Source organism: Centroberyx affinis, unplaced genomic scaffold (genome assembly GCF_046629955.1).
Source record: "Centroberyx affinis isolate AG114_WGS23_722 - 3 ecotype Tasmania unplaced genomic scaffold, CSIRO-AGI_Caff_v1 ptg002875l_1, whole genome shotgun sequence".
NCBI classification, from domain to species: Eukaryota; Metazoa; Chordata; class Actinopteri; order Beryciformes; family Berycidae; genus Centroberyx; species Centroberyx affinis.
Window position 1 is genome coordinate 1 of NW_027281007.1, and position 225,236 is coordinate 225,236.

General features: G+C 42.6%; 10 protein-coding genes across 14 annotated transcripts; 4 read left to right on the plus strand and 6 right to left on the minus strand.

The window, feature by feature from the left end:
• Positions 1-6: 6 nt before the first annotated feature.
• Positions 7-9,854, minus strand: stradb (STE20 related adaptor beta). 2 transcript variants are annotated; one of them, XM_071536470.1, is made up of 13 exons: positions 9,708-9,854; positions 8,972-9,033; positions 8,742-8,808; positions 8,207-8,287; positions 5,568-5,670; positions 4,351-4,472; positions 4,055-4,163; positions 3,513-3,636; positions 3,227-3,398; positions 2,962-3,066; positions 2,533-2,789; positions 1,971-2,013; positions 7-1,701 (listed from the first exon to the last, which is right to left on the minus strand). In XM_071536470.1, exons 3-13 carry the CDS (start codon positions 8,751-8,753, stop codon positions 1,540-1,542), a joined length of 1,290 nt encoding a protein of 429 aa, XP_071392571.1. In that variant the 5' UTR covers positions 8,754-8,808; positions 8,972-9,033; positions 9,708-9,854; the 3' UTR covers positions 7-1,539. The 2 variants fall into 2 exon arrangements, with proteins under 2 accessions (XP_071392571.1, XP_071392570.1); XM_071536469.1 differs by having other exon boundaries at positions 8,972-9,854.
• Positions 9,855-10,051: 197 nt separating this feature from the next.
• Positions 10,052-33,372, plus strand: trak2 (trafficking protein, kinesin binding 2). 2 transcript variants are annotated; one of them, XM_071536466.1, is made up of 16 exons: positions 10,052-10,115; positions 15,041-15,266; positions 16,689-16,877; positions 24,718-24,794; positions 24,886-25,002; positions 25,105-25,329; positions 25,444-25,522; positions 25,698-25,828; positions 25,967-26,041; positions 27,116-27,253; positions 27,705-27,784; positions 28,482-28,622; positions 28,845-29,173; positions 29,262-29,819; positions 29,927-30,026; positions 30,156-33,372. In XM_071536466.1, exons 2-16 carry the CDS (start codon positions 15,212-15,214, stop codon positions 30,943-30,945), a joined length of 3,084 nt encoding a protein of 1,027 aa, XP_071392567.1. In that variant the 5' UTR covers positions 10,052-10,115; positions 15,041-15,211; the 3' UTR covers positions 30,946-33,372. The 2 variants fall into 2 exon arrangements, with proteins under 2 accessions (XP_071392567.1, XP_071392568.1); XM_071536467.1 differs by lacking the exons at positions 10,052-10,115; positions 15,041-15,266; positions 16,689-16,877 and adding an exon at positions 18,526-18,632.
• A 24-nt stretch (positions 33,373-33,396) lies between these two features.
• Positions 33,397-42,212, minus strand: trim25l (tripartite motif containing 25, like). Its single transcript, XM_071536468.1, has 16 exons — positions 41,159-42,212; positions 40,103-40,198; positions 39,582-39,815; positions 38,342-38,501; positions 38,213-38,251; positions 38,054-38,089; positions 37,872-37,916; positions 37,702-37,755; positions 37,558-37,605; positions 37,209-37,271; positions 36,430-36,624; positions 36,233-36,337; positions 36,091-36,126; positions 35,908-35,979; positions 35,083-35,148; positions 33,397-34,697 (listed from the first exon to the last, which is right to left on the minus strand). The coding sequence occupies exons 1-16, from the start codon at positions 41,795-41,797 to the stop codon at positions 34,123-34,125; spliced, it is 2,463 nt and encodes an 820-aa protein (XP_071392569.1). The 5' UTR covers positions 41,798-42,212; the 3' UTR covers positions 33,397-34,122.
• Positions 42,213-42,314: 102 nt separating this feature from the next.
• LOC139658365 (uncharacterized) lies at positions 42,315-47,489 on the plus strand. 2 transcript variants are annotated; one of them, XM_071536479.1, is made up of 9 exons: positions 42,315-42,529; positions 42,783-42,954; positions 44,033-44,515; positions 44,736-44,795; positions 45,714-45,922; positions 46,003-46,162; positions 46,906-47,027; positions 47,210-47,246; positions 47,337-47,489. In XM_071536479.1, the coding sequence occupies exons 1-8, from the start codon at positions 42,521-42,523 to the stop codon at positions 47,216-47,218; spliced, it is 1,224 nt and encodes a 407-aa protein (XP_071392580.1). In that variant the 5' UTR covers positions 42,315-42,520; the 3' UTR covers positions 47,219-47,246; positions 47,337-47,489. The 2 variants fall into 2 exon arrangements, with proteins under 2 accessions (XP_071392580.1, XP_071392579.1); XM_071536478.1 differs by lacking the exon at positions 42,315-42,529 and having other exon boundaries at positions 42,723-42,954.
• Positions 47,490-48,589: 1,100 nt separating this feature from the next.
• On the plus strand, positions 48,590-50,882 carry nudt15 (nudix (nucleoside diphosphate linked moiety X)-type motif 15). The gene is made up of 3 exons (XM_071536476.1): positions 48,590-48,835; positions 50,137-50,333; positions 50,425-50,882. The coding sequence occupies exons 1-3, from the start codon at positions 48,687-48,689 to the stop codon at positions 50,544-50,546; spliced, it is 468 nt and encodes a 155-aa protein (XP_071392577.1). The 5' UTR covers positions 48,590-48,686; the 3' UTR covers positions 50,547-50,882.
• A 477-nt stretch (positions 50,883-51,359) lies between these two features.
• Positions 51,360-58,743, minus strand: LOC139658355 (carboxypeptidase O-like). The gene is made up of 10 exons (XM_071536465.1): positions 58,721-58,743; positions 58,080-58,193; positions 57,333-57,375; positions 57,134-57,235; positions 56,892-56,996; positions 55,942-56,058; positions 55,390-55,483; positions 54,658-54,860; positions 52,817-52,901; positions 51,360-51,625 (listed from the first exon to the last, which is right to left on the minus strand). Exons 1-10 carry the CDS (start codon positions 58,741-58,743, stop codon positions 51,360-51,362), a joined length of 1,152 nt encoding a protein of 383 aa, XP_071392566.1.
• A 5,456-nt stretch (positions 58,744-64,199) lies between these two features.
• cckbra (cholecystokinin B receptor a) lies at positions 64,200-89,025 on the plus strand. Its single transcript, XM_071536475.1, has 5 exons — positions 64,200-64,335; positions 75,101-75,349; positions 82,007-82,268; positions 87,394-87,521; positions 88,460-89,025. Exons 1-5 carry the CDS (start codon positions 64,200-64,202, stop codon positions 89,023-89,025), a joined length of 1,341 nt encoding a protein of 446 aa, XP_071392576.1.
• A 38,212-nt stretch (positions 89,026-127,237) lies between these two features.
• Positions 127,238-160,199, minus strand: nalf1a (NALCN channel auxiliary factor 1a). The gene is made up of 3 exons (XM_071536477.1): positions 159,522-160,199; positions 130,037-130,208; positions 127,238-127,536 (listed from the first exon to the last, which is right to left on the minus strand). Exons 1-3 carry the CDS (start codon positions 160,197-160,199, stop codon positions 127,238-127,240), a joined length of 1,149 nt encoding a protein of 382 aa, XP_071392578.1.
• A 4,496-nt stretch (positions 160,200-164,695) lies between these two features.
• On the minus strand, positions 164,696-170,994 carry lig4 (ligase IV, DNA, ATP-dependent). The gene is made up of 3 exons (XM_071536471.1): positions 170,724-170,994; positions 167,557-169,627; positions 164,696-166,310 (listed from the first exon to the last, which is right to left on the minus strand). The coding sequence occupies exons 2-3, from the start codon at positions 169,617-169,619 to the stop codon at positions 165,641-165,643; spliced, it is 2,733 nt and encodes a 910-aa protein (XP_071392572.1). The 5' UTR covers positions 169,620-169,627; positions 170,724-170,994; the 3' UTR covers positions 164,696-165,640.
• A 27,279-nt stretch (positions 170,995-198,273) lies between these two features.
• On the minus strand, positions 198,274-211,163 carry LOC139658361 (insulin receptor substrate 2-like). Of its 2 annotated transcripts, none has more exons than XM_071536474.1 (3): positions 208,418-211,163; positions 207,422-207,918; positions 198,274-198,504 (listed from the first exon to the last, which is right to left on the minus strand). In XM_071536474.1, exons 1-3 carry the CDS (start codon positions 211,075-211,077, stop codon positions 198,500-198,502), a joined length of 3,162 nt encoding a protein of 1,053 aa, XP_071392575.1. In that variant the 5' UTR covers positions 211,078-211,163; the 3' UTR covers positions 198,274-198,499. The 2 variants fall into 2 exon arrangements, with proteins under 2 accessions (XP_071392575.1, XP_071392574.1); XM_071536473.1 differs by having other exon boundaries at positions 207,422-207,921.
• Between the last annotated feature and the right edge of the window lie 14,073 nt (positions 211,164-225,236).

Here is a 225,236-nt window from a genome sequence, read left to right on the forward strand (position 1 = left end):
TCATACAGCTACCATGTTTGATATGTACTGCAAATCACAGTTCTCATACACAGTACACTTAATCACAGTTACAGATAAGATCACCATAGTCAGAATGCAGGTTTGATGAAAACACAGAGGCAGTGTTGGATAGGTCACAAAGCACAGTAGAAATCTTCTTCTTTTGGAGTACCAGGGAAGTTCTTCATCTACTGTGGATGGTTTCTATTCTATCTGACACATGGGATATTACTTGTTCTATTGCTCATATTCCCCTTTTTAGAGTCCAAATTTGCACCTCCTCCCATTCGCCCATAGGCAAATATTGTTTAAGTGTGTATTGTGTAAGTTTAAAATTACTACACATGTACACTGTGTGCATATATGTTCAAATATACAGCAAGAATATATTTAAATATTTGATTCTGGCCATTTAAAAAAAATAATAATAATTAGACATACGGCTGCTATTAATAGTTAACACACCCTATCAAATTTTCTAGTTTTTACTGTATTTGGTTTGAAATGAAAAGAAGACAGACTTTTCACTTTCATTTGTATAAAGTAACTAGAAAAATAAAGGTAAAAAAACAAGATACTTATTTCTGACCATGTATTAAAAATGGCCTAAAAGCAATAAAACCTAAAAAAGGGTAGACTTTTGACATCTACAGTGTTCAGTGTGTATATTAATACAAGTAACAATACAGTATTACTACAGCATGCACAATGTTACCTCATATTTAACTCAAATTTATTTTTATAGATGTCAAAATATTGAGAAACAAATGGCCTAAACCAATTATTGAACAACTTGAATCAGGATTTAAATATATTTTTATAACATATTTAAAGATATGTGCACATATGTGTGGCGTTTCCTTTAAAAATATATGTCAGTATATGATATCTCTGTATATGTGTGCACAATAACGGCTCATCTCCCACTGCTACTTCACAGTCTGAATACATGAGAAGACGTTAAAGGAAAAAATCCAGCCTCAGATTCTCTTACACTGTTATTTATCATCAATCTGTGATGTTCATGCATTCCAGGAGTTATTTTTCTACTTCAGTTAGTGATTTCCTACGTTTCCCAGAATGCCTTTCAACAACCCCCAGAGTGTTTTTAAGTGTTAAAGTGTTTTAGGGTGGATTTTTCCTTTAACTCACTAGTTGCCTTGTACCACAGAGGAAGTCCATAATTATTAGTCCAGTGATTGGTCTCTCCTCCTGCCACTCACTGACAGGGGGCGGGTCCTACTGGTTGGTAATCCATTATTCTTATTATTATGGATCCTCATTAGACGATTGGAGCAGCTTCTTTGATCCAGCACTTTCACAGTCGCCCCCCCGACCCGCAACCCAAAGCCCTGCGTTTGCCTCAGACAAACATATAAAAAAAAACTACAAAAAACTACTTAAAAAAAGGCTCAGAGAGTCGGGTTAATGGTAAAAAGAAAGCACAGTAGAATTTGGCCTCATTGCTTTTGCTTTGATTGTCTTGAGTTTGGCTTGCTAGTCAGGATTTGGAGATTTTGGGGTAGGGGAGGGGGGGGGTTAGGAGAAGTCCCACACGGCCTCGGCGGGGTCGACGGCGGCCGGCTGCGGGGCGTGGCAGGACGGGGTCGGGGGGCAGGATATGGGCGGGTCCTCGGGGCTGGTGAGGGGCACCGCCGGGTACATGAGGCTGAGGAAGGAGTCTCTGGTGTGCCTCTTCACCTGTCACACAACGACACAATTCTCAGTGATTCATATTAGTTCTCACATTTTTGATATCGACTACCATGGAAATGAGTCTCTAACTTTATTCTGACATTAATGGTTTTACTTGCAATCAAATGACTCAAATCAGTAGCATCCGCTGTCTTAGTAAAGTCATTATTTTCTACATGACAAAGGCACTGAACAGTGGAAAACAATGTGACAAGTAAGTGATTATGGCAACAGAGCTCCACTGAGAAGAACATGGATCATAACTAAAGACCCACCTGCTTGAAGAAGGCATGAGTCAGTAGTGCAGATGCTGACGGTCTATGGAAGACAAAAGCAGGACACACACACACACACACACACACACACACACACAAGGCTTACTCCCACATTTTCAAGTCGCTGAAATTGTATGTTTGCGAGTTGCATGAAAGTGTATGTGTTTGTGTGTGTGTGTATCTCCAATCAATCAGTGTATGTGGTCATGTGTGAGTCTAGGCCTTTTAAAGTTGATGAAGTGCTTTAACACTCAAATCAATGGCAAACATCCAATCATGAATTTAAACAAGTAAAAACAAGAAGGAAGATAAGAAAAGAGTGTGAAAAAACAGAGATTTAACAGTGATTTGAACGATGATAATGTTTCAAAATCAGTGCCATCCTTTGGATCATATGATGAATTTTGGGGAAACGATGCATGCCATTACTGCTTTCCAACATTTTCAGAATTACACTGATTGGCCCAAGGGTGGCGCTACAGTTATAGCTAGTCCTAATTCATGTAAGGCATTTTTATTGCTTATCTTGTTGGCTTTTGCGTATTATTACATATTATCTGACCTGCGCTCAGGCTGCTGCTGCAGACACAGCTGCACCAGGTTGTGCAGGGTGGCCGAGTGGTTCTTGGGGCCCGGGCTCTGAGGTCGGTCGGCGGGCGGCGCGGTGGCGCTGTGCGTCAGGCTGCCGGTGGCCACGCTCTCCCCGATGCCCGAGTCCACGCCGGACCGCGACACCTTCAGGCCGCCCAGCTCGCCCAGGGGGAAGGGGGCCACGTCCAGCAGGCAGCAGTGGGAGCCGCGCAGCTTCTGGAGCAGCATCTGAACAGGAGGAACGAGAGACTTGTGAGGCAGACTGCCCTGAAACTGGAAGAGATGCACATTCAATCCCCTGGGAGGTTGTAGTGTCCTTGAGCGAGACGCCAGGGCCGTAACCAGCTTGGAGAAGAGCCGGGGAGGGGGGGCCTTTTTATTGTGATTTCATTTTGATTACCTGAGTGGGAGGCATGTCCTGGAAAGGCACCCTGCCACTGACCAGCTCACAGGCCACAATACCCAAACTGTAGATATCCGACTTCACTCCATAACCATGCAGGTCCTGCTGGGAGCAACAACATGGAGAGAGGGGAGAGGCGTTACAGACATGTGTCAACTGTGGAGCTAAGTAGGAAAAAAACAGAAATAAGCATGCTAACAGGGTACAGACTTGTCAATCTGATCAAAATGTTGCGTTCAAAACAATTAGGAGTCAACCTGACCTGTCGCAGCAGTTCGGGGCTGAGCCAGGGCAGCAGGGCGGGGCTGTGGTGGGGCATGTCGAACACCGCCCGCACCCTCTTCCCCTCCCGCATCATACTGTAAACACTGTGCAGCCCCGAGAGGTAGACGCGCCCCTCCCCCGACAGCAGGATATGACTGGCCTTCACCCCCCTGAGAGGAGAGGGACGGAGAGGAGCGGGACGGGTGGAGAGGACAGAGATGTTAAAATGGCAAAACGCAACCGATTCATAAGACATCCATCCCGTCTCGTATTCTCCCACTGACCGGTGGACGTAGCCCATCTGGTGCAGGTACTCCAGCGCCTTCAGCACGCCGTACAGCAGGTACGCTATCAGGGATTCGCTCATTCCATCTGGGAAATATGTTCTCAGTAGGGTGTCTGCTGAGCCTGGAGACAAGAGGAGAAATACAGGAGACTGAGCAGGCAACTCAAAAAAAAAAACAGGCAGTGATTTAGATTAACGTGAAATAGCTGCAAGGGTGATTAGTGTACATAAAGGGACTGGGAGACTGTGTGTGAGAGAGAGAAAGAGAGTAAGAGAGAGACAGAGAGTGAGAGTAGGAGTATTCATGAAAGAAAGAAATATATAGACTGGTAGTTGTTCACACTTGTAGATTTTTAACATTTTGGAACCATTTTAGCTTCGTTTTCCAGGAACATTACACACTTCTACATCCTACATGGCTAAAAGCATAACATTGCTGTGACCCCGGATTTGTACATGTTCCAGTTTTAAGGAATGGAAAGAAAGCCCTCAAAAGCTTTTCTCTATCAGGTGTGTGTGTGAGGCCTCGGAGTGGCTGACCGTAGGCCATGAGCGGCGTCAGCACCCACAGCTGGCAACAGGAGCTGAACACCAGGCGAGAGGTCAGCAGGTTGGGGTGACGGAACAGCCTGGACAGCAGAACCTCATTCTGGGGACAAAACACATTCGTCGTCTATCAACCCGGATGCATAAGAGCTTTTTGTCTGATTTGAGGAATGACTGAATTTTAACGAAAGGCCAATGGATTTTGGGGGTCTAAGAGAAGGCAAAAAGTTGGCGAAAGAGCATACATGTTCAGCAAAACCCCCATGTGACTTTTTGGGGAAGCGGCTCACCATGAGCTGCAGCAGCTCCTCCTCGGTGCACTCGTCCAGGTTGGTGTGCTTGACCGCCACCAGCTGGCCGGAGGGGGCGTGGCGCGCCATGCTCACCTGGCTCAGGTTGTTGAAGCCCCTGCCTGGGGGACACGCAGCAGCAGGGCGTGGGGTTTCGTTTACCACATGCAGCTCCGTTATGAGTTTAAATTCAAATCTTAGTAGTATTTTTTCAGGAGTTAACTACTTTTGGTCATGTAGTTAAGATAGAGTTCCACAGATATGTTTTTTTGGCTGATAATGATACTGATATTTTTGGACTGAAGCCAATAATTTGGGCTGATATTCAATATCTTTGACCATTGTCATGCCAAAAAAACCTAAAAATTATACAAGTATTCAGTGTTTCCCTCAGATTGCTTTTCTTGTCAGGGTGGGAAAAGCCCCTGAAACAGCATTTAGATCATGGGACACTACTACTACTACTAATAACAATAATCATAGATACTTATGGATGGATACTTTACTTGGAATCTGATCAAACTATTGCATTAAAATCAATTCAGTTAACTTTTCCCATAGACAAAAAGTTCTGGAAAAGTACTGATCAGTTATATAATAAATACGTAATCAAAAAAACCTGCATCATATCAGCAGTAACACTGATTAGACACAGGAATGATAAAAGGCAAATATTGGCAATGATATAGCAGTGTAACCATATTAATTTCAAAACAAAACAAAACACTTCCCCCCCCCCCCGATTCCACCTCAGCCTCAGGCCTGGCCAAGTGAGAATTTTTTCACACACACACACACACACACACACACACACACACACACACTACTCTACCAGTCCAGCTGTTGCTTCATGCACTTACATGGCATTTAACTTTCTGGATAGAGTTTAACTACTTTTTTTTAAACTACTGTTAGTTTGTGTGTGTTACTAACATCATACTAATCACTATTAAAACCAACTGTTGCCCTATTAAATGTTTTAAATCTCTATTATCAACCAATTCTGTCTAATTGTCTAATTTTCATGTAATCAGTTTTTGTGTTTTTGTGTAATGTTTTTTGCTGCTATACAAATAAAGCATATTATTATTATTACAAAAATCTGCCATTGTGATAATGTTCTTGAATCAATTTTACAGATATAAATCCACTATAAGATGTGATATCACTTGACTGCTGTAATAGATTGACTGAAGTGCATGCTGTGGTGTTCTCACCCAGCTCAGTCAGCAGCTGGTAGTGGGCTGGCTCGGCCGACAGCCCTGTGATGTCATCGCCACCCGCGGGCCCTGGCAGAGTGTACTCAGAGATGTCGGAGCTCTGCTGGGACGCACACACACGCACACACACACGGCCACATGCAGACACGGCATACATGTAACTGAAAGACTACGCAAGATTGAAAGCAGTCACATGCAACCACATCATATATGTAATTCAAACACATACACACAGACACACACACACACCCTTTAAAGGGGCATTACAGTTTTTTCTGATTGCTTAGGCACTGTCTTTGAAACTATAGGCTATTTTTGCAAAACTCTACACACTAACCACAAAACCTTACACCAAACCAGCAAAACATTATACATCTCTTGCAAAAGCAAACAATTCTTGCAAAACTCTTCAAACTCTTTTAAAAATTGTGTTTTTGCGTCAATACAGTTCACACAAACCATCATTTGAATAAGCACACGAAGCACCAACTACGCACTGATAGTATAAATGAAAAACACTTGTGGCTTTTGTCATACATGTAGTAAACACACATACACACAGGTATCCAAATGTGTAAAGTATGGATGTGTATTCCGAACATAACACACTATCAATACAAATAAGGGGGAAAAGTTTTTTTTTTTTTTTCTCAAAATGTTCTATAGTAACACTCCTCAAACAACAAAAGCGCAGTAGAAGAAAACAAAAACATTTGTGCTAGAAAAAAAGAACAGAAAAGAATTTGGCTAAATCTCGCCTTCTTTGTGGGTCTGGCCATAATTTTACAGTGTTGCTAGAAGTGTGTTACAGTATTACTGTAAATTGCAAACTGAGTGTAAAGCAGTGAGTTGTGTTTACAGTTTTGCAAAAAGTGTGTTATAAAATTACAAACTGAGTGTAAAGCAGAGAATGTGCGTTCAGTTTGGCTCACTTGGTAAATGCATTGGCTACAAGTGTTAATGGTTTCAGAGATAGTGCTTCAAAAATCACTGCTAGTGTTTAAGCATTCAGAAAAAACTGTAAGTAATCTTTAACCTATATCGCCCTCTATTGGCCACCAGTAGGAATTACAACAACATCGATAGAACTCTTTTTTTCCTGGCACAGCCCCTTGAGCTACGGTGGCCTGTAATGGACATAAACAATAAAGTCACATTTTCACAATGGAAAGGAGTAAGCTAGCTAATTAGAGCCGAGATCCAACAGAAATGCCTAGTGAAAAGGGAACATACAGTATCACCATGCTTAATACTGGAATAATAGTACTGCTTTGTCATTTGTCTTTATCACTTGAGAACAAGGCTTTTTATCCTTCATAGCTGAAATGTTTGTAGGTGGAGTGGAAGGGGTGGATTGGATTACAAAACAGAGTACGGGCCAGAAAGTGGGTCTTGAAAGCCAAAAATCTCAGCACCTGGTGAAATAATGGCCAAGTCATTGGTATTGATCAACAACCCTATCCGGTCTTTTTCTGCTACGGGGCAGTAAAAATCGTACTTATTGCCCCTTTAATACTGAACCATGCCCCATACCTCATACCCCAAACAGCTTTGCCCCATAACAACGCTACAAACTCCAAAATGCCAAAATGTGCAGATGACACTGTGTTTTGTCTTTGCGCCAGACAGAGGTCAAAGCCCCGTTGTTGTGGTGAGGTAATGCGTGAGGTGACGATGGCTGCCAGGGGGGGGCAGTGTGACACTGAGCTGAGCGAAGGGAGAAGGGGGGGGTGTGCTTGCCAGAGGTAGTGATGCAGACACATTGGGATGGAGGAGAGAGGCTTTTTGGGTTCTCAGTGAGAGGGGGGCAGACTACAGCACATGACTGCTGGCTTGTCTGATGCAGTTGCTTTTAAAAACCAGCCTGCTGCATGGATATAGCTTTGTTTGCAGGGCATGGAGATGCCGTGCATTATGAGAACCAAAGTATACAAAAGTATAAGTAGTATATATAGTATAAAAGTATATATCATAAAGTATTATATGTATATATATGCATTATTCGTACATTATAATCCCTTAAGAAAAAAAACAATAACGCATTATGAGATGCATTAGAGTGAATATATTAGTAGTGTATTATGAAATTGTTATTAACTATACAGTTGCCTCAGAAAGCATTCACTCCCTATTGTTTGGGTATTTTGATTGCATTATCATGAGCACATTAAGAGTGCATTAATAATTGTTATAGTCAGAATAGATCGTGGGACACTAAAACTCTCCAGTGAAATCCATACCAATTAAAGTCTTTCAGCTGGATTATCGGCAATGCTTTAACTGTTACCAATAACTGCAATTGCTGCAGTGTTGTTCTATTGGCCATCGTCTTTAACTCAACAGACTGGTGGTGGGAGCTCCATTATAAACACCAGAACTCAAAGACAGAGGTTCAGCAGCTCCAGATGGATGATAAAAGGATGCAGGGTGTTGGTAACAGTATGATGGAGGAGCATCAATGCTTCACCTTGAGATTCCCCTAAACGGTGATGGAATTTGATGCAAACAGCTCCCGGGAGCCAGGCCCTTGGGTGAAGGTTGCCAAGCCTCTGATCTGAACCTCCCTCCTCTCTCTCCCTCCATCCCTCCCTCCCTCCCCAACAGACAGTGGCTTTGGCTATGGCTTGGCTACTGACCAGGAACTGGTGGCTGGTGTCCTCATAGCGCTCCTCCACGCCCACGGGCTGGACCTGAGCGTGGGAGATGCAGGAACAGTCCTGAGGAGGGGGAGGAGGGGGAGGAGGAGAGGTGAGACATGCTCCAAAAGGAACAGGAGAGGAGTGGAGGTGGAGGTGGAGGAGGAGTGGAGATGGGAGCAAGCATCGGAGGAAATACACAGGCTATGAAGGCAGGCACTGGGATTCTCCCCCCAGATAAGGCACTGTATCGGAAGTGCTGAGTAGACAGAGAATTACAGTGATGATAACAAGACAATGAAGTGGCAGCTTTTGACTGGAGCTTTGACTGACAGAGAAATATCAGAAATGCATGCATAATTAGATGAGACCATTATACCCTCACAGCTCCTGGTTTTAATAGACCTGATTGTATTTGGCATATTCCACCACAGGCAACCCCTGCACCCCTACACATTGATCCCTCCCCGGTGTAAACCCGGGTCACCGTTCAGCAACACAAGAGGCACAACACAGAATCGCATCACAGCCTTACCAAGAAAGACATGGAGTCCTTTTGGCGACGGTAAAACGACACGCTTTGGCATTTATCCGCTCACAGGCTGCAGGAGGAGACCGATGGCGATGGCGATGGAGACAGAGGAGTGAAGCGCAGTAGAGACACAGTGTAATATGAGACATGGTGTATAGACTATCCCCCCCACACACACACTAGAAAGCAGCAGCATCCATCCACAACCTCCAGACCAGCCATCCACAGCTTACCTGGCTGCATGGACACACCGCGTCATCGGCTATCGGGGATCCAGAGGAGCTGGAGAAGCGAGCTGCAATTCACCAGAGGAGATCCCGTCCAGTCGAGTCAATGACGTTGACATTGGAAGGGAAATACCGATCTATCCACAGCCAATACAACACAAACTAGTGGCTAACACGGCTGTAAATCCATCTGGAGCGATTAATAGCTTGTAAATCAGTTATCTCCTTTCTTTATTTATGGAGCACGACTTAGAAATTTAAAATAACGCATGCTGTGAGATAGTGGCGCAATTATTTGTAACTGCTAATCATATGGGCGCAGCATTTCTTATCATTTTAATGCTCGTTGGTCTATATAAGGGCCCCAAAATGAATAATTCTTCGATAACTAGCATTAGTCCTTACTGTCAAATTCAATTCCACCTCAAGGTTAGAGTAATGTTACAGCCATTTCAGAACAAACAGACCGCAACGAATTACTGAAACCGACAGTTTATGGCTTTAGTTAGCATGACAACTAGCAAAAGAAAGATTTATCTGTTTTATGAGAAAGCAATAATATGTTAATTTTTAACTCAAGCAGAAAGAAAAAAAACGGACCAGACTAGATAAAACATTAACTCAGCTGTTTCCTTACACGCAGACGTATATTTGCCTCGTTCACACACTGAACTAACTCAGCCAAAACATTGGTATATTGACGCTTGAAAATTTAATGTAGAGTTGCAACACAGCTGCCTACCTTCTCCCCCAAGCAGCTCGTCTGGCGCTACGACGTAAACAAGTTGAAAATAAGAAGAAGAGTCTGGTAACGAAGTTCTGTTTTAAACTTCACATTCTTTCCTTTCTGTATACAAATGTAACATGTGCGAACAAGTATTGAGTTTAATTGTTAATATCGAACAGCATGATAAACCAAAGAAAAAAATAAATCTTGACAGGACTTTTAATTTGACACAGATATCTAGCGCGTGATAAAAACGTCACTGATTTTACTGGCGCAAATTGATGATGCGTGTAGCTATTTGCCCCAACAGATTGCCCAAAGGTCCCTCCTATCCGTCCATTGTTTGAGATTTTAGTGAAGGGATTGACAGGGACCACATGTACCATTGGAATTGCCCATGGTATTGAATAATATTGTCAACGGGTAAGCTTCATGCTACTGAATCATCTTCTGTTAATGTCTGTCTGAGATTTAATGCACCGGGCTTGTGGATTGAAATCACATATGCTGCTCTAATTGACCTGTTAGTGGGAGCTAACGTCGTTAGCCACTGCTGTTAGCCAAGCAATAGTGAAGCTGTCATCCTCGCCCAGCATCAAAAACATGTTCAGCGTTGCTTCGCAACAATATCCAAGATTAATCTCAAGCAGACTTTGTTTAGGGCTAACCTCATCTACCCCGCCTTCATTTGACGTTGGCATTTATTCTTAACGCTAGCTCATTTGTGTTCTCTGTCACTTGTCATGTTAGCTAGCTAGCGATAGCTGTGAAAGAATTTAAAAAGCAGCGATGCCTCTCAGACCTGTAAACTAACTGTACCGTTAACTGTTGGCTGACATGGTTTGCTAAACGACCACGACACGACAACGTGATAGATGAACGTGCAATGAGTGACTATTTGGAAACGAAAGTGTTGTCGTTAGCGAGGGAACGTTACGACATGGCAGTGCCAGGAAAGGTTGCATTGTCAGTGTTCGTACGTTAACGTTACCTGTCCTCTCCTCTCTGTCCAACATGGGGTTCCCCCGATACTGACGTGAGGCCAAATTCCATTCACAAATCACTCAGGTCAATGTTGCCTTGTTTATCAGCAGAAGTTCATATCTCGTAGAGGTCTATAAGTTAGAATTTAATCGAAATAACTGCTGCTTGGTCTATTTGATGCATGCCGAATTAAAGAGTAGCTCCTGAAGACTCGTAAAAAGTCATGTTTTACCGGAATGTACAGTACGTTTACAGATAAGCAAGCTCTCAGATTTATGAACTGAGGTGGCTTGACCTTTTCATACAAGAGAACATCACGTATCGAGGTTAGGGATTAATGTAAGCTGCCAGTCAGCTAAGTATTTAATGTTACTGTTTATGCTTGATAAACGCCCTCCTGTATGGTTTCCTTTGGCCAGGCATGTCCGTTAATGTTCCAGTTAGAGGTTGATGGTTATGGAGGTTGTGCAGTCACTGGAGCCTCTGGTCCAGCGTCACGTGCTGCTTTTTTGTGTCCTTTTTCTTTGAGCCATGCTATCACGTGCTGGCCAGTTTGTCAGATCTAAGATGTTGTGATGGGACAGAGATAGAGACAGACATCACCCTGCCACATAATGAGAGTCAGGCCAGTAGTAGTACTGGCTTTCACTTTACCGAGTAGAAGGGGAAAATGCATCTCTCCTTTGAAGTTTTTGGCATTGTGCATTTACCTCTGTTCTTCACTTGCGATTAGAGTATTTAAATACAGTATACTAACTGTGGCACTTACTGTAGATAAAAGCATCACTCTGGATAAAAGCATCAGCTGAATGCTTGGGTTGTAAACTGTGAGGAGATGATGCAGCAATCTGTGAAAGGATGATGGGAGCAGACAGCCCCCCTGGGATGTGACAACTGTGACAGAGTAGTGATGATTAGTGTGTGATGCTGCTGTGTTTACAAGTTCACCTCCAGTGCTAGAACCTTGTTACTCGAACACTATGTGCAATGTAGTCTTGTGTCATCAACATTTTTTGGCATATTCCAGATTCCAGGTCAAAACATTTTTAACACAGAAATTGTGTTCAGTTAAACATAAATCCAAAATGTACTTCTAATGTCTGGAATCTAGCCCAACTTTGAATGTTTTAGTCTAGCCTTGTCAAGAACTTAATCAAGCCTGGTAAATACCCACCCTGCTAGCTAATTGAAAGTACCAATATTCCAGATTTGAACTCTCCAGAGCAGAAAGCTAGGCTATATCATAAAGAAGAACTTGTCTAGTTGGGACATTCTTACTCATGGGATGACTCATAAGCACACAGACATGATCAGGCCTGGCATTTCAAATCGGGTGGAAAAGATGAAGCATGCCTCTGAGTGATGTTGTTATGATGGATACAGAATTTGTTTACCCATTACTTATGTCAGTACCTGTTAAAAACAAGCCATATACAAGGTTTTTTGCACAGAAGTGTTTTTTCTTCTCAAAGGCTTAATGTAAATACGACCATATCTGTGCGTGGTTGTGGTAAAATCTCTTTTGTTCCACTACCTGTCAGTGCATGAAAGACCAGTATCGATGTGTCAATATATCTGCTAGGGCTGTGATGGTAAACACATAGAGGCTCTAGCATTGCGTGCTTCACAGTGATATTGCCTAATCTGCTTTGTGAACCAAACAGTTTCAGCTCCACTGTTATGTAAGGGGAGGCTGAACGTTACTAAGGGACTCTCTCCTTCCGCAGACATGCTTACACACACACACACACACACACACACACACACACACAGGCATGTCCGCATCCACATGCCAAGCGGCGAGGTCAACAAAGCAGCTGGCATTTTGGAGTTGTACTTAGTAAAGGATGTGTAGGTTATAGGGCACAACATGGTCAATGTTTCTCAAAAGCATCTCCGTATTAAAGTAACAATCCACTGTCTGTTTTACTACTCCTTATTGATTATGGATGTAACACAATAGATATTCAATCTATACCCAGTTCATTTGCTGTTCTAAACATCCGGTGTTGGGTAGCTCTTCCCTGGGAAAATTCCTCTGGTGCACAGGAAATAATGTGTTCTACATTTCCGGCAGCAGTGGGTTGTGGTATACATGGAGGAAGATGAACAGAAGATTAGCATGAGCAGTGATAGCCACCATGGCTGAACAGACAAAGAAAAGAGAAACTCAAACTGCATCAACAGAAAATCCAAGGAAAAAGACGTCAATACTGGACAAAAAAAAAACCCCAAGAATCTCGCAGATTGCCACCTAGCTACCACATTGTCTCAAACAGCACATGTCCTGTGCTGGTCAAATGCCTAGAATGTGTCTCTGTCCCATTCCTCTAGTGGGAGCCCATCCCTTTAAGAAGGCGCATCCCGTCTCGCTCCCTCCAGTCATCCCTTTAAGGCCTGGAAAAGTCCCTAGAGCGTTAGACAACAGGATGTAGGAGGGCTCTGTCTTGCCCCTCAGCCCTCCCCTAAAACAGTATGTGGCACACAACATGGAAATGAAAACGCATGGGAGTTACAGCAGCTGGCCTGCATCTTGCTACTAGGCTGTTAGTGTCGATTTGTCAATGGATGACTGCACAAAAGCCTTGAAATCTGCCTTTTATAGCATAGAAACAGGCTGAGGCAGAGAGGATAGTAGAAATCCTCTAGGTTTTTAAGACTGTGGCTTTAGCCTGAGTATGAGGATGGGGTTCACGGTGAATTGGTGCAATCCCAGTGGCTGAATAATTTCTTTCAACTTCTGCTGTTTTGAGTCCCTATCACTCCAGCTTTAGGGCTAATAATCATAGTACAATTACTGCCACTTCACTAGTTTTAAGTGACATTTGGATAATAGACAACATTGTGCTGCTGTTTCTGTTGACCTGTCAAAGGCTTTTGATGCAGTCGATCACGCATTACTCCTGCATAAGCTTTCAGCCATTGACTTTGATTCCATTGCAGTCAGATGGTTTCAAAACTTATGTTATGTAACTTTTATGTTGATGTTTTTTTTCTAGAGCCAGAAACACTGACTATAATAACCTCCTCATCTGCATCGTGAACGGGGATACCATTGAGAGAGATGATGAGTACAAATGCATTGGAATTTGGCTTGATGATAAACTGTCATTTAAGTATCATACTGACAGTCTTGTCAAAAAATTGAGATAGAAACTGGGCTTTTTATGTAGAAACAGACCATACTTCCCCAGTGTTCTGCAGAAAGAGGATTGTGGAAGCAGTATTTCTTTCTGTTCTTGACTACGGTGATGTAATCTGTAGAAATGTCCTCCTTGTCCTCCGTTTTATCACTGGTGATCCTTATGGAATGTGTCATTGTGTTTTGTATAGAAATGCAAGCTGGCCTTCTCTTGCCTGTGAGGCGGGACATGCACCGGCACATATTTATTTCTAAAGCTCAGATCGGGAGATTACCTCCTTATATTTCAAATCTCTTAATCTGGAGCCCTGGGACCTACCAGACTTCATTCTTCCAACAACTTCATGCTTCAGGTTCCTAGAGTCAGTTCTGGACTTGGAAAAAGTGCTTTTAGCTGCTGTGCTCCTTGCGCTTGGAATAATTTGCAAAACCTGTGAAAACTTGAAACGCAGATACCTGTGAGTCTGTTTAGTGGTCTTATCTTGTCTCTAGAGCTGTTTTAAATAGCCTGTTGATACCTATTCTTTATCTTCCACTTTGATTGTGTTTGTACTGTGTTGTGTATATTTGCATGTATGCCTCCCAAGCTTCTGTGGATTGTGTATGTATTTGTGACATAATGTCTGTTTTTATATATATATTTTACATTCTATTTAGATGATTTTGTTTTGTAAACAAGGAACACCATCCTCAACGTGTCTCCCGAGATTTAAATACAGGTTGAATGAAAATAATGAATGAATGTTGGCAGGCAAGATCAATCAAACCCAGGCCAGCAGGGAAGAAGTTGCCAGGCAGTCGATGGTTAAAAGTGTCCAGCGGCGAGTACTAGTGTGGGAGGAATGTTTTTTTGTTTTTTTTTTCCATCTGGGTTTAAATGTCAAAAAGAACGACTGAGTGGGAAGGAGAGGATGAATGTTGGTGGCAGCAGCCTGGAGTCACTGCAGATACTGATGATGAAAGAAAATTACAGTCAGTGAAGGTCCTACTTTCCACCACAGCTTTAACCTCTTTTTCAGCTCTTTTAGCTTTTGTCCACATATTTCATCAACCACATTTGTATGAATTCAGTTGAAATTTGAATCGCCCCTAAGACAACTACCACCAATATCAGTTTCGTTCTCCTTTTTTTGGTTCAATTTTTCGATCCTCAACCCGGCATCCCTTTTGAAAAATAACGTCTTTGACATCTAAACTAACACTTGTCTCTCCTCTGTTGCAGGTAAAGGTGTGTGTGTGTGTGTGTGTGTTTGTCCAGCGCAGCCACACCGCACCGCCCCCCACCAGCGGGGGAACAGGATGTAATGACGCAGCGGTAGCCACTCGCATTCTTTCCTGTCCGGCAGTGTGTGCGCGAGTGAGTGGGGAGCCCCGCCCACTCTGTGGACAGGACATGTTTGAAGTCAAACCCCGGGCGGTGGAGAAGAAAGAGTCGAGCACTGAGACAGGTATGATGTCTGTGGTGTTGTTATGTATCGATTAGTATTGATACGGTAGACAGTCCCCTACTATTGTAGAGCTACTAAAAGTTTTGAATTACATCAAAAAGTAATAGAGGCATAAAACCAGACAGTTGAAAGGTCCAGTAGAAATAGTCAAATGATATATCATGCTGCCCCAGTGTACAGTATGTTGTGTACCAACCTTGGTGGCTATATCTTGGAGCCTGGTGCTATAGTTAGCTCTGTCTGTCCCAGTAAACCACATATTTGCTCAAGCAGAAGCACATTGGCTTGTACAGTGGCTGAGCCAAAGGAATACACACACACCCACACACACACACACGTACACACACAGTCAAATGCATCATCATCAGCCCGCAGTTGCTCTCAGCGCCGTTCTGAGCAGATCTACATTGGCTCCCATTTATTTCAGTTATGAACTCATCACTGTTGACATCCATTCATTCTGTGTCCAGTGTCTGCACTCGGCAGTCGCTGTGCAGTTGACAGGACTTTTCACGATTCTGCTGTTTTTAATGGGTATATTTGTACTATTTGTATAGCTTGTGATTGTATCACATATTTACTGTGCGACAATTTTGCATTACCGCAAAGTTTGGGACTGTCATCATTAATGATCAGGAAAGTTTTGCAATCCGAAAGTTTTTTTTTTTTTTTATGCAACATATTTGGCACTTTATTTCCCATATATTGACATGCTCTTCAAAAACAGTTTGACTTCTTTAGACTAGGGCTGGGCGATAATTGTCTTTCAGTGGAATCATATCGTGATGATATGAAGATATTTTAATATCGTGACACACATTTCTGCTGTCTAAATTGATGATGACAAGCAAATTTTACTTAAAAACTCTGATAAAATGAGGTATGGTAGGAATATTATTTGAAAATGTCAGTTTTGTTTGACATCACACCCAACATTACCATTCGGTTCAATGAGATGAACATTAATTTGATTATTTAACGTGATTTTGCATACATGAACCATATCGTGATATATTGATATTGAGAAAAATCCTTATGATTATCATGATAATCATAGATATTATAGCCTCCGCCAACTGATGAATAAATGCAGTGTAAACCTTAAGATAACCATCCTATTCCCTCTGACAGTCCGTAGAAATTGAGAAATATGTAATAAAATTATTAGATAATAACAGGTCATTGATGTAAGTACTGTTTTGAGAAGATTAGAAGCAAATGATATTATTATTGGCTGGTTATTACATTATACAGTGAGTCATTACTTCCTGCTTGAATAATGTATCAGCCCGTAATATAATAACACTAATTGTCAGTCATTGCAGTCATTTAGAGTTGAACTGACATTAATAACTGTCGGGAGAGCAAACAGAGTGTCTATGGGGACAGTGAACAGTCTTCTCTCTCTCTGCCTGTATCCAGATGAGGGGCTGGGCGGCAGCGGGAAGCACCGCGGCTCCTCGCTGGGCTCGGGCTCGGCCGGCTCGGGCTCCGTCTACCTGTCGGACAGCCAGGACTGGGCGGTGTCCCCCAGCTGCTCTCCGGACGAAGGCCCCGGCCACCACGACGCCATCTCCCCCGTGCTGGCCGAGGAGACCTTCCGCTACATGAGTAAGTGTGTGTGCGTGTTAGATGTAAATTCCGATTATAGCCCGGACAAGGCATCACGACTGAGTTTCGAGATCGGAGCGAGTCCGCGCTAGTTTCTGGTGATCTTGTAGTGTGTGAGAGTTCAGGGCTTTAATGCTACACTAGGCGACTTTGCACTTTGGTGGCCCCTAGTGGCGGCGAGAGATAACGGTTTGAATTTATGAAAGCTTGAAGGACTTCATTACCCAGAAATGTGACCTCCGTAAACTACAAATTTTATCCAGATCCAGTCGGGACCATTACCGTTTTAATTTTTGAAGTATTGACGTCCTTCCTGTAGTGTGAGCTGGTCATTCCACTCAAATCTGAACGGAGACAAATAGCCAATGAGTGCACTAGACAGAAAAAAAAAGAGTTTGGAAAGAAAAATGCTCCACCTCCATGTTAGTTTTGGTTCGTTTGTGTGGCGTTAGAATTCAGGTAGTGTGTGTTCAACAAAACTATCTGAGAGAGAGTCTGTGTGGAGAGAATGAGAGCGAGAAAGAAAGAGTGTTTGTTTTGTAGATATCAGCGATGAAAAGTTCACATTGTTGTAGTCCATGAATCTGTAATCGCTCTGCCATGGCTGCAAATGAAAAATCAATTACTTGGTATTTGTGAAAGTTTTACTTGTCTGCCTTCTTTTATAAACGAGAGTGCAACGATTATCATGCTTTGACTGATTGTTTATAGTGTGTGTGTGTGTGTCGGCCACAGTATTTGAGCTCGCATATATAATTGTGCAGAATTGTGTGAGAAAATCAGAAATTTGACGTGATGAAGAAAACACCAGATGCGCAGTCATAATGTTTAAAATTTGTTTTCTTGGCAACCGACAATAGAACCATTCTTGGGGGGGGTGGGAAGAAAACCGAGACAGATATGGAACCAAAACTAAAATGACCCCCCAAGCAGCACTGTCACAGTGAATTACAGAAGGAACACCGTAGATATGCTCCATTGATGTTTCATGGGGAAAATCCACCCTAAAACTCTGTTAAAAAAAACTGTTTGGTGGTGTATTTTTTCTTATTCCAGTGTATAATTGACCAAACGTGACATCGCATCGATATTTGAAAATTGAAAAATTTAAAGATATTGAATATAGTCTCTTTCTCCTTGTCCAGCTTTTTCTCTCTCTTTCTCTCTCTCTGTAGCTGTCTCTCTCTTTCTCTGTCTGTCTCTCTCTGATTGGTCAAGCCTGTGATGATATCAGGCAGCAGATGGTGTGTGTGTGTGTGTGTGTGTGTGTGTGTGTGTGTGTGTGTGTGTCTCAGTGCATTAGCCATGTGAGGGTTTCACTGTATTCAGGACAGTTTTTCTTCAATTAAACACGCAGGGATTTGACCTGGTTATTATTTGGCACAGGATTGTCATTGTGTCTGTTTATCTTTGCCCGTGTGTACTAGACAGCTCTGTCAATGAGTGTGTGTGTGTGTGTGTGTGTGTGTGTGTGTGTGCATGCGTGAGAAAGAATGAGGAATCCAGTGATCCGGCCAGAGTTGAGAGCAGCTGAGTGCAATGAGAGTGCAGGGCCAGAGTCACGGGACAGAGGGAGGGAAAGAGGAGGGATAGAGAGAGAGAGAGAGGAAGAAGACAGGAGGAGAGACATAGAGAGAGAGAGGGAGAGGAGAAGGACAAGGACGGCAGAGAGAGAGAGAGAGAGAGAGAGGAGTCGGGCCATGCCGGTTTTAAACTTCCACAATGAGGAGCTTTATGATCATTTCGCTATGGAAGGTGAGCCGAGGCGTTTAGATGGTGCTTGTGGTGTGTGTGTGTGTGTGTGTGTGAAAGAGAGAGAGAGAGAGAGAGAAAGAGAGACCGTGTCACTGCTGAACAAGCTCCAGTCACGTCTGCAAGGTCATTCAGAATGTGACAAAAGTGCAGGGTCGAGGGGAAAGTGTGTGTGCGATCGTGTGTCTGTGAGTGTGTCTGTGTGTGTGTGTGTGTGTGAGCGTGTGTGTGTGGTTGGCCATGGCCATGCAGCATAAGTACAAGTCTTAACGGACAGGAAATGGGCAAGTCTGAGCGAGTGTTTCTGTTTACATTCAAACTAGTAGGCGGTGTCAGTGCCATTTTCATACACACGCATTTTGCAATAAAGCTGTTTTGTTAAAAGCGTTTATGAAATATACTCGACTTGACCCGACCTGATTTTCCTGAGTTACCCGCTGCGAGTGCATCAGCATTTCCCAGAATTCTCTGTCTGACAGTCCATTAACTTCTCCTTTGCTGATGTCCGACCCATAAAACTGCAGCAAAGTCATGTTGAGGTTGTGCCTCTTTGTTTTGTAGAGGTACACGCATAAAAATACACACATGCCAAGTGGGAAATGAACTCCAGCCACCAGCCGGATGCTGTTTGGAGGTTCTGTTGAATTAAAAAAAAATGGAAAAATAAAGGCTTTTTTAACTCTTGCACATAGAAGAAAAGTGGCTTAGCTTCGTTTTTTCAAATATTCTTTTACCCTTGAGTCCAGTGAGCTTCATTTTTGCAAATGGACTTTAATAGTTTGAAAGCAAGGAGGCACTCTGCTATCCTCTATCAATCTACAAGTATTACAATATTGGTTGAGCTGGTAAAATAGTGAAATTAGACTAGAATTTTGGAATCAGAGCACCCACTTTGGGCCGTGGACACTAATGTTTCTGCATAAATCATAGAGGTTTTGTGCTGTTACGTGTTATTTGGTAGATACAGATACATTATTGGACCGACATGGGAGCACTGGAGAACTCATATCCACTTTAGACATAACCATCCTGCTATATATACTCTCTAAAACCTGGTCTAGTGGTGGATGGGCAGCCCTAATGGTGGAACTGGCATATCTCGAACAGTTGCAAAGCATCAGCGGAGGTATGCAGGTTTACTGAGTGCCATCTTGTCCTGGCATGTGTTTATAGCGGCGCACGTGTGACCCCGGCTGTGGGTCCGTGGCCTGGGAGAAGGGGGTACAGTAAGGTAGTCTCGGGGGGGGGTCGGGTAGCCGCTCGGTGACACATTTGCTCTGCTTCTGCAAACCTTGACTATTAATAGCGCCTGATGCACGGCTGCCAGACGCGGCACGTTAATACTCTGATGCCACCCGGCCCAAAGCCAAGAGGGACGTGAGAATGCTCCGGGGAGACTGGTTTATTCTTATCCGTCACTTTAACCCATTCAGACAGTGCTGACAGATTGAGCAGCCGAAATATTTGAGTACTTGTATATGATAATTCAAGCATTGCAAGTGAACATTTTAGTCTCATGTTATGAAATTTACTGAAGATGAAATTTAGCCTTCTAGCTCATCCTGGGGCTGTTAGTAACTGTCCATTGTCCCTATTAAATGAATAAATAAATGTGAGGAGCCCACTGTCCGATGCAGACTTGAGGAAAATGCATTTACACCCAGCATTTTTCCTGCAAATAGAGGACGCAGTTTAATACCAAATGGAGTCATCATATACTTTTCTGTTGCATTCACTCAACACTATCTGAATCATCCTGAAGTTGTTTACCCCATCTATCTGGTACTCCAAGGAAGGCAATAAAGACATTTCTGTGCAAATACTATTTCACCCACTGTTTCACCTCCTGGTCTGATGAGAAAGTGAGAGTACAGAGTTCAAGAGTTTGTGGTAAGCAAGTGGTGTCGTGGTTTTATAAGTGACGTAAGATTTTTTTTTTATCCAGAGGCAGATTGTGTGGTCAGTCAGTGTCAGAGCGTTATCACATGGACCAGATTTAGAGGATCAGACCGTAGTTGATTCTAATACTTTGTAGTCTGGGAAGCAGCAGAAGCACCAGATTTTGACGTCGCATGTGCTGATCCAACCTCACAAACAACATCGGCAGCAAAAAACGTAAGGAAGCAGTCGGTTTTGAGAGGATTCCCAGGGTTATGGTTATGTGCTTTGCTGAAAAGATGGCTTTGGAATACCTACCATGGAATATAGCCTGACGTGACATGGGAACGATTGGCAAAATTGTTATATATATTAGTGCTGCAATGTACTGCTCCTTAAAATTTGACCTTTGACCCCAACTTTCACATTTTCATCGAGAAAAACGAACTTTTTAATTTGTATTAAAGTCCATACTCATTTCAAAAGTAATATATTATTACTTATTACTACCTGGAAGCAGTAGGCTAATTTGTTAAACTACTCATTATATTACTTTTCTGTTATACCCCCAAATTTTATCAGTTGTGTCCTCCCTTACCCTTGAAAATCAGGATAAGTCAAGCATTAATGTCCAATGTTATTGTTATCATTTTGCTCAAAGTAGAGGGAATACTTCCACAACTTTTCTACCATTTCTCATCTAAGCTTGCTCAGTGTGAGAGACAACGACTAGTTATGGCCAAAACAATTTTTTTTGGATAATTCTGTTTTAGTGTGATATTTAGAGGAACTACTAACAAAAAGTAATGACATATTTTATTGATGCCACTGCATGCGTCAGTCCTTGTATAAAAAGCTGAGAGAAAAATGTCCCGGCTGAAAAAATGTCCACAAATCAGCAAGTAGTGAGACGACTTTGTTTGAACAGGAGGCGTCATGCTGCAGCTCCAAATTGGGCCTTTAAAATGTCCCAATAAACAAACAAATAAATGTCGGTGTATCTTTCTGTCTATCCATCCATCTTGTCTGGGTTTATTGGTGCCAAAGGTCCAACCAGGGCTGCATAATTTCTTAATAAGTCATCCATTAGTCATTGCACATTAACATGCTGCGTGTGTATAAGAAGTTATGTCGATATCAAAATGACATAATACGATTTGGCAACTGATTGGATGTTACAGTCCGACAGATTGTTCTGTTTACTGAGTTCGGTGACTTCCTTCTGCAGGTAAAACTGACCTGTTTGTATATGTGTGTGTGTGTGTGTGTGTGTGTGTGGTGGCATTGGAGTTTGGTTTGTGGAGGTAGAGTGTGGCAGAATATGATTAAACGGCACTGTGGACATAACTGAGGATGCATCGGTACAGTGATGACATGCCCCTTCCTGCAGGTAAAGGCATATGTGTGTGTATGTGTGTATGTGTGTGTATGTGTGTGTATGTGTGTGTATGTGTGTGTATGTGTGTGCGTACGTGTGCTTGAGGGTAAAATGGTGTACAGTAACAAGATGGATTATATGCATGTCACGTGTATTGTCTTCCTGTGTATGACAGAGATAGCCCTCTTGGGCAGGGGTTATTTTTAACCACTGCTTGTCGGACGAGGGGGGGGCGGGGGAGGGGGCAGTGTCCACATCCAGAGGTCACTGTGGGCCTCAGATTACTGGACGCCACTGATCCATCTGACCTACTCCGCTCTCGTGCTCCTTCTCTGGAGGCTGTCTAGCACTCACTTTCTATTACATATAGTCTTTGCTGATCAGTAGGCTGTTTCACGAGACTGAATTTACAGAATAAAAGTAGGAGAGTAAAAATTAGCCACGAAGATGTGCAGCATAATATGGTGAAATGTTATCCAATCACAGAAAACATGATTGTAGACATACAGTACATCAGCCTTTGGGCTTTAGTATGGTGTAAGGCTGCCTGATTATGGCTAAAATGATAATCCTGATGATGTTGTTTACATTCACTAATGACGATTATTTGTTTAATTTGAGGAACAAAATTACTTCACTGCACTTAGTGGATCTTTTTTTATATACGATATACAGCAGTGATTCTCAACCTTTTTCATATCAAGGACCCCTAAATTAGTCCACATTAGAGCCACGGACCCCCACTTGATGAGTCTCTCGGACCCAAATATGAGAATATTTTTATTGTTAGATATGATTTTGTCCAGAACTCCATGACTGTCTGTATTGTAGGGAGAGAGATAACGGTGAAGCTATGATCAAAACAGTCATTCTTCTACATTCTCTAATTGTGTTCACTTCTTGTAAATGAAATAATGCTGAAGTTTAACAATTCATCAATTTGCTGGGGACCCCCTGGAACTCCCTCAAGGACCCTTGGTGGTCCCCAGACCCCATGTTGAGAACCACTGATATACAGTATATGATCAAATACTGTTAACTGTGCAGCCCTAGTATGATATAAAGAACTGATGTTGTCATGTAGGATGTTTACAGCTATCAAATACTACAGTGTACACTGGTTGTTATATTGTCAGGATTGTGTAAGTCTAGACTCCTGTAGACCTGTTTATGTGATATGATCTTCTGTATTCATTATTTCTACCTCATACTTGTCGGTTACATTGTGTTTGATACCACCCTCTTTGCTCTGTTCTTATCTCATCCCATTGTCTCACTTTCCCCACGGCAATCATTAAAGTTTCATCTAATCTGAGCATTGAAATCTAATGCGATCTGGCTGTGAGATTGTGGCAAATCTGAAAAGGACTCAGGAGAGAAAGTTGTAGTGGGATTTGTTTATTTTTGATCCTACATGAGTGTGTGTGTGCTTGAACTGGATCAGTTTCGAGCATATGTGCTGTGTATTTGTATGGAGGCGTCTTTGGAAAAGCTGGAGGCTCAATGATTAGACTTGCCACTCTTCTTCAAACAGGAGGAAGGGGGAGCGGTGCAGCGCTGGTGACGCCCACTCAGGTGCTAAAAGCAGACCAGACTAATCGCTCTGTAGATTCTCTGGTTCTCGACCAACTAATGGTTCTTTTGAAATGGGTGTACTCAAGCTTCAGCTTTCGCCCCCACACTTTCCCTCTCTCCCTCTCTCTCTCTCTCTCGCTTCACTTTGCTAGTTTTCCTTCTTTCATTTCCCTCTTGCTCTCCCATCCATCCTCTAACCAGCAGGTTGCTCTTAACTTTTTCTCCTTTTTCTCTCTTTCTCTCTCTCTCTAGCGTATCTTGCTTTGGAGCCCTCTTCCTATTCCCACCCCGGCTCTCAGAGCCTCTCCAAAGGTATCCCTCTCTCTCCCTCTCCCTATCTGCCTGTACGGCTCTCCGACTCTCTCTCCCGTAGCTCCGGTGTGAGAGGGGGGCTTCAGTTCTCGGCGTGGCCCAGAGAGGTGCACTTTAACCGGGATCAGAGCGCGTTAGTGCTCCCACTCCGGCGCCGTGGACCTGGAGCCCCTCTCTGCTTCTTGCATGTAGATGACAGCAGACGAGAGAATGGCCTAGCGTAGGTCTGCTGCCTGCCACTCTTCACAGCTTGTAGTGGCACAATATAGTGTGTGTGGGCTCTTTATGTCTGTGTAATAGCTCTCACTCCACGTTCAGACCACTAGCAACTACAGCTGGAAGATACTGACAAAAATCGATTGCAATTGTGATTTAAACTGCTTTTAGTTTAAGTTTTTCTCGCCATAAATCTTTTAGAACTTTAAAATTGTTTAAAGAAAAGTGAGTTTGTTAAAAAAAATAGATGTCAGTGTGCAGGATTTACTGAGTTATTATGTCTTGATGTTATTGCCCCATATCCGATTGCGAGCTGGCTGATTACTTTGCAATAAACCCGACATACAGTATAACACAACACTAGCTCATGATTGCCTGCTGATGAAATGTCAAAGCTGCAGCCAGCTTTAACAAGCAGAGATATAAGGAAATGTGGCGACTGCGGTCAACACTGGCTACGGAAAATGAACGGGCTTCTCAAGTTGCTTGTGGTCAGAACACTTTATTAGGTTCTCAGTGAAGCTGGCATGCCGCAGAAGTGTGTACATTAGTTTGTGGTGATTGTTTTTGTCAGTTCGTTTTTTCATTGAGTGTCTTGTGTGGAGGTCGCGGAATGCATTGTGTGGTATGGTTTGCATGTGGTGTGTGTCTGTCTGTATCTGTGTGTGTGTGTGTGTGTGTGTGTGTGTGTGTGTGTCTGAGAAGTTACATTTGCCTCTCTGTGTCCAGTCCTCAGTGCGGACCGGGTGGAGCAGATGACCAAGACCTACAATGACATCGATGTGGTCACGCACCTTTTGGCTGAGGTAGGCGCCCCTTTTAAACAGTGTACAGTCATTTGTACAGCATCCGATTGGCCGACTGACCCCCGGGGTGTCCTGTGCTCTTATTGGACAGCGGGACCGGGACTTGGAGCTGGCGGCTCGGATCGGCCAGTCGCTGCTGCAGAGGAACCACCTGCTGCAGGAGCGCAACGAGGCCGTAGAGGAGCAGCTGGCACAGGCCCTGGACCAGGTAGCCTACACACACACACACACACACACTCATGCACATACACACACAAACACACACACACGCTCAAATACCCACTCCCGAAACCCCTCCCCCTCCGTCCAGGTGCACCAGCTGCAGCATGAGCTCGGCAAGAAGGACGAGCTGCTGCGCATGGTGGCCAGCGCCTCGGAGGAGAGCGAGACGGACTCCAGCTGCTCCACGCCGCTCCGCCAGCCGCACCCGCCGGGTGGGGGGGGGGGCACCGCCGCCGCCGCCCTCAGCCAGCTGGAGGCGCTGCAGGGCAAGCTGCAGGAGCTGGAGGAGGAGAACCTGGCGCTGAGGTCTGAGGTACGGGGCGGGGGAGAGTATTCGCAAACACACAAAAAAAAAAAAAAAAATGGTGAACGGTGTGTGGTTTTGGATGTCGGAAGTGCTAAGTGGTTCCTCTCCTCTCCTCTGCAGGCCTGCCACCTGAAGAGCGAGACCATCACCTATGAGGAGAAGGAGCAGCAGCTGGTCAGCGACTGCGTCAAGGAGCTCCGTGAGTCACACACACACACACACACACACACACACACACACACACACACACACACACAAAAAATTCCACCCTCTCAGGTTTGGAATGGTTATTTTAACTGTGTCTGTGTTTTATATGTACCTGTGCATGCATGTGTGTGTGTGTGTGTGTGTGTGTGTGTGTGTGTGTGTTCCAGGTGAGTCCAACAGCCAGATGGTGTGTCTGTCAGATGAACTGTCTCAGAAGAGCGAGGAGCTGCTCAGACACCAGGAGGAAATCGCTCAGCTGCTTTCCCAGATAGTAGAGCTGCAGCACAGAGTGAAGGAGGTGGGGAGACATGGAGGGCAGCATTGAACTAGTATAGATTACATAAAGCATAGATCTAATTAATGATGAGTTCAGCTCTCTTGGCTCCCCAGTTGATCTTTGTTTACATGCTGGTGCTGTGTGTTTGTGTCTCCACAGTTGGCTCTGGAGAAAGAAGAGCTGAGGATTCACCTGCAGGCCTCCAAAGATGCTCAGAGGCAGCTCACCGCGGAGGTGGGTCCCAACACACACACACACACACACACACACACAGAGTTAGAACCCTTATGGCGAGATGTTAGGCAACTCAAGTGGCTCTTTTATTTTACTCACATTCTGGAAGCAGGCTTTCATTCTGATTTCAGTTGTTTTTGGTCACACTTGTTTTTGTTGCACTTTACGACAATGACCTTGCCTGCCTGTACTGTGGGTTGTACTCTCCATTATTAATAGCTTGGCACTCTAGGTGCATGTAATCTAATAAGATTGAAGTTGTCTATTAATAAAGTGTCACCCAAGCAGAAAGTGCAAACGGTAAAGCAGTAGACAAATGAATTGTGAGATGGAAAATGAAAATGAAAAACACATAAGTAAATGGAAAAAAAAAAAATTTAAAAGCTGCTTTGCAAATTGATTTGTACATTCAGTAATTTATTCATTGAATAAAGAGAGAATTTTGAAATTGAATTCTCATTTCATTACCATTTTAATGGTTTGATAAAGTGTTTGTAATCGTCTCATTTAAATTTAATTGCTTGAATTTTTATTCATCTTTTAATGAATAATAGTTAGTTCATTGTGCAAATCAATTTATAAATTCAGTAATTTATTCATTGAATAAAGACATTCATTCATTAACAGTTTAATAAACAGTTTTATTAATTGGCTCATTTAAATGTAATTTTAATAACTTTTAGGTAATAATGATCGCTGAGCTAATCTATATTTACTGCCACAGAATAAACCAGGCTGCATACAGAATCTCTGCTGTACATCGTTATATGTAGTCATGCATAAATAAATATATTATTATAAATATATTATTATTAATAATATATGTATTATTATTTTATAAATAACCACTGTGTGTGTGTGTGTGTGTGTGTGTGTGTGTGTGTGTGTGTGTGTGTGTGTGTGTGTGTGTGTGTGTGTGTGTGTGTGTGTGTGTGTGTGTGTGTGTGTGTGTGTGTGTGTGTGTGTGTGTGTGTGTGTGTGTGTGTGTGTGTGTGTGTGTGTGTGTGTGTGTGTGTGTGTGTGTGTGTGTGTGTGTGTGTGTGTGTGTGTGTGTGTGTGTGTGTGTGTGTGCAGCTGAACGAGCTGGCGGAGAGGAATGCGGAGTGTGTGGGGATGCTCCATGAGTCTCAGGAGGAGATCAAGGAGCTCCGCAGTAAAAACACTCCCTCCGCCGGGATGCGCCGGCAGCTTTCCTACGGCCTCTACCCCATGGTGAGACTCACACACACACCATTAGCTTTACTGCACCCCTAATGTACAGTACTGCGGTGAGACACACACTCTTTGAATTGTACTGTAACTTAATGCACTATGGTGAGACACACTCTACATAACAGCAAAGAGAACAATAGAGATATAAATAAGAGAAATAGTGGGTATTGAAGAAGTGAACAAATAAAGATATTGAAAATAATATAGCAAATAAATAGAGATAAAGCTGCATCTAATATCAGCAGATAAGGTATTCAATCAGGAATTGGAAATTGCAGGTGTGTGTGTGTATTAAACCATTGGTTGAAGGTATATATCTTTTTCCTTCACTTGATGTCCCGATTGGCCATTTTGCTACAGCCATTTTGTGTCTGGTATATATATAAGCCTACTGAGGGCACAAAATGGTATATTGAGACTGTGTGTGTGTGTGTGTGTGTGTGTGTCGCAGGACTCGCTGGCAGCAGAGATCGAGGGCACCATGAGGAGAGAGCTGAGTGTGGAGGAAGAGACGGCTGTTCAGGACCAAAGGTCAGCCAGCCCACATTTTACTGGGGGGAAAATCCTCTACCTGGATTACATTTCCGGTTTGTTTGGAATCAGCAGAAGAAGAAGAACTGCATCAACAGGAACTGTCATTATATAATCTGTCACCCATTACACATTAAGTCCATAATCCACATTTACTTCCTTTACTTTAGTCCTCTTTATCACAAATGGGAATGAAGCTGCAACTCTCCTTTGCCGCTTAAATCTGTGTTGCCATGGTTTCTGCTTCACCCATCTGTCCCAACTCTCACACAACAGACTGCAATTTGCCTTAGTCACACAGCAACCAACCAGGTGTAATTCCTATTAACTGACAGCATTTACAGTCTTAATTAGTATCAGTAATATCCCAACATTATGCTTCATATCTTTAGTAGATATTATATTAACATGAAGCAGTCTTGCATCCAATATCATGGATGTAACGGCTAATCCGGTTGCTGTAATCTTTAATTTAGACCTAACTATCAACAATATTCAAGTATAATTTCGGTGTATATTTTTTCTATTCTAAATATTTTCCATGCATATGACATAAATGAAATATGCCCGTCAATTTTTCATTTATTTAATTACATCCTGGTTCAATACTCTCTTTAATCCCTTCAAGCTGATCTCTGACCCCAGGCTCTGACCTTTGACCTCTGCCCCCCCCCCCCCCCCCCAATCCCCTTTGCAGAGTCACCCAGAAGCGAGTCTTCCAGACGGTGCGCTCCATCAACGCCTCGGCGTCGCGGCCCGCCTCGGCCACGCCCCCCATCCCCGGGTCCGGGGACAGCTCTCTGGTGATGACCGCGCAGCCCTTCCAGTCGGCTCGGGGGTACGTCGAAACAAGCGCTCCTAACGTCCGCTGCGAAAGAGGAGAATATCGACTCTTTGGAATTTGTTTAAACCCAGCGCAGTAAATCAAGAGGAGAAGATTTAAGACATGCGCTTTCAGTTCGATAAATAATAGATTGAACTAATGATTAATGATTAAACTGAAAGTGACTAAACTAAGCTGTGTGTGTGTGTGTGTGTGTGTGTGTGTGTGTGTGTGCAGAGACGAGGTGCGCCTGGGCCAGCCGGGCTCTCCGGGGGGGAGCGACCTCACCAGCGCCCTGCACCGCCTGTCTCTGCGCCGTCAGAACTTCCTGTCGGAGCGGCAGTTCTTCCAGGCGGAGCGGGACCGGAAGCTGCAGGCCCTGGCGGGGGCCGGGGGGGCTGGGGCGGGGGCGGGGGCGGCGGAACCGGAGTGGGGGGGCAGCGGCTTCAGCTCGCCGACGGGCAGCGCCTTCTCCTCCTTCTCCAACCTGTCGGAGCTCTCCATCGCCTCCAGCCTCTTCAAGACCTTCCTGCCCGAGAAGCTGCAGATCGTCAAGCCCATGGAAGGTCAGCGTTTTTTTTAAATTTTTTATGAGTTTATATGAATAGATACGTCAAATACATCTATCAAATAACCGTATTATGCCTTTCTCAGGCTCGCTGACGCTCCACCACTGGCAGCAGCTGGCCAAGCCCCACCTGGGCACCATCCTGGACCCGCACCCCGGCGTGGTGACCAAGGGTTTCCGCCCGCTGGCCCAGGACGCCGTCTACCGCCTCACCGACCTGGAGGAGGACGACGAGGACGACGAGCACAGGCGGAGGGGGGGCGCGGCCTTGGAGAAGGGGGCGGCCGAGCGGGGTAAGCGGGAGGAGGAGGAAGAGGAGGAGGAGGAGGAGGAAGGAGGCATCACCTTCAAGGTTCGCTTCTCATCCACGCCGGAGGACAGGAAGGAGAGGAAGCGCCCGGTGTCGCCGCTCCCCGTCCCGCCGCTGTCTCCCGCTCTGGCGAAGTCGCCGAACCCACCTTCCTCCTCCTCCTCCTCCTCCTCCTCCTCTTCGGCCCGATCTGAAATCTGTGTGACTCCTGCACCTTGTTGCGTCATGCAGACGTCCAGCCTATCAGCTCAGCCCATTCCCGGAGTCTCCACAGCTCCCATCCAATCACAGAGTCAGATCAGCACCTCCACATCCACAACACCGTCTTCCTCTGGTGAACTTTTTAAAATATCACTTTGATGTTTGATATTTACAGTACGCTCATGGTCTCTAGATGTTTCATATTGTTTTTCTCATGACTTTCTTTCTCGGTGTGTTCAGTCCCAAACCCAGGGAAGTGCCAGAGCTCCACCTTCTCCACCTACACCTTCACCACCTGCCGCATCCTGCACCCCACTGACGTCACCCAGGTCACCTCCAGGTAACCCCCCCCCCCCCTCTCCACAGGCTGAAGATTCTGCTTTTAAATATTATGCAGTGGTGAACGACATTATGACATGAAATTAAGGGGAATAATCCTACAATTTCCTCTCCTTTTCTGTCTCATCAGTTCCCAGTCGTGTATCTTAGCCAACACCCCCAGCTCCATGCGGACGGGTCCCAGCACCCCGGTGACGCCCTGCAGGCTGAGTCTGGGCGACTCCTTCCCTCCCCGCCGCCCCGGTGGCCTGGCCAAGCTGGTCCTGGAGAAGGGCATCTCCGCGCAAGTCTCCGCCGACACGCCCCCTCCCTCCCCGAAACCCGCCGCCCGGCAGCCCCTCTTCCGCCTCCTCCCCGGCACGCCGCCCAACTCCCCGTCCCACTCGCCCGCCCCCTCCCCCGTGCCCTTCGAGCCCCGCCCGCTCCCCGCCGACAACTTCCTGGCGTCGCGGCCGGCGGAGCTCTTCCTCCAGGACGTTTACGGGCTGAACCTGGGCCGCGCCCCGCGCCCCGACCTGCCCAGCCCCTCCCAGGTCCCCCCGGCCCTCCTCCCGCCCCCCAAATCCGGCCGCGCCAGGCCCGACGCGGCCGGCGTCAGCCTGGTGGAGAGGCTGCGCAGGCTGGGGTTCGCCAAGGTGCTGCAGGGGGAGTCTGAGGCCCCGCTGCCCCGCCAGGATTCGGCTACTTTCGTGGCGGCGGGCGGTGGGAGCTTATTGGACGGCCTGAGGCGCAACCAGAGCCTCCCGGCCATGATCGGGGCGCGGGCGGGGCTGTCGGGCGCTCACTCCTCCCAGACCGCCCCGCCTCCTCCCCACCCCACCTCCCTGGCCCTCCCCCCGCCGCCGTGGGGCGACCTCAGAGAGCGACGGCGCCGGCTCGCCTCCATCTCCCACCCCCCGCCCAGCTCGGCCAAACGTTGAGGAGGAGGCGGGCGGAGCGGGAGGGGAGACGCACACACTCCTGAACATGAACCCTCCTCCCCTCTGCTCCTCCTGTACACCTCCACCCCATTCCCCCCTCCCTTACCTCTCCTCCTCCCTGTGTCTGGAGAGAGGAAACAGGGCATCCAGTGGGCAGAATAATCCCTCCTTTTTATGAATTAATTTTAAAGCACAATGTCATTGACTGTTTTTACTGACACCGGAGTGTGTGTGTGTGTAGACGCTAATCATAAAGGCCTTAGCTCGCCTGGGAATGAGTCATTCCGCGCTCAGTACCTTCTCAGCAGTGTGTGGATCTCTGATCGGTTCTTTAATTCTCCTGTGAGGCTCTGGATGTTCAAACAGATAGAAGAGCGGGTGGGCGGTGAAGAAAGGATTGCACGTAAGTAGATGAGGGTTTGTGGATGTTGTATGAAGGGCAAGAGGAGGAAAGAGGGAAAGGGAGAGCGCAGTTAATGGCGGAAGGGAAAGCAAGGGATGGAAGTAGAGGTAAAGAGAGGAAGGCTGAGCATCCAGAGTCTTACCGTTTCAAGGGCTTGTGCTGTCGTGGGTCGGAAAAGCTTTAGTCTTTAGACAAACGGCCACCATGCTAGCCATTTCTCTATAGCAGGGCCAACTGAACACAGTCAATGGTTTTATGACCTTTACAGTAAGAGACGGGATCCACCTTGCTTGTATCTTGTTTGAGAAATAGAAGGCTCTTTTGAGTAAGTGTTAGCTGGCTTGACCTGTAACCTGTAGACGAAGTGATAGCTTCTTAGTTTAGTTCCCCCCCAGTAGAAGGCGCCAAACTGCCAGGCCAATCTTGTACACAGACCTTGCCTCTCCAGTATTATAAAGATTTTTCCAGTTGGCGTTTTGCCGTGCCGATGTCAGGTGACTCTCCATGTGCAATGCGCCCCCCCCCCCCCTCTGTCTGTTTGCATGGCATGTCAGAATCGGCCTACGGGTCCCAGCATGCACCTCTCAGCAGACGGGTGAGGCGGGGCTCCGTACCGGGGCTCCCGGTTGGCCGCTAGGCGAACGGAACGGGTCTCTTTTACCGAAAGATCTGGCCTTTTTTTCTTCAGGTCTTGTGTTTTTTGTTTTTGTTGTTTTTTGAAAGAGGCCTTAAGGGGAAGCCAGCACTGTTCTGATTTGTGTTCCTGTTAAGTCGTGTTTTGTATATTTTAGATGCACTTAGTGGGATCAGTAGGTTCGGTTTGTGTTTATATATGAAGGGCACAGCTTGGATGAAAGCGTGTCACCGCGAAGGCTCCTTGGACCTTTTATAAGTGTGGGTGTCACTATTTTGTCCATTTCCAGCCACCATCCTTATCTCAGGCCCATGAGATGTTCAGGTTCTAATACAGTATGAGGGAAAACCACTGGCACATTGTTTTGGTTGTACATCACATCCGGTTATTTCTCTCTGGGTTATTTTAAGGTCATGTGTACTTCTCTTATTGGCCAGCAGATGGCGGTATTGCTTTACATATCCATTGAACGCCTAGGAAATGTGAGAAAACATCTGAAAGTTCATACTACCTGGTAAATCATGTGCTGTGCAAACTGACAAACATATAATGCAACATCTCTATGTATATTGCTCCCATAATCATATATCTCCTACTGAAATATGTATAGTATGGGCTTTCAGATACTGGGACCTTGTGTTTGACCCTTGACCTTTGAACCTTCCATGCTGCTGTCACTTCCATCTGTCCATCCACTGAACCGGACTCCTACTCAGTTACTGCACTTTTACTTATTTAACCCTTAATTTACTGACATCGCTGTCGGAAGTATAGGAAACGCGTATTACTGACAGATATTAATGAGATAAGTTTAGCGTTATTATTAAGTTAGATAAGTTTAACTTGTTATTGAAGGCTATAGTAATAATGTCAGCTAACATTTCATCATGAGATTTTAATATACTGTATGTAGCAGTTGTTTTTGTTTGCTTTTCCAGACGTAGAGACCCACAAAAGGGAATCCAAAATCTTGTGTTTTTTTTAAAAAACTGTTATCGAACCAAAACTTTTTATTTTTGAAGAAATGAATTACTCTGTTGGCTTGTGTGTGTGTGTGTGTGTGTGCGCGCGTATATGTGATGCATTTTGTCGTAATTAGCTGTAACATATTTAACAATGGGAAGAAGAGCTTCAGTTTGATGTTGGAGGAGGGGGAGGGAGGGAGCTGCATTAAGACTGTTCATATCAGGTTTGTTATAGTTGTCAGATCCACTGTGTTCAAATAAAGCCCCGTGCTTTTTGACGTCACATGGTTATGGGTTATGGGTTTATGTCTTTTGTTAAAATATGAATTGTCCTGCGACCTCCTCATGCCTCCCCTCTAAGCCTATGATCCTTTGTAAAATACTCATGGCTATCATTCAGTTGCCTCTGTTTTTTAAAATAAAGCAATGGAAACAAAGAGACTTGACTCACTGGTTTATTAGAACTCCTTTATACTTGACGGATGAACTTGAGCATAAAGTCTAAGTCTAAATTGTGAATTTTCATTTCATGACTTGGAGTAACTTAGATTTGGGGAAGAACTGACAGACTCAAATGGATGGATGGATCCTTATGCTGCATTCAATTCACGTGGGAAAAATAGTAGATATGAGAATCCTACATAAAAATACCATTAATGTCAGCTTTCATATCATGAAAATGCGGTTTACCTCAGCTTTCAGATGATAAATAGTGATTGGGAACTTGTTGGTTTGGTGATGGACCGTGATTTCTCACACTTCCTGAATATTGATGTCACCAATAAGGAAGTAGCTGTAGTCAAGTGTAGGGAGTGATATATTCATTTCAAGTAAAACGAACAAAATGAACAGTTTTCATCACGTCACAAGTCATTTTGTAATCACAACTCTTAAAACCCCATGGTAGGACACAGGTACTTGCTGGATTTTTCATTTGTGGTTGACATTGCAATGCTCGGTTTTACTGTAAAACATGAACTCGAATGCATCATCACTAAGTGCATGTGTATTACGGGTGGAAAAAGCTGATCAGGAGCGACCAAAGTCTACAGAAAACTTCATGAAACTGTGGCTCCAAACGAGTTCGAACAGCGCGAACTTTTAACCATAAAGTCGGTAATTCCCACGCGACCTGAACGCACCGTTATCCACCGAACGCCTAACCGGCCTCGTCCTCACATGGGACAGATCTTGACGCTGTCGGAGCTCGAGCTGAACTGTCCCAGGGCGAAGTCCAGGCCCACCCCGACCCCGCTGCCCACCCCGAAGGCGGCGTACAGCGGCTGGGTGAAGTTGGCGCGGAAGGTGTGCAGGTGCGTCATGCTCTCCGCCACGCTGTAGAAGGCCAGCGTGCCCGCCTGCAGGTCCAGGAAGACCCCCAGGCGCGGCGAGTAGGTGACGGGGATGTCCCGCTTCTCGTTGTCGTGCATGGCGGAGCAGCAGGTGTCCGACAGCTCCAGGCTCCAGGACTGGGCGTTGTAGCCGAGGCCCGCCCTGGCGTCCGCCCCCTTCCGGTTCAGCGCCCCGTAGGCCACGCCCATGGAGGAGCCCCGGCCCCGCCACTCCACCTCCCAGTAGCAGCGCTGGGCGCCGAGCGGACTCCGGCACAGCACCTGGGTCCAGCCGTCGAAGCGCTGCGGGGCGTCGGGGCAGGGCAGCGCCGCCCCCTGCAGGGTGGCTTTGGTGTCGCCCTCGGAGAGCGCCAGCCGCCGGTGGGCCGTGTTGGGGTCGAGGGTCAGGGTGACCGCGTCTAGGAGGGCAGGGAGGGAGGGAGAGGGATGAGGGACAAAGGTACAAACCAGAATTTAGTATAAGAGGTGGTGACCTGGTACCAAAGTTCAGCCAATAACAGATGGCAAATTCAGTAGCATGCTTTTTACCATTAGATGTCAGGCTTTACACAGATTTGGGTTTGATGTTTAGTTACTCTTTAAGAATATTAGTTGCTTACTGTTAATGAAGCAACACAGAGATATGAGTGCCAAAATGTACATGTGATTAAAGGGACACCATCACTTTAAAGTAATAATCCAACATTTTCATTTTCACTCATTGTAAGCTTAATGTTTAAAATGTAATTGTGTAGTTTAACATTGAGAATGTAATGTAATTATAATTATGTTTGGCAGACTCACGCTGGAGGAACTCCTCTCTGCTCCTTGGCTCTGGAGCCTGGATGCTGTCAAGGTTGATCTCCCTCACTGGGAAAGCACATCAGTCAGTCAGGTCATTGATTAGCAAGCAGTATTAACACAACACATTTTGAACATCCTGTATATATGCTGTAAATGCATACGTCTGTTTTCTTCATTTTCTCCTCTAAATTGCATATATATTGATATTTTTTATATTTTTCCTTTAACCAAAACTCAAGTCAAATTTAAGACATGGGTGATTTTAATATATGAATAATGGACAGTGTTCTGCATTCAAAATGTTACTTAAGTAAAAGTACAAAAGTATTAGCATCAAAATGTACTTAAAGCAACAAAAGTAAAAGTACTCATTATGCAGAATGGCCCATTTCAGTATAATACAGTATATAGTATATTATTGAATTATAATTGCATTAATGTGTAAGCATCACTTTAATGTTGCAGCTGGAAAAGGTGGGGCTGATTTCCACTACTTTATATACTACTGGGTAGCTTACAGTAATCTATAATAATACATCACAATTAATTAGTTGATTATATTTTGTATTAATAATCTGAATCTGCAAAGTAACTAGTAACTTAATTATCAAATAAAGGTAGAGGAGTAAAAAGTACAACATTTCCCTCTGAAATGTAGTGGAGTAGAAGTATAAAGTATCATAAAATGGCAATACTCAAGTAAAGTACAAGTACCTCAAAATTGTACTTTAAAGTACAGTATTCGAGTAAATGTACTTAGTTACTTTCCACCTCTGATAATGGAGGATAAAACATAAAGGTAAAAATAAAGGTAGATCAACTCACATGCGGGGAAAACTGGTGTGTGATTCAACATGGAGTCAGGTGTGGGCGAATCCAAGAAGAGACTGGGGTTAACTGTGAGAGAAAACAGTGTCAGACACATCAGTATAACACAGCAATCCACATTCAAATACTGTGAATGGATGCAGTCATGGAAATGAATCCTTCTAAAGACTGGCTTCTTACCCACTGTTGGTGTTTCAGCCAGAGCAGCCATCCCCCCTGTTGAGAGGACACAGTGACCCACAGTTAAACAGAGATAGAAATGCATATGTATCCAATTGAATCAAGGTAGGATTAGATGGATATACAGTATACAGGGTCTTACATGGGTTTCCTCCTCCAGACGGGGTGTTGGTGGCTGGGGTGGCCGGGGTGGCGCCGCGCCGATGGGAGCGGAAGAGGCTGCTGATGGACGCCATCCGGCTGAAAGCTGAGAGAAGGATGGAAAACAACGGCATCATATTATATTCTCGCAAGATTATTTAGGTTTTTGTGGACTGGACCTCGGACTGGATATCGTACCTCCAGTCGATGCTGGAGCAGGAGCAGGAGCTGGGGCCGGGGTTGGAGCTGGGACCGGAGCTGGGACGGGGGCCGGGGCCGGAGCCGGAGCTGGAGCAGCAGCAGGGACGGCCTGGCTCTGGTTGGGCCTGTTCCAGAGAGACTGGGACTCCCTCCGACTGGGAGTGGGGCTGGGTCTGGAGTTGGTCTCCCTCACTGTCAGGAAGACATGGAAGGACAAAGAGACTCAGTGAGTAACAGTGTATCAAATTAGTATTTCAATTTCAGTCATAATGTTACAGTTACTGATTACAAAATCAGTCGGTACTTTTGTTATCACCCCCTCTAAATATCAGATTGAAGTGGAATTATCCAAAATAACATATTCCACCATTCCAACCTCTGATTTATTTTTTCATTATAAGTATCTAATCCTCTCACATTGAGCTAACTTAGATGCAAAATGGCAGAAAAGCTTACTTTCTCAGGATGCAACTATGGTCATTACTTAGATTTTTATCAAGCAAGAACATCAGACATCAATGCTGTTCAGTTTTCCTGATCATTCACATGTAAGTGCACAGGCGAGGCAGCTGAATTATCCCAATTTATGAAGATATAAGACAGGATGAGGAAGTAATAAGTTGATATCAAGTCAAGACAAGACTAGAGACCACATTTTAACAGGTAGGATAGATGTGTCACATGATGATCAGGAAGTGTGGCTTTTGAGAAATCTGAACCAGTGCAACCTGCCATGCCAGGAAAAGACAGAAAGAACCCATCTGTTTGTCTTTCACCTGACTCTCTTTCCTCTCCCCTCCGTCTGTCCCGGTCTCTGGGTGAACTCGTGTTTCCCCGGTCTGCAATGAGGAAGAAGAGCGCAGGTTTAAAACACGCACACACACACACACACATTTCATAGTAGTGACACACACACCCGGGTCGGGGTTAATTTACCTTCAATTCAAATTGACAACTGGAAATATTTTGCCATAACAAGGTTCTTATGTCCAATCTATAGAGACATGATTGAGCATGACAGGCTGTAATGGATTTTGAATTTAATCAATTGAATTGTGTCAATTGACCCCAACCGTGACACACACACACACACACACACACACACACACACACACACAGTCTCACCTCGTGGTGTGTCTCTACTCCTCACATCTTGAGTTCTGAGGCCAACACCTGAATAACAAATGGTAAATTGAATGTTTATTAAGTGTACTAAATTGCTTTAGCTCAGTATAATAAATGATTTAATTTGTTGTTAAAGTACAGTACCTATTCCTCGTCTTTCTGGGCCCCGGACCCCGACTGAGACACTCGGAGTCGGAGCTGTGACACATGAAAGACATTTTTGATGTTGATGTTTTGATGTTTTTGACATGTTCCACATATTTGTTGACTGACAGAGAAATGATAAGCTGTAGACAAGAAAACACTGTACATACCCTGAGGGCGGCTGGCTGCGTTGCGAGCACCCAGACCAGAAAACACTACGGGAAAGAGGAAGTGGAACAAATTCTTTTACTTTCCTGGTATTTTTTCTGTTGTTTGATGAGTTTTGAGTAATGAGATCAAAATCAAATCGCCTGAAAACAGTGTGTGCTGATAGAGAAAATAAGAAACTCACATTTAAAAATCCCTCCTTTCTGTTCTTCATTCTTGTCTGACATGAGATAAAAGAATGACATTGTTAAGAAAATCAAACTTGCAGGTGACAATAGAAGAAAGTGGATGAACGACTTTTATAATATCCATGTTAATAAGAAGAATGATGATTGGAACTCACTGCTGCTGTTGCCCAACGTGAACAGTGTTGTGTCATTGACTGAAAAAGAATCGAAAAGGAGATGAAATTACATAACAAGACAAGACAGGATGAGACGAGACTAGACATGTTCGTGTTCTGGTGACGGACCTTGTTTGGTGACCTTGCTCAGCTCCTCGTTGCACAGGTCCTCCACTCGCTCCCTGAGGTCCAGGACGGCGTCCCGTACCGGCTCAAAGGAAGCCTCCGTATTGGCCACCACACTGGGCAGCTCCCCCGTCTCCAGGGGGCTGCACATGGACTCGCATGTCTGGAAGGAAAACATGGCATTTACTTTTACTCTTACAGGAGATGAGCCGTCTATAGTAGGCCTATTCAAGTATTTTTTTTGTGAATCAGGTAAATCAAGTGCCATATGGTGGTGGGACACTTCTGTATGACCAACAGATTTTTGGTAATTTCATGACCTGTCTTATCGGACTTCTATCTGACTCAGCTCTTGTGCCACAATGGCTGTGAACAGCTGATTTCATTTCTAAATGTACAATTTGACCGATAGAATGGTTAATATCTCTTCTGTTTTTCAATGGGAGTGGATCATTTGAATTTATATAATGTCAGCTTCTTAGTTAGCAAATAGTAGTTCAACTAACCATCAATATGTCCAATATGCACACTATCTAACCTATTTAGTAGAAGCTATAAAAGATATATTTCAAGAAGCTATAAAAGATATATTTCATTACATAGATATATTTCATCAGCTATAAAAGATATATTTCATTACATAGATATATTTCATCAGCTATAAAATATATATTTCATTCCCTATCCCCCCCAAGGCTAAAGAGGTATACTTCAAGATAATTAATGAAATTTACCCCTCTAGTGAATTTCTAAGATTCAAATTTAATATAGACTGTAATTCTCGTCAATTTTGTAATACAGAGGTTGAGACAACAGATCATTTATTTTTTCACTGTAATATTAAACTCATAATTTTTGGTCTAATTTGAATTTATGGATTAAATCTAGCGTTGCGGTTCTACCACCATTTCTACTAGAAAATGTCAAATTTGGAATGTTTATAGAAGATTAAAAAAAATATAGAATTTTTAATGAATCATTTAATTATTTTGGCAAAATATTTTATACACAAATGTAAATATTGCAAAACACAACCCTGTTTAACAGCCTTTAAAAACGAATTAGAAACATTCTCCAAATCTCGAAAATGTATGAAAAGCATGAATGCCCCAAAAATTACACTTTGTATTTGCGCAGTATAAAGTAATTTAACCCCTGGAAGGTATACATTGTTCTTTGTTTTTTTGGGTTTTTTTTTTTTTCCTTTAATTTACTATTCCCCCACCCCCCCACCGCACCCCACCTGCAGGTAGTGGATGTGGTCCTCGCAGCGGACCAGCTCCTTCATCTCGGTGTCCCTCCTCCTCAGCTCCTTGATCTCGGCCTCCAGGCTGTCGGTGAGCTCCTGGGCCTGGGCCATCTTCTCCCGGCCCGCCTCCTCCAGCACCTCCTCCAGCAGCTCCTGCAGACGCCCCACCGAGCGCTGCAGCTCCTCCAGCACCTGCTCCGTGTCGCCGTGCACCCGGTCCGCAGAATGCTGTGTACGTGCGGGGACAGGATGGAGGGGGTCCCATGGGTGTTCGTGTCATAGGGGTTTATGGGAAAACGTGGTTGTTAATTCTGAGAAGTAGTAACAGTACCACTGATGTGAGATAGAGACTACCAATTGAAAAGTCTAGTAACTTTTCCCCTCCAATTTTTGACTTTTGAAGAAAAATAATCAAAATAAAATGTAGGTATCACTTTAATTAAGAGAGTATTGAGGTGGCTGCTTGTGCTCTAAGGCCTTCCATCCCTGAAGACCGAGGCCAGCTGCTGACCCACCTTCATCGCCTCCATCATCTTCTTCATCTGTTTCAGCTCGTGCTCTCTGCCTTTCAGCCTCTGGTGATTCTCTGCCTGCATCTCCGACAGCACTTTCTGAACGAGGATACAGAGAGTTAGACAATGGCCAAAACGGTCAGATATGACCAGAACTGTACAACTGCCTGTACAACAAACACAAGCATGAGGAAACGGTTGGACAGGGATGAAAAGCTTGTCAGATAGACAGAAAGCAGTAGGAGAGGGTGGTGCGTTATGAATAGACAGGAATGTAGTTAGGAATGTCCTCACCCAGGCTGCATGTTAGACACAAAAGGAGCAGCAGTTAGCACCTGAGAGAGAGAGGACGCCACCTTAAACAGAAACCCATCACTGAGGACAATGGAGAGCCGGCAGGAGGGCCCACTCTCTATGGCAAGCTGTTTTTAACCTTTAGTCATTCCACTCGTTTCATCATATAGACATCTATTGTTCACGTTTAACTTCAGATCAACATATCCATATTGTTATGTTCACTGGTGGCAAAGAAAATGCATCTGTTATTGAATTACATCTACAAAAATCAATTAAAACGAGTGAAATGTAACTTGTATGTATGTAAAATGCACTTCTAACTAGCCATAATTACATTTTGACGACTGAAAATGTAATTTTGACTAGTCCAAATGTAATTGTGACAACTGACATTCAATGATTACATATAAAACTGTCTTGCTATATAGATGCACAGTATACTTATCTCCTGAACTACCACTGCACTGTGGCTGCCTCCCCATACAGAGAGCCACACTTTGACCTAACCCATCCATATATAGCATTATACGCATATTACCATAGCGTGAAACATTTCGACATTGTCTTACATTGCATTACTACAATATAAAACACTTCTACACCATCTATTAAAAACGACTTTTGCTAACGCTTACATTGCATATTGGGTTAGAACTCCAAGAGCACCCTGGTAATTACATGATCATTGAGGGCCTCTCATGGACCCCCCCCAAATCTTTGGGGGCCCCCTCTCAGCCCTGTGCAGCGTCCGGCCCTGCCTACCTGTCTCTCCATGCGCTCGGCCTTGGTGGAGACGCTCTCGTGGCCCTTGTGCTGGTTGCTGGTGCAGAGCCAGCAGACGAACACCTTGCACTGGCGGCAGTAGAACTCCTGCAGGTACTTGTGCTGGGTGCAGATCTTCTCGGCCAGCCGGCCCGTGGGCCCTATCAGCTCGTGCTGCTTCAGGGCCTTCTGGGTCTGGTGGGGCTTCAGGTGGGCCTCGCAGTACGAGCTCATGCACACCAGGCAGCTCTTGACCGCCGCCCGCTGCTCGCCGTGGCACATGTCGCACGGCACGGCCGAGGAAGACAGCTTCCGGGCCCCTTTGGATTTGGAGGAGGACGCGGCGGGGGCACGGCGGGCGCTCCTCATGGACTCGCGCACGTCCGACATCAGGGCGCCTTTGCGGAGCTGCTCCACGGCCTCGGCCAGCATGGTGTTCCTGGACAGGCAGGGCTTGGGGCAGAAGGTCTGGCGGCACTGGGGGCAGCTGTAGACGCCCTTGGGATCGTCCTTGCTCCAGTAGTCCTTGATGCAGGCCATGCAGTAGCTGTGGCCGCAGGGGATGGTGACCGGGTCGTTGGGGAGGTCCAGACACACGGGGCAGTTGAACTGCTCCTCCGTCCAGAGTTTAGCACTCATCCTGGCACTGTGTCAGACACAATGGAGAGAAGAAACAGGCAGGTGGACAGAGCAGAGAGAGAGAGGAATGGCTGCAGGATAGCAAGTGATGTAAAGAGAAAGACTCACGGACACTTAGAACAGCAGAAGAGAGAGAGAGATATAGAGAGGTAGTCCTTTTGCCAGCACCAAGAGGAGGAAAATGAAGTACTTTTAAAGCTGTTCAACTCATTCAGTGGAGGTGAGCTGGGCGGGGCCAGAGCCACCAGGCAGGTCTAGCGGGGAAAACGGGTGTTGGTGGAAACCTGCCATAGGAGTGGAAGGTGGAAATGGGACGATTATGATCATTTGGCCAAACCCAGCCTGAGCCACAAAACTGAGTTGGAAGGCTACTGGGCAGCCAATCAATATCTGACCCAAATATGAAGATTCAAGATTCAGGTTGATTCTGCAAGTAAAGAATATATTAAGTAGGGTCAGATGACTGTGACAGCTATAGCAATAAGGTCAAATAAAAGGGGATGCTGGTTTGGTTGGGGTTTGTATGTCCTCTCACTAAAACTGCCCTTTGACCTCCCAGCCGCTAGAGGGCAGCAGGTTTCCGAGCTCAGCGGCCACACAGCCGGATGAGTTACATGGTTTTATAAGAGGACTTAGAATATCATAGCCTACATAATCTTTATTTTCATGCTGTTACTTTCTGGCTTGCTCTTTTCAGTCAAGGAGCGAAAATTTGCCCATTAAATGTCACAGGTAATGTAATTGTTATACTAGCAAACCAGAGCCTTTTCTTTTGTGTGACTATCGGTACTAGCTTGTTGCTAAAACTAGCCCGTGAGTAAAAATGCCCTCTGATTTAAATAGTTATTCTCCCTTCAGTAAATCTTTGTAGTTTCAAAAATAAAGTAACTTTGAGTTGGATTTTTAAGGGCGTTTGGTTGACTACAGATAAAACTATTCGATTTATCCCATGTTGAGAGGTCAACTGTGTTTAAATGTTTTTCAGTATCACATCACCATACGGGAGAGGAGCCGGCTGCCCCCGGTACAGAAATGCACACAGTGTTGTTCGTTATACCACTGTCCGCTGTGCAGCTCGGACATCTACAAACCCACACACAGATATAAAGTCAACAAACATCTCAACAGTCACATTTCAAGAGCCATTCAGCATCAAGGTACTGTATGCCGTGTGTTAGGGTCGGCACGTGCCGTTTTCTCTACTATGGAGAGAGAGTTGAACCAAAGTCCATTAAAAAATAGGGCAGTTTATTGTGTCCTTGTTCATCGGCGTACGTGTATACCTTGAATAACATGACTTAAGACCTTTTACGCATTAAAGAGAACCACTTCTCAATTCGGCGTACTCCCAGTACAACAAGCACCACTTTTTTCACTAAACTGTCGCCTCTAACGTTACGTGTTGGTCCACCTGTTATCTTTCTCTGTCAAAATACACAGTGGATGGCAGTAGCGAGCAGTGCGAAGCAGTTATAAAAGTTGGGATTTTATTTAAATTGAGTGCTGCTTGGTGAATCTTCTATGTGCCGAATATACCAGAACACCCTAACGATTCGTGAAAGGTATTCGGTGATGGTCTACCACGTATGTACGTTTGCATAAAAACAAGGCAAGATTAAATTGACACATTTCTGAATGGAGTTTGGCCTCCTTCACTCTACACTCGAGAACGGCACCCATGACCAATGTGTGTGCGCGCGCGCGCGCGGTTCAGTTTCCTCTGTAGCTCAATTCCTTGGAGTAAGGCTATTTGACAAACAGGAAGTAGGTTGCACTAAATCTTAAACATCTGACTAGAATATTCGACCTAAAAGAAGGATACATAGGCTATAATACAATAATGCTTAGTTAATTACTGCAAAAATGTGAGCATCTCGTCTCGCCTGTGAATGTAAGTCATTCTGAGAAATGCCAGAAAATGCAGTGAAACGCCTGGATAACAGATACATTAAAATGCCAGCTGAGGTCTTACTGTGAAAGTATGAAATAAGTATGTGAGACACATTCCAACTGACAACTGAAGTGCTTTTAATGGTATTTATCACCAAGCATCTTCCAGTTATTAAAGGAATAGCCTACTATTTTCACATGTCTTTCTTTTCATATGCAGTTGGTCTTTCGCTCTACCCATTGAGCTCCTGTTTACTGCATTGCACTGTTTTCACTCATATTTAATTGGCTGTATCAACAACTATAGTGATGTATTAACTCATCATTTCATTTCCCCACCCACAGGCTATAATATCTGCAAGTGCAACCTTGGATGCAGGCCAGAAGCTCATTTCCACTGTTTTTGCGAGAAGCTGTTTTTGAATCGTAATCAGTTCATTCATCATCTGAACACAAAACACCAGGCTGCTCCCACGCCGCATCCCTCTGTCTCCACTGGTGTTGAGGATGAGGAGGGTGATGATGATGATGGTGGCCCCGCAGAGGTGACTTCACCTTTGTCTCCATCATCAGCTGATCAGCCAAACGCTCCTCCAGGCCTAACCACTGATGCCCTCGGATCAGCCGCAGCCAACGATGAACCGGACGTGAATTGGACATCAGGAGGTGATGCTCCAGCGAAGTGTTGTCCAGCAAAAACCGAGCCAAAAAATCGCGTGGCGTGCCCACAATGCAACTTGGTAGTGAACAAGAAAAGCCTGAGCAAACACATCCAGGTGAAACATCCTGACGGAACTGCACACGTTACCTCCAGTTCACACCTGAGAGGTCAGTGCCTTTTTCTACTAGTTTTATTTAAGCTTTATTCAACAAGCTGGGTCATTTAAGAACAAACTATCACTGACAAGGAAGAGGAATGAAAGAGGAAGTTTTATAGATTTGCATTTTGTTTCAAAGACTTATTCATAGTTTTATTTATTTGTCCTCATTGCGATATTGTTTTTTTTCATTTGTGAATCAGCATGAGTCATGGTGTTTTTTGTTGTAGGTGCCATTAACCTACCAACAGAATTTCCAGGAGGATCAGAGCGTCCCCAAGGTGCCACACGTAAGCCAAGCTCAGACTACATGGAAAAATTCATTTAAAACTGATTTTTTTGTAGTAATTTTGAGACATTTTAGAACTCATAATCAAGTATTTTTAAGTTTTTATTTACCTAACAGAAATTTCTACAGTAGTATCCTATGTTGCCAAGAAGTGGCTCCTGGTAACCAAGGCAGTAGAAGTCTGTCTTTGATTGGCTGCCATGCGACAACATTAATCTTAACCAGTCATTTAGTCTAGTGTTGAGTCTTAAAATCTTATATATTTTAAAAAAGTAAACCAAAAAAAAGCCATTACGGCGAGATAATTTCACTTGTTTCCAATGCAAATCACCTTGATTCAAGAGTTTTCTTGAATCAAGTGACACCTGATTGCAAGATAGTCTCTTGTTTCCTGAAAGAAGTGAAACAGCATTTGAAAGAAGTGGAATTATGTCACTACATTTGAATTTTTTCCACTTCCTTTAAGTAGAAAGGAAGTAATAATAGACTAAATGACTTGTTAAAGGAATAGTTCACCCACAAATGAAAATTCTGTCATCATCTACTCACCCTCATGCCAAATGAAACACAGGTGAAATGTGTTAGTCCATATAACACACAGGGAGGTTGCCAGCACAACTGCACTAAATGATGGTGTAAATATACTGTAGGTCTTTTTGGAACTCTGAAGAACTGGTCCCCACTGACTTCAGTTGTTTTGGAGAAGGCTGCTATGGAGTTGTGCTGCAGCCTCCCTGTGTGTTATATGGACAAACTTCACCTGTGTTTCAACTGGCATGAGGGGGAGGAGATGATGACAGGATTTTCATTTTTGGGTGAACTATTCCTTTAAGATCCATATTTTTTTTGCAGTGTACCTCTTAAAAGACCAAAGTCAATGTGGAACATGTGCCGACTGTCTCGTTTCACCATTTGACAGCGGTGCAGCTGGAGATCCTGACCCAGCTGAGAGTCCTCCAGCAGCAGCAGAGCCAGATCCTGCTGCTGCTCCAGAAGCTCACCAACACGGACGGCGGTCCTGACCCCGCCCCGGCCGGCCCGGAGGACTCGTTCCCCATCGCCGACGAGGACGGGCTCGCCGCCTTGGAGCTGAAGCTCAGCGAAGACCCCGACTTGAAAAATAGGCTAGTGAGTACATGCGGTACTGTCAGAACTTACACCTAGTTTCTTAAATTCCTCTACAGTTCCCTTACTGTTTCTGGCTTCAGATGAGTTTTTTCGGGAGCGCAGAGGGAGTCCCCATCGATCAGACGGTCCAGAGAATACTGGAGAGGATGCTGTCCAACCCATTTGCAAGGAGAATGAGCTGGAAAGGGGAAAACAATAAGGTGTCATTTGCTTCTTCGTCTCTGAAGGAAATTGTAAACGGTGAGCGATTTGGGTAATTAGGTTTACTTTCTCTCCATTGCATGTCAATGAGACTTGTTGGAATGCACATAAAGCAGCCCAGTTGCTATAGACAAGGTTTAGGTATTTCAAAATTTGAAATGGTTTCAAAACAAATGTCCTTGTTAAACTTTTGACACAAAGTAGTCTGTGATAAATAGCACAATATGTGCTAACAAATGAGTATTTGTTATAGTCAAAATAATCCATACATTATGCTTTTTTTTTTTTACTCAAAAACGAGTTGTATGAGCTCAGGTCAATGAGGCCTACAGGCCATAAATAGCAAATAGAAGTTCAAAACTTGTAATGTTCTCAAGAACTTAAGTTGATAAAAAGATCTAACACAACGTTAGGTGATAATATATGTATTATTATGGATTTATAATCAGCTATAATGGGGCGGTCATTTTGGACCGGGAACACAGAATTAATTAACATGAAACGAACACAACAGGAGGGTTAAAGCCAGAATAGACTAGAAACTGGTTAACAGTTAAGAGTGTATCTTAAATCTATGAAAACTTTGAATTACAGATGTCTCTTCCTATAATTCCAATGTAAGAATAACAATGAATTCACTTGCTAAGACAAGTACATGTACAGGAATTAGTTTTGGTGACGGTAGTGTAAGCATTCATTATGATTCATATTATAATAGCGTAAGATCACAATATCTACCATCTTTTAGAGTAAGTGACATATATATTCTGTGTCCGTTGCAGAGTCGGTGAGGAGGAACAGTGTGTGTGCCAGAGCGGCAGACACAGCGGTGGAGTCTGCCGTGAGGAGGTGGCTGCAGCGGGCCGGAGAGAGGGAGGAGGGAGGAGAGGAAAGAGGAGGAGAGGTGAGTGGTTCCGCTACATCATGGACTCTACCTGAAAGCTCATGCTGTCTTCTTTTCAGTAGAGAAGGCAAAACTCAGAACATTTAGTATTGAAATGGCAATAAAATGCTCCAGTTTCAGATCACAGTTGCTGTTTCCATATCATCATAACAAAACTGAAGCATTGTCTGTCTTTTCTGTAGCAGCAATAATCTACTTTCTGGAACCAGAGAAATGCTGGTAAGTGAATATTCAAACTTTACAAGCTATAATCACTCTGTTGTATCTGTTTCTTACACAATCAGTCAATAACTATCGCTCTTTTCTCAGGGAGAAGAGACTTGTGTCTACAGGACCTCGGACCATTCTTTTGCACATGCATTCATTCTTTTTCTATCTCTCTCTCTCTTCACATTCTTCTTTCATTAAATTACATGACTGAGTTGATTGAATTAAAGTAACTGAGTTCAATAAAACTTGTGTTCCAACAGATGAAGTCAGGTTCAGCAGTAACTGTTTCACTACTTTTTCTTGCTACTTTGGATGTAAAATGCCACAATGAATATGAGATTAAAATGCAGACTGTCAGCTTTAATTGGAAGGTATTTTCAGCCAGAGCGGATGAATGGTTAAAGAACTGCAGCTTTCATGTTTTTTTTTCTCCGCTGCACTGTCACGGTCTGAGATTATATTCAGTGAAGAAGCCATTTTTCATCGTCGGAAATTAATATGCAGTGATGTGTAGAAGTCTGCAATCCATACACTTCACCAGATGCTTCATCTGCTGGCAGGCTCTCTCTCCAGGCTGGTTTTGCATTTCATATTAGGATTTAGATGTGACGAGGCCGAGGAAGAAGGAAGTACACAATTAGCGTAAATGGGAACAAGTAAGCACTGTTCTACATTAACCAGCATTGAATCGCAATTACTATTACATTATTCACACATGCATAGATACTTTTTTCTAGCTCTTGTGGCATGGCTTCAGTTGCATGGTTAAAGGTCAGTACAGTTGGCCCAGAAATAAATAAATAAAATATCTAATATAGAGCCACCATGTCTAAACTAAGTGATTACATAATTTACCTGATATTAATACCAGCAATGATTATAGTTGAACTATCCCGACTAACATTGTTGACTGAAATACACAGTAAGCATTATCTGTCACTAGGTGGCAGTGTCCACCTCTGTTCATGTAGTAACATTCAGATTTAATTTATATCAGGTTTTCCTCCTTAAAACATTTTCTTCAATAAAAGTTGAGGTTTACAGGGATTTATATGAAAACTGTTGACCACGTGACGTATACAACACAACCTTATGTTGTAGCCAAAGAGCCTAAACTGTCAAGATAGTTCACATCCTAGCCCAGCCGATGGAAACCCACCTGCTGAATAAAATTGTTTTTTAACGATAGAAAGGCACCTATCTGTATCTTACGGAGATACTACGCTATTTGACTTAATCAAATGAATAGTTACTAGACCGAATGTGAGACAATAAGAGTAGGGTCTAGTCTCCCTACCGGATTTAAGCGAAAACGGAAATAGGCAGGAGTGAAACCTCTCGCTTCGCGTGGATACTCTCTGGTGTAGCAGCCTGTCCTACAAGAAAAGCACAGTGGGGCCTGTTTACATCTTTTTAATGTATTTTTAACCCATTGTCTAGTTTGGCCAGATGTCAGAGAAGGCGGTGAAGCGCCCAGGGGTGGGGGTCGGGGTGCTGGTAACAGACTCATGCCACCCAAACTGTGTTCTACTTGGAAAACGGAGAAGTGCAATGGGTAAAGGAACATACCAGCTTCCCGGTGGACACTTGGAGTTTGGGTAGGTGGGTACCCCGGTACTCGCTAAACTCCATTCAAAAACCGGGCAATGCTTATCGGCAGAGTTACCTACCTTATTTATTACCTACCGTATATTACTTTGGGCCGTTTTTGAATCTTCAGCAGCCACTCGTCAATTCGACATACGTGTAATGCACCAAGCAGGTCTTACTTAACAAAATTTCAACTTCGTTTCCGCCACCGATGTATTTTGATAGAAGAAGAATCATGGCAATAACAGGCGATACCATCTCTAAAGATTGGAATTTTATCGAAATAAGATATTCTTGGTGGATTATCTGTATGCCGAATCACCTAAAGTGCACATTTAAGATTGAGAAATGTCCTTAAGTTATATTGTTCCACCGTGTCTGCTTGCAAGTAAGCAAGGCAGTGTTAATTGCCACATTTTTGAATGGAGTTTGGCGTGTGTGTTCTAGAGAGCACGGAACGTATCAGGGCTAGGTGGTCAGTCTGAGGTTCTTCATTAAAGGCACAGTCAAAGACATTTCAAAGTAGTTCTCAGTTGAGATGGAGACAATGGCCTTAATGGTACTAATGTTATGCTGATAGACTGAGGCTAGCTTATGGTACGTCTTAGATAGATTTACAAAACAATTTGCTTTAAAGCAGACTTCAAACAAGCAACCTCAAGCTCATAGGAAATGTGGTGATTCAATACACTTAACCCTAATCTATGGCAGGCAGTTCAAACCAAAACTCCCAAACCTGCTTATCTGAATGAATTTCTGGGGACAAAGTGGAGTAATGACTGAAAAGATATTAGCATTTGGTCAGTGTGATAACAGAACATTGGACCCGAATGCTCCCCTGTTTTTTGTTTTTTTCAGATATAGCTTCCATATAAATCAGGGGATTTTTTTGATCATTGCTCTCTATTATAACTGATAAAAAAAATGCCAGATCAACCGTGGTCTTTCCTAGGCCAAGGTATGGCAAGTGCCACTTTCTTGCCATACTAAAGTGACACCAATGATAGGAAACAGTGGCCTCAGCACTCCCGCTGTAATGTTATCTATAGAGCTCTTGATAAAGAGCCTGACAAACAGCAGTTTATAACTAAACAAACATACTAAACAAACTGATCCGACAGATTTACAGCCTGTGGCGAGTACTAATAATGTCAAGTCAGTTTTGCAAGCACTAGATCAAAACATATATGGAAATCCAAAAAGGCAAATACTTATTATACATTAACAGTGAAATGGTGACATTTAGTGGCTTTAAGTGAATCATGATGACTGCCAGTGGATGTGACCCTGATTTCCGTATCGTTGAAAGGGAGACGTGGGAGGAGTGCGCTCACAGGGAGGTGATGGAGGAGGCTGGGGTGCGTTTGGTGAACGTCCATTTTGCCTCTGTGGTGAACTCCATCAGGCTGGAGGAGCAGTACCACTACGTCACCATTATCATGCAAGGGGAACTGGACAGGGAACACCCAGCGGAGCCGGCCAACCTGGAGCCAGAGAAGAACGAGGGTACGAGGGACAAAAAAAAGTGGAGTTAGTGTTTACCGCTGTGCCCTGTTACACAAAATAATAAGAGAACGTGCGTCCCTTTCCCTCCCAGGCTGGACGTGGACGCGGTGGGACCAGTTTCCCCCTGAGGAGCAGCTCTTCCTGCCGCTGGCCTGTCTGAGACAACAAGGCTTCCAGCCGTTCAGCAACACACTAACCAACACACAGGCCTGAAACTCACACTGTTACACTGGGAAACCCACACAGACTCTTCTGACTTCCCCGCAAAATAAACCACAAAGACCTCTTCAAAACCAAACCTATCCCTTTAATGTTTACATTAATGGTCATGTTATTCTGTTATGGTACATACTGTAATTTTTGCCAATATTACAAACTGTTGATACACATTGTAGACCATTTATGCATTCTGTATTTCACCCGTTTATATCATATTCATTCAGAGCAAATTACAAGAGCTGATGTTTCCATCCAGATGTCTCCTCAAATGTTGCAAAAAATAAAATGCAATTTAGATGGGTTTTCATCAGCTGCGTTTGAGTGAACAAATAGGATTCCTGAATGTAAAAAAAAGAAAATAAAAATGGAAAGTATTTCAAGAATTAATTCATCATGGGACACAACATGGCATAACGTCTTTAATGTCTCAAGTGAGTGAAACATGCTTTATTTATTACAAACTAATATATTTCATTATTTGTATACTGCAGGTTTAGTGCAGCTGTTGACCAGGGCTTGCATTTGGAAATTTCAATACATTTTTAATCGTGTGCACATGGAATACCAACATAGAGAGAGGTCTTAATTTGAAGTAGATGATGACTGAAATAACTAAAATGACTAAAGCTTTATTTTTTCAACTCAGAATAGAAGAGAAGAGTATAAGAAAATGCTTGCAATCATTGAGGTGACACTGAGGTAAAGTATTAAAACAGGTAAAGCAGTAAAACAATACTGATAGGCTTCTCAGATATTGACACACATTCAACCCTCGTCCATTTTCCCCCTCATGCAGTCTCCCCCGTCTCACAGCATGTTGGCGCTAGTGACGCCCGCCGCCAACAGCGCGGCCCACAGGGTGGCGGCGGCGGTGGCCACGGCGCCGTTAAAGGTCTTGTCGTGGACGTGGCTGATGATGTGCATGGCCCCGCTGTAGGCCTCCTCGCAGGTCGGCTGGATCTGGTCTTCGGGAAGCTTGAAGCCATATTGTCCCTTGTCTCTCAGCTCGAAGGTGTAGGCGAAGGGGATCCCTAGCAGCCGAGCCCAGTCTCTGGACGAGCCGGAGTTGGGGTCTGCGGAGAGAGAGAGAGGTTGATATCGACGCGTTTTACTGTCTGATCACAAGATTAAATCATGGAGAGGGACTAAGGATCAGGCTGTATCCGTCAAATAATACTACTACTAATAATAATAACTAGTCATTTCAAATTTTGTAATTTTGCTACAATTCATAAGATAAGATGAAATGAGATTTCACTTTATTGATCCCCTATGGCGGTGGTTCTCAACATGGGGTCCGGGGACCACCAGGGGTCTTTGAGGGCATTCCAGGGGGTCCCCAGCAAATTGATGAATTGTTAAACTTCAGTATTTTGTCATTTTAGAATGACTATTTTGATCATAGTTTCACTGTTATCTCTCTACCTACAGTACAGATAGTCATGGAGTTCTGGACAAAATCATATCTCACAATAAAAATATTCTCAGATTTGGGTCCGAGAGACAAAATCTCATCAAATGGGGGTCCGTGGCCCTAATGTGGACTAAATTAGGGGTCCTTGATATGAAAAAGGTTGAGAACTACTGCCCTAGGGGATATTTGGGATTCATCATTCAATGCAATTCATCATTACAAAATTGCTCAGGTGCCTTATACATGGGAGAAATGGAGAAATTTTCTTGGAGGTTACAGAGGATTTCAGAGTATCCAAAGTATAAAAGCTTTTTGCAAAATTGAGGACATTTGATCAATATTTGCCGTTTCCATTCAGGTTTTCTAATTTAGTAAATAAAATATATATATATGAACAGAGAATTGATCTTGCAAAATTACATTTTAATTGGTTCCCTTACCCTCATACATACTCAAATAGACGAGGGATTAAAATACATATAGTGGCACTTTCTTAGAGTTAATGGCTTGTAATGAGCTACAATGATGACCCAAACTTCATATAAATAGCCTGTGTGGAAAAGCAAGCTTAATGCAGGAAGACTAACTTCCCCATTAAGCTTTAAATAGCCTATTTATTTAATTTGTCAGATGACTCCTGGGAACCAATTATCTTACAGTCTCAGCCTGCAATAATACACACTATTTTTCCACAGCTGATATATATTTCATTCAAATCGAAACTGCACTCAAATTACTCGACCAGTTGGGACTTTGACCAACTCCCTGTTAAACCAAAGACCAGTAACTCAACCACCAGTCGATGAGTGTGTGCTGATCAAAAGGCAAAATTAATGGAGTCCATACTTACACAGTATATCTGGCGAGGTTCCTACAGTGTAGTTCATCCCATGGACCTTGCGAATGGCCTCTGCTGCACCCAAACCGACCTCCATCTAAGGAGCCAGACATTAGCATTAGCTGTTGTCATATAGTCATCGAAATAGTAAGACATCAGCAGACGAGTAGGTTAGTGCAATGTAACTTGACATTGATCTATGTGACTAAGCTGTTAACACACTGAGCTGAGCTGGAACCACTGAGTGCCTTTACATGCACGTCAACACTGTCCCATTGATATTCAGGATACTCAGGATTTCCAGTTCTGACATCAAACACCAGATAGGCTCACTACCTTCCTCATTACTTTTGGATGTGTGAACGACGAGAAAGTTTTCTGCGTACTAACACAAAAGTTGGACACATGAAGGTTCACAAGTCAGGAAACGGAGAGGGAAACGGAACAGCAGAGAACTCAACTCAATGAGGCAGTAAGACCTAGCTATCTCCACCCTCTTCTCTTTCTCTGTCTCCTTCTAGCACCCCCCCCCCTCCACAAACCCCCCAAAGGACTGCTTCCTCTCCCCTACTCTGTCATTTAAATTCGTGGGGAACACCATCTGCAACACCCTCAAATTGAATGACAACATCTCCGATCTAATCAGGAAGACCCCACACAGGACGTTCTTCTTGCATTCATTTTGGCAGCTCAATGTGTCATCCATTAAAGTCTGATGTGGCTCTGCCTCCTGCCACTCCAAGGAAAGACTGCGGTGGTGTCATTTGAATGGCTTAGAGCGCAGTCGGCTGCTGACTTCCCTCCATCAAAGACCTGCATGATGCCACAGTAAGGAAAAGGGCAACCTCCTGTTTTGCATAATTCCCAAAATTACCACCTGCACCACCCACCACTGCAGGAGTTCCTTCCTAACAGCAGTCACCTCCTCAACCAGCCCTCCATTCTCCACCTCGTCACTTTGTTTTGCACTATCATTTAGGGTTGGGACGATATGCTTATCCCACGATGCGATTCAATACGCGATATGGGGTTCACGATTCGATACAACCACGATACAGTGTAATAAATATAAGTTCAGTGACAACAAACTTTCACTGTGCAGAATTATATTTTAGCAATGGCATTGGCTTGCTAGAATGTAAACAACAATTTAAAAATGTCATTACAAAGTTAAAATGATATAATATTGATGGAGACCTTGTGAAATTGTGATGGGCAAGCTGTCTCATTTGTGATTACTACAGCAGAATAAAATGTCTCATCACTACTATCAATGCTTCGCAGCATTCTCAAGTTGTTCCTGTTCTGTTTGGCCTAAAGCGTTACACTGCAACAGTTCTTTGTCTTTGAATGTATACATGCATTGTTCAGGGTCCGAAATTATTATCATTATTAACATACTTGTTTGAAAAATCTATATTTATTATTTTGGCTGATGAAAAAATTATACTTTGTTTGCCAGCCTGAAAGGCTGGACACAACACTTAGTGTGTTTATGTTTCCTTGTCTGCACTATGTGTGAAGTCCTGATGAGTTTTGTCTTGCACCTACATCATCAGTCCTGTATTGTGTAACTGTCTGGTAATGTGTCAGTTAACCAGGTCACATTTAACAATTAATAGAAACCCAAATAAAATACCTGATATATACATTTTATAGACATTTGATCTCATTTACTGTTGGTTTTTTGTGATCTGCATAAGCTCCCATGGTAATAATCTGTTTATTCATGTACAGTATACAGGGATATTCATAGTCAAGTTACCCGGGATATGAGGTACTATCCAGAACACTGTGTGCATGTTAATTCCCAGTATGATGCAAATGGCTGTGTTTGTAGGTTCTGTTCATACCAGCTCCTTGTAGTTGGGGGCGGTGACGTTGGGGTGTCCGTAGGGAACCAGGAGCAGCTGGCCGTAGGAGTGGATGGTGAGGAAACACAGAAAGTCCTCCTTCCGCTGCTCTATGAAGAAAGTCACGCCCTGGGCCTCGGACTCAGAAAGCGGCTTGGTGCCACAGTACACCTGTGAGCAGCAGTCAGTCGATATACCTACGGCTGTAAAAACAAGCCAGAGAAATAGAATACATGGAGTGAAATGTATTAGAAGCACCTGTTTACCAACTCAGTCGGTCTGTGATGCTTTGTGATTGGGTTCCTATGGGTTTTTGAAGGCCGATACCAATATTTTTAGACTTATATCACTGACAGCCATAATCTTTACATTTGACTGTTTTCATACCAAAAAATTACAAGTCATCAGTGTTTCCTGCAGAATTTTATTCTTGCCAGGGTGGAACATTATATTTTGAGACACACTGTCACTTCTTCAGACTTGTATGTCTCAATGTCGTGTTTTATAGATGGAGCAAAATTTGATCTTATGTTTTAGGACATACAATTTAATACCTCAAGACAGAAACCTTGACATGCAGAAAAGACATCTTGCATTTTGTACACTCATTAGTCGGTGTGTATGATTTGTCACACAATTTGTGTAATAGCTAATAAAGCAATGGGCTATAACTTTGAGATTTTAGTCACAACCCATGTAGTTTTGGAGGTGGAGAAGCACAACAACACTTACTGCCCCAGTTGGCGTCGAAGTTGCGGTTGAGATCGGTGCCGTAACAGTCGCAGCCCGCAGGTCCCGGTGACCTGGACTTCCTCCACAGCCGAGTCTAGAGAGGGCAGAGTGGTCAGCCGGTTTAATCAGTCGGTCCTGATCAATTTATCGACTTAGCAATAAATAAAGCAGACCATTTCACATTTCTCTACAGACTTAAGTACCCGTCCCTTTAAATGTTTCCAATCTCAAATATTGCCTGGGATTGCTTTTGGATATTACTTTTTGGTGTTCATCAGTCTGAAAACAGGATATTTAATAGATTTTGGGCCACTGAACATCAGAAATTCCATCCATTTCCCCGCTGATTGGATCGTGACTAGTGTGCCTGTACTGGCCTCCATTCTTCCATCCCCTACCCTGTAGATGGGCAGCTTGAGAGCTGGAGAAGCTTGCTACCGGTATTTTTCATTAACTCTGTTTATTAGGGACATTTTTAATACAGCGTGCAGGTTCTTATCTTCTCTGAGCAGCCTGGTGCACTGAAAGTAGTCAAAAGGTATGAGCACTGACTGTGTTGTCCTTCCAGGAGTAGATGTAGCCGTCCACGTTGAGCACGGGCGTGATGTAGAAGTCCATGTTCCTCATCATCTCGTTGACTTTGGGGTCTGTTTTGTACGTCTGCAGGATCTGATGTGGGAGAGCAAGTGGAGATGTAAACATTAGGGTTACACTGACCTATATTGGCCTTTTATTAAATATTAACTTGAGTATCATCCACCACCAACATGATGGAGGCTCCTCCCAGACCATAAAACAGTCTGTCAAACCTGCAATAGAATTGGATTTTTGAAAACTAATTTTTCATTTAAAGAGTAACTAAACCCCACCCAAATCTGTGGTGAAGCCTGACACCTACTGGTGAAAAGTAGGGTACTGAACTGGCCTTCTGCTATTGGCTGGTCTTTGAGCCAGGTGATGTCACATATTTGTACATAGTAGTTAGATGTTTAGGTTTACCTCTGTCCATTTTGTTGTCCTTGTTTTTAGCTGTATTTATTGTTTGTAAGTACATTGTGAGCAATGGGAAAACCGGAGTCAAATTCCTTGTATGTGGACATACTTGGCCAATAAAGCTGATTCTGATTCTATAGAGTACAACAGGTGGTGACATCAGCATTCAAAAACCCTCATCAGCTGAATCCTAGTATGTTCAGTCATGACACACATATTCCATCTCTCACCATGATGGTCTAAATGTGGTTTCACAGGCTTTTCCACCCTGACAAGAATAAAACTCTGTGGGAAAGACTGAATACTTGTATTTTTGAAAATGGTCAAATGGAAAGATTCTGAATACTGTCACAGAATATCGGGTATCGTCAGCTTTAGTTCAAAATATCTTCAGCATTCAAAAAGCCTCATCAGCTGAATCCTAGTATGTTCAGTCATGACACACGTATTTCATGTCTCTCTTTGTCTCGTGCACACACACACACACACACACACACACTCTCACTCACCTGTCGGACAAAGTACTGACAGAAGGCGGGGGAGATCCATTCCCTGGCATGGATACCACAGTCCATCCAGATAGCCTTCTTCTTCACTCCGGTGCTGATGCCGACCTGCAAGACAAGCGGGGGAGATTCTCATTACTATGCCACACACTCACACACATCGATACATTCCAATACTGGACCATGCTGATTTATCATAGTATGCCAGATCATCAATTCAATGAATTGTGTGAAAGGTGGATTACCTTGAGCAAACTAATTTCCTTCTTCTCATAGGTCTCGCCATAGATCACCCTGGACACAACATCGGGGTGATCTGTTGTGATCCGGGCCATCCAATTGGTGATCTGTAGGGTGGAGCAGCATTACATACATATGTGTGTGCGTGTGTGTGTAGTAACCTGTCAGAATAATTTGGTGTGCCAAGTGGTTGGGCTTTCTTACCTCTGGCATGGGGTGATATTTGTAGTAGTCATACTCTCCCACTCTGTCACACACACACAAACACACACACACACAAACACACACCAAACACATTAGACTGAGAGTAGTACAGGTTTTCTGTACAGTATTTCCTAACTCCATGCAGTCACGCTTTGCCATAGGAAAACAACATGTCTTGAAATGAAACCTTGCCTTTTATATAACCCAAATTAGAAGTTTCCTGTGTCATTTATGTGTGTACAGTAAAACTCAATGCAAATATGGAAGAATTTATCTCAGTTTCAATATTACACATTTATTTGGTTCCAAGGTTGAGGATGAACAGATCAGGATTGCGGTAATTGGATCAAAGAAGCAGTAATCAAACTACAGATACTTTGAAAAAAATAGTTAATTAAGTGTTGGATTCCTCACAAACAGGTTTGAGCAGAAACAGCACTTATTCTGAGATTATACGCAGACATAGTTTTGTATGTTTTAAGTATTTAAATAGATACGTTTATTTAACAATATTTGATGCATTTTGGATGCAAGGTGATTCAAAAGTAACCGATAATAATCAGATTATGTTACCAGTAGATTACATTCATTTATTACAAATTTCAGCAGGTAATCAGTAATTCTGTAACACATTACATATTCAAAGTAACTTTCCCAGCCCTGGTTGCTCTGCATTACCATTCTGCCAGTTAGTGTTTGACACATTGTAGCTTGTATTAACTATGTAACTTTCTGCCCCAAGCTCACCTTTCCACCGTTGCTGCTCCAGCCATTGAAAGCAGCATGAAAAGGGCCAATCCCATAGAGTTCAGCATTATGGCTTTTTGAAAACTAATTGCTTCTTTGCAGCTACCAAATGCACTGACCTCAGTATATGACAGCCTTTATAGTAGCCACCTATCTGATAAAGACACACCTTTGCCTTGATCACAGGCCACCAGCAGAACACTGGTTTATGCGTTGACTTGGTTAATGTGTAATGTGAGCTGAGTAGTACTTCAGGTCCTGGCACTGTCAATGGCAATGTCTCATCGGATTTACAGTTTTATTCCTTCCTAATTCTGTTTTAATTCATGTCTGGCAATTTTATTGTTTATTGTTTGTAATTATTTTATGTTATTGTTTTATCGTCAGTAAAGCAACTTGTAGTGGAAGTAGTAGTAGTTTTAGTAGTAGCCACTAGGTTCTTCTAGATGTTTATCTGTATACAGTAGATCTATGGAATGGAAATATCATATGTTGAGAATTAGAGGGGAGGGTGGACATTGTTTAGGTTACACATATGTGACGTAAAATTGGCTAAAACTGCAATTCCACTCTTTTGATTTTAAGGGGAAATGTCAACAACTTGCTGCTTTGCTTCAACAGTCTCTGTTATCAACACTCACGCAGTAAAAGCCAGGTTGGTCATGTTCGCATTTGAGCGCTGCCCTTTTCAATGGAAAAGTGACAGGTTATGTTTGTCGATATCGTTCAGCTCCATCACTCATTCCGATTTGCTGCTCATCACCTATATGGAGTGAGATGATTCACCAGTCAATTAGTCATAAAAATCTAGATTTGAGCCATAGATGATCAGATAAAATGCTGGATAAAGTCCTCTCTAGACCTTCTAACTTGCTATGTTAGCCTTCTCCATTCCCTGTCCAATATGAGAGTTAAGTGTTTCTCAACTTTCAATAAATCCCCTCTAGTTCACTCTTTTCTCCAGGGTTTGTATTCAACATGTCTCTTAGTGCAGGAGTAATGACCTACTTGGGAACTGATGTGAAGTCAGTACTGTGCATGGTGTGGAGACTGCATGATGGCATTCTGTTTCTGCTGTTCAGCACTGAAGTCCTCTTTCAGTGGGAACACAACATAATCACAACATATGGGCCATCCCGAGGGACATAGTCGTGTGTAATTCACAAACTGTTTCTATTGATGGTATCGTATTCAACAATGCCATAGGTGTACAGGATTACAGCTGGTCACAATGATGTATTTTTATTACGGGAATGTGATAGGGAGATACATCGATCGATCAGTCTTGATAGACAGAGAAAGAGAGGGAAAGAACAAGAGAGCGAAAGTAATCCCTAATAAAAGGTAGAGACTAATGAGAAAGAGCAAAGGTCCACCATGCTGCATGTCATAAATGTCATAAATGCAAATGCTACATAGTTTACTCAACTCAAAAGCAGGAGGGTTTGCTAGTCTTCAAAACAAATTTTATTTTTGTTTAGTTAATTTTAGAAGTATCACCAAATGTGAGTTTCATTTATTTTATATAATGTATAAGGCAATATAGAAAATGGAGGGTAGGGAATTATATGTGCAGTAGTCCCTTGTAATATCTTGTATGCAAACAGCTTTTACTGTATGGCCTTTTATCTGTTTCGCGCATCATAATGAAATGTTACCAACTGGTAATAAATTAATAAATACAAACATTTTTGTAATATGGCTCTGGATGTGAACTAACTTGCAGATTTGAATTTGATGGAATTTGATCAGATGATTTAGTCTGGTGTTTTTATATACATTTGAATTCGTAGCTCATTTACTTTTGACTGTACTTTGACTGTACTTGGTGGCTAAACCTTAGGGAAACTTGATTGAAAGTATTCACATTGAACATTTCTTAATTCATAAGAATCAGAATATTCAATAAAAAAAAAACTCCATCAAAAGGCATATGTGAAGTTAAATTGCATAATGTAGGAAGTGTTCATTTGTTGCCTGTGGTACATGGTCTTAATGGCTGAACCTTGGATCTTCCAGTGTCCTTGTATTCACTTGACTGTTTGGGTTGTAATTATTTGCAGAGTTGGTGGATGAAAGAAAGCTTTATGGATGTAATCAGTTCATCAGTCTATCAGATAATTGGTTACTTGACACTTGGTATTATTGCTTGTTCCATTACAGCAATGTCCAAATTCTCATAAGGGACAATGGTTATATAAGATTATTGTTTGTGAAATGAGCAGCAGGTGGTATCTCTTGTGCAATCTCACTATCTGTTTCACCCTCTCAGTTATTATCATGTGTCATACTTTGCCATACAGAATCAAAGAGCAGGGGTTCCCAACCTTTTTTGGAAGGTGACCCCAGCATTTCAAACACATTAAACTTGTGTGTTCATATTGTACCAGAAGCATAAACAATGTCTCATTTCTCAGTGGGACAGAAATGAAGCTGGTCTACCTCAGCTGTGAACAGGCAGGCTGCTTACAGCCTCTTAGCAATCCAATCTAGATTTTCATTTGGAAATAACAAGCTGAAATTACTATTGCTAATTTAATTTGACTCAAAACTTTTCCAGGAATCTGATTTTCATATCAGGGATCACTGCATGAGGTTTGGCTGGCAGGATGGTGTAGCAGCTTCTGTCACAGTCACAGGTTTGATCCCTGCAGCAGCCGGTGAGTCCTGCTGAAGTGTGGTAATCCTCGAGATCCTGTTTGGAGAAACTGTGCTGTTTTCTTCCCAGAGATCACCTGTCAATCAAACAGTGTGTCCAGTACTGTGACGTCTTCTTCCTTGGATGTCCTGTTGATGCAGTTTGAGTTTCTGTAGGTGGCGCTCTTTTCTTTGTCTGTTCAGCCATGGTGGCTATCGCTGCTCATGCTCACTACCCAGTTCTTCCTCTGTTTCTTCCAAACAAACCGGAAACGTAAAACGCATCACTTCCTTTTCAACAGAAGATTTTTTACAGGAAAGAGCTACCAGATACCGGGTGTTTAGAACAGCAAATGGAAAGGTTTCATGAACTGGGTGTAGTGTTAGCCTATATACTCTTATGTCTCTTTTGTATTATAGTGATCAGTAATAGAGAGTAGCAAAAGGGACATTTACTACTACTCTCAGGTGGTTCTGCTTTTAGATAGACTTGGTGGTTTCCCAGTAAAAACTTTACAGGGAACATCCGACCAGCAGAGGTCAGTACAATGCTGGATTTAGATGAAACCTGTAGTGTAAGACCATCAAAGACTAAGACAGGTGATGTGGGCAGAGGCAAGAAAGAAGATTAAGCTATGTGTTGACTGGGATGGACGACGTCCTGGAATGACAAACTGTGCAGCTGCCATCCTTTGTTACACTTTGAAGGAAGCAGAAATCTAAGTTGAGTTGATTCATAAATCAGTCTTGAGTTTTATCGTTAAATACATTGTATCGATTGGGGGGAAAATCATTGAACCTGAAACTAAAAAAATGTAGAATCTCATAAATAAAATAGGATCCAGTGTGTGCAGGTGTAATTTTTGTCACCCAAGAACTTAAGTTACCTACTATTTGTTAAAAAGTACCAAAATTTCTTACAAAAATCTTACAACAAAGGCATTTTGTACAAATCGGTGTAGGTTTTTTTCAGATGGATAGAACAAAACTCTTCAGTAATTAAGTCTTGGCATCATCAACATTCTCCTTGTGCCTTCTAATCCACAGTTCGACCTATTGAGATTCAATTATGAACAAGGTGAAGCTTTTTCTCTGTTCCGTGCCTCCTTGGTCTCTGGCTGTTTTGTGATAATACAACTGCAGTACAATGCTTGCATGTTAAACTACGCGTCAGCAACAAAGTCTTTGCTGACATGTGCATCATGTCTATTCATGAGCTGCTTATAAGATATTACAGAGACAAGACCTGTCTCAGCCTTGCCCCTGTGTGGACAAACCCGAGAGACACTGTGCGTGAGTGTGTGTGTGTCCCAGATGGAGAATCAAAGCACACATCACAGGCTGTTTCTTCATAATGATAGATGAAAGTACTAATGCTTTGGGATGAGAGAGGCAGGCCGCTCTGTTGCACTCAGACACAACCTTACAACACTTGACAAACTGTCTGCGTGTGTGTGTGCGTCTGTGGGTTGGGTGTGTGTGCACAACATGACTTAACCCCACTGAAAGCTTCTTGGTGTTTGGAAACTTGCCAAAAGTTAGTTAATTAATTGGTATATTCTTGGGGATTAGCAGTGAATTTCAGCTTTTGAATATAGCATTCCTGTGTACTAGGACTGTTTGACTTTATATGACAGGTGACTCCAGACTATATGGACATTTTCTAGTTTAGGACTCTTCACACTTCAGTAATATGACGTTCATTTCAAGATAGAAATTCAGACAAAGGCTACTATGAACCATTTTTGTCTCTCCCTAGAGCAGCTCATATCAGCCGTGGACTCTTTGTTTTTCTTGGATGTGTCTAATCTGGAACTGCTCACAGTGAGAGTGCATGGGACCAAAGGAGATCAATGCCAACATCTGGATAGAAATAAAATGTCTGGAACGCTGAGGGATTTGGCATGTTGAGTGTTTGGTGCAAGCATTCCCAGGTGGCTTTCGGTCTGGAATTATTGTTAAAAAAAAACCAGATTGCTAAGAAGAATATAATGTGCATTTACGCTTATGTGTATAGGCATGCATGTATTAGCATATTATGACATGACACGTGTGATTATGCAAATATGTATAGACTATGGATAGACTTGAAGTATGATAATTACATTTTAAATCACATCTGTTACAGTGCACATTCTGTATAGTTTCTCTAATAAGCATATCACATCAGAAACTGGCCAGTCGTAAAATTGCATTTGCATCAAAATTTGTGCAAGCATGTGGAAGAAATGTTAACTGACTGTAACATGAAATGCTCAAATGTGTCCATGATAGTAGCTTAGCTAGCATCCATCCAGCTATTGGTTTGTGTGTTAGTTTTGTTGTTATCTAGCTAGTTTGAAACCACTGTGGTAACTTTGAAAAATAAATTTAATAATTCTTACTTACTTGAACTCTCCTTTTGTCCTATTTACATTACATGGGAAAACTCATAAGAAACAATGCCTGTGTATTTAAGTAACTCAGTAACTTACTGTGTAGCCTACTGTTGGCTACACTACGAAACCAAACCCCTTAATTTTATCCCTGAAATGTCCTTAATTTCTCATTACATAAACATTAATTATCCATTAAAAATAACATAGCTATAAAAAAAGTAAGGTTAGTAAGCTATCATGGGTTTTTAAGGGATTTATTCATGGGTTGGTTCATGGAGACGCTAGAAATTAAGAGTTTATATGCCTTTTGTGCAGTTATTAATGAGGTATTAATGGAAAGTTCCTGTATCCCTGAATTTTATATTAAATTAGAACGTAAGTAGTCAAACATTAAAGGGGTATTTAAGGTGGTTTTGATGGGGTCTCCCCCATTAATAACTCCCTTAACTCATTTTAAGGGGATTTTGCATGAATTAAGGGGTGAATTCATGTAAATGTAAGGTTATTTTAAAGGGTTACTGGTTCGTAGAGCTACATGAGCTACTTTTAATTTAGTAGAGTTTAACGATAATTTCACTTGTAGGCTACTTACATTTATTTTTTAGCCAAGTAGCCTAACACTGCTTCTACTATTCTACTAGAGTGGCATATGTTGTTCTTCTTGCCACCCCTGTGTATGGGAAAGAGTGAAGGGTCTCTCCCCTGTAAGACTTGTAGACCTTCACAATGATAAATCAATACAGTGTAGTAGCTGCTGCTGTCTCTCCAGACCAGCCAAACACAAACGAGAGAGAGAGAGAGAGAGAGAGAGAGAGAGAGAGAGAGAGAGAGAGAGAGAGAGTCTTCAGTCTCTTCACTTGCCTCAGCAGCGCAGCTTCATTCCTCCACAGACGGATTTCAGCCGCTCACCCGTTCACTCCGCGGTATTTTGCCTCACGACCGTTATTTCAAACTTTCCAAATATCACCCATCTGTTTATTATGACGGGACCGGCGATGGTGGCAAGTTTCCCAGTGCGGCTGTAGTTTTCCGTGCAGATTAAATAGCCTGTGCCGGTGCAATACAAGGCTAGTAGTACTAATCTTCATCATCACCGTAAGAGAGGATGTCTTTGCAGGCGGTGAATGTGAGTGTGGTGGATGTGCTGGGCTATCTGGACCAGAGGAACCTCAGCGTGGAAGTTACCGACTGTAACATCAGCTGTAACGGCTCCGTCCCGCCCAGACCAGCGCGAGCCAAAGGTAAGACCGGACTGACACAGGTGGTGCTGAGTGTCACGAGCCAGACTGGAGGAGCACAGCTCTACTGGGTTCTGTTGTGCTCTATTCTGTTCTGTTCTGTTCTTCATTGTTCTTTTCTTCATTGTTCTGCTCTATTCTGTTCTGTTCTGTTCTGTTCTTCATTGTTCTTTTCTTCATTGTTCTGCTCTATTCTGTTCTTCACTGTTCTGTGCTGGTCTTCACTCTTCTGTTCTGTTCTTCATTATTCTGTTCAGCTCTACTCTGCTCTGGGCTGTGCTGTGCTAGGCTGTTCTGCACTATTCTGCTCTGTTCTGTCCTGCTTTATTCTGTTCTGGTCTGTTCTCTTATGTTCTGTTCTATATTCTGCTCTGTTCTGTTCTGTTCTGTTCTGGTCTCTTCTGTTCTGTTCTATTCTGTTCCGTTCTATTCTGCTCTGTTCTGTTCTGTTCTGCTCTGCTCTGCTCTGTTCTGTTCTGTTCTGTTCTGTTCTGTTCTATTCTGTTCTGTTTTGTTCTGTTCTGTTCTGGTCTGTTCTGTTATATTCTGCTCTGTTCTGGTCTGTTCTATTCTGTTCTGTTCTGTTCTGGTCTGTTCTGTTATATTCTGCTCTGTTCTGTTCTGTTCTATTCTATTCTATTCTGTTCTGTTCTGTTCTGTTCTGTTCTGGTCTGTTCTGTTCTGTTCTGTTCTGTTCTGTTCTGTTCTATTCTGGTCTGTTCTGGTCTGTTCCATTCTGCTCTATTGTGTTCTGGTCTGGTCTGTTCTGCTCTCTACTGTTCTGCTCTGTTAAGTTATTTTCTGTTCTGCTTTGTTCTATTCTATTGTATTGTATTATATTGTATTCTGCTCAATTATTTTCTATTGTGTTCTGCTGTATTCTGTTCTTTTGTTCTGCTCTAATGTATTCCATTTTATTCTATTCTATTCCAACTTGTTCCATTCCTATCCATTTCATTCTCTTCTCTTCTCTTCTCTTCTCTTCTCTTCTCTCCTTTTCTGATCTCTTCTGTAAATCAAGCTGTCTTACATGAATCGTCCAAGTTGAGGTGTTAAACTGTATTTATCCCTCAGACGGCGTCTTAATGGGTTCATCAGGCACCAGGCAACATCTGGCCCCAAACAGATGGGTTGTAAACCAATTAGGTGTTCTACCTTATTGTTTGTGTTTATGACTCGAACTACGAAGCCGTTGCTGTCCTGATTCCTTCTAAGTGTCAGGTGTAGCCTACCTGGTGGCAGGAGAAGAGCAATATCTCAAAATATTTGTATATTTTCATAATGCATAAGAAAGCATATAATTATGTTATTTCTGACACTGAAAGTTTTCTACAAAATAAAAGCTACAGTCCATGGGTACAACAAGGTGGGACTGGTCTTTCATTAGCTTAAATTTCATTTAAACAACATTTAAACAAGTGTTGAGAAGGTTAGTTTCTAATTGTAAACGATCACATGTGACTGATTACTTGCTTGAAATTGTGACCAATAATGTAATCTAATTGCTTTCAGTTACTTTTAGATTACTTAAAACCATGATTAACCATTATTTTCAGCTGGGACATGACATTTCTTAGTCATCCAACTGTCACCTATTTTCTTTATTTATTCCTTGATGGCTGTGTTTTTCTAGGAACTGTAACCTAATGATTTACAATTAAGAGTTTTGTTTAAATCAGGTTACGCAACCCCGCTGCATGCAATTAGTCACCATACTGCTCTGTTTGTGGCTGCTGCTCTCTGCATCAATAATGTCAGTAATCATAATGAACAGCAACCGCCGGGTATGTAGTGTAAAAAAAAAAAAAAGCTGTTTAATTTTGAATGCTTATTTTGTTATTCATTAATGCAAAATGCAAAGACGCTTGCCCTTTTTTTTCCGCAAGAGATTAAAACTCGGCCCAAAAGACGTATGGTCCCTAAGCTGCATCTTGCATCACAACACCACTGGAGTATCTGGTCTGATTAGATAATGAGGTCTGAACGTGGGCGAAGGGTTCTTCACTTACTTCTCTGCTGCTGCAGTATAGAGAAAATTTCAAATCTTCCCCCACTAAATAATTCACAGCCATTCCTCCTTCAGTGGTGCATTACTTATATTGACCTTATACGGTAGGCATCTCGCTACTGAATGGCGGCAGTAGGCTCGTCTCCATTCTACTGGTCCAACTACCTGGAGAGCAATGAAACGCCACGCGGTGCATTCACTGTCTGACCAAGAGGAATGGACTGGAGATTACCCACTCTCTCATTCTCTCTCGCAAACAGTTGTGAGTGTACACAGTAACGTACACACACACACACATTCAGAGTCTTCTCTTACTTACCTGATTCCTTAGTGGACCATTCGTTTTCTGCGGACTTAGCTATCTTCCTTTAGGCCAGCGGAGAGCGATGTAGCCTGATTGTATAGGTCCATCAATATTGTTGCTTTTAGATGTGCAACACGAGTACTGGGACAGGAAATTAAAGCCCCTTTTGGCCACTTGTGGAAGCACTGTTGCCCCAGTGCTGGCTTTGTTTATTTTTTGAATCATGGAATCTAAATTTTTTTTTTTCACTCACAAATTGACTGAGCTTTTCATGCTTTTTGATGTGGCACGACTGTTTGTAGCTGAAAAAGGTTTGTTTATGTTAGTTATGTTGGAAACATTTAAGTAAAACAGCCGTATATTTTGAGTTAAAGTAATAATATTTAGTCATAATTCATAATTAATTAATTTAATAATATTTTTCAGAAGTTTTTGCTTCTCTCTATCGCTGATTGATATAGCACATCATTGAGTCAACCTATAGCCAGTTCATGAAAGCTTTTACATTTGCTGTTCTAAACACCTATGAGTTTTCTATCTTAGTCTTTCCTGGGAAAAATTCTTGCTGCACAGGAAGTGATGTGAGCAACAACAGCAGTTTTTTAGAATATACTGTATATAAGAGAGTCGAAGAAATATAAGAAGCCGCAGTCTACATTGAGCATCTTTATTATAACAATATGTTCGGTCAGTGCCGACATTGAGTGCAAAACTGAAGTAATGACCACTTCTCACCAAAGGTGTCGCCAAAGCCCAGAAAAACCGGAATCTCGCGGTTTATCACTTTAAACCTTATTTTCCATGTATAACTCCTCAAGAATCTATTCACATAATCCACATACATTTTATATTATCAATATATTCTGCTATGGGGTGTCAAAAGTGAGCTATAGGATAATCAAAAACTATTCAGATCTATGACATTGAGAGACTTGTCATCTGTATACCTGATCATTCAAGAATATTTTGTTTCTTGCTCCTGGCAGGGTGCTGTGGCTCTGACTCTTATACTTCCAATTCAGACACATCCTCCTGTTGCTCTCATAAATCACTGTGGATAAGAGCTTCTGCTACATGCCTAAAATACAAAAAAAATCATCACCAACATCAACACCTGACACAAATTCCATTATTGTTATCACATCGGACTCGCGATAGGAGCGAGCCGGTGGAGACGCGGCCCCAGTTATGGGGGAGCAACATGCACAGCTGCACCGCGGCCCTGCACGGCCCTGGACACTTTCCACTCCCCGCTGATCCAAAGTGGCACTTTGCTGAGCTCACGCTGTCCTTTTGTGTACATGTGAGATAAGTAATCACAAAGTCGATCTCATAAGCATTAAACGAAGCCCGTTTCATTTTTCAGAGCGAAACGATTAGCCCTGGGCTCGGAGAAAGAGACAGACACAGACTTTTTTTTTTTTTTTTACTGCAGACAAGCTGCGCACTGCACAGTAATGAGCCGCAGCCCAGGAGTATCTAATATCTAACCAATTTCTACAGCGAGGTGTTTTGTAGAAGGAATTAGCGTCTGGTACCCTGTGGGCATGTACGCCATGATGCAGGCCGTCATAACATGATCACGCTAATCAGATCAGATAATCGGGGGATGGATTTGTAGCATCCTGGTAAGGGGAACAAACAAGCGTAGACACAGACACACAAACACAGGCATATACACTGAATCTACATAATATTAGGGACATCTTCCTGATATCTGCTTCTGTTTATCTACATCTCCTCCTTTGTGATTGGTATCGATTGGGAAAGCAATAAGGGATAATGGCTTTTACCTGGATCAGTGGACTTTTTGTACATCAGTGGACATTTTGTACATCACACCAGCACCTATTTAACAGATCACGAGTGTGTATAGTGAAGCCAGTATAGGAGCGGCAGAGTATGACAGCACTAATAAAAATCCCCTCAAACATACACAGCGCTCCCTGCACCGTGCAGTGGCTCTATTGATCGGAAATGCCCTCTGTCTGGAGACTGCCGTTATTAACTCGGTACAGCAAGAGAGGCAGGGAGGTGGAGGTGGAGTGGAAGTTTGGGCGTTATGTTCAGAGCTCCCGGCGTCAGATAGACCGAATGCAAGGACTCATTTCACTGTTGATTAATCTAAAACTGTTTAACTCACCAGTTTAGTAGTAGTAGAGAAACATCAAAAACAGCCTTAGATTATAGTGCTTTTTATTGAGTATACTAAAAACATGCAACCCCTGCAGAGCAAAGCAGATGATGAGTTCATTTCTTCGTCAGAAAGTTTGATAAATATGAATATATGTGCGCCGCATTGTTTTACTTCTACTGATCAGCCATGGAAATTCTGTCTTTTCTGTCTGGGAACTTTAATTTGTGGTTCTTTCCAATCCTTAAAACTCCAACCCATAATTGTAGTGTTGTGCCCCCCCTTTTGAAACACTGTTGCTTCATGCTTTGTTTGCATACTGATTTTTTTTTTTCACTCTGAAATTTAGCGTCTAAGCTTTTGATACAAGGGCTGACACCAACATGACTTTTACATGCATTTTGAGGCCGAAAAAGTTTTCTTTCTTACAAGTAACGATAGTAAAGAAGTAGAAGTAAATCTAAAATATACATGATCAAATAAATAACAGATTGTAGCTTTAATTTATGCTCCAGTCATTTAGCCACTGACATCAAAGATTGTTGTATTTCTTGGTATTTCCAGAGCATGGGCCAGAAAGTGAATTTTGAAAGCCAGAAATCTCAGAAGTACTTGTTGAGTCATTGGTCATTGATCAGCAACCGTATCCTTTACACCCCCTCACAGGTTTATTATGGTCATTCTGGGCTTATGGGGCTGCAAAAATCTTAGTTATAGCACTTTAAAAAATGTCACTGCTCTGATAACCTCAAAAGCCCTCTGCCCGCTCTCCAGTTTGAAGGCTTCAGTCACACTCGATGCAAAACGGGGCGCTGTGATGACTGTGTCTTCCACTGTGACAACTCGCATGGCGTGTAGCCATTACTGTCGGACCTCCAAGCTTCCCGAAGTGCCGCACCACATTAATTACCATGCACACCGCACCACTCATGGGCACAGGAGCGTGGAATCCATGGGAATATAATTGCAGCCGGGTCAGTGTTTTCAAAGGCAGGCAATTGGCGGGCATCTATCTTCCTCTTACTCTGTTTCCAGACACAGGAGAGTGGACAGGGATGTGCTGAATTTGTCATCCTCACTAGAGCCGGTGTAAGTTGTTCTGCCTCGGTTGGTCTGCTAAATACTGTACTTTAAATAGACATGGAAGGGAGCCGAACGCCGATGTGCTGTCTGTCTTCTCTGGCTGGGGTCAAGCTTCATGCCCCATGGCGCCCAGTCTCTTCTCATTTTTCTTATATTCCTCTTTCACCATTATTAACGTTCAAGTATCTGTTAATGAGGCAAAGTTTTTGGGGAAGAATTACATGGCAACAAAAGTCAACATGCATGCTTGACAAGGCCTCGTGGGTAATCGAATATGTGCCGGGCTTCTTCACACACTGCAAACAAGCTCTTTCCGACTTCCATAATTTCAAAGGAAAGCGGGATCAATATTAGTCTCTCTTGGGGCGGGATCGCGGAAAGACCGGGCTAATTGAGTGGAATTGTGCTGACTGTAATAGTAAGTCTCCTCATTACACTGATAAAATGCGATACAGAGATGGGGTCGGCTTCTGCACACTGGGCACTATGCTAAAACGCTGTCAAGGAATTTCATTTGCCACCACTTAATCACAGCCAGTAATGCAGTGTGGTCATATGTTGCCCTGAGCATAGAGCGCTGTGATGAAAAAAAGGCCAATGGGTCAAGTCCACATTCACGCAATTAATGATTCATGTTTCTATAAATCCGTAACCCACAAAATCCAAAATGTGCTATACACCATTATAAAAGCCTCAGCCGCTTTTTTATGTGTTGGCATCAGGTGGCCAATAACAGCAAAAGGATCAATAACCTTAAAGTCTTTCCCACAATTAAGTTGGAATCAGAGCTTGAACGCAGTTATTGTGCTTTCCCTCCGTGGCTGGAATGTGTACATGCGGACGAGGTCGAAATCCTGTTCTGATCTCTATCGATCGGGTCTTCCGGGATACGAGCCATGCCGTCACTGCGGCTCAACTCTCTGAACTTACCTTGGGAATTTGAAAACAGACAGAGCCTGATTAGCTGTGACAAGATGAACCCGGCAAAAGGATGATAGGGATTGAGGCCAGATCTAATAAGTCCTCTGTGATGTGAGGTACCGATTTATTGGCAGTGCTGGAGCACAAAGCCTTTACTTGAAGCGAAGATCCACACTCGCACCGACTCCAACATGAACTCTGGTGGCACGCAATAACCACACTGAGACGGCAGAAAATTGTGATGCGGTTCATTAGGAGTGCGAACATAATCCGAACCAGCGACAGGAGACAAACCCCAAAACGCAAGGGTTTATGGGTATAAGGAGACAGATGTTGATGCTTGGAAAGCCTAGCATAAATTATTATACAGCTAGGAACTGGTTTATAATTGCACAAACTGCACCCGAACAAACAAATACAAAAATTTTAAAGTTAATTTTTCCACTATGATTTGGACCAAAAACAAACTGTTGGTGTGATCGCACCCTTAAGCAGAATTTACATCTCATTGTCATATAGAACGCTTCAATTTTGCCATTTTTTTTTGCACTGTTACTGAGGATTGATATTGAGCCCCATGTGTGGAAACTGTTTCATAAGCCTGCAACAAATCCAAACTGTGGAAAATGTATTTGTCTCTTGATGAGTATCGACTTGGCAAGAGGCTCGTTAGTGTTCACAAATCTAGACTGATGTGTTGACGCCGGTCGGAACAACAAATGTGAAGTCTGTCTTAGGATGGATTTCCCTTTATAAGGAAAAAGTATAAAACACCTCAACAGAACAGCGCTATGGCAACAGGCCACAATTCAACAAGACTGATCACTGCATTGTATCTGCTGACAGATGAAATTCAATATAAAAAAAGTACATGTCTTTCTATATCAGTGCTTTGAATCATTCTGTCCTAAATACATTCAAGTGAAGCGAAGCGGGTCGGCAGTCATTCTGATTATGGGCATCATATTTATAAACTGATTGCATGTCCTCTATAATAATCTCTTATTTTAAGTAATAACCTGTATCTACAGCTGAGATACATGTAGCAGAGATGGATATTTGCTTTTAAATGAGTTCAAGTATAAAGATGGAAGCAATCTTGTATACTTGGGAACAGTACTTGTGTACAGGATTCAAGGCTAGTGTTCATTGGTTCACAAAGGACTTCTGCTCACATGTAACTAGAAGTAACATCAGGTTTGGATGTAGTTGACCGTCATTTCTAACTATTTTTTACCTTTTTATCATGTCTTTCTGAAGTGAGACCCTATGGCAAGGTTCTGATTAAAAGGATAGATCAAAACCTCTCCTTTTGGATTGCAATCAAATCACCACTAAGGGTGTTACTCCTCAATATTAATGATCTTTTTTTAACAATTTATGAATGTTCCAGGATGGGAACTAGGCTCCAAAAATCCACCTGGGCAGCCCCTTGTCCACATTTCCAGCCAAAGATATGAGACTTTTTTTTTTTTAATTTGCCTCTGGTCCCTGTGGAGTTTGCGCTAATCCCTTCCCAAAGATAAGATAAGACGAGATGATGTGATTAAATTGTAATGATCCCTATGGGGAGACTGGGATACCCTAAGTGTTGCAACAGCAAATAGTAACAGGACACGGCAAAGGAAAACAGGCTCTGAATGGGAATGGCAGTTATTTAAACATACATAAGCTGCAGTGTTATTCTCTCGGGGGTCCGGGTCCTGTTCTGTGTCAGCCACTCCATGCCATATAGGAGCATCTGAGAGGTAAATGCATTCCTTTGATCTGGGATGTATTTATAGATGCCCGTGGATTTGGCGAACACAGCTGTCACGCTTGAGGGAGTCAGAGGAGCCAAAGTGAATTGTCCGGGACTTAGTTCGGCTCTGGGGACCCCGACGCGGCGCTGCCGCTCAGTGAATGCATAATTCCATTTTCACTCTGCCGGATCACACAAAATCGAATACAATGCGTGTCGCCCGAGCCCCCCCCCCCCCCGGTGTCAGCTTCCCCACTCGGTGTCAGTCCGGAGCGAGGAGGTGTTTTTGCAGAGGTGGCCTTCTGTAGCGCTGATCATGCGTGTCCAACACAATGCTGTTGTGTAAAGAACTCGCCTCCTTGAATGGAAGTGTGGTCACATGTGCTGCAGACTGGCCCATGGGTGGATGGTGCTTCACTTAAACTAACCTCTATCTCAGTCTTCAGGGGTTGAAAGTGGCCTCACACCCCTGAGAGGATTTGCTTATCAAACAAATGATTAATATTTGCTGTTTTAGGGCAACCTGGCTAAAGCAAACAGTACGCTGGGTTCAAATGTAGTCTGAGATCTTTGTTGTGTGTCATTAAATAAAAGCAAAAATGTTACGTTATTATGTTTCAGCTATGTTTTATTCTATACTATGACAATAAAGTTAGTATGATTTTGTAAAGACAAGAGAACATGAAAACAATTATGGAAGAAGAATAAATGTAATGCCATTTCACCACATCATTCTTTTCTTTGGCTTGACACTCTGAATTCAGACTTTCCTCTATTTATATACATAAATGATCAAAGATATTTGATGAGTTATTGCATTTTCAAAACTCCATCCATTTTTACAGGCAGTTTCGGACTAACTCCAGGAAACGCGTCACAAGCTGGACTCAGTCCTGATTGGCTCCCTTTCTAAAGAATCGCAGAAATCCATCCAATCAGGCTCGTTTGCAGCATTTGAACCGGAAAGCCTCCAGTTTAGCAGGTTTACCTCGTTTGAATTAGAGCAGTGGTTCTCAACGTGGGGTCCGGGGACCACCAGGGGTCCTTGAGGTGGTTCCAGAAGAATGACTATTTTGATCATAGTTTCACTGTTATCTCTCTGCCTACAATACAGATAGTCATGGAATTCTGGACAAAATCATATCTATAACAATAAAAATATTCTCAGATTTGCGTCCGAGAGACAAAATCTGATCAAATGGGGGTCTGTGGCTCTGATGTGTACTGAATTAGGGGTCCTTGATATGAAAAAGGTTGAGAATCACTGAATTAGAGGAGCTGGAGTTAGTCTTCAAATTCAGTCACTCTAACGAATTCGATTCAACTTTTAAGCCACATTTATTTCTAAAACATGAAGAACATTCTTATCCTGAAAACAAAATCAGGCAAACTGAATAACACAGGACCTGTAAATGGCTTCATCTCCGGCCATACCGTTTGTGTCCCGGTCACGTTCCTGCCTCTGGAGAAGCGTCTGCCTGCAAGCGGCGCGGTCTGCAGGCTCCGCTGCAGCCCCGTGGCCTTTAGACTTCTCCCATGTCGCTCTCTTGAATCAGAGGACTCAGTCAGCCCGGCGCACGGCCAGGCCTGACCTTGTCCTGTCACATACTCTCATTCTCAAAAACACGCCAGGCCCCGACAGGCCAGCGTGAGGGAGAGGGAGCATCCCTAAAAACCCTCCGGCTCGGGCCCGGGCCCTCCTCCGCACGCCGATGCTCGGCCGCAGCGCGGAGGACCGGTCACGCTCGCGGGGGGGGGTGGGGGGGGGGGGGTGGGGAGACCAGACGAAACGCAATAAGTCACGTATTTTGGAAGACGGTTTCATTTTGGTGTCCGGTTTGAGCCTTGTTTTCCCTGCGGTCCGCACAGTAAACGCACTCATGTTCTTCCTCCTCTTCTTCTTCTTCTTCATCTTTTATTATAATCATTTCAAGTATCATGTAATTGATGGCTGGCTTGCGTAATTACAAGAAAAAATACCTTCTTCCCCTTTTCTGTCTTCTCTGTCACGTTCTTCTTCTTTTATTATTTCGAGTGTCATTTAATAGTTAATTGGCTTGCATGATTACCAGAAATAATACTGATGCTAGCACATTGGAAGATGTTGATGACTTTAATTTTGGTCTTGTTGTTCTGGTTCAAGTCGTGTTTCCCAGGTGAACAACCTCATACAGTCTGTTCAGCCAAATGCAATAATGTTGTTGTTGTTCTTCTTCCTCTTCTTTTTAATTATTATCATTTCAAGCATAATTTAATACATGGTTGGCTTGTATGATTACAAGACAAAATACTAACAAACTGATGAAGCAAAGTTAAGATTCTATAGTTTACAAGACTTTCATCTTGGTTTTGTTTATCTGGTTAAAGTCTTCTTTTCCTTATGAACAAGCAGTCTGTTCAGGTAATGCACTCTTCTTCTTCTTCTTCTACTTGTCTCTTCCGTTAATGCACTGCTGTGCCTTTGGTAATGCACTAGATAATGTACTTCCTCCCTATAATTGATCGGCCCAGCTATATAAAACAGCAGATATTATAAATGATTCCCTCTCTCTCTCTCTCTCTCTCTCCCTCTGTCAGAGATGGACTCTCTGCGCATCCTGCTCTACTCGGTCATCTTCCTGCTCAGCGTCTTCGGCAACCTGCTGATCATCGTGGTGCTGGTGCTGAACAAGCGCATGCGCACCGTCACCAACTCCTTCCTGCTGTCGCTGGCCGTCAGCGACCTGATGATGGCCGTCTTCTGCATGCCCTTCACCCTCATCCCCAACATCCTGGAGGACTTCATCTTCGGAGCCGCCATGTGCAAGACCGTCACCTACTTCATGGGTGAGGAAGGGTTTTGAATGTTGTGCCTAAATATGATAAAAATCCTCATAATTGGAGACTTAAACATCCATAATTTATTGACTAGACCAGTGGTTCTCAGCGTGGGGTCTGGGGACCACCAGGGGTCCTTGAGGGGGTTCCAGGGGGTCCCCAGCAAATTGATGAATTATTAAACTTCACCATTATTTCATTTACAAGAAGTTAACTCAATTAGAGAATGTAGAAGAATGACTGTTTTGATCAGAGTTTCATTGTTATCTCTCTACAGATAGTCATGGAATTCTGTACAAAATCATATCTGAAAATAAAAATATTCTTAGATTTGGGTCCGAGAGACAAAATCTCATCAAATGGGGGTCCTTGATATGAAAAAGGCTGAGAATCACTGGACTAGACAACTCTCTTGCTGTAGAGTTTTTAAAGGGGCACAGCTTACGGTGGCCTGTAATTGACAAAAATTATAAAAAAGTCACATTTTCACAATTGAAATGAGTCAGCTAGCTAATTAGAGCAGAGATCCAACAGAAGCATCTCATGAAGAGGTAATATAAGCTATTTTAAAGAATCAAAAATATAAGATAGTTTTGATTTTTTTTGGTCGCTGCATAATTCCATTTGTGTTTTCATAGTTTTGATCTCTTTACTATTATTCTAAAATGTGGAAAATAATAAAAATAAAGAAAAATGTCCAAACTTTTGACTGGTAGTGTATAACTTACTGCAGCTTTAAATATTATTGAGTGTTTTAATGTGTTAGCAGTGACTGGGCCCGCTCGTGTTAAACGTCACATCTTTGATCTGGTTTTGTCTCATGGTCGGAGACAAGCCTCGGCATACAGCATTTGCAGTTATTAATTATAAATAGCACATTTTCCTGTATATCGTGCTTATTTTTTGCCCAGCGGACCATTTTAATAGATAGCGATATGCAATTTGTTTCACGAAATAAGCAATTGGGAGAAGAATGACAGTGGAACTATCAGTTGTCAGCTGTTTTTCTGTCCTGTTTGCTCATTACAGAGCTGAAATGAAATGCTAATTTGAGTTGCTTGCGATGAGCTCATTATTTCCAAAGCCATACCATGCCATGACAAGCCCTGGCCGGGCTGAACAGAGCTGATTATCTGATTATCTCTGCGTTTTGGAAGAAATCGGTCACTCAGCAGCTCCTCAGTGGGTTAATAGGCGTTTGTCATCCCTGTGCCTCCCTTTGTAGGTGGCAAACGCTGGCGAACGTGTTACAGCATTAGACTTCTGTCGGAAAATTGCCTGATATCTCGAACAAGAGCCCGTCTCCCCCGAGGGGGTTATTCTGGGCTCCGTCTCGCCTGTCAGAAGTTAACCATCATGTTGGAGGCACTCGAACAGTCACACATCTTCAGGAGTGTGACTTAGCGATGAGCTGGCTGCCATCAGACCGGAGTCAAGGTGCCACGTGAGTCCTGAGTCAGACTCAAGGACGGGGGGTGGGGGGGTGGGGGTGGGGGACTCAGATCCGTCGCGGTTCTCTGTCTCCTCGCTTCACCTTGAGCTCCGCGGGAAAGCCGACGGACGGTGGAATCCGGAATCCTGTTATCGTCTCAGCGCTCTCAGTCTGTCTCTGCTTTTCAATTACCGGGCCGCTCTAAGCTGCAGCGGGGAAATTATTTGTCTTTGTCGTTTCGGTGCGCTCGATGTGAAACAATGGATCATCTAACCCTACTCGAAAAATCACCTATCGACCAGTCATGTCGTCCAGATGGAGGATCCAAAACAGTCTGGAAAACCTGCAATGGCATTTTATTCGGTTTCTCCTGCCATTGAATATGTGCAGTGGGTCACCCTGCCTTAAAGAGCTGTTAAACCTAAAAGAGTTTTAGTGTCCCATGATGGTCTAACTGCTGTTTCAGAGGCTTTTTCCACCCTGATAAGAATTCTTGTGGAAAAAACACTGAACCCTTATAGATTCTTGGCCTGAAAATAGTCAAATTTAAAGAGATTGGCACAAAATAGGCGACCGTAGGCTAAAAATATTGGTTCAAAACCTCTGACCCTACAACCCCCCCCCCCCCCCAACTACCACCCACCCCTCCCCCCAACCAAGTCTATGACATCAGCCCGCGCCGGACAGGAGCTGCCCACGAGCGAAGCCTCCTATCAGCCCGAGCCAATCAATTACGCAGGATCATTTTCGACTTTTCCTCGCTCATCGATTCTCGCAGCGACCTGCCCGGCAAACTCATCCGTTAACGCGCGCCCATTAGACATATAATAACGCCATCCATCCATCTACTGTATGCATCCATTCATCCATCCATCCACCCATCCCTCCATCCGTCCGCCCCTAGCTCGATAATCATGTGAATCACAGCCTCTCTGCCGTTTCCGTGGCAGTAATGAGATCGATGGTGCAATATTCACCGTGTGTTTGCGCGCGTTCGGCCTCACACATATATCCATGTTTGTGTGTGTGTGTGTTTTTTTTGGTTTTTTTTGCTGGTTGTATGATGCAATTACCAACAAACGTACCAGCTCCGTCTGGTACGTCTCCCCCTGAGGTCGGGCTTGCATAATATATTTGAATTTGGGCTTCCGTGCGGCTTCCAGCGCGAAACCTGGCTGGAAGGACATCTGGCACTTATTTTTCATAACGCATTAATTGCATTTGTAAAAGTTTTTTACGCCTTCGGGCTGCGTCGGGGAGAACACTGAGCTATGCGAGAAGGGAATGCGGCGTGAGCGGACGATGAATAGGCATAGATACGGATGAAACACACACACACACACACACAAAAAAAAAAAAGAAGCTAAATCCTCTCTCTCTCGTCCCCCCCAGGAGGCTCTGGAGGTTTACGGAGAGCTCTTCACCTCAGAATTCACACTCGAAAAAAGCCAGTTATCAACCGGCGTGCTGCGAGGGCTCACCCACTCCGGTTTAATGAACAAGAAAAAGGATTAGAGCTTCCTCATCCTAAAAAAGAGAAGATATAACGCAGGGCGGGGGGGGGGAGGGAGGGGGGATTGTGAGTGTTTGGTCGGGTTAGTTGACTGGAAATTAACTCGGCAGCACCTCGTCCAGGATCACAGCATCTCTGATTCAAACAGGAGCCTCTCAGTACAGTCAAGTGTCGGGGAGGAAGCCTTTGATCTGCACGTCTCTCTGGAAACGGAGCGACCGGAATGGTCTTTCTAATGCAGCAATTCACTGAGTCGTGCATACACTCCGTTTAACATACAAACAGAAAACGTCTGCACCAGGAATATTAATGAGCTGCCTGCACCGTGTTCTTTGCGGTTCGAATGTCTTAAGTTAACTGGGTGTAAATATGACGGAGGTTTATGGGCTCCACTGGCTGCCAAACATTTTAGCTGTTGTGGAGGGTTTTACAATGTGTAGTTTATCAACAAGAAATATGTAGTTCAGCCATTAATGGAGTGATGCTAATGCATATATTAATGCATGGGCGGATACAATCTGGCAAATAGACATTGCTTCATTTGGACTTCAGGTTCCTGCAGTATATCCTTAAGTGTGTTGTACTAGACCAAGGCTTTCTGTTTGACTACAATACACACATTTAGGTTCATACAACACACACTTAGGTTCATATAACACATACTTAGGTTCATATAACACACATTAAAGTTCATACAACACACATTTAGGTTCATATAACACATTTAGGTTCATACAACACATTTAGGTTCATATAACACACATTTAGGTTCATACAACACACATTTAGGTTCATATAACACACATTTAGGTTCATACAACACACATTTAGGTTCATACAACACACATTTAGGTTCATACAACATACACTTAGGTTCATATAACACACATTAAGGTTTATACAAGACACATTTAGGTTCATACAGCACACATTTAGGTTCATATAACACACATTTAGATTCATACAATGCACATTTAACATTCATACAACACATATTTATATAAGATACGCTATTATTAACGTATCTTGTCTTGAAAAGTAGCACAAATGTATGTTGTCTTGTCCCTGACTAGACACACAGATGTGCTGGAAATGACACATTCTCTCTTACTTCCAGACCACCGACTCTGATTTAGAGGCTCAGTCTGGTCCATCAGTAGAGCTGATTTGGGATCAGTGTTGCCCGCCAGACCGTAATGAAACAGATGGTCAAGGGGACCTGGACTGAAACGCTGAAACGGTTGATGAATTTGGCCCTAGTGCTTCTGGACAAGATTCAAAGCCCTTCAGACAAGAAACACATTACTCTGGTGTAATTTTCTTTAAGCCGCCTATGCACCTGCAGTGCCATCAATTCAAATGATTGGAGTATCAATGCTATACATCACCTGAAAGTGCACATCTACTACCCCTCACTACGAATGTACACAGCCTTTATAAATGGAGGTTTGAAAAGATCACTCAATTGAAAAGCTAAAATGGTTCTCCATCTAAGAGCGTCAGCAGCCTATTGGTTTTAGGTGATGCAGTATACTGTCAGGTTTCATGTCAATCAAATCAGGAATCAAAGAAATTACCCTTCTCGCAGAAAGTTGAAACGCTTTTAATAATGCACAGAGTCTCACTGACTGCTCTCCTGGCATAAAAGGCATTCAGACATCTTTTTGTGACTCTGATTTTCCCTTTGTTCTCGAGTTTCTCTACAAGTCAGCTCCTTTGTTCTGTTCGCACGGCGATAAGATAAAGCTGTTCTCCGCTTCTATCAGACTCCGCATCAATTCCCGAAGCGAATATCCCCACCATTTCTCTTTGTTTTCGACGTATCGCGCATTTACGGTCGACAGATATCAAAGGCAGCAAACATACACTAAATCATGAATCATTTAGCTTCGGATCAGATAGCCTCTTATAGACCACACTGGAAAGGAACAAAGATTTTGCCTTCGGTCCTCAGGAGAACGCATCTGCTGATTGCCTAGAAGATAGATTTGTTCAAATCTCAAACCATACAGCCGGCCTCTCCTCACAGATGCTTATTATGGCTCCTGTAAATTGAATTGCGCCATGCTCATAGAAGTATGCATACTGATTTCCCCTGTCGAATGGGAATGCAAAACCACGGTGTAGATAGGAGACTTCCTCTAAGGAACAATTGATGCGAATGAATATTATGTGACGGGGAAACGGTGGATTGAGGTTGTTGATTCTCTTAGGGACGGAGGATTAGTGGGGTGAATTTATTCCTGGGTGTCTCTATTGTAGCTGCCGGTGACTCGCAGGTATGGGTTTATTAATGCTATTTGTCTCACCCCGGCTAACCTGCGCACACGAGCCCGCTCCCCGTCTTGCGGCTTATGCATATTCATTCATGCAAATTCATCTCGGCCTTTGGATTGCTTCTGAAGGAATTTCAGTTTGAGCCTGACGGAGACGGCGTCCTTGGGTACCAGAGGAGACTGACAAAGATCTCATGTCTTGACTTTGCGATGCTCCTTTATCCTTTTTAAGAATTCGTAGAGCCGAAACACGTGAGCGCAGTCTGTTGTACACCTTTGTGTCCGTTAGAAACATACAGGAGAGCGAGGCCGTCGCTGCACAGTGTTCAACAGGCCATTGAGCTGTTTTGTCAAGTTCCACAGAATCGATAAAGAAGGGAAGGACAATATGTCACCATGCGGAGATGTTAGCACAAGTGGTGAAGGGCAGAAAGCTCCTTCATCTTTTTTTTTTTTTCATCCTTTTCAGTTTTACAGACGTTAATCATTGTTGGTGATGCAGTTGTTGGTCATTTATTATGTGGCTCATTAACTAATGGATTTTGTATAACAGGAGGTAAATGTTCTATAAGGGCGTGGCCAAGCTTTGCCTCTTGTTTTGTAGCAAAATCGTTGTCGACTGCATTTTGTGCTGATTACAGTGTTGTGTGATACACGCTTTGTTTCCATAAAGACAATCTGCAGTAGCTGCCGCTAGCAGCAAGCAGTACTTATGTACAACTGTCAGACACCTAATGACAACTAATATCAACTTCTCAGAGGTGGGGACTCGAGTCACACGACTTGGACTCGAGTCACAAGTCATTTTAATTGCTTGAGACTTGACTTGATGCATGAAGAGAAGACTTGAGACTTGACTTGACTTGGGTTCTGGTGACTTGGGACTTGACTTTGACTTGTACTCTGATGACTTGAAAAGGTTTCTAAAGTCTTGACTTGAGATCTTGTGTTTGTGTAAATGACTTAGATTGAAAGTGATGAGATTTGTTCCAGCAGATGACTGAATTTAAATTCTGTGTTCTGAATTTGTATGGAATGATTGAATTTATTGAAGTTGAAACTGATTATAGAAATCAAACTCATGATGCTCTTACCAAGTTTTTATCCTATTAAAACCATAGTGCATTGAAAAGTCCCAGATATTTTATTTTCTTTAAGATATTAAATTGATTTGTTCTGACTACATTTTGACTTGAGACTTGACATTAATGACTTGGACTTGACTTGGTAATCTACATTTAGACTTGGGACTTGACTTGAGACTTGTGCCTCAACACTTGGGACTGACTTGGGACTCGAGCAAAGCCATTCTGCCTAAAAAGAAAACAGGCACAGCATTTTTTTCCAAACCTGCTGCTTTCCATCCATCTTGCCGCTTCCGATTGACCTGAGGGTGAAAAACCTGGTGGCAGTTTCTAAACCCTTACCCTTTACCTTTCCGACAGGCATCTCTGTCAGCATCTCCACCTTCAGCCTCGTGGCCATCGCCATCGAGAGGTACAGCGCCATCTGCAACCCGCTCAAGTCGCGCTCCTGGCAGACCCGGTCCCACGCCTACCGCGTCATCGCCGCCACCTGGGTGCTGTCGCTGCTGATCATGGTGCCCTACCCGGTGTTCAGCACCCTCAAGGCCTTCCCCAAGTCGAACAGCACCGTCGGACACATGTGCCGCCTGTACTGGCCCAGCGAGCAGGCCGAGCAGACCTGGTAAGAGCGGGTGGGGCTGATTTACTTGAAGCGCATTGTGATGTGCATTAGAAGCCCATTAGACGCTTAAAGTTTTTTTTTTTGTATAGACCATCCCTCTCTTCTTCATCAGCATTCTCAGGTCCAGATTCATTAAGATTGTGTCACAAGGGCAATTTGGAGCGCTGTCTGACCCTTCATCCTAATGTAATTAACACGTGAAGAAAGGAAAAAAAGTATGAAAAAAGAATAAAAACATGATTAAATAAAAGATAATTCTCTGATCTGATTTGAGATTCAAGGATGGAAAACCCTCTCCCTTGGTTTCCTGACTTGCTGGCGATGTCTTACAGCAATAACGGCAGCCGTTCTGAATTCTTTGGGGCAGTTGGTGTTGAGAAGTGTTGGTGCTTTGGGTGCAATCTGCATGGCCTCACCTACTAATAATTATCTGGGCAAAAAGATCTGATTTACATAAAATTTGCAGAGGCTTTATTTTTTAACTAGCGCTAGAATGCAGTTTTCCACTCGCTGCCTGCGGTTAGTGATATTAAACATACATATTAAAGGAAAATTAAACTCAATATTACAAGTACACAAAAAAAAGCTCATTCATTACAGTAATGAGAGTACTTCTAATTCATTATTTCCATCCTTGCTTCATGGTTAGGAAAGCTGATCTTTTGTCTGTAAACCCTCTGAGGACCAATAAGAGCTGCTTTGGTTCAATGGGGTTTTTTGGTTTGTTTTTGAAGAGAGTGTAACACTGGAGTGAAGGTTCTTTCTTGTTATTTTAGGGTCCGATCCCAGGCCAGCGGGTGTGAATGTGGTTCCAGCGGTTGGGGGCTTTAACCATCACCTTTGAATAATGAATGAAGTCATTAAGGGGGAGACTTGTTTTTTTTTTTTTTAAGATGAAAAAGGTGAGCGGGCAGCTCCTGTTGAGGCTTAATTAGACAAGCGGAAGAGAGGGAATGGAACAGATAAGTTTCAAGGCTTAGCAGGGGTCATAGCAAAGGAAGGAGTTGGAGAGAGAAGAGACAATATCATAATACAGACATGATCTGTTCTCAGTATTGGCGCTGCAAGGGTGCCTCTATCTACTTCTGTGTCATTTAAGGTTAACATGATCATCTCTCTTCCCCTGACTGTACACATTCAGAAAATGATTGAAGACAAAGGCCTATTGAAAAGGTCAGGAGAGAGGCAATTATGGCTGCTGAAGTCTGGATTGCATGATGTTACGAAAGACATTTATCTGTCTGTATGGCCTCTGAGGAGCAATAAAAGCAGCTTTGGTGTTGAAAAACGCCCCACGTAACCCAGCAACTCTGCAGACCCACAATCAAGGACCTGCTTTGGTGCATCTCAGGATATGCTGCTCTGTGGTTTTCATATGTCTGACCATAAACAACTTTGGGTCGTGTAGGATGGCACAATTAAAATGGAGGAGAAGCTCAACACGGCTAAACCGTGTACATCCCTCTGCCTGACAGCCCTTTGTGGTTGAACACTCTCTGAAGAATTCTCTCTCTTCGCGCACTGTCTATCAAACGGCGAGGCTTCGGCAGGGAATACGAGGTGGAGGGAGACCAGTTAATTAGTCTGGCTGGTAAGGAGGAAGAAAGTTGAAACTCAGATGTCCAAAGTCCAAATGTGTCACTGAGTGCGAGTACCTGTTGAGCTCTAATTCACAGCTTCATCTTCACCCAGCACGGCCCTTTTTAAATTGCACTGGGGCTAGGGGGTAGAAGTCGGATTGCCAGAAAATAAAATCTTTTTCATCTACCTTTCACTAGTTATATGAATAATGCCACACATAGAGTTATTGAAGCATCAATTTCTAGACTGAAATGGCAGTGTAATTCAACATAAAATGAAATTGAAGCAAATGATAGAGACACATAAGAGTCTTAAAGCGGTTAATAAAACACAAGCCGTGATCTATGATTTTAATGATTTTCTCATTTTTATAATTATGCTTATAAATGGTGTGCTTACGCAGATTTAGTTCTACGAACATTTCTCAGAGGCAGAGCTGATCTGGAGGCAGAAATAATGTCATTGGTTGAGTTAAACCTCAGTGGGCGGGGCCAAATACCCACAGTTTTGCAGAGTGCAAGTTAGCTAACTGACTACTTGAACGGCAAAGAAAGAAGTCTGGTCAAAATATAAATACAAAATATGAATGACAATGACGTGATTTTCATTGATTCATAACCATGGCATTCATGATGTTGGAAGGTCAGCAGGTTAGCTAACTAGCTTATAGGCTAGTATGGCTAGTTTGAACTTGGAAGGTTCGCTAGGTTAGCTAACCCAGATCAGTGATTCTCAACCATTTTCATATCAAGGACCCTAAATTTCAGACCCCCATTTGATGAGATTTTGTCTCTCAAACCCAAATCTGAGAATATTTTTATTTTTAGATATGATTTTGTCCAGAATTCCATGACTATCTGTATTGTAGGTAGAGAGATAACAGAGAAACTATGATCAAAGTAGTCATTCTTCTACATTCTCGAATTGTGTTAACTTCTAGTGAATTAAATAATGGTGAAGTTTAACAGTTGATCAATTTGCTGGGGACCACCTGGAACCCCTGGTGGTCCCCGGACCCTACGTTGAGAACCACTGACCTAGACAACTTAGTACAGCTAGATTGCATTTTGCAGAAAAACTGTGGTACTTTGACTCTGCCCTAAGGTTTAACTCAAGAAATGTTTGTATAACTAAAACACAGTTTGCCAATTTTACCATTGTGATATTGGTTGTAGCCAGTGGTTGAGTCACCACTCTCCACCTGTCAGTTTTGTCATTCAGTAGTAAAAGTAAAATATCAAAGAAGAAATACAAACAGTGATGAGATGAAATGAGTCAATTTCCGGCTCTCCCCATCCTACATACATTTGTAGTTGAGTTTTTAGTATAGAAATGCGTCACAGGGGACACGTGCATATCATTTTCTTTGATGATTAATAGTGACCAGGCATCCCCCTATCCTGGGCACGAACGGGAACTGTCTAAAGAGGGGACCGTGAATATTCATCCTATTCTTGGTCTCTTTCATGTATCCCTCTGCTACTGTTTCATCCATCTGGGCTTCCCCCCCTGGAGGCAAAACCACCACAGATAGGACTAGCACCTCTCTTTATGTTCCCTCTGTGTGTTCACTTCCTCACAGCCTTTGTCTTAACAGATTTTTAAATAGTATCAAACAGCCAGCTGATGAAGAGCTTTGACTATGCAAGGGCCCCGGCCGCGGCTTGAAAGAGCCACGCGAAGTGAAACAGTTCAGAGGGTTGCCCAGGATAGGAAGGCATTAGAATATCACAGAACGAATAAAACCCAGCACCTTCCTCTCCGCTGTCGCTTTCATGTCCTGACTGATATTCGCCGCAGACGTCAGTGGTTAAGAGCGTTCTCTGATTAAGGCTGAATCAAAAGGGAGTTGTGGCAAAGATGCGGCGGCACGGCTGATTTAACACGATCAAAGTGACATCTGTGCGATTCCTGCGTCTCATTTATTCATGCGTTCTTCTCTCTGTCCTTTTCTCTCCTTTGCCGTAAGTGTGGCCCGCTCTCATCCTCCTCTCTCAGTTCACTTCATTTCATTTCGACTGGCATGCCTGTTGAAACGAAAGAATGAAATGAAAAATATCCATATTGCCAAAGTATTGAAGTGCCCAGGCGGTTTATTACCCAAGTGGTTACTCAAGCATCTCATTCTGTTTAGCAGAACATCCTCATGGTACACTGGACCAATATACTACTGGTCACTCACTACACTTCCCTCTACTCTGCAGCCATACTGCTCAAATGTCTATATGTTGGCTTACAATAAAGCGTACATGTAGAATGATATGTATAGTCTATGTACTATCTATATGTAGTGTGATAGGTATTATGTTTTTAACACAATGTGAATGAACTGTCGCACATCCTGTGTTTGTCCGTGTGCATGTGTGTCATACATAACAATACGCAGTTCATAAAATGCCCAGAATGCCACAAAAATGTCCCTAAAAATTAGGAGTACCGTCTTTTTGCATTGCACCCAGTTCACATATTCAAGCGTGACTGTGGCTATTCCAGTGCGTTCCTGGAGAGAAGTTTTTGATCAGAAAACAACCGAGCGCGAAGTCTGAGGCAGTAGAAAATTGAGTGAGGCAGTACAAATTGAGTGTTTATTTGCCAACATGCAAATGTATTATTTCATAGTTCAGTAAAATTGTCCCCAAAAAGGACCAACACACTCCTAAAAATCATATCAAGGGAGTAAAAATGCCCTCTGTAAAAAAAAAGTACATTTCTTACACTGGTGAAGTCTAAAGTATAATTGTCCATAGGCAGTCTTGCACTGTCCCATTGCACTCCATGTGAGGGCCTGTTAGCCCTGTGTCATGTGTGTCAATATGTACTGTGTTATTGATAATGTAAAGTGTCAATATGTCACTGAGGCAAATTCGTAAGGTTGTGTTGAAAACCTTCCTTGGTTTAAATAGGATGGGTTAGTCTATCTGCTTAACGTGGATATTTGACCAACTGGTCCAACTGGTCTGCCTGTAGTATTCTGTTCTTTCATTATGAAGATGTGAATTTTTACAGCACATTTTCTTTGAGTACAATATATTTGATTCAATCACAGACTTAGTGTCGTTTTCGCTAACTTTATAAAGCGATCCTTCATGCCATGTAGAATCCAAAACCCTCTTGAAAGCTGTGAAACAGGCCAAAGGTTTATCTTTCTTTTGTTGGACAGATATGCGGTGTAGTGGTTAGGTTGAACTTGATACCGGAACTTGATACCGGGAACCTTTGTGTCCTTTCTTTCCCAGAGTTACTCTTTCTACACATTCCCTCGTTGTCATTCGGGTCACATCAGCTTCCACTTCAGAAGATAAGAGAAACAATTCATTGCGTACATCTCTGAGCTCAGAATCATGCTGAGCAGTTTCAAAATTGAATCGTGAAGTTCTCATTTTTTTTCACTCTTCACGACGAATAGTTTTACGGTCAATTTGGTTTTAATAACTAGAAAGTTGACGGGAATGGGTTTGGCTGGTTCCAGGGCTTTTCAATAGTTTTGGATTTTATCTCTCTTACTTTATGTCTTTCTCTCTGTCTTGTTCTGGCTGTTTTTCAGGTATGTGCTGCTGCTGTTCACTCTGTTCTTCATCCCGGGAGTGGTGATGATTATAGCCTACGGTCTGATCTCCAGAGAGCTGTACCGGGGCATTCAGTTTGAGCTGGGCCAGAGCAGAGAGACCACCGGTGAGATCAATCATAAATTCCATCCAAACTGAAAAGATTTTTTATTGCACATTGCCTTAACTCATAGTTGAAGCATCTTTTTTCACCATATTGCCAAAATATATATATATATATATAAAAAGTCTAGCTTGGAGGATTGCACTAGGCTGCATTGAATTGCATTAGAAAGAGAGGGAACAGCAGGCTTTATCAACAGTCCAGTAAATATCCTTAAAGTATCCCCATAGCAATTGCCAAGGTCAAGTGTAAATCTCTTATTAAATACGCACCTGCTGGGTATGTACCTGCATTCTAAAATGTGGTTTCTGGTGTTAGTGTTTTGCACCTTCTAATACTTAGCATTCATGTTATGTTTAATACCACACACCCACTCAAACCACCAATCTCTCATACACACAAACACATAAATATTGCAGCATAATTGCAAAGGGAGAGTCTTTAGTTTCCCCTCAGGCAGAGAATGAAATATTTTGTCTCCACGTACAAGTGCTGCACCCTGAGTTGTTTTTTTAAATATATTTCTATCAGTTGTCATGAAACTCTTCTCCTCAGCCTCTTTTCATGTCTGTTATACATTTCTCCTTGGCCTTATGTGTGACACCTGCTATAAAAAGAGAAAGCCTGTCAGACGTACCTGCTTGAAATGTAAATGCTTTCTTCAATGTGGTTTCTTCAGGCTGTTGAAATGGTATGCATTGGAAACACCAGTTTCCATGGAGTCGAGTCTTGTGCGCGATGCATCAAGGCTGAGAGATTTTGAAATAGCCTGTGGTAGAGACTGTTGCATGATGAAATTCCATCCTTGGCATCGACTTAGTGCTTTGTACCCTGTAACACTTGGCATTCATTTGATGTTGAATACCACGTCTCGCCCAAACTACCGCACAAACACAAACACAAACACAAACACTCAGATCTTTACCCCCCACCCTTCACAGGGCTGAAGAACGGCGTCAGCAAGGCCGTGTCCGGGGCCAACGACGACGACGACGGCTGCTACATCCAGGTGTCCAAGAAACCCCCGTCCGCCGTGGAGCTCCCCACCCTCTCCGCCTCGTCCGGCGCCGCCCAGGCCAAGACCGAGCGCGCCCGCAGCAACACCTCGGAGGCCAAGCTGCAGGCCAAGAAGCGCGTCATCCGCATGCTGATGGTGATCGTGGCGCTCTTCTTCGTCTGCTGGATGCCGCTGTACTCGGCCAACACCTGGAAGGCCTTCGACCTGAAGTCGGCCCAGCGGGCGCTGTCGGGGGCGCCCATCTCCTTCATCCACCTGCTGTCCTACACCTCGGCCTGCGTCAACCCCATCATCTACTGCTTCATGAACACGCGCTTCCGCATGGCGCTGGCGGCCACCTTCGCCTGCTGCTGCGGCACCCGGCTCTGCCGCCGCTGCCGGTGGTGCGGGAAGCGGGAGGGGGGAGAAGACGGGGTCACCGCCGCCTCCATGGCCACCTCCATGTCCAAGTTCAGCTACACCACCGTCAGCACCACCGGCACCTGCTGAGCGCGGCCGGGGGGGTGGCCGCTCGCTTCTCCCGCCCTAACGCTGCAACAGCATCGGCAGCGGTCACGGTGCGCCATGTGTTTTTTTTTTCCGATCGTGTGTGTTTCATTGTTCGTTTTACTATGAGTCATGCGCTGAATAATATTCCTCCTCCCCCCTTTTTTTTTAAAGCCTTTTTTAAAAGGTCTTGTTCAAATTTAGTGTGCATGGTTGTAAATCTGAAGGGGGAGGGGAAACATCTTTTCAGTTTGGTGACATTCTTTTCTTCTACATGATTGGCAGCATCCGCTTTGTTGCATACTGAAGAGAACATCAAGTGCCTGTGCTCTTTGTGTGGCTTCGTTTGTCATGACTCTTTGATCGTTCACTGAAACAGACATTTTAGCGAGGAAAAAAAATGTCGAATATGAATCTTCTGTACATGTATATACTGTATTTATGTTCTTTCCATTGTGCCAAAGGTTAGAGGTATTTACCCACAGCAAGCACTCATTGACTGAGTTACAAATTAATGTGGATTTCAGCTGCTCCCATAGATATTTAACTTAATGTTATTACAATAGCTTTTCTCTGTAAAGATGCCAAGGCATGGTTCCCAAAAGGTTAATGTAGCTACCATTTGTTTCCACTTTGTTTTGGTGGTAACAGTCAGGGAATCTCTCTCTCTATCTCATGTATTCTGTTTGTTTTTTGTAATATATACCTTGAAGACAAAGAAAGCGGGTAGGGAGAAAAGCAATAGCTTGACATGGGGCAAGATTTTGTACTCTATATTCAGTGAGCAGTGTAATGACACAGTATTAACAAAAGAAATGTGAAATTGAAGGCTACACTAGGCAACTTTGCACATTGGTGGCTGTGCAAAAGGCAGTGAGTGGTAGCTGAAAAATGTAAGCCTCAATACCCAGAAATCCATGTTCACCAACATTCATTTCTCTCATTCATTTCACAAGAATGTCCAATGTTTAGAATTGGGCATTTTATCATAGTAAAGTTTTGGTGCAGAAGAAGAAAACTGGTATTAGACCGGTCTGGACTTGGAACCTGATCTCCAACCACCGCTGCTACAAATATATGGGGAATACTGATGCAGTCATTAACATCAGCATGTGCATTAGCAGACAGAGCCAAGACTCTCCATCCATGACGGGCTGATCAGGCCTGCTCCGGGCTCCAATCCGCCTCTACTTCAAACGGCACAGGAAAGTGCTTCGGGAGAAACTCACCTTTTTCTGCTCAATTATCTTTGTGGTTTCTTTTATGTCGCCGCTCTCCCCGCCCGCCGCAGTGAAGCCAATTACACTAAGCATTACCTAAGTACAAAGTTCCCATTTCCAGGCCTTGGACTAACGAGGTGTTTCTGAGGGACTCTCTCCTGCGGCGCATATCTCACGGCTTCGCCTTTCTAAAACCTAACAGCTGAGCCCTTAAAATTCTTTGAAGGCCCATTACATCATACATATTACTACATATGTCCGAAAACTGTGAACAATCTCCAACGGCTTTGATTTCAGAGGCATTGTAAGCTTTCGAGCGTGAACGATATTACCTTGAGGACGCGGAACCCTTTCTTGTTCGTCAAGAAATCCCAAATTAGCATCGAGACTATTCATGAGGCCGTCAATTACAGTAAAATATGGACAAAATAGTGTTGCAATGAATTATTTAACACGCCATTAGGAAAGATAATAGGCTCCAAATTGTATCAGTCGGCCCCTGCAGCACAAAAATAACATGGATTGCGTTACGCAGAGGCTTGAAGAACATGATCTAATACTTTTGTCCTACATACGTACGTTGAGGAAGACCTGACAGCGTAGTGCTGCCATGCCATATCACACTCCGAATGCTGTCCTCTTTTTGTGTCCTAACATCACCTAACACCACCCCAACCCAACCCCCCCACCCCCACCCCATCGCTTTTCCTTCTCGGGAGCAGAGGCGTATGAATACATGAATGACAATAGCGTGTGGGTGACAGTTGAGATTTGCAGGCACAAGCAGTGTCCGAGAACGGTTTCCAGGCCGGTGGCAGAGGTGGCGGGGAGTACTGTACTCACCAACAGACAATTGGCACATAAAGAAATCCCCAGCAGAGCTTTTCCTTGGTACTTGTAAACAGTTGGCTCATTCGTCTGGCGGCTTTCACTCGCTGTGCTTTTGTAAATTGAGGCAGGAGACCTTGGGGTGATTTCCATATCCTGGCCAGCGCTTGGTGTTACTGGAGAACCTCGTGGATTCATCTAGGATTTATTCACAGTCTGTTCACCCTTTCACCCTTCATTCATTTGTACATGTGTAACCAGGGTTATTTGTGCAAAGAAAGAAACACTCTTCATTTAAAAGACTACATTGACTACCCAATATGTTACAAGAGGATTGGTACCAAAATCGTCTCTGTTTGCCCAGTAAGTGTGGACCTCCACTAAAACAAACAATATGAAAAATGATTTATTTTTTACCAGAACACAGAGAGTTCACAGACTTCTAAAAACCAAGGTACAAGTACCCCCCTCAGGGTGAAAAATCTAATTCTGGGCATGACCCAAACCGATGCCCAATACAAATTGAAACTGAAATGAAGCCGAGGCACACAGTGGGTTCCTCTCTTATCGCCACCTTCCTCGACACGAATCCCATTAGGTGCTGCAGGCTGCACACAGGGAGGAAAAACAACCAACCTCATTTTCCCATTTAGCTCCGCGCCGCACGTGGAACAAATTTTGATTATCCCGGGACACAAATGAAGTGACAGCACAAAATAAACGGCCGTGTCATCCTTCATGAATGTCACTTTTCTGGCGGTGCAATAGTGGCCTCTTTACATCGCTGTGGTTATGTTCACGATGATTCATTCCTGCTCTCTTAAAAAGGGCATGTCATTTTCGACCCATCCGTCTGTGACACATGTATGTTAGTTTTCAAGGCAATGTATGGTTGCTGTTGGGTGAAATCCATCTTCAAAATGTCAGCTTTTCAGAACCTAAGAGAAACAGCCTTGTTTGTAGCGTTTATCCAGTGGGTAAACCAAGGCTGGTATTTGTATTAAGTCTCTGCATTAATGTGATCCAATGGAAGATTTGAAGATTTGAAGTAACACATTTGGAAAAGATTTGTGTTTTATATGCTGCTCTTGAATAATTTAGAGTGTGACAACAGAGCTGGGCGTAGCACTTAACAAATAGCAGTGACAGCTCATGCATTCTTGGTGCTGCTTTTTATGAGTTTGCTGTTGTCATGTGAAAACCACGTAACTACAGTGTTTTCGTTCACTTGAAGGACGAGATGGTTTTCTATAGGTTGAGAAAACTCCACCGCCCTTGGGCTTATGAAACCCTTTGAAACCCCATTGGATAAACTCAAAAATACATTATTGTTGTATATTTTTCGTAGTTCCTGAAACATTTTGGAGATGCGAGGTTTTCACCCAACAGCGACATTGCTAAGTAAATCAGAAAAAGTCATTCTCTCGGCTTCTTGGAGGAAAATGTCCCCCCATTGGCTTTTAGTTTTGTTCTCCCGCAGAATAACTCATTATCAAGAGTCTGCACTGAATGTGTAAAATATGAATGGGGCCGCTAAATATTGCAACAAAAAGGGAGAGTCTTTGATGCATTGAGAGTTTTGTCTCAGGCAGAGAATGAAATATTTTGTCTTTACCTACAGGTGCTGTACCCTATGGAAGCCCATTTCCACCAGTGTGTTGAAAAAAACGGTCCTGTAAGTCATTATAATGAGAAACTTTCTCAAAATAATGAGTTAGTATCTTTGAGATACTATATTTTGATAAAGTTTCTCATTATTTTGAGATATTTACTCATTATTTTGATAAAGTTTCTCATTATTTTGAGATACCAAGTCATTATTTTGAGAAATTTTCTCATTATTTTGAGATACTAAGTCATTATTTTGAGATACTAAGTCATTATTTTGAGATACTAAGTCATTATTTTGAGATACTAAGTCATTATTTTTAGAAAGTTTCTCATTATAATGACTTACATGATCTTTTTTTTTTCATCACACTGGCGGAAATGGGCTTCCATATGTACCTGAGTTTTACCAAAACCCCCCCCCAAAAAATTACCTCTACCAGCCGTCATGAAACCTCTTCCAATCTGCTCCTTTTCACGTATATTACCATTTTCTCCATAACCTCACGTGAAACACACGTATGGAATGGGAAAACGTGGGACGGTTCCTTCTGCCTCTCCCTGCTCTCCCCTGTACTCGAAGGCTGCGTCACGGAGGGCGAGAAGGAGGGCAGACGAGTCTCGTTCTTTTTCGAGGTGCCTCTCGACACCCACTGAGGAAGGGCGTTTTAAGCGTTTCTGTGTATGTCAAGTTAAACTCTGGCCCCTCCCCCGGGGATCTGGACTCTGTCGCCTTCAGGCAAAAAAAAAAAAAAACCCTCCAGAAGTAAACAACAAACCGAGAGCTAGCGAGCTGAAGCGGAGGCGATGTCGTATATTTAGCTCTCATTAACATTGGAAATGCTCTCTGCTGATGGTGAAGCTATCTGTGTGTGTGTGTGTGTGTGTGTGTGTGTGTGTGTGTGTGTTTGTGTGTGTCTACATGCGATAAACGTTTACCGAGACTGAATTTATCATTTGGCCACATCTGGTGCCTGCTTGTGCTACATTGTAATATAAGCTAGTGCGTCCTGTGCCGTCAGTTATTTCAAACGGGGGCCATGTTGTAACGTCAATGAGAGCTTTTTAAATGTGAGGCTATTGGTATCTGTGCTGTTTTTGCTTTTATCTCCAGTATGATATATTTATTATTATGTCACGGTCTTGTTTTTTTTCATGGTTTGGTTCATGGTTACTTGCTCCAGGTCCAGTATTTTGCTGCTTCATGCCAAATGTCCATTATTTAAAGAAATAAATATTGGGAAAACGGATAAAGGTTCCTAGAAGTTGTGTGTGTGTGTGATTAGTTTAATGAGTGGTTTCTGCAATCCAAGGACATTTTGCCAATAAATAAATGCATGTGTGGGTTAAGACACAGTATGAGACACATTCCACATAATAAATACTTCCTATAGTATCAAGAAGATACTGCCTCACAATTAGTCCTTCGCCACTGAATTTTGCAACACTTTATCGTCTCAAATAGAGCGGCGCCGGAATGTGAATAAGAAGCCGGCGCTCACAAATGAGAAAGGAGAGAGGAATAATCAAATAATAATAAACAATGGCAAGTGAGCTTCCCCAATGAATACTCTTATCTGAATCAAGAGTCCTCGGGGGGATGAGAAGCCCTCAGGAAGTTCACACTGTGGAAGAGGCTGAATGATCAGGAATCCATCGCCATGGCAACACACACTGCCACAAGTTGAATCTGTCATCTTGGACCAGAAAAGTGAAGAAAATGTGTTTTTTTTTTGTTTTTTTTTTGTTTTGTTAAGATATTCTTTAGAGGCACGGGTCTTGCCATTTGTAAAAACAGAAACACATTTGTTCTTTTTTTGTCTTTTCGAAGCAGTGCAGATCAGTATGAAGAGACTTTTTTTTAAACATTTTACATGGTCAGAGTGCACACTGAAATATGCCATGTTTCCTGAATATTAATAACTGTGTTGTTTACTCTTAATGGAAATCAGATCAAGGCTGCTCTCTGCCTTGAAAAACTGCTGTTTTTTTTTGGAAATGCTAGAGGTAGCTCTCTGAAAACAATCATTTTACATTCACTCATCCTTTCAGAACTAATGACACTTTGTTTGTCATGTTGCCCACGAGGCACTAAGCCTTACATTACATAAATATAAGTGCATTATGAGCTTTTCTTGCAATTGCATCAGAACATGATGCAATGCATTACAATACATCCAGACTGTGACTTTCTGTAAGCCTTAAAGGATCATTTCTGCGATTTTGGACCTATATATAATTTGTCTCTTACATACTGGTGGTGCTTGGACCCACAGACAATATTGGCTCCAGAGTCAGCTACGCCTCTTGCTGCTAACAATGAGTCCAAATGGGGTATAGGTCCAAAATTGCCCAACTAAGCTATACTTCTAAAGAGTCCATTTCCAAAGTGTTTCTTGAAATTCCAAAGGATGGGCGAGTTTTTGCGGACTCACTTTTGACTTATTGTCCCTTTAAGCAAAAGTAACTCTGTGAAAGTGAGGATGCGTCCCAGTGCGTTTCAGGTCAAGTGAGAGCTGCATTCCCCATACATCGGCCTTGTTGACTCATCTGTTATGCCGCCCTGCAGTCCTGCATCCACCATCCAACCACCCCCCCACCCCCCACCCCCCGCATGCCCGGCCTGTGTTTCTCTACGCCCATTAGCCCCACTCTTCTCCCCCACTATTTGTCACGGCCGCGGACCGCCACAGGGTTCGGTAATGGAAGTCAACAGCGGCGCGTCTGGTAAATGGACACGGGCCTCTCCTCCTGTAGCGCAACCCCCATGCTGCCCCCCCCCCCCACACACACACACACCCCTCCACCACATTCCCCCGCAGAGCAACACAGACAGCTCATTTATCTTCCTCCCAACCCCTCTACCAGGTATCCCTAATGGCCTGTACCCTCCTTTCGGCACCTTTCTCTCTTTCTTCTTCCCTGGATGGTTTCACGCCGAGGTTCCAAAACAGGTAGGAACATCCGCTCTTTCCGTGAAGCCAGGTTAAAGGTGCGATGCCTTCCTGGTTTCATCTGTTCAGTCCTTTTCAATTAGGCTTGGGTTTATTTATTCAGGACGTAAAAATGCAAGAAAAAGTAGAAGCATTCATAGATCACCGGTCTAAACAACATTCTAAAGGAAATAGAACTTTGAAGGGTTCCTCATGTCCCTCACTGAAAATATGCGGAACAGATGATTGGATGCAGCATTCCTCATATGAGCCCATTTACTTTTAAGTAATATCTCCTATTTCCAGAACTAGCTATTTTCAGATACCTCAGACTCTTGAGGGCTTTTTGTAAAGGAACCCAGAGTGAGCTAAAAGCCTTCCAGCCGTGTTATTATTCCTTTTTGGGGTTTTTTCTTTAAAATTCACACACCTTCCAATGTGAGCTAGACACAGTGGCCCCCTGATGGAAGGCGCTATGAGGCTCACGGTGTCCCAGAAGGCTCATTCAGACGTAATCAATGCTATTATGTTTACCTTTTGGTGTGATATGTATCGCTGCGGAAGGTGAAGGGTGCGTTGCGGAAGGTCATCTGTTGCTGCAAGGCTTTTAGAGAGAGGGAGAGAGAAAGAGAGAGAGAGATTTGTTGGTTTTAATGGTATAGAAAGGCTGGTAACAAGTAAATCCACCACAAAGCCCTGAGTCTCATTACAAAACCCTGGATGAAAACGTTGAAGTTGGGTTTGTGTTGGTTTCAGCTTAACTGAAACTCAAGCGTTTGTTCCACTGCAGATAGACTGACTAGGTTTTGTCATGTGAAGTCAAATATTAACACAACAAGTAAGCACAAAACTAAATATTGACTTTGGATTCCCATATTGCAGCGAGTTCTGCAACATATTTCACAGCGCCGGGTTGCATCAGCAGGGATTTTACCCTAAGCACACACATCCTGATATTTACACAGGGATGAGACGTTCTTGTCGAGCAACTTTCAAAACAACTTGGTTAATTAACCAATGAGCACGTTTGTGAAGTGATATAAATTCTCCTGATTAAGACAACAGTCCGAATAAGAAATTGCTATGTAAACAGCATTTTCTGATTACCTTAACCTGAATAAGGTCATAGTGTAGAGCAGTGGTTCTCAACGTGGGGTCCGGGGACCACCAAGGGTCCTTGAGGGGGTTCCAGGGGGTCCCCAGCAAATTGATGAATTGTTAAACTTACAAGAAGTTAACACAGTTAGAGAATGTAGAAGATTTACTGTTTTGATCAGAGTTTCTCTGTTATCTCTCTACCTACAATACAGATAGTCATGGAATTCTGGACAAAATCATATCTGACAATAAAAAATATTCTCAGATTTGGGTCCGAGAGACAAAATCTCATCAAATGTGGGTCTGTGGCTCTAATGTGGACTAAATTAGGGGTCCTTGATATGAAAAAGGTTGAGAGTCATTGGTGTAGAGTAAGCAGAATCACATTAAGACGTGGGATATTCTGGTTTTAGTGGCATTATTGAAGGGCATTTTAGACTGTAAACACCTTAATCCAACTATGACTCTCTACTGGAGGATTCACACACTCGACTTTCCAGCAGTTGTGAACTTGTTTCCAGAAGGAAAAAGACGACTGATAGCAGAAGAGGAGCAGAAGTCCCACCATTTTTGGGGTGAGGCTGAAACTCATGATTTTGAGAGAAATGGATATCAGTAAGTTTTCAATATAGGCTTAAGCTGTCCGTGCACTGCAAAAAACAGCCATCTTAACGAGTCATTTAGCCTCATATTCAGCCTTCAAATCATATTTTTCTTAAACCAAGAGAACACTTCTGCCAATGAGGTGAGATCACTCCACTTGTTTCCAATGCAGCTTCACTTCTTTCAGGAATTTCTAGAAGTGAACATCCCTATCCTGAAACAGCTCAGAATAAGGCAGATCACTGCACCGCTATCAAGAAAATGACACTTGATTCTACCAAATTCGTATCGTAATTTTAAGAAAATTATGATTTTAGGACTCAATTATAGACTAAATTACTTGTTAAGAAGTGCTTCACTGATTCTCCTTTGTCTTGTTAATCGGACTGTGGTCTGTAGCATGTAACATGAAGGGAACAGTTCTATAAGCAACACATGGAAACAACTTAATCGGAATATTGTCTTAGTCCATGTAAATGTAGTCAAATTTTCAAAAACCAGAAATCAGAAGTGATGACAAGCCGGGTGTCTCTCTGTTCTTCTGAGATCTGTTTGTTTTTTTTATGGTCGGAATGGCCTCCATTGACCAAAGAGCCTTAACGACCCGATGTGGGAGGACAGCCTCCAGAGGACACCGAACACGCCGTCCTGGAGGAGGAGATTTATGGCGACAATCTTTGCGATGTCCTTCCTCTTTTCAAAGGTTTTCACAGTTGAGGGCTCAGCTTTTCATTTGTGTTATGTGTCATTTAGTTGCTAAGTAACCGAAAACCCTGCTCCTCCACAGTGCAAAAGCAGAAATATTCCTTATGAAAGGCATATGGGTGGGTTTAAGAAATGTGAGAGGGGGCGGTGGCATTTAGAGTTCCATGTGAGAGTGTATGGGAGTGAAATCTTTCATGTCATGGGAATATATATATACATAACTCTTTAACTCTAATTTGTCATGTCAGTGCCTCGGGGCAAAACATTTACTCTCAACTCTCAAATGTTCTTTTCCAGCGTTCCCTGCTTGCCGATGGCCTTGGCACCACGGGGGAAGTAATCACTCGCCTGTGTTGTGGGAGCCGATTGGAATAGAATTGGACTTCACCTTCACCATATTCCTCATTTGGCTTTTTTTTTTTTTTTCTTGTTGTTGTTGTTGCTGCTGACTGTCCTCCTGGCCGTCTCCAAGCCAGGGCCCCCGACAGCTTGCGGTCCTTGGCGAGCGCCGCGCAGTCGCTTCCTGCTCCGGTGAGGGAAAGTGTGAGGAAGTGTGAGGAAGTGTGAGGAAGTGTGAGGAAGTGTGTCGGCGTGGCGAGTTGACACGTTCTGCCGCGGCACATCGCGGGTTCCTCCCTCCCTCCCCGATCGATCGGAGCCGACCGGCAAAAAAGACGAGTCCAGCGTCGCACTCGGTCTTCTGTTTCTTGGGAGGATCGCACTTAAACCTCGATCGTCGGGAGAGTCGTCACAGGAACAGATGGAGCGGGATACCCTCTGGACAAAGTCTATTTTTGTGGTGATTATTTCAAGCTGACTTAGACTGGGTTTTCTAAACCAGCGGGAGACATGGGAATCCTATGAAGCTCTAATTAACTTCAGAAGAAATCGCTATAACTACTTCTGAAGCAGCAGAATTGACGTTTTTCACATGGTTCCTATAAAGATACACTTATAGACTCCCACCATGAAGAAGACCATAAGGTTTAACACAGAGGGGAAATGCCGTCTACTGAGCTGTGGGGCAGAGAAAAGGGGGAAAAAAATAGATTAAGGATATTAATCACAAATATTTTCTTGGATGCAAGGCTCTTTTTCAGTATCGCTTCAATATGTGATGTCCCCCGCTGTCACCGTCACATCGCCACGAGAAAACACAGCGTCGTTCTGCTGTCAAATTAAAACCGCAGTTTATAACCAAACTGAATGTCTCTTCGCTGATCTGAGTAATTATTATCTCCATGAGCGACTGAGCAAAATTGGAGTTTATTCTCCATGTTTGGGTAACATGGCAACAATGGAGCCTGTTTTGGTTGATTGTTGATGGAGTGAGAGGGAATAGATGCTTCATAATGCCAAGGTTTTTGGGTCATTTTTTTTCACATTTTATTAGAAACAATATCCAGCATTTAGTAAATCGCCACTATGGAGGAACATTATAAAAGCGGAGAACATCAACAGCAAACATCTAGGGAAAGAATGTAACATGTAGGAAGCCCCCAAGCTGTATCTACATACAAAATGAAATATGGTATCTGACCATATGTCGTACAGATGTTTTCATAAACAGGTGGAGTCAGATGTGTGCAGTATGTAGCTGATGGGCAGATGCAGTTTTTCTAATCTAAGTTAAACTCAGTCAGTACAGGTGGGGCAACACTAAGATCTGCTTTCTCATTAAAACATAAAGAAACAGCCATTTCACTACTTTGTTCATAGCAAAAAGATCATTTATCAAGATGTCATTTTAGCTCTTAATATCTAAAAAAAAAAAGGCTGTATCGCATTATGGGACCACTTGATGATCATAATCATGAGGGCTTTCATTAACATGGTCATTATTACAGCACCAGTAACCAACTGGAAAGCGGTCGGCATCATTACTGCGACAAGGAGTGCATCAGGACCCTCACTGATCCAAAGATCTCAGGGTTAATTTGTTCTTGCGAGTGTGTGTGTAAGGTACAAGAGCATCCTGTACGTTGCTTTTTCAGCTTTATTCATTAAACTGGACGTTCATTTCATCCCCAACTTCATACGATGATTCTTTTTTCTAATTGTGGGTATACCTGATTGAATAAAAATAATTACTGACTGCAGCTGCACACCCGAGTACCAACTCTATTACAAGTGACTCAGAGACTGAGCGCACATGGAAGAACTCCAGTTCTCTGCACAGTTCACATTGGCTACACTATGGGTTTACATGCACACTAATAATCTTAATCTGATTAAGTCTGAGCCGTAGTCTGATTATCATGATTATTATTTTTGTATCAATCAACCTGGATAGAAAAGTCACACAGACATGTACAATACACAACCAATCACCCACACTGACCACACAGATCCGCAGGCTCTATCGAATAATAACATCATAAACTTTATATTGCTCTTCTCAAAAAACAGAGTGTACAAAATGCTTTACTGAGAAAAAAAAAGAAAAAGAAAAGCACACAGAAAGACCAAAGTACAGTCAGTTAAAAGCCAAACCGTAAAAGTGTGTTTTGAGACATGATTTAAAAATAGTAACAGATTCAGCCAATCTAACAGCGGGAGGCAGATTGTTCCACAGTCTAGGTGCCATTACTGGGAAGAAAAAAAAATGCTCCATCACCCTTTGACTTCAGTCTAGATGTTGGAACAGCCAAAGAGTCTCTGATGTGAAGAACGAAGGGGTCTAAGGATGAAGAAATCCAAGTAGGAAATCAGCGAATCATGCCTCTCCTGGCAGTGACTTCGGAGTCCTGCTGCACCTTGGCCACTCTTGCGTCACAGCCGATGTCTCTGTTAATTGAAGAGACGGGAAAAACATGCCACTCAGTCATGCTGCCCACGTCTCCCACATTTCCTGCGCCGCTCTCTCCGCTTTCTCTCTTGCCAAGTCTCCCCACCTCGGATTCCCAGCCAGAGGAGAGACGCCGTTTGTCATCCTCGCCATGCGACACGTCATTACGAAGAGGGGCGATCTCCTCGGGCCTCAGCGCGTGGCACGGGGGCCGGGGCCTGGCTAGAGGACACTTCCTTGGCCTCGGTAATACGAACGCAGTGTGTGAGAGCGAGCGTGTGTGTGTGTGTGAGGAAAGAAAAAAAACAAGACAGAAAGAGATAGCGAGTGAGAGGCAGAGGAAAAAGACAGCAGGATAAAAACGCAGCTTTCTAGTTGTAAGTCAAACTGAAATATGACTTAGGTTTTATCTACAAATACTTACAGAGCACTTATGGGCGCAAAAGTCTGAACACATCACTTGTCACAGAGAAGGCTTTTGCCTCTCAGCATCCGAGGGATTTTTCAGTCCAAGTCGAATGCATCCCCCCCCTTCGGGTTGAGATTGCTTACTTTATCCCGGAGATAAATGGGCCCTTCAGTGTGACATCAAAGCAGCAGGATTAGGTGTTGATTAAGCTTGACATGCACAGAAAAAAGGCCCTTCACTCTATAACTCTATGAAACCATCAGCCATGGCTTTCAGCGATATAGAAATAAAATCAAGATGTTGGATTTGGTACAAATGCTCGCACTGCACTCATGCTTTTCACAGCTTTTTAGGGGAAATGACTTGTTTAGAAATAGCAAACTATTTCAGTGTTTTCTTAAATTGTCCTAATTTGACACAGTTTAGCATTAGGAGTCACTTGAAAGTGTTTTGGATGCAAGAGAAGCAGCCTTGCTAAGAGCTGTTTGCAAACCTCAAAACACTCATTTCATTAGTCTGAAACCTTACTTATGTTTTGGAAAAATGTATAGTGGGTGTTTCAATGTAGCACTAATGTGTCTCAAACACTCACCAAGGAGTATTTTGGCACATTGTGGTTTCTAAACAGTAGGAAATATGGTTGAACAGTTGAATATCTTCATAAAAGGGTGGAAGTACCAATTTGTTTTAATGCGTTTTCTTAAATTATTAAGCATATTTTGACTGAAGTATCTTACTTTGCTACATTTTAAATCACATCCATTACAAAGTACAAATTTTGTAGTCTCACCATAAGCATTGCATCAGAAACTGGCGCAATCGTAAAAGTCAAACCTGCGCTACCGTGTGGAGCTAACGCTAACTGAAACATTAAACACTCAAGTGTATCCATGATAATAGTTCATTAAATATTTTCAAATAGATACATAACTACTCAAATGTATCCATGACAGTAGTTTAGTTAACGTTAAGCCATATAACTACTGCAGTGTTGGTTTGCGTTAGCATGGTGTCCAGTTCACTAGCTTTGCTAGCTAGTCGGATAGCTAATAAAGCACAAATAATGGCGAAATACATAAAAAGTAGGCTAAGAAAAGAGAGATATCCATTCAGTAACATTATCGGCCCATTATTGATAACGTGAAGAAAGTGAGCTGCATCGCGGGCCAAATGTTTGCGTTCATGTTCATCTCCACCCTGAATGGATGTTGCTGTTTTTTTCGGACACTGCAGGGGGACTGCCCATTGTTCCGACGGCCTATTATTCTGAAACCCCGATAGTCCGAAAAATGTCCACCCATTGGACCAAAAGCCCATTTGTCCGACAGCCCATTATCCCGGAGGTGGTTGGGTTGAGGCATGGGGTCACTGAGGTTAGGGTTAGAGCAAGCTTACGGTCAAGGCTGTCCGAAGCCACGGTTGTGGATGGAGCCAGGCATGGAGTTTTCGGACTATTGGGGTTTCGGAATAATGGGCCGTCGGAACAATGGCATGGCACCCACTGGAGATCCAGAGCGATGGGGAAACCTAGGCTCCGCCCTCCTGACGGTCTTCAGCTTGGTGACCTTGGACAGCTGGACAGAGATTCAGGAAGCCCTGGACGACCTGGGGATGGGCCGGAGCCGGATCTTCACCGTACTCGTCATCATTATCGGCCACTTCTGCTTGCTCAGCGTGTTTTCGGCCGTGGTCTGCCAAGAAGCGGAGCGAGCTGGTGGAAGAGGGTCTGCTGCAAGAGAGGAGAGGAAGATGTGAGATGGTTCTGGAATCAGAAGAGGGAGGGAGAGGTTCTCACTGAAATACACAACTACTGCAAAGAAAATAAGTATTGACAGTTTCTTGGTAACGTGTGTTCTGTTCTGCCAACTTCATTTTCTTCAACTCCATTTAGCACTGTCCTAAACAAATCTAACATAATGCATGTACCTAAAGCTCTGGGGGGAAAATAATGAACTAAGGATGAATGAATGAATGAAGCTTGAATGCATCATTTTGAATGATCATTTAAGGCGAGCCCCAGAAGGGTGGAAGTCACAAAGATGAACTAATACATTTAGAGGTGATGGAAATGAATGTGAATTGAAAAACACTGTGATGAAATTGCATGTGAGCTCAAAGTGACAGTAATAAATTGCCAAGTGACTTGATAAATTCAGAGGAGATTGGATTGTATGCAGAGTGATGAAGTCAAGGAAGTGAAGTTTGATTACATTCCAAGTATGCATACATATGTATTGTTATTATCATCCTGGAGTTCAGTGGAGAGTTTCAGTGTCCCATGATGGTCTAAATGCAGTTTGGGAGGCTGTAACAGCCTGACAAGAATACAAATCTGGAAGAAACATTGAATGCTATTGAATATCAGCGCAAAATATAAGCGGTTGCAGCTTTAAAAAAAAAAAGTCAGTCTTCAAATATATAGGTCAAACTGTTCATTTATGGAAATATATGCTGTTCATGTTTTGCTCTTTTGATAGAGCTGCTGTTATGTCTTGTATAACAGACAGTAGAAAAGACATGATTTACCTTTGGGATGTCGTGAGATCTTCTAAGGCCTATGTCTTCAAATCAGTCAATACAATTTTCTATATAGCAACTTACACATCTTTTGTATCATTTTTATACCTTTTTGTATGCTTAATCTCTGTAAAATGAGTGGTTACTAATCCATATATTGCAGATTATGAAAAATCCTTGTATGAACCTTATATGTTCAATTACTGCAATATTTATATGTAATATATATAAAAGTTTTAGATGGATCACAAAAAATCTTGTGAGATTTGTATACATCTTATACATATGGGTTAGTCGTATGTGCCATATATTTAACACCTTTCACATCTTATATGTTTTTTATACCTTTCTATATGTAATCTCTGTTAGATTACTGGTAGACCAGTCATATGGCAAATTTTCTTCATTCCTTCTAAGTATCTCATATCTTCATTTGCTGCCATATGGTTTACATACATTTTTTTGGTAGAGCATATAAAAGTCTTGTGAGATTGTTGTAGTCCTTTTTCCTATGGGTAAGTAAGTGAATAGTGTGATGTGTTACTGTAAAACAGACGACTGTCTTGTTTAGCCTTAGTCTCTACTACAAAGCACCCTGAGTTGTAGCTTGAGTCAGTCCAGTTAACCTGAACAAACTGTTGTTTTTTTACAGTGGTGGAAGAAGTACTGAGATCTTTTACTTAAGTAAAAGTAGCAACACAACAATGTAAAAATACTCCATTACAAATAAAAGTCCTGCATTCAAAAGTACATAAGTATTGGCAGCAAAATGTACTTAGAGTATCAAAGTAAACATACTCATTATGCAAACTGTCCCCATTTAGAGAGTTATATTTTTCATAAATTATTGGAATATTAATACAAATAGAATAGATTTATGGACATACATGTACATGTAAGCAGCATTTTAAAGTTGTCAACGTGAAGCTAATCTTAACAATTTATTTAATTATTTAATTTTTGGGTAGTCTAATCTATAACAATGCTATTTTATAGTTATTTTATAAAGATGATCAAATGTTTTAAATATAAAATATTGATCTGAAAAGTAACTAGTAACTATAGCTGTGAAATAAATGTAATGGAGTAAAAAGTACAATATTTCCCTCTAAAATGTAGTGGAGTTTAAGTACAAAGTAGCATAAAATGGAAATACTCAAGTAAAGTACAAGTACCTCAAAATTGTACTTAAGTACAGTACTTGAGTAAATGTACTTACTTACGTTACTTTCCACCACTGTTTTTTTTTAGCTTTGTGAAGTATTAGGTAATTTCATTCAGGAACACTACTTATCATTCATTCATGCTTTCCCTTTACCCAATCAGAGTTGGTGAACACTTTCCCTCTTTTTCCAGAGAACCAATCAGAGTTAGCCGTCACTTCCCTCTCTTTTTCAAAGAGCCATTTGTCTAAGTGTCGGGAGTATATACACGTCACCTTCTATGCTATTGCCCTTCTCACAGATCTATGCCGTATGCTGCTGTCATTCCAGTCGCTGTGCTTACCGTCGTCCTTCCACCACCCCATCACCACCAATGTCCAGGCTCCAGAGGAACTCCCCAGGGGGACATCCTAATTCCTACGTCTATCCCGGATGTACTCCTAACTTCACGAATGGGAGGAGTTCCCGCATGGAGCTTACGCCAAAGTTTACATCTTGTTTCATGTCATGAATAAACTTTTTCATTCGAGCATTCATCCTAGTCTCTCCTGATTGAAGTTAGTTAACTAACCAGCAAGCTAATTTAGCAAAAATTGGTACTTTTAACATGCAACTGGCAGCCACTACTAGCTACTGGCCACATTAGCTACTGGGCAAATCAGATGTGAACAACAAGATCTAATGGTTAGCTGACCAGATGCTCTAGTTAGCTTGCTAATTAACAAGCTGACATTCAATTCAATTCAATTAAAACTTTATTTCAGACTCACAAAGGGTCCATAGCATATAAAAAGAAAGAAAACAAGACATACAAAATAAAACCACAACAATATATCATTCAATTTAAAAAACAGTTCATATGTAGGCTATCTTGCCAGTGTTTTCTGAGCCTGGATGTGTACCGAGAGCAGCTCTTCCTAGGGCTGGTTAAAGCCTCTATGATGCTGTTCTCTGACTCATCCAAGCGACACATAAAATTGTACATCAGATGTCTTAAGAGTGCCTCACATGTAGGGACACCAGAGAACACAAACAGTTGACTGGCACTATGCCATCTGGGAACCTGAAGCAGCAACCTCATGGCATCATTGTAAGCCACTATGAGCCTCTGCATACTACTTTTCCTGTGGCAGCACCAAAGATAAGCTGTATATAGAGGTGTGCAGAAAGCTCTAAATAATGAGCATTTTACATTGACAGAACACATACTAAACTTGCGAAGCAACATATTGGCCTGAGCATATATTTTACAACACTGTCGGTAAATATCTCTGTCATCATTCAAATCATCAGTGAGAAAATGGCCAAGGTATTTTATTTCCTTGCATATCATGAGAGGAACATCGCACAAGTGAAACACAGGAAAAACTAATTTCCTATCCTCTCTACTTCTGACTATCATGATATTACTCTTTTTGGCATTATATTTAATGTCATAATCTTTGCCGTACTGTGAGCACACCTTCAGTAATTGCTGCAGCCCAGCACTATATGGACTGAATATTACCAGGTCATCAGCATACATAAGATGATTGATAACAGAGTTTCCAACAAGACAGCCTGTGTTACACCCATTCAAATGTTTCGATAGGTCATCCATATACACAACAAAATAGGAGACAAAATTCCACCTTGGCAAACACCATTATTTACATGAAACGGGGCAGATACGGCATTGCCCCATTTAACCCGCATTGTCTGATGGGCATACCAGAAGACTAGTATTCTAAGTATATACTTTGGAACACCTCTAGCAAGCAATTTCAGAAATAATTTTTCATGATTAATTCTGTCAAAGGCCTTGGATGCATCAATAAAACACATAAATACAGTGGAATTTTGGCTACCGTATTTAGCAACTATTTCCTTTAAAGCATAAACATTATCAAAGCACACAATATACTTGCCAACCTTGAGAGTCCAGAAATAGGGAGATTTTAAAAACCAAAGAGCAGGGAGGGGGGTCTGGTGGTCCTACAACAGAACATAACATAAGCTCTACACCTGGCCATCCTATAGGTTTTTGTTATAGTTGAATGTGCAATGCTTAGCTGCTTGGTGCATCATCCTAGAAGGAGTAGGTGTGAAATGCAGTGAGAAAGGTGAATTCTTCCTTCCACGATGACAGAAAGTTATAGCCGCATTTCTTTTTCTAGGTATACGCACGCTCCAACCACCACTAAACTAACGTAATCAGCTCCATTTTTGGTGTAACATATTTTGTTGCTACAAATATAGTAAATGAGCAGATTTTATAATTTGTTCAAACTATGGGAGAAATAACACAGCGGGAGAACAGCAGGAGAGAGCGGGCAAGAAAATCAGGAGATTTTGGGGTAAAATTGGGAGGGTTGGCAAGCCAGACAATAGATCCAATATTGATTCCATTCTGTTGAGACCAAGGAGGTTTTATAGTAGATTGTTGAGATGGCCATTGGTCAAGCCGCAAGTTTAGAAACACAATCTGCAGTTCACAGCTATTGATGCCCAAGAGCTCTTATGGAGGTTGGTAAGGCTTTGTGGAAGGAGAGATTGATGCTCTCCATAGCACAACAAATAACCTGCTTAACACATCAATACATTGTTGTGTTGGTTCATAGTTTACTTTGTGCACTTTACTTTGTGAAACTCAATCCTCTATTCCTTTTTGCATTGCATGGGAAACGTAAATGCAATTAAATCTGTTTATTTATTTTTTTAACTCAGTAACTTTAATAGTTTTCATACATCTACTTAAAAAAAAAGAAAAAAAAAAAAAGGAAAATTTCCAGAAAGCAGCAGCACTTCTACTTGAGCAGGATATTTTTGGTGCTTTTTCCACTGCGGTACACGGAGTTTAAAGAGTCTGTTTAGCTCCTCTGAAAGAAATATTATTCTGCACCTGATCCAGCAGAAAGCTTTTGACTTGACTCGCCTGGTAGGACACTGTCAATCATGCTGGCAGGCAGAGGGCCCAGGGGACTGAAACTGAGAGGAGACTCATCCTGAGTGGAAGCTATGCTCCTTTCTACCATAAATGCCACCAAACATCTATAGAAATGGGAAGCTGAACGTTGAAGTGGAATTCATAGGGTAGCAGTCCCTTCAACCCTCAATCAGGGTTGGGTTGTGACTAAGTTACTAATATGAACGTTATTACTTTTGATAGCACTCCCTCTAAATATCAGATTGAAGATGAATCATCCAAAAAAATATATGCATCTCCCCATACCCAGATTTGTTTTCCTCATAATTCATTAATGTCTTCTCACACTTAGCTAGTTTGGATGAAAAAGTTGATTTATTTCACCTTGGACGCTTTCCTGAGAGAAACTGCCATTTTGGGGAACGGAAAAGTAATGAAACAAGTAATGTAAGATGTAATAAGTACTGTAATAAACTACTTTGAAATGAGCCATAAGTAATACATAACTTTTTTTGAGTATATCTGCCATATTAGCATATGGCACCTGATCAGTCACATGCTAGCAGTCATTTTACTGTGCAAATGTTTTTGTGGTTTCTACTTTAAAGTGGTGTCATGCTATATCACACCGCAAACATTTGACTTTTTTATTATTCTACAGGCAATATGTAAATCTCTCGAGTCAATACGCCAAGTTTGCTTTAAAGATTTGTCCCATAGGTTGTCTTTGTATCTTTCTTGCCAATCCACTCGAGTTATCTCCCAAAACAAACATGGCAGTCTACAATCTATATTTGTCCCTTTCTCCAGGTTCCAAACTATCAAAAAGAGGCTTGTTTTGCATTCAAGACGAGTGTTGGATGATGTGATGGAAAAATTGTAATCAAAGAAAAGTGCAAACTGAGTGTTTTTCCTGTTACAGTTCTAGTTTCTCTTATCTACTTGAATATGAAACCACTTATGCAAACGCCGACCGCTGAGCCGTGGGTTTTAATTTCTGGCCATAAGTCAAAGTAAGCTTCTCCAGAATTTGATGATCCCAGTATTATTTGCTTTCATCGCTCTTTAAAGTTTGGCTTACATAAAAAGTGTCCAGTGAAGTGAAGGACTGTGTTCATAATCAGCTTTTTTGGCAGAAGACATGAAGAGTCCTGGTTTGACAGCTTCACAGGTGCAGGCTGGTATCCCAGAAATCAGGAGACATTTATCAGCCAATCACCAAGTATTAATTAAGAGCAGTAGCATTTTTGGATGGAAATATTAAGGGGCATTGATCTACCCTCTCTCATACACAACTTTGTCCAAAAACTTCAGTACATACTATAATGTAAAGTAAAACAAGAAGAACCTTTAATGATCTCTGTGGGCAAACAGTGGAGAGGAGGATACAGCAGAGAAAAATAGAACACGAATAAGAATAGAGCAAATGGGGGTAAATACACATGCAACATATTAAGTAGAAATATATGAATTACACCATGTATGCAGGCTATGCAAAATAATGAAAAAGTAAGATGAATAAAAAAAATATGTATATGTGAATATACAAAAACAATGGAAATATATGCAATTTGCAAATTCAAAAAATATCAAGATATACATGTGAGATATAACAAATGAGAACATTTGAGAACATGAGGGGAAAACGATTATATACATGTACAGCATATATATATGCAAAGTGTATCTACAGGCCATACATATGTATAGAACATGTCCAGGCATGCAAGTGTGTGTTGTGAAAAACTATTCACCTTATTAACTATTCAACATATCATTATGTACAGAACGTGCAGATTCGCATATGCGCATTACTAGCTGTTCACATGATCCAAACTCCAGACAGAGGAATATGTATGACGTTTATTCAGTCAAACTTGGACCACAGAATCCATCCGAATTTCAGTATACTTCTCATTGAAAAATTGTAAATGACTCCTTCCTTTCAAAGTGGAAATGAATGAGAATTTCCTGAAAAGTTAAACCGGAGATAATGATTCTATTTGCTCAATTTCCTTGGAAAGAGAGAGAACTTGTCACAGATAAACAGACTACGGGCCTTTTCACTGCCCCATTATCGAACATCCACAAACAGTTTTAATTTGCTTGGATTAAGCATGATGATTCATGTTCTTGTCTTTCCGTTTGAAGCTGCGGCTGCACATAACCGCTTTCTTCTTTTACAGCAATACAGAGGAAATTCAGACTTGGCTCGATTCCGATGCGTCTCCGAGGAAATCGTTTATAATCACCCAGTGAGTTGAAACAAAGCAGAAAGCCAGTGAAGTGGAAAGTCAGAAGCCCCATTTGAGGTAAATGTCATTTTTGCCTGACTCTCTTGATATTGCCTTAACCTTGAGTATTTCTAATTTCATGTTTATTGTCGCAGTCAAAAATCTTTCTTCTGGAAAAGTGTATCTGTGAACCAATGCTAGGCTGCTATACAACGAGAGCTCAATCCTGGCTCTTCTAAGAATGCTTTCTCATAAATGTATTCACACTGCCTGGCTCTAAAGAATAGCCCGTTTATGGAAATGAGGCAGAGCTGAATTTTTCCTCTTTTCCCTCCATCGCTCCACCAAAGCGTGAAAGATTCCAGTCTGAGAGTGGAGCGCGAATGAATTATACACTTCTCCAAGAAAATACTTTCAAAGTTTCTTAAGCCTTATGGCTCCATCAACTTCTCCCTCTATCTTCTAGTCTGTCTGTTTGCCGGCTTGTCTGTCAGACTGCGTACAGTTCTGTATTTCTGTGGAGTAATATTCCATTTGTTTGCCCACATTTTTCAGACATACACGCAAACAGTCTGCTGTGTTGCTCACAGAGAGTCTAATCACAATCTATTCATCCTGTAAATTGACTTTTGCACAGGACACTAAGCGGTCTTTAATCTGTTTTTATTACCTGTGTTTCTTGGGCTTCTCTATCATTTTCGGTGTCCTAGAAGTCATAAAGGTGTCTTATTCTTACAGTAATGTAGGTAATTTACCTGAGGGTTCAGAAAAACAACAACATCTCCTAGTGTGGGACCGTTGAGTGATGATTTAATCTCATACCATTTAGATTTATACTTGATTCTATCCTTTAGACACCATTTTTTTTATTTTTTTTATGAAAGCTCTTCACGCCAGCTTGGAGAGAATCGTACTTCAGGTGAAGTGTCTATCGTTCTAGTAAAGACTGACACCTGTGAACCAGTGAGTACCAATACCTTCCCTACTGATCACAGCACTAGAACGTACTGCTAAGATACGTGTGAGGTGAAAAGTTACTGTATTGTGCGTGTACTGATACAGAATGGGAGGGGATGTTTAACAAAGTGTCAAATAGGCCTTTCACCCGCCGCTACAGGCCTTTTCTCTCCGGTTCTCAAGAGGTTTTCGTCACAGCAGCGGCACTCCGAGCTAACCGGACTGTGAAGGCTTTTGTGTCTGAGTGAGCCAGACTTTGAGGAATGACTTCATACCCAGCATTTGCCGTAACCTTCACCAGAAAAATGAAACATTACGGCAGGCAGGAAATGTATGAGAAAGTCAACTTTTGTGAAATAAGAACTCTTTAAAGCGCTGTGTGCTAACTTTTTTGTGGTAACACATTCACTTTTAATGGCTATTAGTGTTGGAGTTGGCCTTTCCAAGCTCCAGTGAAACGGGAAGTAATGCGTTTTTACATTAAGAGCTGGGTACTATGTTTTGCTGCGTTCATTTATCTCGGAAGTCGGAGCTGGGAATAACGTCACACACGAGTTGATCACGTTCCAGTACAACAAGTCGGATAACCAATTTGTTTTTTTTTTATTTCACGGGGTGGGGAAAGTGGTGTTTGCTTTAGCCAGGTTTAGCCATTGTTAGCAATACCAGTTGACCAAAAACCCCAGCTACGCATTACGTGGTATTTTGCGCATACAGACACTGTAGCAACATGTCCACAGAAAGAAGTTGGACAGTACTGTGTGTACGGCTGATTAATGAGACACAAATAAGACAGAAGTGCTAATAAACAGTATATTACTACAGCTTAGGCACGGAGCAGCCATCTTGGATTTTGAGGTCGGGGTTGGTGAGGTTCTTCAGACTTTCCGAGTCAGAAGTCCGACTTCAGGGGGCGTTCCAGTTGAAATTTCCGACTGGGAACTCGGAAATTCCGACTTCCCAGTTCAAACGGAACGCACCATTGGTAGACGCTAATGCTAACTACCGCGGCCGCGTTAGCATCGTAGCTAGGCCTATATATTAGCCAGTTAGCTTTTGTGAGTAGTATTTTTATTGTTTAACACTTTTTTGGTCACTGCATAATTCCATTTGTGTTATTTCACAGTTTTGCTGTCTTTACTATTACTCTAAAACGTGAAAAATAAAGAAAAATGCGTGTCCAAACTTTTGACTGGTAGTGTATTTCCTAATAAATATTAAAGGCTTGTAGGTATTAGACAGAAACTCCTCACTATCGACTTGAGTCTAAGGCTCATTATTGACAGATTTCTTAACAGGCAGCCCATTATGCAGTCTAAGATAACGAGTGAATTACTCCCTCACGCACAGCCAATAATGACTGTAAAATAGCCTTAATGTTGTCTCAGTTGTATTATTCCAGAGAAGCTACCAGCCCTTCGGCAGCACCAAAGGGTGTGCTGATTATTTGGTATTTTTAGTACAATTTCCTCCATCTGCCTTGAGGCCAAAGAGTTTTGTGATTGACTTGGAATTGAATGAATCTTAGCACCGGCGGAAATTCAAATTATTCTGAGATTAATGGGTAATTTACTGCCTGCCTTTATCTAGAGATGATGCCATGGCTGGAGAGCGGGTGGGTGAAGAATATAAGTGAATGCGCGCACACACACACACACACACACACACAAACACCGCCACATTCTTCTTGCAGCGAGGAGCGGAGCGGCTGTGATTCACAAGAACTACTTCACTCACAGAAATGGGCATATTCTCTGCTTTTCTTTTTTTTCTTTTTTTTTAACACGCAGCCTCGATCCTCGTTCTTCCGCTCCCTCCCTCCATTCTCTCCGCTCTTCCTCTCTTCAGCCCTTTCCCTGATTATAATCAATACGCTTAGATCTTGTGGGGTTTTTGAGTGTTTGCACCCCCTCATTTCGGCGTCCCCCTTGCAGGTAATCAGGTAGCTGACAGCCTCGTCTCGCCCTGGGCGCTCCACTCCAAACACTCCTTCAACCGCGCCATCATACTCACTGTGTGGGAGGCTAGCATTGATTTGAAACGGCCTGGGTGTGTGTGTGTGTGTGTGTGTTTTCGGGGTGTGTGTGAGTTATCGTGCTTTTTTTTTGTCATCATACATCGTCCACACAGAAGCACATTTACACATTTTTCATCTTGCTATTTTGACATTTTTCATGATGATTAATACATCTTTTTTCTCCAATAAGGCAAGGGTGAGATGATCGGTCATTACTGATTGACTCGGGTTCACTCAGTACACACTAACTGTAATTGCCACTGAATAATAGACAACTTGTTGACGTTTGATTGATGCGAGACTAAATGTGAACATTTTCAAGCTGAAGTCATTATCCAACATTAAAACTAAAATCGAAGCAAGTAAATCCTCATGTCAGCTGTATATCTCATATCATTTGAGGCAGCTTCAAGTTTTTTCTGAGAAATAACTCATAATAATGTGAAACCTTTCAGAAGGAAATGCACCGACTCTGACATATTTACGCTTCAGATTTCACTGCACTAGAGAACCTCCAGCCATTGAACTTTTCAAAGAGACAGCTTTGAATTTGAACCTGGGTACTGCAAACTTTGACTGGTGGTCCTGACTTGGGTAAAATGATACCTTGACATTTTCATGTGTGTGTGTATGTGTACTGTATATGGGGTGAGATAGGGGGTATATGTGTTACTGTGTGTGTGTCCGACCCCAAAACAGTTTTCATTATCAGTATCCATTGAAAACTATTGTCAAAATGTTAATGATTTCCATGCACATGAAACAACAGGCAACACTCTGATACCATAATCAAATGTGAGAGTTTTAATACTTTGTGTGATATGACATCATTTTGGCATACATCCTCCAATATAGCATGGGAAATTGATCAAGCAGCTTACCAATGCCCTTACAAGTAACTGCTGAAACTTTTGGATGGTAAAAAAAAAAAACTGGAAGATCTCTGTGGCAAATTTGCTGTTCTCAGGAGTATTTAGGATTTCGAGTAGAGCATTCAGACAAAACCTCAGGTAAATGGGATTTAAATATCAAACAGTGTGCATTATATTTCACAACCTAGAATAATCACCTTACAGTTTCAGAATAAATGAACTAAACCTTTGGATTTCTTCCTGCCAGGCTATCAAACTCTTCGCAACTGACGTGGATGATGGATTTCTTGCTGAGTGTCTGAAAATGCTCTTCTTCTTCTCTGGATGACTTCTTAACGCTGAGGTAATCTTTCATTGTGTAGTTCTGCTCTTTGATGGTCATCCATGTCTCTTCCATCCAAACCAAGGAGGTACAACAGTATACCTGGCTGCCTCGTTCCCCCCTTCAGACCCAGGTGTGCTGCTGTAAGCGTCCTGACAAGAAGACAAGTGTACAATCGCTTTCTGCTCGATCTTTAAAGTTCAAACAAATCTGACTAAACCTGTGTTTCCACCTGCCAGGGTGTCAAACTGTCCAGACTCTGCAGGCAGGAGTCAGTGAAAGTCTGAAAGTGCCTGGTTTATGGTTTTGGCAGAATAAACAGTTCCAACGCACACAACCTTTCACATGAACCTCCCTTATCTCAACTAGGGCTGAACGATGTTGAAAAAATATCTAATTGTGATTATTTTGACTGATATTGCAATTGCGATATGATTCGCGATATTAGAGGGAATGATCATTTTTACATCATTATTCTCATTTTCAATAAAAAACGTATTAAAATGATTATGGTGTGATTTTTGCGGGGATCTGTACCAAACAAAGATGTTTTCTTAAGTGTGTAGAATATGATGTGTAGGCCAGGACATCTCTGCAGCACAACAATATTTCATTTAAAATGGTATTTTGACACACATTTTGCCTTTAACAAATATTGTGCCTCCTGCGATTTGAAAATTGCAGTAGGCCATATTACAATTTTGATAAAATTTTGATTAATTGTTCAGCCCTAATCTCAACAGATAGTTAAAATGTTTAAAATGAAGTGAAATTTTCCTGGTGATGTGTACATTTTCCATGTAAATGAAAATGTAACAAAGCCTATATTAAGGGTATAAGAGAGAGATTCAAACTCTCCGTCCTCCAAACATCTTCCTGAATGAGACACAACTACGGACACACTGTTACTGACGTTTAAACGCTTTAAAAAAAATACAGAGGCGAAGACGGCGTCGAGTCGAAAGAGACGGAGACGGGCGCGATCCGATATCCGAGCGATATCCGCCGAACGCGTGTGGTGTTGCTGGGAGCGTCTCACACGCCATCTGGCAACTGTTGACTCTTTACAGATTCTCGGACGCGGTAAGAAGCGACTCGGGAGTGTAAACAAGACGAGTTTGTCCCGCATCACTCCCCCATATTGTCGGGCCTACTGCATGGAAACGCTGTCATCTCGGTCTGCACGGTCCAAAGCCCGTGCCAGGAATGCAAATAGAATGTTTACGGCTTGCCAGATTTCACTAGGGGCGACGCTTTCCGCATAGTGTACATCAATACCTTTTTTATGTAGACATGAAAAGCTTGTTACAGCCCTCTGAGAATCAATCCTACGTTCAGAGCAGCTTAGCCTATCAGTCGAGATACACAACACAGCCAATATATCCGGAGTGCGTGTTGGATTTTGACAGCAGCGACCTGACACAGCCTGTAGTAAGATACAAATAGAAAGAGGCCATCATAGGGCCAGTGTAGTCATATTGCAAAGAGTCAGAGCGGCATAGAAACACAGACAAGAGTGAAGCCCCGCTCACACAGATGGGAAAAAGGCTTTGGGGTTTCCGCATGAAAGGGTCAGAAGCATTTTTTGAGAAACCAATAAGCCGCTCTCCAGCCGGATCGAAGGCGGCTTTTTGAACCGTGTGACAGGAATACTTTAAAAAAAAGTTACACGGTATACGTTGTTATGAAGGCGTTACGCTGTATCGCGAAGATAAAGAATCAGAGGCTACCAAGCGTTGAAAGAACAAATGTGAGTGTTGGATTCGATTTCTCATGGTTCTTGGTGGTGTCATGAAAGTCTGAGAGAGTGAGTGAGAGAAAGAAAATAGTCCAATGCGAAGACGTTTGAGGCAGAAAAAATCACATTTAAAAAAAGAATAAATAAAAAAATCACAATTATTTTTCGTAGTTTATACCCATTTCCGCAATTTCATCGCAAAAACAAACACGAAACATCGCAAATTGCGTTGGAATTTTTGAGAAAAGCCGAAACATCGGAAAAAATGAAAAAACCTGAAATCCTGGTGGGTCTGGATAGCGCGGGCCGTCCTATGTTTCCCAGAATGCCTTTCAACTAGGGCTGGGCGATATGGTTGAAATCAATATCATGATAATCATAAGGATTTTTCTCGATATCAATATATATCACGATATGGTTCATGTATGCAAAATCACGTTAAATAATCAAATGAATGTTCATCTCATTGAACCGAATGGTAATGTTAGGTAGGATGTCAAACAAAACAGTAATATTCAAATAATATTCCTACCATACCTCATTTTATGAGAGTTTTTAAGTAAAAATTTGCTTGTCATCATCAATTCAGACAGCAGAAATGTGTGTCACGATATCAAAATACCTTCATATCATCACGATATGATTCCACTGAAAGACGATAAACGATAATATTGAATTATCGCCCATGTCACTCAGCAGCATCAGAAAACTACCGTACTTTTTAAAAGGAGTTTTTTGACAAGTTGCGAAGCGGCATTTTATTTTCAGGTTCTGCCCACACCGGTCTGCATAAACTTTTTTTTTGAATCGGCGGCAACTTTTGGCACCTGTTGACAAAGAAAAAAACGCTCCAGTCACAACAACAGCCGCCTCCTCTCGCTCTCGCTCTCGCTGCAGGCAGCATCAGAGTCTGACAGCCATTTATTATTTTGATTACATAATGGGTTCGGAATAACGCCGTGAAGAGCAGCGGCCGTGGTTTGCGTTGTTCGACATTGAGGAAAAAAATGCGGCTGGAATAAGCGGATGAGGAGCAACACGGAGACCAAATATGGCCTTCAGTGGTGCTTCTCCACGTGGTTCTCTAGACCTCGAACCACTGCAGAGCATTTAGACTTAAAGGAGGACAATGAGGAACAGCAGGCGAAGGCGAAATGCATCACATGTACCTCAAGGATCTGAACATTGTGTCGACATGTGATCACGTCTGACGGATTTATTATGATTCAATCCAAAAACACACATTTTTTTCCACATTTTAGAATAATAGTAAAGACATCGAAACTATGAAATAGCCCAAATGGAATTATGCAGTGACCAAAAAAGTGTTAAAAAAAAATCAAAACTATCTTATATTTTAGAGTCTTTAAAGTTTGCCTTGATGGACAGACAAAGGCTTTGGAAAGAAATTCATACATAGGATCAACTTCACTAGTTATATTTGTCTAAGAAATGAATTTCAAGCATTTAAGCAGAAGCCTTTAGATCAAAATGACTTTAAGAGAATGAAAAACAATGAGAAAAAATGAAAAACTGAACCAAACCATAGAGCTGTTTTTCTCTTTAGCCTAATGACAGACTTTCAAATGCATACAGACCCGGATGCAGAAATCCATATTCTAGTATGAAATGTTAATGTTGTTCTATGCTGCAGCTGTGTTCTCCAGCCTGGATCGAAAAGCAGAATGGCTGCGGGGAAAACTCGGGAGGTTGTTTGAAAGAGCGCGCAAGACTGATGGGAGGTGACACCGGTGTCCAGAGGGCACGGTGCAGGACTGCAGAGTCACTGGACTTCACTGGCAGCAGTGTGTGTGTGTGTGTGTGTGTGTGTGTGTGTGTGTGTGTGTGTGTGTGTGTGTGGCACCTGGCTCTCCGCACTTTCCCAGACAAAAAAAAAAAAAAAAAAACACCATGTAAACACATTATTCCCCTTCACTCCTACAATCGTACTTCCTTCCTTCATAACTCTGCATGTACAGTCCGGGAACCCCCCCCCCCTCTCATTGGAGGTTCGGCCCCCTCCTCCCCCAAGGCGTCGGGTGGACGAGGAGAGGCCGGGGATGCCAGTTTGTTTGGTACATACACTGCGACTGGACAGGCAAGTGGGCAGCGAGGGGATGAGATGTGGGAGGGGTGGCTGGCGTCTCAAATTCGTTTAGAGTGTGTGACAGCAAGGGGGGAGTGTGTGTGTGTGTGTGTGTATGTGTGTGTGTGAGAGAGAGAGAAAGAGAGAGTGTGTGTGTGTTTTGCTGCTCACTTGCATTTGTCCATTTCTGTTTGTTTCATCCTCATAGGGACGTACATTCATCTGTGTATTCAGCCATGTCTGTCTGTGTGTGTGTGTGTGTGTGTGTGTGTGTGTGTGTGTGTGTGTGTGTGATGTCTGGGCCTATGTCAGCTTTGTTACATTAAGACCTCAACAGGAAAGCTATCTTGAAAAATGAGATGAATGGTTCAGTCACTTAACAGGTTTTTGGAGGAGTTGTCATCCGCCTTGGATTTCTGACCTGTTTAAAAGTGAAAAGTGGAAACATTACCTTAAGTTTATCATTTCATATCTTGGGGATCCAGTCTGTAAAAGGGATATCATCAAGAGTATGTGTCACTTTTTTTTCATTTTGGAAAGAAACTCTTGTATGTATTTCATTATCATACAGTAACTCTGATATACTCAGAAAAGAAATATAACCAGTAACATTTTTGCTTATGTTGAGATTAAGTTGCCTCCAAAATAGATAGAAGATACAGTTACATGAACAATGTATGCCATTTTCCATACTGGAGTTTGAGTCATGTTATCATCACTGACATGATTATCAGCCTTTATTTCAAGATGTACAAATTGTGTCTCTAATCTCACATCCTAAATGCCCTCTTCCCTTTCAACATGCTTCTGAGAACTTCAGAAAGTAATCAATAAAATTACAAGTGAATTAAATGGTAGCTAATTTATTTCAGCTACTGTACAACGATAACAACACAGTAATTTGTATTGGGTATTTGGGGGTTTGATTCCCAAATACCAAGTAGCATATATCAACCAAATGGCATATGACATATTAAATTTGCTTTATCGATTTTGAAAAGAAACTGTTTGATAAACAACTGAAAGCAATTAGATTACATGATTGATTTAGAGTGTTGAGTGTTAGATGATTATAAACAGGTAATCAGTAATCCATAATGGATTATATTTCAAACTGACCTCCCACCCTGTAATGGATGGCTCTCTGGGAGTGTCCAGAGATCATACAGCATCACCACTGGCTAATGAATAGAGATGGACTTTATGTTAATGCAATTATATTTTCATGATTTACTGAATACAAGAACGTCTCAAAATATGTCGCACCTCATAGTTTCATAATGATTCAAATCTGCCCACACACACATACATGACGCCAGGCTGCGAGACAGTATAAAATAGCCTCGAACGTAAAGGGAAAATCCAGCCTCAGACACTCTGGTCTGAGAAATTGGTCTCTCTGCCTCTTCCACAATGGATTTCTCCCTGTGTGATTGTTGAACATCAGCGCAAAATTTGGGGTTTCAAAAGAAGCACTCGCTCTTTGAAGAAAAACACACCACTAAGCAACAAAATAGGGCACAAAAATGCAGGAGACATTGCCAATAGCTTTAGGGTGGATTGCTCCTTTGAGTGAAGCTTTTGAAAAGTGTTGTGAAGCTGCACAAGGCAACTTCACACACTGGTGTCAGCGAGATGGAGCTGTATGGAATTTCAATCCCCAGAATTTTTTTGATAAAAGAAGAATAATCATATATGGAAATCCCTTTTGTTAGAATTTCGGTATTTACAGACTAAATCTAAACAAAGCAAAAGGGCCGATTCTGCCAGCAGATTGTTCTACTTACACAGTTCTCATCTAATTATATCGCAGCGCCCCAAAGATTGCGTAGTGGTTAAGACCTCCGCCTCGGGGAGCCACATGTATCTCAGCTGAGCAATAAAATCTCTGCTGCGTTCACAAACTCCCAGACACATTTCCTCTTTGTTTGGCGAAGAAAAAAAAAAGAAAAAAAACCTTTTATGAGATGGAAATGTCAGGTCAGTGGGTAAGAGACGCGGCTCTGAGAAAAAGGGAATATGGGTGGGAGTTGTGTGGGTTGAACTGTGGAAGTCTGCATCAAACGGCACTTGCTCATATTTGAGGAAGGGGGGAATGTAAAAAAAAGCAAAGACGAAGAGTTTAGTTTTCAGGAAGGATGGAGAAAAGTGATGCTCAGGTGTTTTGAGGACACATTTCTCATATGCATAAATATATTTTGCACACCCCTCTTAATGCTGTAATCCATACTTTCTTCACACTTCCATCCATAAATGTCCACTTAAGCCGTTTCAGTGTTGACATTCCTCCCCATTTGTTCTATTCTATTTTTCTTTGCTGTGTATCTTTAATATTTGCTGCTGCAATGAGGGATCATTAAGTTTCAACTCATCTCATTTAATCCTAACAATTCAAAATATACTAGGGGGAAAAAAAAGAACATCTCCACACACTCATTAGTAACATCTTGGATCTAGACTTGTCCTATACCGCCACCTTGTGACTGGAACAAGGTACTGGTAAGTTCTGGTGTCCAACTGCACTTGTCAAAGGCCCTGCATGAGAAACTAATTAGAGACAGTCTTATTCTATTTGTGTGTTGTTGAGAAACAATATTCACATAAGGTTCACATTACAATAACCCAGAGGGAGATATTTCGTTTTTCCTGCTGCTTCTTAATGGTGGGAATGCAAATGTACACAAGCAAATATAGATGTTCTTATCCCATTTGTGTGATTGAATGAAAATTTGGTATTCTCTCTTGGGTCTAATTTGTGGGAGTAGTGGTATATTTGTCAGTGTACATACATGTGACCTAAATTAGAGTTGATCTTACTTTGTTTCTGTGTTTTTTTAAGCCAAGATGTTGCAGGATCATAGATCACCTTGATGAATAACAGGGTTAGGGGTTAGGATGCACAGATGTGTCCTCCCCAGGAAGTCTGACCTCACTGTGACCACGCCCACAATATGACATCATTGACAAAACTTGAAGAAACATAAGGTAAACCTAAGAGTGTAAGGGATTCTGATATGTAGCATGGGCCTATTTTAATTCCAAGATCTCACAAAAGCAATGTTGCAAAGACTCAAATTTGTTGGAATCGGGCCGACTAAAAAAATGTATTCACCAATTTAGGCTGAGGAAAAAGGTTCACCTATGAATGCATGTTAAGACTAAATAAACCTACTGTACAGCCCATGTTAATTATCAAATGATAGATAGGCCTATAATAATAACAGACGTCCATTTTGATGATGGAGTAGAAAATATACCCAAATGGCCTTTGCTCTCCCATGCTCCCTTCTCTCCTCAAACCTCAAAACCTTAAACCTCAGTGGGCGGAGCCAAAGAACCACCATTTTTCTGGCTAAATAATGTTAGACTGAAGCCCAGTGAAAAAGGCAAGAGGTAAGAGAGGAGGAAGCTAATATTATGAAGCCTAGAGCCAAGTTATCTAGGTTAGCTAGTTAGCCTAGCTGACCGTCAAAGTTCAAAGTAGCCATAATAGGAAGAGAGCAATACAAGGGTTACTTCAGGCACTCTTGCCCAGAGAAGGAGGATAAAGTTGCAAAGGCTTTGGTTCAAATCAGGGCATATCTAAGGCAATAAAAGCACAGTCTAGTTCAACTGTTTGTCGAACTAGCCATACTAGCTTAAAGCTATCTAGGTAAGCTAGTTAGCTAGCCTGCTGACCTTCCAATAATATATAAATATAAAAAAATAGAGCTTATTTTTTCGTTCATTCATGACTATGGCATTCATGATATGAATGAATGAAAAAAATAAGCTCTATTTTTTTATATTTATATTTTTCTTTAGATTTTGACCTGAGTTCCTTCTTTACCATTCAAGTATCCAGTTAGCTAACCTTTGGTTCTTTGGCTCCGCCCACTGAGGTTTAACTCAACCAATGAGATTATTTCTTCCTCCAGAGCAACTCTGCTTCCAAAAAATATTTGTAGAACTGGAAAAAACAAAAAAACTCAGAGGAGCGTGGTAACCTGACCTGCTTTTTGTGTATTGTATGTAGACCAGCCGACACCATGACTGACTAAATGTGGGTGGTGCGTCAGGACATTTATTTGGCTTTATTTTCAGAATTCACACCTTATTCACATGGCCAGGTCCGTTCAGCTCCTGTGAGCATGGACAACTCTGCTCCACTGCTACATGATAGCATCCTGGCAACCAGTCTCTCTGCGCTCATTATGTTTTTAGTAATAAGCATGTGGATGTTTTATAGATTCATAATTAATACTCATGAATAGATTAACTTAATGGAGAGATTCTAATTCAGTTAATGTAGGCTAATGAAAGTGCCACTGGTAGATGATTGATGATATTGTGTCCTAGTGAGAGATCACACCATAATGGATACTAAATCCTTGACTCAAGCAGAAGTACCACTACTTTGGTTCACTTCTACTCAAGTCAGAGTACTACTTGTTTTTAGCTCATATCAACTAAGCCATAGTATCACTGATGAGAGGTAACACCCAGAATGAAAGTTAATGTCAGATGTCACTGTAATGACTTACAAGTAAGAATTAAAATAAAGGGAAAACTAAATATTTAAAAAATAAGTAGTCAAGTAGAAGTGAATGTATCAACTTGCAAATGCTCAGAAAGTGTTTTTCCCTAGACAGCTGAAGATTTTTTTTTTTTTGTCAATCAGTTCTTCATGTACTTACAATATTTTTTAAATCTGCTTCCTGGACCAACTTTCTACAGTTTAGTCCTTAGTGTTGGGAATCCAGAGAGAAGTCTCCAGCCACATTAGATCCCCTGGAAGAAGTGTGTAAGTGTGTGTGTGTGTGTGTGTGTGTGTGTGTGTGTGTGTGTTGGAGGGGGTCAACTTGCCAGGGGTGCCCACAGGATTTGGCATGGAGGGCCAAGGGACAAATTTTAACATAGGCATTCAATCATGGCCCAAAAATAATCATATCAGACACTGAAAAAAATTCAGTTCTTAAGTTTCTTAATGCTTTTTAAATAACATGCTTAACAAGAAGCTATTTGTCTCTAAGTAGTAAGTCTAGATATTAAACTCAATCAAGATAGATCAAAGATCAAATGTACACTGCAAAAAAAATGCATCTTAACAACTCAGTTTAGTGTCTTTAGAGTTGAGTTTTTCTTTAAACAAGTGAAAAAACTGCCAATGAAGTGAGAAAATTTCATTTGTTTCCAAATCAAATTTCACCCATTTTGCTTCTTGACCTGTATTATTAATATCACTAGTACCAAGATTGTCATTTGGGTCAAGTATATTATTGAAATAAGTTGATCTGCACTGGAAACAAGTAAAATTATCTCACTCCATTGGAAGATTTTTTTTCCACTTGTTTTAAGAAAAATCATATTTTAAGACTACGAGACTAAATGACGTATGTTAATAATATTTTACACTCCTATGGAGGATTAAACATGACCCTTTTAGGACAGGCTTGATTTACACAAAGAGTTTGCAGGAAAAAATCGTTCAGCAAGTGGAAGTGAGGTGTGACTGATGTACATGTTGAAGCATGACAGGGCAAGTGTATAATGTTTACTCCATTAGGACATTGTGTTTTGAATTCTGAGACACAATGCTATACCTCCCTCTGCTGGTCAGTAAAGGACATTTTGGTATTTAACTCTACATGAAAAGCTGAAAAAAACATTAAAAAAAATAAATCTAAAAATAGTTTATTTGCCCGTTAATGCTTTATTATTGCAGCATCAATGTGAAACACACTGGGTGAAAAGAATTACAAACACCAATCATGTTTAACATAATTTATATTTATTTTCTTTTGAACAAAATGTTAATAAATGTGTATTTGTTTTACGTCCAAAAAAGATCATGACTTGTGGGACGCATTTTATAAATAATTTCATCCAAGTCTTTTGTAGAAAAAAAGAAAGTAAAATAGCAAACTAAAGCATCTCTAGTATGACAATATGACAACTTTATCGTAATTTTTTTCTCTATATTTGAACCCTTTTCTCATTTCAAGCTTCATTTTTTTTTGTATATTTTCTTTAAGACCTCTTTATCTCGTCTTTTAACATCCAACTTAGTCCTACTCATCAACTCACACCACTGCTTTAGACAACAGAAAAATGCAGCAAAAAGTTTCAAAAAACAGACAAAAACCAAGGAGGCAAACAGAAAACACAGTGAGATTTCAACAGTGGGGGGGTGGGGTGGGGAGAGGGGGTGGGGTGGGGTGGCCATTTTGAGATCCCACATCCTCAGGACATATTTACAACAGAAAGGACAAGGGGTTTTGTGGTGGTGGAGGGGGTCGAGGGTGGGGTGCGGTGGGGGTTGGGGGGGGGGGGGTTTGGGGTGGGGTTCATCTGCATAGATCCACAGGACTCAGATCATGAACAGCTGGATACCAAAGGGACGGTATACAAGTATGAGCATTCCTATTACGATGGCAAATACATCCGCTGCTGTCTTCAAGGGAATGTAGTTCTGGTTCTCCTCAACACAGTTCTTTGAGAAAAAAAAAACAAAACCAAACAAACCCAAATCAACACATCACAAGAATATCAAGCAAAAGGGGGGGAGTAGAGAGTAAATGGGAGGGGGCGAAAGTCTACGAAACTGTATCTTGAAAAATCCAGAGGCGAGCGTAGACTTGACTTCCTTATGTTATCCCACTCTGTTGTTATATATGAAGAGCGATCGATGGTCATGGCGATGCGAGGTAAGGTAAAGCTGTTAACGGAGGGGGTGGGGGTGGGGGGCACTGAGGGTAGGGATGCACCGATACCACTTTGTCACCGCCGCTAACGATTTGGCGGCGAAAACAAGTGCTGAAGTTTAAGGATCGGCCCATACTACCCTACAGATCCAATCCATTATCTTAACTGGTTACTATAGCCTTATTATAGAGCATTAGTTTGGTGGTCATAAGACAAAAATCATTGAGATATAATTCATTACAAACATCTGGCATCCTAAATGTAAAAAATAGGGATGGGACGATATATCGGAATTCAGTGTATCGCGATACAAAATGTGACAATATGTATCGTGCGGCAGACTCGCGATATTCGTTCCATAGTAATCACAAATGAGACGGCTTGCCCATCACAATTTCACAAGCTCTCCATCCAAATTATACTATTTGCACTTTGTAATGACATTTTTAAATTGTTGTTTACATTCTAGCAAGCCAATGCCATTACTAAAAAGATTTGTGGCTCAGAAGTAAACATAATTCTGCACAGTCAGACTTTGTTGTCATTGAACTTTAATTCGTTACATCGTATCGTGGTTGTATTGAATCGTGAACTCCATATCGTATATCGTGTATCGAATTGTGTCGTGAGATAAGCAGATCGTCCCATCCCTAGTGAAAAAGGCAGAAAATCAAGGTTGATTTGATTTTTGGTCTATTACTCGTTGCTCTTGATATCAGATTTTAGCATTAGTGAAATTCTCTGATACCGATTTTATGCTTGTACCTGCCCGATATCCGATACCTGTATCAGTGCATTCCTAGCTGAGAGGGGGAGTGAAATCTCTTCTCGATCACTGCGTGACCCGTCCACAAGTCAATGCGCGCTAGTAGCAGCAGTCATACGAAACAGAAGAAAATCGGATGAATCAGCCCTTGAAAACTCCTCTTACTAATGCTGACGCTAACACAGCCCTTTGCTAGTCTGTGAAAGGTAGAGGTTGATCAACTACTCTAAGGGGTGATTTAGGAATCAGTGGGTTGATTGATTGGTTGGCTGGTCACTTGCACCAAGGCTACTACGGACCTTTACGCTGACGCCAAAGCCGGCGGTAGTGAAACCCCCAGGAAGTAGGACAATAACAGCCGTTCAAAAAGCCAGTGGCACTGTTTTCCTATATTGCTCCGGCGACTGCCAGTATCTGCCTCACCGGGCTTACACAGCAGAGAGGCACTCAAAGAACCGGCGTTTTGGCTTTGTGCGACTGTCCTCCGTGCAATAGGTAGCCAGGGCGCCGAAGAACACTTGATTTCCCTCGGCTTTCCCGCGGCCCCGTGTACGACAACCCTAATCTCTCGCTATGGCATCAAGACAAGCCACTGGGCAATACAGGGAGGACACCGCTTTCCGGTGGGGGCTGCCTGTCCGGAACATCAGCACTACCGCATGAGGTAAACTGAACTTCGCTGAACCCTTTAGAACCAGAAAAAACACACACATACACGCACGCGCAAACAGTGGGTGCACCTGTTCTTGTACTGCTAAACGGTGGTGGTACGGCTTCATTTTGTAAGTAGAGGTGCTTGGCGTATGGCCCCTCTACTCGAGACAGTTTAATTCAGTGAGTTCAGTACAGAGGCAAAACTCCTGCAAACATGTACCAACCCTATAGTCACACCGTGAACTGTCTCCATATCCACCTGCACTTCGTAACTCCCAACTTGCTCAATGGCACAACGAGTTCGAAGAGTAAGCAAGCCGGTCTCAGAGCACTTAAGGTCCTAAAATGTGTAAGCGTGTACCTTTGTAGGGGGCTGAGAGAAGGTCTAGAGTCTGACAAAATACAAGCTGAACATTAGAATATAGAAGAATCACATACATTTTGTTTGGAGTGAAACAAGACCACGTGAACCGTTGGGTAACTTCTGGCTAGTCCTGGTAGGCCCTTGAACAAGAACTATTATTACATACAAGGAAGTACAATGCCTCTGTACTCTAAGGTGTTGGGGAGGAGGAACTGGAATATAGCTGATATGTCAAAACGTTCTGGCACCTGAAAAATGCAGCAAAAACCTTAAAGGTAATGACGAGTGAAAGCGCACACACCAAGGATGTCTTGTTCCTCCTACGCGCCCTCCACACACGCTCCGAAACGTCACAAACAACTTGGGAGGGAAGGGCAGAAGCGAGGAAGAAAGGGGGGAAGGGAGAAAGGGAAGGAGAGAGAGAGGCGGGACAATATGCTAGAAAACATTTGGATGGAATAGAAACAATGAGCAGGTTTCAAGTGGCAAGAGGTCAGTTCTTTAGGGGGTGGTTCTCAAACTTCTCGGTTCGGTCGATGTCCAATCCCAGCACCCTCAGCTCCAGTTAAAACCCTCCCACTTCCTGTGGTTGATGGTTCATTGGCGGCAGATTGTAGAGGCATTTCCAGCAGGTCATGCCAGACGTGTCCCTGGCAGCCATGACATTGTAAAAGCCATAAGGAAACGATTCCTCTCGAAAGACATCATTCTTTACAAGCTTTATCCGCGATTCAACCCCAAGGTTCACTCCTCGTTAGAGGCGCTCTCCTCCGGCGAGAAAATGGCGGCCACGCCCACCCACGTGGAATTATGGGAGGCCGAGATGATGATGACAGTGTGTAGGAGGACGAGGGCCAGCAGGCAGATCTTCAGGCGCCCGCTGCACAGTCTGGGGGTGGCGGCGGAGGTGACCGAGGCCCCCTGGGGGTGGCAGGGGGGAGCTGTCCTTTTTAGGGTCCCGCCTGAAGGGTTGTCCATTTTGGAGTCCCATCGGACGTCGCAGCATTCCGCCTCGCTTTCTGACGGACGCTCTCCCAACAGTCCTGCTCAGAAGAGAAAATATAAGATAAAATTGCTTATACATTCCCCACTGTTTGTATGTACTTGTAAGTAGGTTGTGACCGATATGTATTTCTGTTGATACCAATACCAATATTTTTGGAATAAAGCTGCCAACAAGTCATTATTTTGTGCTGAAAATATCTTAAAATTGGACTACTTTCATGCCAAAAATAGCACAAAAAAAAACAAGTATTCAGTATTCATTTTACTGTATTTTACTCTTTTTGTACTCATTAGGGCAGAAAAGTGTAACAGTGAAACAGCATTCAGACACTCAAGTTCACCAGTGCATTTTCAACCAAGACCCTGTTTTTCTTTTTTGATTTTTTTTTTTATTCTGATCAAAATCGTATTAATTGTTTCACTATAGAGCTAGACACTCTAAAAAATCAACCCCAAAAGAACCCAAAGCATGTCTTTTTCAACATATTGACTCTCCCTATGGAATGAGTCATGACTATAGAAAGATGTCAATGAAAAACATCTTGATCCATGCCTTTCTTGTACAGTTTTGATGATACCTTGGCCATTGGTAAACAGTGCGGCTGCCTGTCTACGTGCCTTGCTGTGTAAAGTAGTGCAACATAAATACTGAAAGTTGTCAGGTCATAGAAATACTGTAAATTAAATATATACATGTCTTATTACAGAGTGAGCATCAATATGTTGAATAAGACATGCTTTGGGGTTGATTTTTGGAAGATGTGCTGTAATCTTAAATAGCCCTATAGTAAAGCAACTGATGAGATTTTGGTCAGAATCAATTGGTATGATGGAAAATGATGGGAAAATAGGGTTGAAAATGTCTGGGGTTATGCTTTAAGGCAGGGAGAGACAGATTTCTTTGCAGGTTTTAATCCTAACCCTAAATCTGGGTGACTAAAAATACTCCCACACCACACTGGGATGATTTGTATGTTTGGGGGGAGGAGGGTCAGGGAGCAACCACCATCATATTGGCGGTGGACGACAATGATGGCAAAATCAGCAAACTGATATATCAGTCTAATCCTATTTGTAACCACTCTTCAGGAGAAATGGTAGGGTTGGGAGGATGTAAAGCAGCTGCACGAAGCTTGGGAGACAGTTTCAGCTAAGTGAAGATAAGATCTGTTAATAACAATAATCAAAGGTTGTATTGAACTGTGTGATCTCAGCACAGCGATGGTTATCTCATCAAGTCTGGCCCTACCGTTGGACATCCTTCAGTCCTATAGATGGAGCAAACTCACTGGACATCTTCTCTCTGCAGCTCTAATCGTGATCTGGAGGGACAGGCCAGACACAATGACCCTCAGCTGAACTCAAATAAAAGTCCATGGCCATACAGACAGTGACGCATCACTGCATCACTTGATGACTCGGGAACTCTTGCTCGCCAGCGTTTGAAAGGACTGAACTGCACAGGCAAACTACACTGCACAAGCAAAACCTGAATGAGAAGAGATACAGATTTATCAAAGGAGATCTTCTTTATTTAACCTCAATTTAACCTACTGGTCTCATTGAGATTTAATTATCTTTATTTTCAAGAGAGGCCCACCAAAGAAAGCAGCTTCCTGATACATTTGTAGGCAGACAACATGCGCCAATGCACATAAGCAAAGTTACAAATAGAATCACACAAAAAGTAAACTCTCTAATTTAGTCTAAAATATTGTAGCAATGGAAGGCCAGCAAGATCAAGGGCCTAGAGAAAATAGTTCTTGGCTAAACAAAGCATAGACTGCTTGTTGATGAGTCTGCCTGAAAATCTTTCAGAATCGTTTTATGAGATCGTGCTGTAATGGTGCTCAGCTCTTCCAGAAAACTTGCTCGTTGGCTAGGGGCCAGTGGCTTGGTCCTCTGAGCTAGAGTCCTTGGTGATTACTACTGTATAAACTGCAGTAAATATGAGAGACAAGCCAAACTCAATTTATCAATGCATTGTTAGAACGTCCTTGTCTAAACTCTGCCCTTCTCGAACGGACCACTAGATGTCATCAGAAAGCCTTTGAAAACACCTGTTTTCCTGGAAGAATACCATACAGCCAAGACACATATGGAACTATGGATTTTGGATGAATTAATACATCCCTTATATATATTTTCTATTATTTACCAATAGAATGGACTGGATGCAATCAACCTATTTAGCTGTTAAACTAGGGTGGGCACTTATATATAAACCTGGCTTGGATGTTAGAGGGAAAAGGGGGTGGGTGGGAGTGGGTATACCATTGGAGTGCATTATAATGTATGGAATACTTTTCATGTAAACCATTGTTCTTCAATCCAAGATCAGTTCAGCGAAAAAACACAGCAAATTGGGAGGTTTTCTCTGCAGCAGTAGTGATATGCCAGGCTGCATAAACACCCACACACACACATGCAAACATAGGCGTCTGCACTTATCCGCTGCTGTTGTAAACATGATTGGGGGAAAAAACCTACACAAGTGAACTGAACTGACTCTTATGAGACAAGTGAGTCCATATTGACCTGTGCAGATGAAGCTGGGGCTGCCGCCGTGGATCAGGTCGTCGTTGTCGGGCAGGATGAACGGACAGCTCTGCTGGACCTCCAGGCAGTACTGGTGGCACGGTACCTTCTTCTGACAGGACTGCTGGGTGGTGGGGAAATACTGAGCGCACAGCCAGGGCTTATAGGCCATCTGGGAGAGGAGGAGGAGGAGAGGAGAGGAGAGAAGGGGGAGAGGAGTTAGACCATATAGCTAAATGGATGCTCCCTCAAGATCCAATCGAGGATGGGTGAGGCTGCCATAGCTGTTTGTTGCTGCAGGGTCTCGGGCATCCCTCTGACAATAGCAGATTTGTACAAGAGTCCATTTCAAAGTCTGTTTCTCCATGTGAGAAACAAAACATCTAGCGGCCAGCCAAAGAATAATCCCAGGGCCAAGGGAGAGAAGTAAACAAGTGTTGTTCCTAAATGAGATATCAACCATCTGAAAGGTTGGCTGAAAGAGAGAGCTACTGCTGGCAAGAAAGTAAACCTGACTGTGGAATTGGAATATTAAGTTATTAGTTATCCTTAGACCATTCTAAACAAAGGAATAACATTATAAAGGGTGTATTTACCTGTATTTTTCAACCATTGAACAGTGTACATCACATAACAATGTTTTTTTTCCCAAAATGGATACCTAGCACTTCATGAATTATGGAAGGCTCACGAGATCTCAGCCAAGGCTAGTCCGCTAGAGGTAGCAGAGCCGCGGCGCTGGCTGATCAATCTTGCCTCGCAGCATAAGCTAGCAAAAAGTAAACCATGCCAAATACAGTATGATCATTTCATCATTTATGAGATGTGAAGTATGAGAGTTCAAATGCAGCGGGGGGTGATGTGGGAGAACAAAGCGAAGGGTCACAGTTTACCGATCTTTAGTTTAGCACTACATCACTGGCTGTACCAACTGTAGTGTCTAGCAGGGTTTCTGGTGCTCAGTGTTTTTGTTATAAACAGGATGGACAACCTGTCTCTCTGCCAAACACACTCACCTGACACTCTTGACTGCACAAAAATACAAAGAGATTCTGAGTAGCTGAAGAGACTTTGCTGGAGTAGCTTCAATACAGTTTAAACTATTTTTAAATGTTCAATCATCTTGAGAGGACAGAGGAAGAGAAAGAGGATTATACTCTATATGCTGGAGCTCAAGGGCGCTTTCACACCAAGCATGTTTGGAGCGCTTTATTTGAACTCCGGAGCGTTTCCTCCTTTAGTTCGTTTCGTTTGGCCAGGTGAGAAAAATGCCATTTGAACTCACGTGGCGCCAAGTAACCGCACTGAGACGCCTTCTTTCAAGAGAACTGCAGTGCGGTTCATTAGGAGTGAGAACGTAATCCAAACCAAATGCAGGAAACGACCCCAAAGCGCAAGGGTTCATGGGTGTTGACATCTGATAGCCAGCAGTTCCTCATGCTTGGAAAGCCTAGCAAAATGAAGCGAGGGCAAACTACAGTCTGGACTGATGCTCACATTCAGCTATTTCTTCATGTCTTCTTAACTGGTATGAACAGACAACCAGAGAAGGTAGACTAAATTATGGCAGAGAGCTCAGACAACTCCATCATGCTTAGATAAAGTTACAGGGACTAGAATCGGATTAAATTTGAATCTCCTCTACCTTGGGGGGATGACAGGTTGTCAAAACTCTGTCCAATGAACTTTTGAGTCTTGTGACTTTTGTTTACCAGCCCTGGTTCACTTGTAATTGGGCATTGCGAACCTAAACAAATCAAATAGAAAAATGCAACAAAGTAAACACTATAAAAAAACAATAGAAAATAAACAGTAGTTGTGACTGCGGTCTAAGGAGTCAAAGTAGAAAATATGATCCTGTGTAGTTCAGTGGGTAGAAGTGTTGGGGGTTTGATTCCCACTGGGGCCACCTATACTGAAAATGTTTGCACTTATGGTACTATAAGAGGGTTAGATAAAATCATTTGCCAAATGTCAACTGTTATTTCACATGTTAGCAAGGCTAGGGAGTTGTGGTCATCAGAGATTGAATATGCCATCAACCACTGGCAGGTGAGAACACCGGTTGTGAGCAGCAAGGCCTCATTTAACATCGGGTATAACCCACACAAGGTTACTCTTCTTGTCCACATCAGCACCTTGGACAGCTCATGTAGTTACAGCAGTGGCACCTTTCCACACTATATCTCCTATGTGTTACTTCATACACCGGAATGGAGTATTTCTCCTACTGTATCTAGGATTCTTCTAAAAGTCAGTAAGGAATGCAAGAGACCAGTCACAAAAATGAGACCCAGATTTGTGTTGGCTTTGAGAAAATTATGTTTTTGAGTAATGAAAGGAGTAAAGAGAGTCATTTCTCTACCTGAAACATCTCAAACAACAGCCAGTCATGAATCAAAGACACAATAAAACCATTAGCACCAATCAGGTAATTGCCAAGTGGGATAATTCTGCAATGTTCAGCGCTAGCAGAATTTTCTGCATCCAAAAGCAAAGTTAACAATACACACAATCTGATTTAAAGTAATAATCTGTGACATTTTCATATTGTTTTGTTACTCTACCACTGATTGATGTAACACAACAGTGTAATACTGTTAGTTCATGAAAGCTTTTCCATTTGCTGTTCTAAACATTCGGTGTCAGTAGACCTTTCACAGATGCTTTTTTACGTTTACGGTTTGTTTGGAATACACAGAAGAAGAACTGGGTAGTTAGCATGAGCAGTGATAGCCACCATGGCTGAACAGACGAAGATAAGAGAACTTCAAACTTCATCAACAGAAAATCCAAGCTCCGCCCACACTGTTTGATTGACAGGTGATCTCTGGGAAGTGCAGTGCAGAAACACCACAGCAATGATCACTTAGTACCAAAGATGGGACAAAAATAAAAAAAATGAGGAACTTTCAGGTTACCACTTTATCCATTATCCTTTGTGATATTTGACCTAGGGAGAGCATCTATGGCTTGGATGTCACAGATGTTTGGTTGAATTACACCCACAACACCTCCAAAAGACTCAAAACTTAATTCTGGCATCCTATACAATATGATAATGAGGATGGTGATGATCATGATGATGCAAGAATGTGGAGTAGACCCAAATGTTTTATGTTTTGCCAAATTGAAAACATGAAATGATATGGTATATAGGAGGAGCGACATCCTCCAAACCATCTAACCTGCTTTCCAGGAAATAGCCTCATCCTTCAAAAAAACGGTCTCTTACTGAAGCACCAACCAACAACCTATTAATGATGGGGCCCAAACAGCGTTTCTTTTGTGGTTTTAGTGCTTTGACTGAACATCTGTCTCTATTTTAGTCCAAGTAATGGTTCTTGTGCAGGTTGCAGCGGTACAAATGTTTATCTTGGGATGTTCTATCATGATAAACTTGATTCTAACCATGGCAACAAGACCTTGTTGTATTTTAGAGGGAAATTTTAATAAATCACACTGTGATTTTAATTCCCATGTTCTCTCTCATTGGCAGTAGTTTTCCTGCGGTAGCGGTGCACCACTGCTGACTGAATCCAGAATGGAGGAAAGACTGGCTCGAGTCCAGGCTCAAATCAATCAGATCATTGATTACATTTGTGTTTGTGTTTTTAAGAGTTTGGGGAGTCGGAGGTATTAAATATATGACTGGGGATTTTCTGGGCTCTGCGAGGCGGCTTCGGCTCACCACAAATGGCTGTTGTTTAATTCACGATGATTTAGCATAAATTCTTGCCAATGGTGAGATAATCTGTCTAGGGATGCCGCGGCTATCAAAGGAGAACCAAAACAAAACGATCCCAGTCAGACAGGAAATCTGGGTCCTCCTGAAGATGTGTGCTGGCAGTTGCCAAGGTAACGGCTTTTTCTGCTTTTCATTAGAGCTCAATGGGTACTGCCCCACTCGCTGTTGGTTTTCTGTTTATGTGTGTGTGTGTGTGTGTGTGTGATGTGTATGCACGTGTCAAATGTGTATCCAACTGTGTGTGTGTGTGTGTGTGTGTGTGTGCGTGTGCGTGTGCTCAGCGTGAAAAGGGAAGCGTATGAGAGCAAATTGAGTTAGTCAGGAAGCAGGCCTGGAGTCTGATTTGATCAGTCTAATGTGTGATCAGTGTGAATGGGAACCTGGCACTCAAAAAAAAAGCCTCTGTCGCCATGCAGCTTAGTCTGCTTCAAACAATGTCATGAAGCACAGAGACACAGGCAGGAAAAAAAACACCGAGCTGGCAACCGTTTCCACAAGGGCTTTCTACCTGGAACTGTTCTAGCCCCGGTCTAAAATTGATTTGACCATACACACTGAGAGGGCAAAACGCTGGGCACGTCCTCCCGTTACGGAGCTTTGCAGCTGTGTCAAGGCTTAAAATCTCCTCCACTTCCAAGCCACTTTTACCCGATGAAATCAATAGGGGATCATAACGCTGACCTTGGATTCACCTGGTTAGTCCATTTCACGGAAAGAGCAGGCGGTCCTCGTGTTTTGGACGTTCACATTTACATTCACATATGTTCTTTAACAGCTGGAAAATGAGCTTTAATTCACATTTTTTTACTTCAATGTTTACAAGCAGATCTTTTGCAGCCTAAAAATACATTTAAAGGTTCAAACACTGTGGATGCAGTGATTGACGGCTGCCATTTGATGCTCGGGCAGATTTGAAGTGTCAGCAGCACTGGCATCTGAATTTCACCACTGTGATGGCTAATGTTAGTATTACATAAGAAGCAGACTGTAGAACAAGCCATGGACCGTATCATATTTTCTGTTCCATGGCCTGCTATACAGTCTAACACTCTGAGACATATTTTGTCCTGTACTTCTGAACGATTGGAACTTCATGCAGTCACATGTTCCATGGCTTTTGTCGATTTTGTTAATGAACTTTTTTCTTCATCCATGTTTTTGTCTTCCTGTAGTCAGGTCCTCCACTTAAAGGAATAGTTCACCCAAAACTGAAAATTCTGTCATCATCTCCTCACCCTCATGCCAGTTGAAACACAGGTGAAGTTTGTCCATATAACACACAGGAAGGCTGCAGCACAACTCCATAGCAGCCTTCTCCAAAACAACTGAAGTCAGTGGGGACCAGTTCTTCAGAGTTCCAAAAAGACCTACAGTATATTTACACCATCATTTAGTGCAAATCTTAACTACAGCTGATTGATTTGCAACAAATAATGGTGTATAGGTCTTTCTATTCACAGTGTGATTGTTTGGCTGTTTTTGTTTTGGAACTCTAAAGAACTGGTCCCCATTGACTTCAGTTGTTTTGGAGAAGGCTGCTACCAAGTTGTGCTGGCAGCCTCCCTGTGTGTTATATGGACTAACAAATTTCACCTGTGTTTCATTTGGCATGAGGGTGAGTAGATGATGACAGAATTTTCATTTTTGGGTGAACTATTCCTTTTAACATCCAAAACCAAACCAGCTTCGGAGCATAGACGCATCAAGGTGGTTTGACATGACACTTCATGCTTCTAGTGTGTGTTTATGCCGTTGAAAACAACTGTTTGAAGATGCGCGTCTGACACCTTCAGTGTTTTTCTGCCTTTTACGCTGTCATATAGTGTCAATCAATGTGAGAGTGAAAAAAAAAACGTCTTCAATCAAATAAATCAAAGCATAATCAAAAGGTAATAGTGGGGTGGCAGTGTTTAAACCGGGGGAGGAGGGAGGAAGGGGTTACAGTTCATACTATATTGAAGTTGCATCAAGCAGGTAGAGAGCTGTACTACAAATAAAGATATTTTTGGTGCAAAATGAAACACAAATTTTAATTAAAAACTGCAGTAAAAAAAAAGTGTTGCTTGAGTCAAATTCCTCTCAAAATGAGTAGCCCTGCTTGTGTGACAGCTATGAAATAACACTCATGCAAGACTTCCTGTTAGCACAATAGCAGCTTGCCACGGGCGGCCACAGTTCAACTCCCATGGGTGGGTAACATACTGCCCCGTAACCTCCGTGCTGTGAGTCTGGGTTTACTTTGGTCATTCCGCCGGCATCCACCAGTTCAAAGCAAGCGGCTGTCTCGATCTGACAGCCGGGCTTCCCCACCCCATTCCCATTCCCATTCCCATTCCCATTCCCATTCCCATTCCCGTGCCTGCCATCGGACACAGAGAGGACTGCGGGAGAGCTTGTCAGCGGACGAGAGGAAGCGCCGGGCTGCAGAGAAACACCGGCATTTCCTCGATATTCATTCAGTGGCAACACAGCACGGAAATTGCCTCGAGAAAAAGTCAAATTGAGGATAGGACAGGATCATTTAGCCACATTGTCCTCTTAGCACAAAGGAGGCTGGTTAACATTGCGGTTTAGAATTCAACACTGTTTTAGAATTCCTGTTTTGTTCTTCGAGAAAAAAAAAAAAAAAGCAAGCATCCCACCGAAATGGAGTTTAGCACTGCAACCTGCACTTGAACCATAACTGGAACTGGAACAGTGACAGATGTGGAACCAAATCTAAAATTACCCTCAAGCAGCGCTGAAATCACAGAAGAAACGCCGAGCAGCATCCTGAACTTTCCTCATGTCACTTCCTTTGCTTTTTTCCTCTTCTTTCCCACTGACACCCTATTTAGAAAGTCAGTGAGGTAAAATATAGTCCTATGTAATTGAATGTGATGCTGGGGGAGGGGAGGGAGGAGCTAATCCCAGGACATATCTTGTCTGGTCAGGCAGTGTTTTTTTGGCCTCCTGTGCTCTGCAAAATTAGCATAGACAGAGCCGGAGGGCTGGAAGTTGAGTGGCGCTTCTGGAGTTCATCATTCAATATCTCCAAAACATTGAGGAGCCAGTCTGTAAAAGTGTTTTCATTTGGCCACCCAAGGAATTAAATTATCTGCTAGCATTTAAAAAGTAATAAGTGTGTTTTAATTTTGACTTTCGATTAGGATTAATCCGATATGAGGGGCCGTAATTAACAAACTCTTCATTTAAGTCATGATGTTTTGAACTATTCTGCAGTTAAATGTGATGCTACATTATGGGGTGTGTACTTCATAGTATGCACTTAATCCGGACATGTACATATTATATTGTATGTACTTTATAGTATCTTGATATATGCATGTCACCTGAGGGTTGCTGACAACAAAGCACTGAACCTCTGAAGCTGTATTATTACTGCACAGTATGCGTTTTATTTTAATATGATTCCATTTTTACCATGTGCTATTATTGTGTGATGAAGTGTTGTCTGCTGTTTTTAAGCTGCAACAAGTGCCTCAATGAGGACATTAAAGCTGCAATAAGCAGAATTTTCTGACCACTAGAGGGCGACAGAAACTGCAACACATTTGTAAATAACACACAGCAAAGCTTCTGCACTACGGAGGCCAGCCAACGACAAACATTGCAAAGCACCGTGCAAAAAAGGCTAATAGCTAAGCTAACTGTACCTACAGAGAAGTCTCACTGGTTCCTAGTCTCAATTGGCATTTTGTTCAGGTTACATCTCCTACAAGTTTACTAGTTGAACAAGTTTAATTCATTTGATTTGCAGTTACTTTTATTTTTCCATATGATTTCTCTCTACATCATAATGATACCGAGGAAAGTCACGCACCATGTACATGTACCCCACACCTGACTAGGGCTGATTTTGAAAAAATATCTAATTGCGATTATTTTGATATTGCAATTGGGATATGATTTGCGATATTAGAGGGAATGATCATTTTTACATCATTATTCTCATTTTCATTGAAAAACGTATTCAAATGATTATGGTGTGATTTTTGCGGGGATCTGTACCAAACAAAGATGTTTTCTTAAGTGTGTAGAATATGATGTGCAGGCCAGGACATCTCTGCAGCACCACAATATTTCATTTAAAACAGTATTTTGACACATTTCACCTTTAACAAATATTGCGCCTCCTGCGATTTGAAAATTGCAGTAGGCCATATTGCGATTTCGCTAGACTCATTTTTTCTTTTGTATGTTCTAATTACCCTGCTGAAGAATTTTTTGTATGTAGCCTATTGTTTGTTCTAATTAAACAGCTGAAGACAGCTTGTGTATTCATTGTTCCCCATGTAAGTCAAAAGGAAAAAGGAAAAAAAAATCATAAAACATTTTGGTCTGTTGGTGTCTATTCTGGTGCTCTTAGCCATGGAAAGATGAATAAAATTGGATTTAAAAAGCTAAAGAACGACTCAACTAGGACAGTTTTATGTTAGTCTGTGCCAAAAACTGGTGTCTTATAAATCTGGAATGGAAGGGGTATGGCTGTTCATTTGGCTGGGATGACAAAGCCAGACAGCCACAAATAGGCACCACCACCACCACCGCCTCTTTTTCAGCCAAGAAAACCTCAAAGCCTAAAGGAATGTCATCAGTCTGGGTTTCGGTGGAGAGTTTTAGTGTCCCATGATGGTCTAAATGCTGTTTCAGAGGCTTTTCTACCCTGATAAGAATACAAATAGGGGGCAAACATCATTGTACAATCATTGTAAATGTTTGCCATGAAAATTAATATTGGCACAAAATATGTATGTATGTATCAAATGTATTCAGTGTGATCACCAAATCTGAGAATAGACAGTAAATGCAACAACCTGTGTCATGTAGATGTAGTAAATAAAAAGCTAAACTATGGATACACTTATACTTTTGAGAAAAGCACGCTCATGTAACTCACATCAGTCTGATACAACTTACTATAACTGAACCTATCATTTCACAGAGTTATATTAGATTCAAAAGGTCTAGCCACAAACTCTATTTCACAAATAAAGAGGCAAATTAAGTGAATTTGGTTGGTGTACCCTCCTATGTTAAAAACTTTAACTCAATCCGTTGTGAAGTATCAACACTTGATATCCCTTCCCAGCAGGACGGTGTTGTCGCGCACACAGCTATAAAGTGGAATGACATCGGCGGCTATAAAAAGCATATGAGTCAGCTGCAGAGTGAGATCCCAGATAGAAGCTGAATGACACAGATCATTACCACTCACGCAAATCATGGCCGTGGCAGAACAGGAAGCAGCTCTCACACTACCTGGGCTATTTTCAGCCGTGTTTCTACATTTGATGGGAGGCCTTTTTTTTCTTTTTTCTTTTTTTTTTGGCACGGCAATGTACTGAGTGTGCAAAATATGAGAGCCGTCTTCCCGATATTGATTTGTGCCGTTTTTGAAGACACGCCATGTCTCAATTGACAGAAGGCTTAAAAAACAACCCTTCTGTAATCCATCCCTTCCCATTCATCTACATCTCGCCTTTGTTAGTGAGGTGCAAATCGATCATAGCTGGAATTCACCTGGTCAGACTGTTTCATGGAAAGCCTAGGTGGTCCGAAAATTGAAGAGTGCACATGCACGCACACACTACAAAGAGATGCACCATATAGCAGACAAAATGTTGTTGACAGTACTGCATTGCACTCGCAACCTAAATTGTCAAAATACATTTGAAGCCAAGAATGGACGCCTTAGGTCACTGACGCAACGCCTGGATAATACAGCAGAACTCTTGTCAGTGGACCAAGTGCATACGGGAGTCTGTCTTCTGTCTGCGATTTATTTCATGCCGATTCCTGGTGGTGTAACGTATCCGAACGTTGTGCTTTTCTAGGAAATGCCAGCAGAGTGTACTGCTCAAATTAGCTGGTTTGTAATTTCAGAGCAACTCTTGTTTGTACATTCGCAATGTCATGTTCTCCCAGCGAGCGCACTCTGGAAACTGTCAAGGAAGAGGTGCAGCGGAGGACTACAGAGTGTACCGTGGCAGCCGAACTGAACGACTGAGCTTGCTGGTGTAACACGGCTGGAGAAGTCAGTTCAACTCAGTGCTACCCTTTGCCCAAATCAAGAGCTCAACAAAATGCATGGGCTTCAACCGGAACCTACCCCAAGATCTCCTCCCTGGATGGGTCAGAACTTGAATTCGTCAACTCTACAAATACTACCAATACCTGGGTATCTGGCTCGACTAGTTCACTCTCCTTTCAAACTCACATCAACACGCTGCTCTCCAAAGTCAGAGCAAGAATTGGTTTCCTGTACTGTAATAAAGCATCTTTCACCCATTCTGCAAAGCACACCGTGGTTAAGATGACCATTCTCCCAATCCTGGATTATGGCGACTTAATGTACAGGATTGCCCCCAAAAACCTTTCAACACTCACCACTGTAACCTGTATTCTCTAGTCAACAGGCCATCACTCCATACCAGGCGACAAATCCACTGGTATCAGTTCATTTATAAAACTATCACTGGCAAAACCCAACCATACCTCCGCTCACTGCTCAATATCTCCATCAGTAACCGCAATTTACGTTCTGGCAAATTCATTATTATGGTCATTCCTAAAGTCTGCACCTCCTTTGGCCGTCACTCGTTCCAGTTTGCCTCCTAGTGACTGGAATGACTTGCAAAAGATGCTAAAACTCCACACCTTCATTCCGTTACCCTCCTTTAATAACTCATTACAAGTTTCTGATCACTGCACCTGCTTTTAAATTTGCTTCTTCTGGTCCATAGTACATAGATTTTTGTTGTTGTATATACTGTATATATTTTGATGTCTTAAATCTGACTAATGTTGTTATGTACTTGTTGTATTTATGTGTTAATGTCTTGCACCGACTTGCCTTCTGTTTTTGCCTCTTGGCCAGGTCGTCATTGTAAATGAGAATTGGTTATCAATTCACTTATCTGGTTAAATGAACGTTAAAAAAGTAAAATGCTCGGCTGAAGAAAATGCTGCCAAGCGCCGGCCTGGGGGTTCGAGACTGGAACTGACTCAGTCCACGCTATGGTCCCTGACATCTCTGACACAAGCAGGCTAGCTGACACCGTGAAAAGCCGGGATCAGATAATTGCAAAACAGCTCTGTGGATCAGACGGCATTTGAAAAGCACTATTTATATGCTCTGTTTATAAGATCAAAGATGTTTAATGAAGACATAGTGAAATTTTGATTTTGTTTGAGTGGTTACATGTAAAGTTACTGCATTTTCAGAGATCCATGCTTTTTTCCAGGCAGTTTCAGACCAAATCCAGTAATCGTGTCCCAGCTGGACTCAGTCCTCAGTACTGATTGGCTTCCTTCACTAAAGAATTACTTAAATCCAATCAGGCCAGTTTGCAGCATTTGAATTGGAAAGCCTCCACTCAGCAGGTTTATCTCACTTGAACTAGAGGAGCTGCTGCTTTTGGCCAATCAGAGTCCAGTATTGTGAGGACTTACTCTTCAAATTCATTCAATTTAACTAATTCAGTTTGAATTTTAAACTAAAAATAATTCCAAAACACCATAAAGAACATTATTCTTAACCTGAGCCATAATTGAAAACAAAATCATGAAAAATGAATAATATGAGACCTTTAAATCCAAAGATGCCAGTTCACAAATAAGTTTAAGGACTGTGAGTATGGTTAAGCTACGCAAATATTTGTGTGCAAATATTAAAATACATAGGCTATTTAAAAATGTAGTGTTTATGTACAAATTAATGATATATTAATGAAAAACTTTTATTCACAAATCTTTTTACATACTTACAGTAAATTTTTTCAGATTTTATGTTGCAGATACAAATCAGATTTTATGTTGCAGATACTTTGCCTTCTTTTTGATCTCCATACATTTACTCCCATAAGCTGTGGTAATGTAAGTTTCATTCCCCTTTGACATGCACTAGCTTTGATAAAATGCTAACAGGCATGTTAGCATGGTTTCTCAGAGGCAAAAACATCGGCAAGAAAAACGTTTTAAGGTGTAATCTTATCTTATAATCGATATTTTCAGAAAACCTGAACCTTCCTTTTAACTGGAAATGCTCTATAGCGCGCATTGCATTATGGGATGGAGCATGAGGTCTGACTGACATCATCCAGGGGATTGGCATACTTTATGATCTTGGTGTCTATTCCTGATATGGCGGGTCCAGTCCTTGAGCCTCAGCCGACCACACTGGACACAGAGATGGGAGCCCCCTCCACATCCATTTCCCTGAACCATGATTTGTAGAACAGTTCTCAGAAAACATGATCATGAATGTGTATGCCAGGATTTGTTTTCAGCCCGGTGTAGCGCGCGGGCGCAGCAGCTAAGCACTGAATTTGTTTGATTTACAAAACAGGATTATTTAGATTGGCTTTCCACTGTCGCAGTCAGCCGTGCTGATGTAAAAAAGCCTGCCTGGAGTGGGAAACAAACCCACGCCATTTTCTACTATACTGTATATGAAGTTGTTCCCCTGGTTTGATATCACATTGAGTGGTTTAAGCCATGCTCTGGTCACAGGATCCCTATTGGATAGGAGCCAGCTCTGCAGGTCTCTTCTCCTGGGATTGAGGAATTCTTTTTCAGCTGGAGCAGAGCTCTGGGAGGCTGCTGGATAGGTCAGTGTGGCTCTCCTTTTCCTGTCGCTATAGCGCCCGCTGACTGCAGGAGCTTGACCTAAGCCTGAGACATATTGACTGAAACCCCCGTGAGATGTCGCTCCAAGTCAAACAGAGCCAGATAAATGCTGAGTGGGGGTTTTGATGCTTTGACAACATAGAACCAAATCAAAGTGGACAGAGTTGAGCTGCACTGTTCTGGCCTAGTTACACATCTTTCCAAGTAGTAGGTATATTAGATATCAGCACCACCCATTCACCCTCCACAATGCTACCTCTTAAACACTCGTTTTAACATGATAAACCAGCCAATTCAGTCACTTGTCATAAGAGAAAGAGAGAGACACAAGAGTAGCAGACAGAGAGGGGAGACAGCCCAGCCTCTCAGAGTTTACTACCTTTTTAGGTTGAAATGAATCATTACGACCCAAATTCATAGTAAGTGGCATAAAACTGATGTAACTTATATGAGGATATGGTCCTGTAAGGGAAAAAATCCTAAATTAATGCTTTTCTGAAAATACAGCCTAATTGAATTTTGTACATATTGGGGTATTTGTCTTGATGATCATGTCCTTTTTATGCATCACTACATCAGTGGTCTCTCTCATATTTATGAGGTTATGGCTGATCAGCAAAAAAGTGTGTATGAAGTCCTTTTGGGAGAACAGTAGATATGATTATAATATATCCCACAATTTTAAAGGCCCAATATCTATGTGCAGTATGGGTCCCCCTGTTGAAACACTGCCACCCAATTCCTGACTTTTAAATGTACTTTGATGCTGGAAAAGGAGACCTGTATTTTGACTTATAACAGTTAAGAAAGTTATGAAAAAGCTTATTTTCCATCTATATCAAACTAAGTCAAACTCTTCAAGAACATGAGTGAATATACCCAGAATTCTAAATTCCATATTGTATCTTTAAATCTGTATTTGTTTTTGGTCACAAGCCCTGTTGACAGAGCTGAAGTATTAAAGGGGCCCTAATATAGGAATTCTAATTTTGGAACATTTATAAAAGCTGGGTTGTGGTCATGGATTTTTCATGAAGACGCTGTTGAAATTTTATTTTGCTTCATCAGTTAAAACTGCATCCTCAAAAATCCATTCCATTTTACTTGCAGTTTCAGATTAACTCTGGTTAATGCATCTTAACTGGATTTGGTCTTGATGGGGACCCCTCCCAAAACATTAATTAAATCCTTCCACTTAGACAGAGCTGCAGAATTTGTTCATACACACCCTCCTTCCCTCATCATTTCAGTAAGGGCCAAGTATTATCTGTTGTGCATCACTGAGTTCTTCAAATTCATTCAAGATATACAGTACATAGTACATTTTAACTAAACTATCGTAAAACTTCCAATAAAGACCAGGTCTCTAACAATAGCCAGTGAGTATGGTAAGGTAAATATTGGACTTTTGGAGCCACAGTGCAATTGTTTGGCTTCACAACACTTGCACGAGTCGTTTGGAGTAATTATTAGTAAATGTAGCTAACTTGTGTTTCGACTGACATGAGGGTGAATAAATAAAGATAAGATGTTCATTTTGGTGAACTATTCCTTTAAAATTACTAAAATATCACAAAACAGCGTACCAAAAAAGAGACATTGTATGTAGTGGAATACACTGTCATGTTTATCTCGTTGCCATAGAAACAGATACTGGTGTGAAAGCCTTGCATTTCATTAGTCAAACATAACTACTACTTGGATCGCTACAAAGCATTGCTCCTGTTTGTTAGTCAATCCATGACAGAGAGTTTTTCTGATTCACTTTTGTGGCTTTGGCAGTTTTTGTTCCATTCCATTTTGATGCATTCGTGCTTTGTTTGCAAGACGACAACTGTGCATTGTGGTAGCCCTACCAGTGTTATTAATAATAAATCACATTCTGTTTTGCATGATTATTTCAGCCAGATATGCGTTATTGTTATTATTAGTAGTAGCAGTAGCAGTAGTAGTAGTCATAGTCGTAGTAGTAGAAGTAGTAGTAGTATCTGACATCAGTTGCCTATACCAGTAATATTTTTAGGCTATAGGCCTAGAAAGGAAATGTATCAATTTGACAAGCACATTTCTTTAGAGAATAGCAGTAAATTCTATCGCTTTTAGACATACCTGGTACTGCCAAAAGACATAATGGCATGTCTCTAATAAAAGCCTGGTGCTCTCTTTTAAGGTAAAGACCCAGGCCATTTACTTTAAGTTTTACGGTAGATTTATTTGAAAAACAAGACACGCATTATTCTTATCCTGAGACACAGTACATTTGAAAGCAAATCAATGATATAAACTTCATTAATGTTTCTTACCTTTTTATAGTGGTAACTATAAAGGTAACAACAAAATGAAAATGAAAATACTGAATTAATGCTCTCAGAGGAAGTCCAAATGCCGGGAATGAATGTAATGTTACATTCACTTTGCCTTGCTACTTGTTTTTCATTCAGTGGTGTTACTGTGTGTGCTGAATCTCTATGACTTGATGTTAAAGAAAATAGCATGTGATGTGAGTGATGTCACTTTTGATCAATTTTGTATAATATTGTAAATACCAATCAATATGACCCTGGGTTGGCAGTAATGAAATGTAATCAAATGAGGAGGAAAACTGATTGGCCCATGGGGGAAACCAATCAGTGTATGGATTGCATGGGAGTGAAGTGATAAAAGTGCAGATAACTGTGGTCAAGGCTAGCCTCCTTATGTGAAAATGTCAGCCACCCAATTATCTTGAATAGCCACTCTCAGACAATGCCTCAGTAAAAAATAAGTGATTTTTTTTTTTTTTTTCATTTCACTCATTTAAGGGCCCAATCCAGAATATGCAACAAAAGTCAATACGTCAGCTGTATATTTCTAAGCCCATTTGGAAACATCCGTCAGAGGCATGTGTGCTGTTTGACTATCCTAAATTTTTGAATTCTCATGCCCCACATTTTCTTGAATGTGAAAGACAGAGGTAGCAGAAAGCATAGGCTGAACCTCTGATGTTGTGATGGCATTGGGAGAAAAAAATTGTCTTACCCAATGATTTCAAGTTGCTGATTAGCCTAAATGTTGAGAGTGCCAATATGTCCAATTTTTGTTATATTTTGCAAGTAATGTTTGCACTTTGGTTATGTTTTAGATTGTGAGAGTTGTAATGAGAATTGTTCAATAGGAACCTATGTTTTCCAATTTGTCGAAATTGCAGATTGAAGCATGGTGCCGAGTTTAAAAACAGATTGAGACATAGGCTAAACGCGGAATAACGATATAATAAGCTTTTGGCAAAAATTGTAGTAGTTTCTAGCATGAGAAAATGGACAGAAGCAAATCTCATGGCAACACGTAGAGATGCATTTGTGGGATGCTGTGCGTGTATTTTGAGTGTGTATTTGTGTGCATGTTTGCATGCTTGTCTGTATCTGTACGTCAGAAAATCCATGTGGGGTGTTGCTATACAGGATATAGCAATATAGGATGATAGCGACAGTAATAGTGAAAGATAAAACTCACAGTGAAAAGAAAAAAACCCCTGAAAATTTTGGAAAAATTAAAACTGATTTCATAGGATTTCACTTTAACCCAAGACTGGCTTTGTTTGCCCCCCTTCTGGTCATTAAGTTGAAGATACTGGCTGAGTACTTCATTAAAGTTCATTGCATGACAGATGAACAGTTTTACAAGAATATTGAAGCTGTAATGTTTTATGTTGACATTGTTGGTAAATATGGGAACAAAATGGACCTCTATTTTGAGTCATCAATGAGTCCCAAGTCTCTCCTATATCATAACAGGCTATATAGTTGCTAGAAATTTGGGAGTACTCTTTGATGCTAGTTTTAGTTTTGATGAAAAAGTCATGAGAGTTGTTTTGTTGCTGAAAAATACCTCAGAAATTAAACTGCTCCTATCATTTGGCAGTCGTCTAGAGTAAAGGTTTATCAGTAAACTCACCCCAAGAAGCAGTAGACTGCACAGCTATGCCAGACATCATCCAAGGGACACAGGGAAGCAGAAAGGCCCTACCTTGACAGACTTGTCTTTCTGACCACAAATGACATGCATCTTTCTGGGACCAATTAACAACCACCAGCAGATGTTCAAAAGTGAAAAAGTTAGGTTTGTATGTGTAACTAGTAGTCTGAAAGCAAGCTGAAGAGCAATGGAATATACTGTATTACTTCAGAAACTTCAAAAACAAATGCTGTTTGTTTACTGTTTAGCTGTATATCAGTATCCAACTAGAAATAACCGCCTTGCGGTTGTATGCCTCCACCAATAACTTTGTTTTATCATTGCAAGGCCAGTCTTTATTTATTGAACATATATAATTAATGTGATTATTAGGTCAGCTTAAAGGATTTTGGTGTCTGCAAAAGTAAGTGTCAGCACTTCCACCGTTTTTGTAGAATGACCCAAGATCGTTTTCTCAGCTACAGTGGTAAGCAAAACATTATGATGTCACAGTGAAGTTGACCTTTGAACTTTTGGATATAAAATGCCATCACTTCATCATTTTATCCTATTAGACATTTGTGTGAAATTTTGTCGTAATTAGCGTATGAATTCTTGAGTTATGGCCAAAAACGTCTTTTGTGACCTTGACCTTTGACCTTTGACCACCAAATTCTAATCAGTTCATCCATGACTCCAAGTGGACGTTTGTGCCAGATGTAATGAAATTCCCTCCAGGCGTTCCTGAGATATCGCGTTCATGAGAATGGGACGGACGTGAGGTCACAGTGACCCTGACCTTTGACCACCAAAATCTAACCAGTTCATCCTTGAGTCCAAGTGGACGTTTGTGCCAAATTTGAAGAAATTTCCTCAAGGTGTTCCTGAGATATCGCGTTCACGAGAATGGGACGGACAGATGGACATACGTACGGACGGACAACCCGAAAACATAATGCCGGCCATGGCTGTCGCCGGCGCACAGGCATAAAAAATATCTGGTAAAAATAAGAAAGGACAAAATGCAACTTCTGCAACCACAAGGCCTCCAGTTCCACCCGCGGTCATCAGTGAAACAAGCTATCAAGTAATGTAACGTAAGTATCAAGCAATGATACAGCCCTCCTCTTGCGAGCACGGCAGTCAACACAGTGGCCTTGAAAATTGAACTGCTCTGATCACTATGAAAGAACCTCGCTGATATCTTTGAGACAGATTTGGGCTATTCTTGAGTGTGAAAGAGCATCTATTAACGATGAGATTCAGTCGGCCAGGGCTGAGCTTTCCAATTTCACAGCTGCTATTAAAACAGAGCTGGACACTGAGCAACACTGCTGAAAAGATGGGAAAGGGGCTCTCCATATGACAATGTTGCGACTCTTCAAAGCACAGTACAGCAGCTCTTAACTCAGGTGGCCACTTGGCAGATCAAATGTGAGGATTTGGAGGGGAGGTCACGGAGGAATAATGTCAGGATAGTGGGTGTACCAGAGGGCCCTGGTAGTGATTCTACAGCCTGTCTGGTATATTCACGCTAAATGAGGCACCTCTCCTGGACAGTGAACTCTACAATTTGCCTAGACAAGGTGACCCACCATGCACTATTGTTGCATGTCTCTATTATTTCAGTGATTGTGCAGAGGTTCGATGCCTTGCCAGGTAGCAGAAATGGACAAAGGTAATGAAGGGAATGACCATTTCAGTCTACCCAGACTACAACGCAAGTGTGGCATGAGCCTAGACTAGGCACTGGCATCAGAGAGCTACAATGGGGTGAAGATCTTGGCAATACCAGGGGAGCCTCAAGCCCTACATTACACAAATCATGCCACAGTTGCTGCTTATACACAGTAAGACCCTTGCGAAGATGGTGCCCTACCACCTTAAGAAAGTGCTTCGCTTCATTATTTTACTTGATCAGACAGGGTTCATCAAATATTGCCATTTTTATAAGAGTACACAGCTGGATAACATATGTGCCCAGAAGTTATGATATCTATTCATACTGACAAGGCTTTTGATCAGGTGGAGTGGGACTACCTGCCTTGTACTCATGTACTAATTTTCTTTGGGCCTCATTTTTTTGTCATGGACAAACATTTTCAAATTACAATGTGGGGCCAGGCATGGATGCCCGCTGTTCCCTCCTCTATTTGCCATGGTGATCAAACCTTTGGGAATATACAAAGGAAGGAGAGAACATAAAGTCTCTATATGCAGATGACATGTTAATGTTTCTGTCAGTTCCCTCAACATCTGTTCCTGTCATGTTAGACCTGGTAAATGAATTTGGGAAAATATCTGGCTGCAAGGTCAATATCCAGAAGAATGAACTGTTGCCAATGAACTCAGTAACAAGACCTTGGTGCAATGCTTTTTAAAGTATCTGTGCATAACTTTAAATACCTTGGTGTTTGGATCACACTCAATTTCAAAGTTGACTTCAGGTAAAGCTCCCCCCTCTCCTCTCCCACTTTAAGCAGGACATAGATCACTGGCACCTATATGGTAAGTAAATAAGTAAAAGTAAGTAAAACTATCCTATAAAGGTCCTATGGCCAAGGTGACCACTATGCAATTTTCAACATCACTACTGGGCTGCCAATATAAGAAATTTATCTCACTGGTTGGACGGGGACAACTTCGGCTTAGCGCCAGTTTGTCTTAATTTTAATACTCTAAGTTGCATTATACTCAGACTATGTTTGTTAGATTGGCTGTGGGTGTTTGGGGGCAGTGTTTTTGTGTGTTTATTTGTACTATAGTATGCATACTACTCTAGGTGTATCCCTACATGCATCACATTCATTAGCCCTTCAGGCATGATTCACAAGAGCTTTAAAACTAGAAATCCCAAGCTGTCAGTTTTGAGTCTGTTTCAAAAATGTGCAGTGCTGCCCCTCCATGACTCTTCCTAAATGCATTTTTTGCACAACCCAGGGTTGTTAGATTTTCAAAATTACGCAAAGAAATAGTAGCTATTATTATATTTGCGCCCCTTTCACCAGAGCAGGCACCAATTGATGACAAACTTTGTCAGGTCGTTCACATAGAAACTAATGTACCTTGTATCTGACTCACTCTTAGCAAACCAAACTTAGCATGGCATAGCCTATATTGTAGATAATAAACATTGGTTATGTGATATGGAATATAATGATTTAATCATGCATGCAAGATTTTGGTTTGTCTGTAGGCCTATATCTTATTTTCATCGAGGGGAGAGCCTAAGGTAGTCCCTCATTGCAATCAAAACTGCTGATGAGCAACACCATCATTACAGCAATAGCCTCCTGCATTCTTATGAATGAACTGGAGAATTCTATGGTACTGTAAATGATAAACAAGCAACAATGAACACAGTGCACAGAAAGTGTGAAATAGTTTGTTGTCAACTGGCGGCTTGTTGGCCTTCTCCTAGACCTCCAAAATCCATTGGTCTTTCTAGTATTAACACCAGGTTTCACATGAAGGAATCACCAAAGCTATGCAGAGTAGAATACCTCCTTTCCCTCCTTCAGGCAACAGGATACTCATTTATTTTATGTTCATTGTGTGTTTTATAGCATAACATCATGATCTGCCTACTACCATCAGATTGTCCAACAAGGCTGGTAATTTTGCGTTCAGCTTCTACCAGCATGCATTGCTTAGGGGACGACAACACTGACCTCATACTGGTATTTGGGGGGATAATGTTTGCCTAGATGTCCAAATTCTAGTTCCTAAAACAAATTCCAAGTTTCTTAAAAGTCTCTGCCAGGGAAATGGATGAAAATAAAGTTGACAAGGTGAGAGAAAGGCACTACTAGCCTCTGAAGACGGGCAAAAAATTGGATAACCTTGGGACTATCCTTTAAATTAGACTTTGTTGACTGACTTTGAGGTCTAGCTCTATAGCATAGCTAGCTTTCCTCGTCTACTTCCTGTTCTTCTTTTCCTTCCTCTTCTTCTCTGCAGGATAGAATTCAGAGCCTAGGAGAGAGATAATGTGAATTCTGAAAATTCTGATTCAAAGTATTGTTGTTTTTCTAAATCTTGACACATCATATTGCTGCAGCCAGCACATATAAAATAATGTGATTATTTATACTACCTTGAGGTGATATATTTTCTCAAAAAACAAAAAATGATTCCACAGCTGTAGTCAGTTTAAGTACACAGTGGGGGAGACTGTGGCATAAATCAGTTTGTGACAGCAAAATGTCATGCATTGAGCAATATGATGTAAAGAATTGTGTGTCTTGAACAAATAGTGTTGTTAGGCGTACCATCTTAGTGCTCTCTCTCACAAACAGTACTCATGTCACATGACTGACAATTCATTTAGCAGGACAAACATCATCCTCAATCATCCTAATGGGGCACATGCAGCTTAACAGAGATTCAAACATAACCTTTTACCTAGTCCACTGTATACATGTGGACCTGGTTCAACAAAGGTTTTAAAGGGGTACCCAGAAGGGAGGTACCTTATTGGGGAACAAACGCAGCTAAATCACATTAGTGCCAGGTATAGGTAGGCTCTGGCACCAGCTATGGCTAACACTCCTGAGTTGCCCCTAGAGCAAGGGCACAAAACCTCCATGTACATGTGCACCGCCCTGCTCCAAGGACAGGCATTTTAAATGAGCTAACATTAGCTAAATACTATGATGCAATACAGTACACGGCAGCTTGTACACGTCTTTGTGGTTGTATCTGTTGTTCTAAAAATAATCCACTGAAATACCTATGCAGAGAGTAGGACCACTGTTAGACAAATTGATGTCATGCCCATAAATGAATAGGGGTATTATTCTGACCCTTAGGTGTTTGACAGGAAAAAAAGATGCTGCTTTCGAAACATTTCATCTTCTCACAATTATGAAGCCAAAGTAATGAGTGTTTTTACTGTAATTAATTTCTTGTTGGTCTGTCATTGTGCAAGAAGGAGAATAGTTGGGTGTTTTGCATTCTAAATGCAATCTATCTCCATGGAGTAGCCTACATTCAATATAACACCTGACCTAATGCCTGATTCTCACTTGTATGCATACACAGGATATTTACCTAACCTATCCATGGTGGGAAATAATAATAACAGCAGCCACCAACCAAATGTTGGTAAGTTTGTCTGCCACTTTGGCAGGTAACCAGCCAGCAGTTGGAAGTCCTGTTCTATTCTAAAAATCGAATTGGCTGGTAAAATAGTCAATGTTGCTGGCAAACTTTGGGATGTACCAGATGCTATCGCCGGTGGACAAAAAAAGCTTGTTTCCCTGAATCATTCATAGTAAAAACTGATGATCTAGTAATACTCTGTTCGATAGCAGCAGTCCTATGTTTTTTTTTGTTGTTGCTAGCATTGGAATGTATTCTTGCCCCTGATTTGACAGCAATATATCAGAGAAATTGCCCCACATGTCATTTAATGGAAATGCCAGAGAGGGTGAATGAGGCCTACTAATTGGGTAACCCACTTTAACCCGTTTTGCCTGGTGCTTTTTCCTTTTCACCACTAACCCTCCTGCTATCTCATCGGATCTGATCTCCTCACTGTACAGCGGTTCAATGTTAGAACAATATTGACCCACTGCTGTGTACTGCAGCAGCTAGCCTCCTCTCTCCTTCCTGCCTCATTAGCATGCTGCTCAGGGATCTGTCCATTCATAAAAGGCTGTCGTGGAGTGGGCCAGGCGTCTTGGAGGGATAAAACCCTCTCCAAGGTCAGCGTCCACAACCGCCGCAGAAAGGCACAGTGGCGAATTACACATACGCGTTTCCATGTACAGCTCTCATGTGCAATTCAGCACTGCATGCAACCCAGACCGACGCACAATGCAATGCACTGCAACAATCTGCAATTCACTAATACACACGAGCCTGTGTGAGGCAGGAGCAGACGCACACGCACGGCCAGTGTTGGCTAATATGAATAATGAATAAAAGGCTAACAAAGACAGTAATTAAAAAAGGCATCGGTGATCACAGAATATTCATGCAGATGAGATAAACCACATAAAGACAGTAACATAATTGATAGAATTGGGAACGTGTAGAGAGCGAGAGAGACAGAGAGAGAGTCTGTGTATCTACGTCTTGTTGTCAAGTGGGAGGTACTGTGGGATGAGCGAGAGAGCAAATCAAAGCTACAGTAGGACCCGTATGTGAGCCACTTCCACCCAGCCCTTAAAGTGGTGCTGTCATAATCTTTGCTCATTTGATATATGCAGTGGTGGAAGAAGTATTCAGATCTTTGACTTAAGTAAAAGTAGCAAAACCACAGTATAAAAATACTCAGCTACAAGTAAAAGTCCTGCATTCAAAATCTTACTTAAGTCAAAGTACAAAAGTATTAGCATCAAAATATACTTAAAGTAGCAAAAGTAAAAGTACTCATTATGCAGAATGGCCCATTTCAGAATCATATATATCATGTTATTGGACTATAATTATTGATGCATTAATGTGTTCATCACTTTAATGTTGGAGCTGGTAAAGGTGGAGCTAATTTTAATTACTTTATATACTGCTGGGTAGATTAACCTATAAAAAATATATCATAATTTATTAGTTGATTTATAATTTGTATTAATAATCTAAATCTGCAAAGTAACTAATAACTAAAGCTGTCAAATAAATGTAGTGGAGTAAAAAGTACAATATTTCCCTCTGAAATGTAGTGGAGTAGAAGTATAAAGTAGCATGAAATGGAAATACTCAAGTAAAGTAGAAGTACCTCTAAATTGTACTTAAGTACAGTACTTGAGTAAATGCACTTAGTTACTTTCCACCACTGGATATATGCTGGCACAAAGGTTTAAGCAAAAAGAATCAATTTCTAAACCACTAAGAAAATAAAACAACTGACTTTGATAATGGTATAGATACTAGGGTTAGATTGATATATTTGTTTGTCGGTTTACATATTTATTGAAGAATTGATCAATACCACACTGGTTGTCTGTGGGAAGTCTTTAACCCGAATTGATTCAAATACAACATTTTGGTGTAAATGCTCATTGGTCTAAATGCTGTTTTGGAGGATTTTTCACCCTGTGAAGAATACAATTTTGTGGGAAATACTGAAATAATAAGATTTATTTGCATTGAAAAACGGCACAAAATATCAGTTATGGCACTAGCTGGCAGGTTTCCCTCCAAACCATCATGTAGGCCATATCTATCTATCTCTGTTTTGTATTTTCTGCGTGAACCATGTTAACTTAAAAAATTAAAACAGAGTTAAACAGACTGCAAAATAACTTTGTAATGCTAACAGGCATAAAGAAAGAAAGACTCTTAGTATTGCTAGCAAGTTAGCTGTACTCCATGTTCCCCCATGTAGCTCATGTAGGTTCAATATAATACAAGTGCTGTTTTGTGGTTTAGAAGCTCACTTGAACACCGTGTGAACATCTCGGTGAGATTACTTCTTTTGCCATCTCAATTTAGAGCTCAGGCCTTCCCCAAACCCTTTCAAGTAAAGGATCTCCAAATAGAAACGCATCAGTTCACGTGCCTCCATCTGTGTTGAGATTTTGTTCCAGGGACCCCATCTGAGACGATCCTCGTTGTTACACTTGATTTACTGCAGAATTGCATAACTGTCCATACTGTAGTGGAGGATAACAGTGACGAGAGTGGAAACTTAACATTGGCCTTCTTATGCATCCCCTCCCCCCAAAAACACACACACACACACACACATACACACTTACTCCAGCGTCTTACGCCACTATCTGACAGGTTCATATGATGTCTTCACTGAGCTGAAGCGCTGCCCTATATCGGTCAGAGAAGCTGCCCACTATCAAATGAAGGACGAGTGAACACGGAGGGCTTGGTGCAAATCAATAGGGATCAGCCTCTTGGTATCGCTGCCACCCGTCCCTCAGGCTGAGAAGAGCACAGATCAATGCAGATGTGTGCGGTTGACAAGGATCTAAAGAGGGAGGACGCTGTGGACGCTGTCCTCCTTTCCACTTGCACACAACACCGGCTAAGATTAGACATTCAATTGGACTTGGGGGTTGGAGGGGAGGGGGGGGAGGGGGGGCGCATCCAGGCACAGCCTTCTTAGTGATTGTGTTTTCAAATTAGTTTAATTATTTTACAGCATTTATTTATTTGTATTATTATTATTAGTAGTAGAAGTAGAAGTAGTAGTAGTAATACTACGAGGAGGAGGAGGAGTAGGATGAGTAGTAATAATAAGAGGAGGAGTAGTAGTACTAACAGTAGTAGTAGTAGTAGTAGTAGTAGCAGTAGTAGTAGTAGCAGTAGTAGTATTAGCAGTAGTACTAGCAGTAGTAGTAGTAGCAGCAGTATCAGTAGTAGTAGTAGTTCTAGTAGAAGCAGTAGTATCAGTAGCAGTAGCGGCAGCAGCAGTAATAGTAGTAGTAGAAGCAGTAGTAGCAGTAGCAGTAGCAGCAGTAGCAGCAGTAGTAGTAGTAGAAGCAGTAGTATCAGTAGCAGCAGCAGTAGTAGTAGTAGTAGTAGAAGCAGTAGTATCAGTAGCAGCAGCAGTAGTAGTAGTAGTAGAAGCAGTAGTAGCAGTAGCAGCAGTAGTAGCAGTAGTAGTAGTAGTAGTAGAAGCAGTAGTATCAGTAGTAGTAGCAGCAGTAGTAGTAGTAGTAGTAGTAGCAGAAGCAGTAGTATCAGTAGCAGTAGCAGTAGTAGTAGTAGCAGTCGTAGTAGTAGAAGCAATAGTATCAGTAGCAGTAATAGCAGTAGCAGTTGGAGTAGTAGACACAATAGTATCAGTATCAGTAGTAGGAGCAGGGGTTGGAGTAGAACTGTTTTTTTGTTAAAAAACAGTATGCTTATTCTAAGATGTCTTATGAGATTGCCATTGAAAACTGCACACCTTATTCCACCCACTCAACTTGTGAGTTGACACCTGAAGTCTTTTCATGAAGTAATTCTAACTCCTGCCAAGTTACCTCACTCCACTGGCTCAGTTAAAGGTACAATAAGTATGATTTTTAATGTCCCATAGCGCAAAATGACCATAATATATTTGCAGGGGGTTGAAAGGGTTGTTGATCAATACCAATGACTCAATGATTACTTTGCCAGCAGCTAAGATTTCTGGCTTTCAAACTCACTTTCTGGCCTCTACACTACTTTAGAAACACCCTTCCCTCCTCATATTTTCAACTGCTCAAAGATGGAGGACGATGCTATGACCGAGCAACTGGCATCGCATGACATTTTGTTCTCAAGCCAAAGAAGCAATGACAAAGCAGTATTATTATTCCAGTATTTAGCATGATCATATATTACCTCTTCACTAGATGTTTCTGTTGGATCTCTGCTCTAATTAGTTAGTTTACTTGTTTTTATTGTGAAAACATGACTGTGTGTCCATTACAGGCCACTCACTGTGAGCTGTGCCTGACCTGTCAATATTGTTTCACTTCCTTGATCACCAATAGAGGTCGATAAGTCAGAAATTACTTAATGTCCCTTTAAAGGGATACTTTGAGTACAAATGGGCAAGTGTCAGGTGAACCCTTTACCCTATAATGCCAGACCAAGTATGACGATACCAAGTAGCATTAGGACGACGCCACAGCAAAGAATACTAAAAATTACTTGCTTAAAGTAATCCATAATGTTTTCATACAGTTAATGTCCATTTTGCTGTAACACAATAGTGATTCAACCTATATCCCATTCATAAAAGCTTTTCCATTTGCTGTTCTAAACCACCGGTGTCTGGTAGCTCTTTACCGGGAAAAATCCTCCGGCACACAGGAAGTGATGCATTTTATGTTTCTGAAGAAAGAAGAAGAAGAACTGGGTAGTTAGCATGAGCAGCAATAGCCACCATGGCTGAAAAGACAAAGAAAAGAGCGCCACCTGCAGAAACCCAAACTGCATCAACAGAAAATCCAAGGAGAAAGACGTCGCAGTACTGGACACACTGTTTGATTGACAGGTGATCTCTGGGAAGAGCAGTGCAGAAACACCATGACAATGAGTGCTGAGCAACAAAGATGGAGACAAAATAACAAAAATTTCAGAAAGTGAATCTGGCAGATTACCTTTTTGAAGTTTGATTTTACTGTGCTGAGACCCTTTGGAGACACACTGGTGGTCCCATAACCATCTTATTACTAAGATAATGTTTACTCCAGTCCACTGGAACTCAGTGATTGTACTGCCAACATGCTTTTGAGAAGCCAGGTTTGTTTTGGCTTCACTGTTCACTGTGAAACTACTAGTGAGTAGAGCATGACATTTTGGCTCGGACTCCGCTTAAAAAAATATATATTGAAAGATACAGCTACTCGCAATTTAGCATTAGCGGGTCAGCCCGGGTCTAAATGTTCAGAGCCGAGTCCTGCTGTCACGCTGAACAGTGGATTTTCAGAGCGTCAGATGATGGAGGATCCCAGTGTGAGGAACAGCACACTGTCCATGTCCACTGTGTGATGTTTCACCTCAGGCTAGAGAAAGCAAAGCACCACCTGTGGACCACAGAGGCTACTCCTGCACAACAAACGCCACTCTCCATGTCAAATATCCTCACTACAAATGTCAAAGATCTTCCTGTGTCTGTGGGTTACCAGATACTGGCTATGCCTGCCTCCTGTGTTACACTAGGATTTCATGGTCAAATCAGATGCTGAGGCAGGAATATATATATTTTTTTATGTTCACATATTCTTTTTTTAATGTTTTGATAATAGTCAGTGCAGTGTACGCTCTAATCATGACGTATTTGCAGGGATTGCAGGTATTGTGTGTGTCTGAGCTGACACACACACACACACACACAAACACACACACTTACAAAAACATAAGCACACTACTTCCAGTGCTAGGCTTCTTCAAGGCAGGTAGCCATTAACTCCACAAGAGCTCGACATTAGCGTTTGAGTCATACTGTTGTTTCTGTAGTGCTGGAGAACACATATAGGACTTGTGCAAACCTATAATCAAGAAGGTGACAGAGAAGGGTCATTCTGAGAGAAATTAGCAGCTTGACTAAATGACTGTTTTCTCTCCAAATGCCAAGAGGTAAGCTGGGGGAATGTGGAAACTACAGCATGTCTTGCCCTGTTTGTGAGTCAGTGGCTGTGTTTAAGGGCCGGCTCTGGATAAAACACGCGCAAACACACATTTACGCATATATGCTTGCATGCACACACACATGCTCAAAACCAGCCGTGTGTAGGCTTTATCTACAATGGGAAAGAAAGAAGAAACACAAGTGTCAGACATGGAGAATTGAATATAGTAGGGTTTCGACACTCCCAGGACTTTTTGACAACCTGTGAAGCATCCTCTGTCTACAATGGGAGCGTTCCTCAATGGCTGATCAATGGCGAGGCTGGACGCTCGATGGCTGCATTCTAGCTCGGCTATTTCTTTAAAATGGTAGTATTCTTTGCCGTGTCACTGTCACCTTGCTGGTTTTTGTGTAATGTGTTTTCAGATTCTAAAGCAGTCAGTCAACAAACCCTGAAGTAAGACTGTGAAGTGGCATAGTAGAAGTACTCATAGAAGTACATAGTACTTTGATCATGCCTTGTCAACTTACAACATCGACACTGGAGAGCTTTTTAAGGCAACGGAGCTGGGCAATACTGCCTTCAGCGAGGATGAGGACTGGCACCTGGGACCAAATCAATGTGGGCATCAGGGTGAAATATCCAGAGGAAAAGCATAATTAAATCATATGGATAGTCATAACAGTTTGGCCAAAATGTCTTTCACAATTACGTCAAAATGATGCCTGTGTAGCATAAGAGCTTTGCAAAATGAATAAAAACTGCATAAAGTATTTATGAACTGTTAGTTGATATCACAATCACCGTAGACAACCAACAGTTACCTGATTCGATGTTTAGAAACTAGTAACCTAAATTAAATAAAGGACAGCAGTCATTTGGTCCCTCTGTTGTTCATAAACAGTGTGTGTGTCTTTATGGTGAAGTGAATGGGAGTTGAACTCTGCCACCATATGAAAAATGGAATCGTTTGGCCTAAATGCTCTTTGCCATCCAACAGCAAAGGAAAAAGAAAGTCGTCATTTGGAGATGAATAAACACACAACAGGGACGCAGTCCGTCTTTTGGGGGTTTCTGTCCTCTAAACTCAAGCTGTGGGCCTAGCAGACGGGGCCTACCTCCTAATGCACATGCCTTTTGGCCCCGTTCGACTACAGCGGATTTGTATAAGCAAGCAGATGGCCTGATTAGATTCATGTTTCGACACCTATGTGTGTTTCTCTGCCACTGGTTGGGTGAATGGAGGCCATCTGGGATTGGCCAGGGCTTCTGTGAATGGAGCCGGGAAGCGCCATTCAGCACCGCGGACAGCTCCGCTCTGCACGCGCTGCCCTTCAGCACAACCAGGGAGCTGCTGTGAGCGTCCGGGCCGGCTTCCCTGGACGCTGGTTCCACTCTGGACACTAATAACTGGCCCCACCTCGAGATGATATACGCGGGTAAACATGTACATGACTATTAGCGTGGCAATGAAACGCCGAAGCGCGGGCCTGCTCGGTGGCGCCGTGCATACCGAAAAACAACGAGGCCTAGATGTGTAGGCCTTGGATCTGTAATGAGCAAACACAGGCAGGGCGAAAAAAAAGGCTTTCCGCTACATTAGGCAGGGAAACCACCTCTTGACTTTAATGAAATGCTCTCGATATGGAGTGGGGCAGCCATGATGAACACCTGGCGGACTGCGACAACACACAGGCGGCAGGACGGAGAAGTTGTTTGCGAATGACAGCAGCCTCCTGCTGTTCATTAAAATGCTATCTTATAGGCGCTAGGCTGTAAAGCTCGGCTCATAGCACGGGCGATATTACACTCCTAACAGCCCTATCTAGGTTATCGATAGCAGCAGCCTGATTAGGGCCTGCTGTCTTAAAGAGGAGCCAGTCGGTGTTCAATGTCAAAGAACAGAGCAGAAACTAAAGGGGGGGAGATCTATATCATGATACAGAAAAGACTCTGGATGCCTCGTTTGCCAGTAGCTGGGCCTCAATCTGCACATTAGCATGGGCTCCTGCAGGGGCCTAAACACAATGTGGAGATGAATGAACATGAGGCCCGGAGCCGGGAGTCTCCTTGAATCTGTCATCCGTCTCCATGGTGACAGGAGGAGGACCAAACTGCATCTATCTGGCCCAAATCAACAGATGGCTACCAGATCCCTTCAGCCTACCTTGCACTGCTCCATGCACGTCCTCACTGAATATGCATCCGTCTCGTATTTCTGAGTCATGAGCTCAAAGTCCTCATATTTCTCCTGGGCGTGCTGGTCGTAGCGCTGGTACGCCTGGATGCACAGGCTGCATCTTGTCATGTCGCCATCACCGAGCACGTCAAGACTGCAGTTCAAATTGTCCGGACTTGTCGACCCGTAGAACAAATCCAGTAGAGAGTAGGAATTACAAAACGAAAGGTACAAATCGCTCATATTTACAGACCGCGTCCCCTCTTTGTCGGAAAGGCCCCTGCACAAATGGTCGGCATCTCCAAAAGTAAAGCAGTTTTTAGATAAACTATCGTGGTGGCAAGTTTCAAGTCGCCATAAATGTTTGGTAGAATTTCCTATAAAAATAGCATCTTGGTTTCCTCTGAGGCTGCTGTGTGCTAAATGGGTGTGGGGTGAGAGGAGGTTGGAGGATGCAAACTTGTCCCGGGTCCTGGTCAGTTTGGCCTCGGCGCAGAACCACAGGTGATCAGAGAGGAGGATGGTTAAAAACAAGAGGGATGCCAAGGACAGTCGCCATCTCTGCGCCCTCTCTGAGTCGGTGAATGGCTTTTGGTTGTCGCGGGGTTCTAGCCAGATTTGGAAGCCGTCATCTTGCTGCCAACACGTCCAAGCACCCCTGGTCATATTTTGGGAACCGGCCGACTCCACCGTGGGGGCTCCTCTGCCACAACAGTCATTGACGTGGGGTCCACTTCGCGTTTTTCTCCTCTTAAATGTCGGGTCGTAGGTTGTCCCGGCGTACCTCCGCGATTATCGGTAATTCCCATTAAATTAACGTGCTGGTGGGGAAATTAGACGCTTGCGAGCCTGGGCCGCATCCTCCATGGCTGACCGGTGAAGCCGCTGTTCTTCAGCAGCATGTCTCCCCCCTCGGCACCTCCTCCTGCCCGCCCTGAGCTCCGCACCGCTCCGCTCCTCTGCGTAGCCTCGACTCGTTTTAGAAACACTCAGACGCGTTTACATTTTCCCCGGCCTCGGTCGTGTAGGGACAAGGGCTCTATCCTCTTCCAACATGGCGAAGTTGTCTGGCGTTTGTGTCGGCGGATGGCCTGCAGCCTGTACGGACCTTGTCTTTTTCAAGCCCACACTGTCTTCATCTCGCTGCCGTTGTCAAGTTGCCGCCATGTTCGCCTCGAGACGGTGTTTGCAGGGGGCTGCGTCGCGCGAGAGGCGCCTCCGTCCAGCGGCGTCAAGCTCGCGAGAATAACAAAGAGCATATCCGGTCTTAACTTGAAATATAAAAGTGGCTGGTTGCTTCGTGTTGCTCTGTGTCGTACCTTACTTTTTAAGGGCACTTCTTTGCCATTTTAATGTTTCTTAACATCATTTTCCAGGGACTATAGTTGAAGACTAGCCAGCAGGCTGATACTGGCGCGTTTACAGATTAACGTACTCTGTTCCTATAGGCTATACATCAACTCAGTAAAACCCTTGTTGATGAACATGCCTTGTTACATTTTTGACTATGCCTAATACAAAGTACCTAAATGGAAGTGAAAAACATAGTATATTTAAGTAAATGTAATTACATAGTTGTTTTCTCTAAAAAAAAAAAAAAAAAGATGTTGTTCTGTACACTCAACTACTTAATTATTCCTAAAATGACACATTTCGGGCTTTTATTTTGAAGGTCACACCACTTAACATCCGGTACCTTTTTGGGTAACTCTGGCTGACTTGACTAAGCTTCTCCATCCCTGACGCTGTGCGCGCGCACCGCACCAGGCCCCCCGGTCAAACGCTGCGTCGAGCTAAACAGATTCAACCAGAATCGGACAGGAAATTAAGCGATTTTGACTTCAAATTAAAGCGTAAAATTGGCCAGTTTAAAAAAAAAACAATAACTAACTACTGGGGTGTGCAGGAGAATCAAAATAGGCTAGTATTAACATACTCAGTGGAATCATTAGATTGAATGTGTATATTAAATATATAGTGGATTTATAGATGTAAAATAGGCACTAAGAAGAATGTGCAAAGTTAAAGATTGTGTTTGTTCTCAAGGCTTTTATTTTGACATTTGTTACCGGACGTGCTATGTTATATTCTTTTTGACTTGACAGTGGTCCAGTCGGACAGGTTGGCACTCACCTGGTTTCCGCCTTAGGCTAGATGCTCTCATCAGATGGCCAAAACAATATTATCTATAACAGTATAGAAGAAAACAACCTATTCACTCTCAGCAAAATAGGCTTTCTCAACACAGGGCGAATGACAATGCATTTGTGGCTTTTCTGATCAAGGTAAATCATCTGGAATTCATCCGCTGCTTTTGTTTTTTATGGATAAACTCTTTTATTGTCATTCAACTTCAGATTCAGGTTTTCATAGTTAATACAATCACACTAAGCATTGTCTTCAACATAGAAATGAAGAAAACAAGAGAAAAAGCTGAATCAAAACATACAAAGTAAATACAATAAACATAAAGAGACAAGGCAAAGCACACAAACAACCAATAAGCACCATTTATAAATAAAACTAATAAGCAGCATTAGCTCCTGATGACAATGTCAGACATGTTATATCAGACAGTAGGCCTGTTACTCCCCCATGTTTATGTAACTCAGAATAAATCATTGTTGCAGTATTATTTTTAATCAATGGTTCTGTTTTCCTCCTGACCACCTTGAGTTTGTCTTTAGCTCCTCGGGCTCGGAGTCCAGTCAGGTAATTTGAGCCGGACGAGCTGCTGCCTAGATGGAGGTTGCTATCCAAGGTGAAGGGGTTTTAAAATGGCAGTGCCGCTCCCAAACATTTCTTTTGAAAATGTGTGAATGGCCAATATGATTCAGAACTTGATAAGCACGGGACGGTCTGCTTATCGCGCGATACAATTCCATACGCAATATGGGATTCACCATGCAATACAATCACGATACGATGTGATGAATAAAAGTTCAGTGACAACAAAGTCTGACTGTGCAGAATTCGGTTTATTTCTGAGCCACAGATCTTTCTAGCGATGCCATTGGCTTGCTCGAATCTAAACAACAATTTCAAAATGTCATTACAAAGTACAAACAATATAATTTGGATGGAGAGCTTGTGAAATAGTGATGGGCAAGCTGTCTCATTTGTGATTACTACAGCAGAATAAAATTGAGGTTTTGACCCATTTAGGACCTCATTACACTGATGAAGAATTATTTACCTAATTATATATTTTTTTATGATTATTACAACCATTATAACTATTGATATTTTTATTTATCTATTTAATTTTTTTGTTTTTGTTTACTTATTTTGGCCTATTCACCTACCTCTGTACATATCTTGATTTCATGCAACTACATTTGTGTATGTGTGTGTGTGTATGTAAGCATGAGTGTGTGTATTATGCATTACATTATCTGTGTGGATGTATGTGGGTGTGCGTATGTATTGTATATGTGTATACGTTATGGTATTTGTTTGGGGGAATTTTCGGTTCTTTTGGTCATGACATGTCAATCCCATGGTGTGTCTAGATTGGTGGCCAGGGGGAGCTTTGGCTATATTACGTGATCCCCAGATATGTATGTATGTACCGTATATGTTATATGTTATATGTTGTAGCCTATATACTAAAAAAAATAAAAAAAATAAAAATGGAGCTAATATCGCAATTCATTAATTGATTTTTCTGTCCCACGATATGTATCGTCACATTTTTATATTGCAATATATTGAATTTCGATATATCGTCCCACCCCTATTGATAAGCCAGTTTAATTGGTTAAGGACAAACACAGATTCAACAATGTTACCTACCAAAGTGGCAAGTAGACAGTTTACCAGAATGTGTTTGATGGTTCGTACTCATTTCAAACCCTGAGTGTGCATCATGTTAAAGGTTGCAGTCCTAGGCATTATGGTACCAAAGCGGCCTCGAGTCGTGGGTGCGTTTGATTCCATTTCTTTGTGCTAATTTTCCACAGGCAAACACACCCTGCAGTTCTAAGCCTCCGCTCGCTCTCTACCGGGGCTTATTTATTTCAGCTGAGTGCGTGCAGCCGCTGGTCGTCTAGGGGCCATTTCCAAACCATTTGCCTCCGTTGCGTCCGTTCGCCGCTCCCACCTCCTCCTATAGCTCCAGCCAGCCTAATTAGACCATTTATCCCATTAGGACGTGGTATTTCTGCAATGCTAGCTTTCAGCGACTCTTCGGCTCGGCTGTCTCTTCATCACGAGATTCTTCTGTCTGATTAGCTGCTCCTTCAAGGCCTCAGCTGCGGATTCCTTTCAGGCGGCCGGTGACACTTTTCGAGCCCACCAGTGACACTACGCAACAACACAATGCATCACACGCACTGCCCGCCACGCTTTACAGGAATAGCCATTAGTTGAGTGCCTCTAATTAAAGCCTGTCAGTCGCGCGCTCGCACAGCCTCGCCTGGAAATAGTGCAATAGTGGGCGAGGGGGCATTGAGAACTTGCTGTGACACACGGTTTATTGTTTTTAACCAGTAATGAAGAACATTTCTCCTCTCTGGATTCTCCTCATTTTGTGTTGTCCTTGAACAAAACCCTAATAAGATATCAGCAAAATAGGAAATATTGACCCAAGATGGCTTACTGTTAGAATTTTAATTAGAGAATTTGTTTACCCATCATAAACACTAAAATGAAATGACACCTCAAACCCATGCACCCTAGAGGGAACACTACACCGTGTCAATGAGTGCCATTATTCCCAGTGTATGATTGGGAACAGGTACCTCATCGCCTTTAACTTTCAAAATGTATTCATGCGGCATTTACGCACGACAATGCCCAGGACACCACAGGCGGCTGCCCGCACACCCCCGGAGGCGATGGTAATGAAAGTTATAACATATCGATGAGTCCCAAGGCGCATCGCTGACATTTTTGAAGACGGGAACAACACGGCGACATCTTTTTTTCGCAGGGCCTTGAGCTGAACCGGTTTTAACGTCCCCCCCCCCCCCGTGGTGGCCCTCAGTCTTCCCTCTCTGCCGGCTCGACGCGAGCTGCAGCCCGGCAGCGAAAGGCCAGCGCTTCACACAACCGCTCATTTCAGGTTTAATTAACAATTTTGCCAACGAAACGGTGGACCGCAGTGAGTTCAAAGAAACGATACTATTCTTGTATAAGACAAAATATTTATTACAGCTGTGTATCAGTGCAGAATTAAAACAATAAAAGTACAAATGTATATGGCACAAGTCACATAGCGAGAAAATCTGGTCAATCTCCATTTTCTGTAGCACTGCTTTAGTTGTTTTCTGACATTAAAAAACTGTATGTATGTAATCTGTAGAGGCATTTAGACAGTGTATGACTGAGGTTAAGAAGGATGAGCACATTTCAGAGTATTACAGTGGATTATTCTATAGTTACAACCTAATAACCAATTCGTCAGTGATCATTGACTTATATACTGTATATTATATAAATATATCATAAATGCTATTATGTCAACTGTGGATTATTGGATACGTTATTCAATATCTGATGACAGAATAGTAAAATTTTGGATATAATCATCTGTATTTTTGAAATAAGTACAGTACCAATTTTTCCCAAAATGGATGCACAGTATTTTACAATTAAATCCTTCTGGAAAACTTTTTTCCCTTTCCAGAAAGATGCATTTTAACAGCTCGGCTAAAACTCTGAATGGGGAATAACTGAAAAAGAGTAATCCACTTCCACATTTGATTTCCTCATTATGTAACTCTAACTCTCATAATTGAACAACCAATCATTATCCCTATGACTTTCCCTGCAGCCTATCCCTTTAAATCTAATAACAAGCAACCATAATCAGTAAAAGTAAAAATCTGAGAAGACAGCATTCTCCCTTAAGAGTGAAAGGGAGTTGTGTTTGCCAACTGAAACCCCTGAGAAATCACATCCCTGTATATTGTAGTCTGTGCTTCAAACCTCATGCCATATCTCAATCTTCTACGACCCTATCTGGCATTTTTATTGTTTTTATTGTGCAGTTCACACAAGCCCAGTAGTGTATTTACATATTTCGGTAATCTCAGTGTAAAATCAATCTCGGTAATAAAATTCTAGCTAAAAGAGCAGCTTGACCAGTGTAAACTAAAGACCCTTTACACTAAGTAGTCACTGTCATCCATCAAATACCCTGCTTTGATAGAATGCGTCACCCACGACTCTCTAACAATCTTAAACTTTTTCCTGAAAATCCGCCTCAGCGCCCTCAAATCCGGCAGTCTGGTTTCCTCGGCGATAACGACGTGGGAGACGCCTTCCTCCGGCTTCTGGACCACGGTGCCTCCGTGGTAGCGGAACTCCAGCGCCCTGGTGTCCAGACACGTGGCGGGCACGGCGGTCTCGGGGTCTCCTATGTCCGCGTAGCAGTCCATGTAAGCCTTGAAGGGCCTGAACATGCTGGTGGGGAGGTCCTCCCAGCCGTACCGCTCCTCCACCTTGCCCGCGTTGGCGGCCGACGTCGCGTCCGCGCCGCCGATCCTGCCGAACACCTCCCGCAGCTGCCGCTCGTCCGTGTCGGCGAAGTAGCTGTCGCCGTAGCCGTCGTACTCCTTGGCGAAGTGCTCCCGGGTGGAGGGCGACATGTGGATCATGTGGCGCGGCTGCCACGGCACCACCTCCTTCCGGTCCAGGCACTCCCGCAGCCAGGCGGCCCACACCACGTCGTGCTGGTCGGACCGGATCAGGTTCTTCACGCGCATGTTCTCCACGCCGGCGATGACGCAGTAGGTGTCCCGTCCTGGGTTCTGGACCACGATGCCCCCACACCTGATGTAGTGATGATGACATCGGCAATCACTTATTTGTGGTAGGATACTTACAAGAATAATTTACATTTTAAATTACTTTTCATCATCACGCAATAACATTTGATTCAATATTTACAGTGCTGGACCCCTTGTTAAGATTATTCTTCTTCTTTTACTGCCTTAACTGTACCTTAACTGTACCTCAGAGATACGTCCTAGACCAATCAAATTTGGTGGATAGGTTTCAAACCTCCCCGACTACGTAGGAGGACCACAATCTCCACCAAAATTTACACACAGCCTGATTGAGCTGGCTAGATAATGTCTCTCACAGATTTTTGCTACTCATAACTGTTTGGCTATCACGCTAGGGCTGGCCGATATGGACCAAAAATCATATCTCTGTATTTTTAGGCTGAATGGCGATACACGATATATATCTCGGTATTTTCTACAAAGTGGGCTAAATGTTCAGTTGTAAGTAGGGCTGGGTGATATGGACAAAATCAAATATCACAATATTTTTGACCAAATACCTCGATATCGATATTGCGACAATATTGTAGGGATGACTATTGGTGCTTTCACAAAATATTTACACAATGAGATTTTTGATAAATAATCATCAGTAATGTGGATATAATGACTAAGTGGGTAAAGGCAAATAATAGAACAGCTAGAACAGTCTGGTAAGTTCAGAAAATGACATCACTTTACTGTAATGCAGCCTTTAAAACCAGGAAAAGACAACACTTATGCCATATCACGATATTACGATATCCAAAATCTAAGATGATATCTAGTCTCATATCACGATATCGATATGATATCGATATATTGCCCAGCCCTACTTCACGCATGAATGAAGTTGATGCCGAAGACGCACAAACAGAAAGGGAGGCATAATTCCGAAATGCTTCATATCAGAGTAAACAAATTTGGTTTACTACTACTGAGACAATTTTTTCTTTTTTACCACATCAGGCAGATGGTGGTGCTATAATGTGTAACTTTACATTTTGGCCAGTAACTCCTAAACTGTAAGGCCAAGAATATTTATATAATATAATTTTTCCCTCAGATTCCATGGCTCAACACAAATCCATTGCACATATTGGTTTTAATTTGAGTCTTGACAGTTTCCCACCATTTTGAATTTCATGCACAATACTTTTTTCTCTATATCTCTATATCTCAGGATGCCGTATAGCCTATTTTTTTTTGTATTTCTAAACAAATAATTTTATCAAAGGATGTCATGTTACCTGGCCACGCCCTTCTCCAGCTCAGCCTTGGGGTGATCCTCGCTGCCGTTCAGGATGCAGAACTCCACATCCTCAAACATATCCGTCTCCTTTTTGACCCCCGAGAGGTCCTGGGGCTTGAAGTGGTTGACGATCCCCACCACCTTCTTGGGCTTGGCCGGCACCTTGCGCTTCTTCTTTTCCGGTTCGTCGTCGTCGATGAGAAGGTGTCGCGAGGCAAGCTTCCCGGACGCCTTGCTGCGGAACTGATCCAGCTCCGCCAGAGTCATGCACTGGTGCCACTCCTTGTCGTCGCGGATCCTCTCGATCCTGGGGAAGCGCAGGGTGCAGTTGGTTTTGTACATGTCGCTCCCTACTATCTCAGCCGCCTTGACCTGGATGATGACTGAGTTGCAGGGTTCGATGTAGACCTCTGGCTTCTCCGTCCCGCACAGGATGGACGCCGGCGGGTCGTTCTTCCGGTAGACTTTCCAGTGCTTGGCTAGCTTTAAACCCAAATCGTACAATTCCTTCATGGTGTACCCCGAGCCGATTCGGCAGACGGTGTGGAAGACTGAGGGCTTCTCATCCGGTTTTGGAGCTTCGGCAACGGCACATAAGAAATGTGACATCATACCACCTCGTCTTCCTTTCCCCCAATAGCCGCCAACGATCAGTAGATCAAGCTCATCCATTAAACCATCCACATATTCCGGCTTTATTTTCAGCCATCCTTCACCCCGCTTGTCAGGTTTGTACATAGACAAAGGATCCTTCACCATGATCCCCTCCTCTCTGTTGTCGATGGCTTCGTTGAGGGCATTCACCACTTCCTGCATGGTTTTGGCCTCGCTCTTCGGCACCACCTCTATCCTTCCCTTGACGGGGGTGAAGACCGTCTGAAGGGTTTCGTCGCGCTTCTTCAGCGTCTCCTTGCCAAACTTCTGGTCATTCACCAACAAGACGTCGAACACGCAGAAGCACGTCTGTAGCTCGGAGTCATCCATCAGCCTCTTGATGTCGAACTTGCTCCCTTTCTGCATGAAGGTCTCCGCGGTGGGGTTGTACGCCATCATCTCGCCATCAAGGATACAGTTCACAACATGGGGTTTGAAAACGTTGTGGATGTACGGCGTCAGCGAGCCCTCAAGTGGCGATGCCCCGAACTGCTGCGTGTATTCAAAAGAGTTCCGGGTAAAATACTTGTACACATCTCCGTCTTTATGCAGCTGTATGCGCTCGCCGTCCAGCTTGGTCTCGATAAAGAATGCGCTGTTGCCCATCTGTCTCTCCACTTGCCGGATGTTCGCCACGGCTGCCAGCATGGGCTTGAAGGCAGAGAAGAGTCCGATGGAGACGTCACTGAGGGACACGGAAGGGTTGTGCAGCTGCTGGCACACCTTGTTCAGGTCGGTGGTGACGTTGTAGAGATCAGCGGAATCCGGGTGGAAGACCTGGAGAACTGTTTCCTTGCTGATCCCGAGCTTCATGTCCTTCAGAATCATCCGGATGAGCCACTTCTGCTCCAGGGCCGAGCTCTGGGTGATGAGGTGCAGGAGGCTCTTCTTCACGAGGTCCTTCTGCTTGCCGGCGTTGTTGATGGCCACCGAGTCGAGAAAGTCATTGACCTCTTTGATGCTGAGGCTTCCTTGGCTGGTGCACCGTTTCTTCAGCACAAAGTAAGCCATGCCAGCGAAGTCTCCGGCTTCCCCTTGGGATGTGGTCGGAGCCCGGTAGTTCAGCAGTTTGTTGGCCTCTGGGCCATTCTTTGGGAGGCCTAGTACGTCTATGTAGAGTTTAGCTAACATGCTCTCTTTGATGCCATAGGCCAGCCGCTCTCGTTCAAAAGGAGGAACTATGAGGCGCATGGCTGGGTAGAAAGAGTCCGTTGTTTTGGGGTTGTCTTTGTGGAGAGCGGTATGAAACTTCCTCCATGACTCAATGAAATCCCCGAGGATCTTGGATTTCTCCGGACGGAGTTTAGACTTCTGGATTTTTTCTAACGTGGTGCACAGGTGAAGGAACGGAACCTGAGCAGCAACAGAGGTCTGACCAGCAGCATCGCTTTTGGATGTTCCCTCCATGGTGAAACCTGTAGTACATGTCAAACAGAAAAGCAACAGTCTGAAAAAGTTGGAACAACAATTCACCCAATGACCCAGGTGGGGCAGAGAAAGGCCCTGACTGATATGGCCTGGCCACATCTCTTTTCCAGGCCACCTAGTTGCATCCCCCTATTCCCAAGCACAAACCCAGTGGCCACACAGGATATCAACACTGGTAATTCACTTTAAAACAAAACTGAAATCAGCAACAATCATACAGAAAGAAATAAAATACCAATTAGACTCATTTATTTATCCACGACTTCTATAAGTAATCAGCAAAATCAAAGCTTTTATTTTCAGGCATCAACCTCAGTTTTGCAGTCATCCCTTCGCAAAAGAATAGAATAGACAAAAAATAGAATTATTTCCCAATGAATCATACAAAAAGCCTGTTTTAATATATAATACAAAATAAACTCAATTTTCAAGTAGGCTTACAGCACAGAGTGAATCCTCCTCCTGGTAACAAGGCCTAAGACAAGCAGTTCATCAGATTCTCAGCCCACACTTTGGTTAGTGCAAAATTATCTAGGCTAACTTTCCTCTCAAGTATCATCACCCTCTATCCCATACTGCAAAAAAAAAAATGTAGATGACATTCATTTAAAATATATTTTGGACACTGAATAAACACTTTATTCCTGTGAACATTCCTGTTGCATTACAATGAACATTTTCATCATGAGCACCACTCAAAATATATTTTGAATGCTTGTCTACATGTGCAAATACATGTTGTCCAATTTGTAAATATATCTATGTATATTTTGAAACATATCTCTAAAATATACAGTACTGTGCAAAAGTCTTAGGCACCCAAGAGTTTTTATATTGCATTAGTGTATCAGTAGATTGCTCTTTACAGTGGCCTACATTTTTTGATATTTAGAAACTTTTCATTTAATTATTTTTTAAAGCATCTTCGCTTTACTTTTTTCTTTTACATGTGCCTAAGACTTTTGCACAGTACTGTATATTCTAAAATATATTAGGGTTTTTTTCTTCACTATGGGTAATAATTCCATTTGGCAACATAGCTGGCTTTACAATAACTGAAATACAGAATTACAATTTTCTTACTTTGATTTTTCAGTTGATGATTCAACGTCCAGGTAGGTCAAACTTCAACATGCTCTGACATGTTCTCAAACAAAACAGGAGCTGTTTAGATCCCAGGAACATACAGCTAACTAAAACAGGCTAATTCACACACCTAGGAATGGTATTTAGAGCTGTAACGGTAAGGTTAACTGTTTTCTCAAACCCTCTGTACATTTTTTTTTATCTGACTAAACGTTTAACGTTGGTTAAACCTTGTTACCCGATTGTTCCTCAAGTTCTAATGTGTACATTATTGCTGACAGTTAAGCTACAAGGAAGTCTGGAGGTAGTTCCGGTTTGTTGTTTTCAAAATAAAAGCATATGTTGTCACGGGGCATCTAGACATGCTCTGCCATGTATGTATGTTTGCCGATAAACAAGGCAACATTAATCTCTCATTTTTAATGGAGTTTGACGTGATGGTTTTATCTTCTCCATATACAAGAGGAAACGGAATGTACCGGGGCTAACTGGCTAACATGATTTATATTGCGCTTTTATTTTTGAAAGCAACCCAACGCCGGAAGTGAAGGAATGTTACATATTACATTTGTTACACATTAAAACAAATCTAATTTCATTCTTACCTTGCTCTAGGTATCGTCAAGAGAGAAGGTAGTGAATTTTAAACTTGACATAGCGGGCTACTTCGACACTTCATCGTACACAATGGGCCTCCATGTAAAACTTTCCCTCGGAAACAAGAGCTGACATTAGTTCCTGTACAATATTGACCCATTTCTGTTCTTTGGACTTCAGATTCATCAAATGACGAGAGGATGTGAAGCCCAGCTTTAAAAATTTCAAGACAGCCCAATTTATACTGATGATCTTTGGTGGCACATTTTGAATTTATTTTAGCATAATGCCCTTTGAAAGTACATGTATTATGTTGCAGACAAAATATTGTTGTTCTTTCATTCGCCAGCAGAGGGCGATACTCAAATGCTGCAGTAAGGAGTTGTTGGTTGAGGAGGTGTGGTGAGTATCAATAATAAGTGGTGGGAAGGTATACAGTACTTGTTGCCCACATAAAGAGGCGTTTCCCTTGACTACAATGCTGAAATAATTATGCAGCACATACTTACTTAACAGTCCTCAGGTAGCAGGTAGTATCACCTCAATCACTAATTAATAAGCAAATAACTCAATAACAAGATTATTTTTCTCTACAATAAAGCTAATGGTGAAAATATTGATAAAGACAATGAAATTGAGTGGAATGGGGTGGGAATTACAATATATTTGGGGAACATTCAGGACAAATGTCTAAACATGTATAATATGAACATTTCTATCTTTCGATCATAAAAACACTAGAGATACAACATCATACATATAACATATAATATCAGTCTTCACTCCAATTTGTCCCCCTTTTTCAATGTAAGCAGGTTAGGAAGTTTTGTTGACCAATTATTTTAGGTGCAGGGAATCCTTTGGGGTTTAGTGAAGTGATGCACCTACTCTTGAAAATTAATTTCAAGCATAAATTCCGTGCTGAATACCATCGAAGCACTTAGCTGCCTTTAAACCTTTAAATTAAAGGTTAAATTAAAGGTTTTGTAGACTTTGGCCTTAGCTGTGTTTTGAGATTTTTTTAGTACATTTCGGTAGCTTGTCCACTGAAAAAGCATAGGCTATATTCTCATATGAAGATTTTCAAATATTGACATACTGCAATCAGAACATTATACTTGCTCTACTGGTAATTATGTATCCATGTGGGACAGAGACAAACATCTTTAAAGGTACTTTTGGCATCTTTCAGTCGTGGTCTGCGTATGTTCAGGTAACAGCCACAGAGAGTTAATTGACATTTATGACTTTCAACCCCGCGGTTCGAATCCATCACAAGCTTGTTTTGACATTTACGCTGCCAGGTGGTTGCTGGCGTAACGCCGAGTACATGCCATTACTCGTGAAGTAATATGAAATCATTCCAAGGATGTCCTGTTCCCTGATCCGAAACATCTGAGGCCCGTACTGTATACCAACCTAGAATCCTCCAGATGAGGACACAAACACACTGCTGATGGAGGAGGCATTCATTAGTCTAGTCCAGCGTTATTCATGCAGTTTGATCATTAATTTGGCTTCGGGCCGGTTAGGGGTTAGGGTTCTTTCATCTGGCCCTTCGTCTGCTGAAGGGTCCTTGAGCAAAACACTGGATCCCGACCAGCTCCGGGTGCTATTCTGCAGCTGAGCCTGACCTTTGACCTCTGCTGGAGGCAAGAGCATAGGCAATTCCCCCTATAGAGATAAACAGAGCGTCACAAAACTGCTTTAAAACACAGAGAGAAGAGAAAATCAAGCTTGTGCAGGTGCAATTTAAAAAAACAAAAACAAAAGCCTTATAGTAGCATCTCACCTAAAACAAGCCAAAAAAATACTTCATTGTGATCCAACATGCAAAACTGAGTCTAGCTCCTCTTTCACTTTGTCAACAACCCAAATATGTTTTTTTCTAATAGCGATACAATTGCTCCTCTTTGCCAACAGGGGGCGACCTCCATCTGCGGAGGACGCGGCGGGCAGCGGGGAGTCCTGAGTCACACGCCAGCCAGGGTTGTTTACTTCTCTGCTGCTGCTGCTGCTGCTGCAGTGGAGGATCCTGGGATACGTGTGTGTGTGGAGGAGGAGGAGGAGGAGGAGGGAGGGGGGAGGAGGTCCATTTAGAGCTACTATGTGCTCCGGCAGTGAACCCAACTGCGTCTCCACTCCGCACACGATGCAGTGCAGTGACTGAACCTGCGTGTGTATGTGCATGTACAGTATGTGCATGCACCTGTGTGTGTGTGTGTGCGTGTGTGTGAGTGATGCCGAGCAGCCCCCACCCCCCACCCCCTCTCCTCTGCAGTAAAGGGTCTGTCATCCTTTCATGCAGCAGCAGCAGATAGAAAGAGAGAGAGAGAGAGAGAGAGTTACATAAGCCCCCGCTGGATGTGCGGCTGCGCTGCAACGCGTGGCCGGACCTAACAAGACGGTAAACAAGTGACGTCACTGCTTCCGTGGCATGCATCAGCTTGCACCGGGGACCGAGGAGGGAGGAGGTGGAGGAGGGAGGAGGAGGAGGGCGTTAGCGGTGTCGGTGTGATTTTGGCACGGAGGCGGCGGAGGGAAAGCGAGAGAATGAGCTGAGTAACGGACCTAAGAGCCACCGGGATGAGGTGGCCCGATGATTAAGCCGCATCAGCCTCCGCATTCGGGGGGGGGGAGACTTGTCGGTGATGGTGATGATGATGATGATGATGCGCGTCTTTTCGGAAGCGACGCCAACGCCGCCTCCGCTCCTCCTGATTGGCTGGCTGAGAAAACACCCGCGTTATGTGCACTGAATGTGCAAGATAACAGGGACACTTCCTGTTTTCATGAAGTAGTAAAAAAAAAACCCTTATTGATCTCCCTTATGAAATCTATACCGATCACAAAGGAGGAGATAAATAGTGTATTTTTGGAGTCTGAATAGGTGACGGCACACCAGCTGCCCGCCGCCGGCCCGCAGGCAGACGCTGACATACATTCGTTACAGATCCCGCATGTACAGTACAGCACCTCATGTGTGTTCCCAGCAGTTGTTGTATAAACACAGCAAGAAAAAAAAAAAAAAGAAAAAAGAATGCAGTGAACTTGCCAAAGCCGTTTTTTTTTTTTTATTCGAGACGCGATTGAACTCTTCAACCGCGTAATCTTACACAAAATGTCAGGGGGAGATGGGGACAGGGAGATCCTGTTCACGTAATATCCAGACACATAACACAAAATGTTTACCCCCCCCCCCCCCCCACCCATTGTGCCGCTCGTTTTCAACTGGCAGGGCCGGGCCAGACGGCACCCGGCGACCTTCTACTAAAATTAGATCGGCTTCACACGCCGCTGCCATTCCACGCTGCGATCTGTCCCCCTTTTGTTACTTGTTTAATTGCTGTCTCTCTCTCTCTCTCCCTGTCTCTCTCTCTCTCTCACTCTGTCATAACATGCTGTGTCATAACATCTCTCTCTTCCTCTCCTCTCTCTTCTCCCGTTATGGAAGTGCGTTTCCGATGAAATCCCCCCGACTGCTCTCGCTTTTCGTCACCTCTGCGAGCCTCACGCCGACTGCAGAGCTAGGTGGCCCCGTGCAGTTACTCATGCGGTATCATAGCGGAGGGGTCAAGAGGTCACCGTAGTGCAGCGGCCCTTCAGTGACTCTTAACACGTGGTATAAAAGCTCCCGGAGCAGGGGAGTGAAGCAGATGGACTCCCGTAGAAGGCCAGTGTTGGACGGGACGTGAATGTCTAAAAGCAGGGGCGGACTCAGTGATTTGGGGGCCCTAGGCAAAGGCAAGCAAGGGGCCCCCCCGAATCCCGACTCTCTCCCATTTTAATCCATCCTTTCTATATATATTACCTTCAAGCTGGGGCTGAGAAAAGTATGCATGCAAGGGCGTATCTTTTTTTGTGTTACTTCTCTCTCAGATACTGATGTAGTAGCAAGCAAAATGAGCTTAAAGTGGCAAAAAATCACACTAGATACAGAATAGCCCACTATAGCCTGAGTTATTGGAAAGGGGGGGGGGGGTGACTCAAGATTGAAATCATTTATTGTAACAAAGACAGGGGTGTACATTTCTTTTATATTGATTAAAAATAAGTTTACATTAGTTCTATTCTTGTCTTCTGTGGGGCCCTCTGGCTGCCGGGGCCCAAGGCAGTCGACTAAAGACAGTCGAAGGAAAGGCAGAAGTGCATTATAATTAGGGTTGCAAAATTCCGGGAATTTTCAAAGTTGGAAACTTTCCATGGGAATTAATGGGAATTTATGGGAATTAACGGGAATTTATGGGAATAAACGGGAATAAACCAGGAATTTACTAAATTGAAGGTATGCTCTTAATAGGGAACTTAAATATAGTTGGGGAAAATATATTTTAGCATAATCCTGACTAAAACAACCAGATATCATGCAAGTACAGTTGAATATCTATGCTATTCCTCAATCACATGCACACATAGCACACTGCTTACTGCAGGGCTGTTGAGACCACGGGAAGATGCTTTTTTATTTGCATGTTGAATGGGACTTTTTTGGAGAGAGAGGGGCTCTTTTCATTTAACATTTTGAATGGGACTTTGTTGGGATTTTTGGATGGGGGGGTGCAGTTTTGTTAATTTTTGAATGGGTTGGGTCGGGGGGATGAGTAATATTTAACTCAACATTCATGTTTTTGTTCTTCAATGAAAGAATTGATTGTTCAATAAAATATTTAACACTTGATAAAGTTCTACTTACAAATAAATCTGTTTTAATTGTATTATTTTGGATGGATGTCTGCTTATAACAAAACAAATATTTATGCTTGGATATGATACCTTTCCATTAAATTACCCTCAATTCCCAGTTAATTCCCATAAATTCCCATTAATTCCCATAAATTCCCATAAATTCCCATAATTCCCATGGAAAGTTTCCAATTTGGAATATTTCCAAAATTCCCCAGCTTAACTTCCCATGGAAATTTACCGGAAACTTTCCGGAAATTTACCGGAAATTTTCCACCCCTTTGCAACCCTAATTATAATTAGGGTTAGACTGATTTATCAGTTTGCAGACATAAGGGGCCGATATTGGGCTTTTATTAAATATCGGATATCGGTCAGTGGCGTCTACTGCTGCCTTAAAGAGTTGCTAACACTAAAATCATTTCATTATCCTGAGTTTCAAAGGAGAGTTTTAGTGTCCCATCACTGGGATGGTCACTTGCAATAGAAATGGGCATAAAAATTTAAAGACACTGAATATCGACACAAAAATTCTGATAATGGTGTGGGCCTTCAAAAGAGGACTGGCACCAAAATCATCTCTGTGAGTCCAGTAGATAGCTCTGTCTGGTGTGCATGCTAGCGCTTTAGCATACAGCATGTTCAGTAATCGTAGCATTATCCTAAAAGAGAAAAGTGTGTCTAAACATGCCACGCTTGTTAAATGATCAGTAAATTAAGACTTAAAATTTGACAAAAAGAATGCACTTTCAACGGCAGAGGTTTTCCTTTTCTGCAAGACTTTGAGTGTAACTTGTTTTGTTTACAACGGGCGTGAGCGTTAGCCAGGCAGCTAGTACTGTTGATTCGTAAGGAACTAAGCTAATGATGAAGATTGTGATTTTGTTTTCAGAAGCTGTGAATCTACAGGCCATAGAATAAAAAAAAAAAAAAGATTAACTTATGATAAAGTGATATAGTGCACACAGGACAGAGCTATCGACTGGAGACACAGAGATAATTTTGATGCCAATCCTCTCATCACATACTGGATAAGGAGACCAATGTGACAAACTCCCAAAAAGTCAGAACCACACAGTGGGTTCAGCTTTAGGCCAAACCCTTATTTTAATACCAGTTTTATATGCATTAGGTGAATAGATTAGATGTGCTAGCTGACATTAGTATGCCAACAACATTAAAAGCTCTTTTCACCAAAAACATACAGTATATGGCTTCCTGGATAAGGAGTCTAGCTTAGCTTGCTAGCCAAATAATGAGCCAACATGTGTTTATAGCAACCAAATCCAATCAAACTGACATTGCATTGCACAGTGGAGTATGTTTTCAGAAATGTTACAACAATTTTCCAGCATGGGATTTTTCTTGTTTTTCTAATAGTGAAAATGAATGGTGAATGGTGGATTTGTTGTCCGTCAATTTGGCTGCGTTTGCAAATTCGGGAACGTAATGTTACTTTGACTTAATTTTGGATGTCTTTTCCTCTAAAATCTATCATCTTGATAATCTCTCCTTCAAACATTACTGAAAGGTACTAAACACAGTTATTCTGAGTAACTGTAATGTGATTACTTACTTTTTGGTGTAACCGTAGCAGATTACAGTTTCCATTTTTTGTGGTCAAATGACTTAAATCCCATTTTATGTCTATGTTACTCCCCAACCTGCTTAAAGTTACCATCGAGCTGCAGTATATGTGACAACTGGGACTAGATTAGAGTTGCTGTCAAGTCAGTCAGCTCACTGTCATATACAAACCCGATTTACTTGTTTCCTAAATAAACATCCTATACCATAAGGAGGAGGCTTTTATCCAAAGTGTCTCTCGGTGCCATAAGTTCCCACGTTTGTGGTAGTAGATGTCATAGCAACACGTCACTTCAGGTGTTTCTCCTGAAGAATTAGAAGCAGGGATGTCATGGATGGGAAACCCGCCTAAACTCAGTTCTCCACTTTTTCAAATAGACTTTATCCAGATTTTTTTTTAGATTACATAAAACTAGGATACAAGAAGAATAGGATATAATAAATAAGAATACAGCAAATAGAGCATATAGGGATTGTATACACATACACAACCAATATTTTTCTAATACAAATCTTGATATTATACTAAATCGAATTACAATATTAATGATATAAAGATATAATTTCATAGACTGAGATATGTTACATGATAATAGGGTCTTTCCAAGAAAATAAAACATAAATTAATACTATTCTGAAAATATTTATATCACTGATTATAAGGCATAATAATAACTGTCATTAATTAGAATATGATACAATATGCTATAGGATGGGAATACTTTCTGTATAGCTAAACTGAAATTGCAAATACAATCATGTCATAATGTGTTGTAATATGCATTCATTTTATGTAAAAATGTATTGTTCATTAGCACAGATAGACAATCTCTCACTTACATCCATACCTATGGGCAAGTTAGAGTCTCCAGATTATATTGTAATGATTACAATTTAAGAATAGCACATATACACTATTATAATACACTTCAAATGCAATTATGATGCCTCCTACTTCACTTAGAGTGCCCCTGTTTTCTGATATAAAGTCTGTCTGAAGCATGCAGTTGCTGTTGGGTGGGGCAACTGTACACTGTAGGCATTTATTTCCCCCAGCTCCTCTTCCAGTAAGGCCATGTTATCGATCACGCCGTATTTTGGACATCGTGATAGCTGTGTTTGTTATCCGTTGCCGTCTGGCCGCTCTCATTATCGGAGTGCTTTCTTTGAAGTGGGTGAGTGATAGGGCTCTCCGAGTGATAACTACACCTCTCCTGACCTTCACTCGAAAACATCACCCACTGGACAGAGTCACCTTCACTTACTGTAGCAGTGTAACATCAGAAGCTAAACACACACACACGCATACACACACACACACGCACTTTGAAAGCAGGTCAGCAACCAGGAAAGAACACAACAAGACAGCACCCTCTTACGCAACCTGAAAACTGATTTGCTATCACCGGCTCTGCTTTAAGATATGTCGCTCCGCTCAAAAACAACTCATTATATAACAATCAAATTAATGACGTTGCAATGTTCTGATGGAATGTGACATGTTGTTGGATACGCGGGTCAAACCCTGACCACGGAATGGTGCCAAAGCAGTAGCGGAGAAGTTTGATGCTAAATACTGTTTAATGGGGCATGCAGCTGAACCGGCTTGTGGTTACATTCCAGCCAGGTCATTCCTCAGGCCTTTATTCATCTATTTATTGTCTGACTGAAACTTCCTGAGGGAAGGAAATAATCCTTTTAAACATACAATCCTGCTGCTGTTTCACCACAAGGGCATCAATTCAGATAATTTACGGTTCTTTGAAACCTTAACGACTAGGCGGAATCGATTTCTTCAACAAAGCATTTAGCGTGCGCAGTGGGACCATCAGTAAATCAGCTATATGCTCCCTCCGTGATTTGCTCGGGTTTTGTTTCCTCCAAGCCGGCATTCTGTGATCATCCCTTAAGCTCATCGCTGGCCCTCGGCGAGCGGTGCCAATCTGAGACACTTGGCACTCTCCGCAATCCAATTAGCAACTAGAGCAACTACAATCTGGTTAATTGTAAACAAACATTGGCCATGTGAGAGCCAGAGAGCTGACAGCCCGCTCTCCGGTTGGACTCGGTGAACTGGGGCAGGACGCGGCGGCATTGTTCTCCGTCAAAGAGGAAGCGCCGGGAAGAGAGTTGACCGGATTTCGTGCAAGATCGTGCACGTCCAAGCCCATGATATGTAAAATCATCAATGAATAATTCGCATTTTCCCTGTCTTCTCCAGTTTTCTGTAGATTTTGGTTGCACCTGATCAGCTTTTTCCACACTTAACACACATGCACTTAGTGATGATGCATTTGAGCTCATATTTACAGCAAACCAAGCATTGCAATGTCAACCACAAATGACAAAATCCTGCAAATAGTTGTGTCCTGCCATGGCATTTTAAGAGCTGTGATCACAAAATGACTTCTGCGATGAGAATGATTCATTTTGTTTTAAAGTTTGAAATTAATATATCATTCCCTACACTTGACCGCAGGTATTTGCTTGTTGATGACATCAGAATTTAGAAAGTTGGAGAAATTGGAACTCATCGTCGAACCTCGAGTCCGAAAGTAGTATTAACCACCTGAAAACTGACATGAAGCAGCAAGCACAAAGCTCATATCTAACTTCTTTTCCCTATGACGTGATTTGGCCATCCTCTCTCTCTTGAGTGGCATGTGTCAAATGTGTTCGCATTTCTTGATCGGCATACACACCAATGAGTCAGGCCAGTTTTTCTTGCTTCTCGCACAGGTCGGTTGGGGAGTGGAGAAATCACCTGCTGTGGAAAAACACAGAGGAGAATGTGATAAGTTCAAAGTTTGAACAACGCAACATGACTTTGATTTTGGACAGAAGGAAAAATGTCCTGCCTGTAAATGTGTTTGCTAGATTTTGGCTGTTTTGATACCGATAAGCTCTGCAGTCTAAAACCTTTTATCATCTGCGTAGAATGATATAAACGCGCAGTTGGTTCACATTTTGTTAGACAAACAGAGCGTTGGAAGTTGACCCCTAAACAGCCATCTAACAGCTCTTTTCATAATACATGCAGACACGTCATATTGAACTGTTGTGTAAGCAGTGAAAGGTCAAACCTGTGAAATGCTGCACTGTTTACAGCCCACTGGCAATGAAAATTAAGATGTTGTTGAAGAATTTGAAATGGTTTTGTGTGTTGAGCTTGGTCCAGCATTCTTAATTCAAAAGCTGCACCCCGGCTACAGGCTTCTCTTTTGTGAGGCGACTCTGTTTATTCCAGGGGAGTCTGGAGCTTGGATCTTGGCTTCATTCGGGCAGCTTGTTTGCACAACTTGTTTGGGGACAGCGGCGGGTTTATGTGGGTCTCACTCTCTCAGGGCCGTTTGCTGGATTTGGACGTCAGGGGTTTTTGAGCGCTGTAGTGTTGCGTGCCGCCACCCTCCATTAAGCCTCTCTGAATGTGTGTCTCCGTCGACTCTGTCCCTGTTCTCTAAGCTTTAGCCCCGGTGGCTGGCATGTTTGACGGCCGATTTACTTGGAGGCCGCGCACGCAAACATGCCCCTGCTATGACCTGGCTTCGATGGGTGCTGGTGTACCGCTGAGTAAGACTCCTATAGGCTCTAACCTATTCCCGCTAATAGGATTGGACCTGGGAGCAAAGGTCTGGAGACGGCCACTGGTGAAAAGTTCATATAGAGCGTACGGGAGGCAGTTGCTAACACTGCTGCCCTCCTTTGTGGCAGGAATCCGACCCATCACAGTCCAGAGGATGCTAGGTAACTCAAGACCTTGCATGGTCCAATAAAGCAGAAATGCCTTAAAAATAATCTTAAAAAATAAACCTGGAACCTCCAGCATTGCTGTCAGGTGAAAACAGTCTTTCCAACCTCTCCCATATGTCAACTTTTCAGGAGCAAAGAAAGACAGCCTTGTTTTCAGATTGACCGCAATGCATTTCTGAGCTCATCCAATGGGTTTTGAAAGGGTTTCATAAGCACCAAGGGTTGTAGATTTTCCTCAAGCCATACAGAACCATGTAATCATTGAATTTAAAACCAAAAATCACTGGAGTTATGAGGTTTTCACATGACAACAGCAATATGAAGGATACATTTCAAGTAACGATTTGTTTTTTTTTACAAAATGCACTGCATATACTGTATCTCAAGTGTAAGGATATGTAATGCAGGTTGGAATGGGAGAAAAAAGGTTGCAATGCAGTAAAAGTTGCACAGGTTGATATATGTATGTGCGGCAGTCTTTTTGCTTCATATGCAGAGTTCCATTAGAACATACAGTACTTTACATATCCTTATACTTGCATCTTTTACTGCATTGTACAATTAAAGATGCAGAGACGGTGGGGCACAAACCACAGAGCTGATATGTTCATGGGGGGGGGGATACTGACCTCATCCATGCGTCAATAACACAAACATGCAGCGGAAACATGTTCAGCGGAGTGGGAAATTTCCATAGAATGACATGGAGATGGAGCAGGCTCTATAAGGGCAACAAACCCAGACTGGTAAACACTCCCTGAGGTGTGTGTGTGTGTGTGTGTGTGTGTGTGTGTTCAGCATGCGTAAGCTGAGTGGGCCTTTATCTTTGGTGTGTGACCGTAAAAAAGCCTGGTTATTGCTCGTAAAAGTGCGCGCGTCAGGACATACTGAGCTCAGGCGGGGTGTAAAATGTAAAACCTTAACACATGCATGTGTCAGAGTGTGTGTGTGTGTGTGTGTGTGTGTCATAAAGCTTAGCAATGTGTACACAGAGTTATGTTTCTTTATTTGCGCCCGGTTTGTGTGGGAATGTGCGTGACACCAGAAAGGCTAAACTGTTTGTCTTTGTGAGTCAGTGTGTACATGCGTGTGTGTGTGTGTTTGTGTGTGTGTGTGCTGCCCTATGGCCCAGGTAACAGAAGAACATGTACTTTCTGATAGATTAAGCCTTACATAACCCCGCATTCCACTCAGCAGGTAAACATTCAGCGGGACTAAGGTCAAAAACAACGAGGCAGCCGCTCCACTGTGAAACCAGATGCTGGAAGGAGAAGCAGGTCTGATTTTCATTGACCTACATGCATACAAACACAAGCTGTCATTAAAAGTTATATAGGTTAGAAAGCTCAGTAATCAAGAAGTACTGTAAGCATGCCTTTAGTTTATTACCACTACAGTACAGTAAACCGCACTTGAGGCACGAAACATGCGGAATATCAGACATATATGTTCCAGAAAACCCTTGTACGGTCTTGATTTTTTTTGAACAATTGAAATTGTAGAAGAAGAAGAAGTGTTTCAGATAATGTATTCTAGTGCAGTGCAGAATCCTCGGCCTGTAAATCGACTTGGATGTCAGAGGAAAATCTTTCATTATGTTCCAACTGAGCAAATCCGAAGCATTAGCATCTCATTTTCTCCTTCCCACGCCGTTATTCAGCGCCGACAGAGGCATAATGTAGGAAAGGTGTCACAGTTAATATCAAACCGACAGTATTGAGGATGCTCAGCGCTCACTTTGGTCGGCTGGAATGCCAAGGGTTCACATCAGGCCTGAGTCAAGTATGATTTAGATGTAATAAATAAAAGTTCAATGACAACAAAGTCTGACTGTGCAGAATTCTGTTTATTTCTGAGACACAAATCTTTCTAGCGATGGCATTGGCTTGCTAGAATGTAAACAACAATTTTCAAAATGTCATGACAAAGTGCAAATAATATAATTTGGATGGAGAGCTTGTGAAACTGTGATGGTCAAGAGTCTCATTTGTGATTACTACAGTAGAATAAAATGGAACTAATTTCGTGATTCATTTTTCTGCCCCATGATACGTATTGTCACATTTTTGTATCGCGATGTATTGAATTTCAATATATCGTCCCATCCCTACTATCTGAATTGTCCTTAAGTGAATGTACGTATGTTGAAGCTGATCTGGACAAAACCTAAAAATGCATTTCTATAAAGTCTTTTCTGAAAGGTGGCGCAGGAGTGCCACATTCAACAAGCCTGTGGCACATGTGAGGTGCACAGCTTCACAAGTACCAGGTGAAAAAGCAATGTCCTTTACATGTGCAGTACACATAAAACACACATCAACAGGTACAGAGCGTGAGGAGCTAAAAAAAACACTCCTGCTGACATAAAGCAAGTCTAACAACCATGTGTGCTTCAGGAAAAATAATGGAATGAAATTACTAGGAAATTGAAGGCTTTTACTGTCATGATATAAATGCATATCTATATCTATATCTATATATATGTATATGTATATACAGTATATATAAAATCGATGAGGTTTTAATTATGATTCTTCTCACTGAATAGGAACTGTTCACCTTTCTATGACCTGTGTAAATAATAGCAATAATAAAAAATAAAAAATAAAAATAATAACAATAATAATTAGAAAATAAATAAAATAATTATAACAACAACAACAATAATAATAGTACAATACAAAAAACAATGTTTTCATTTATAACAAATACATCAAAAATAAATAAATAAATAATAAAGTACTGCATCTCCATTGCTAGCTTTCCAAAAAGTTTACAAAGCACTTTACAAGTAAAAAGAGAAAAAAAGACATTCCATAAAACCAAGAAATTACATAGCCTACAATTTGTAAATAATAAATAAAAACAAAGGGCTTCAGAAAGCAAGTTTATAAAACAGGGCTTTAAGACGGGATCATGTGGATAGGCATGAAATCATTCACTCATTCAACACACTCTTCCTGGTAACAGAAAGGCAGCAATGGTGCCAGTTTCAGAGCCCTGCTTTACAGATGCAGTAGCCAATAATCTAGCTAATAGATTTACAGAGATGAGATTAGAGGAATGTATAGGGGGAGAAAGCCAGATTTGAATTTGGGCCAAAACCAGAGGGACGGCCCTCTATACAGTATATATATATCTCTATGTTTCTCAGGCCCTTCTAGACTGTGCACTAGGCTTCTAATGGAGGCTTGGATTGGTGCTTTCATACACTACCTCACTACCTTATTCTAATATTTAATATTTTTTACAGCATTTCATATTTACACTGTATTGAAGTAATGCTATACAGGTAAAAAAAAACTGAGCAAAATTCTATATGCAAATCAAGCCTATCAAAGATATAAAATAACCTAAAATGACCATTGGCCGTGTGTGTGTGTGTGTGTGTGTGTGTGTGTGTGTGTGTGTGTGTGTGTGTAGAGCTCAGCAGATCATCTCAGGGGGTTTGAAACGGGTTATTAGGTTCAATTTCAGAAGAGAATGTAGGCCTGTGGTCTGTCAAACCACATGAACAGAGTGTATTGTGTGAATGATAATAATCATACTTATTATCTTTATTATTATTATTATTATTATACAGATTCATACATAGTGGTGTGGAATCTGATCAAAATGTTGCATTCTGCAAACCGATGTATCTAACTATGTGTGCATGCCTGTGTGTGTGTGTGTGTGTGTGTCTGTGAATGTGTGTGTGTGTGTGTGTGTGTGTGTGTGTGTGTGTGTGTTGCGTGGCTTTTAGGTCACCAGCAGTATCATCCCAAATCCAGTGATTCAGATTGGTTGTGTGCTGCGGGCCACCCTCAATGTTAAACTGTCATGCTACCGCATTAGAGGCTTAAGCTAATGCCTCATTACCATCAGCCCAGTGTTTTCACTCAAACACACAGCCGGCCACGCAGACCTGCAAGAAACTGAAGCATGTGATGATAATAAGAAGAAGAAGAATGAAAAACAAAGCTGTATGATTTTAGGAATTTTTAACTGATTTAGTTATTGTTCAACAGTCAATGGATAATATTAAAGGAATAGTTCACCCAAAAATGAAAACTCTGTCATCATCTCCTCACCCTCAAGCCAAATGAAACACAGGTGAAATTTGTTAGTCCATATAACACACAGGGAGGTTCCCAGCACAACTTGGTAGCAGCCTTCTCCAAAACAACTGAAGTCAATGGGGACCTGTTCTTTCATTTTTGGGTGAACTATTCCTTTAAACATTTAAGCATTTACACAGGAAAACAGGAAAAATATTTAATGATACAGTGATACATAAACTGCATCTGGAAGATGTCTTAATAAAGCTAATCACTTAAATTAATTTGACTTTCATATCATGTCATTGTATTTCAAACAATACCAGATATCTCATTTGGAGTTAAGTAGTATTTGCAAATACATTTTATAATATGTTTTGGTAAGTGTTAAGTGCCAGAGACAGAAAGTTTAACCAATCACAGGAAAATATTTGAAAGTCAATTTATTGTAGTTTTCTGTAATTGGCATCTTGCAAGACAGTATCTGAATTGAGCTGGAGTGGCAAAGCCCGCCCAATTGGTACTACATGCAAGTCAAAACAGTTATTTGTGACTATTAGTTGTCCCAGATCTAAAACCAGTAAATGAATGAGTGCCATGTCACGCTTCATCACAAAAACATATCCACTAGTGAGAGAACTGCGAACTCCAAGAGAACTGCGTGCGGTTCATTAGGAGCGACAGCGTAATCTCAACAAACTACAGGAAATAACCCCAAAACACAAGGGATTATGGGTATAAGGAGGCTGATGTTGACATCTGATAGCCAGCAGTTCCTCATGCTTGGAAAGCCTAGCGTAACAAAATGAAGTCTGGCCTGATGCTCATATACAGCTATTTCTTCATGTGTTCTTAACTGGAATGAACACCAGAGAAGAAGAAACAGACAACTAAAGTTACATTTATTTGACTTTACTTGTGTTTGTCAGACACACAGACAGATAACACGGACAGGCTGATATTATGGCATGATGTGCAGGATGTGCATGGCTGCATGTGTGCATCAAAGTCATGGGAACTCCTAATCTGTCCTTGCGTGTTTCATCGTCAACGGGCTGAGCGGCCCACATGAGGTTTTTGATTGTGACGAGGGCCGCGGTGCTTAAAACTCAGATGTCACGCAGAAGCCTCCCGACACGTGTGGATTAAAGTGCGTGATGGATTTTGTGTTTATGCCATGCTTTTCCATGAATTCAGAGAGCTTTGTGTCGTATAGAGGAAGCAAAGCGAGATAAAGCAAATGCCTCTGTGGTCTGCTCTTTCATGGTAAATAATGGATTACATGACATCATAACTGACGTGGCTTGGCTCCAGTCCATTTTGATGAATCCAGTGTAATAACATCAACCATTTTCATACCCCAAATTTACAAGTATCCAGATTTTCTGACCACATACATTTGATATATAGTCTTGAAGAGTTTGATTTGTAGATGGAAAATATGAAAAAAATACACACATTTAATAGTGAAACAGTATCCTCAATCAAACAAATCAAAACATAAATGAAGTCATAGTGGGGCAACAGGGGGTACCATGCTTTACTTACAGATTGGGGCTTTATATTGTCTATATACTGTATATGAATACAGTTTAAATTTTTTAGAGAATAAACAGCATTGACTTTGGTTTGTGTTGACTCTTGAGTTGCTTATCAAAACTGAATTGAAGAGCAATTTAAAAACCAAAATGAAGACGCAAATCTGGAGAAAGCAGCCTATTTCTGACTGAACACAGCTAATGAAATAAACTATAAATGGGCTGAATAAGAAAAGGGACAGCAGGAAATTAAATGTTAAGGGACATGAAGTCCAATCTTGTTTAGTAAAGCAGACGGGATGCAGATGGTACTGAAAGAAACCTGTCATTACATGGTGAAAAAATAACACTTCTAATAACTAGATTTAAGACATTTAAGACATTTTGACACCTTTTAAGGCCTTAAATTTAGATCACTTATTTTAAGACTTTTTCCCGTGGATCCCCTGGAGATCCACGGGAGGGTTAGTTACTAAAGTGTTTATCTTTCAGCTTCCCTATAAAAGGCCTGCTGGCATTGTTAGCATTCTTTACTGAAGCCAGTGGCTACCCATGGCTGCAAGCTACCATGACAAATACCCAGTGTAAAATATAATGGACTGAAATTCAAAACGTCAGAGTTGCCCTTTTAACCCGCCTACAACAGAGTGAAGTAAAAGTTGTGACAAAAATACCTCATCCTCCGAACACTTAAAGGCAATGGGTTCAAGCTCCATAGATGCAAAGCAGAGCAGAGGTGACGCCATTGTTTTCAGGGCATGGATTTGCATATAAGCTTTTCCCAAGAGTGCCATTGGCCCGGTTCACACAGAGAGACTGGATGTTCTCACATGTCCAGCCTGAGGCCTGCTGGGAAACATATAGCCTACTGCAGTCAGAGGATCCCACGCTTCTCTCTGGATTCATCCCTACAAACACAGACATACACATATCCATATACATAAACACAGGAACATACATACACAAACACACATAGGTACATCATAATATGAATAACTAGCACCAGTAGAGCGTACTGAGACAGAAGTAAGAAAAAATTATTTAAAAAAGTATATAAATATAAATATAAGAAGTACGAACATCTGAAAATATGTGGATGAATTGTGCAGCAATTCGGAGAAATCAGAGCTGCTCTGGAGGCAGAAATAATCGAGTTAAACCTCAGTGGGCGGAGCCAAAGAACCACAGTTTTTCTGGCTAAGTAGCGTAAGTTTCTGGCTAAGAAGCCCAGTGAAAAAGGCTAGAGGTTTTCAGATTGACTGAAAAGACTGAAAAGACGCAGGCTATCCATACTAAGTTATCTAGGTTAGCCTAGCTCAGTGGTTCTCAACGTGGGGTCCGGGGACCACCAGGGGTCCTTGAGGAGGTTCCAGGGGGTCCCCAGCAAATTGATGAATTGTTAAACTCAACCATTATTTAATTGACAAGAAGTTAACACAATTAGAGAATGTAGAAGAATGACTATTTTGATCATAGTTTCACTGTTGTCTCTCTACCTGCATTACAAATAGTCATAGAATTCTGGACAAAATCATATCTAATAATAAAAATATTCTCCGATTTGGGTCTGAGAGACAAAATCTCATCAAATGGGGGTCTGTGGCTCTAATGTGGACTAAATTAGGGTCCTTGATGTGAAAAAGGTTGAGAATCACTGGCCTAGCTGACCTTCCAAGTTCAAACTAGACAGCTATCTCGGTAAGCTAGTTAGCTAGCTGCTGACCTTCAACATCATGAATGCCATGACTATGAATGTCTATGAATAATGAAAAAAGAAGTCAATACCATCTATATTTTTTATTATATTTTGACCAGAGTTCCTTTGTTTCCGTAAGTTTGCCAGTTAGCTAACTTGCCCTCTCGAAAACCTTTTTAGGCCCCGCCCACTGAGGTTTAACTCGACCAATCAGATTGTTTCTGCCTCCAGAGCGGCGGCTGCCTCTGAGAAACGTTTGTATAACTAAAACTCCAGTCTGCTGCGGCGCGTGCAAGCATGACGTAAGCGGGTATAGGTCATGTTTTGCAATGGAGAAGAAGCAGGAGAAAAGCGTCCAGCAGGGCAGTTTAGTCACTGGGATCTGTTTCAGCTGAACCCAAAATAGTAAGCTGATGTAGGCAGCAACTCGAAAGGCAAGAGATTGATTTTTCAACTTGTTTTTCAGCCCACGACACATCACACTAGCAGAGGGGAGACACAAAACTATGGACTGATTTGTGTTTGATGCTTGAATACCATCCTATATCAGTAGTTTCCCTGTGAATCTCCTTTGCAAAACATGTTTACGACCTGCCTGCGAGAGTGTGTCGGCTGATAAAAAGGCATGTGGCCCGGCAGGCTGGAGTCTTCCACTCCGCTGCCAGTGCGGTAAACAGCAGGAGTGTTTCTGAGCAATGGGCGGGTCCTCCGGTGTCCACATGCCGCCCAGACACGTGGAGTTGTTTACAGTCGGAGCACCGTGAAGCAAGAGATACAGAGCTGTAGAGACTTGAGCGCTCCGTGCACATACCACACACACACACACCCACACACACCCACAAATACATAAACTCACATGTGCAATCCTGTCTTGTTTTTATCTGTATTCTGACAAACCTGTTCGCTAAAAGACGCGATTGTCAAGCATTTCAATACCAAAGATCCACAAAAAGTATCATTTGCATGGGTTTGTGACAGTTATTGGTATAAACAAGTGGCTCTGAAGAATAAACAATGTTATTGACTGTTAAATGCACTATGCAATCACACCAACTTATATCACGTATATCACTTCTTACCCACATTGTGACAAGAGCTCAGTGAAGGAAACTAACAGATCAAAAAAAATGTCCAGGTATCCCTTTAATAATAGGGTTATACTTCCAATCTTTACACCTTTAGAATGCAGCCATGCTTTGAGATCCTGCCTCAAGTGTGTTTTCTGTCTGGACAGGCGTTGTTAGGCATGGGAAGGTGATGGATGATACTGCCTAAAGGTTCAGAGAGGAGACACTGAATACAAAAGGGCTTCCTAATGAGACCTATTGACCTCTGAGTAACTTAGAAAGCTGCTGTTGCTCCTGGGGAAGGACTTGAAGAGTGAGTGGGTTTCTGCAACACAGAAAATTCATCACCACCTCACCCAGCTCAGCCTTTAGCCCAATTCATGCAGCAGCGTTAGCGTGACTGGCTGCCTCCCTGCAGTGCATTACAGCATGCTTGGCATTGTGTGCTTCCAACTCTCCAACACCTAGCACGCACATATCAAAAATACAATACACAGTGTTTCATAAACAAGTACAGATTCTGCACAGTCCCAGGGTGGATTAGTGGTGATGGCATAGACTTACTGTAATTATCACTTTATTTAAATGTGGGTCTCTGGCTCCTTAGTTGATCAGCAGCCTTCATCTCTTCTGTGGAGTATACAGTAACTTTACCAAACATAAAATCTAACATATTACATACAGTGAAGAGTCTCACCCTGACTGACTGATCTGAATTTGGCTCTTGATGCACATTCTGTATGTGCATACTCCTAATATATTCCAGACACATATTTAATCAATCCATTTTGGCCAGTTCCACTTTATATATTTGACATACGTATATGAATAAATATGAGTTTGAAGAATCTATTTAGTGCACATATATGTTACTAGTACCATATTGTCACTGTCCAATGAAAACCTTGTATTTCTAGAATGTCAGCTTTTCAGAAACTAAGGAACCAGCTTTCAGCTTGACCACTGTGTATTTTTGAGTTTATCCAATAGGGTTTCAAAGGGTGCCATAAGCCCAAGGGTGATAGACTTTTCTCAACCTATAGACATCAACTGGAGTTAAAACAAGACTGGAGTTACAAGGTTATCGCATAACAACAGCGATATATATTCTTCCTATTCCTATTATCTTATTTAGCCTGGCATTGTTCCAATATATGTCAGTATGTTACATTTTCATGCGGGACCACCAGCGCTGTGCGTCTCTGTCATCTCCTCCTCCGTCCTGATCCAGAGCCGGCTACTGTAAGTGGGTCACAGCTCCGCCCCGCTGCTGCATGGTGGAGTTCAATGAGCCCGGCTGAAACCCTCCTTAGGCTGATTCAGGGAGAAATAATGGGGCCAGCGACTCCCAATCCCCTCTGAGCAGCAGCGCAGCAGCAAGCTGGCAGGGAGACCCACTGGAGCTCAGGGCGGAGGATGTTGCCAAAGTAGCAGCTATTGGCCCCACAAGCACCCACTCACATGCTTGTAATCTACAGCGCATACCGCACATACTGTTCCAACATACAGCGGGTGCATCGAGTCCGCGCTTTAAAGGGGAAGCGCCGATCAATTTAAAAACTCATAATTATTTCCAGTTCAGTGGTCCTCTGCAGCTCATTTGGTAGATCAAGGCACTAACAATGCCAAGGGTTAGGGGTTTGATTCCCAATGGAGGGGGGACTGCCCATTTATCCAACAGCCCGTTATCCCGGAGGTGGTTGGGTTGAGGCATGGGGTCACTGAGGTTAGGGTTAGAGCAAGCTTACGGTCAAGGCTGTCAGAAGCCACGGTCGTGGATGGAGCCAGGCATGGAGTTTTCGGACTATTGGGGTTTCGGAATAATGGGCCATCGGAACAATGGCATGGCACCGATGGAGGCGCTCCATCAAACCCAGTGGAAAGACCAAGCATCAGGTTCTTCCTCACCCAAAATGTATGCATTCATGATACTGTGAGGATTAAAGCATCCAGCAAATGGCTTTATGATATGCTATAATATGTTCTGGTATGTTAGGTGTTAGAGTTAGTCATGTCATGTCATGTTACATTACGCTGCGTTGCTTTGCTTTGCATTGTGTTGAGTTGCGCTGCATCACTTCACATCATGTCACATCATGCTATGTTATGTTATGCTATGTTATCGGTTAGGGTTAGTTATGTCACGTTAGGTCACATCACATCATGATGTTATGTTATGTTATCTTATCTCATATTATCTTATCATTGTGTTACGCTAGGGTGTGTTATGCTACGATGTGTTGCGCTACGATGTGTTACGCTACGATGTGTTACGCTACGATGTGTTACGCTACGATGTTACGATGTGTTACGCTACGATGTGTTACGCTACGATGTTACGATGTGTTACGCTACGATGTGTTACGCTACGATGTGTTACGCTACGATGTTACGATGTGTTACGCTATGATGTTACGCTACAATGTTATGCTACGGTGTTACGCTACGGTGTTACGCTATGGTGTTACGCCACGGTGTTACGATGTGTTACGCTACGATGTGTTGCGCTACAATGTGTTGTGCTACAATGTGTTGTGCTACAATGTGTTGTGCTACAATGTGTTGCGCTATGATGTGTGCACTACGCTACATTATGTTACGCTACGTTATGCTATGATATGTTATGGCTTAGGGTTAGTCATGTCACGTTACGCCATGTCACATCATGTCATGTCATGTTGTTATCTCATGTTATGTTACATTACATTACGCTACGTTGTGTTTTGCTATGTTGTGTTATGCTATGTTGTGTTACGCTACGTTGTGTTATGCTGTTTTGTTGCGCTATGTTGTTACTTAAGCACTATGTTGTTACTTATGTTGTTAAGTAATGCTAATAGTTTTCACACTGAATATTTAAGCCTACAAATGACTGAAAAATCACCCTTGGTAATGCCACATTTGCCATCTATTCCAGGTCATTGTGTATGGAGCTGGGGGCAGGACAGACTCCTCCTTCTCATCCCTCATGATGTGAAACAATAGTAAATACTTTCAAATGCTTTCTGAACTGTCCCTGGGAATAGGAATAACACATTTCAAAGCTGCAATTCATTGGTATTCTGCTTTAAGTCTTAACAGAACATGGTGTCAGTCTCCAGTGAGTCTTCCTCACTCCAGAAAATCCTACCAGAATACTGATTCACTTTGTATGAATGTGGAAAAAAAGAGAAATATTGCCCTGTTGAGTCCAACTTTACAGTGATGGCCAAACTATTTGAAGATATATCTAGCTGTGTGTGTGTGTGTTGCACGTGCCTATGCATAATTGAATCAACAAATCTAGCATGTGCCGCTCTTTGCCACTTATTAGGTTAACGGCATGCCTTTTTAACTATTTCTACATGATCCGCTTTAGGAAGTAGGCTAATACATGTCACTTGATGCCGCTGTAAACTGGAGATTTCCTGATACTGGGGGCTTCTACAAACGGAGGAATGTCACTTGTTGGAAAAAAAAATCATCAACCATATAATGATATAAAGATGAAGATGGGATAACCCCAGCATCAGAGCCATCATGAGTGCTCGCTTGTATGTGTGTGTGTGTATTTACAGTATGCGCGTGTGGGCAAGCATGTGATTCAAGGTTTGAGATGTATTGGGGGCATCCAGAAATAGACCAGATAGACATCAACCCCCTCGCACACACACACACACAACCACACACACTAATTCTTCAAAGCAACAGTGACTAATCATCCCTTTCATGCCATATACAGTATTTCAGGAACCTTCAAACTGCTGTTGCGCAGGCCCAGGAGAATCACTTCCCTGACACACTTCATTTAGCAAGCCGTCCTTTTTGTGGAGCGAGACAAACAGCCACAACAAAAAAAAAAACCTAACGCAACAAAGCCCGCTGTTATTCTATTCTTCTCCAGAGATTTGCCTTGGGAGCAGAAATGCGCCCATGCAGAACCCCTTAAAGAAAAAGAGCCTTTTTTTTGTGTTTTTTTTTCTTTTTTTTCGTGGTTGTTTTTTTTTCAGTCAGCACAGAGAAGGGGCGAGGAACACTGTGTCCCTCCTGTAGTGGCGGGTTTGGTTCTTATGTAAGGCTGGGTTTCTGCCTGGCAGCAGAGCAGAGCAGAGCCCCACTGACAGTGTCATACCGCTAATTAATACACACGAGCTGGAGGTATGCCTGTAGTGGCTGCTTGTGTGTGTGAGTGAGTGTGTGTGTGCATATGTGCATATTCTGTCGTGCAAAAAAAACAACAATTTTGGTGGTTTTCCCTTGGACGTTTGATGACGCTTTACATGAAGTGGTGCTTATAAGGCATTCTAAATGCCTTATAAGCATATTGTGAGTGTAGGATAACACAGCATGATATAATGAACACAATGCACAGTGTGGAGAAAAACAGGGGGATGGAAATGGCAGAATGTAACTCAGTTCTCCTTCCCTTCAGCAGCAAGATTGAAACAAAAGATACACATTTACATGAGAAATGTTTGTAGGTATGAGGGAGTATGAGCAGAATTATTAATCAATATGAAATACAGTGTGCTAAACTGAACCCCTAAGGGCAAATAATCAAAATATGGAATTTAGCAGTCAGATTTTTGGTCAAAATGCCTTTAAAGGCATTCAAATGAGTTACTTGACATCAAATTAAATGCAATTTTCTGATGTTTGTCTAATGATTATATTGTAAGAAAAAAGTTAATCTCTGCTTCTAATGGGTTTATAATCTGCTTGCAATGCATCATAGTGCACTTCAGGTAAAGTGTTACCAAATTTTTCCATGATCCTTTACATCTTGGGTTTAAATTCCATGAGCCTAAGGCCTTTTAAACCTATACAAAAGCAATTGTTGAAAAATGCACAGGCGTAAAACTGGTTTCTCAACTCATTTCCATGTATATTTTAGGCATTTAGCTGACATCCAGAGTGACTTAGAATGTGTGCAAGAGTAGAATAAGCCTCGATGCCTAGATGTTGTGACCACTTGTGTGACCTGGGTCAAATTCACATCACCTGGACAATAGAAGGAACGATCATAGAGGAGTGCGGGGGAAAGAAATGAAAGGTTCCAATGTGACAGCGTCAGCGTATGCACATCTGAGCGTGTGTGTGTGTGAGAGAGAGAGAGAGAGAGAGAGAGAGAGAGAGAGATGATACGTCTTGTTTACTCCACGTTTGAACCTCCTGACCTCCTGACTGTGACTCCGTGCAGCCCTGTGTCCAGACGCGTGTGGCTTGGCGGGAAGTCGTTGGCTCGATATGAGCTTCCTGCCACGGTCTCCGTCTGAAGTAAAAACAGCAGCAGAGGGAGAGCGCGCCGGGCCGGAGAGTTCAGCGCCTCGCTCTCCACCCGGAAACGGGAGGTGGGATCTCCGACTCTTTCGACCCGCGAGCAGGAAGCTATTTGTCCCGGTGCCAAACGCATTAGGATCCCATGGGAGAGGGAGAAGAAGAGGGGGATGATGGGATTTGGAGTGTTTTTGTGATATAATCAGGGGTGTATTGGAGGATAAACCCACCTAAATCTTTATGAGGTAAATTCATAGTATATATCATAGTAAGTGGTATCAAACTGATATAAGTTATATGAAGATAGGGTCTTTTAAGGGGGAAATTACAATGCTTTTCTGAAAGCTATAACTAATTTTTGTTTCTATTAGTGGTTGTTTGCCTTATGATGATCACCAACTGAAAGTCATAGTTTACCCTTCTTTTTATTTACCACTAAATGACTCATTATAATCTGTTTTTATCCTTATTTTGTGTTTATTCTCTATTTTTGTCTTAATTATGCTGCTGAAAACACCCCAAATTCCACATGGGAGTTAATAAAGTTTCCATTTATAGTTTTCATTCATATTTTCATATTGGAGTGAGGGGGGTAGGGAGAGGTTCTTCATATCTTCTTGTCACACTATTGTGGAAATAAAGCAATTCAGACCAAGTTGTACCTCTTTAAATAAATTCATTTATTTCTGCAGGTTGCTATCCATAGTCAACACAGACAAAAGCAATACTTTACTACCGGAAAATTTGAAATCATCATAATCATCTCTTGTGAGCATCACAATAAACAGTATATTGAACTATGTACAATGGAAGACGACGACACATTCGAAAACCGAGTCGATCCGAGACCGATCTGCAAAAAAAAAAAGAATCTGTCCATGTACAGAGAGATGGGGGGGAAAGCGCTGTCACACATGTCGAGACCGGAGTCTCCAGCGACAAAAAAAACAAAACAGAAGTTGGCAGAAAGAGAAATATACAAAGAGCAAAATAGCTTCCTCTCTTCATGAAAACGAAACAAGAAAATGTACAAACAATATCACCGATGCAATGTTACATTTGGTTCCACGGTTGTAAACTAGATCGTATTCATGTCACTATTGCATATGCCATTAGGTAAAGTGTGTCGACAAGGCAAAGAGATCGCTATAATAAAATAGACAGAGTAGTTTTTTTTCATATAGTCACAGAGACTGTGAGGGAGAAAAGCATACAATACACTGTACAACCCCAAAGCAAAAACCCCATCCCCTTTTTAAAAATCGGTAGCCAAAGTCTTTACACAGGAAAATCATTGCAACATAGGTCAAATCTAAGTACTCTATGTATTTTCCGTACAGTTTTCTTTTTGTTAAACTCTTTGTATGTACACAATATACACATTCAGGACTCTGAAGATAAATAGATACCGCAAGTGTGGTACAGCTCCAATATTATTACTCTCTCATAACCACCTCCCACATTATATTTCTGTGGCGTTCACACCGAGTGCTCAGCAATACATTCAGACATGGTTAGTGTTTTACAATCTACACTAAAAAGGGGGTGGGAGCCAGCTGGAGTCGGCACAGGACGACAAAGTAGAACCACCCGTTAAGTCGCCGTTAGCTTCAAACAGCATGTCTATAGAGGCTTTCAGGTGACATAACACACCCCTCTGGCGGCCATATTGGAGGTCTTGGGCAACAGTTGCGAACAAGTTGCGTTTCAAAGTGTGACAGAATTGAACAGAGAGGTTGAATTTCTGTGCTGTTGCGTTTAGTGTTGTTCTTGTTAGCTAGCTAACCGTAATATCGGGCTTGGTAACTCTTACTCTCCTGTTGTTAAATCGTTTGATTTGCGCACTAGCTAACGTATCTAGTAGAAGCTAGCGTTAGCAGTGGCTAGCAGTTGAATGTTAACATTAACATTGGTTTCTATATAACTAGCCTGTTGGCTAGTTAGCTAGCTAACATTTTGTTCAGGTTAACTGTTCTCAAGCTACAACTCAGAGTGTTCTGGAGACTAGGGCTAAAGACAAGACAGTTTACTGTGTCACAGTAACAAATCCACCTTATCACACTAGTCACTTTTACTTGAAACGTTACTGAATTGATTGACAGCCACACCACAACAGCCTTTTTCAGGTGTCTCTTTTTCTAGCCAGGTTGTTATACAGTATATTTGTGCATTATTTATGCACAGCAAATTTTTCAATGGACCTCCAAGATGGCGCCACACATGGCCGCAAGGAGATTTGTGATGCAACTGCAAAGCCTCTATTCTGTGAAGGACCCACTTCCCCCCCCGAGTGCCTGTTCAGCACTACTGACACCGGCGGCCATGTTCCACTTCACTTCGTCATTTTTGTTTTTTTCAAACGTCAACCGACTCGACCGTGCCCCGACCTCAACATCGCCGGCTCCACCCCGCCAACAAGACTAAGTCGTACCGTCCAATGATATCACAGCGATGCCGGCCCGTCGCAGAGTGCGGCGCCGGGCCGGTGGGTTTGAAGGTAGGAGTGTCTGAGGTTTTTAGGCTCGAGTGACTGAGGAACGGTGGGAGGTGCAGTGCATTCAGATGCCTGGTGTTGTGGGGTCTGAGCCGAGTTATAAAGACATGCAATAACTCTTAAGGACAATTAGAAATATATTTCTGTAAGTCCAGCGCTTCCATTGGACAAAAAAATAAACTAGGTTAGAATAAATAAGAAATCAGTAATTAAGAAAATACTTTATACGATAAATCAGATCTCGAGCAGCCCCACTGTACAACTCTGAAATAATATCAATATATTTTCATGGTAAACTAGGCTTTTTAGACTTTCCACAAGAGAATAACAATATAGAGATGTAGGTCCAAACAGACATAATAGAATATTTATCTCATATTTCATAGAAAACATAAGGACAGTATAGACATTAAGGCATTGGGTTGGTCTTATCAGACATTCATCTTCCAAAAATAAATAAAATATCTAATCTAAATATAGTTATATACTCAGTGAACCTCAGGTTGGGTGTCCTCGCTCCCTGTGAGGTAGGGCCATTTCTGTGGTTGGTTTCATTGCTAAACTAATGTGTTTATTGACATACCGCTTGGTCGTACATCGCCTCAAACATACACACACTCACACACACACTCACACACACACACACACACACCAGGGGCAGTCATAAATCCATCCCCCATCCATCCCCCAAGTGAATAAATAGTATCTGGGTACCATTAGGGGTTTTGTTGTTGTCTGACTAACCTTTGCTTCTGTGCTTTGCGCGAAAATATGGGTCACAGGAGAAAATGGCCTCTGAAAGTGCAGGGAACATCGCCCATACACAACATACACCCCCCCCCCCCCCACACACACACACACACACACACATACACACCTGTCCTGCCTTCAGCAAACTCATGACATGCATAGTTGGTGACCTGCTTTTGTGTGTGTGCGTGTGTGTGTGTGTGTGTGTGTTGCTGAGGGTCCAGACAGTCCGGCGGAAGGGTAAAGTTGATTTTTTTTTGTTTGTTTTCCAGCAGCAGGTGGGTGAAGACGCCAAGTCACTGACAGAAGATTCCCTCAGTCTGGAAGAGACAGAACAGAAGAGGAAGAGGGAGTTAATTGAAAGAATATTGCCAAGACACAGTAGCCACAATTTAAGTGTAAAATGACAAATATCCAATATCCAGGCAGAAGAGGTTTGGGAGGATGGAGCCTCATGCAGTGTGGATTCATTAAGAGACTCCAGCCTGAGACTAGCCCATCTATTTGTGCCACAATAACAAGCAGATACTGCAAAAATAAACAGATTGAACAGCAGGAACAGCCAGTGCTGCACACACAAGTTAAACAGTGTGGATTGGTTGACGCAGGCACACTGGCACACACACACACACACACACACACGCACACACACCACTTTCTCTTCCTCTATTCCTGCTCCTGTATCTCATAGACAGACGCGATGCACAAAACTATCAGCGTGGAGGGAACATGGTCCTGAATGCTCCCATGATGCATTTTCTTTCTTTTTTTTATCATCAATTTTAGCTTTCCTTTGCAACGATTAAGATCAAATTTAGACTCTTTGAGACGAAGGTAGCGCAATCGACGCCTATGATGTGCGTGTGTGTGTGTGTGTGTGTGTGTGTGTGTGTGTGTGTGGCGTTCCCTGACCTCCGCAGCGTCTTTCCAGTGGCGGGACAGCGCTCCAGCTGGGCTAATCCCTCCCCCCCCCTTCTAATCCTATTGCCGTAACGTCGGGCCGCTGTCGGGGGTGGGGGGTGTATGGTGTATGTGTGTGTGTGTGTGTGTGGGGGGGTTGAATATAGAAAAGTCAGGTTCAGATCGACACACCAGTAGCTTTTTGGAGAGGCGGCGCTGGGGTGGCAGCAGTGGTGGAGGTGGGGGGTGGAGGGGTGGGGGTCGTAATTACATAATCTGGCGGTGGAGCGATGGGGGGTTGGGGGGGAGGGGGGGTCTCCTACTGCACTGCCGTTGTTGCTATGACACACGCTGAACAGAGCAGCACCAGCTAGTAGTAGTAGTAGCAACTGTATTATACTTGGAGAGAATGACAGAGAGACAGAAGGCTTTTGGTGCTGCTTGACATTATTATAGATACTTATGATTATGTACTATATAGTACAGTCAAATACCCCCACATAGACCCATATTAGGCTACCGACCCTCATTTGACTTAGGCCCAAGGACCCATATGGGAAGATTTTTTTTGTTAGGGTTAGGGTAATATTGAAGTATATAACTGCCTAAAACCTATGATTATAATGGTCATTCTTATACATTCTCTAATTGGGATCATTCTGAGTAAAATTGAGTATGGTGGAATTGCAGAAAGATGGAAGGATTTACTTGAAGGGGGGGGAGGGGGAGGGGGCTGGGTGCGTCCCCAGCTGTGGGTCAACTGGACTCTTCCAGGAAGGGCTTGACGTCCAGCGGTGAAGGGCTTAAGGGTGGTAGAGGGGGGGTGGGGGGCAAGCTGGTCAGGGCAACCCACTAATCTAACTGGGAACTGGGCTTTTTCCCCTGGTCTCTCTCTCTCTCTCGACCCATCCGGATGACTGGCAGAACAATATCCCCGCTGTTGTCATGTGGAAAACCGCGGAACTCCCGTGTTTCGGCTCGAGACGGACGGATTTCACGGTCGTCTACGAGGGGGGGGGGGGGGGGGGGGGACTCATAGGACTCTCCGGCTGGCGAAAAAAAAAAAAAAAACCTTTAAAAAAGCCTTCGGATAACCCTCAAAAATGCGCGGCGGTCGAGCTGAAGACAAGGCTGGTGTTCTTCGTTCCTGAAAAGCGGACAGTTTTTTTTTTGCAGGCACGAGGATTTCACTATGAAGAGTTTGAGTTTAGAACAAAATCACTACCTCCAGCACATCCATCGATTTAATTCTTATATTTCCACCTAATACATTCCAGTGTTGTAACTGTTAGTTGTATTATGTTTAACAGCTCCCATTTGCTCTATTCTATATTCTATTTTCTGTTGCTGTATCCGATTACTGTTTGCTGCTGCGATGCCCCCATTTACACACGGGGATCACTTTCATCTAATCATAACCACAGACTTAAGTTACCTATTATGATTTTAAAAAGTCTGCTATCAATAATTTTGTAAGAGTAGGTGTTGTTTTTCCAAATGGCAGATATGTCATTTTAGAACAAAATCCCAATCTTAAAATTTGCTTGTGATAGCTTTTAGCTCCATATTCACTGACTAGGCTAAATTTCTGAGGACAATTTCTGAGGACAAAGTGGAGAAAATGACTGGGAAGATATTACTATTTGGTCAGTGTGATAAAGTACATAGGTCACATAGGTTGGAGGTTCTCAACCTTTTTCATATCAAGGACCCTAATTTAGTTCACATTAGAGCCACGGACCCCCAATTGATGAGATTTTGTCTCTCGGACCCAAATCTGAGAATATTTTTTTTGTTAGATATGATTTTGTCGAGAATTCCATGACTATCTGTATTGTAGGTAGAGAGATAACAGAGAAACTATGATCAAAACAGACATTCTTCTACATTCTCTAATTGTGTTCACTTCTTGTAAATGAAATAACGGTGAAGTTTAACAATTCATCAATTTGCTGGGGAACCCCCTGGAACCCCCTCAAGGACCCCTGGTGGTCCCCGGACCCCGCGTTGAGAACCACTGACACAGATCACCGAATCATCACTTTGGAGGGAACATCGGTCCTGAATGCTTCCCCTGATTCCTGCCGATTTTAACTTCGATCTTCCCTCTCCGTCATAACGATTAAAAACTATACCATCAAATCTGCGCTCACTTTTGGGCTAATGCGAATGCCCACACCTCGCCACATCCAGCTGGCTCTCTGCCCCCCCCCCCCCCCCCCCTGCAGAGGCTGTAATCTCATCTGGAGCCGTGGCTGGCTAAATGTGGGGAACGCTGGCCACGCAGTTATCTAGCAGCTAGCGCTTCTGTCTGGAACATCCCGGCCTACTTTAAGCCCCCACCCCCCTCTCCACCTCCTCCTCCCCTCCCCGTGCCATGACATACACACACACACACAGAGAGAGAGAGAGAGAGAGAGAGAGAGCGTCTGCCTGGAAACTCTGACACAAGAGCCCGCGGTGTTACGTGTGCAATGTGTTTGTTCTCTATAGATCAAGTAACGTCGGCATTTCTGGATTCCTGTGCTGGCTGCTGGGTGTTGCATTGTGGGATTTTTTTTTTTTCGCGAGGCTTCGGTTCGTGTGTTTGTGTGTCATCTGCTGTAGCCGATGATGTGGATGCGAATGAATTATTGAACGGCCTGCGTGCGTATGTGTGTGCAGGGATGCGGAAAGCGGAAAACCGGTCGCGGGGCATTGGGGGCTGATGCCTGGGTAACACAGGGTGGCATGTTGGGGGGAATTTCACAAATACACGGATCACTTGTGATGTGTCAGAAATCAAAGTAAAGCCGATTGAAGCTAATGGGCTCTACCTGTATCATTCGGTGAAAGGCATGGATCAGGTTGGGCACTCGGAAACAGCATTGACAGTGAAAAAGTGGTATCAACGCAGCCTCTGTGTGTGTGTGTGTGTGTGTGTGTGTGTGTGTGTGTGTGTGCGTGTGTGCGTGTGTGCGTGAGGGAGTGGCAGAGCGGCAAAGGAAAAAAAAAAAAAAAAAAAAGGGAGGGTTTTGAAGTGAGGGGAAAAGCACAAAAACAGGAAAGGAGGCAGGGGAGGAGGGAACCGAGGAGAAAAGAGGATGAATGTGTGTGTGTGTGTGCGTGTCGGGGGTGTGTGTGTGTGTGTGTGAAAACCAGCCTCTTCTCCAATTCCCCCCTCCCTCTCCGCCAACACACACCTTGTTGTGACAGCCGCCCCCCTTTACTGAGCATGCTCCGAGGCTCGCGCTCAGAGCGAGTTAGGGACGCATGGCTGTGCAACTAGACCTCTCTCGCCCCTCTCTCTCTCTCTCTCTCTCTCTCTGTCTCTCTCTCCATCATAAACACAACACACGTCACCGGAAACGTATAGACCGCATAGGCCCGGCGGTCGCTGGGTGATGACATCACACGATACTACCGACAGTATGACGGCGGAAGCGGGATCGGAGGTGATGGACACGCATGCCTCTAATCTCGCCGATGAATTACACACACACACACACACACACACACACACACAGGCGTACACACACACACACACACGCACAATACTGATGGTCGTGCTCTCTGCAGCCTGTGGGTGCAGCAGATGGTGGGCTGTCATTAGCGGAGGGAGGAGGGGAGTAGGTAGGAGTGTGTGTGTGTGTATGTGTGTGTGTGTGTGTGTGTGTGTGTGTAGGAAAGCAAAAGAAGCCTGTGAAGATAGACTGGTGCGTATATGTTTACGTGCGAGTGTATGGGCAGGGCAAGGGGTGTAATGAGAGTGCATGTGTGTGAAGATAGGGCCGAGTGGCAGGTGCTTTAACCCCCCCTCCACCATGCCCCAAATCTGCACACACACACACACACACACACACACACTCTCACACTCGCCCTACCGGAGAGTGGCCATCTGCCACTAGCACTCAGGAGGGCCTCTGGGTGTCACAGCAGGGCTCTTAAGGAGGGTCTTGGTGCCCCTTTTACCTCCTTATTGCCTCTCTACATCTCTCTGACACCCCCCCCCCACACACACACACACACACACATATACCAAATACACTAGAACAGGGTCCAATTTCCTCCTACATCCTCAGATGGAGCATCCAGCCGAGAGAAAGACATATAATTACATTTTTGATTTATTTTAGTTGATATGTATGCTTTTAGAATTATGGGCTCGACCAATATGGGTTTTTGAGAGCCCATACTAATATTTTTTGGATTGAAGTTGCCCAAAAGTTCCCCAAAAATTAGACTTATTCAGTGTTTCCCCCAGAATTTTATTCTTGTCAGGGTGGGAAAGCCTCTGAAACGCCATTTAGACCATCATGGGACACTAAAACTCTCCACTGAAATATAATAAATATGTACTGCATCATATCCATCATATCAGAGGTGAGCGACACTGAACGGACCACATTGGACTCCCAGTAAAACGCCAGGATCAGCCGCTATATCGGTCTAACCTTAGATCTCCCTGTGCCAATCAGGCTTCTTGAATTGTCCCTGACACAGAGAGAGAGAGGGAGCGAGGGAGCGTCAGATAAAGGTATTAGTCAGGGGAGGAGGTGTGAACGGAGACTGGCTGACTCGGCTAATCTGGATTCCGGGTACAGAACATCCACCTGGCTGAGCCGCGGCTCGCCGGGAGACCGCGGACGGCAGAGGTAAACATCGGAGGTAAACAAAACACTTGACCCTTATACCGGGGCATTAGGGCATCTAAGCTGACTCTAGGTAGGACAACAAAAAAAAAAAGGGGAGGAGGCCATCGAGGAGGTTTGTCACATGCTTTTGCGGGGGGGGGGGGGGGGGGCGCTGAATTCCTAGGGGGGGGGAGGGGGCCGGCTCTTGGGACGGGGCATCCGGGGTCGACGGGGTTTAGGTGCTTTGATCCCCCATTCAACCGCCATCGTGACCCAAAACTCGGTCTGGATTCGGTCTGGAATGGAAAAACCTGCAGGCTTTTGGGTCACGGTGGCACGTGGCGGAGGCCCTGATAAACACCGTATCAGGGCCGCAAAAAAAAAAAAAAAACACCACCGTGGCGCACTTTGACCTCCTTCACCCCCGCCTCGCCGTGCAGCGGGACAGAGTGTTCAGTAAACAAGGCGATCGGGGCCCCTCCCAGAATGCACCTTGGTTCGGTGGGGGGGGGGGGGGGGGCCTCACCAATGAGTTTGTTTGTTGCTTTAAAAAAAGCTCCAGCTCCAGCTCCGGCTCCGGCCCTCTTCCCTCCTCCCTCTTTTTCTGCTGTGAGCGTACGAGGCTGCGCTCCCCCTCTCTCTCTCTCTCTCTCTCTCCGCTCGTCTTACTTCTGCTAAGTGAACAGCCTAATGAGGCAGAAGGGCAGCGGCGGTGTGCACGTGCCCGTCCTGCCCCATTATGCACGCGTTCACTCCGCTCGCCCCGCGAAAAACAGCCCAGGCAGAGGCTGGGGCGGCGCTGGAAAAAAAAAAAACAAGAAAAAAAAAAACAGGCCACTCTTTTCTCTCCGCGGCTCTGCCAAGTGTTCACGAAACGCAGGCTGCGGCACTGGAAAAAAAAAAAAAAAAAAAAAACGCTCCCAGAGAGAGAGAGAGAGAGAGAGAGAGAGAGAGAGAGAGAGAGAGAGAGAGAGAGAAATACCCCTGACTGTTCTGTACGCGTACGTGCCAGAGTCCACATGTATGTGCTTGACTGTTTTCCTTCTTCCCCATCCCTCTCTCTCTCTCTCTCTCTCCCTCTCTCTCTTTCCCTCTCTCTCTAGTCAAGTCTCAAGTCATTCAGAAAGCTGTATTAGCACTATCCCTACACTGCCAAAACATGAGTGCAAAACCTACTACCAATACAGCCCATCACAGATTAAATAACAAACATGAAAGCACATACTGTCAATAGTAATTTGACTGTAAATTGTAATGCAAACCAGAGAAGTAGCAGAGGGTAAACCAAGCTAAACTCTTTTTATTTGCATAGTTTACACACTAGAATAGTAACACACACCTTTTTAGTTTGACTTCAATCTTGATGTAAATTCATAATATACATCACAGTAAGAGGGGTCAAATGAATGTAAGTTATATGGAGATCGGGTATATTCAGTACAAAACAAGCAAAAATAGCTTCTTCTCTGAAAATATATTAGATTTTTCCTTACATTGTTGGTGGCTTGATGATCACTGACTGGCAGTTATAGTTTACACACCTTTTTATTTACAGCTACATCACTGCCTGTGCAAACATAAAGGAATGGTAACTTAGGCTACATCCAGGCTAAATCTCTCTCTCTCTCTCTCTCTCTCTCTCTGTCTCTCTCTCACACACAGGGGCGTTGTGGAGAAATGAAGGCCTCCCTTTATTTCCTATTCAAATGGCCCTAAGCCGGGACAAAAACAGGCACCTCTCACAGCAACTTTTGAAACGCGCTCAGCCCAGGAATGTGGACTGTGACATCTAGTTACCTGATGGCCGCATAACAAACGCGCCCACTTTGTTTTTCCCCCCCCCCGTTGCTGCCTACAAGGACACACACACACACACACACACACACACACACACACACACGTCCACTTGTGTCGGGCCTCACATGTCAGCGTGCAACCCTCCACCCCCCCCCCACCCCCCCTCCACGCGCTCACAAACACATGTGGGGGTCTGCCACCACCGGCCGACTGTTTGTCGGTTGGGATATTCCGGGGCGCGATATTGATCGTGGGGACGGTGGGAATAAAGCGGGTATAGAGGTCACATTGATGTGCAATACATCCTAATGCTTACCCAACTGAGGAACAACAGCCGGAAGCGCCCCGGGGGCTCAGTGTGACATTAGAGCTGACAGGCAGGAGCCTACAGCAGAAGTGAACCACATCTGAGGCATTCCTTTAGCACTACCACGTGCAATGCGCTATACTACTAATACTAAGCCCTAGTAAACCAGTGTTATGGACATGATAATCCTTTCATTTAATGTCAACTTTATTCTGATTCCATAGAATTCATTATTAATGTACTCTTTAATCGGACAGTTTAGACTTAATCTATACTCTCTCGTCATTAATCTTGTAGAAACACCAGCGGGACTCTGGAGAACTAAATAAAAATCAATGCAATTTCGTAAGCCATTTATCCTAAGTGTTTTATTTGATCTCGGTGTTGAAATCAACAGTGTGCTAGCGGCCTGCTCTGTCATGGTGCTTGTTTACTTCGGAGCTCTAAGCCTGGTCACGTTTCACACAGGAGCTCGCGGTGCCTTCGAGTGCCGTCGGAAAATACCGCCATCGCCGACTGTGAACCACACCGACAAAGCGGTTAAGAAAGGATCTTCTTTGATACACGAGCTGCTGAAATGTGACCCTTAGGGAGGGGGGGGCGAGTGTCAACAACTTATTTAAGGTTTAAGTATTTAAGTATAGAACAACTTGGGCAAATAAAATGACACATTTTAATTACATGTATTCAATTACATGCCTGGTGCACATTTTTCTCCTCTCCGCTCTGCTGCTGCAACACACAGTAGCACTGTGCCGCTTGATTTCTAAAATAAAACGGCGGCCACCAAAACGCTACTCTTGTTACCGAGTCCATAACAAGTCAGAAGCAGGAGCTTACGAGGAGCTCTTGAAGGCAGCGTCAGCACCACCTACGTATGTGCTTTGAAATCCACAGAGCCAGTTTGAATTTGAATTGAGGGGAAAGACAAGTTTGGCTTTTCCTCTTTGACTACAGAGGAAAAAACACTTCCATTTGACTACTGACTGTAGGCTATAGCTCTCTTATCTTTTAGCCTGTTCATACAGAAAAGCCAACCCGCTCTGGTTATTTGTTATTACTGTGAAAGCAGCTTCCTTTCTCTTTGCTGAAATGTTTTGCAGGGGACATAGCAGCAAATTACCTTACACAGTCTGTCTTCAACGTAGCCATATCAGGTTTACCATCAAATTATGCTATTTTAAGTATCCAAATTCACAGGAAAATATCTTTTCACATTATTATACCTTCAAACAAAATCAATTAATGGTATATTATATTGACCAGTGATGTTTTTGAGTGATAAAAAGGGTAAGGGCAGGGTAAACTCTCCAGTTGATGATCATCATGAGGTAAACAACCACTAACATGAACCAAAATCAATTATATTTTCAGAAAAGCATTCATTTATGCATTTTTTCCCTTTAAAATACCCTATCTACATCAGTTAGCCTAGATACTACTTACTATGATGTATATGATGAATTTACATGGTAAAGATTAAAAAAAAAAGGTGGGTAAAGGCTATTCTGCAAAGAGAGGGGTGAGTTTAGTTTGTCCTTCACTTCACTGCATAAAATAAAGGGTTAGGGTTGTGTTGTACATCTTCCAGTAACACCTCTGACATCATCATTCACTCACCTTTTGCAGTAGTCGCAGCCTCCTTGAATCCCAAACAGACGTACGGTGTGGTGTGTAATCCATTGAGACCCCCCTTGCAGCTGCTGGTGGGTTTGAAGCCAACCAGGTCCTCGCACTTCTCCACGTCCCTGTCGTCCAGCAGGTTCAAGGCGATGTAGTTCAGTCCGTTCTGGTAGCCGGCCGACGTCTGCCGGCTCACCGGGCTCCCGTACTCCTCGTCGGAGCCCTCGCTGCTCCGGGACGAGATGTTCTCCACCGAGCTGTGCCTCTTCACCGTGTCGCTGCGGGCGAAGGAGGGGAAGACGGGCGTCACGGTGGCGGTGGAGGAGAAGGTCTCGGAGCTGTGGCGCCGGCGTCCCTGCGGGTTGGCCCGGATCACCTTGGCCGAGCAGTCGGGGTCCACCGTGGAAGAGGAGGCGGCCCCGAGCAGGAACACCCCGATGCCCCCCGGGACCCCCTGGTCCTCCAAAGAGAGTCTCCTCTCCCTGCTGCTCTGGCTGCTGGAGAATCATGTGTAAGACATGAAAGATTAAAACATGTTAAATGGATACATGCATACTGACATACATACACTGAATGTACAAAATATTAAGAACATCTTCCTGATATTGAGTTGCAGCCCCTTTTGCACAATCCACATCTCAGTTGTCTTTTTAAATCTATACCAACTTGTGATTGGTATAGATTTAATAAGGGAAATCAATAAAGGATAATGACTTGTGTACTTCATGAAAAGAGCAAATTTCCTGATATTTTGTACATTCATTGTAGTTACAACTACTACAACACTAGTTTGTAAAGAAGGTAGGTTTAGGAAAAGTCATTTGGTGACATTTTGAAAACTGAGATATCTAAATTCTAAAAATCAAAACTGGCCTTTCTAATGTCAATGGAATCAATAGTTTTGTCTTTGCCTGTTATCATTACAGCCAAAGTATTCTCCTGGTCTCTTGAATAAAATGATGAAATGATGAAACCACTGCAGTCCATACATACCTTGCTGTGGTCTGAGGAACGAGCTGTGGAGGTGAGCTGGCCATCCCAAATGTCATCTCGGTGTAGTCATTTTTCACCTCGTCAGCGAGGCCCTGAGCCCCCCTCTCACTACCCAGATGGTACACTCCATCCTCCGAGCAGGGGCACATGGACAACTCCGGAAGAGCGTCCAAGCGTTCGGCGGGGGCGTCGGCCTCCTTGGGCAAGCGCGAGCCCAGCTCCAGGTTCATGTAGTCGGAGAGCGGGGATCTCCTCCGTCCCCCGCTGCTGGAACCCAGAGATGAAGACCGGCTCTCTGTGGACACGGTGGAGGGCGGGGAGAATTTACCGCCGCTAAAGTCGATATTGATGTACTCCCCGGGGCTCCGGGGCTCTCCGGGCAGCGGGTGTTCGTTCATACTGGGCAGGGTCCTCAGGGTGTCCAGGGACAGCCTGTTGGGTCTGCCCAGCCTCCCCCGGTACGACAGATTCTCCGCCCGGCTGTGTCTGACCGGGGAGGGTGCCGAGGCCTGAGCCGCACTGGGCTGCATCACGGAGTAGTAGTCTGACTCCCCCCCTCTCGGCCTCTGGCTCTGAGGACTCATCAGGACGTACTGGTTGTTGTTATCTTCGTTCTTGGAGGTCTGCAGTTTGGTCGGGTGCGGTAGAGAGCTGGCCTGGTGAGCCGGCCGAACTGATGCCGGCTCACCGGCCAGCGGGCCCAGGTAGTAGTCAGGTGGGGTCTGGAGTGGCGGCGGGTTGCCGGGTGACATGTTCATGTATTCCCCGTTAGCCAGCCGGCTGTCCGGGCTCTCGACGGAGGATTTGGAGCCGCACCACATCCTCATGTAGCCGCTGTCCTCCAGAGAGCCACTGCAGGGGGAGTTGGTCTTGGCCTGGGGGTGCACCCTGGGGTTCACGATCTGCTTGGGCGCCGAGACGCACATGGGGCTCATGGGCACGTAGTTGTCGACCTTGCCGGACTGCTGCGCCACGCCCGGCGTCATGGGCATGTAGCCGTCGTCGGCCAGGTTGCTGCTGGAGCTCCTGGACGAGCCGATTTCAATGTCCCCGTAATCCTCGGGGTAAGACACTTTGGGCGAGGCGGAGTGCGAGCTGTGTCCGCGGGCCATCCTCATGAGCGTGTACTCGTCCAGGGAGGCCGAGGACAGCGGCGCCACCACCCTCTGCTGCCGCGGCGTGGTGAGGGAGTAGGTCCGCTTCCTGTACGCCTTGTCCTGTAAACCCTCCCCGCCGGCGCCGGGCCTGCCGCCGTTCGCCCCGTCCATCATCATGTAGCCGCACGGGTCGCTGGCGTCGCGGGAGGGGGGCGTGCTGGACAGGGAGTCCGGGGTGTCGCTCCGGGTCAGGGGGAGGAACCTGGGATCGCCGGGGCTGGAGCTGTACTCGTCGCACAGCATGAAGCCGGTGTCGCTGAGGGAGCCCGAGATGGAGGCGCTGCAGCTGAAGGGCCGCCGGGCTTTGTCGGGGGTGGAGATGTTGCACCCGCCTCTGGGAGACATGCTGATGGGGCTGGAGGCGCCCGGGGGGGAGTTGGACACCGGCATGGACCTGCTGTGCTGCAGGTTGGACGAGGACTCCAGCATTCTGCAGGTGCGCCCGCTGCTGAGGGTCTGGGACCTGATGAGGTGGTTCCCAGAGTTGGGACTGGTGGGACTCCCGCTCACGGATATGGACATGGACACCGGCCGGGTCATGCTGCCGTCGCCCTCGCTGGCCGTTCTTATCCGGCAGGACGTGAACTTTCTTCCCGGGGACGTGGCCGCCATGCTGTCCGTTCTGGATCGTCGCACCAGCCCCGTCTGACTCGGGGGGAGGTTGTTGAGGTTGCGTCGCGTGGGCACAGAGATGGGGTTGGTGCTGGCCGACTGGCTTTTGCTGCGCGGTCGGAACTCAGACAGCTCCTTCATGGCTTTCATCGCCTCCAGGATGGTCTCGTGGATGTTCTGCGCCACCACAGAGTCCTCCGCCTGCATCCAGAACTCCCCGGGCCCGGTGACCGCCGACCGGCCCACCTCGATGAAGAAAAAGCTGTCCGAGTGGCCACATCTCCGGATGTTCATGAGCTGTAAACTAACAGCAGCCACCTCTGAGTTCAGTTTGACGAAGCTGATGGTCCGGCTGGACAAACACAGCCGGTACACCCCCGTCAGGTTCTTGATCTGACCCAGTCCCTTGGATTTCAAGTTGACTTGCCATACCTCCTTATAGGCGGCTGTTGCAGGTGTAATGAGACCGTAGCTGGCCTCCTCAAAGCCCACTAGCGAGGACGTGGAAGCGGGGCTGTCGTACACTTTCCCCTCGGTTATAAGATCAGTCAAAACCCGGTACCAGCTCTCCTGGTCCTGCTCGTTGTCTGCGGCCACGGCGAAGTATTCGTCCTTGGTGTAAAGGGCGATGAGGTGCTTGTGTTTGGCGTCCGCCCGCTTGTTTACGCACAGACAGGAGTCCAAAGTTATGACCCGTTTCGCAGCGGACTTGTTTCTCCATTTCTTCTCGCTCTCGTAGTACTCCAGCCGGGCAGGGCAGCAGTCGGTCGGCTCTCGGAGCACGAAAAAGCGCCGGTGTCCGTGCTTCTGCTTCCTCAGGTATCCGCACTTCTTCACGCTGTTTGTCCCAGTCGATAACAGGTGTCCCCCCGTCGCCGGAGGACTTGCCATTTCGCCCGACTATACGTTTCACTTTCCAGATAAAACAAAGTCCTTTTTTATTTATTTATTATTATATATCTTCTTCAGCAAAAATAAACTTGAGAAGAAACCCGTTTTTTTTTCCTAATCCATAGCAGACGCCGATAGCTGTGTCCGCTGTCCGCCACGGTAGAAGCAGCAGTGCTGTCGGACCAGTCCAGGGACTGATCTGATCCTGGAGAAAAACAACATGTGACGCTGCTGCTCTAAAAACAGAATAAAACACACAGTCATAGGGGGCGGGGCGTGCTGCAGGGGCCGTGCCTGTCAATCACGCAGATCCGGCGCAGCCCATTGGACGGGTGAAGTGATAGACGGTAGGCAGGACCTCTCCCCTCCTAACAGCTCTCTCATGTGGAAATAGAAAATTGTCAAAGTCCATTGAATAACAGGGATTCCTGTATATTTTACAGTATGGTGAAAATGTCTAATGGGAAATGTAACAGTGTTGTAAGACTCGTTTACTGATCAGTTTCAATGTTGCAGAATGAAATAAATCAATTCCCTTTTTAAATTATAATAATAATAATCAATAAATCAATCAATCGACAGGCCAGCTGATCTCAATTGGTAATTTGAAATATAGTGCTGCATAATACGACCTATCATCATGGATTGATCCATTCATTTATCAGGCAGTGGGATTGTAAACATCCCTAACCCCACTTGTTACATAAGGGGTGTTGTGGCCTATTTTTACACCAGTGGGTATTCCTCTCCATTTGAAACCCTGCGTTTCCTATTTCAATACCTCACCATTTGTATTCCCATATAATATTGTAGCAATGTCAACATTTGGTAATAATTATACTGCTTATCTGTCCTTATCTATATCTCTTGAAGCTCATGCTGTCCAAAATGCAAATAGCAAGGGGGGGGGGGGACCCTTGTTTTTATCTCTAACGTGATAAACCTTTATGCTTAGGTTGCACTTAAAAGTACATGATGTTCGTGCTGAATGAAAAACAGCCATCTCACAGAGGAGGGTGACTAAAGCAAATGCGTCAGAGGCTCAGCTGCAGAGGCAAAGCTGTGGAAATGCTGCCATCCTCTGGCTGCTCGGACCCCCCCCGCAACCCTGCAGCCCTGACAGTCCTCACACTGAACACTTTGCACACATGACTTTTTAGTAAAACGTTCAATTTTCACAACACGAACCACAGAGAGCACCGGTGACAATAACAAGCCTTCGGAAGCAGCCATATCAGGCCGCGGTGGGTCTGTCGGATGATAAATAGGAGGCTCGGAGACATCTGCTCGTCAGATCATCTCGGTAATTATGTTTGTAATACTCCCTCTGATCTCTCTGGTGATCAGTCATGTCAGTCCCAGGCAGACCAGGGGACCCCCCCCCCCCACACACACACACACACACACACCTCCCCTTCAACAACACTTGGATTGCTTTTCATAATCTTTCAAAGAGCTGATTACACGTCTCTCATTGAGGTGTCAGCGTCAATTAGATCGTATGGATTGTGTGTGTGTGGATGTGTGTGTGTGTGTGTGTGGGCCTCACCCCTTCTTAATGAGCATAGTATCTACTGTTCATTGTTATCCGCCCCCCCCCGCCTTTACACAAACATATAGACACTGCAGATTAAGAGTAATCCCTGCCTGTCACTAATCAGTATTGTTGTGTGTTATTGTTGATGCCGGTGTGTTTGTGATCCCTGTGACATTTGGCCGTTGCCTATTTTTCTGTTTTGCACAAGTGTTAATTTATCGGGGTTAAGCTGGGCCGCAGCATGTGTTTTCAGCATTAGCACCTCTAATCTGAGATATGAGCAATAACATAAACACCTCCATGAGGGTTTGGAGCCATACTATAGCCTACCGCATTTGACCACAGATATAAACAGCCTGAGGCAAACATCAAGGAAACAAAGAGATTATTGCTGACATTTAACTGGAAAACACATAACTGGCAACAACACTGAGGGAATATTGTTGAATACTGAATATTGTTTTGCGGTCACTTTGTTTTGCAACTTTTATTCTTCTGATATCAAAGTTCCCATATATCCATATTTTTTTTAAGTCAGTTATTTTACTTTTACTTGAGTATATTTTGACAGCTTAGTAGTAGTAGTAGTAGGAGGAGTACTAGTAATAGTTCTAGTAGTAGGAGTAGTAGTAGTAGTAGAAGTAGTAGTAGTAGGAGTAGTAGGAGTACTAGTAATAGTTGTAGTAGTAGTAGTAGTAGTAGTAGTAGTAGTGGTAGTAGTAATAGGAGTAGAGATAATTGCAGTAGTATTAGTAGTAATAGTGATAGAATTAACTGAAGTAGCAGTAGTAGCAGTAGTAATAATAGTGGTAATAGTAGTAATGTTCAGTATCTGGCAGCAGTCAGAGGATGCAGCACAATATAAATGAACAGAGAGAGTAAGTGTTTAGTAGGTTGTGTTGTAATAAATATCCTTCTTTTTACTTTCTCCTTCACTCGTCTCTATCTTTCTCTCACTCACACATCCACACACACACACACACACACACTGTGTGTGTCCACACAGAGGCCCAGTGTGCCTCACTGAGAGAATGTGAAGGGTATTCAGTAACTAATCCTGCCTGTTAGGCACATGGTGAGCGTCTCTTGGACCAAGCTGGACCTAAACCAGCCAGCATATAGCGATATTAGTATCACATTATGGTTGCGCCACCCAGGATTCAATTTCACAACCTTTCTCGCCATAGGGTGGTCACAGATTTGTTGAGGTTTTTTGAAGTCTTTGGAAGTTCTTTTGAATTTTTGAAGTTTTAAACTTTGGCCAGCTGCTACTGATTCTCTAACAGGTTAACATGAGAAAATCACTCTGCTCTTATTTCCAAATGAAAGAGACAACAGTGGCCTTTCCTGTTTGATGCAACTGTAAATTAGAAACATATAATTAAAATGTCACTTAGAGTAAATTAAGATCTTTTTAAGTCTCGACAACTTTCATCATCAATAGCCTGAATCAGTCAGAGTCAGTTGGGACCCAGGTGCCATATATTAGTCATACCTACAGCATAGATGACCTTTCACTTACATAACCACATTATGCATTATGCACATTATAGAAATCACCCAGGCGGTGATAATGAGATAATCACCTGGAGGCTTCACTGTGGGTTAGATCATATAGAGTTACAATGCAAAAACACTATCAACCTCATTTGAAGTTGATCTCAGTCTTGGCTGAAATCTGGTGCAAAAATGGAAGACAAAGTGTTTGGTTTGTGTTTGTTTTAAGTGGGGTTAATAGACGAAGGTCAAGTCTATTACCATATGACCTTATTATCTCTGTTATCTTCCCCTTATGAAGGAAGGGATTTGGGGTCTCTTCTCAGGACCATCTGGAAATCAACTTTCATTAAAATACCCTCCTGTCTCCTCCATCACCATTCTTTAGTGACCTGTGTGTGTGTCAAGTAAAGCAAGTAGAGCGTTTTAATATCTCTCCCAAGGGAAAATTTGTTTTGCATCCAGCAGTCAAACACACACACACACACAAACGTGACAAAAAGACAGAAAAGTCCTCTCATATATAGTTAAAATCCAAAATCATCTTGCGAGCACTTCACACTAGAAAATGTCTTTTTTAAGATGAAGAGATGCTTTATATTTAGAATTGAACTGGATATAAGCTGAATCACAGTTGGTCATAGTAAGTAGCAAAACGGAAATGTATTTATATGAAAATCAATCTATTACTGTAATAGTGACTCATTTTGATTACTGCATTAGCAGAAAATAGCATCTAAAAATACAGTCATCAAATGATGAAGGTACTTTAAAGCAGTCTGCCTGATTTGCTTGCTTTGATTTTGCTTGATAGAGTTTCATTCAATAATGAGATATCTACCATTTGAAAAAAGTGGCATCTACTCTTACAAAAACCAAAATACATTACATAAATAAATTAGTCCTTGGTTGACAGAATAAAACAAGTTTACAGACTGGATCTTCTAGACTTTAGGAAGATTGACTGGTGACTTTTGAAAATTAACTCTCCAGTGATTAATGAGGAGGTGGAAAGTGTGGGCCTGTAAATCTGGCCTGTAAATTCTGGGATTGGGTTTGAAGTAGGGTTAGATTACAATATGATACGAAATACTTTATTAATCCCCCAGGGGGGAAACTGAGTGCCACCAGTTTGGGTTAGAGTACCATGTAATGGTAATGTAATGAATGTAGTCAGTGTATAGTCTTACTCTGGGTGCATATGTTCACATGTGATTGTGTGTGTGTGGGTGTGTGTGTGTGTACATCTATGCAGGTTTTTACATGGATCCTTGGCATCATAAAAAGTCTGTGATTTCAATTTTGCACTCTCTTTTCATAGTGGATTGTGAATACATGAGAGAAATGGATGAACACTCAAAAACATTCACCCTCTTCGGTATTACAAAAAAAAGTTGATTTTGTGCAAATAAACCTGGTTTCAAATGAAAATGTAAACACCTGGTTTTCATCTAGGTTTTGCGTGACGTGTCTGATGGAGTGTTGATTGATTTCTTCAGCCTACAGCGATGTCGGATTACCATGTAATCGCACTGCAATTGTGATAGCAAACGGTCCAGGAAAGTCAGATTCATGCTGGGATCCTTACTGGTGACCTTAACTGGCATCTCAGTGAGGCTTAGGGTTTGAACATTTCTAGGGATCAGTAGTTGGAGAAGAAAGTCTTTGAGGCTTAGGTTGCTAGATCCTCATACAACAAAGCTGCTTTTCACTGTTGTAAACAAATGCAGATCAGCAGCATGCTATAGGGTCATGCTTACAGGGTCAACCTAGGGCCGAGGGGTCTCCATTCTAACTGTAATCAAGCACAAACAGCCTTTTCAAACATGCAATATACAACAGTGTGCAGCAGAGTATGCATCTACAGGCCATAGAATAAAGAACAATAACAACTTTGGATTACTAAAGGTTTATCTTCCTACTTTAGATAATGCTAGTTGCCTATGATTACTTAACAATACTGTACAGTGTTATACACACAGGACACCACTATCTACTGGAGACACAGATAATTTTGGTGCCATTCCTCTTGTCTACACTGGCGAGTGTTGTGGCCTCACACCTTCCACACATGCAGCTTTAACTTTTAACACCTCTAAGATTGGTGCTTAGAGGCATTAGCCTGCTTACTTGAAACATATTATGGCCCTGCGCCATGGGGTATGTGTAAGTCAGATCTGGATGAAAGGTCTCAAAGTTAAATCCCCTGCACGAGCACGCACATACACACACACACACACACACACACACACACACAAACAAAAGTGAGCACAAGACCCACATGTCTCAGGACCATCCACTTGAGGGCGCCAAGTTTAGTGAAATATGCACAAGCAACTGTGAGATTACAGTAAACATATGGGCTCTTGGCTGCTCAAGTGGACTAAACATTGGTCTTACATTGAAACAGTCATTTGAGCTAATGTAGCCCATGTAGCCCAATGCATCATGGGCTAAAAAGCAGACCCCAGCAGTGTTCTTCCATCTTTGCTGGTTCCTGTTGGAAACATGATTGTTCAATCTGCGTTGAGATGATTGGGAGAATTTTACAGAGAACTCCTGATAAACCATTAAAACCATAAAAACTATTCAAATCAGATCTGTATCACCATTTGTTTGGAGGTGAACCTGAATATCTAATATCTAATAAGTCATTTAATCTGGCATTATGTGTTAAATATTTCTCAAACAACAGTGAAAAATCATCCAACCTGGTGAGATCATTTCACTTGTTTTTCCAGTGCAAAGACACCTGGGATACAAACGTGTGTCCTTGCGGTATGTATCACAAAAACCATTAAAGTGTGTTTGCACAATAGGTGCTCATTGGACTGAAGGGGAAAAGAATACTAGAAGAAGAATAAAGGAAGCCATGGTACTCTTCTTTTGTGTACAAGTTCATAAAGCCTTTATTTTTCTACAGCTACCCTTGGAGTCTGATCAAGCCATTTATGCCAAAAACATGTAGGGTAGCCAAAGAAGTCAAGTGCCATTTTTTTGATACCAGTAAGTGTTCGACCTTGTTTCAAGATACTGACAATTGTTTCTACACATTCTTGCAGGAATGAATCTCCACTGGAAAAAGTGGATTTTTTTTTTATTTGATATACTTCACTCATCCTCCAAAGAGTAAAATCTCTCTGCCTCAGGATTTTTTGCAATATGCGCCAAAGACCAAGAGAGCTACTGTTTATGTTACATGACTGTTGTGATCGCTGTGTATAAGACCTGTGAAGGGTGTTAGAATATCTTTCACTGAAAAAAACATATGCATGTGACTTTTGACCACAGCACACAGCAAAACCACCAAAATATTCTTTAAATATCCAGTGTCAAATTGGAATTGGCATGTATCCTACAAACATCCTTGTTGGATCGAAACATACAGGAGTTATCCACACATTCATGATCTTTGAATTTTATGTTTGTGCTGTGTTATTTAAAAAAAAAAAGAACATTCTGGGGTCCAATAATTAAAAAGATACACATCTGCCGTAGCAGGAACAGTAGGGGCAAAACAGATTAAGGTTGAAAGGTATGTCTTCAAGCATAACCAACATGCAAAGTTGCAATGATGAATTTTTCATAAGTACTTAATATCATTAAAACACACTGTGACAGAATGCAAGTTTAACCACTTGAACTGATGCTTCATTTTGTTTCACTGAACATGAGAAATGCACAAAATTACAGGTGTCGTCAATATAACAGAAAAAATATATCAGATATTACATGTTATGATATGTACATGGTAGAGCCTAACATGCTTCAGCGTTCTCTATACAATTTGCCACTGTGAGGTCACAGTGCCTTTGTGATGCCATGTGCGCTTATGTACATCAAGTTCACGGAGGAAAATTCACAGACGGAGAGAAGCTGAGAGCGACATAGGAACGAAAACAAGTAGACCCGACTTGGTAAGTAAGATATTAAATCAGGCAAGTTTAATGAGTGATTAAGATGAAAGCGACGCACGTGACATCTTCCTAATTTGACAGGAGAGCAAACAACTTTAAGTGATATATCTTGTAAAGTCGCTTCTCCTTAACGTTACTCGACTTCTTGTTGTATTTTCCTATTTTCCAACGAAGTTAGTACACTGTGTGTGTGTGTGTGTGTGTGTGTGTGTGTGTGTGTGTGAGAGAGAGAGAGAGAGAGAGAGAGAGAGAGAGAGAGAGAGACGGTTACTGTAGCTAGTTTAGTGGCAGGCAGCCGCAACACAAACCGTTTGCTAGTGTACGGTAGCTTGTAAATTAGTAAAATTCACACCTAATTCCAAACTTTTCTAGTAATAGACTATGAATGACATGTATAAGGTTCATTTAAGATTCCCGGTACAACAATTTAATAATGAAATTACCCTACGGAGCCTCATAATTAGGCTAACAGCACTCTCCGGTTTTGACGCTCAAAACCTGTACAGTTAATGTGCTTTGCTTATCGGCAAAAATACATACTTGACAGAACATAACTTCAGAGCTTTTTCAAATTGTTGGGGCGTTCTGTTTAATTCGGCGTACAAGTGATCCACCAAGCAGCACTTTATTTCAATAACATTTCAAATTTTTGAATTGGTTCCCTGCTCAATACCGCCATTCACGGTAACGTTATTTTAGTGAACGAAGATTGTAGAATTAACAGGTGAACCAGTTCTAAAAGTTGAAATGTTATTGAAAACAGTCCTGTCTAGTGTACTGGATGTAATCCGAATTGAAGAGTACATCCTAATGATCAGTAAAATGTCTCTATTTGTGTTCTACGATGTGTGTAAATTTGCCAATAGGCAAGGTAATATTAAATTGCCAGATTTTTCTGAGGAGTTTGGCGTGACGGAATTTATAGAGGCTTTTCTGAGCCTATTACTGCTGCATCTTTGTTGTTTTACAGGTGGTTGGAAACCGCATTACCACCTACTGGATTGGAGTGTGGACTAGAGACAGGAAGGGACTAAACCTGGACTAAACCATACCTGCCAACACTGTTTCTCTTCAAAACTGTAAAAGATAAGTAGATACTGTATCATGATCATCTCTGCAGTAAAATCTTGGGATTCTCCTGAATTCCTATTTCTCTTAAACTCTTAAACTCTTATTTGGTTTTATTTAGTCCTCTATATTAATTGTGGTAGTTTTACATCACTGTATCCTTGGGTTTTATTGTATGTAAAGCACTTTGTAAACATTGTTTTTAGAAAAGTGTGATACAAATAAAGTTATTATTATTATGTCTTGTCCCCTGTTTTAGCACCTGTACCTGTTACTGTTGGTCTGTGCTGCTGCCAGAGTGCAGCCGTTAACCAATCAAAATCAGCAGCCTAATTTGGAGACTCCTTAACCAATGAGAATTCAAACAGAAACAGGAATAATGAAAATAGTTTGACATTGTTTAACATTCCCAGAATGTGCTGAATGTTGGGCAGATCTCAGCCATCCCAGTTCACTTCTGTACCAATAATACTTTGGGACAGGAGTTTCTCAGTTTCACTAATCATGCAGTTACTGTTCTTTGGCTTTGTAGGGCTTAACATTATACAATATTAAATGCTAACCAGAACTTCTCATCAGATAAGTCAAAATTCAGCCACATTTGCCTCATGGCTTGTGTTAATTTCACACTCTGCACTTGTCTCAAGATTTAACTTGCAGTCTCAAGTCTTTTGACAGAGGTTTTCCTCTCTGCACTGATCCCTGGAGGGCTCTCATACATTTTGGATAGAGGACCTGATGCTGATGGCTTTTTCCTCATCAATAATCCTTGTAAGAACTGACCAATCTGGTGCTATCAGGTCCTTTGTCAATACTGATATCGATGAAGTTTTGTTAACTTTCTCAGTCACACAAGTGTCTTGTGAGAGAATTCTCTCGACCTTAAAATTAATCAAAAACTGATTGAGGAGTTCGACTTCACTGGAACATCTCCAAGCATTCCTGCTGATGGCAAGTCGGAAGACGACATATTGATGGTTTTGGACACCTATGGAGTTATCAACAGGATGAAAGAGAAGAGCTCACTTCTGAGGGATCTTCTGACTACATAAGGTAGGACATGCATCTATTCTAACTATTCTATTCTATTCTATTCTGTTCTATTCTATTCTTTGCTGATTGGTTTTAGGCCGCTGTGCCATTATTCTGCTGTTGGCAGGTGTGTGTGTGGGTGTGTGCGTGCGCACGTGTGTGTGTGTCAGTGAAGTGACAAAAACTGTTGTCTCACCTGCTGTGGTGTTGTTTGCAATGTATGTGGTTGTTTATCTGTGTAGCGCCATCTACACACAGTAAATGTGTTTTTTTTTGTCTACACTCAGTAAATATGGTTGTTTATCTGTGTAGCGCCGTCTACAGACAAAAACTGTTACCCATGAATGCTACTAAACAATATACAGTTCACTTCTGTACCAATAATACTTTGGGACAGGAGATTCTGTTTAGTGAGTTGGTGACCAATGGGATCCCATGAACAAGTCATGCTCATCTTGTAAGAACTGACCAATCTGGTGCTATCAGGTCCTTTGTCAATGCTGATATCGATGAAGTTAAATTAACTTTCTCAGTCACACAAGTGGCTAGCGAGAGAATTCTCTCGACCTTAAAATCCATCAAAAACTGATTGAGGAGTACGACTTCTGTTCGACTGGAACATCTCCAAGCATTCCTGCTGATGGCAAGTTGGAAAACAACATATTGATGGTTTTGGTCACAGATGGAGTTATCAACAGGGTGAAAGAGAAGAGCTCACTTCTGAGGGATCTTCTGACTACATAAGGTAGGACATGCATCTATTCTAACTATCCTATTCTATGCTATTCTATTCTTTGCTGATTGGTTTTAGGCCGCTGTGCCATTATTCTGCTGTTGGCAGGTGTGTGTGTGGTGTGTGCGCGCGCACGTGTGTGTGTCAGAGAAGTGACAAAAACTGTTGTCTCACCTGCTGTGGTGTTGTTTGCGCCGTCTACACGCAGTAAATGTGGTTGTTGTCTGTGTAACACTGTCTACACGCAGTAAATGTGGTTGTTGTCTGTGTAACACTGTCTACACGCAGTAAATGTGGTTGTTGTCTGTGTAACACTGTCTACACGCAGTAAATGTGGTTGTTGTCTGTGTAACACTGTCTACACGCAGTAAATGTGGTTGTTTGTCTGTGTAGCGCCGTCTTCATGCAGTAAATGTGGTTGTTGTCTGTGTAACACCGTCTACATGCAGTAAATGTGGTTGTTGTCTGTGTAACACCATCTACACGCAGTAAATGTGGTTGTTTGTCTGTGTAGCGCCGTCTTCATGCAGTAAATGTGGTTGTTGTCTGTGTAGCGCCGTCTTCATGCAGTAAATGTGGTTGTTTGTCTGTGTAGCGCTGTCTACACGCAGTAAATGTGGTTGTTTGTCTGTGTAGCGCCCTCTTCATGCAGTAAATGTGGTTGTTTGTCTGTGTAGCGCCGTCTTCATGCAGTAAATGTGGTTGTTGTCTGTGTAACACCGTCTACACGCAGTAAATGTGGTTGTTGTCTGTGTAACGCCGTCTACACGCAGTAAATGTGGTTGTTGTCTGTGTAACACTGTCTACACGCAGTAAATGTGGTTGTTGTCTGTGTAGCGCTGTCTACACGCAGTAAATGTGGTTGTTTGTCTGTGTAGCGCCGTCTTCATGCAGTAAATGTGGTTGTTGTCTGTGTAGCGCTGTCTACACGCAGTAAATGTGGTTGTTTGTCTGTGTAGCGCCGTCTTCATGCAGTAAATGTGGTTGTTTGTCTGTGTAGCGCCGTCTTCATGCAGTAAATGTGGTTGTTGTCTGTGTAACACGTCTACACGCAGTAAATGTGGTTGTTGTCTGTGTAACACCGTCTACACGCAGTAAATGTGGTTGTTGTCTGTGTAACGCCGTCTACACGCAGTAAATGTGGTTGTTGTCTGTGTAACACTGTCTACACGCAGTAAATGTGGTTGTTGTCTGTGTAACGCTGTCTACACGCAGTAAATGTGGTTGTTTGTCTGTGTAGCGCCGTCTTCATGCAGTAAATGTGGTTGTTGTCTGTGTAACACCGTCTACATGCAGTAAATGTGGTTGTTGTCTGTGTAACGCTGTCTACACGCAGTAAATGTGGTTGTTTGTCTGTGTAGCGCCGTCTTCATGCAGTAAATGTGGTTGTTGTCTGTGTAACACCGTCTACATGCAGTAAATGTGGTTGTTGTCTGTGTAACACCGTCTACACGCAGTAAATGTGGTGTTGTCTGTGTAACGCTGTCTACACGCAGTAAATGTGGTTGTTTGTCTGTGTAGCGCCGTCTTCATGCAGTAAATGTGGTTGTTGTCTGTGTAGCGCTGTCTACACGCAGTAAATGTGGTTGTTTGTCTGTGTAGCGCCGTCTTCATGCAGTAAATGTGGTTGTTTGTCTGTGTAGCGCCGTCTTCATGCAGTAAATGTGGTTGTTGTCTGTGTAACACCGTCTACACGCAGTAAAGGTGGTTGTTGTCTGTGTAACGCTGTCTACACGCAGTAAATGTGGTTGTTGTCTGTGTAACACTGTCTACACGCAGTAAATGTGGTTGTTGTCTGTGTAACGCTGTCTACACGCAGTAAATGTGGTTGTTGTCTGTGTAACGCTGTCTACACGCAGTAAATGTGGTTGTTTGTCTGTGTAGCGCCGTCTACATGCGGTAAATGTGATTGTTGCCTGTGTAGCGCCATCTACATGCAGTAAAGGTGTGTTGTTTGTCTGTGTTGCGCTGTCTCCAAGCATTAAATGTGGTTGTTTCTCTGTGTAGCACCGTCTACATGCAGTAAATGTGGTTGTTTGTCTGTGTAGTGCTGCCTACATGCAGTAAATGTGGTTGTTTGTCTGTGTAGCACCATCTACACGCAGTTAATGTGGTTGTTTGTGTAGCGCCGTCTACACGCAATAAATGTGGTTGTTTGTGGAGCGCTGTCTACACGCGGTTAATGTTGTGTTTAATCTGTGTACTAGCACTGTCTACATGCAGTAAATGTGGTAAGTGAATTCTCATTTTGCTTTCATAGCTATATCAGGTAAGTATTTCAGGTAAGTGTATACTGATTTTATTTCCACAGCTATGTCAGTTAAGTATTTCAGGTAAGTGTGTACTGATTTTGTTTTCACACCTCTGTCAGGTAAGTATGCCAGGTAAGTGTACTGGTTTTATTTTCACAGCTATTTCAGATAAGTATGGCAGGTAAGTGTACTGATTTTGTTTTCACAGCTATGTCAGGTAAGTAAGTCAGGTAAGTGTAAACAGATTTTATTTCCACAGCTATGGCAGGTAAGTGTTTCAGGTAAGTGTACTAATTTTGTTTTCACAGCTCTGTCGGGTAAGTATTTCAGGTAAGTGTAAACTGATTTTATTTCCACAACTATGGCAGGTAAGTATTTCAGGTAAGTGTACTGATTGTGTTTTCACAGAGCCTATATCAGGTAAGTATTTCAGGTAAGTGTACTGATTTTTCTTTTTTACAGAGCCTATATCAGGTAAGTATTTCAGGTAAGTGTGTACTGATTTTGTTTTCACAGTTATGTCGGGTAAGTGTTTCAGGTAAGTGTATACTGATTTTACTTAGACAGCTTTTTCAGGTAAGTATTTCAGGTAAGTGTATACTAATTTTGTTTCAACAGCTAGTTCAGGTAAGTGTTTCAGGTAAGTGTACTAATTTTGTTTTCACAGCTCTGTGGGGTAAGTATTTCAGGTAAGTGTAAACTGATTTTATTTCAACAGCTGTGACAGGTAAGTGTTTCAGGTAAGTGTGTACTGATTTTGTTTTCACAGTTATGTCAGGTAAGTATTTCAGGTAAGTGTAAACTGATTTTATTTCAACAGCTGTGACAGGTAAGTGTTTCAGGTAAGTGTGTACTGATTTTGTTTTCACAGTTATGTCAGGTAAGTATTTCAGGTAAGTGTATACTGATTTTACTTAGACAGCTTTTTCAGGTAAGTATTTCAGGTAAGTGTAAACTGATTTTATTTCAACAGCTGTGACAGGTAAGTGTTTCAGGTAAGTGTGTACTGATTTTGTTTTCACAGCTCTGTTGGGTAAGTATTTCAGGTAAGTGTAAACTGATTTTATTTCCACAACTATGGCAGGTAAGTATTTCAGGTAAGTGTACTGATTGTGTTTTCACAGAGCCTATATCAGGTAAGTATTTCAGGTAAGTGTACTGATTTTTTTTTACAGAGCCTATATCAGGTAAGTATTTCAGGTAAGTGTGTACTGATTTTGTTTTCACAGTTATGTCGGGTAAGTGTTTCAGGTAAGTGTATACTGATTTTACTTAGACAGCTTTTTCAGGTAAGTATTTCAGGTAAGTGTATACTAATTTTGTTTCAACAGCTAGTTCAGGTAAGTGTTTCAGGTAAGTGTACTAATTTTGTTTTCACAGCTCTGTGGGGTAAGTATTTCAGGTAAGTGTAAACTGATTTTATTTCAACAGCTGTGACAGGTAAGTGTTTCAGGTAAGTGTGTACTGATTTTGTTTTCACAGTTATGTCAGGTAAGTATTTCAGGTAAGTGTATACTGATTTTACTTAGACAGCTTTATCAGGTAAGTATTTCAGGTAAGTGTAAACAGATTTTATTTCCACAGCTATGGCAGGTAAGTGTTTCAGGTAAGTGTAAACTGATTTTATTTCCACAACTATGGCAGGTAAGTATTTCAGGTAAGTGTACTGATTGTGTTTTCACAGAGCCTATATCAGGTAAGTATTTCAGGTAAGTGTACTGATTTTTTTTTACAGAGCCTATATCAGGTAAGTATTTCAGGTAAGTGTGTACTGGTTTTGTTTTCACAGTTATGTCGGGTAAGTGTTTCAGGTAAGTGTATACTGATTTTACTTAGACAGCTTTGTCAGGTAAGTATTTCAGGTAAGTGTATACTAATTTTGTTTCAACAGCTAGTTCAGGTAAGTGTTTCAGGTAAGTGTGTATTGATTTTGTTATCACAGAGCCTAAGGCAGGTAAGTGTTTCAGGTAAGTGTACTAATTTTGTTTTCACAGCTCTGTGGGGTAAGTATTTCAGGTAAGTGTAAACTGATTTTATTTCCACAGCTGTGACAGGTAAGTGTTTCAGGTAAGTGTGTACTGATTTTGTTTTCACAGTTATGTCAGGTAAGTATTTCAGGTAAG

Coding starts and splice junctions, on each gene's coding strand:
- stradb (XM_071536470.1), bottom strand. Junction 3,399..3,512: donor CAGATGGGCTACGTCCACCG/GTCAGTGGGAGA, acceptor CTCTCCTCTCAG/GGGGGTGAAGGCCAGTCATA. Junction 3,067..3,226: donor GCCCCGAACTGCTGCGACAG/GTCAGGTTGACT, acceptor TGCTCCCAGCAG/GACCTGCATGGTTATGGAGT.
- trak2 (XM_071536466.1), top strand. CDS start 15,212: ATGTTTGAAGTCAAACCCCGGGCGGTGGAGAAGAAAGAGTCGAGCACT. Junction 16,878..24,717: donor GGAGACCTTCCGCTACATGA/GTAAGTGTGTGT, acceptor CTCTGTGTCCAG/TCCTCAGTGCGGACCGGGTG. Junction 25,523..25,697: donor CGACTGCGTCAAGGAGCTCC/GTGAGTCACACA, acceptor TGTGTGTTCCAG/GTGAGTCCAACAGCCAGATG.
- trim25l (XM_071536468.1), bottom strand. CDS start 41,797: ATGAGTGCTAAACTCTGGACGGAGGAGCAGTTCAACTGCCCCGTGTGT. Junction 37,756..37,871: donor CGCAGCCAGCCGCCCTCAGG/GTATGTACAGTG, acceptor CATGTGTCACAG/CTCCGACTCCGAGTGTCTCA. Junction 35,980..36,090: donor GGCTGAAACACCAACAGTGG/GTAAGAAGCCAG, acceptor TTTCTCTCACAG/TTAACCCCAGTCTCTTCTTG.
- LOC139658365 (XM_071536478.1), top strand. CDS start 42,747: ATGTTGAGAGGTCAACTGTGTTTAAATGTTTTTCAGTATCACATCACC. Junction 44,516..44,735: donor CTCCAGTTCACACCTGAGAG/GTCAGTGCCTTT, acceptor TTTTTGTTGTAG/GTGCCATTAACCTACCAACA. Junction 45,923..46,002: donor CCGACTTGAAAAATAGGCTA/GTGAGTACATGC, acceptor TTCTGGCTTCAG/ATGAGTTTTTTCGGGAGCGC.
- nudt15 (XM_071536476.1), top strand. CDS start 48,687: ATGTCAGAGAAGGCGGTGAAGCGCCCAGGGGTGGGGGTCGGGGTGCTG. Junction 48,836..50,136: donor GGTGGACACTTGGAGTTTGG/GTAGGTGGGTAC, acceptor TATCGTTGAAAG/GGAGACGTGGGAGGAGTGCG. Junction 50,334..50,424: donor GGAGCCAGAGAAGAACGAGG/GTACGAGGGACA, acceptor TTTCCCTCCCAG/GCTGGACGTGGACGCGGTGG.
- LOC139658355 (XM_071536465.1), bottom strand. CDS start 58,743: ATGACCAACCTGGCTTTTACTGC. Junction 58,194..58,720: donor ACCAACCTGGCTTTTACTGC/GTGAGTGTTGAT, acceptor TACTGAGGTCAG/TGCATTTGGTAGCTGCAAAG. Junction 51,626..52,816: donor AACCTCGCCAGATATACTGT/GTAAGTATGGAC, acceptor CTCTCTCCGCAG/ACCCCAACTCCGGCTCGTCC.
- cckbra (XM_071536475.1), top strand. CDS start 64,200: ATGTCTTTGCAGGCGGTGAATGTGAGTGTGGTGGATGTGCTGGGCTAT. Junction 64,336..75,100: donor CAGACCAGCGCGAGCCAAAG/GTAAGACCGGAC, acceptor TCCCTCTGTCAG/AGATGGACTCTCTGCGCATC. Junction 75,350..82,006: donor GACCGTCACCTACTTCATGG/GTGAGGAAGGGT, acceptor CCTTTCCGACAG/GCATCTCTGTCAGCATCTCC.
- nalf1a (XM_071536477.1), bottom strand. CDS start 160,199: ATGACCAGGGGTGCTTGGACGTGTTGGCAGCAAGATGACGGCTTCCAA. Junction 130,209..159,521: donor CGTGCATGGAGCAGTGCAAG/GTAGGCTGAAGG, acceptor CTCCTCTCCCAG/ATGGCCTATAAGCCCTGGCT. Junction 127,537..130,036: donor CCCCAGCTTCATCTGCACAG/GTCAATATGGAC, acceptor TCTTCTGAGCAG/GACTGTTGGGAGAGCGTCCG.
- lig4 (XM_071536471.1), bottom strand. CDS start 169,619: ATGGAGGGAACATCCAAAAGCGATGCTGCTGGTCAGACCTCTGTTGCT. Junction 166,311..167,556: donor CTGGAGAAGGGCGTGGCCAG/GTAACATGACAT, acceptor TCACTACATCAG/GTGTGGGGGCATCGTGGTCC.
- LOC139658361 (XM_071536473.1), bottom strand. CDS start 211,077: ATGGCAAGTCCTCCGGCGACGGGGGGACACCTGTTATCGACTGGGACA. Junction 207,922..208,417: donor GTTCCTCAGACCACAGCAAG/GTATGTATGGAC, acceptor ATGATTCTCCAG/CAGCCAGAGCAGCAGGGAGA.